General features: G+C 47.8%; 3 protein-coding genes across 9 annotated transcripts; 1 reads left to right on the top strand and 2 right to left on the bottom strand.

Annotated features, from left to right (window-relative positions):
* Positions 1–36,726: 36,726 nt before the first annotated feature.
* Positions 36,727–116,463, top strand: CLCN2 (chloride voltage-gated channel 2). Of its 2 annotated transcripts, XM_082224048.1 has the most exons (24): positions 36,727–36,893; positions 63,471–63,627; positions 79,095–79,226; positions 79,928–80,056; positions 80,564–80,697; positions 80,862–80,939; positions 82,544–82,622; positions 88,269–88,394; positions 89,604–89,688; positions 90,024–90,125; positions 90,991–91,075; positions 92,533–92,688; positions 93,503–93,572; positions 97,321–97,431; positions 99,147–99,360; positions 99,628–99,761; positions 104,918–105,102; positions 105,329–105,434; positions 106,169–106,245; positions 106,490–106,549; positions 109,572–109,610; positions 111,181–111,285; positions 113,427–113,513; positions 114,996–116,463. In XM_082224048.1, exons 1-24 carry the CDS (start codon positions 36,840–36,842, stop codon positions 115,188–115,190), a joined length of 2,700 nt encoding a protein of 899 aa, XP_082080174.1. In that variant the 5' UTR covers positions 36,727–36,839; the 3' UTR covers positions 115,191–116,463. The 2 variants fall into 2 exon arrangements, with proteins under 2 accessions (XP_082080174.1, XP_082080175.1); XM_082224049.1 differs by lacking the exon at positions 106,490–106,549 and having other exon boundaries at positions 36,728–36,893.
* Positions 116,464–122,944: 6,481 nt separating this feature from the next.
* LOC309533282 (alpha-crystallin B chain-like) lies at positions 122,945–126,036 on the bottom strand. Its single transcript, XM_082224660.1, has 3 exons — positions 125,745–126,036; positions 124,731–124,885; positions 122,945–123,193 (listed from the first exon to the last, which is right to left on the bottom strand). Exons 1-3 carry the CDS (start codon positions 126,019–126,021, stop codon positions 123,020–123,022), a joined length of 606 nt encoding a protein of 201 aa, XP_082080786.1. The 5' UTR covers positions 126,022–126,036; the 3' UTR covers positions 122,945–123,019.
* Positions 126,037–132,675: 6,639 nt separating this feature from the next.
* Positions 132,676–206,695, bottom strand: FAM131A (family with sequence similarity 131 member A). 6 transcript variants are annotated; one of them, XM_082224516.1, is made up of 6 exons: positions 206,226–206,298; positions 182,885–183,024; positions 156,330–156,423; positions 150,001–150,183; positions 139,196–139,324; positions 132,676–133,599 (listed from the first exon to the last, which is right to left on the bottom strand). In XM_082224516.1, exons 1-6 carry the CDS (start codon positions 206,269–206,271, stop codon positions 133,076–133,078), a joined length of 1,116 nt encoding a protein of 371 aa, XP_082080642.1. In that variant the 5' UTR covers positions 206,272–206,298; the 3' UTR covers positions 132,676–133,075. The 6 variants fall into 6 exon arrangements, with proteins under 6 accessions (XP_082080642.1, XP_082080641.1, XP_082080644.1 ...); XM_082224517.1 differs by lacking the exon at positions 206,226–206,298 and adding an exon at positions 206,359–206,494 and having other exon boundaries at positions 132,679–133,599; XM_082224519.1 differs by lacking the exon at positions 206,226–206,298 and adding an exon at positions 205,455–205,798 and having other exon boundaries at positions 132,679–133,599.
* Between the last annotated feature and the right edge of the window lie 26,085 nt (positions 206,696–232,780).

The raw sequence follows: 232,780 nt of genomic DNA, 5'->3' as shown, positions 1-232,780 counted from the left end.
TTCCTTATGACATTTCTACTAAAGCCATATAACTTCATTCCAACATTTTTCTAACATTCCTTAATTTTACAATATTTCTATAAATAGTCTTTAAACTTTTTCCAATCTTCTTCCACCGGCTCTTCTCCCTGGTCTCGGATCTTGCCAGTCATTTCCGCCAATTCCATATAGTCCATCAACTTCGTCTGCCATTGTCCAACACTTCAGTGTTTTCAAGAAGCAGCCATTCTCTCAACCAGCAAAAAGCAGATGGTTCACAACAAAATTTAAAGGTCTGGCAAGGCAGGTCTACCTCCTTCTTTGGCATCCATCAATATCTTAAGTTTTACTCGAGGCTTCCTGCCCTGCCAAACAACTCTAAAAACATCCCTCTGTCCATATTTCCAAATCCCCCTTCTCTTCAATCCAACATCCTTCACAGTTATCCTTAAACAGATTCACATTTTTGGCGGTCATACTCACCCCCAAATACGTCTCTTTCTCAACCGATGTTAGTCCTGTCGCCTCCTGAAACTCTGTCAAGCTTTCCTTTTCCAGTTCACATAGGGCTCTGGTCCTCAAATTCATCTGTTCTTCTTTAAGTTCAATCATAACGAATGTCGGCTTATGTTCATCAGTTTGTATGGATGGGACTCTCCTCTCCAGTTGTATTGCTTTAGATTCAGCAGCAAGGGTTTTTTCCCTGACTTCATCTGCAGTTTGCTGTATCAGAGTAGATTCCTATGTCCGTTTCTGGGTGGTTTCTGAATTGGTATTCACCTTTTGTCCCAAGTTATTTAAACTTTCTACGATTAAGTCAATTTCAATATTTGCAGCATCCATTTTCACATTTATCACGTCTGTTTTCTTGTGAAGTTGTTCCAGCGAATCATTTATTTTTAATAATGCAGCCGCTAAGGCCTCTTCTGTCGACATCCCGTCTGTTTTTTCCTTTCCGTTTGCCATAACACTTAAGAGATTCAAGGTCAATTCCAAAGTCTCACACTTTTTTATCTTGCAGCTGGAAATTCCCCTAGCCCAACTCCTGCAAAGTAACCAATTTCAAAAGCTTCCACTAGGGGAAAACAGTTTCTATTTGTATTGGTCAGTATGTCCTCTTTTAAACACAGTTTCAATAATCCAAAGTTAGTTTCAATTTTCAGTTACTTTCCTCCTTTTTTTGAAAACAACCGGAGACAGTAGAAACAATGTATTCTCTTGTTTAGCTACCTGTCAATGAACATTCTAAACGCTGTCAATGAACATTCCAAAAGACATCGATCCTGCTAGCAGCCCGTTTCCAAGGTCAGAGCGGCGGTATTTTAACTCTCTTAATTCTCTCCTACAGGCATATTCAGTCCAACACTTCCCCCCCTCTTCTCCTGTCTCCAAAAAGGGGGGGGGGTTAGTTCTTTACTGATGGAAATTTAGTCTTTTACAAAAGGCTTTCCAAGACTTTAGCTTGCAGCCTCCTTGCTTCAGTTTATCTACAAAAGGGGGAGGTGGACTTCCTGTATTGAACCTCCCCGTTTCGATGCCAAATTAAACGTTTAAAAATCCAATTCTTCTCAATTCAGCTCTACTCACAGGTAATTACTTTAGAGTCAAATTGTCCACAGGAAAAAGTCAGTGCTCTCCGACAACAGCTATGCGGCTTCGCTCCGTGGAAAAAGCAGACAATTTGAAGCACCGCGCCACTCACCCCACATTGCTCCGGATCCCTGAAACCGGGTTTCCCTGTGAGTAGGGGAGACGCAAAAGGTGCCCGCCGAATCCCATGTTCACAGGCTTCTCCCGCCTGTGATTTTTACGGGTCTCTGCCTTCGCCGTGGCGGTACAGACCCAAATTCCCACGGGGCAAATTCCTCCCGATCAGAGGAATTCAGCCATTGCCGGAGGCACCAACCCGGAAGCCCCGCTTTAGCTGAGATTCTTGCAATGCAGGGGGTTGGACTAGATGACCCCTTGGGTCCCTTCCAACGCTATAATTCCATATGATTCTTCATATTGCACTCTTGGGCACAGTCGGAGTAGAGCGCTGCCCTTCCAAGAAGAACCTGCCAGATCAGGCCATTGGTCCATCTAGTCAAGCATCGTGTTCTCATGGTAACTCACCAGACGCTTGTGGGAAACCCGCAAACAGGACCCGAGTTCAAGAGTTCTCTTTCTCGCTGTCGTTTCTAGGAACTGGTACTCATAAGCATTTGCTGCCTCTGGCCATAGAGGCAGAGAGTCAGGATGACTAGTAGCCACTGATAGCTTTTAGCACCATGAATTTGACTTTGGAAGCCATTCAAGTTGGTGGCCAAGCCTGCCTCCTGTGGAAGGGAGTTCCAAAGGTTCTGTGCTGTATGAATAAGTCCTTTCTTTTATCTGTCTTGAATCTCCCGACCTTTGGCTTCATTGAATGTCCATGAGTTCTAGTGTTATGAGAAAGGGAGTAAAACTCTTCCCGCTTAAAATGTTATAAACTCCTATCATGTCGCCTCTCAGGGCTCATCCATAATTTCCAGGAACAGGACTGAGAGGTTTTCCTTTCGTCCCACCACTTCCCTCTGGAACCCCCCTGCTGTTTACCACTGAATCTGAACAAACGTCACCTGGGTCTTCTGCAGATCAACCTTTACAGTGGTACCTCTCGATATGAACGGGATCCGTTCCAGAGCCCTGTTCGCATTCTGAAGTAAGCATAAGACGCGACTGCACGTCTGCGCATGTGCGGGTCGCGTTTCGTTGCTTCCGCGCATGCGCGTGACATCATTTTGAACATCTGCGCATGCGCGAGCGGTGAAACCTGGAAGTAACACGCCCCGTTACTTCCGGGTTGCCGTGGAGCGCAACTCGAAAATACTTAACTTGAAGCTACTTCAACCCGAGGTATGGCCGTATTCTGATTCAGCAGTATACAGTGGGTTTTCCCAAGGACAGTGATGGGTTGGGCCATAATGTGTGTGTGGGGGACTGCTGGAGCAATCGCCCTGGGAGCATTTTTCGGGGGATGCACCACTCACTCCATCCTCCCCGAGCCAGCCCTGCACTGCTTTATGAGGCTGGGATTTGATCAGAGTTGGGGAGGATGGTCTGAGAAGGACTTCCTGCACCCTTCAATTCCAGCCTCACCCTCGAGGGGCTGGGATTGAAGAGCGTGTGGCTGTTGTGCCCTTCTCATGCCGCCTTCCCCAAGCCCGACCAGATCCCAGCCTCACAAAGCGGCTCAGGGCTGGTGTCACTCCAGCGGTGCTGAACCTCTCAAACCCATGCCTAGAAATTACAGGACAAACAGGAGTGTGGAAGAGTCCTCATCTTTTTCTTGAACTAAAAAGTCCTAAGTGCTGCAGTCATCATTTGGGTGGCCCTTTGCTGAACCTTTCCCAGCTCTGCAATGGGTTTTTTTAATCTACATCTGTTGTGGACAATGATAGCTTGCAATTCCGTAGCAGCAAGCCAAGCTGTGTGCCACCCTCAATTGCTTTGGCAGCTCCCTGATTCCTTGTCCTGAGTTGCGCTAGCTCAATCAACTTAACACAGTGGTTCTCAAACTTTTTTCCTCTGGGCCACACTTTCATAATAAAAACGAATGATTATTGACAAGGTAGAGGGTAAAGGTAAAGGACCCCTGGATGGTTAAGTCCAGTCGAATTTGGCTATGGGGTGCAGCGCTCATCTCCATTTTCAGGCCAAGGGAGCCAGCGTTTGTCTGCAGACAGGTTTTCCGGGTCATGTGGCCAAAACATTGGAAATCACAACTAAGATGGTCCTTGATTTCAGTTGATGCTCTCATTTTGAAAAGATATCTATCCATATTCTGCAAATAAAAATAATAATATTTTGATACTGTTCTATATTACACTGAAATGTTTAAACGTTTCTTTGGTGGTCCTTGAATCTTCCCAGCCTGTGAGAAGCACTGACTTAAACGGGACCATTCTTTTGCAGTCATTTGGTGGGTCTAGTAATTATGGAGTTGCTACGCCCCCTGGTGGAAAGGATGAGTTCAAATTTGCCCGTAGCACTTTCTCCCTGTTTCCCATGCAACATGTGGTGTAGGGACATGGGGCACATGTTTAATATTCAGTGACTAAGGATGGTGACTATAACAAGCCAAAGCAGTTAGCTACTTGCATAGGGTTGGGTACCACAACCTGCCAAAAGATTTGCAATAAGAACATAGGGAGTCATGCATACTCTCCAACATTTCTCTGATGAAAATAGGGGTGTCCTATTTTCTTCTTCTTCTTCTTCTTCTTCTTCTTCTTCTTCTTCTTCTTCTTCTTCCCTTCTTCTTCCAACATATATAAAAACATAACAAAAAATTAAACATTAAAAAAACCTTCCCTATACATGGCTGCCTTCAGAAGTCTTCTAAATGCTGTATGGTTACTTATCTCCTTGGCTTGGGGATCGCATAGCTCCATGGCCTGCAACATTTCTCCAATAAAAATAGGGACATCTTAAGGGAAAGTGGGACATTCTGGGATCAAATCAGAAACCTGGGCGGCTTCTGTAAATCCGGGACTGTCCCTGGAAAATAGGGGTGCTTGGAGGGCCCGGTCTTGGTGCATCAGACCAAAGGCCCAGACAGTCACAGCACTTTCTCTGCAATAGTTGTGGAGATCAAGAGAATGCTTTGCAAAGCACATGTATATGTTGAGAATCCAGTACAGTGGCAGCAAACTCAGAATATGGATTCTTAGGTAGCCAAAGCAGCACGCAGAAGGGGGGATGGCTCCAGGCTCAGGTGGTGGCAAGGTGTTCAGAAGTACACAAAATCTTTAGGACCAGTGGTGTAGCAAGGTCAGGTGGTACCCGAAACAAAAATTTCTTGTCACCGCCCCCCAACATTGAAATCTAGTTGGACTCCCAAAAGATTGTGATCTACTCACAGTTTAAAAAGACTGGCTGTGATCTACCTATTGGCATTGCCAGGAGTTGTTCAGCTTTTTAAAGGGAGGGTTTGACCAAAGTTGTTGAGCTTTTTGGGGGGATTACAGGGTTTGGGTCCTGAGTTGAGGGAGCTTCTGCTTCTCTCCTTCCCTCTACCCTCTGCTCGCCTGCCTCCTTCCGGTCCTCTCTCTGCCTGCCTGCCTCCTTCAGCATCCCAGGAGCGTGGGGCTGTCAAAACAAAGTGGGGAGGGGGGAAGGCCACCAGCAAAGCAGCGCAGCTCTGTCCCTTCCCCTGACGGATGGGGTAGACAGGAGTCGCAGGTGGGCAGCGCGCCACATGAGATGACCCCCATTGGAGATGACCCCCAGGGTGGTCCACACCCACCTTGCTTCGCCCCTGTTTAGGACAAACTTGTTAAGTAGTGGAAGAACAAATTAGCATACAAAAATGTCTCTATTGGGAGAAATGCCCACTAAAATACTGGGAATTCTAATGTCAACTTTTTATTTAAAAATAACAAATTGATGTGAAGAACTACAGATTGGAAAAATGAAGGAGAAACTGAAATTAACAGGTTCCTTCATCCCTATATAGAGGCATTATTATTATTATTATTATTATTATTATTATTATTATTATTATTATTATTATTTTGCACATGTGTTCCCCTGCCCGCTCTTGTTGCGAAGTTCCTGCATCAATAGCAGAAATCCTAATCCACCATGGCACACCTGAAGATCATTGCCGTGTTATTACCATAGGGAAAAAAGTCACAGAATCAATTTTCTTTTATCACACAACAGCCTTTGTTTCCAGAGCAACAAGGTGGCAAGTCATACAGCTCTAGAGACATAAAAACTGACAGTTCAATTGGTTTCAAAATTTGTTGCACTCACAGAGACACATTTTTTTAAAAAAAAGAAGTAGTAAAAAGGGGGGAAGGAACCCTCTGTGGCTGAATGCTTTCAGGAACCTTTCCAAACCGATGGCGCCCTCTCTAGACAAACAGCTGTAGTGTGAAACAAGCTGTCTCCCTACCAGATGCCCAGCAGATGTTTTGGAAGATGAATTCCACCAGCCAAGGATGAATTCCTCCACCAACACTGGAGGACAGCAGGTTGGGGGAAGGCTGGTGTGGACTGCGCGACTTTGGACTGCGAGCGAGGGGCTGGGTGCCTTCCTTCTTGCAGAAAAAGAAATGAAATGTACAAATCTATGTTGTGACTGCACTTGGAATACAGTGGTACCTCGGGTTAAGTACCTAATTAATTCCGGAGGTCTGTTCTTAACCTGAAACTGTTCTTAACCTGAAGCACCACTTTAGCTAATGGGGCCTCCTGCTGCTGCCGCCGCGCTGCCAGAGCACGATTTCTGTTCTCATCCTGAAGCAAAGTTCTTAACCTGAAGCACTATTTCTGGGTTAGAGGAGGCTGTAACCTGAAGTGTATGTAACCTGAAGTGTATGTACCACTGTACTGCACGCAAGTCTGGTTACATCACCTGAGGAAAGATGCTGTAGAGCTAGAAAAGGTTCAGAAACGGACAACCAAAATGAGCAGAGGGATGGAGCAACTTCCCGATGAGCAATGGTTGCAACATTTGGGACTTTGAAATATACTCTGAGTCGAGAGTGGATTTCATGCTCTTTATTCAGCTCATAGTGGTGAGGAGGGATGAAAGTTCTCCCCAAATATCTGCTTTATATACATTATTTACACAATGGGCCCCACGTGATTGGCTAATTCCAGGATTCACCTCTAGGCCAATCAGGTTGTGGATTCACTTCCACCTGGAGCTAGATTGGGTTGCTTCTGTGGACCAATCAGACTGCTGCATTCTGAATCCTATTGTTCTAGGAACAATCAGACTGCTGCATTTTGGATCCTATTCAACTCAGTACATAACAGACTTCCTTAGAGAAAAGACAAGAACAAGGAGACATGATAGAGGCATGTAAAATTATGAATGGTGTGGGGAAAGAAGAGTTTTTCTCAAACTCTAGGACAACCAAGGGAAATTCTTTGAAGGTTTAGGAGAGATGAAAGAAAGCACATCTTTGCACAGTGCCTGGTTAAATTATGGAACTCACATCCACAAGAGGAAGCAATGGCCACCAACTTGGACGGCTTTGAAAGAGGAATCAAACAAATTCATGGAGATAAGGCTGCCAATGGCTACGAAAAGGTTGCTTTTCATCTGACTGAAGAGCTTTTGTTAAATCCCAACATGTGGTCAGAAGTAAGAACCACTCCCAGAAAAGCTACATGTAAAATTGAAGTTATGGCCCTAAAGGGGGGGGTGTATTATTATGTACTGTGCCATGTTTAGATCTGTGACTGGGGCAGCTGTCATGATGAGCTCCTGAACTTCCAGATTCACCAATCCACCACTGCAGAATTCCTGCACCCTTTGAAGAAATTTGCTCCCCAAAACCTTTTCTCCAGGGATAGTTTGGAACACACTGTCTGCTAAAGGTCTGCCAATTAGGCAGGTATTTCAGGAGCCCAAATAAAAAAAAGCAGAAAGAATATAACAGCTATCAGCCCTGTTAGCAGGTGATGTACAAAGCAGGGGACTGGATCTTTCACGGAGAATGTACATAGAATAACAGAAATGCAGAGCTGGAAGGTACCCCAAGGGTCATCTAGTCCAACCCCTGCAATGCAAGAATCAGCTAAATAATCCCTGAAAGATGGCCATCACAGCTTTTAAAAACCTTCAATGAAGGAGAGTCCGCCTCCTTCTGAGGGAGTCCGTCTCACTGTCAAGCAGCTCTTCCTATCAGAAAGTTCTTCCTGATGTTGAGTCGGAATTTCCTTTCCTGAATCCATAGTTTCAGGCACTGCACTCTGGAACAAGCTTGCTCCATCTTCCATGTGATATTTGAATATGGCTCTCATTTTTCCTCTCAGTCTCCTCTTTTCCAGGCTAAACATTTCCAGCTCCTTCAACCATTCCTCATAAGGCTTGGTTTTCAGACGCTTAATCATCTTGGTTGCCCTCCTCTGCACAAGTTCCAGCTTGTCAATATCCTTTTTAAATTGTGATGTCCAGAACAGTTCTGGTCTAGGTGTGATCTGACCAAGGCAGAACAGAGCAGGGCTATTCCTTCCCCTGACTTGGACACTACACAATCTACTGTTGTGAGATTTCATAGCTCAGTCCTCGTCCGCCGCCTCCTTCCCTGGTACAGCCTGATGCCAAGGCTGCAGCTGAATGCCTTGGCAAATGCCACCCACACTGCAAGTCTGGAGCATGAGGAAGTCTCACATGAATGGGGAGCAAGCAAGAAATCCTGACCACAAAGAGTCCAGCTAAAGCAGGGGTCAGCAAGCCATGGGCTGGATCACTCCCGCAGAGATCTTCCGTGGGCTGGGCAAGCACAGCATGATGCCGGAAATTGCATCTGCGCATGTCTGCGGTGCTGGAAATAGCTTCTGAGCATGCCCAGATGCCGAAAATCGTGCCTGCACAGAAGCAATTTTTGGTGTCTGGGCATGCACAGAAGCAATTTCCAGCACCGCAGACATGCACAGACCTGATTTCCGACATCTGGGCATGTGCAGAAGTGATTTCCGGAGCCGCGGAAGAGAGTCCCCACGCTGCGCTGTGCCAGTTTAGCACAGTGTGTGGGGACTCGCCAAGTGGGCGGCTCAGTTCGGGGGCGGCTCATAGGCTGGTTAAAAGGCCTCCGTGGGCCGCTTCCAGCCCATGGGCCTTAGGTTGCCGACCCCTGCAGCTAAAGCATGAACAAATCATTTTTCTCGCTAGCCAAGCAATCTCCTTCCTTTGTGACTCTCTTCCTTTTCGCCACTAGGGGGAGGCAAAAACCAGCACATCCCAGAGGGGAGACGCAGCCCCAGGCTGTAAAGGATTTTGGGTGTGTGTTAGAATCTTCCAGTGATTCCTCTGACTTCTGTACATTCCAGAGGTGCCACCTATAAGCAACAACATGTATCCCTGAACCTGCACCGCCTTGCTCATGACCACCCTCCCCTTCCAACTTCAAAGCACCTCTAGGATGTTCTTGAGAGCATGCAATTAATCTGCACCATTTCAATCACATAAGGTTGACTGTGTGAGTCAGCTCTGCAACAGAGTGCCATCGTCCTGGGGCAGCAGGTGTTTCCAATCCTGCCTGCCAGTGCCTGCTCAGGGTCCTGCTCCCCGCCCTGCTTGCACAGCTGCCGACAGATCCAGGTCTGGAGCTTCAGTGGTGGCCACAGCAGGAGATGGAGGTCTCCTGGGGCAGCAGCTGCAGGCAGGTCCTGGTCTTGACCCCATGGCAGGCAGGCTTTGTATCTCCTAACACACCTCTCTTCTTGTGAAGTTTTGCCTAAAATACATTCACAGAAGGTGCCAGGTTCAAATTGCTTGCATTTCAAAATAGGGCTGGGAATGTCTTCCCTCTGAAACCCTGGTGAGCAGCTGCCAGTCAACGGAGAGCCAGAGCGACCAGCAGTTTCCTCTGCTCCTAATTGCACATGGGAGATCCGTGATCAGCTCTTTTTCATGCTTAAAAGGAGAGGAAGGAAGAAGGAAGAAGGCGGTGGAGTTGCCGTGGCATGCATTGCTAATCTTCAACAAGAACAAACTCTTCAAAGTGAAGCCCATCTGGGTGGCTGCTGGGCTTGGCATAATAATTCTTATCGCATTCATTAATGGGTCCTTTATATAGCAGGGTAAATTTACATTGCAATTTCCAAACACTGAGCGTATCATGCTTGGCTTGAGTCAGGGGACAAGCAGAGGTTGCAGAGAGGCCTCTGGTGTGTTCTGGAGGCCAGGGGTCTTGCTAAGGAGGAAGGATTTGCAGGCAAGGGTTTTTACTACACTTCATGGTGATTTGCCTCACGATGGTATTGGGGCAGTTATACACCATCCCTCTGTTTGCACCTGAGAAAAGTTTTGGGAAAGACTTGCGTCTTTGTTTTCGATCAGTGTATGTGCTGTTGTTGTTGTTTGGTTGTTTAGTCATTTACCCCATGGGCCTGTCTTCCACTGCCTCCCGCAGTTTGGTCAAACTCATGCTGGTAGCTTCGAGGACACTGTCCAACCATCTCATCCTCTGTCGTCCCCTTCTCCTTGTGCCCTCCATCTTTCCCAGCATCAGGGTCTTTTCCAGGGAGTCTTCTCTTCTCATGAGGTGGCCAAAGTATTGGAGCCTCAGCTTCAGGATCTGTCCTTCCAGTGAGCACTCGGGGCTGATTTCCTTAAGAATGGATAGGTTTGATCATCTTGCAGTCCATGGGACTCTCAAGAGTCTCCTCCAGCACCATAATTCAAAAGCATCAATTCTTCGGCGATCAGCCTGTGCTGTAGCTTCCTGCTAAAATCCTGTAGCTTCTCACAACCCTAATATTCCAGTTTCTTTCTTTCTGTTGTCCTGCTGTGGTTGCACTGCAGCACACAAGTGCTCTTCCAGATGGCAATATAAGGCAGTTATGCCAGGAAAGCACTGCGGAAGCCAAATGATGTGTGGACAGCCCAGTATGTATCTACCACCGATGCCCTATTATTTCATCAATAGCACATGGCAGGAAACTAGTCTTGTATGCTTCCTTCCGGCAACTCCTGCAGCCCTGCTGGTGCCAAACACATTGCTCTGATTTCTTTGGACCACATCAGCGAGGACCAGAAGGAGGTATTGTCATCTAGGAAGCCTGGGACCTCCATGCCCAGTGACCCAGGCTCATGCCCCGAGGAGGTCACTGATGCAGCGGTTTGACTTCACCCTCGGAGGCGCACTCCATTGTCCCTCAAGACAGATGGATGCCACCAGAGATGTGGAGAAATTATGCAATCAAAGCTTTTCCTTGAGACTGGGCCAAGGCAGGGAAAGCCTCCACTGCTAGATTTCTTCATCTCAGGCTGCTCTCCAAGGCATACAAGACGAGACAGCGAAGACCTGCTGCGGAAGCAGGGAAGCTCAGCATCTTCACGCTGTTGCCAGCCACTTGGTTCACAGACAGGGATAGATGCCCCAGGAAAGTCAGGGCTGTGCTTTGTTAAGGCTGCTGGGAGTTCATAGCTCTGTGATGGGGAGACGGGGGACCACAGCTCCCAGGATTCTTAAGATGTGCACTGGATGTGTTTTAAATGTACGGTGAGGATCTGCTCTGTGTTGGCTATTTAGCAAGCATTTATTCTGGTTTGTCTGCAGGGAAATTTGATTATGTTGATTCGAGCAAGCCCAACATTCCCAGTGAATTGTCCCACCACCGTCCTTATAGAAAAATGGGTTTCGTTTGGGGCAATCAACTTTAAATGCACAACCCGAATTGAGCACTTTGTGACTGAATCCCACCTGAAAACAGGAACAGTCAGGAAGTACCTTGAGGCCCAGCCCTGACAGGGGCCTCTTGGGTGCTTCCAGACATGGGATGGGTACTGCATGTAAATTTTCCCATGAATGCATTTCGGACATTGAAATGCCATTCCATACCCCTCATCCCATTTTATTCCCCATTTCAATGAAAAACCGGATCATCTATTTTTTTTTGTTTTTTTAAATAATATTTATTAAACAATCAAAAGCTTCAAAAATTTAAACATAAAATACAAAAACGAAAAAAAGCTACAAAAATAGGAAAATACAAAACAAAACACATAGAAGTACACAATAAAAAACAGTTAACAGAATAGAAAAAAGAAGAAGAAAAAACACCAAAAGAGAAAGCAGAAAAAAAATTAGTATTCTCATATCTTATACCTCATTCACTAGTTTCTTGACCTCCTCACACCTCCCTTTTTGTATTCCAGTTCAGATATTTAGTTCAGCAAGTCCTTACCCTCTATCATTCATCCTTACTCAACATCTTAACCTATAATAAATATATATTTTCCACCATTGTCATCCATATTTACATATTCTTATTAATCTTTTAACACCACTTATTTTCAATCCAACATCCCTTTAACATTCATTAATTTTACAGTATTTCTGTAGGTAGTCTTTAAATTTTTTCCATTCTTCTTCCACCGCCTCTTCTCCCTGGTCTCAGATTCTGCCAGTCATTTCTGCCAATTCCATGTATTCTATCACCTTCATCTGCCATTCTTCCAGAGTGGGTAGATCTTGTGTCTTCCAATACTTTGCAATGAGTATTCTTGCTGCTGTTGTAGCATACATGAAAAAAGTTCTGTCCTTCTTTAGCACCAATTGGCCGACAATGCCCAGAAGAAAGGCCTCTGGTTTCTTCAGGAAGGTATATTTAAATACCTTTTTCAGTTCATCATCTATTTTTTTTTGACCTGTTGCCGACGAGAGGTTTCCGTTTGCGATACCTAAATGGCCCATTAGCAGTATTAAGCCCCTGGATGCACCTATTATTCGTTGTACAACGTGTACTTTTGCCCGTGCCAATCTGATCCCCTTGGCACCAGGCAGCCACCTGCAATTCTGGCAGAGAAATGACTGCACTTTCTAAGGTACAGGGAACCAGCTTTCGTCTTCAAAACACATGAGGTCATCAAGCCCACCTCTTTCACCTCCTTTCATCCTACGTACTTCATTAGGTGCTGATTGCTTGCACGATGGGGATTAATTATTCCAATTAGCTTGGCAAAGGGGGGGTGCCAACATCCACCCACACAACTCCTTCCCTTTCATCTCTCATGACTGCATGTATCTGAGAGTTACTTAGAGCACACCCCATGCATGAGTTTCTCTTCCTCCTCTTGTGTGGTCCAAAGGGCGGTGCCTTTTAGGGAGATGAGCAATTCAGAGACTGAGGCTGTCTTCATGACAGGCCAGTTCAGATGATGCCTCTTAGCTAATCCGACCTCAGTGCAGGTTTGGAGCAAGAATGTTGATCCTGAACTGATTCCCACCACACCTAGGCAGGCCATTAAGAACACATCATCTTAACACCGGCAGCATAAATTCAACAGTGTAAAGGAGTTTTGATGGCTGCACTAATAGAATACTGAATGGTATAGTTTTTGTAAAATATGCAGGAATTTATGATATGTAAAATGAACCATGGAAAGAGAAGAAGGGAAGTCACAGATATCTTAAGGATGTAAAATGAGTATTTTAAATTGTAAAACAGAAAATTTAATAAAAAATATATTTAAATAACAACACATAGTATTTCCACAATGGTTAATTGGTTTCTGTTTTTGACATTTTAATGCGGTTTCTACTGCATGGTTTTATGTATTTCTGCTGTAAGCCATTTGATATTTTTAATGAATTTGCGGTTTATAAACATTTGCCTATCAATAAAACTGGTGAGGAAAACAAAATTCCTTAACTGTCAAAGATGAGGGTAAGAACATAAGGAGGGCTTCCTGGATCAGGCCAAGTGCCCACCCAATCCGGCATCCTGTTCTCACAGTGGCCAACCAGATGTTAGGATATAGTTCCGTTCCACCTTTAGAACTGGCATGTGGAGTTGTTTATGTCACATGTCTGTTTACTTCCAGCACAGTCTGCTGGGACCTTCCGTTGTATATAGCTTTTGCTTATGCTGCTTTGCTTGGACACGAAGGGAACAATTTTTTTTTTTACAACTTTTGTAAAAAAAGAAAAGAAAGGCAGAAGCCTTTTTATTAGGAATTATAGGTACCGACATTCCTTTTTTATTTTTTAAATATTTTATTAGTTTTTGACATATCATTTCCAACAATTATTAAACATACTTTTATATCTTATACAATTTTTTTTACTTCCATCAATCACATCTGAAAATTTTCCAATCTTTTCACTTAATATTTCTTATTTTCACTATTATATTTAAATCTCATAACTAATATATCTCATCTTTCTCTTCTTTGCAATATTTCATATGTGTCTCCTTACGAAACTTCTTGCAATCCTACTAGCGTAATTTGTTGATTACAGTTGCTTTTCACATAGTTCATATATGTCTTCCAATCTTCTGTAAATCTCTGGTCCTGCAGGTTTCAAATCCTTCCTGTCATTTTATCCAATTCTGCATAGTCCATGGTACCGACATTCCACAGGAACTGAAAAAAAAATTTTTATGTATGTGACAACAGCAGCATGGATGCTACTAACCCAGGGAAAGGATTCTTAATAAGGCAAGATTGCCTGCCAAACAGACAGGATGGTAGGAAGTGGAAGGGTTGACGCTCAGCCATCCCCATCCCATTCCCCTGCTTACCATGGAAGTTGCCATTAAAATAAGAAGAATAAGAATAAGAATATCTTTATTGTCATTGCCCCCTTTGGGGACAACGAAATTACTTGACTGCTCCATAAAAACACTAATTAAACAATACAATATAATACAGCAAGGGAGATTAGATGACTTTCAAAGTCCGGGCTTCCCATTCAGGGCCGAGATCGCTCTGGAGAAGAAGCTGTTCTTAAGACGACTCGTTCTTGTCTTCATCGACCTGTATCTCCGTCCCGACGGCAAGAGCTCGAAGAGACAGTGACCAGGATGCAATGGATCTTTTACTATGTCCAGTGCCTTCCTATGGCACCTTGTGGCATAAATCTGCTCTAAGGTGGAGAGTGGGCAGCCAACAATGCTCTCTGCTGCCTTAACAACCCTGCACAACCCCATCCTGTCCTGGGTAGTACAGTTTCCGTACCACACACATAAGCCATAAGTGAGCACGCTCTCAATGGCACAGTGATAGAAGGCAAGCAGCAGTTTCTGCGGAAGATGGTTTTTCCTTAGTATTCTCAAAAAGTACAGTCTCTGCTGCACCTTCTTCACAAGCCCCCTTGTGTTGACACTCCAGGACAGATCCTCTTGTAATTCAGTGCCCAGAAATCTGAACGTTGTTACCCTCTCCACACAGACCCCATCAATCAAAAGTGGCTGGATGTTGCTCTTCTGTCTCCTGAAGTCCACCACAAGCTCCTTTGTCTTCCTTGTATTTATGAGCAAATTGTTAGCTCTGCACCACTCTGTCAGCCGCTAGGGAAAGGGTATGCTTCTGTGTCTGGGAAAACCCAAGAGTACATGTAAGAGATTTTTGTTTCTTGTTATTTCTTACTTATTAAATTTCTATACCACCCACCCCTTTGCCTCCAGCATTTGTCAGGATGCCTTGACCTTGACCGGAGTTTTCTGTGATGCAAGCATGACTGGTGATCGCCTTTGATGCCTGAATCACAAGCCCCCTCTTTGTAGGATGCTGAGCTGTGGAGCGCTGTGGATGAGAGATGCTCCCAGAGATAAGGGCCACGAACACAGAGGCTGTTTGTGCACAGGGAGGGAGATGCAGAGGTGGCAGCAGGAACGGGCCAAGGCAGGACTGTGGAGGAGTCGGGGGAAAATCCCAGGCTCCTGTGGGAGGCCATTTGGATTCTGCTGGCCTCAGCTCCTTCCAGGGGTGGAGGGGAGGGTGCAGGGAGAAGAAGAAGAACAACAACAAAGCTCCGGTGGGGGAGGCGAAGTTGCCAGCAGGGTGGGGGCACAGCTGGGATGGCCATCTGTCATGGATGATTTAGCTGTGATTCCTGCATTGCAGGGGGTTGGACTAGATGACCCTGGGGTCCCTCCCAACTCTACAACTCTGAGAGCATTCACCTATCTAGCTCAGTCTTGGCAACACTGACTACTGGCATTTCAGACAGGAAATCTCTCCCAGCCTTGGAGGTGGTTAGGATTGAACCTAAAAAAATTTAGGGGTATTCTCATTTTGACTCAAGAAAACCACCATTTTATAGTTCAAATTGGGAGAAATAGATACAGTAGGACAAAAGGCTGCCATCGGGGTAGTAATAGAACTGATGATTCACCGTGCTAGAGAAGAAACTAAAAAAATAAAAATTTTAAGTTTCTTCTCCCATTCGATTCACAAACTGTTTAGGGGTATGTGTATCCCTACGTCCCCTCCAGAAGAAAAGCACTGGTCCTGCTGCAAGTTGAGTCACCAAGCTGAAAGAAGCAAGAGACGGACGGATCTGTCCACTGAGGTTTCTCTCAAGTCGTTGGTTGGTTTGTCTCAGCCAGACAGTCTGTTTATTGAGCATTCACCCTGCATTGATTCCATTTTATTGGTTGTTCCGTGGCATTTCACCCCGTGTTATGCCACATTATTGCTGCCCAGACGACCAAAGTGGAAACAAAGAAAGCCCGTGGTATGAAAATCTGCAATATTTCAGTGGGAAGTGACAGGTTGTGCACTGAAGCACCCCCCCCCCCAAAAAAATAAAAAATAAAAAAATATGCCGGCACAAAAAGTATGGAAAGCAGGATTGCGTGTGACTGCCCTGATGACCTCATGAGCACAAGTCATCAATGAAACGGAAGCCTGAAGGAGACCACTCTGATGGTGAAAACTTTGGAATTAATGCCAGTTGGGTGGATATTAAAGACATAGGAACCCTTCCAGAAGAAAACTTGGCCATTCTAATCCTGATGCTAAAATTCCAGTACCAAACAGTAACTATATTGATTAGTTTATTTATCCGGTGTACGTCAGGTAGAGATACCCACATGCTTGGCCACAATGAGTGGAGAGAAAAGAGGACTAATGGGGGGGGGGGAAAGGACTGTAGCTCAGTGGGTAGAGCATCGGCTTTGCATGCCAAAAGTTCCCTGTTCAATCCCTGGCATCTGCAGGAAGTGCTGGGAATGTCCCTTCTGAAACCCCGAAATGGTTTCAGCATTGATGATTTTACGCTAAGTGGACCAATGGTCTTTCTCTATCTAAGGCAACTTCCTGTGTTCCTGTGACTGAGAGGGGAGGGGACAGGTCCTGTCAAACTCCACCCACAAGTGCAGACAACAAGCGGTGGAATAACAATGAACACCCATGGGTGGAAAAACAGGAATGTGTGGACACTTAACATGCCAAACCCACACACAGAAAAGCTGGATCTGTGTGGCTTGTTTCAGATCTAATGTCCCTGTCCGGAAGCACCCAAGGTTAATTTTTTTATATGCTGCCCTGGGCTTTCTCTCGACTTCTGTCCAGGAATCTTCCCAGTCAATTGAATGCACATGGCAGAGAGTTAACGCTTCCTTGTCTTAGGTGACACAGTTGCTGCAACACAGTGCTGTTTTTCTGGAAAAAGAGGTGCCAGAAGAATTCACTATTAATGCCTCCCTTGTTCTCTTATAATGGCAATGGTGCCCACCTGAGAGGTGCTGGAACTGAGTTCAGGCTGGGGGAAAAGCCCTGCTTCTCCATCTCTGGAGACCTATGCACACAAATTGAGGGTCTAGGGCAGGGGTAGGCAAACTAAGGCTCGGGGGCTGGATGCGGCCCAATTGCCTTCTCAATCCGGCCCACGGACGGTCCAGGAATCAGCGTGTTTTGACATGAGTAGAATGTGTGCTTTTATTTAAAATGCGTCTCTGAGTTATTTGTGGGGCATAGGAATTTGTTCATTTTTTCCTTCAAAATACAGTCCGTACCCCCCACATGGTCTGAGGGACGGTGGACCGGCCCATGGCAGGAAAAGGTTGCTGACCCCTGGTCTAGGCATCTATTCCTAGTCCTGAGCTATATGGAGCAGTTGCAGCAACTGGGCACACCACTCTCCCCCACCCAGGGGGTTTAGTTTCCTATGTATTCCACACCAGTGCTAGAGACTTTGCCATCCTTGTAATATTGGCTTTATGTACAAATAAACAAGCAGGGCAATAGCCGAGGCCAACAGGCAGCATATTTCCTGTCCTCTGCATCAGATTGCCAGGGAGCCATTTGTGCAGCTGCTTCCTGCAAGGCTGCACCCCAGTTTACAACAAATGATGGCCACCAAGTTGGATGGTATTTAAAAGGAGTTTAGACAAATCCACCAGTGATAATGGCATACTATGCCTCTGAATGGTGGGACGTGGGTGGCGCTGTGGGTTAAACCACAGAGCCTAGGACTTGCTGATCTGGTCGGCTGTTCGAATCCCTGTGACGGGGTGAGCTCCTGTTCCTCGGCCCCTGCTCCTTCCAACCTAGCAGTTCGAAAGCACGTCAAAGTGCAAGTAGATAAATAGGTACCGCTCCAGCGGGAAGGTAAATGGTGTTTCCATGCGCTGCTCTGGTTTGCCAGAAGCGGCTTAGTCATGCTGGCCACATGAGCCAGAAGCTGTACGGTAGCTCCCTCGGCCAATAAAGCGAGATCAGCGCCACAACCCCAGAGTCGGCCACGACTGGACCTAATGGTCAGGGGTCTCTTTACCTTTACCTATGCCTCTGAATACCAGTTGCTGCAGGGCGAGAGGACTGCTGTGCTCAGGTCCTGCTTTCAGAGTGTCCATAGGCATCTGGTTAGCTCCTGTGAGAACAGAATGCCAGACTAGATAGGACATTGATAAGTGTGGTATAGTGGTTAGAGTGTTGGGCTAGGGCCTGGGAGTCCTGGGTTCTAATCCCCACTTGACCATGAAGCTCACCTTGGGCCAGTCACTGCCTCTCAACCTAAACTTCCACACAGCTGCTGTGAGGGTTAAAGGAGGAAAGGGGAACAGTGTACACCACCTGGAGCTCCTTGGAGTGTAAATGCAACCAGTGCTTTTCCCCCCTTAAAAAATATATGTTTAGGGGTACGCTCATTTTGACTCAAGAAAATCAACATTTTATAGTTCAAATCGGAGGAAATAAATACAGTAAATGGACAAAAGTACAAAGATTCACAAAAGGTTTAGGGGTATGCATACCCCTATGTTCCTCCAGAAAAGCACTGAATGCAACAACGATGATGATGATGATGATGATGATGATGATGATGATGATACTCATCTGACTGGCTTGCCCCACTCTGGGTGGCTCCCAACAAAAATAGTAAAAATACAATACAACATCAAACACTAAAATCTTCCCTAATAAATTAACTCTGCCTGGAAGAATTCAACATTCAGTCTGCCTTTCCCTTTGCCAATCTCCAAGGGGGGTGGGGGTGTTGTCAGTTCCCCTCTGCCTCCTCCCTTTCAGCTGGAAATGCATCTTCTCCAAATTCTGATGGGCATCTCTCAAAACATTCAGGCGAGATCCCCAGCTATCACAAGGCCATCTCTTGGCATTTAGCTCCTGTTGATGAAGCATCAGCCACCCACTCGCTCCTATTAGCCTGCAATCAGCCCTGACAAAGGCATATTTGGGAGGTCCTGCTGTTCTCTCAGATATATCTAGATATCTCCACCAGTTAATGCCAGGGCCCATTGAGAGCAGAGGTGCCCCTGACGCATGAATGAAGGTGTCGCTTTACACATCCAGGTCCCCAGGAGAGGAATCTAGGGAACGGCCCATTCACAAAAGCAGCAGGAGGCCTTCACACTCCCTCTCCCTTCCTCATGCCACAAGCTGTGCCAAGAATGCAAGTTCTTCAGCAGCATTTATTCTTGTGTGCATAGACATGGATGGGCCTGGCAGTTGTGTAAGATCTTACAAGGGCAGGAGAAAGCTCTGCATGTAGAACACCCCATTCACAAGACCTGGGCACATTAGGTTAAGAAGGATCTCGATAAAAATTGATCCTGAGAGGTTAAAAAAAGGACAAGCCAAACCACTACTAAGGGCTTTGGGTCACATGCTGAACAGATCTGGCCTGGTCAAACAATAGCTGGGAGTTGGGAGTGTCCACAGTTGGCAAGTCAAGGAAGGGGGCATTTCAAACAGCTGCAGTTCAAGAATCCATACTGGTGGAAACAAAACTAAGAAATTTTAAAGGCTAACCCCTTCTAAATCTGCAGGTGTTTAAAGTACTACAACGCTCTGGCTGCATACACATGAGAATTTATTCCAGAATCAACAGAGCCCTCAGTTCTTGTTCTTTCTACAGAGTCCTCACACAAGCTAGATCTACTGTGTAATTTATTTTTTAGCTCCCATAAGCGCTTCTTGAGCAATTGGCTCAAGCAATTGGCTCAGATTGATTATGCATTGACTCTCAGTGTGCCCATCTGAAAACAGATGGAAACAGGCATAGGCAGTCCCAGCAATGTTGTGTATCCACACCTGTACAATAACATTGATCACAATTATTGCTTCCTATTTCATTCACCTGAGGCATGTACAGAGAGGAAAAGGGATGGATAGCCTGGCCAAGGGGAGAGTTTTCAAATGCATATCAAGTAACTAGTTTGTTAAGTGTGCTTGTTAAGTGCTTGCTAAGTTCTTAAATGTGCTGGGAACAGGTGGTTCTGTGATGGAAATAGAGACCTCCTAATAACTCTCTTGCCAACACCTTGTCACCTTGACACCTTGTCACCTTGCCTACAAAGGTCCGTATAGTTAAGGTTATGCTTTTCCCAGTAGTGATGTATGGAAGTGAGAGCTGGACCATAAAGAAGGCTGATCGCCGAAGAATTGATGCTTTTGAATTATGGTGCTGGAAGAGACTCTTGAGAGTACCATGGACTGCAAGAAGATCAAACCTCTCCATTCTGTTTTTTTTTATAAAAAAAAATAATATTTATTAAACATTCAAAAACTTCAAAAATTTAAACATAAAATACAAAAACCAAAAAACACTACAAAATACAAAACCAAACACATAGAAATACACAATACACAATACACAATACACAATAAAAAACAGTTAACAGAATAGGAAAAAAGAAAAAAAATAAACACCAAAAAAGAGAACAAATAAAAGAAGATTAGTGTTTCCATATCTTATATCTCATTCACTAGTTTCTTGACCTCCTCACACCTCCCTTTTTGTATTCCAGTTCAGATATTTAGTTCAGCAAGTCCTTACCCTCTATGACATTGAAATGCCATTCCATACCCCTCACCCCATTTTATTCCCCATTTCAATGAAAAACCGGATCATCTATTTTTTGTGTTTTTTGTTTTTTTAAAATAATATTTATTAAACAATCAAAAGCTTCAAAAATTTAAACATAAAATACAAAAACCAAAAAAGCTACAAAAATAGGAAAATACAAAACAAAACACATAGAAGTACACAATAAAAACAGTTAACAGAATAGAAAAAAGAAGAAGAAAAAACACCAAAAGAGAAAGCAGAAAAAAAAATAGTATTCTCATATCTTATACCTCATTCACTAGTTTCTTGACCTCCTCACACCTCCCTTTTTGTATTCCAGTTCAGATATTTAGTTCAGCAAATCCTTACCCTCTATCATTCATCCTTACTCAACATCTTAACCTATAATAAATATATATTTTCCACCATTGTCATCCATAATTACATATTCTTATTAATCTTTTAACTAACACCACTTATTTTCAATCCAACATCTCTTTAACATTCATTAATTTTACAGTATTTCTGTAGGTAGTCTTTAAATTTCTTCCAGTCCTCTTTCACCACCTCTTGTCCCTGGTCTCAGATTCTGCCAGTCATTTCTGCCAGTTCCATGTAGTCAATCACTTTCATCTGCCATTCTTCCAGTGTGGGTAAATCTTGTGTCTTCCAATACTTTGCAATCAATATTCTTGCTGCTGTTGTTGCATACATAAAAAAAAGTTCTGTCCTTCTTTGGCACCAATTGGCCGACTATGCCCAAGAGAAGGGCCTCTGGTTTCTTCAGGAAGGTATATTTAAATACCTTTTTCATTTCATTATAGATCATCTCCCAGAAAGCCTTAATCTTTGGGCACGTCCACCAAAGGTGAAAGAATGTACCTTCAGTTTCTTTACATTTCCAACATTTATTATCGGGCAAATGATAGATTTTTGCAAGCTTGACTGGTGTCATGTACCACCTATATATCATTTTCATAATATTCTCTCTTAAGGCATTACATGCCATAAATTTCATACCAGTGTTCCACAACTGTTCCCAGTCAGCAAACATAATGTTATGTCCAACATCTTGTGCCCATTTAATCATAACAGATTTAACCGTCTCATCCTGAGTGTTCCATTTTAACAGCAAGTTATACATTCTTGAAAGTATCTTTGTTTTAGGATCTAAGAGTTCTGTTTCCAACTTTGATTTTTCCACCTGGAAGCCAATTTTTTTGTCTAAATTAAAGGTCTCTCTTATTTGATAATAGTGAAGCCAATCTCACACTTTATCTTTTAGTTTCTCAAAACTCTGCAATTTCAGTTTGTCTCCAAACCTCTCCATTCTGAAGGAAATCAGCCCAGAGTGCTCACTGGAAGGACAGATCCTGAAGCTGAGACTCCAATACTTTGGCCACCTCATGAGAAGAGAAGACTCTCTGATGTTGGGAAAGATGGAGGGCACAAGGAGAAGGGGATGACAGAGGACAAGATGGTTGGGCAGTGTTCTTGAAGCTACTAACGTGAGTTTGACCAAACTGCAGGAGGCAGTGGAAGACAGGAGTGCCTGGTGTGCTCTGGTCCATGGGGTCACAAAGAGTCAGACATGACTAAACGACTAAACAACAACAACAACAACTCCTCTCACCACCTTTAGCAAACTACAGTTCTAGGATCTTTTGGAGGGAAGCCCTGGCTGTTAAAGTACTGTAAGAGATTATCTGGGGAAATTTTTACTTGTGACACCATACCCTACAGCAGGGGTCAGCAAACTTACCGCACCTCGGGCCAGTGTCTCCAGTGCCAATCACGTAGCGGGCAGAGGGCGGGGAGCGCGTGCCCATATGTGTGCACACACGCTATTTCCGGCACACTTCCGGGTCGGAGGAGCACCGGAAATAGCTTGTGCTCATGTGCATGGGCCTCCTCCGACCCAGATGTGCACCGAAAATAACGCTTGCACATGCGCACAAGCTATTTCCAGTGTTCCTCTGACCAGGAAGTGGGCAGCCGCGTAGCGCAGTGCCGGTAAGAGTGGACGGTGGCAGCAGGCGGCAGTCACTGTGGGCCGGATAAACAAGTCCCTTTGGCCTTATCCAGCCCATGGACCTTAGTTTGGGGACCCCTGCCCTACAGAGTATCACAGGGTGGTCATCTGAAAACGGGCATTTTCTGCCATTTCCCCTGCACTCTGGAATACACATTCCTCTGCCAAACATCATCCATCAGTTGCTTCAGATATCTTGTGAAGACATATCATTTGATTAGGCTTTTCCTGATGCACGAAACTTGATCATATTGTTGAGGAATTCCTATTTTTAATAATACGGCTTGTTTTTATTTAGGAACCGTTTTGTGATACTGATCTGCTTGTTTTTATTTTGTAATTTTGTATTAATATATTTTTAAAATATTAAGCACTTTGGAGTTGCCTTTAAATAAACAAACAAGAAAACAAAGCAGGCAGATTTGGTCTCTTGTGCAACAAGCCTGTTTCGCCCCCCCCCCCCAAAAAAAGATCAGGCTTTGCAATAAGGAATGAAAGTGACAGGCAAATGCACTGGGAAGCAGGAGATAACAACTGCTTGATGAAACACCAGCTCTGTAAACAGTACTGCCTTAAAATGCAAGGAGGCATTCTTTTTCTCAATTAGGATCAAAACTGGGTTGCACTTCCTAAGAAACAGCAGACTAGATGTGGTTAACCTTGTGTGAGCTCTGCTTCCCAAACCAGTGGTGGGAACACACTGGATGTGGAGTAAACAAGACTGTGTCCACAGCCATCATATAACCTCTCCACAAACAGTGGTAGCTGGTACCCATTGGGAGTGATAGGGTGAAAGGAGCCAGAGCCAAGGCCAGACCAGACGGAACTGGCAAATTCTGCTTTTGAACTGGCAAATTCTACTTTTGTCCCTATCCTTCTCCCTCCTGAATTCCACAAGGACAGTGATGGGATTGAGCCGTGTTAGTGTTATAAATTTAATATACATAAAATGATGTGCTCAAATGCATTGTCTTTAAAAAGTTGTAATGGAAAGTTTGCCTTGGGTAAAAAGGTTCCACTCTGGCAAAAGCGTCGGAGAAGGCTGGAATTTTCCCATTAGATTGAGATAAGCTACTTTTGATGACTCATTTCTGGAAACACAAGCTGCAGAGTTCTCACAGCAGGGAGGTGAAACTTGAGAAGGCAGCTTGTGCCTTTTGTAGATAGCTGGTGGCTGCAAGTTCTGTGATGATGAACAAGCTTAGGCTCTAGTTCTGGGACCAGAGAGAGGAAAGTTTGCTGAACTGCATAAAGGACTGAAACTTATTGCTTGTTTGCTATGTGTTACTTTGTTATTTTGCAACATTTATCTTATTGTAGCTAGTATTTAAGAAAAGCTTTGAAGCACATTCTTGTGGTGGAGAGAATTCCTTTTTACACAAAGCTCCAGATCAGGGATTGTGCTGAAATACTCTGACAAGGAGGAGGGATTACTGAAGCAGTATATTTGATGCACTTTAGAGCATGTAAAAGTGCTATAAAAATTAAGCCTTATTCTCAGCCCTGAGATCGCAGGTCTCCGGCTGTACTGGTGTTTGCAAATTCCCTTTCTTCCTTGGTGAACCTCAAGGTGGCATATATGGGCTTCTCAGGCTGCCTTGCATCCAGGAGGACCTGAATTCCAGGTGCTGTCCAGGCTCAGATCTGCCTAGCTTCAGAGAGGTGTGTACGTCTTGCACCTTTGAGACACATTCTTTGTCCCAGTTGAGAAACCACCGAGTATCATTAAAGGGAAGGGGGAGAGGAAGGTTACCAAGGTGGGTCAAGGTTTGTAGGAAAGAGACAAGAACCAGATTCAGCAGGTCGGATACAGGCTGGATGTTGCTTCTCTACCATAAATCCATTATATTTGTGATGCTATAGTGGGAAGAGGTAAAGTCCACATGAAGAATGGGGTGGTGCATTTCAGGTCCCAGCCAGCAGCAGGCAGGACACGGGTCCACTCTGTGTGTGTGTGTGTGTGTGTGTGTGTGTGCGTGTGTGTGCGTGTGTGTGTGTGTGAGAGAGAGAGAGAGAGAGAGAGGGAGGGAGGGAGGGAGGGAGGAAAAGTAAGGCAGGCTTGAAAATCAAGGCATCCACATGCACTAAGCTACCTCTCCACTACTGGGCCAAATGGCTCACATTTTAAAAAATTAAAAATAAAACTGAATACATATTTGGATAGACAACATGAAAGTTTTTCTCTCTAAAGAGCTTTTTACATGCATGTTAACTGCAGCTAGGATTTCAACAGCCCAGCAGTGGAAAACCTTGGAAAACATACATTTGTCTTTGCGGTATAGGAACTTATGGACTAGAGCTATGGTGGAAAAAACAACAATACATAAACTGCCCATGTTTCAAGGGGGTGGAGGATCCAGGTCACTCGTCTGTCATCTGATGGGATTTTCATTTCACTTTGAATTGATGCAAAAGAAGAAAAAGAAGCCATAATAAAAACATAACTTTAAAACAAACTTATATCAAAGAAAGTAATATTCAATAATCCATTAACATATAATAGTACATAATAAAATTAAATACCAGCAAACAGCAATTAAAGAGAAATTCACTCTTAACAATGGCAACATATGATTGCTAAACTGTAATCAATAAAAATGACAGCAAGACACAATGCGTAAAATACCACCGGATGTACAAAACCATGTATAAGAATCACATTGAGAAACAAAGGCAGGTTTGCTTGGTCTAAGTTATGATGTAATACCCTGCTACCGCATTTTTGGGTTGTTCATAATAGCAATAAAGGAAATTTCAAAAGCCCCAATTTTGTTTTTCAGTGACAACCCGCCTTCCTTTCCACCAAATGCTACAAGGGGGCACACTTTCTCCTTCTTTCCAAATTGCCATTTGTTTTGTTTCGAGGCACTAGCCTCAGGAGCAACAGTTGAGGGGCTGCTACTGCTGCCCCTCATAATCTGCAGCCTGAAGTCGTTGCTTCACGCTACCTAATGGTAGGGATGGTTCCACCTATGTTCACAGGGAGAAATTCAAGAAGCAGGAAGCTATCTACGTCAAGGCCAGCTTTTGCAAAATATCCTGGTATTTCATAATTCAGATTACACAGCTCAAGTACATATGCCTTTCCCTGGTTGCAGGATCCCAGGCTCCCCGGCTGCAGTCAGAGCGATGGCTTCCTTATCGATGGAAGAAAAAGGGGACAGATAGAACCCAGCCCCATCCTTTCGTACCAACCAAGACGGCCGCCATGACCTTGGCTCGAGGTGGAAATCCATGGAAACAGACACACTAGATGTGTCATAAAGCAGAGCTTATTTACAAAGAAAACAGGAACTGGCGAGACCTGAATTTAAGTAAGAAGCTGTTAAGACATACTGCGTAGGTTTCATCTAGAAACAAAAGCTGGAAAAGCAAACAAATCTCTTTAAACTTCTGCTTTATTGATGTGGGCTTGAAAAGTCTAGTCTAGTCTATGCATGGGGTTTATTTTGCCTCTCCCCAGAGACTCCCAAGGCCCAAATGTGTCCTTTCTCCAGGGATTAGCCTGCGTCTCATTGTCACCTGGGGTAAGAGGCTAAAGCACATCCCATAACTGCATCCGCCCTGCCCATCTTCCCCCCTCCCTCCCTTCATTTGCCTACGCTGGACTAGGGATGGGCAAGAATGTCAATCACAGTTTCTCATTTTTGCAACTCTTACATTCAGTTCTCCACATTTCCTCATGCTTGGTTTTGTTATGCTTATGATGGTGACAATTTCAAAACTTCTCATGAAAGTTCACCAGCATTTTGATGTGAATCTCTCCCACCAAGCACATCTTCGCACAAACACTTTGCCTCCTATACAGATTTCCAACGTCTTTTTTGGGTATGTTACTTTCAGCAAGATGTGCGCTATGTTTATTTATTGCGTTCCTATCCCACCTTTTTCTCTAAGGGCCCCAAGGTTCTCCACCTCCCTCACACAACAGCCCTGTGATAGAATTGTAGAGCTGGAACGGACACAAAGGAATCCCAGGTCAAGCATCCTTGACAGATGTCTCCTGGGATTTTGTGGGACTCCAAATCCCATCAGCTCCAGCCAGGATGGCCAATGGTCAGGAATGATGGTGTCTGGAGGGTCAACTGTTCTAGAGAAAAAGAATTAAATGCTCCCTCCCTGCTGCCTCCGTGGTCCTCCTCTTCCTCTAGGAATGGTGCCTGGTTTCTCCATATCAGTGACACAACAGTGGAGTACCTGTAGGTCTCATGGACACTAAGCCGAGGAGGCACCATCTCAAAGCCAGGTAAGCAAGGCACTAGACTCTGGGAAGGAGACGTGAGGCTCTGACAGGGTCCTAGAGTCCCCCTGCCTCTTCCCCAAAGCCTACTTAGTGCTTTCCCAGCTTTGCGTATGAGGTGAGGGGGCTATAGGACCCTACCGGAGGCCCCCCACCTCCTTCCCAAAGCTCAGGGCCTCCTTAGCCACCTTTGGAAAGCTGCACAAGGGCTGGAAGCAGACAAATTGTGGCCTCGCACAGGGCGCCATAGTACCAAAGTCTGCCACTGCCCTGCAGCCCTCCCCCAAGCTGCTCCCACCTGTCTCACCCCAGATGTTATGTTTGATGCCAAGTGTGGGGCAGGTAAAGATGTAGCTCCCACCAGCTTTGCAGCCACCTGGTGAAACCCAGCGCATATGCAAGTGGATGGTGCTGGTGAAAGGTTGTGCTTGAGATCAGGTGATTGGTGCCACCTGCAAACTTGGGGCTCAGCTACATTAGTTAAACAGCAACATTTTGTATTTGTTATAAACATGCAGCACCATATGGCGCCAGAGAGCAAACAAATTCTCTATGTGATTTTTACATAGCGTTCTTCCTCTCCTTTTGTTATAACAATTTAATTTCTGACTTATTTATAGCAGTTTCCCCCCTGTGTGTAGATCCACCCTCAGTAAAAAAAGAAGGGAGGGGGAGGTAAGGATTCCACAAACAAAACCATAACAAAGATGTGTGTCTTAATTACATCCACATTACTCTTTATATCGGTCCTTGAGGTTTTGTTAAATATGATTAGAAAGGACCAAGAGGTTAAAAGTATACAAGTGGGAGCTAAACAGTACAAACTGAAAGCATTCGCTGATGATTTAGTATTGACTTTACAGGAGCCAGAATCTAGTACTAAAAGGGTTTTGGAACTGATTCAAGAATTTGGACAGGTAGCAGGTTTTAAGTTGAACAAGATGAAAATTAAGGTTTTAGAGAAAAATTTAACTGTGTATGAGAGAGAGAAGTTTCAGGAGGAGACAGGTCTAACACTGGTTAAGAAAGTGAAATACTTGGGGGTTAACATGACTGCTAAAAATGTGAATTTATTTAAGGATAATTATGAAAAATGTTGGATTGAAGTGAAAAAGGATTTAGAAATATGGACAAATTTGAAGTTATCTTTGTTAGGCCGAATTGCTGTGATAAAAATGAATGCGCTGCCAAGAATGCTGTTTCTGTTTCAAACATTGCAAATTTTGGATAAGATGGATTGCTTCAAGAAGTGGCAGAAAGATATTTCCAGATTTGTCTGGGAGGGCAAGAAGCCTCGAATAAAATTTAAGATACTAACTGATGCCAAAGAAAGAGGTGTATTTGCCCTGCCAGACCTTAAACTCTACTATGAATCAGCTGCTTTTTGCTGGCTGAGAGAATGTCTGCTTCTTGAAAACACTGATGTGTTGGACCTAGAAGGTTTCAATAATGTATTCGGTTGGCACGCATACTTGTGGTACGATAAGGTAAAAGCACACAAAGCGTTTAAAAATCATATTGTTAGGAAAGCATTGTTTAATGTCTGGATAAGATATAAGGACTTGTTGGAAAGGAAAACCCCAAGATGGTTCTCACCAATGGAAGCAAAGGCACAGAAAAAACTCAGTATGGAGGCCAAATGGCCGAAATATTGGGAAATTCTGGAACAAGATGGAGACAGATTAAAATTGCAGAGTTTTGAAAAATCGAAAAATAGAGTGTGAGATTGGCTCCATTATTATCAAATAATGGAGACATACAATTTGGATAAAAAGTTGGTTTCCAGGTGGAAAAATCAAAATTGGAAACAGAATTGTTAGAACCAAAAATTAAGAATTTGTCAAGAATGTATAACTTGCTGTTGAAATGGAACACTCAGGATGAAATGGTGAAATCAGCTATGATTAAATGGGCACAAGATGTTGGACATAACATAATGATGGCTGACTGGGAACAGTTATGGACCCTAGGCATGAAATTCACGGCATGTAATGCCTTAAGAGAAAATTTAATGAAAATGATTTATAGGTGGTACATGACACCAGTCAAGCTTGCAAAAATTTATCATTTGCCCGACAATAAATGTTGGAAATGTAATGAGACTGAAGGTACTTTCTTTCACCTTTGGTGGACATGCCCAAGGATTAAGACATTCTGGGAGATGATCTATAATAAAATGAAAAAGGTATTTAAATATACCTTCCTGAAGAAACCAGAGGCCTTTCTCCTGGGCATGGTCGGCCAATTGGTGCCAAAGAAGGATAGAACTTTTTTATGTATGCAACTACAGCAGCAAGAATACTCATCGCGAAGTATTGGAAGACACAAGATTTACCCACCCGGGAAGAATGGCAGATGAAGTTGATGGACTATATGGAATTGGCAGAAATGACTGGCAGAATCCGAGAGCAGGGAGAAGAGTCGGTGGAAGAAGATTGGAAAAAGTTTAAAGACTATTTACAGAAATATTGTAAAATTAATGAATGTTAGAAAAATGTTGGAATGAAGTTATATGGCTTTAGTAGAAATGTTATAAGGAATTAAGTATAAATAGATTAATAGAGAATTAAAGGGAAAAATAAGGTTAAAATGTGTTAAGATAATTATAGGATAGAAAACAGAGGAAGATGGAAAGGAATTGCTGAAACAACTAATAGAAGTGGAATACAAAAAGGGAGGTGTGAGGAGGTCATGGAAATAAGTGAATGAAAGATTGAAACTATTTGACGTGTTTTAAATTGTTTTTGTTTTTTTTTCTTTGTTTAAATTGTTTTTGTTAGTTTAGTGTTAGGTATTGTTTTTGTATTGTATTGTTTATCTTTTTTTCTATGTAATGTCTAAATTGTTGGAAAGTAATAAATATTATTTTTTTAAAAAAAAATTACATCCACTTCATTAACCTCAGTTTGGCCCACGGTCTTGAGTAGCTGACTAGGCTAGGCTCCAGCCTCAGGGCCAAAGTACATGTGGGAGCCATTAAGGATCAGTGTGACCCTGCAGAGCTGGCTCTTATCAGGGGAAGAGGCTGGCAAGAAGCTGACTGACTTGCTGCTGAAACACACATCTCTGTGTTATCCAGGAAGTGGTTATTGCCTCCCTGGAAGCCATAGCAGCTGAGAGGAGGAAGAGACTAAGGCTGTGTCCTCACACTCCTGTTTCCTGTGCCCTCTTTGCACTTCCAGTGCTGGGTTTTTAAACCCGTGTTCACACGACATTATCCCAAATGCGCATGTATCTTGTACTTTCTATTGTAATAAAATAGCACTGCTTGATGCGTCGTTTCTCAAACTGTCCTCACATGGATTGTGCTGTTTTCAATTCACCTCTAGAACAAGGTAGCATTCAACCACACATTACAAACATATGGCTAGGGATCCCGAGCACCCTTAACAAGCCACAGTTCCTGGGATTCTCCCATGTGCTTTAAATGTTCTTTTAGATATACGGTGTGTGAGAGACCAAAAGTATGGACGCCTTTGCATGGGGTAAATACATTCCTGGCCATCAATAACTCCCCCCCCCCATGTGTACACAGAAACAAATCAGAGACAACTGAAGGTGAAATCCTAACCCTGTCTACTCAGAAGTAAGGGGGTTAGGACTGGAGCAGCTTTAATCCTGTAGAGAGGGGGGAGAAGAGATATAAAAGCATCCATGCTCTCTGTTCAGCTATACCAGCACTTGCTTTGGGCTTGGCTCCTATTGCTGTTGTCAGGTTTCTCCTGCATATATTCATATGGTTTTAATTGAGGAAATGCAATAAAGCAGATTTCTGGTTCAGTTATGACTCCAACGTAACTTCAGGCCATCAGCCACAGCATCTCCTGACACCTTATTTTCTTTTCCTTTTTTAAAGACAGCTATTGCGGAAGGGTTAACCCTTTCTCCACACTATTTTCCTCAATGGAAATTTACCCTCTCTTTTCCCTTTCTTTATTTTTCATTCATGATAGGGATATGAGGCTCACGTTGCAAGGCGGGCATAATTTTACACCACCTGGTACCACCAGACCTCTAGCCAAGCAGGAAGGCAGTATAAGAATGAATGAATGAATCTTTATTTGCGTCAGCCATCGGCCATAGCAATAAAACAACAATACGATATACAAAGAGTAGGAATAAAAAGTGAATTACCTGTATATAAAATACATTTTAGGGTTTTGAATCAATAGGAGGGCAGTGTAAAGCTCATGAGTCTGGGGTTTCTCTGGGCCTCAAGGCTGCAAGCAAAGGCACACCCCTTTCCCTTCTGCTTGCTCAGATGAGCCATAGCCAACCAGCATGTACAATGGACACCTCTCAAGTAGGCCATGGTTCACGGCCAGGCTCCTGCAATAGAACATTTTGTTTCTTTATGTTATTGTTCTCAATTGTCCCACCTACAACCATACTTTGTTAGCTTTGTGAATTGCATGCCATTCACAGGGCAGATATGGGCTGTTTTCTCGCCAAAGGATCAGCTTTCACCTTCCTTCTGAGTTGCTGCATTAGCAACCTCCCTGGGACGTGAGCCTGGGCAGTGCGTGTGGAAGTCCTGGGCTGCCCAGACAATAAGATCTCCCTGTCAACCACACTGATGGGGTCCAAAGGAAAGCAGAGCAATACATCTGGCACCAGATTGGCTGCAGGAGTTGCTGGAAGGAGGTGACAAGGTGCCATCTTAAGAGACTCCTTGATTATTAGCCAGGATGGGCTAATAGGAGTGAGCTCCCGTTGCTCGGTCCCTGCTCCTGCCAACCTAGCAGTTCGAAAGCACGTCAAAGTGCAAGTAGATAAATAGGTACCGCTCCAGCAGGAAGGTAAACAGTGTTTCCATGTGCTGCTCTGTTTCGCCAGAAGTGGCTTAGTCATGTTGGGCACATGACCCGGAAGCTGTACGCCGGCTCCCTCAGCCAATAAAACGAGACGAGCGCCGCAACCCCAGAGTCGGCCACAACTGGACCTAATGGTCAGGGGTCCCTTTACCTTATGTGAGGAAGTACTTTCCTTTAGGCTCTTCTAGCCTTTGGACATAGTCATCTTTCTGTTTTAATGAGCAGGTAGTCCGAGCTGCATCTTCTGGTGTGCTTTTATTGACTATTGCTCCTGCGTTACAGGCCACGGCTGAAATTGCCTTGACTGGCTTTGCATTTTGAAGTTTATGGTTTTATTGTGTTCTCGGGAAGAGCAAGCAGCTCCCTTAAGGAGTCAGGCAGGCGAGAAGTCAAGGGAACAAATTTGGGGAGTTTCTCGGAATGCCAGCAGACCTGACTTCCCCCTTTTACACATTAACAGCCCAGCCATCTGTCTGCCACCAGTGCAAATTGCTGACGAAGTCATTTCCAAAATACTGGAGCTATGTGTGGAAGCAGAATCAAGTAAGGCAGAGACAGAAGGTGAAACGTAGTGGGATGGGCAGGATCCAAAACATGCTGGATTGTCAGAAACCTACAACTTGGCAGATTCCCTGAAACCATGGGTGTAGGCAAGGGTGATGCCCGTGCCAGAAGCCCCTCCAAATATGACCCTCATCACAATTTGTTTTGGTTTGCTGTATTTTATTTTATTTTATTTCATGCACCGAATATGTTAGCGGCAAAGTGGGACATTAGTAAGGTCAGAAAACATAACATGGCTGGTTGCAAGGTGTTACGTACTGAGTTGAATAGGATCCAAAAGCCAGCAGTATGATTGGTCCTAGGACAATAGGATTCAGAATGCAGCAGTCTGATTGGCTCTAGAACAATAGGATTCAGAATGCAGCAGTCTGATTGGTCCACAGGAGCCACCCAATCCAGCTCCAGGTAGAAGTGAATCCGCAACCTGATTGGCCTACAGGTGAATCCAGGAATTAGCCAATCATGTGGGGCCCATTGTGGAAATAATGTATTTAAAGCAGACATTCTCGGGGAGCTTCCATTCCTCCTCACCACTATGAGATGAATAAAGAGCATGAAATCCACTCTCGACTCCGAGTATATTTCACAAGCCATGCAGGGAAGGATAAATTATTTTGTTTTGTAAAGAGTCGAGAAATAAGCAGCCATTTGCAAAAAACAAAACAAAACCCAAAAGGGGGCAGTGCCAATTCTATTAAAGATCTGACCATTCTCCAGATCCTGTACTGCTGCCTGAATCCCCAAATTCAGAATTTGACCATTCCTGGCCTAGAAGAGCTTGAAGGTTCAACAACTTTTGAAGGGAGGGGAAACATTCCCAGGGCATCAATTTGTAGCTCTCCCCCTAAACCTCCATGTAGAAAAAAGGACAGGAGATGAACCTGCAGGAACAGGCCAATGGCATCCTATTCTCACAGTGGCGAGCCAGCCAGATGCCTGTGGGAAACTTGCATGCAGCCTCTGAACATAAGAGCCCTCTCCCCTCCCATGATTTTCAGCTACTAGATAGATAGATAGATAGATAAATTTTATTGTCATTGTCCGTATATACACAGTATACACAACAACAAAAATCAAACACCCACCCAAAGACCGGGTTCCGAACTCTCATCCTATTTAAACATAATCTATAAAACATAACATAATCCAGAATATAGCATGACCTATTAAAGGCATAGCATAACCTAAAACCTATCTCATTCCTTCTACTCCCTACCTACTAAACCTTGCAACTGGCCCTGAGATCATTATTTAGTGCAATCAGAGCTCTTGGATAGAAACTATTCAGAAGGCGTGTGGTTCGTATTTTCATTGTCCTATATACTAGGATTCGGAAGCATTTCTGCCCCCAACTTTCCTTTCTCTGTTCCCAAATCTTCCAACATTCAGCTTCACTGGATGTCTACGAGTTCCAGTGTTCCAGTGACGGAGAAAAAACATTTCTCTATTCGCTCTCTCTGTGCCGTACATAACGCTATAAACTTATGACTTGCCTTTTCTCTATATTTAACAGATCCAAACACTGCAGCCTTTTTCACAGGGGTTAGAAAATGACCTTGGTCCTTTCCCCAGAGTGGCTGGGGAAACCCAACAATAATAATAATCATCTCCAGGGAATTGTGCGACAATAGAAAGCTGCAATTTACCAAGCCTACCTCACTGAACTAAGGAGTTCCACCAAAGACAGGTCACGTTCCAGGAGCAACCGGGTAGACCTGCTTCTGAAATAGTCTCTGGCGATTAAGATCAGATTAAAGCAGGCATGTGGCAGCTCCTTAGAGATCCATCATGCTCCCACCCAGTGGCACATGCAAGAACAGAAAACATCTCTCTGGGGGCTGCTGCCACCCCCCCCCCACGCTGCCCTCTGCTTCTGTAATGTAGCCTGTAACTGGGAAAGGCTGTGAATAAGGAAGACACATCCTTGCTTGTTCTGCAGGGCACCTCCTGCCAAGCAGCTGTGCCCATTTCCAGGAATTACGCCTCTTGCAAAGGCTGGCAGCCATTGTTGACATTTCCACTTTACCCGAGTGACTCCAAACCGGTGCCACGATGTGCTGCGTCCCAGTAAGCAAGAGCAGAGGAGGGAGACGGCATGGGTGCACCAACCCAGTGCGAGGGATCTACTGCCGCCCTCCATAATTTGCCCACACAGTTAAGCTATGGAACTTGCTCTCGCGAGAGGCAGCACTAGCTACCAGCTTAGATGGCTTTGATAGAGCATTGGAAATATTCATGGGGGAGATGGCTGCCAATGGCTACTAGACCCTGATAGCTATTAATCCAGAATACGGAATGCGGCAGCTAGACTGGTGACTGGGAGTGGCCGCCGAGACCATATAACACCGGTCCTGAAAGATCTTCATTGGCTCCCAGTACGTTTCCAAGCACAATTCAAAGTGTTGGTGCTGACCCTTAAAGCCTTAAACTGCCTCGGTCCTGTATACCTGAAGGAGCGTCTCCATCCCCATCATCCAGCCCAGACATTGAGGTCCAGTGCTGAGGGCCTTCTTCCGGTTCCCTCCCTGTGAGAAGTGAGGTTACAGGGAACCAGGCAGAGGGCCTTCTCGGTGGTGGCGCCTGCCCTGTGGAATGCCCTCCCACTAGATGTCAAGGCAATAAACAACTATTTTACTTTTAAAAGACAACTGGAGGCGGCCCTGTTTAGGGAAGTTTTGAATGTCTGACGCTGTATTGTTTTTAATTTTCGGTTGGAAGCCGCCCAGAGTGGCTGGGGAAACCCAGCCAAATGGGCAGGGTATAAATGATAAATTATTATTATTATTATTATTATTATTATTATTATTATTATTATTATTATTATTATTATTATTCTCTGTCTCCACAGTTGGAGGCAATGATGCTTCTGAATCCCAGTTGCTGGAAACCACAGGGAGAGTTGCTCTTCTGCTCAGATCCTGCCCGCTGGCTTCCCACAGGCATCTATCTGGTTGGCCAGTGTGAGAACAGGATGCTGGACAGGATCAGACCATTGGCCTGATCCAGCAGACGCTCTCCTTATGTTTTTACGTCTTACCCTTTCATAATAAACGTTTAAGATATTATTTATATATTTATTGCATTTGATAGTGTTGTAGATTTGGGAGCCCCCCCCCCTTCCTAAGCTCTAGAAATTAATGCATGACCATGCTGTAAGATCTGGACTCCCTCCATGCAAATAGGCGAATAAACCACGTTTCTTAAAGCAACGACAGTCTCTGCCGTGTCTCAGTTCTCCAAAGGACCACAGACCTTGGGTGAGCGCCTGGGACCCCATGGGTTCTTGCCACTCCTCCAGCAGAGTGGGACGGGTAGGCATCCAAGTTCTGAAACAATATTTTCAACAATATGGGTTAGGAAGGGGCAACCCATTCACAATGTACACCACACGTGCAGAAGATGGAGAGGCGCAACATGCAAATTAGAACATATTTTTTTAATGGGGAGGGCCTTTTACCAACCTAAGGGCCGCATTCCCTTGCAAGCAACCTTCCAAGGGGCCACAGGCCACTGGCAGACAGCCCAGAAGTAAAAGTGTGTGTGAACTCAACAGTGCTTAGCCGAGTTTTGGTTGCTAGTTGCCAACATTGTTGCTAATAATTGTTTCGTTGCTAATATTGTTTTGTGGATTATGAGCACTGTGAATCTTATAAAATGACTTTTGTTGCGGCTGTGCCTAATTTTTTTAGTTGCTTTGTTAGTGTTTTATATGAGGAGGTAATTTTACTGATAATTTGCAATTGTTTTACTGATGATGCCTTAAACCATCCTGTATGATTTATGTTGCAGTTGTGATATTCTATTCTGTTATTGTTATTTATTGTTTGTACCAGCTCCGTGACTCGTGTGAGTGAAAAGCGGCATAGAAATAAAATAAACGACTCCCTCGGCGACCCCCCCCCTTTATGCAATTAACCTCAGCTCCTTCCGGCATCGGCTGGGAGGGGTGGGGGCACGAAAGGCCAGAGAAAAGTGATCACTGCAGGAAGCCACTGGATCCTGCTGCAACAGGATCGGGTGCGCGCGTGGGGAGGAGGGTCAGCTTGGCCTCCCCACCCCCCGCAGCGTTATACTGAGAATAAAGACGTGCGTGGGGGGAGAGAGAGGATAGGGTCCCACTGCGCAATCCTCCCCGCTGCAACCTCGATGGCTGCGCAGTCCTCTGCATTTCTCCTTAGGAGGTAACCTCTGCTGATTCAAAGTGGCTTCCTCGCGAGTAATACCGCCCGGCTGCGAACTTCCGCGCGCCTAACCCGAGAGGAAGTGCCATCTCGGACCTCAAGGGAGGCTTTGTCCCGTGTAAACGAGCCCGGGATGGGACCGTCCCACCTACGCGCGCTCCCGGCTTGCAGATCTTCGCCCCTTGGCTCCATCCCGGGCTGGTGGGCGTCGGGTTGCCCCGCCACGACGCGCCTCTTGCGGCCCCTCCCCAAGCGTCCCGCCGGTCCGCCTCCTCCTCTCCTCCTCCGCAGCGACGGCGCCTTTCCCGGTGGAGGCGGAGCGGCTGCCCCGGGACCTCCCTCGGGCCTGCCCCTGCCAGCCAGTCCGGTCCCGCCCCGTGCTGGGGGCGTGGGGAGAAGCGAGGAGAGGAGCCAGGCGTCCGGGCGCAGGGCGCAGCGAGTGCTGCCGGGGCTGCTCGTAGGAGCCTGCTGGCGGGAGAGGGGCGCCCGGAGCCGGCCACCATGGCGGCGGACAGCGGCCTGGAGCAGCGGGCGCTGCAGTACGAGCAGACCTTGGTGAGTGGGGCGGGCTCTGGGCGGGGGGCTCTGCCTCGGCGCTTAGCCTCGGGGTTTCTTTGCACCGCAGGAGAGGGGAGAGAGTGCCTTTGAGCGCGTGCAGAGCGCCGTTCGCTGCGCGCGGGTTCCCAAGGCTGCCTTCAAGCCAGGACCTTTTCACGGTCAAGTCCTGGGAATTTGGGGGAAGAGGCGGAGGAAAACAGGGCTGCTGCATTCAGAGGAGGGGAATCGCGGGACCGGTTTGCAAAAAGAAAAAAAGAAGAGTGCTTCTGAGCATGCGGGGAGTGTCGCGTGGCGCCTCAAATGACCACCACATTAGTGCCGCTTGGCGGAGCGGGCGCTAAGAAGCTTGCGCCCTTGTGCGCTGTTCCCTGGGAGCAAGTCCCATTGAACTCAGCCGGACTTGCTTCCTCCAAAGATACGCTTAGGTTTGGACCGTGGAGTTAGCGGCAGGAATGAGCTGTCTTGTGGAAAGCCAGGCCACTAGCCCATTCATGTTCAGTGATGTCTGCACTGACAGGCAGCTGCTCTCAGTGGCGTAGCGTGGGGGGAGCATGGGGGGGGGCCGGACGCACCGGGCGCAACATCTGGGGGGGGGCGCGCTCGCACTCGCAGCTCTAAAATCCACGGGTTAGGGGGCGCAAATTACTTGCCTTGCCCCGGGTGCTGACAACCCATGCCACGCCACTGGCTGCTCTTCAAAGGGATCGTCCCCAGTTCTACCTGTGTGTTGAACCCAGGACGTTCTGCATGCGGAGCATGTGTTCTGCTGTTTAGTTGTTGCCCTTTCTCTCCTAGTTCCCATCCCTGTTGCTCCAAGCCTGTTCCTACGCATCTGGGTTTATGGGGCATGGCTCAAAGGCATTCATGAGCTGCAAATCACCCCCACCCTCAAAAGACCCCAACAGGAATGGCATGGTTGTGGGGGCTGTTGGTTAATGCCCTTGGCTTCCTTCTCAACAGGATGCTAAATGTGGGGAGAAAGCCATTTTCCAAGGGATTTTAAGGTGGTGGGCACCACCAGGGGTTGGTGCAGATCAGGGTGGCAAGAGGGACACAGAAGGCGATGCTTCGGAGGCGGGGGGGGGGAGGGATGAATAAGGCCACTTGTGGGTCCCTGGTTAGAGGTGGGTAGCAGGGCATCTTGAACAGGCATTGCCAAAGGGGATCTAAAAAGGTCACCTGACCATTAGGTCCAGTCGTGGCCGACTCTGGGGTTTCAACGCTCATCTCGCTCTATAGGCCGAGGGAGCCGGCATTTGTCCGCAAACAGCTTCTGGATCATGTGGCCAGCATGACTAAGTCACTTCTGGCGAACCAGAGCAGCGCACGGAAACGCTGTTTACCTTCCCACCGGAGCGGTACCTATTTATCTACTTGCACTTTGATGTGCTTTCGAACTGCTAGGTTGGCAGGAGCTGGGACTGAGCAACGGGAGCCCACCCCGTCGCGGGGATTTGAACCGCCGACCTTCTGATTGACAAGCCCTAGGCTTTGTGGTTTAAACCACAGCGCCACCCACATCCCTTAAAGGGGATCTAGCAATGTATATTCAAGCTGCCTTAAGATTTTTGACCAGGACTTGTGTTTAGGGAGGGAGCATATGAATCCTGTTTGGGATTAAATATATTAAACAAAATAAGCAATAAGGTGGATAGCTCAGTTGGGCGGGGGGGAGGCTGGCGTCTTTCCCCTAATATCACAGGTGTTGTATGGGATTTGGAAAAAGGTCGTTTCAAATTTGGTCTTGCAATTTTTTTTTTATTAAACTTTTTTTTTATTTAAAAAAAACATGCTGCCTGCCAGCCTGAGTTTGGCTTTAGTTTCCTTCTCAGAAAAGTATCCTTGCAGTAGAAGGGCATGTGAGACAGGTTAAAAATAAAATTCTCTTTTTTTTGTATATGGTCTTGGTTTGTTTCAAAAGAAAAAAAAAGATGGGTATCACAGGAGCGCGGGGTGAGAGCAGGCAGGGGGATTTCTCGTCCTGGAAGGATCAGTTGCAGCCGGCAGGACTTTCTGCAAGAGAGGAGCATTTGGGAACTGGTTTCATATTGGCATGGGAAAAATTGCCTGGAGTAAAGCGTGGTTTTGCCATGGGGAACTGAGGAAGGCAAAGCTGCAGTCGAGTGTATCGGGGGACAATTCCTGGAGCAGAGGTGTCCATGAGAGGCCCCTGTCAGGGACTTGGACATTTGCTAGTGCCAGTTTGGAAAGAGTCAAGACTGTCTGCCGCTGGCAGGGGAGGTGGCAGCGCAGTCATGCAAAGAAAGCTTCAGCTTTCTGTCTCAAGGGAAGGGAGTCTTACTTGAATATGTGCTATGAAAATGACTTGTGTTTGTTTCTTCTGTTAAGGGGAAAAAATAGAGCACTTAAAAAACCCAAAGGAATCTACCTCAAACAATATAAAACCAATAACAAATAAAAACCAGCTAATAGTAAAAACCATGGTTCATTTCTAAATTATGTGTTTGAATAGGCTTGCTATCAGGTTACAGTGGTGCCCCGCAAGACGAATGCCTCGCAAGACGGAAAACTTGCTAGACGAAAGAGTTTTCCGTTTTGGAGGTGCCTCGCAAAACAAATTTCCTATGGGCTTGCTTCGCAAGACGACAATGTCTTGCGAGTTCCTGCTGGTTTTTTCCCCTCCCCCCCTTTTCTAAGTTGCTAAGCCGCTTATCAGCTGATCCGATCAGCAGATAAGCCGCTAATAGCGCTAATCCGCTAATCCGTCAATGGGCTTGCTTCGCAAGACGAAAAAACCGCTAGACAAAGAGAATCACAGAACGGATTTGTCTTGCGAGGCACCACTGTAGCTTCTTCTTGAAGCTGAGGGGAAGACAAATGCCTATACGTGTTCTGCTTTCACATCTGGAGCCCTCCAGATGTTGGACTCCAACTCCCATCAGCCCCAGCCAGCCTAGCCAATGATCCGGGATGATGGGAGTTGTAGTCCATTAAGACCTGGAGTCTTCGTAGCTTTATGTACAAAATGGCTAATAATAATAATAATAATTTATTTATACCCTGCCCTTCCCGGTTCAGAAAACTGGGCTCAGGGCGGCTAACAACAGATTTAAAACACTTAATGGTGATACAACAAAAAACGGCATAAAGTACAGTATAAAAGCGTGAATAACAATAAATTCAAAGCTCTAAAATCAATTTAGGGGAAAATCCATCCAATAAACATTAGGTGATCACCAGGGCTAGCTGGCTAAAGTACGGTAGTCCTATTTGGGCCAGCGAGGAGACCGGGGAGAATTAGCTGTGGGATCCCAGAGCAGCTAATCTTCATAAAAGGGGAGGGGGAGGGAAGGAAGGGGAATAAAAGATCAGGATAAGTTCAAATTGAAAGTCAGGTGGAATAGCTCTGTCTTACAGGCCCTGTGCAAAGAAATCAGATCCTGCAGGGCCCTGGTCTCATGGGACAGAGCATTCCTCCAGGTCAGAGCCATCACTGAAAAGGCCCTGGCCCTGGTGGAGGATAATCTGACTTCCTTAGGGCCCGGGACCTCTAAACTATGGTTATTCATGGACCTCTGCGGGGCATACCAGGAGAGGCGGTCCCATAAATACACGGGCCCTAAGCAGCTTGTTCTAGAGGCAGCTTGTGAGGAAGGAGACAGAGAGCGTGCTGAATTTTCAAGGAAGGTCCCTGGGATATTGCTAGAAAAGACGGGCTCCCAACAACCTTTAGATGACCTATCCAGGACAGTAGTGAAATACTACTCCACCTCTGAGATGAAAACTAAAACATTAAAAAAAAGATTTATTAAAGTGGCCAAACACTTAAAGGTAAAGGTAAAGGTACCCCTGCCCGAACGGGCCAGTCTTGACAGACTCTGGGGTTTGTGCGCCCATCTCACATTTATTGGCCGGGGGCCAGCGCTGTCCGGAGACACTTCCGGGTCACGTGGCCAGCGTGACATCGCTGCTCTGGCGAGCCAGAGCCGCACACGGAACGCCGTTTACCTTCCCGCTGGTAAGCGGTACCTATTTATCTACTTGCACCCGGGGGTGCTTTCGAACTGCTAGGTTGGCAGGCGCTGGGACCGAGCAGCGGGAGCGCACCCCGCCGCGGGGATTCGAACCGCCGACCTTTCGATCGGCAAGCCCTAGGCGCTGAGGCTTTAGCCCACAGCGCCACCCGCGTCCCTGGCCAAACACTTAGGTTATTCAAATAACTTCTGCAAACTATTTTGCATGAGTTGAGTGGTCCAGAAAAAATGATATACATCAATAGGCTTTCCAGAAGAAGGCCTTCTCTGTGGCGGCCCCTAAGTTGTGGAATTCCCTCCCTACAGAGTGCACCTAGCAAATGCTGAATACTTGCCTCTTTGCTCTGGCCTTTGACCCCTGAGACCGGTGTTTTCAGGACTCACCCTATTCCTGCAACTGTAATCTGTTTTAACTGTTTTCAGTCCTGCACTGGCTTTTCCAGGGGGTTGGAATGGATGACCCTTGGGACCCATCCAACTCTACAATTCTGTGATTCTACAACTGAATTTTCAGTTGTCGTAACCCACCCTGGGACCTGCTGGTTAAGAGCAAATTGCTGTTGTTGTTGATGTGGGGAATATTTAAAAAGTTAGTGATGGGTAGACATTCATACTTTCAACTGAACGTCACACTGCCCCAAATTCTACCACCTCATTATGCCTCCTTCATAGAGCGGCTGTTGAATCCATCTTTCCGCTGGGACCAAAACAGATTCCTGGCATCTTTTTACATGGGCCTTGATCCTCCAGCTGGGGTTCCTCCTTCTGCCGCTGCATCGGACATGTGCTGTTGACCACAAACAAAACTTTCCAAATTGCTTACTGATCTGCGCCCCCCCTGCCCCCTTTCTACTTTCTGCTCCCATCGCCTTTCCGCCTAATCTCATGTTAACACCACTCAAATGCTTGCCACTGGCACCGGCCCCTGGCTAGACTTATTTAGCTCCTTTAATCTTCCCTTGTAGTCGGCTCTCCCAGCTCTGTAATTGTGTAGCTGTGGGCATGTCCAATTTCTTGCTGTCATGCCTTCATCCTCATCCTCTGTTCTTCCATGTATCACACACACACACACACACACACAGCTTCAGCAGGGCATGACGACCGCTGATTTTGGCTTTTGCATCTCCGCTCATTTCCTGGCTTCCACTACTTATTGCCTAATAATCATTGCCATCAAGTCATTGCAGCCAGTTTTCTATGGGTCCCTTTGATCAGGTTGTAAAGCTGCCCTTACTTTAGGGCTGCACTGGGAGCCTGCATGGTATACCACAAGGGTGGGGAACCTGTGGCCCACCACATGATCGGGGAGGGGCCTTAGCTCAGTTGCAGAAGGTCACAGGTTCAGTTGCTGGCATCTCCAGGTGAGGCTGTGAAAGGAATCCTGCCTTGAAGTCCTGAAGTGATACTGCCAGTCAGTACTTAGCTACCTAGACACGGGTGGTCTAAACCACTGAGCTTATTGGGCTTGCTGATTGGAAGGTCACCAGTTCGAATCCCCACAACAGAGTGAGCTCCCGTTGCTCTGTCCCAGCTCCTGCCAACCTAGCAGTTTGAGAGCACACCAGTGCAAGTAGATGAATAGGTACTGTTGCAGTGGGAAGGTAAACAGCATTTCCATGCGCTCTGGTTTCCGCCATGGTGTTCTGTTGCACCAGAAGCGATTTAGTCATGCTGGCCACATGACCCGGAAAAGCTGTCTGTGGACAAACGCCGGCTCCCTTGGCCTGAAAGCGAGGTGAGCGCCGCAACCCCATAGTCGCCTTTGACCGGACTTAACCATCCAGGGGTCATTTACCTTTACCTTTTTACACAGACCAATGGCCTGACTTGGTATCAATGTTAGAAACTCAGATATATAACCTAGGTGCCAAATGGCTCCTTAAACCAAGGTTACAGTCGCCAAAACGGAATGTGTAGTTGCAAGACTTATTTTTCAAACAATGGACTGACTGTGATTGATTCTTAGTTAAAAATTGGACTGGTTCATATGACAACCTTGAGCTAGGTTTGAGAACTTAAAGGACAGTCCACATATATATTGGCCTATTCTGACCTCCTTTTCTTAACTGTGACTGCTCCTGCTCAGGCTTCACAGAAAAAGCATTTTGGTTCCTGAAATTCATTCTGATTGTGCAGATAAAATGTAACTGATAGAATAATACAGGATAGGGTATTGGTGTGTAAAAACTGTCAGGATCCAATGATCCCCAGGCATGTACCTCGCGATGGCACCTAGGCATCTTCACTTCGTTGCAAGTGTTTGATGGCCAGGTACAAAATGCACCTGGCTAATTTCGAACACAGTTTGGTATAAGGGACCTTCCTCTGTGCTGTCCCAAATGGCTGGACTAAGTTCCCCTCACCCCTGGCCATTGGGCATGTTTGCTATAGTTGGTGGGAGTTGGAATTCAGCATCTGTAGGCTTGCAGGTTTCCCACACCTGGTGCAGTGGTGAGAGTGTTGCACCAGGGCTGGGGACGCCCAGGTTCAAAGCTCCAGTCACCTGTGAAATGCACTGGGTGACTTTGAGCCAGCCAGCAACTCTGAGCCTGGTCTGCCTCACAGGATTTCGGGGAGAGTTGAACCGTGATACAGTATACACAACCTTGGATTTCTGGTTAAAGGCAGCCAATGATTGTGAGTCTTGTAGAAGACTACCTGTTAAAAACTTGTATTCTGGGAAGAAGGTTAGGCTGAGCACTTGAGTCCATTCACAGATGCAAGCTGTTGCTTGACTGGGTGAATCGGCCTTAAATACTGGGAAAAGGAGACTTCAGGAACATTAACAGTTCCTTCATGCATCTCATTTTCTGAACGCTTAAGTTTGGTTCACCCTATGAATAGTTGTTGTTTGATGACTACACCACCATCAGGAGACAAACCTGCCGGTGTGTCAAAGCTACATACGTCTTCCCACGCCACCTGAAATTCAAGACTTTTCAACCATCCATTCAGCTGCCAGAGCCTCATTCATAAGCCTTCAGTTACCATGCATGCTGCAGCTTGCAACCAAATTGACTTCCCTGTGAAGTGTTACGTGTGAAACATCACATGCAGGCGAGTGTTCTGTGGGTGTTGCATTCTCTGTGATGACCCTGTCCCATGGGGAAATTAATCACCGGCCTTGTTAGCCTGTTCAGTCATCTGTCCCTGGTCACAATGGCCTTTGTCATAAGGTGTCTGTTACATACAGATGTATGAATGTAAAAATGGTAAAGGTAAATGCATGTATAATAATAATAAATTTTTATTTATATTCCGCCCTCCCCAGCTGAAGCTGGGCTCAGAGCGGCTAACAACAATAAAAGTAACACAGCATTCTAAAATCAATTCATTCTAAAATCAATTCAAAATCAAATTAATGGCAACCATTGGGCTAGAGTTCTGTGAGGATTACCAAAGGAGGGGGGTCAGACTGTGCCTTGGCCAAAGGCCTAGTGGAACAGCTGTCTTACAGGCCCTGTGGAAAGATGTCAAGTCCCGCAGGGCCCTAGTCTCTTGTGACAGAGCGTTCCACCAGATCGGAGCTACAGCTGAAAAAGCCCTGGCTCTGATTGAGGCCAGCCTAACCTCCCTGTGGCCCAGGACCTCCAAGATGTTTTTGTTTGAAGACCGTAAGTTCCTCTGTGGGACATACCAGGAGAGGCAGTCCCATAGGTACGAGGGTCCTAGGCTGTATAGGGCTTGAAAGGTTAAAACCAGCACCCTAAACCTGATCCTGTACTCCACTGGGAGCCAGTTCAGTTGGCATAGCACTGGGTGAATGAGATCCTATGGCAAGAACCCCATAAGGAGTCTTGCCACGGCATTCTGCACCCGCTGGAGTTTCTGGGTCAGTCTCAAGGGCAGCCCCATGTAGAGTGAGTTACAAGAGTATGCACACAGGGCCAAGTATAGATGCTGTAGACCGCTTTTGCAATCTTTCTGTTGGCTACCTGAAAGTCTAGATATGCATGTGGAGAAAGTGGGCAGGAAGACATTTTCCTCCCTCCCTCATAATATTCTCTCCCATGGGCATCCAATGACTCTGAATTTTGGCATCTTAGGACTGGCAAAAGAAAGCACACCACACAAAACATACACTATGCGGTTTGTTTTTGGATTATATGCCTCAAGAAGATTGTGTTTATAACCCCCTGCGATTTCATGGTAATATCCTAGAATTGTAGAGTTGGAGGGGACCCTGAGGGTCATCTAGTCCAATCCCCTGCAATGCAGGGATCCCAGCTAAAGCATCCATGACAGACGGCCATTCCAAACTCTGCTTATGCGTAAAGGTTTTTTGGAGTCCCCTGAGAGAATTTGAACTGATATTTTTAAGCAAAGTGGTTGATGTGTTGTGAGTTGTGCTTTTTTTATGCGTGGTGTGAAAAATGAAAATCAATAAAAATATTTAAATGAAGACAAAACTATTCCGTTTGCTCCTCAGAGAGTCAGCGGTGGTCACCAGCTTGGATGGCTCCAAAAAGAGGATTAGGCAAGTTCGTGGACTGTCATGGGCTGCTAGCCCTCCTGGCATTGTCATGCCTCCACTGTCGGAGGAAATGTGCCTCTGAATGCGAGTTCCTGGGAGTCACAAGTTGGGATACTGCGGTGGCGCCCAGATTCTGCTTGCGGGTTCCCACAGGCATCTGATTGGACACTGTGAGCGGAGAATGCTTGACTAATGGTCATTTGGCCTGATCTAGCAGATCTCTTCTTATGAAACCTTGTTTAACTGAAACTTCTGGGACTGAGGAGCTGCAGAAGGGAGGCAAAAGTCCGGGGTCCTCATCCAGGTCTGCGAAAATCTCTCTTTAAACTTGTTGCATCGTCTCTGTTTGCTGTTCCTGAAGGTCTAAAGCTAGGGAAGTATTTCAGATTCTTAGAATCTGCAGAGGTACTGCAGAGATAAAAATGTACCTGTCTAGGCCAAAGTCTATGATGGAGAAGAAAAAGTTCAGCCTGCCTCTGTTGTCTTTTCCTAGGAAAGATGGTCAGAAACAATGGTTGAAGTGCCACTTCAGAAACATAGGAATTTTCCTTATACATTGCTCCATCTAGCACATTGTTTTCCAAACTTGGGTCTCTAGCTGTTTTTGGACTACAACTCCCATCTTCCTTAGCTAGCAGGACCAGTGGTCAGGGATGATGGGGATTGTAGTTCCAAAGCAGCTGGCGCCTTAGTTTGGGAAACACTGATCTAGCTCAATAATGCCTGCACTGACTGACAGCAGCTCTCCAAAGGTTTCAGATGGGGAACACTCCCAGGGACCTTCTCCAGCCAAAGCAGATGCTCTGCCACTGAGTTCAAGCCGTTCCCTAAATATTCTTCCTCTCCTCCCTCTGGCCTTGCCTGTGTTCCTTTTGCATTTTTAACAAAGTTGTGAGCTGACAATGGTGCCACTTCCCGCCTTCTGGGAAAAACAGAGTCTCCGGCTATATCACACTTGCACCATTCAGGAATGTGTAACTGGAGAGGAGTCGTAGCTCAGGGGTAGAGCATCTGATCTGAGTTCCTTTCCTGGTATCTCCAGATGAAGAGCAGAGGCAGTGGCTTGCATTGGGGTAGGGGGTTGTGGGGGGAGAATCCCCCTTGAGACTGCAGAGAGTCACTGCCAGCTACAGCCCCACGTTGGATGAACAAATGGTTTGTCTCTGTGTAGGACAGCTTCATCTGTTTATGTTCCTTGGCCTCTGCGGTTATGTTCCAAAAAACCCAGGGCATTTGTTGTTGGGCCCCTGATTTTGCATTAGGTGGATCTCAGCCAGGGATGAAAGTGGAGTCTCTCTGTTGCCCGAACTCTTGCAGTGCTGTCACAGAAGCAAGAAGGAATCTCAGGGCAGATTAAAGACTTAACAGATTGATCGTGGCATAGGTTTTTGTGGGACCAGATGTTTGAGGGGTTGTACACACAATCTCAGCCCATCAGCCATTCCCACCATCCTTCTGAGTAATACCCCTCCCCACCCTCTCACTATATATAAGGGTCTGGTGACTTCTGTTTCAGTGTATCTGAAGAAGTGTGCATGCACATGAAAGCTCATTCCAATAACAAACTTAGTTGGTCTCTAAGGTGCTACTGGAAGGAATCTTTTTATTTTGTTTGATCTACTACAGATCGCCTTGAGATGTGCCAGAACAGATCTTGATTTCCATTTTGCCCAACCCTGTTATAAATATATTCCTTATGAAACACTCCATCTTTCCAAGAATTTCCATTGCCCTTTTGCAATATCTCCTATCTGTCTATCTGTCTTGTATCTGCTTGTAATATGATGGAACCACCTTTCCTGTCTGGGGTTCTTGGCAGACAAAGATATTGGGAAATGGAACTGTTGCTTAGATGGCTGCGGGCGACACATTTTGCCAGCTGTTGTGAAACTTCTTTCTCTCTCCCTCTCTCCCTCTCTGATCTGCCCCTGCTGCCCAGTGTCTGGATTTGCAACCTCTGCAGTTGCCTCTCTCCTGTCCATCAGTCATGGTGTCTGGCTTTGGAAAACTTCAAAGGGGACCAGCGGATAGGCATTTGTGATGGTTATCTAGACAGGGCTGGGGATGGAAAGGAGACCACATACTGCCCAGTGTGTTCCCCGTCCCACACTAGTCTGTCTTGCAGAGATGATGCCTTGATGGAGCTTGATCAAGCTGGTTTGAGCAGAGAGCCAGTGGGAAATGATCTCCCCGCCCCTCGCCCCACTTCCTTGCTCCTTTGTAGTCAATTGGATGCATCCTATTTTCCCAGGGGGGTGGCTGGTGGACAAATAGCTCAGTGTGAGAACAGGCTTATTTGATTCTTTGAACATTTATGATTATGCACATGCATACGATAAATCAAGGCAGCTCACATCACAAAATACAACAAAATCAATTTGTAAATATCTATAAAGCATAATTGAAAACAGCAAACAAACAGCAATAAGTCCTGGTTGGCTAAAAGGAGAAATCCATATTGTGAAGGCAATATGGATTGTCTAAAAAGTACAGCTTTCAAGAAGCACCCAAAAGAAGGCAGGGACAGTTCCTGGTGAATCTCCAAAGGTAGGATTGAGGTTGAATCCTGACAAGGCAGAGGTACTGTTTGGGCGGACAGGGGGAGGGCAGATGTGGGGGATTCCCTGTTCCCGAATGGGGCAACTGTGCCCCTGAAGGACCAGGTTCACAGCCTGGGAGTCATTCTGGGCTCACAGCTATCCATGGAGGTGCAGGTCATGACGGCTGAGACCCTACCTGCCAGCACAATGTCTCACCAGAGTGGTCCATGCACTGGTCATCTCCCACTTGGACTACTGCAATGCGCTCTATGAAGGTGACTCGGAAATGACAACTGATCCAGAATGCGGCTGCCAGACTGGTGACTGGGAGTGGCTGCCGGGACCATATTACACCAGCCATAAAGGATCTTCACTGGCTCCCAAAACATTTCTGAGCATAATTCAAAGTGTTGGTGCTGACCTTTAAAGCCCTAAATGGCATCTCCACCACCACCATTTATCCCAGACATTGAGATACTGCTCCGAGGGCCTTCTAGCGGTTCCCTCCCTGCGAGAAGTGAGGTTACAGGGAACCAGGCAGAGGGCCTTCTCAGTAGTAGCACCTTGCCTGTGGAATGCCCTCCCATCAGATGTCAAGGAAATAAACAACTATCTGACTTTTGGAAGACATCTGAAGGCAGCCCTATATAGAGAAGTTTTTAATGTTTGATTTTTTATATTGTGCTGGTAGCCGCCCAGAATGGCTGGGGCAACTTAGTCAGGTGGGCAGCATATAAATAATAAAATTACTATTATTATTATTATTAGTAGTAGTAGTAGTAGTAGTAGTAATAGAGAGTTAATTCACAGGGCAGAGCCTGCAATGCTGATATGTATCTAAATTCTGGAGGGCTCCTATGTTCAGAGGCCTCTGAATTCTCCTTGCTGGAAATGGCAGGAGGAGACAGTGCTCTTTCAAAAAAGTCTTAATTGTCCAGGATGCTGGACTAGAAGAGGCCTTCGCCTCATCCAGCAGGATCCTCTTACGCCCTTAAGATTTCTTGTTGTTTCACGCCTTAAGAGATGCCGTTCCCTTCCTTTAGAGGCACAGTTTCGAAAAGCGTATTTACACTCTCACTGAGTAACTAGCTATTAAAAAGCCAGGCATTCAATCAATTATAAATTTGTTGAGTGGCAGATAGCCCTGATATTTACAAGTAAGTTTGTTTTTTAAACCATTGTAACCTGACCTTTGGATGGGCTGGAACACATTGGAAGACATCAACGCGCTCTTTGCAAGCTCCAGATGGGGACTGTGCTGCTGTTGTTGCCGTGGGGAGCAGCTTAAAAGAACTTTTGGCCCATATCTGGATGTAGGGTGGGGAGAAGAGAAAGTGGACGAAGTGTTCAATAAAAGGCCCCCCTGCCTTTACTCTCCTGGCCCTCGTGTAGCATGAAAGTATATACTTCATATACTTCCAGCGACAATCTTGCGCCAATGGGACAGCTTGGTTGGAGACAATCCTAAATAAAGAAATGCACGTGCTGCCTTTTTTTGTTGAGAAGGATAAAGAAAACCCTAATCAACAGGCCCTCTCTCCCTTTCTAACCACAAGCTTCAGTTCCCTTGTTTTGTGCAGTGTTTGGTTTTCTGAGCTGGGGTGCTCTCCTCTCTCCTTCTTTCTCCCCTCCCCGCTTCCTTCACCCACCCCGCAAAAGTTTGCCCGACTCTCTTTGGCCATTCCAGTTTTGCTTCTTGCTGACCTTGATCTTTCCCCTGGTGGCTGCCTTATCGCCCACGAGCTATCTGCCACCTAATCCCATTTTATGACGGGCTTTTATGCTCTCCCTAGTCAATACACTTGCCCCAATTGCCAGCGCAAACGTTGCACAACTTTTTCCAGGGAATGGTGATACGGAGTTCTCTTCCTCTCTCTCTTCCGTCCCTGCAGCTCATCTTCTCCTGCCTTGCTTCCTGTCGGGCAGGGATAACACAGAGTGGAAGTCATGGGTGTAGTCAAGAGGGGCAGCTGCCCCCCCCATCCAGTAAAACAATAGAAATACTTAACTAACTGACCAATCACATCGGTTGATGGACCCGTGGTCTGGCTCAGTGTAAAGGCAGGATCCCCTTTTCCTGTGAGGCAGAGTGGCAAAACAGTGGCTATCTAACACTGAATGCAGGGCATTTTGCAACACCTATCCTCATATTAAGGATTGTGTGCTGCTCAACACTCCCTTTCCCCATGTTCATAGAATCATAGAGTAGCGTCATCTAGTTCAACCCCTCGCAATGCAGGAATCTTTTGCCCAACGTGGGGCTTGAACCCATGACCCTGAGTCTCATCCTCTGCTGACTGAGCCCTGCTAGCAGTAATTGGGGGCGAACGGGAATCATAGCACCAAACATCTGGAGGGCAGCAGGTTTGGGGAAGGCTGCCTTAAGGTTTTGCTCTGCCCTGATTTTTGCCATAGCGTACCTTCCTACATTCATTCCTTCTCTCTCTCTCTCTCTCTCTCTCTCTAACAGTGTTTAATATACTGATTTATCTCCCAGTGCAGCCAGCTGTGCTTATTGCAGAATAGCTGGATTGGATGTTTTTTCTGGGGGTAGAGGGGAATGGAAGCAGGGATCTATTTTATTCTTTTGTTGTTCTTCATATGCATGCTTAGGCACAAGAGGGTCAGGAAGCACTTTACATCAGCATTCTCAAATGCATAGGGTGGGGTGGGGGGAATGAAGTATAAATGATGATGATGGTGATTTTATTTATTTGTGTAGCTCAGGGAAGATCACAGCATAAAAATACAAGATACATAATAAAAAGAGGAACAAAAACAAAACAAAGCAATAACTCCCCCTCTTCTTTCTGCACCTGTGTACACATACAGACTAATTTTTGCAATGGCACCTGGATAGCTCTCCCTCTAATGTAGGGCTGTGTAAACTAGGGCCCTCCAGATGTTTCTGGACTCCAGCTCCCATCACCCCAGGCCTTTGGCTGTGCTTGCTGAGGCTGATGGGAGGATGGCGTGTTGGCTATCCCAGGGAGAGTGAGTTAGAAAACAGGCATTCCCTCTGCCAAATAGGCATTGTTGGTGTGTATGGACGTCAAAGCACTAAGTAGCCCGGTCCTGGGCATGTTTGGGGGTTTCTGCCTTCAGTTTGCAAAGCCTGCGTGGCTGTGATCAGCTTTCATGGCAACCTACATTCAAAGGAGACAAACGGATCTGTTCTTTTAGCTGCTGTTCATTTTGTTAAGAAGAGAACAAGGGACGGATAGTCTGACAGCAACTTGGGGTCAAAGTAGGCTTGACCCTTACTAACGTGGGTGCCATTAGCATATCTGTTTTTACCGTTTCAGTAAGCAAAAGCTCTTGTTGTTGTTGTCCAAAGCAGTTCCAGTAAGTGGGACCTGCAACAAACGCGGCGTAGACAGCTCCTGTTCACTGTTCCAGCCGCACAGCCCATGCCCGCCTCCAGGAAACTCCATTTCATCCCTCCTCCCTCCCTTCTGGTTTTCCATTCCCTGCCCAAACAGCCGGTCTGCATTCCTCAGAACACCGAGCATGCTCATATATTTATTTATTGTACTTCTGCAAGTCTTGGGGTTCCTTCCCCGCAAAGTGCTGACTTCTCCCTCGTGTATTACTGCTTTGGATCCACAAGCATTGCTGATTGCAGAAGAAAGGAAAGAGAGCAATTAGGCTGTGCCATTGATGCAGCTTAGATTTTGCAGCATGTGAACAGGTCCTTTCTCCTCCTAAAGAGGTAGAATCAATCCTAGAATTGTAGAGTTGGAAGGGACCATGAGGGTCATCTAGTCAAACCCGCTGCAATGCAGGAATCTTTCCCCTAATGTGGGGCTCAAACCCATGACCCCAAGATTGAGAATCTCATGCTCTACCAACTAAGATCAGATCTTGCAGTCTATGGCAGAGGAAGGGGAGGTGGGGCTGTGGGAGCAAACAGGGAAAGAAAATGAGTATTTCAGTTGCCAAAGGCTTAATGGAAAAAGTGAGGGTTTTTTGGGGTGGGGTGGAGGAGGGATCTGTAGGAATGAGAGTGAAACCCATGGGTTTGCACATTGTGCATAATAATAATAATAATAATAATAATAATAATAATAATACTCCGCCCATCTGACTGTGTTTCCCCAGTCACTCTAGGTGGCTCCCAACAGAATAATAATAATAATAAAGCAATAAAACATCAAACATTAAAATCTTCCCTAAGCAGGGCTGCCTTCAGATGTCTTCTAAAAGTCAAATAGTTGTTTATTTCCTTGACATCTGATGGTTTGTGGGTCTTGCTGCCTTCCCATTAACCATAGCCAGCTGGAGTCCAAAGTGTCTGGAGGGCACTGGGGGAAGGCAGGGGGCAAGGGCTGAAATATTTTTTTGTCCACAAATACACTTGGTGGCCATAGGCAAGGCACTATCTCTCAGCCTTGGCTTTTCCTCCCCCCCCCAATCCCCCCCCCCGGCAATAAGGGATTGATAATAATCCTGAATGGTTGCAAAGATTACTGAGATAAAATATGTGTGAATCACTTTGAACCTTCTAAAGCATAGTATGAGAATGACTGGTGCTATCTATCCGGGACATTTCATGCCAATTCCTTTGCCAGCAATTTTTGCACGGTACAGATAAAGAAGTCTGTGTTGGACATTCTGAGAATCAAACGCTGCATGGGGCATAATGGACTGTGGCCAGCAATGCAATGCCTTTGCAGTTTCCTTCTGACTTGCCCGCTTATTTGGGGTTCCAATCCACGGGTTCATCATTGATGGCTGGCCTTGGTAGCCCAGCTAAAAATCGTGGTTGCCAGGCCCCTGTAGTGGTCTCTGACTTGTTAGCACCTCCCCATACTGAATTCAAGGTACAAGAATGGCGATTCTGACCCAACATCAGGAAAAACGTCCAGACACTGAGAGCTGTTTGAGAGTGGAAATAGACTCCCAGTAGAGGCGGTGGACTCTCCTTCCTTTCAGGTTTGCAAGCAGAGTCTGGATGACCATCTGCCATGGATGCTTTAGTTGAGTTTCCTGCATTGCAGGGGGCTGGACTAGATGACCCTTGGTGGTCCCTTCCAACTCTACAATTCCATGATTCTGTGACTTCCAGCCTCTGAACCTGGAGGTTCCATTCCATTCCATCCCATACATTCATTCATTTATTACATTTCTGGCCTGCCTTTCTTCCAGAGAGCAAATGAATGTGTGCAAGGTCTTTCAACCTTCTCCTTTTCATTATCACAACAACCCTGAGGGGTGGGCCAGGTTGAAGATTGATGACTACTGGCCTAAGGCGGATTTTTGAGTTTCATGGCCCAGCAGGGCGGATTTGAACCTGTGTCTCCCCAGTCTGACACGACTAGTGGCCATTGAGAGACCTCTTCCATCCATTTGTCTAACCTCGTTTCAAAACTTTCTGAGCTACTGGCACATCACCATAACTCATGGAAGTGAATTACATGAAACAGTTGGGAAGAATTTTCAATGACGGATGTAGAGAAAAACACAGAGTGGACTCCTTTTGGGTGGGGGGTACAAGCTTTAACATTTGGAACAGTTTGCATTTATAACAGCAGCAGACAGACTTCAGGCTTGTAGGAACCACAACTGGATCTAGGTGTAAAAGACACATTTTGAGCTAATAAATAAATAAAAATCTCTGAGCAGCTGCTAAACCCAGGGGTGCTTCATCCACACTGTCACAATTTGGGCATGACATTCAATCACATGCCGAAAAATTCAGGTTGCAGAATTGAAGTTGGTTAGCGCTCTTATGCAACAATTGGACTTCTTGCTATAAGAGAAAATGCACTGAAAAGCGTGGGAAAAGAATGGCTTGGCACAGCGCTGTATAATCTGCCCGCAAAGAAATCAGGACGAATGTTCAGTAAATAGCCAATGTGGTTTAAGCTCCCTGCAAACTTTGCGCAAAAAAATAAATAAAGTTCTGGGTGAAAGCTCAAGCGACGGGTTATCTTGAAGCCGAGAGGGGTTTGTTTTGAGTGCCAGAATGGAGCTGAGCTCCCAATCCTTCCACACATAGATCCTATGTCTGGTCATCCTGAAGGGTATTCCTTTTATCAGCCTAATTCTGGGGTGGGGAAGAGTCCTATTGTTGCTAATACCACTAAACAGAGGGAATGTGGAAAGCCGTGCTGATCTACTGCAAAATCACCCACTGTCTACCAGGTGATTCCATTCTGTCTTCTGCCCATCCCTGATTTGGAACATTCAAAGCTGATAGCCAAGCCATGGCAGAAGATCTACATTGTGGGTCTCCTGGTTTGCTGTTTCTGTGATAGCAGTAACATCTCTGCTGCCATTTTCCCAGTCTAAATGCCTTCTTTCCCCAACCCCAAGCTACTACTTGCCCTGAATCTGTTGTCTGGTATCTTCCTGAAGCATTGCCTATGAATCCACTTATCAGAAATTTAGTACATGCTGACCTCCAGTGCAGGAATGTTGCTTCCTGTCCTTGGTGACCAAGGTTTGTGAAGAATCAAGTTGGCTCCCAGTGCATAGCCTAGCCTTGGACCTTTCTCTGCACCAGGGTCTGTTTCTTGGTCACTCCAGAGGTCCCTGTGGAATGCTGGGAATGGGCTTTCCATGTGCTACTCAGGTGAAGGGGCAATGGTGGCTGGCTCTGTCCTGGCATCACTGTATGCCAAGCAACCATTGAGCATGGACATTCATATACTTCCACACTTTATTGAGCCCTCTGCACTTGAGGGCCCAGAGGGGCCATGTTTGCTGGGGCTGACGGAAGTTGTTGCTGGCACCCGTCTGTCTTGGGAGACAATGGAGGAGTGCGCCTTTTGCAGGTGAAGTCAAACTGTTGATGGTTACAGTGCCTGCTGTGGCTGTAGAGACCAATACAGGAGAGAAGGTACCTGATTGTACTACTGCAGATGCACCATGGCGTTTCGTTCTGACACAGCACAAGTGGAAGGCATTGAGCCGTCCTTCCTGGCAGTTGGAAGTTGCCCATGACTCACTTCCATAAAGCAGTAGTAGTCTGCAACATCTGGAAGACCTGAGTTCTGCAGATCTGGTCTACACTGGCTAGGGGTTGCTCTCCAGATTTCAGAGAAGGAACACACCCAGCCCCACCTGGTCATGATGAGGATTGACCTTACAAAGCTGGTGGTCTATGGCTGAGCTGCCCTCCTTCCTTCTCTGTGTGTGATAGCCATCTTCACATATCTTAAGGACTGTTACGTGGAAAAGGGAACATGCTTGTTTTCTCCTGCTCTGGAGGGTTGGGCTCAAGGCAATGGCTTCCAGTTACAAGAAAGGAGATTCCGACTAAACTTCAGGAAAAACTTTCTGACAGTAAGAGCTGTTCAACAGTGGGACAGTTTCCCACAAGAGGTAGTGGACACTTCTTCCTTGAAGGTTTTTAAGCAGAGGTTGGATGGCCATCTGTCATGGATGCTGTAGCTGAGATTCCTGCATTGCAGGGGGCTGGATGAGATGATTCTATATATCAGCTTCCCTCTAGCAGATGTCCAAGCTCAACAATCCCTTCATGTGTTAAGAAATCTACCTTCAGTTGAGCAGGGCTCCATGCATTGATGGGGCTGTGCCTCTAGCCCCTCTCCTGACAGCACAACTAGCCCAGGCCCCAGGATGGAGATAGTGATGATCATAGAATCAGTGCAAGAATCTCAGCTAAACCATCTATGGCAGATGGCCATCCAACCTCTGCTTAAAAACCTCCAAGGAAGGGAGTTGGTTCCACTGTCAAACAGCCCTTACTCTCAGAAAGTTCTTCCTGATGTTTAGTCAGAATCTCATTTATTGTAACTTGGAATCCATTGGTCCGAGTCCTATCCTCCAGAGCAGGAGAAAACAGGTTTCCTTCACTTTCCATGTGATGATGTTAGGAGCAGTGTTAGTGGAGTGGTCCCACAGCTCTGTCAGTAAATGGAACGCCTCTCCATTGAATAAGTAACATGATTAGAGCCTCCTGGATCAGGCCAGCTGTCCATCAGTCCAGCATCCTGTTCTCACAGTGGCCAGCAGGATGCCTTTGGGAAACCCACAAGCAGGACCCAGGGGCAGGGGCACTCTCCCATCCTGCCTCCACCTGGTAGCCATTGATAACCTTACCATCTATGAATTTGCCCAGTCCTCTTTTAAAGCTACCCAAGTTGGTGGCCGTCACAGTCTCCTGCGGCAGCGAGTTCCACAGATAAACTATGTGCTGTGTGAACCAATGCAAGAATTCCATAATGGGGAATTAATATTATTATCCCTGCGTAGCAGATGGCTAGTTTGAACACTTATCTTGCCACCTAGAAAGTTTGTGTTGTGGGAGAGATTCAAACTAAGGATGTGCTTCTTTGTACTGTTCCTTCTCTGGACGTCTCGTCCTGTTCCAGCGTCTGCCCGAGACTCTATGAGTGAAGCCTTTGTGTGATGGCCCACAAAAATGGGGCCAAATGCTAAAGCGACATAAAACCATGCTGTATCTAAAGACAGCTTAATTCTTGGCAGAGTTGGAAACATGAAAAAGCCCCAGTTATTTTAAGATCTGTCAAGAATTTGATTTGCATATTGTCTCCCTGAATCTGACTGACGCAAAGATGCAATTGATGGATACTGCGGCTGCTGCTTAGCATTCGCTTAGCGCTGTGTTCTTGGGGACAGAGGCCTTGCTCCGGACTCCTGTTTGGAAATTAATGATTATTTTTTGGTTAACTTTTTATCCTGCTCTTCCTCTAGTCAAGGTGGCATGCTTGGTGTCTCTGTGTGTTTTCACCACAGCCCTAGCGAGAGGAAAGATCGATCAACTGATAGATAGATAGATAGGAAGAAGAGGTTTGGTTAAGGGTGCTGGGAACTGTATCTTTCCAAAGGAATGAAACAGGTGCATTGAATGCATTTGCGGTCTTGACATGACTCTGCAGCCCGGTCCTGAGTTGTACACCTTAGGAAACCTCCCAGAGTCCTTTGCAGTGTGCCAGGGTTCCATAGCTGGCAGGCAGGTTAGCCGGCGAGTCGCTTTGGCACGGGAACTTTGCCACAAGAAGCAAAAGTTGTGTGTGTCGGGGGAAACCGCAGGCTTCTGTGCGGAGAAAATTCTTCTGAGCAAGAATTACCTCCACCTTAGCCGTCCCTGGGCCCAGCAGGGCAGAGGGTCCTTTGGGATTAAACTTCACAAGCTCCCGTTGTTCCGCGTGCAGCCGATCGGGACTGATTAGAGCGGCCTGGGAGAGATTTGCTGAATAAATTCAGCATGACACAGATTTTCAGCCGCTGTTCCCTTTGTATCCAGCGCTCTTGGCACTCTGTGGCAGGGGCAGACCAGGAAATTGTGCCAGAGAGAATAAAGGCTGGCAGGTTTTCTCTTCTTTCTTTCTTTCTTTCTTTCTTTCTTTCTTTCTTTCTTTCTTTCTTTCTTTCACAGTGAGCGGTTGAATCTAGTGACATGGAAAGAGGGCAGCCACCTTCCCCTCAACGTTCCTGAACATTATATCTTTTTGAAACCGAGCTTGCTGACGATTCAATCCACAATTGAGCCTCTTCAACTCTGCCCTCCTCCTGGGCTGGAATTGTCTCTGGAGTATTCTGGAGTATCCCTTATTAGAGTTCCTTTACCTAAGTGTCATGTTGTGGGGTGGTGGGGGGAAAAGAGAGAGGAGAGGAAGTTTTCCTCCATCTCACAACATTAGACCTCACGGACAGAAGCTGAACATTGAAATAAGATTGAGTGCAGGCAAAAGAATGTACTTTTTTGCACAGTGCATAGCTGAACTGTGGAATTCGCACCCAGAAGACGTAATGATGACCACCAAGTTGAATGGGTTTTGCATTTGTTTTGTTTTAAAGGATTTGTTTTTTTTGGGGGGAGGCACTCCCGTGGCATCATTGACTTGCCTGCCCTGGGCACTGGCAACCCACGCTACACTGCTGCCATGTTAGGTGCATTTGAGCTACTTATAAAGGTTCTGTACAGCATTAAACACCCACAGCCACCCATTTTCTGACAGAGGGAGTAAGGGTGCACCAGGTTTCTTTGTCTCAGGCTCCCACAAAAAGTGGAGGGATCCTGGAAGCATTGCAGTCTCCCAGAAATCACTGGACAATTTGATGTGTCGGATGGTGGGACACAAAGAAATTACTCACCTCATTTTACTGACAGCGTTTCTTCACCACCCGTTCTTAACAGCAGCCCAAATTTCTTGGCAGTCCACAGACAAGAGGTTAAAACCCATGAACTGTGAAAGCAGAATGTCAAATCATAACACAACAATTAAAACAGGTTATCCGCAATCAGAATAAAACCAGCAGCAGGGAAAATAGCCATGGGTGGCGCTCAGCTAAACAGTTCTGCTAGTACAGTAACTTTTAGCTATGAAGTGGAAATTCATTGCCTTGTCCTCTCTCTGCGTGCCACACGACACAACTCCTAAATGTGCTCCAGAGGGTGGAAGGAACCGCACAGCTAAAAGTTATTGTGCTAGCAGAACTGTTTTAGCTGCATGCTGCCCAGGAATGGTAACTGATCTTGTGAGTCTGGGAAGACAAAAAGGTCTTTACCTGGCAGCCAATATAGGTGCAAGAAATGCAAGAGAAATGGACATAATATTGACTAAGTATGCTTTCAGTCTTAAATCTAGAACAAACTTTACCATTGTTACCTAAACAATGAGCAGGCAGGAATTCCAAAAATGCGGAGCACGGCCTCTCTATGTACCCTTGAAGCTTTTGAGTTCTATGGATGTAGCTGTTTTCAGGGTGTGTCATGATCTCGCCGTTAATTTTTGCGCATTGTTCCAAAGGCAAAGGGAGCCCCAGGGCGATTTCAGTTGGTTTTCCCCCCAGGTGGATTTCCATCACACGCTGGCAAATTCAGATTGTGGTGTTATAGTCGGTCTAGGGGTCTGGTGCAACAAACCTGCTTCCACAGAAGATACAGAGGGTGCCGGGGAAATGCAGAGGAAAGTGTGGCATAACACTTGCTTTGATGCAATGTCATCTAAAATCTCTGCAAACAAATCACAATAAGTGCTCATTAAATAGCCCACGTCATCTAATCCCTCTGCAAATAAACCACAGTCTTCAATAAGCAGGTTGATGGCATTCCCAGATAACCATCATTTTCTGATGTGATTGAGTCACATACTGGCAAATTCAGGTTGTATAATTAAAGCTCTTGCAAGGAACTCATTTCCTCCCCAAACTGGACTCCCCCCCTTTTTTTTGCAGTAAGGGGCAGAAAATGCACTGGATAGTTCTGGATGCAATATCATATGACCTGCAGACAAATCAGAGTGAAGGTTCAGTAAATGGTCATTCCCCTTCCTGCCCACCAGTGTGAAAACCAATCAAGGGGGTTGCTCAGCAAACAGGGTCACCTGGAAGTGACTCCAGAAAAACAATCTTTTCATTAGAGGGTGTTTGATTACAAATCAGTACACAGGTAGTGAAGCAGTATATATAATTCCTGTGGAAATTGTGTGCATGCAGGAAATGTTTTAGCAAGTAGTAGTTGGAAGCGGCATATAATAAGGCCTGCAAGTCCTTTTTAGGGAAGGTGGATGGCAGGTCAGAATCCCAAACCAATTAATGTATGTCAAGACAGGGAGATCAGGGCACAGCCAGCCTTGTCTGGGGCTGCTGGCCTGAGCTGGTGGTCCTCCGTGGGGCTGCTGCACAGGGAGCAATGACTTGTTCTGCAAGGGACAGGGAAGAGCCCAGTGGGTATGGGGAGAAACACCTGTCTGGAAGGACCCAGTTCTATCACTTCCTCCTTCAGGGTTCCCCTCCTCGACATTTGTAACGATGCCCACATGATGGATGTGCTCACAACTCTGCAATCTGTTAACGTGAGTCAGCAGTGTGATGCAGCAGCAAAAAAAAAAGCTAACTCTATTCTAGGCTTCATCAACAGAATTTTAATGTCCTGATCAAGGGAAGTCATGGTACCACTCTGTTCTGCCTTGGTCAGACCACACCTGGAATGCTGTGTCCAACTCTGAAGGATGCTGACAAACTGGAAGGTGTGCAGAGGAGGGCGACCAAAATGATCAAGGGCCTGGAAACCAAGCCTGATGAGGAACGGTTGAAGGAGTTGGATATGTTTAGCTTGGAAAAGAGGAGAGTGAGAGGAGATAGGATAGCCATCTTCAAATATTTCAAGGGCTGTCACATGGAAGATGGAGCAAGCTTGTTTTCTCTTGCTCTGGAGGGTAAGACCCCAACCAACGCCTTCAATTTATGAGAAAGGAGATTGCAGCTAAACACCAGGAAAAACTTTCTGACAGTAAGAGCTGTTCGGCAGAGGAACAGACCCCCTCGGAAGGTTGTGGACTCTCCTTCCTTGGAGGTTTTTAAGCAGAGGTTGGATGGCCATCTGTCATGGATGCTTTAGTTGAGATCCCTGCATTGCAGGGGGTTGGAGTAGATGACACTGGGGTCCCTCCCAACTCTGCAATTCAGTGATTCACGATGTGCAAAATTCTGCAAGTCTAAGCGTGTTTTATTTGAAGAAGCAAAGTCGTGTTGAATGTGGGCTCGTGTGTAACTGCCCTTGTGTGCACCAATAATCAGGAGTGTGCAATAAAAACGACTTTTTGGAAGGGCCCTACATCTCTCTCTCTCCTAGCTGAAGCAGTCACCCACCCTGCCTGCCCTGCTAACTTCTCCTGGCTCTTTGGTATTCCTGGCTTAGGGCAGAGGGGAGGGAAGCCAGGCAGTTAAATCCTTGGCAGGGCCTGAACGGACAAGCTGAATGCAACCACTCACCCCTCAATGATAATTTCCTGGTTGGAAGACTCCTGCTGGGTGATCCTAGAAGCTGGGAAGGGACTTCTAGAGCTCAGCAGAGCCACCCCCTGTCCGTGAATGGTTTCTCTGTACACAACCATATTTTCGCGCCCATGTTACAGGTGGCAGAGCTGAGGCCGAGAGAGCAGGGGGGCTTCCTTCAGGCTACCTAGATTGGGTTGTAGCTACCTCTTTGCCGGTGCTCAGTCTGGCCTGGCCTGGCCTGACCCCCCACCGCCCTTGCCCAGGCCCACGTGGCTATTCGTGAAATCGGGCTGGCTGGGCGGTGCTGTTCGCCAGTGCCAGCTGGGAACGCCAGCCCGTTTCCGGCCTCAGTGCTGGGAGTAGCATTGCACTGGGGAACAATGGCTATTGATCCGCAGGGCAGCCTCCTTATCTGCCTGCCATTGTTCTGGAAGCGGCCTCCTTGGAGAGGGAAGAGGCCTCTGTGTTTGCTTTGCCTAGACCCTTCTCTCTGCCTGGTCCGCACCATTGGCAGAACTGCCGGGCTGCCAGCGAGCCAAGAGGATGGGAAACGTGGAGAGAGAGGAAGGGGAAGCACAATATAGGTCAGGGGTAGAAGCATATGTTTTGTATGCAGAAGGCTGGCTCCATCTGAAAACCTTGGAGAGCTGCTGCCAGCCAGTGTTGATGGACCTTCCTGTGTTCCAGCGAGAGGCAAACCTTCAGCTAGGAAGGGGCTGTGCTGAGATGTTCATGGCCTTTTCTGCAGAACGCTGTTTGTTTTATTTTCTGAATCAAAGCTGGAAGCTTCTATTGCTTCTATTTATGCTGAGATAAGGGGAAATGCGCAAGCAGGAGTCCACCCCACTGAGCAAGAAGGAAGTTTGTTCCCACCTTCTGATGTCTCCCCAGCAAGAGAAAAACCACTAGAAATGCCAAACAACTTTTGAATAACTTTCCACCTCGCGGGCTGCTACTTTGGAGCAGTGGTGGTGAATTATTATTTTCCTGGTCATTGATTGCATGATAGCAAACATGCTCACACACATAGGGGCATAGGAAGGTGCCTTATACTGAATCACGCCATTGGTGCATCTAGTTCAGTATTGTCTACACTGACTGGCAGCAGCTTCCCAGGGTTTCAGGCAGGATGCTCTCCCAGCCCTAGCTGGAGATGATGATAATGGTGATTTGTTTTAAAAAGAGACAGAGGTGCTGGGGAATGAACCAGGGAACTGCCACATGCAAGGCAGATGTTTTACCCTGGGAGCCATGCCCCCCCCAGCAGGATATTAAGGGATTCTGCTCCATCCATCCTCACAAGACTTTTGGCTATAGTACCAAAGGGTAAGGGACGCAGGTGGCGCTGTGGGTTAAACCACAGAGCCTAGGACTTGCCGATCAGAAGGTCGACGGTTCGAATCCCCGCGACGGGGTGAGCTCCCGTTGCTCAGTCCCTGCTCCTGCCAACCTGGCAGTTTGAAAGCACGTCAAAGTGCAAGTAGATAAATAGGTACCGCTCTGGTGGGAAGGTAAATGGCGTTTCTGTGCGCTGCTCTGGTTCGCCAGAAGCCGCAGAGTGATGCTGGCCACATGACCTGGAAGCTGTACGCCGGCTCCCTCGGCCAATAAAGTGAGATGAGCGCCACAACCCCGGAGTCTGTCACAACTGGACCTAATGGTCGGGGGTCCCTTTACCTTTACCTTTACCAAAGGGTAGTGATGTCAGCTTTTTGTTTCTGGGTCTCTAGGCCAGACAGGAGAGGTGCAGAGAGCCTGGCCAGCTTTGCTCAGAACAAAGGACTTTGTGTATGTTGTGTTAGCAGAGAGAGTGGGGCTGAGCCTATTCTAGGCTCCTAGGACAAGGTGAAGGAGCTGCACCTGGAAGTGTAGGGTCTGTAAGAGGTGATGTTATCAAGTGGCCACAGTGCCAGCTCCTAGGACATAAGAGCATGGAATCATAGAATACAGGGCCATCTTGTCCAACCCCCAGCAGTGCAGGAATCTTGACCAAAGCATCCATGACAGATGGCTATCTAGCCCAGTTTTGTCTAGGCTGAAAGGCAGAAGCCCTCTGAGCTTTCACACAGCCTTGCCTGGAGCCTGACTCCACCACTGAGCTACAGCCCCAAACCTGGAGTAGCAGTCGGGGGATGCAGGTCAGAGAGACAGGATGGAGCCCGGACACCTCTCTTTAGAAACAAGTTAAGGGTTGCTTAAGGGCTTAACCTTGAGATTTGTTTTTCGTTCCAAGATCTCCTCAACCCTGGAACATTTTAGACGAGATAAGCTAGTGCTTCGCACAGTGCATAGCTAACTTGAGGAATTTACTGCTGTGGGAGGGAGGACGAGGCTGGGCAGCAGCTTCTGGACATCATTATGGCTATATGCTGCCTACAGGACCCGAACTCCATTCCCTGAGAGACAAGAGCCAGAGAGTGCTGCTGCATTAAATACCCTGCATGTGCGTCTGTGGGAACAAAATGCAAAATTTGATCGATGTTATGGACTGATTCAGGAGGACTCTTCTTACATTCTCAAGGAAAGGAGGAGAGCACCACCGACCATGTGCTGAGGGCATTTTGTGTACCTCCAAATAACCACAGTCCTCTGGGATAAAGGGGGAAATTCCATAGTTTCTGGTCTCTCTCCTTCCCCTTGCATTATGCGTTATTCTCCTGAGCATTGCAGGGTCAGTACTTTGGGCAACTTGTATGCATAGCAGGAAGGCCTCCTCCATCCATGGGGGATTGACCCTTGACCTCCAAGGACAGGGAGGTGCCTTCCTCCTAATCACCCAAATTGCTCCGTCTTCTCCTTCACATGCCCGGCTGTGCCCTTGACCCTTCGCTGTGTGTTCCGTCCCCAGATGTATGGCCGCTACACGCAGGACCTGGGAGCCTACGCCAAGGATGAAGCAGCCCGCATCCGCCTGCAGCAAGAGCGCTGGAAGCCATCCCCAAAGGACCGCCTGCGCCCCTCTGAGCTGCTGGAGTATGACCAGAGCCGATGCGCCCGATGCCGCAGTAAGGAGCCTGCCGTGTCCTGGGGAGCGGGGAGAGAACTGGGGGTGGAAATGCATCTTTATAAGTCCTTGCAGCCTCTGGCGGGGGGAGAGGAAGGGGAGGGGCATCCTGGGCCTGCCATTCAGCTCGTCAAAAATGTGACACCAGAGGGCTCTGCAGAGCAATGGAAAATCACATTGAGAGGTATATAACTTTTTTAATAGCGTTTTTACAGATCAGTGTAGATCCAGTCCCTGTCAGAACTGGTGTACGTAGTCCAAAACCTATGTCCAGAGGCTCGCTTGGCTTTGCACAATTGTGCTCTCGGCCTTCCATGCTCCCTTGGAGGTCACTAGCTAGTGTTTTTTGTTACATGCTGATAAAACTTCTGCCTTGCTGTGCTTTTACGTATTCTTTCATTCTGTAAATGCAAGCAGGCCACATCAGATTTTGGGAGGCCTTGGGACGCATTGTTCTTTTCTCTCTTTGCAGTTGTCTCCATCCGAAGATGGAGAACGTCTCAGCAGCATGAAATTGGCTGGGAACAGCATAAACTCTGCTTCTGCCTCCAGGCGTTCACCTGGGGGTTGAGGGTGGTGGTCCTGGGAAAAGATGTATTGGCCTTTCCCCAGGTCACTCCCCATGCTCCCCCTTCATTTCCCATGTTCCCGCTTGTTTACCACAGCACTGAACAAGTAGTAGAGGGTTCATCTCTTGGACAATCCCTTACTGCAGCCACTTGGTGCATCCTGAGCCCTTTCTCATGCCTGTGCATAAATGGTACATGCATACTTTTAAAGAATCGGCATGGAACTTTGCTTTCAGTCTTTATTTCGTGTGAACCAGGCTAGACTTTACCTGTTGCAAACATCACTCTCTGTATTCATGAATCGCTGTGTACTAGTACACAGTTCTAGTACACCTGCTCCTGTGCACAGTTTCTTGGGCTGCAGGAAAGTTGTACTTAAGCATCCCAGGCTTTCTTTGCACATGCAACTGTGCAGGGAGTCCTCTTGCTACCGGCTGACTTCTCCTTTCTGTCGCTTCTCTTGCTTCCGCCTTCCTTTCTTGCTCAGCCTGTCTCTGTCTGTCTTCTCGGACTGAGCGCTCTCAGCATCCTCTAACAATAGGCAGAGTATTCATGACCTCAGCCTGACAGGCCTCCGGATGAATCCTTGGCATAAACCGGGCATGCGAGTGCACTGAGCCAGCGGGAGATACAATTTCGCACGACTATTTGTTGGGCTCTCGGAGGAACAGGGTCAGAGAGCTTTCACAACATCTCCTGTGTTGTAAGCTTCCCCAGCAAAATTGCCAGAGGTCCTGGGCGCCCTTGCTTGAAGGGCTGCTTCCCCCCATCTCCTGCAAGTTCGTGGCCGAGCGGAGATTTGAACCCTGGTCCCTTGCGGGATCTTAGTCCAACACTCTCTTTGATACCAGGTTCACAAAAGCTCAGAGTGAGGGGATGGAGGCAAAAGACAGAGAACATTCTTTCAACTAAATAAATAAGTAGCACTTTTGATGTCCCTGCTCCTGCCAACCTAGCAGTTCGAAAGCACATCAAAAGTGCAAGGAGATAAATTGGTACTGCTCCGGCGGGAAGGTAAACGGCGTTTCCGTGCGCTGCTCTGGTTTGCCAGAAGCGGTTTAGTCATGCTGGCCACATGACCCGGAAGCTGTACACCGGCTCCCTCGGCCAATAAAGCGAGATGAGCGCCACAACCCCGGAGTCGGTCACGACTGGACCTAATGGTCAGGGGTCCCTTTACCTTTACCTATTGCTCTCTTCCATGGGTAGGCAAATTAAGGCCCAAGGGCCGGATCCAGCCCAATCGCCTTCTAAATCTGGCCCGCGGATGATCCAGGAATCAGCGTGTTTTTACACGAGTAAAATGTGTACTTCTATTTAAAATGCATCTCTGGGTTATTTGTGGGGCATAGTAATTCGTTCATCCCCCCCCAAAAGATATATATAGTCTGCCCCCCCCCCAAGGTCTGAGGGACAGTGGACTGGCCCCCTGCTGAAAAGGTTTGCTGACTCCTGCTCTCTTCCTTTATATCTTGGCTTTAATATATATATATACATATATGTGTGTGTGTGTGTGTGTGTGTATATATATATATATATATATATATATATATATATATATGCAGGTTTTGGTGTCTTCGGGTGTCTTCCCGTGTAAGAGTCGGGGTGTCTGTGCGACGTTTCGACGAGGTCTCACTCGTCATCTTCAGGCTGGTGCTTTCGGCTTCTTGTTACTGGAACAGAGCAGAATCTGGTGTTTGAGTTCCTATAAATACTGTTGAGGGGTGTGGTGTATAGCCTCCAACGTTCTGGGCAGAGAGGAAGTTCCTAGATTAGTGTGCCTCTTCTTCTTTTGTTCCTTAATTACTTGAGGGATATCTTGAGTGATTTCATGAGTGATATTCTGAATACCACTGGGTGGGTCATTAAGTGTAGATTAGTTGCTAAAGCTTTTGTGTCTTGACCTCTTGAGCTTGTGAAGAGTTTTTCTGAGAAGATGGCTGTGCTGCATTTAGTTGTGCTCTGGCTTGGCTTCGTGTATAGGGGCGAGCTGTGGTTTTGTGCCTTGTGCCAGCCAGATCTGTGTAGGGATTGCAGGGGGGTGCAGCATCCGGAGGTGCCACTATAGTTTGGCTACTGGATGGAGTCTGTAATATGTCTGTGGAGAGGAAATATGTCTGTTGTGAGGGAAACACCCTCACAACATGAACAAGCGTGACGACACGTCCCGCCTGCCAGACATCTGGAAATTAGCCCTCCCCACAAAAACCGACACCAGAACCAGAGGCACACAGAACGCCGTCACCAATCAACCACACCAGACCCAAACCCAGACCCTCTCCACAGACATATTACAGACTCCATCCAGTAGCCAAACTATAGTGGCACCTCCGGATGCTGCACCCCCCTGCAATCCCTACACAGATCTGGCTGGCACAAGGCACAAAACCACAGCTCGCCCCTATACACGAAGCCAAGCCAGAGCACAACTAAATGCAGCACAGCCATCTTCTCAGAAAAACTCTTCACAAGCTCAAGAGGTCAAGACACAAAAGCTTTAGCAACTAATCTACACTTAATGACCCACCCAGTGGTATTCAGAATATCACTCATGAAATCACTCAAGATATCCCTCAAGTAATTAAGGAACAAAAGAAGAAGAGGCACACTAATCTAGGAACTTCCTCTCTGCCCAGAACGTTGGAGGCTATACACCACACCCCTCAACAGTATTTATAGGAACTCAAACACCAGATTCTGCTCTGTTCCAGTAACAAGAAGCCGAAAGCACCAGCCTGAAGATGACGAGTGAGACCTCGTCGAAACGTCGCACAGACACCCCGACTCTTACACGGGAAGACACCCGAAGACACCAAAACCTGCATTCCTGTACCCGTGAAAATCTACGAAAGCATATATATATATATATATATATATATATATTGCAAAGCACCAGCAGATGAGGAGCAACTTTTAAACAGCCTTCCTTCCAGCTCTAAAATCCTAAGACCCCTGGATAATCCAGACCCTCTTTCCCTCCCTCTTTCCACCCCAGGGCCCGGATACCCTGGCCAAAGATACTGGGATCTGCTTGTTCCCGCTGCCTTAAAATAGTTCCCTTAGCAACTGCTGAGGCCGAGGCCTGCATTGTTCTTGAGGCAAATTCTCTTGTTAAATGTCGCCGGCTCCCTGGGGCCGCAGCGTGAGCCAGAGAGCCGCTCAGAGCCGGCCTGTCCCGGCATGGCCCCGGGCGTGGCCGCCCTTTCCCCACCCCGCTCCCAGTTGCCGCGTTGTGTTGACCGATGCGTTGTGTTGCTCTAGCGTGACGGCATGTTTTGCTAACTCGGCGTGGGGCTCCTCCATCCTTGCCACCCTCTGGGCCCATCTGCCGGCTGCCTGTGGCTAGCATAGCAACCAACCGAGTTGGGGGGGGTGGCAGGCCCCAGGCCCCCCTCACAAAGCCAGAGGGGGAAGGCCGTCCCCTCTGCAAGCCCCAGGTTTCCGTGGGCAAGGGGGCTGTGGCGCAGGCGGGGTGCGCCGGTGGGGTGGCGGCGGCAGCCTTGTTCTTACAGCTGCGCGAGTGTCGCCAAACAAGTGAGCTGGCTTGTGCCTGGAAACATCTCTCTTTTGCCCACCCCAAAACAACCCCAACTTGGAAACTCAGCGGAAATATCTTCTTGGCATGTTTTTATGATTCCGGTGCTCGGTGGAGCAGCTCAGTCGATCCCGTTACGCAATGAAGAAATGTCCGGGGTAGAGCCACAGCGGCGGAAGCTGGCTTAAGCATGTATGAAGAGCTTGCAGGATCAGGCCAGTGGACCATTTGGACAAGCATCCTGTTCCCACAGCAGCCAACCAGATTCCTGAGGGAAACCCACAGGCAGGATCTGAGCACAAAGCAACTCTCCCCTCCGACAGTTTCCAGAAACTAGTACCGTAGATTCCAGCGTATAAGACGACTTTTTAACCTCGGGAAATCCTCTAAAAAGTCGGGGGTCGTCTTATATGCCGGGTATGGGTTCGCTGGGCAGCGGCAGTGGGTGGCGGGCTCCGCGCCGGGAGGAAGCTGCCTGGCAAAGCTGCCCAGCGATGCTAAGCCGGCTTCACTGGGCGGCTTCCTCCCAGTGTGGAGCGGAGCCCGCCGCCCACTGCTGTTGCCCAGCGAAGCTGCCGCGTATAAGACTGGGTGTATAAGTCGACCCCCCAAATTGGCAGCTGCCAATTTGAGAGCTCGTCTTATACGCCCAGTCGCCTAATACGCCGGAATCTACGGTATTCCAAAGCATGGCTGCCCTCCAACCGTGGAAGGCAGAGTGTAGCCATTGTGGCTCGTAGCCGTCAATAGCCCTCTCCTCCTCCATGAATTGGCCAAATCCTCTTTCGAAGCCAACTAGGTGGGGGGCCATCATTGCGTCTCCTGGCAGAGAGTGCCATAGGTTAACAACGCGCTCCGTGAAGCATTATTTTCTTTGGGCTGTCCTGAATCTTCCAGCGTTCAGCTTCATTGGTTGCCCAGAAGTTCTAGGGTTGGTCTGGTGCTTGTCATGATGGCTTTCAAAATACCTTCTCTCTCTCTTTCTCTCTCTGGTCCCACAAAGAGTCTGTCATTTTTATATATATACATTTTTATTGGTTTTTTTAACATATCATTTCCAACAATCATATAACATAACTTCTTATCTTATACAATGTTTTAGACTTCTGTCAACACCTCTGATGATTTTTCGTTCTTTACCACTTATTCTGCATTTTTCAATTTCTCTGTTACTCTTAACTATTGTTAACTAATAATTCTCCTCATAGTCGTTCTTTCTTGCAATATTTCAAATAGTCCTCCTTACAAAACTTACTGCAGTCCTACTAGCGTAATCTGTTCATTACAGTTACTTTTCAAATAGTTCATACATTCACTCCAGTCTTCTAAGAATCTCTGGTCCCGCAGGTTTCGAATCCTTCCTGTTAATTTATCTAATTCTGCATCGTCCATCAATTTCATCTGCCATTCTTCTTTCATCGATAATTCTTCTTTCTTCCATTTTTGTGCCAATAATATTCTTGCTGCTGTCATTGCATATAAAAACAACTTACAATCCTGTCTATTAATATCATCTCCTACAATGCCAAGTAAAAATGATTCTGGTATCTTAATAAAGAAGAGTCTGTCATTTTGGCATGTCAATGATGGCGCTACCTCTTGGTTCTATCCCTGATTCTATCTCTTTCTGGTCCCACGAAGGGTCTGTCATTTTATACTGCTCAGCTGGGTTTAGGTCACTTCTTGTGGGCTAGAGCCTGCCAGCCCTCACCCCTGCCATGGTCTCGTTGGTCCTCCATGTTGGACATCTACTGCCAAAATATTGGCTGAGGGCCACCAAGTTATTTCTTGCCTCCAGCAGTGACCTGAGCCTAAGGAGAGAAATCAGCCAGAGGTTTGGGATCAGCTTTCATTAGCAAGCTGATAACGGCACTACGTTTTGCTTCTATCCCTTGACCGTGATACGGAAGCGATAAGAGGTGGTAAATTGGTGTCACTCATTTGGGAGAGTGACAGCAGTCACAAAATTAAAAGACGCCTGCTCCTTGGGAGAAAGGCAATGGCAAACATAGACAGCATCTTAAAAAGCAGAGACATCACCTTGCCAACAAAGGTCCGTATAGTTAAAGCTATGGTTTTCCCAGTAGTGATGTATGGAAGTGAGAGCTGGACCATAAAGAAGGCTGATCGCCGAAGAATGGATGCTTTTGAATTATGGTGCTGGAGGAGACTCTTGAGAGTCCCATGGACTGCAAGAAGATCAAACCTATCCATTCTTAAGGAAATCAGCCCTGAGTGCTCACTGGAAGGACAGATCCTGAAGCCAAGGCTCCAATACTTAGGCCATCTCATGAGAAGAGAAGACTCCCTGGAAAAGACCCTGATGTTGGGAAAGATGGAGGGCACAAGGAGAAGGAGACGACAGAGGACGAGATGGTTGGACAGTGTTCTCGAAGCTACCAGCTTGAGTTTGATCAAACTGCGGGAGGCAGTGGAAGACAGGAGTGCCTGGCGTGCTCTGGTCCATGGGGTCACGAAGAGTCGGACACGGCTAAACGACTAAACAACAACAACAACTTGGGAGAGATCTGCTGGAGCTTCTTGCACTCGTGGCGGGTGTAAGTTGCCCACGACTCACTACCATAAAGCAGCATGCTCAATGCATTATTATTATTATTATTTATATACCGCCCTATACCCAGGGGTCTCAGGGCGGTTTACAGAATAAAATCAAGATATAAAACCACAAAATACCTATTAAAACTAAAAACAATCCAATAACACCCCCCAAATTTTTTTTAAAAGGGCATAGGATGTAAATCAGATCAACCAAAAGCCTGGTTAAAGAGGAACGTTTTTGCCTGGCGCCTAAAGGTGTATAATGAAGGCACTTGGCAGACTTCCCTGGGGAAAGCATTCCACAGATGGGGAGCCACTGCAGAGAAGGCCCCGTTCTCGTGTTGCCACGTTCTGGACCTCTTGAGGAGGAGGCACATGAAGGAGGGCCTCAGAAGATGATCTCAGGGTCCTGGTAGATTCATATGGAAAGAGGCAATCCTTGAGGTATTGTGGTCCAAGCCTAAGTCTGTGGTGCAAATTATGTACCCTTGGTTTCAACCCCTTTTTCATAGCTCTCTTCCCCCTCAACCTCTTGATTTGAGAGCAGTGAAATCTGAATGATGCATTGAGAAACAACCTGCTCCTTTATCTGCAGATAAGACTGAAAGCAAGGGGGGGTGTTGATGGGGAGTCCTAACCATGTCCTGAAGGTACATAATTCTTAATGGTTCTTGTCTCCTTTATCGTTCCAACAACCTTGTTGAGCTGTGCTAGACACAGAGACCAAGAGAGCCAGCACCTATTCAGTAAGTTGTTCAGTGTGAGGCTCCCCTTAATTCCCAACTAGGGAAATGTTGAATGAGTTCAAAGCCTACAGCCGTTTTACAGCAGATGGGTCAAGCAGCTGTTCCGATTAGTTTTAGTGAGCTGTGACTTATTCGGTATTATGACTATAGTTTTTGTGCTGAAGGGAACTTCAAACACTTCCTTAATGCTTCAAAGTCTGCCCTGCTATTAAAAGCTTGTTAGGGGCTTTTGGGGTGGGGGAGTAAAAATAATTACAATAATAATTTTATTATTTATACCCCGCCCATCTGGCTGGGGTGCCCCAGCCACTCTGGGTGGCTTCCAACACATAATAAAACACATAATAAAACATCAAACATAAAAAACTTCCCAACTTCAGATGTCTTCTAAATGTTGTGTAGTTATTTATCTCCTTGACATCTGACGGGAGGGCGTTCCATGGGGTGAGTGCCACTGCCAAGAAGGCCCTCTGCCTGGTTCCCTATAACTTCATTTCTCTCATTGAGGGTTGTATATGAGCTCCTTTTATTTTATTTTTTATTTTTTTTAAATGATATTTATTGAAACAAAACAATTTTTCTAAAAATACACACACAAAAAGACAAGATTACAAAAAAGAAAAAAAAGAAAAACATGAAAAAAAGAAAAGATAAAACCATCCTTAGCAAATTCTCCAAATTCCATTACCTGCTTTCCATGACTTCCTCCTCCTCCCATCTCTTGTATCTTGATTAATAATTGTCGCAGCAAATCCTTTCCATAATTCATAATATTTTATCATTACGTTACCTTACTCTATTCTCATTTTATCTTATAGAGACAACCTTAGAGCTTAAAACTTAAATCTTTTTTACCAACTTCTCATAACCATTACCTTTTTGCCTAGTTCTTTAAACATTTTAACAAGAGCCAAGTAATTTCATTTCAACATTTCCCCAACATTCATAAAACATTTCTATTAATAATAATACAAAAAAAGAAGTACAATAGAATAAAAACAATCCAATCTTCTTCTAGCGTCCCCTCCCCCCGGTCCCGGGGTTGTCAGTCTTTTTTTTTTTTTTTAGTCTGGCCCATTAACCTGGTGCCCTTATATCCGAGGCCTGAGCTCCTTTTAACTCCTGGATCCAGCAAGTGTTAAAATATAAGCCAGGCTAACTTCCAGTGTCAAGGTGATAGCCTGGGTGATGAGCCATTAAGGGGGAACAAAGGAAAGGGGCTCTGCGTGAGATGGGCAATGGGTGGGGACTGTTGTTGTTTAGTTGTTTAGTCGTGTCCGACTCTTCGTGACCCCGTGGACCAGAGCACGCCAGGCACTCCTGTCTTCCACTGCCTCCTGCAGTTGGTCAAACTCATGCTGGTAGCTTCGAGAACACTGTCCAACCATCTTGCCCTCTGTCATCCCCTTCTCCCTGTGCCCTCAATCTTTCCCAACATCAGGGTCTTTTCCTTTTTCTTTTTTTTAAATTATATTTTTATTGGTTTACAAATACAAAAAAACAAAATTGTACATTTCAGCTTCTTAATTACATCTTAATTCCATTTTTGACTTCCCTCAATTTGTCTGAGCTTTCTTCATTTTATCACTTGTTATTAAAACTATTAGATTCAATTCATTATTTTTACTTATTGTTACATTTTCACATCACAGAGCTTCTTTAAAACTTACAAACGTAATCTGGTTATCACTTAGTTTTTGCAAATATTGAATAAACTTCTCCCAATCTTCTGTAAATCTTTGATCTCGTCGATTCCGGATCCTTCCTGTCATTCTATCCAATTCCGCATAGTCCATCATTTTAGTTCTCCATTCTTCTATCGTAGGCAGCTCCTCTTGCTTCCATTTCTGAGCCATCAATATTCTTGCTGCTGTCACTGCATATAAAAACAACTTCTTCTCTTTCTTATTTATCTCATTCCCTATAATGCCTAGTAAAAATGCTTCTGGTTTCTTAGTAAATGTATATTTCAACATTTTCTTCAATTCATTATGAATCATTTCCCAGGAGCATTTTACCTTCTTACACTCCCACCACATATGAAAGAAAGTACCTTCCTTTTCTTTACATTTCCAACATTTGTTACTTATCTTATACATTTTTGCTAACTTTACGGGGGTTATATACCATCGATACATCATTTTCGTAGCATTTTCTTTTAAAGCAGTACGTGCAGTGAATCTTAAACCATCTTTCCAGAGTCTTTCCCAATCCTCCATTTGTATGTTATGTCCTATATCTTTGGCCCAATCAATCATCACTGATTTTACCTCTTCATCCTTCGTATACCATTCCAGCAATATTTTATACATTTTTGCTAAGATCTTATAATCATTGTTTAATATGTATGTCTGAAAATTGGATTCTTTATCAGCAAAACCCCTTTGGTTTAAATCTTTTCTAAACATCTCATTAACTTGAAAGTAATGCAGCCAATCATTCACATAATTCTTAACTTCTTCAAATGGTAACATCAGGGTCTTTTCCAGGGACTCTTCTCTTCTCATTAGGTGGCCAAAGTATTGGAGCCTCAGCTTCATGATCTGTCCTTCCAGTGAGCACTCAGGGCTGATTTCCTTCAGAATGGATCGGTTAGATCTTCTTCCAGTCCATGGGACTCTCAAGAGTCACCTCCAGCACCATAATTCAAAAGCATCAATTCTTTGGCGATTGGGTGGGGACTAGGTCTGGGCAATTTAATGATAAATCATTGCAAACCAGTTTGAAATCCACGTCGCAATTGCCAGTTCAAAATATCTGACTTGCCAATAAACTGCACAAAGCCAACTTTTGTCTGGTGGGTGCTCTGCCCGCTCAGCTCTCCCCTGCCTCCTTCAGGGGACAGCAAAGCACAGAGCAGGGGCAGACCGGGAACTTCCTCTGGCACTGCTGCCATAAGCTTCTCTTCCAGGCAGGCTACATGGTTGCTTGGTGGTGGTGTCTGTCATCAACAAATGGGAGCTGCGCGCGGTACCCATGGAGCAGCTCCTGGTAGTCGCTGTTTGCGGGACGTGACCTTCAATGTGAGTGGGAGCTGGCCCAGGGTGGGCTCTGGGGAGAGACTGTGCCACGATGTCACTGATATGGAGGGCTGGCTGGCTTCCGAGCCAACTCAAACTGATTTGACGTCCTCTTTCCCCCTTATTCTACATTGCAACGTTTAGCTGGCAATACATCACGATGTTGAAAACCTGATATTGCATAGCCCTAGTAGGGGCCCAATCATGGTTAGAGAGTTTAGAGTTGAGTTGCAGTGATGTGATCTAGAAGTAAAACAGCAAGCTGGAGAGTCAGAGCAACGTCAGAGAGCAACATTTGATTTCTGTTCGATTCCACGGCTGTGGCTATGGGGAAAAAGGCCTTTTGGAGGAGTTAATGCTGTGAGCCCCTCCACTGTAGGCTCAGGTTGTAGATATGGATAAATAAACCATAAATTATGTAGACACCAAAGTCTCTGCTGTACTTGTGTTCCAAAAGGAAACATAAGTGCCTGGATCCCCTGGAATCTTGCACCACTCAGAGATTGGGGTAGTGTGCAACACTGGTGTCAGAAGTGGGATTCGTGTTTCCTGGAGGAAGGGCCTGTGAGCTGGAGGGAGGAACAGCAACATAACTGGAGCAGTCCAGGTTGATGATCCAGCAGCAAAGCCCAGCACCCGATAGAGCAGCAGAACTAGTGGTTCAGTGAAATGAAGCAGCTGCAAGCAGAATTTGTGAGAAGCCTCCTTGGAGAGAAAAGTGTGGCTCCAGGCGAGGTGGAAGCCCTGCCTGATGAGATGCTACAGGGGGTTGAAAGTGACCCTGAAGCCCAGGTGGAAGACACCCAGGTGGAAGAGGTGGCTGAAGAGATCCAGAATGTGGATGGGCAATTGAGGGGTTGGGACTGCGAAGAGATGCGGACGGTAGCTGAAGGAAAGACGCACCTCAGAGAAGGGTGAGCTGGCTGGGGCCGAGGAGCCACTGATTGATTTCTCCATTCCCTGGGAGCCTGCTACGGAAGACGGGGAGCAGCTGGAAGAATTGGAGGTGCGTGTGAATGTGCAAGAAGAGGGAAATGACGGTGGCTTGCTTACTGGAGGAGAAAACACCAGGGAAGTCTAGAGACCTGCATGCATGCACCAAAGGAGCAGCCAGCTCCTGCTGACTTGGTGCAGGAGGAGATGCAAGAGGCACTCATGCAGAGGAAAACACACAGAAGAAGCTGGAGGCCTGTGTGCATGTGTCCGAGAAGCTCATGCTGAATTGGGTGAGATTAAACCCCCCAATGACAAACCAATGACAGCATCTTAAAAAGTAGAGACATCACCTTGCCAACAAAGGTCCGTATAGTAAAAGCTATGGTTTTCCCAGTAGAGATGTATGGAAGTGAGAGCTGTACCATAAAGAAGGCTGATCGCCGAAGAATTGATGCTTTTGAATTATGATGCTGGAGGAGACTCTTGAGAATGCCATGGACTGCAAGAAGATCAAACCTCTCCATTCTTAAGGAAATTAGCCCTGAGTGCTCACTGGAAGGACAGATCCTGAAGCTGAGGCTCCAATACTTTGGCCACCTCATGAGAAGAGAAGACTCCCTGGAAAAGACCCTGATGTTGGGAAAGATGGAGGGCACAAGGAGAAGGGGACAACAGAGGACGAGATGGTTGGACAGTGTTCTCGAAGCTGCCAGTATGAGTTTGACCAAACTGCAGGAGGCAGTGGAAGACAGAAGTGCCTGGCGTGCTCTGGTCCATGGGGTCACGAAGAGTCGGACACGACTAAAAGACTAAACAACAACAACAACCCCCCCCAATGATTTAGCCCTTTGAGTTCCCCAAGATGGCCTTGTGCAGTGGGGACCAGTCTGTATACTGGGTGCAGCCCTTAAGCAGGCCCCAGCAGGAAGGGACACCCAGGGTCCCATGAGATTGGTGGGCAAGAGCCACTGGGATGGCTACCTGCCCATGAGGAGAGGTTGGGAGTGAGCAGAGAGGGGCATTCTTGGCAACGGACTTGCATGGACTGGGGCAGCTGATCCTGAAGAAGCTGCCCTTTGATAGAGACTTGTGGTAGGACTTTGATTTACAGTTTGGGCAGGGGATAAAGTGGACCAGCCCAGGGGCAGCAAATGGGAAGTTTTTAATGTCTGACATTTCACTATATTTTTTATGTGTTGTAAGCTGCCCAAAGTGGCTGGGGAAACCCAGTAGCGTGTGGCTACTGAAACTGTTTTGGGACTAGAGTGTGAATTTGGGGGTCTGATCCACAACCAGAGGAGAGGCCAAGGAGAAATCGGCTCCAGAAGACTGAGCCTGTGATTAGAGCCCCAAATTAGCTGTTGATCTGCATGGATGGAGAAGTTTGTGAAATCCCAAGCCAAAGAGTCATGCAGGCAACCCAATAGTGATCCTCCCTAAAAAAAATTGCCGTTGCTTTTTGCATGTCTGCAACGATGGGAACTCTTTGAAGATTTTAAGGAATTGTTTCGATAGCTGTGCGTGCACCCAGATAAGTGCTTTGCGCTGCAGTAGCCCAAGGCAAAGGATGAGCAAGGTTTTGGGGTACAGTCATACCTTGGTTCTGGAATGGCTTAGTTGCAGAACAAATCGGCTCCCGAATGCTGCAAACCTGGAAGTGTTCCAGTTTTCAAACGTTTTTCGGAAGCCGAACGCCCGATGCGGTTTCCACTTGAGTGCGGGAAGCTTCAGCAGCCAATTGGAAGCCGTGTCTTGGTTTTCGAACAGTTTTGGGAGTTGAATGGACTCTCGGAATGGATTAAGTTTGAGAACCAAGGTAGCACTGTACTAAGTTCTGGTACTGAGGCTGGCATCCTGGGTTCAACATGTCAGAACTCCCTATTTGAGGCTGCCAAATGTGGGAGACTGTAAGCTGCTCTGGGATGCAGAACTGGGACTGGGACTGTGCAACAAGGAGAAGGAAGAAGGCTTGAAGAGATCCTGTTGGACTGGAACTGGCCTGAAAGGAAGAAGCTGTTACCGTTCTGGTGTTGGGTTAAAATAGTAATTGTGTTTTATTATCAGTTTTTGGCTATGTGTGCTCTAATGCTTTTGCTAACTTGTCTGTTTTGTGCGGTTTTTTTACAAGGAAGCTGTTTTTTTGCTGTTTGTTTGTACAAATGGGGACAGATGTCTTGTTTGGGGGGGTAATGTTATGGGTTTTGGGTGTGGAGGAACAAGCTGTTTCTTTTAGCAAAGTAAAAAAGGAGAATATTGGCGGGGGGTGGGGTGGGCAAGGAACTGCATTTAGGACAGCTCTAAAGTCTCCACTGGAGGGAGCCACCGGTCCACACTGATGCTAATTGTGATTGCTTCTAGAGAAAGCAAGCACTGTGGCTGACTCCAAAAGTAATGTATTGATGAAGCTCTTTATGTGAGCATTAGGGGACACACGGGTGCATGTTTGTGTGGTTATGTAACAAGCTCTCGCGTAGAGTTCCAAATTGGCGACAGAGTCTTGTGTTCCAGTTGGCCAAGGCAAGTTTGCCAATCATTGTTCAGGCTGACCCAAAGCTTTTATTTGCGGTTCTTAAAATGCAACTCCTTATTCAAACTCATTCATGGATTCCACCCCCCACCCCCCGTACGGGCTGTTGGCTCTGCCGCCTCTGCTGAGACAAGAAGTCCCTTTTCAGATCTCGAATGTGTGTCGTTACTCGAATCAAAACAATTTAGTTTCACGGAAACGTCTAAAAATATAAATGTTTCCCCTCCCTCCCCCCGCCCCCCAGCTTGAAAAGTAACCGGAGATTTTAAAAGAGTAAGGAAAGGAAAGGGAGCCAGCTTTGGGCTGCTGAGTTTGCACAACACCCCAGCAAGCTGCAATCTAAGGATTAGGAGCGAGCACCGTGCTTATTTGTGGTACACACCGTCGTGTTTGCAGAGGCTTGGCACGTCTCCGTCACTGTGTGTTCACGAATTGTACATGTGGCAAAGATCAGTAGCTGAACACGTGTGCTGGGATTAATGTTTGAAAGCCACTTAACGTGTACAGTGGATTGGTTTTACTGAGAATCTTGTTTAAAAAAAGTTTTTTATTTATACTTTTCAAATTTATACATTTCATTAATTTTACAATCCATCTAACATTTCAAAATTTGACTTCCTTCCCCCTCTTTCTCCGGTTCCTTAAATTTATTTTTTCATAACTTCTGCATATCCAAATTAATTTAGTTTACTCATTTAATTACCTTCTGTAAACATATACTCTTATAAAACTGTAGGTTATTACAATAATCCTGCTAATGTTTTAATCTGTTTACGGTTTATCTGTAAATATTCAATAAACCATTTCCATTCTTTTATAAAGAGTCTGTTATCTTGATTTCTTATTCTTATGGTAAGTTTTGCCATTTCTGCATATTCCACAAGTTTTTCCCTTTGCTGGGACTTCTGCTTTCCTTCCATTTTTGAGCAAGTAGCATTTTTTTCTGCTGCAGTAGCATACATGAATAAATTTCTATCCAATTTAGGTGGTTCTGTCCCTATGATTCCCAAAAGAAAAGCTTCAGGGGTTTTTTTAAAAATAAAAGTTATTTTGAACATCTTTTTCAATTCATTATATATCATTTCCCAGTAAGCTTGAACCTTACCACAAGAATCAAGGTGGGGAAAGCTGCTCTCTGTGCCTCACGACCAAGGGGGGAGTGCTTGGGAGAGGGTGCGCAAGGCCCCCCCTGCACCCGCTGACGCCATGTTGGTAGCCCCCAATATATACAGAAAGCATTTCATTTGTTTATTTATTTATACAGTGGTACCTCGGGATGCGAACGGGATCCGTTCTGGAGCCCTGTTCGCATCCAGAAGCAAACGTAACTAGCGATGGCACGTCTGCGCACGCGCACGTTGCTTTTTGCCGCTTCTGCGCATGCGCGTGACGTCATTTTGAGCGTATGCGCGAGCGGCGAAACCTGGAAGTAACATGCTCCGTTACTTCCGGGTTGCTGCGGAGCGCAACTCGAACGCGCTCAACACGAAGCACATTCAACCCGAGGTATGACTGTACATTCATGGCCCTTGATTTCCATCCCTAATACACCCTCTCTCTCTTTCTCTTCCTGCAGTCTGCACTGTGCGGTGCCAAAAGTTCCTCATCTCCAAGGTGGGCGAGGACTGGATCTTCCTGATCCTCTTGGGGTTGCTTATGGCCCTGGTGAGCTGGGCCATGGATTTTGCCATTGCCACCTGCCTGCAAGGTAAGGAAAGTGCTGACACACAGTGACATCGAGAGGAAGGCTGGTGCTCCCCACTGTCAACTGGATGGGCCGGCCAGCTGCCCTAGCCCACAGGGCTGTGAATCGGCTGTTCACCATGGAGTCCAAGGCCCTTGGCATGAAAGGGAGGAAAGTTGGAGTCATTTTAAGGAAGGAGGAGACTATGGTAGAACTGGAGGAACAAAAGTCCTGGGCAAAGAGAGAGAGATTGGCAAACAAGGGCATAAAGATATAGAAGTTTTGCCTGCATACCCCTTTTCTACTGACTTCAGTGGAGCATCTTTATTATCCCCTGAATATTTACCCTCATCCTTTCTCTTTTAAAAGGACCCCGAGGGTCATTTAATTCAACCTTCTGATCTCAACATGCAGTCCCCCATCCAATTTGAAAACCTACTGGCCCCAGCTTAGCTTTGCAAATATGCTAGCAGTTTTATTGCTGCACCACTAGGAAGCCAAGATATTAGGCTTGGTCCTTAGTTGATGCAGCTGGAGCGGAGAGTGAGCATCACCTGCAAAAATCCCACCTGCTTTTTCCTTTGGCCTCCTGAAAAGGGGGGCCCTTTTGATGCTATAGCTGCCTTCAGCAGAGAGAGAGGATTCTTACCCCGGACTTACCAGGCAAGAACGTCCCCCCCTGCACACTTTACAAAAGTACCCTCCCCTTTTCTGTCTCTGTGCAGCCCAGAAGTGGATGTATGGGGGTTTGGATGCCAACATCTTCCTGCAGTACATGGCCTGGGTCACTTACCCTGTGGTCCTCATCACCTTTTCAGCCGGCTTCACTCAGATCTTGGCTCCGCAAGCTGTAGGTGAGTCCAGGGATAGCAGATTCCTGTGGGGACAAAAAGTATCATTTCCAAGGGGCTTATGAAAGCAACCTTTTCTGCCAGAGTGTTCCTCGCCCCACACCCAATTCATTTTGTGCTCAGGTCTGGAGGGGCACCAAAATTATCTCTGCAAAAAGCTTCAGTGTTCCAGACCTTGGAAATTTCCGTATTAGACTTTCATTTCCGTGTGGACTGGCTGAATCTGATTTACTTGCACACAGCGTGCCCTGTCTCCAACCAGAGGGACCTCTGCTCCACAGAGGTCACTTTTTTTGCAGTTGCAAGAGCAGGGGGTGGGAAGCCTGTGGTTCTTCAGCTGTTTATGGGCTTCCAACTCCCATCATTCTGAGCCAACATGGCCAGTGGCCAGGGATGATGGATGCTGTCCTTCATCGACACCCAGAGGACCACAGCTTTCCATTTATTTCTCTGTATACAGCTCCCTCTACTTGTCTCCCTCCATCCCTTTGTCTCTCTCTTTCTCCCCAGGCTCTGGCATCCCCGAAATGAAGACAATTCTGCGGGGCGTGGTGCTGAAAGAGTACCTTACCCTCAAGACCTTTGTGGCCAAAGTGATTGGTCTGACATGCGCCCTGGGCAGTGGGATGCCCTTGGGCAAAGAGGTGAGGGGGTAGGGTCCAGTGGTGCTGTTGAGACACAGCCAGGTGGGGCACACAGGATGGGGGCAAGACTGACCAGATTGAAGACTGCTTGATTCTCAAAGGATCTGTGTGTCGTGGGGCAGGTACGGCCACCTTGCTGACTCCTCTTTCCCTCCCCCACACAGGGACCGTTTGTCCACATCGCCAGCATGTGTGCCGCCCTCCTCAGCAAGTTCCTCTCACTCTTCGGTGGCATCTATGAGGTGAGACGCATGGGGTTGCAAAGTGCTGAGGTGTGAGGATCTTGTGAAAGGCCCTCTGACCGCAGAGGGCCTTCTCGGTGGTGGCGCCCTCCCTGTGGAATGCCTGTCAGGGACTGGGCTGGGAAAGGAATGGTGGGAGCTGCCCCCTTTTTTCGGAACCTTCCCAAAGGCAGGAGGACAGTATTGATTTAGAACAGTGGTTTGCAGAGGGATATAGTCCAGAGGGGAAAAGGTGGGAAGTCCTGGGGCTAGAAGCACAAACACCAGGAGAGAGACAGCTGGCAGATTCACTGTCTTTGGACAGCGTTCCTGACCCCCCTTTGCCTAGGACTAGACGGGCTCTGAGAGTGATAGAGCAGAAAGCGCAGCGGCAGCAAGCTCAGCTTACCCCCAATGTAGGAGTGACGTAGATTAATGGGGATGGAGGGGGTGAACTTTTATTGGGAGCAAAGCCATTTTCTTTGAGAGATATGCATTCCTTTTTCTCTTGCTGTGATTATGAAAGAAACTCTGGTATGTAAATTATTATTATTTATTTATTTATTTATTTATTTATACCTCACCCATCTGGCCGGGTTTCCCCAGCCACTTTGGTAAGCATCCTCCTTTCGTTTGATCTTCTTAATCACTGTCACCAGGGGAGGGATCCGATTTCCCAAAACCCAACAACGCTCTCCCATCAAATGTCAAGGAGATAAAGAACTACAAACTTTCAAAAAACTTTCAAAATCTTCTGTACCTGGAAGATTTTAACGTTTGATGTTTTAGTATGTTTTTATATTTGCTGGAAGCCACCCAGAGTGGTTGGGGGAAAGCCAGCCAGATGGGCAGGGTATAAATAATAGTATTAGTATTAGTATTAGTATTAGGGTTGCAAGGAGCTGAGGGGGTGAGAGAACCAGTTTAGGCAGAGGTTCTTGCTGCAAGAGATGGGAAGCACAAGAGACGTATCGAGCAAGAGCTTTCAGATGGTGGGGCAAGTTTTTCTTTTTTAAAAATAATAATAATTATTAAGGTTTATAGAGAAAAATACAAAACTTTAGATCTTTTCTCTTTTCTTAACCAAACCAAAACTTTTATCTAGATACAATAAAAAAACACAAAAGGGAGGAGAGTGGGGAGAAAGAAACAGAGAAAGAAGAAGAAAGTTTTTTTAAAAAGATTAGGCAATTGGTTAAAAGAGAAAGACAGAAAAATAAAAGAAAGAACTTCCAATTCGTCATCTGCCTGCTATATAATACAATATTTTCTTCATCCAGTCTAACATAACTCCCAACAAAGCCACTTTCTATAAACAAATGTTGTCTTCAATCCTCAAATCCAGGTATCATTTCTTTTTTTGCGCAAAAAGTCCACAAGAGATTTCCAAGCTTTAACAAATGCTAACAATGGCTTTTCTCTAATGAAACACATCAATCTTGTGGGGCTAGTTTTTCAGGGGCGCCACGGCGCCGATTCAGAATGGGTGCCCATTGCTTCAAGTTAACCTGATTCTTAAAGAGCTCCTTCTCTGAAGTAGACAAGTGGAAGTCGCCCATCCCTTCAGACCGCTTCTCTTTGTGCCGCTCCTCATGGATTCTGTGCCCTTTGGGCTTCTTTTGCAGAACGAATCCCGCAATATTGAGATGCTGGCAGCTGCCTGTGCTGTGGGCGTTGGCTGTTGCTTTGCTGCTCCGATTGGAGGTAAGGATACCAAAATGGTCTCTGAGTATACAAAGAGTTCCAGGTCCCTAGTTTTGTATATTAAAATTAAATCCAACCACAAATGGTTTGGTTTTAGAATCATAGAGTTGTAGAAGTGAAAGGTATGTTGAGGATCGCCTAGTAATTTATTAACATCCCCACCACCACCTTAAACATGCATCTACTCAGATTTCAAGCCAACCCCACCTAAAGTCTGGTGGGTAAATTCTTTAATGGGCCAGGAAGTGACTGACTTTATGCATAAGCAGATCAAGCCAGACTGAATTTCATTGTGCATAATGTTCTGAATCGCAACCCACCTTGTGACAGATCAGAAGTCACCTGGGATACATTCCTCTGCTTGTTCCAGAATTTTTTAAGAAGGTCAATCAGGCTATTTCAAAATCAGATGGTTGCTGGCCAGTATAGACAAGTTTGTTGCCTGGAGGATAGCTTTATACAAGCTGGGAGTGAGAAAGTTATGTATGGGCTTTTTTTGGGGGGGGGGTTAAACTTAAAACAGTGTGGCCTGACAAGGGGATTCCCCTTCCCACCGGCAATCAAAATGATCTGGTGAACTTCACAATTTCAAATTTTGAGAATTTACAAGGCTGAAAGTGATATTTTAACTTGCACTCTAGGATTGCCTTGTTTGCTTTTTGTGATTTATGTTGTGATTTTGGGCTGGCTACAAAAACACACACACACCCAAAACCTGAATGAAAGTGTATCCACATCGAATGGCCCTGAGAGATGTGTGGAGTGACCTAGAGAAAACAGTTTCCAAATCTTATTACTGATATATGCAATTTTTTGCACACACATGCTAGGGAAACGTGTGCATAAAAATGCACACACTAGTGAAAATAATGTGCACAAATTCATTATATGGGGGATTTTTTAATGCAAAAATGTGTGTGTTAGGTTAAATCGCATACAAAAATAGGTAGGAGAATTTTAGAGTGAAATGCTGATTAATTGCCTGGTGGCCAGCTTCCTTCTCAGTCTCAGTGTCACCCTCATAGAACAGCAGGGAGGAGGAAAGTGTTGAGTTGGCTCCTCTGCCTGTCATTGGCTCTGGCGCCACCTACTGTTTGTCTCCTTGTATCCCACCCTACCAGGCGCAATGAAACCAGCCTGTGAGAGCTCCTGCCCAGAGCATTCAGTTCCAGCTGCCTAAGTGCTGTGGCCAGTTGCAAATGGATTAGTGGGAGGAGTTTTCTGAGGAAGGAGTGGCCCCCAGCTGACACCCTCCACCAACCTCTCCTGCTTCCCATATCTCTACAGAGGGAGCAAAAAGAGTAGGAGCTGTTTGGGAAGGGTCTGCTTTACAGGGTCTGGGGAGTGAGAAGAGATGGGACATCTCTCTCAGCTGGACCCCCTCTGGTTGGGGAGGTGAACCCTGGCGGACAATGTCCACAGGGTCACACCCCTCTCCCAAAATATGTCTTTGCTTCTGCTCAGTGCAGAAATGAAGCTTAAAAGTTATTGCACCCTAGTCTTAGTTATGTGGGAGCTGGCTGTGCTTAAGGACAGAGAGAAATAGCACTCTGCACGCCCTTAAGTGCAGTCTTTTCTTCGGTAATACCAAAAAATGGAGTCTGGGGCCTAAGCAATACCCAGAGTCGCTGGGGAAACCCAGCCAGATGGTCAGGGTATAAGTAATAAATTATTATTATTATTATTATTATTATTATTATTATTATTATTATTATTATTATTGAGAGCTGGGGAGCCTAGCCTCAAAACAAGCCCCCTGAACCATAAGGATTGGAAAGGAGCAATTTGTATCCTCCTTAACTGGGCTGAGCAAAGGGTTCTCCATCATTTGATCCCTGAGTATTTTGGGTTTTCAGGCTATACGCTGAGCCAGAGCTTAGAGAGTTGGACTTGGACCCAGGAGACCGGCGCTCAAACCTGCGGTCAGCCATGAGTCTCACTGGCTGACCCTGGGCCCGTCCCCATCTCTCTAGGCCCCGCCCACCTCACAGGTTGTTCTGAGCATGTAAAGAGGGAGGCGAGGGAGAGCTGTTGTATAGTACCTTGCTCTCCTTGGATAATAATAAGTGCAATTACTCAGTGCACAGTGCAGCTGATGTGAGCCTTGGGTGGGGTTTGGGGTCGGGGCGAACCCTCTCTCAAACTGCAGGCATAACTTTGTTTCCTCCTTCCCCCCCTTTTGCTGCGGGCTCCTCCCAGGCAGTCCTTCCTGTGCATCCTCTTCGCCGCTGCTTTTGCTCTTCTAGGTTGGTGACTGGTGTCTGTCTCCCTTTCCGTGTTGGTTTCTGTTGTGAGCAAAGGCTTGGTCTGTGTATCTGTGTGTGTCTTTCCCTTTCTGCCAGCTTTCCCAAAAGAAATAAGGGGAGGGAGGCCCTTTCTCATTTGCCCAGATAACAGCTGCATACATGAACGGGAGTTTCCTGTTGGCGTGTGCGGAGGTACGAGTTCAAAAGCCAAGCGAAACCAGCGGATGGGGGGGGGAATGCCCCACCGCAGGGAGCTTCTAAGTGACTAAGTGGCCCTCCATCCAGGCTGCCTCTCTCTTTAAGAGGAATTCAATCTGCAGCAGTTGCAGGAAGGAAGGGATTGAATTTGCTGGTGAGAGCAAATAAAGAGAGAGGCTTCCAGGCAGGGCATTGCACGGCAGCGGTTAAATCTGCAAAGGCACACAGCCACTCATTGCATGAAGAGCCTGAATCAGGCCAGTGGGCCATCTCGTCCAACATACTCTTTTCACAGCAGCTAGCCAGATGTCTCTAGCAAGGAGGACCTGAGAGCAAGAAGCCTCTCCTCGCTTGCATTCCCAAGGAACCAATATTCAGAGGAAATGCCATCTGCAATATATGCCATCTCCAATATATTCAGGTCCTGTATACCTGAAGGAGCATCTCCACCCCCATCGTTCAGCCCAGACACTGAGATCCAGCGCCGAGGGCCTTCTGGCGGTTCCCTCATTGCGAGAAGTGAGGCTACAGGGAACCAGACAGAGGGCCTTCTCGGTAGTGGCGCCTGCCCTGTGGAACGCCCTCCCATCAGATGTCAAGGAAATAAGCAGCTATCCTATCTTTAAAAGACATCTGAAGGCAGCCCTGTTTAGGGAAGTTTTAAATATTTAATGCTGTATTGTTTTTAACACTTGATTGGGAGCTGCCCAGAGTGGCTGGGGAAACTCAGCCACATGGGCTGGGTATAAATAATAAATTATTATTATTATTATTATTATTATTATTATTATTATTATTATTATTATTAATTGCCAAGAGCATGAGGTTTCCCCCCCTAATTCTGTTTTGAAGCAATCCACTCCATCTTGCGGAAGCAAATTCCAGATTCTAACACAACGAAATTAATAGTTGCAATCAAGCGCTTTTTCCAGAAAGAGGGATTCTAGCGCCATGGAAGAATTCCCGCTATGCATGAGGGTTCAGTCCCTCATACCTCAACTTTCTCCTCCCTCATTTCATTTTGCTGACTTCTAGCAGTAGAGGCAGAGAAGAACACAGCATGAGTTGGGTTGTATTGGCATGTTCCCGGAAAGCCAATGGAAAGAGGGACCGAGTGCTGCTAACTCCTGTCTCTTGTAACATCTCCTTCCACCCTCAGGCTGGCACCATTTTTGTGGTCTCCTGCTTCCAAGCAACAGTCGTGGTGATGCGGGACAAGGGAAGGGGGAATGTGGTTGGGTGGGGTCTCACTAGTGCAGGACAAGGGTTCAAAAATGGAGATTATTGAGGGGAGAGAAGGCAGGGGACAGGAAGCGGTACTATGTATAGTGCCCCATGCTGATCCCGGGGGGCTGCCTCTACTTAGCCCAAGATTCATCCTTGACCACCCCTCTTGATTGCTGCATATCAGTTGTCCTTGGGCCACCCTGCTTGCGCTCTCATGCATGTTCATGTGCACAACATGTACCAAGACACCATTACTGGGCAACATAGCAATATATCACCCAAACTGTTTTGAAGTCCATATCGTGATGTCGGTTTCATAATTTCCGACCTGTTGCTATATTGCAAATCATGATGTGTGTTTGTTTATGTGTGATATGCAAAAAACACCATGTGAGGAAAACCGTGAAGCCAGCTGTTGCTTCTCTCGATTCCTGCAGCCCCTGTTAAGTCAACCGGCTCAGCTCTCTCCTGCCTCCTGCAGCAGGCAGCAAATCACAGAAGCAGGCGCCAGCAAAAGCCATGATGCAGGGAAAACCCTGAGGCCAGCCAGTACCTCTGCATAGCTCCTTATTCCAGACACCGTGATATATCAGTATATTGCGATGTTTAGCTGGTGATATATCATGATATTAAAAACCAGATATCGCCCAGCCCTAACCACCACCCCCTCTTCATCTGATCTGTGAGAATTGGAAAGGGGTCATTTATATCCCCATCAGGGTGCTGGGCTGAGCAAAGAAGCTTAAACTCCTCTGTATCCACCTCGTGTATATATATATTTCTTTTTACCATTGGGATCTCACAGAGGGACAGAAGAATTTTCTTCGGGAGGCAAATTGGACTTCTGAGCCAGGGACTAACTATCCAAAGCTCTAGAAGCACAGCCCAGTTTTCTGGTTTGGGATTCCTTAGCAAACAGGGAAGGGCATTCATTGGAGAAATGGAGGATTAATCTTACCAGCTGGTGACTGATTAGAGATGAAGCTTTGAAATCCATCCTCGCAGAAGGGCATTTGCCGACAGTTGTGGCATGGCGACTTGTGCGTGTTGTGTGTTTTGGTTTCGGCAATGTGATGTTTGTCAAGAAATAATTTCTTGCCCGTGTTCACTTAACTGGTGAGGAAACTGTGTCCTCGGTAAGAAATCTCAGAATGTTGCTTGCACTTTGGAACTGTCATAATATTTAGACCTGTAGCTTGAACACACTGGCATCTGAGGAAGCAAAGCACGGAACTGAGCAAACCTATTTTGAAAGATAGGCACACACACACACAAATATTTACTTTAAACCTTTGAACAGCATTGCTATACTTCAAGTATAGGGTGTTACTTAAAGAAAGGAAGGAAGCTCAACTGCTAAATGATACTTTTTTAAAAGAAAAAAGTGCAAAATTTGGACACTTTCGTTTGAAAGGAAAGCAGTCAGCAGGATCTCTGATCAGAACCCCACACCAATTTATTGCCCAAAAGTGCCCCCCCCCCAGCTGCTCTTTGCCTCCAAAGGTGTTGTTTACTACAAATGCAGGGAAGGAAACTGACGTGAGTCCCTATCAGGATTGGGGCCTACTGCCACTTTTCCTTCAAAGTAACAACAGATAACTTTATGCGCACTTTTTAAAAAAGCATGAGCAGCGTAATGTGTTGTTTGGCCCTGACTAGCTGCTCTGGAGTCTGAAAAATCTGCCAGATTTTCCACAGCACAGCTGTCTATTCCCAGCTCAGTAATTCCCAACTTGAGGGAGCTGGGACTGGACCTGCCGTTGGATCAGTAGTTGAGCCAGGCTGCCAGCACCGGGTCGATGCAGCCTCTGTTTTCCATTCAGTGCTGGACGTGTACTGCATTCCCTAACTCTATGAGTTTGGCAAACTCAGTCCTAAGAGGATAACCCTGGTAGTGGTTTAGGGGCCTCGTGTGCATTGAGTTTAGAACCCTCTGGTGGCTCCCAGACTCTTCCCTCTTCTTTGTGTCCACCAGGTGTCCTCTTCAGCATCGAAGTCACGTCAACCTTCTTCGCCGTCCGCAACTATTGGCGTGGCTTCTTTGCTGCTACCTTCAGTGCTTTCATCTTCCGGGTTCTCGCTGTGTGGAACAAGGATGAAGGTATGGCCCTTGTCTTCCTTCCCAGACAGGAACATCTCCAGTGCTTGCTTCCGAACTGGTCTACTTTGGTGGTGAGGCCGGGGCTAGAACCAGGGAGTGCTGGGGTCCATGCAGAAGTGGACATCTCTCTTGACCAGTCATGATGACCCCTCTGCAGAACTCTTGAATCGATGCAGCCCAAAAATTGGGAATCAGAATAACTCATTCAACTTGCATTAAAAAGAAAAAATAATAATAAGTGCTTTATGCCTGCCTGCCTGCCTAAAATCAGGACAGCAAACTGTCATTCTAAAAATACAGAACAAGAACTGTCAGAAGATAAATCCAATCAAATACAACAATGTCCAGGCTTGCACATCATGAGAAGCCATAGTTTGTTTTGCATAGTTCTAGCAAACTATGCAGAAGTGGCAAAATTGACAGCAAAATTAAGAGAATCTAATGACGAGTGTTTTACTGAAGAGTGGATGCCTTTGTCGGACAAATTAAGGAACAGAATTTGAGCTATGAGCAACAGAAGTAATTAGATTATAATATTGTGGTTATGATCTGATAGATAGAAGATATGGTACACCAGAAGGGGGGGGGCGGACTCATTGGAAAAAAATAAGGGAAAAGATGGAATTGTGTTGACTGTATATGTTAAAAATGTTGAAACTTAATAAAATATAATTGGGGATTAAAAGAGAGAAACCATGGTTTGTCTTAAACCATGGTTTAATTGTGGGCATGGCTCCCCTACTCCCCACCTAAAGCTTGCTGTGTCATCTGAACCCTGGCCACCGTTTTGTTCATTTCATGCAAACTGTGAGTGTTGAGCCAGAAATAAGACAAGTGCAAACCTTGGCTGATTTCTGGCTTACGGGCCATGGTTTGTTTTTTTGGGGTGGGGAAAGCAAACTATGGTCTGGGTTCATCTGACACAACAAGCCATTGTATGGTTTGTGTGAGCTGGGCAGCAGGCCGAAGGTACGTTTGCAAATAAACCATGATGTAAGGCAAACCATGGTTTATTGTGATGCATGAGGCAGACCAACATTGTCCATTCTAGATCCGTTTGTAACAAAATCCATAATGGCTGTTTAAAAAAGGGGGGGGAAACATTGTGGGTTCCTAGGGCCAGGTAGAGAAGCCTAGCGGCCACATTCCCCCCACCTCTTGTCCTAGAGACCTGAGACTGGTCACCCCAAACCCTTCTCTTTCCCTTAGAAACCATCACAGCTCTCTTCAAAACCCGCTTCCGATTGGACTTCCCTTTCGACCTGCAGGAGCTGCCGGCCTTTGCTGTCATTGGGTGAGTCTCGTAGAGTTTCTCTGGTGCCACCCCACACTTCCCTCCCTCCCGGCAGGACCCCTCCTCCCCACACTGAGGCCTTCGGTGTAGTGGTTAAGAGTGGTAGACTCATAATCTGGTGAACCGGGTTCGCTTCCCCGCTCCTCCACATGCAGCTGCTGGGTGACCTTGGGCTAGTCACACTTCTGTGAAGTCTCTCAGCCCCACTCAACTCACAGAGTGTTTGTTGTGGGGGAGGAAGGGAAAGGAGAATGTTAGCCGCTTTGAGACGCCTTCGGGTAGTGATAAAGCGGGATATCAAATCCAAACTCCTCTTCTTCTTCTCTCCTCTTCAGGATCGCCAGTGGTTTTGGCGGTGCACTCTTCGTGTACTTCAACCGGAAGATTGTCCAGTTCATGCGCAAGCAGAAGGCCATTAACCGGTTCCTCATGAAAAAGTAAGACACGGTGGCCGCTGGACACATGGGTGCCTTGTCCTGAGGCCCAAGGGTGGCTTAGTCCAGCTGTGTAACATTTGGGGTCAGGCTGGAGATGGAGGTCTGAGGCCCTTTTCGTACCTACTTCTGAGTTGATATTTGCATGTTTTGGACTACAGTTTCCATCGTGCTGGCTGATGCTGATGGGAATTCTAGCCCAAAACCTCTGGGGACCCTGGCTCAGAAGTAGTCTGATAAACTAGGGAGGTTCCTATGTGGGTGAGTGTTGGGCGCATTTTATTTCAAGTGGTGAATGCAGCCCTGTATGAAATGCTGCAGAGAGTACACTGTTCTAATACCGCTTCCATCCAGCTGCGGGGAAATTGTGGCTCGGGGGGGGGGTCCCTTTCCTGCTTCTCCCCCCACTCGCAAGTGCCTGAATCCACTTTCTATGCACGAACAGTCGCAGAATACTGACCTCCCCTGGCCCTTAAGACGGAAGCCTTCTAATCCGCCCAGGGGCAGCTGTTTCCCCAAGCAAGCGGCAATGACCTTCTGAGCCTCCGAGGGTTTGCCAGCCTTGGGGAGCATAGTTGTGCCCGTTGTTTCTCTGTTTGTTTATTATTAGCATTTACATCCTGCCTTTTCCTCCCAAGGAGCTCGACGTGGCGTTCTTGGATCTCCTGCTCCTCATTTTAGGCTCACAACAACCCTGTCCAGTGACTGGCCCAAGGTCACACCCAGGGAGAGCTTCGTGGCTGAGTGGGGATTTGAACCCGGCCACAGTCCAATGCTCTAACCACTACACCACACTGCCTCTGTTGGGGGGGGACATGTAGTGGGGCCTCTCTCTTTTTTTTAACCACTCCTGTCTGTGACCTTCCAGGCGCCTGCTGTTCCCCGCTCTCGTCACGCTTCTCATAGCAACGCTCACCTTCCCACCTGGCTTTGGGCAGTTCATGGCTGGGCAGGTAATTTGTAGCTCTTGAACATTTATTATTATTATTCGTAGTAGTAGTAGTATTTGTTAATTGTATATGCTAAGAGATCCCAGGGTAGTGCACAACATTAAGAACACTTCATGTAGCATCAATAATAAAAAATATGGTCATAAAAAAATAATAATGACGGTCTCTCCCCCTCCCTCAGCTCATCTAAGAAGAGTAACTTGCAATTCTGGGCTGACGGTACCCTGTTTATTTATTGCTATGATCCACTTATAGGCCACTTAACTATCTGTAAGATAGTTTAATAAGTACCGGGGGGAGCGGGGGCGGGAATAAACCTCCGGATCAAATGATGTGGGGGGCAAAATACATAAATCATATCCATAAGCATAACGTAACATAAATAAAACCAGGGAGAACTACCGGGCAGTACAGTCATACGTCGGGTTGAATGTGCTTCAGGTTGAGCGCTTTTGGGTTGCGCTCCATGGCAGTGCGTTACTTCCGGGTTTCACCGCTCGCGCATGCACAGACGCTCAAAAGACGTTGCATGCATGCACAGAAGCGGCGAAACGCAATCTGCGCACACGCAGATGCACCGTCGCGTCTTACGTTCTGTTCAGGATGCGAACGGTGCTCCGCAACGGTTCCCGTTCACATCCCAAAGAACCATTGTATAAGGTAAGATTTCAAGCCATGCAACATACCATACTTTTCTGTGTATAACATGCCCCTGTGTATAACACGCCCCCTATTTTGGGGGACTCAAAATTAAGAAAATGGGGGGGGGAGAGATTCCCTGAAGTTGTTAAGCTGAGGGGGGGCAGAGTTATTGAGCTCACCTGCCAGACCAACAAAGCAACCTATCCTCTGTCCCATCGCCAAATAAAGCAGCAAATAGCCCGCCCAATTGCCGCAGCGAACAGCGAATCAACAACAGCCCTTGCCGCAGCCACCAATAACAATCTCCAACTCGTGGCAGCAACCACTCCCACGGCCCCACGATGTATAAGATGTAATTTTGAACATGATTTTTTGATTTAAAAATATAGTCTTATACAGTAGAACCTCAGCTTATGTTACCCTCAGGTAATGTAAACTTTAGGTTGCGAAAGCAGCAAACCCGGAAGTATTTTTTCTGGGTTTGGCAACTCGCGCATGCGCAAAAGCACTCGTATCGTGCTGCGCGCATGTGCAGAACAGACACCTCTGGTTGCGGAAACCTCAGGATTTGACCGGAGCTCCGGAACGCATCCTGTTCGCAACTGGAGGTACCACTGTACACGGAGAAGTATGGTACATGCTGCCGTTCGCCCGGTGTCACTTCGTTTCACACAACTGCTACAACGTTACCACTGTCCCTAAGGAAGACTGCGGTGTTAGCCTGTTCAGTTCTGTAAACACACAGCCAGAGCTTACGCTTGCGGGCAGGCATGGCTCCCTTCTCGCCCCCTGATTTCTTCCCCTTCTTCGCCTCTCAGCTCACCCAGAAGGAGACGCTCGTGACCCTGTTCGATAACCGCACGTGGGCCAAGCAGGGCCTGGCTGAAGAATTTGAGTATGTGGGCCCCTCCGAGGCCTGGAAGCACCCACGCTCCAACGTCTTTGTCACCCTGGTGGTCTTCATCCTCATGAAGGTGTGTCACCCTTCCCCGTCACCCCTTTCTTCCAGTCGAATCATATGATTGTAGAGTGGAAAGGGACCCCCAAGGGCTATCCAGCCCAACCCCCCATCAATGCAGGAATCCTGCCCCTACAGCCATCCCTAGCTGGGATCGAACCGCCAACCTTCCGCTCAGCCGCAAGGTGCGCTTGACCCATTGTGCCACTGAAGCAGTTGCCAGCTGCAGGGACCACACTGTCTGTAACATCCGTGAACAAGAGCTTTGCTGGTTACTTTCCCAGGACTCAGCTGGGCTGAGTCACCGAACACTTGCCCCTGGGTCTTCAGGGCTGTGGTACACAAGACGTTGCTGAGGGGTCTAGAAAATGCAAGCCTATCTTCCGTTTCCTGCCCACCCTCTCCTCTCCTTCCTCTCTCCCCCCCCCCTGTACTAGCTGATTGCTTAAGTGCTGGAGTCAAAACAGCCTCTTCTCCCTTTCCAGATAAAACCTACCAGTAGGGAATTCTGAGGACTTCTCCATTTCAGGCTGCAGCTGGTTCCTTCAGCCACGCTGCTGCAGATTAGTCCCCAGGCACTCGGGTCTCGTTTGCTGGTTCCCAAACTTCCCCCAACAGGGACCGCTGGAAAATTGCAGAGGTTTTCCTGTCTGCTGTGGGAATTGTAATCTTCGGTCTCTTTTTCTGTCCTGGGGTTTGGGCCCTTCTCCTTTCTTCTCTCCCGCTTCCACAGTGCTTCAGCACAAAGAGGACACTTGGCTTCTGCCAATAGGGCGTTCCTGGTTCTCCCCTCCTGATAACGGGCTCCTGTCTCTTTGTCCTCTCCCCAGTTCTGGATGTCAGCCTTGGCCACTACCATCCCAGTGCCCTGTGGTGCCTTCATGCCTGTCTTTGTCATTGGTGAGTAGGAGACCCTAGAACTTTCTCTGTGCTTCTGTGCAATGACCCTTAACTCTGCCCAGAGAGGATCAAGCAGCCTCCCTTGGTGGCTAATGGGAACGGGACAGAAATTCGTGCCGTTTGCATTTTAAAAGTGATCCGGCCTAATTCACACTTGCCAGACCAATAAGCAAACTGAAACGCAGCCTTCCTTCGGAAGCTGCAGTTCTGCAACCAGTGTTTGCGTGCGAAAGGTGCATATAGCAGTGAAAATGATTCACGTTTTGCACACAAAATTCCATATTCTGGGATAAATGGCACAAAATTACGTATAGACAATGCATGCAAATTTTCATATGAACTTTGTTTAAACAAAAAAATAGGCAAACTGAGTTTCCTAAGTTTGGAAAACTGATAGACTGAGAGTAACCAAAATTGACAAATATTCACCCACCCTAGTGACCACTTTTGACTAAAGCTATTTGTGGTGACAAGATTACCCATAATTCCTTTGTGCATGCTGAATAGCCGTTTCTGCTCTTGTTTGTCCTGGTCCCAAGCCCTGTATCCTCCTGTTGTCATCTCCTCTGTGGGTTAAAAAAACAAACAAACCACATATGGGGTTTTATTTTACTTTAAAAAAAAATTGGGGGCCAAACTTAAAGAGCCAGGAAGATTTGCTGGCAGGGACATGGGCATCCTAACTTCTGCAAGAACTCAAGTTGCCTGTGGCCTCTTGGTGCCTGGATTTTTGCACATTTTTTACTGTTTTCTATGCATATTATATTTATATACCGCCTTCTGCCAAAAGATCTCAGGGCAGTTCACAAGATAAAAGTGCAAATAAATAGTTTAGCCAGAAGCCACGTCACAATACCCGCCCCCCGCACAAACACATTTAAAAGGCCGTAGCGTAGAAGATTAATCAGCCCAAGGCCTGGTTAAAGAGGAATATTTTTGCCTGGCACTTAAAGGTGTGCAATTAAGGCGCCAGCCAAACCTCCTTGGGGAGACTGTTCCCCAAATGGGGAGCCACTGCAGAAAAGGCCCTTTCTTTCTTTTTCTTTTTTCCAATATGATTTTTATTAAATTTTCTGTTTTACAATTTCAGATAAACATTTTACTTACTTAAGATATCACTGACTTCCCCTCTTCTCTTTCCATGGTTCATTTTGCATATTGTATATCCCTGCATATTTCACAAAAACTATATGAATCAGTTTTCCATTATTACATCCATCAGAAATTATTTACGCTGTTGAATTTATCTTTTTTTAATTATATGATATTTATTGAAAATTTTTGAAATTACAAAGAAAAAACAAAGCAGAAAAAGAAAATAGAAAAAACAAAGAAAAAACAAACCACATCCAACAATACAAATTCAAAAACCAAAAATACACGGCAAACAAACAAAAATAAATCCATCATTCTCAAATCCTCAACTCTCATTACCTTCTTTCTTTGACCTCCTCCTCCTCCCTTTTTTGTATCCTGGTTAATAATTATGCAGCAAATCCTTTCCATATTTCATAGTATTCTGTCATTACATTACCTTAATCTATTTTCATCTTATCTTATAGAAAACCTTAAAAACTTAAAACTTAAATCTTATTTTTACCGACTTCTCACAACCATAATATTCTTACCTAATTCTTTAAACATTTTTGCTAGAGCCAAGTAATTTCATTCCAACATTTTTCTAACATTCATCAATTTTATAAAACAATCCTGATAATAAAAGGAGAAATAAAAGCAATCCAATCTTCATCCAGCGTCCCTTCCTCCTGGTCCCGGGTTTTGTCAGTCCTTTTTATCCCATCGATCTAGCGCATTAACCTGGTAACCTTATATCCGAGGCCCTTAAATCTCTTCCATGTCCCTTCCGCAGCTCTTCTTCATATTCTCCTTTCACTCGTGGGAACTCCAGCTTGATGATGTTTTTGACCCTTTTCAACAAATCAGCCCCTTTTCCATAGTCCAGACTCAACTCCATGTGGTATTTAAGAAGATGTTTCAGAATCCCTCCAAAATTGAGAGCCCCCACAGCTCCAAACATCTCACGGCCCATTGCCAGACTCGGAAAGTCCAAACATCCCTGCATAGGGGGGGGGGGTCTATCCAACCCCCCATTTCCAAACCAATCCAAACTTTATCTTTCCAAATCTGACTTTTTCTAAGTTCATTTGTCAAATCCAAAAGCTCTTGTTCCTGCAAGGCCGCAGCTCCCTCCATCTCTGGCACCCAAGATTCAGCAACATCCTCTTCTCTCATCTGCTCTGTCAGGACACACTCCTGATCTAATTCCTGGGTGGTCTCCACATAGTTTCCCACTGCCTGTTCAAAATTTCTGGCCACATTAGTCATCAAATCCATCTTCTCACTTAACTGTTCCAGTAGGGCACTTGTTTTACAGAGAGCACACAACAGAGCCTCTGAATACATTGTCCTACAAGGTCACAAGTCCATTCCCACGATTGTAATCTGAGACAGCTGCAAGCTCCCTGGAATTAGTTACAGTTTCACAGTCTCCCTCCAGGGGGAGAACTTCTATTCTTGCAACAAAGTATCCTTTTTGAGATATTTTGTCAATATTTGTTCCTTTAAAGTGCGAAAGGAACCAATGGAATCACTATGTTTCTCTTCCTTTAACTATCTGTCAAAAATGTTTGTCTCTGGTCAATGAGCTTCAAAACGTCAGTCCCGACACCCCGCTCCAGGATCAGGACGGTGGAAAGTTACTTTACTTTAAACTTATTTCTGCAGGTTTAAACAGTCCAAAAAAGATCCCCCTTCTTCTCCTGTGACCGAAGGGGGGGTTCAACAATAAATGATGAAAGCCAATCATTTAGAAGCGATTTTCTGAGCTCTAGTTTACGTTGTCTTTGCTTTATTCTGTCTACAAAGAAACGGAAGGCTGACTTTCTGTTTAGACCTTCCCGTTTCAGTACCAAATTAAAATAAATTTTTAAAGTCCAATTCCTTTCTGCTTGCAAGTCCTTATTTAAAGTCCAATTGTTCAAAGTTTAAGTACTCACGGGTGCTTATTTTAGAAGCCAAATTGTCCCAGGAAAAAGGCAGCGCTCTCCGGCAACGGCTGTGCGGCTTCGCTCCACAGAAATAGCAGTTGACTCACAGCACCACGCCACTTCCCCCTCTTCACTTCGGAGCACGTTAGTGGGTTCCTTTGCGGGTTGGGGGGGCGCTAAGGGTGCCCGCCGAGTCCCATGGTCACAGGCTTCATCCGCCTGTGATTTTTAGCAGGGTCCCCGCTTCGCCGTAGCAGAAAAGACCCGTTTCACGCAGAGCTAGTCCCTCCAGTTCAGAGGGAGTCCGCTATTGCCGATGGCGCCACCCCGGAAGTCTGAATTTATCTTAATGCTGCCAGCGTTTTCAGCTTGCACACAATTATTTCCCGTATATTCAATAAATGTTTTCCAATCTTCTTTAAACGTATGTCATTCTTGTTCTCTTATTCTGTGTTAAGTCTGCAAGTTGTGCATGTTCTGTCAACTTAACCTGCCAATCTTCTTGCTCATTTTCCATTTGGGGGCTAACGAAACAAGTTGTTGCATACATAAGTAACCTTTTCTGACACCTGGGAATTTCAGTCTGAATTACCCCCAACAAAAAGGACTCTGGGGGTGTGTGTTTTTTGGGGGAGAAGGCCCCAAAATTGCAGAGGTGGGTTCAGAGTGTTCCTCTGCCCTTCTTCCAACCATACCTACCCAAATCCACCTTTGGACTCTGCCCCTGTCTCTCTGGGCAGGTGCGGCCTTTGGGCGGCTGGTGGGCGAGAGCATGGCGGCATGGTTCCCGGACGGCATCCACACCGACAGCAACATCTACCGCATTGTTCCCGGCGGCTACGCAGTGGTGGGTAAGAGGCAGCTTCTCTTGTACCATTTCCAAAAGCTGGGATGTTCAGCTGGGGGTGGGCACTCCCTCATTGAAAGAGGGCCAGGGCGCGGTGACAGGAGCCCAGATGGATCAGACCAAAGTCCATCTTCTTTTCCCATGTTGACCAACCTTGTGGGCAGCCCACAAGGAGGGCTTGAGACGAATAACCCAAGAACAGGGTGGCATAGTGGTTAGGGCCTGGGCGCTTCCTGGTGAAGAAGGAACGACTGGGAATGGTAGCTCTGTGAGGGGGAAGGTGGCTCCCCTAACAACTCTCAGCACCCTTAGCAGAACTACCACTCCCAGAATGCTTTGGGAGAAGTCATGGCTGTTTAAGGCGATGGCATCATAGTATAATGCAGGCACAGGCAAACTCGGCCCTCCAGATGTTTTGGGACTACAACGCCCATCATCCTTGACCACTGGTCCTGTTAGCTAAGGATGATGGGAGTTGTAGTCCCAAAGCATCTGGAGGGCCGAGTTTGCCTATGCCTGGTATAATGTGTGTATAATGTGAACGCAGTCCACGCCTCTGCCTCTCCCTCTGTTACCATGGACCTTTCTACGAACTGCAGGAGTCCAGAGGTTGGGAGTGGGGCCTTTGAGCAGGGAGTGTGGAAGCTCACACCCAGGGGTCACATGTGGTCCTCCAGGGCCCTCAGTCGCTCAAGCCTCTCCGCAAACCATGCCCTCCATCAGCCCTGCTTCACTCTTTCCTAGAGTGTCTCCCCTCCCAGCTGACGCTCTAATAATTCATATTGGTTGCCTGGATGAAGAACAGAGAGGAGGGGTGTGTGTGTGTGTGTGTGTAAAGCAGCTTGCTGTGCAAAGGCAAAATTTGCATGGGTTGCCCTGCTCACTTTTGCCCTTGGCCCCACCCACAACTGACATGTGGCCCCAGAAGAGAGGGGGGCATGGGTCACCAAAAAGTATTTCCTCCCTTTCCCTCCTAAAATGCATGAGGCCTTGAGGTGTGGCATTTCTGCTGGGGGTGCCTCTAGGCTCCCAAGAGCCATCGTGAGAGCTGGGCTGGGCTTGGTATACTGCAGCCGACCCCTGCCTGGTCTTTTGGGGTGGCTGGGAGCTTTCTCAGGCCCTTGCTTGCCTCTCTCCCCTGCTGGCTCTAAGACCTCCCTGCTTTTCTGTCAGGATGCTGTCAGCGGCTTCCAGCTGGTTTCCCAGGAAAGTATAAAGACAAGGGAAAGTTTCTTACCGTCCTTTTTTATTTCAGTGTTACAGAGAGAGGCTAATAGAACCCAGCCTCTTGGGTAGTGTCGTCCCGAGTGAATCTCCACCCCCGTCTCTTCCACTTCCTCATTCGTCTCCTCTACGTGCCCTCTGTCTTTGAGCTCTTTGCTCTCCTACTTTTAAGGCTCGCCAGGTTCTGGGAGATGGGAGGTCTGAAATGCTATCTAAAGACACTGTGTCAGCCAGCTTCCGCTCCGGTTCTGCCTCCTCCTTTCCCATTATTTCCCAACTTTCCCCCTCCTCTGCCTCTGAGTTGGGAGCTCCCGGAAACCCCTGTTGTAAATCTATTCCTTCTTCCTCTTCTTCCTCCTCCCTGGAAGGGTCAGGATGAGGGGAGGTGGCCTCCACCATTTCTCCTCCTCCTCTGCCCAGTCCCTGACAGTTTCCGAGGCAACTGAGCGGACGGTGCCCTTCACACAGCTGACTCCCGTGCTTAACCCCCACCAGGTGCAGCTGCGCTGTCTGGAGCCGTCACTCACACCGTGTCCACGGCGGTCATCGTCTTTGAGCTGACAGGCCAGATCTCCCACATCCTGCCGGTCATGATCGCAGTGATCCTGGCCAACGCTGTGGCCCAGAGCTTACAGCCCTCTCTTTACGACAGCATCATCCGCATCAAGAAGTTGCCCTACTTGCCAGAGCTGGGTTGGGGACATCAGGAGTAAGTGTGCCTCTGTGTGTTGGCCTGGTGGCTGTCAGGGACACAGAGGAATTGTGGGAGGAACCAGCTGGGGAACCCTCAGAGGAAGAAGGCTCAGAGCCTGGGAAGTGGTGGTGGGTTGACGGTGAGCGGTCAGAGGGAGAAGCCTGGGAGGAGGAGGTGTTGGGAGGGAAAGAGGCAACAGGGCTTAGTGAGCTGGGAGATTCGGTGGCAGAGAGAAGTGCAGAGATGGGTCAGGCTTCCTTCAGCGCCTCTTGTGTATTGCAGGAAGTACAATGTGCGCGTGGAGGACATCATGGTGCGCGACGTGCGCTACATAACCCTGAACTGCCGCTACCGCGATCTTCAGGATGTGCTGCATGGAACCAAAATGAAGAGCTTGGCTTTGGTGGAATCAGCTGGTAAGAGAGAGGCAAGGCAGATCCTCATGGATATGTCTTTCCAGAGGAGTAGCCTCTGTGTTGGTTTTTTGCAGCAAAAAATATAGTCTTCTGGCACCTTAAATACTAACAAATAGATACAGTGGTACCTCTGGTTACGAACTTAATTTATTCCGGAGGTCCGTTCTGAACCTGAAACTGTTCTTAACCTGAGGTACCACTTTAGGTAATGGGACCTCCTGCTGCCGCCGTGCGGCCGGAGCCCGATTTCTGTTCTCATCCTTGGGTGAAGTTCTTAACCCAAGGTATTACTTCTGGGTTAGCGGAGTCTGTAACCTGAAGTGTTTGTAACCCGAGGTACCACTGTACTTGGGTATATTTATCCTGGAAAAGAGGAGACTGAGGTGACATGATAGCCATATTCAACTATCTGAGGAGTTGTTACATGAAGAGTGGAGCAAGCTTGTTTCAGGAATTTTTTAATGTCTAATGTTTTACATTTTTTTATGTGCTGTGAGCTGCTTCGAGTGGCTGGGGAAACAAGATAGAAAGCCAGCCAGATAGGTGGGGTATAAATAACATCATCATCATCATCATTATTATTATTATTATTATTATTATTATTATTATTATTATTATTATTTCTGCTGCTCCAGAGGGTAGGACCTGAACCAATGGATTTCTGACAGTAAGAGGTGTTTAATAGTGGAACAGGCTCCCTCGCGAGGTGATCGACCCTCCTTCCTTGGAAGTTTTTAAGCAGAGGTTGGGTGGCCATCTGTCATGGATGCTTCAGCTAAGATTCCTGCATTGCAGGGGGTTGGGCTAGATGACCCCTTGGGTCCCTTCCAACTCTAAAATTCTGTGATTCTGGTATTCTTTCCTAGAGTACAGCCCACTTCATCGGGTACAGGAAGTGTTATCATCAGATGCATAAATACATAGCTGCTGGGAGGGGTTGTATGTAGTGGGTGAGATCCTTCTTTCCCCCACCCTCAGCAGCAAGGTTTGCCCACCTGTCAGCTACCTGACATAGTGACTCGCAGGCCAAATGTGGAGACCCAACAGGCCTGATTGAGTAATTGTTGGGAGATTTCCCACCGTTGCATTATATAGATGCCATTCTTCTCATTCTGGAACCTGCCAATTTCACGTCCAATTGGAACAGAAATTCTGCTGAGCGATGGGCAGGGGAGGGCACAGAGTGAGTCTCCAAGTCTCCACCTCTGCTGCAGAAGCCAGACAAGTACAGCCAAGCCTCCCTTTTTTTAATAGCTTTGTTGAGTTCCTCGTGCTTGTCTCTGCCTCTGCAATGCTCACATAATGCAGGCAAATAATAAGCGTTGCACATCTACAATTGAGTGTTTTCATCGATCATTTAATTGAAGGCCTCTTTCATGGTGACAAATTTAGATCCTCCAACTTCTCCTGACGCCTCTTCCAAGGCAGCTGATGTAATAGGCTATTTTCCTACACGTATCGATTTAGTGAGTCGGTGGAATAGTTACCACAATACAGTGGTGCCTCGCAAGACGAAATTAATCCATTCCGCGAGTCTCTTCGTCTTGCGGTTTTTTCGTCTTGCGAAGCATGGCTATTAGCGGCTTAGCGGCCATTAGCGGCTTAGTGGCTATTAACAGCTTAGCAGCTATTAACGGCTTAGCGGCTTTAAGGAAAAGGAAACAAACTCGCAAGAACTCGCAAGACGTTTCGTCTTGCGAAGCAAGCCCATAGGGAAATTCGTCTTGCGGAACAACTCAAAAAACGGAAAACTCTTTCGTCTTGCGCGTTTTTCGTCTTGTGAGGCATTCATCTTGCGAGGTACCACTGTAATTTGGCCAAAATGATAACAAAATCGGAGCATTCAGGGCTGGAAACATAACTGGACCAGAAACGTTTACTAATCCAATCACTGTCAGTAACGCAGCCGTATTTTCAAATCCCTCTCAAGTTTGTTTATTTGTTTGTTTGTTTTGCTTTTGTTTTCACATGGATGAAGCTCCAGTAGGTTTTTGCACCCTCAGGCACTGCCTCCATCCATTGTACACCTTGAGCAAACAGGACTTCCGTATACACATTTCCTCCATTACTTGCTGGGCTCTTGGTACCCTCAGCTGCAGACACCTCTTTGGAGGGACTCTGGAAATGTCTGTGGCCACTCATCCTGCTATGTTGGATCACAGAATCGTAAAATTAAAGAGCTGGAAGGGACCCAAGGGGTCATCTAGTCCAACCCCCTTCAGTGCAGGAATCTCAGCTAAAGCATCCATGACAGATGGCCAACCAACCTCTGCTTAAAAACATCCAAGGAAGGAGAGCCCACCACCTCCCCAGGGAGTCCGTTCGAGCTCCGACTGTCTGAAAGTTCTTCCTGATGTTTAGTCGGAATCTCCTTTCTTGTAACTTGGAGTCGTTGGTTTGAGTCCTACCCTCCAGAGCAGGAGAAAACAAGCTTGCTCCCTCTTCCATGTGACAGACCTTAAGATATTTGAAAATGGCTATCATATCTCCTCTCAGGCTCCTCTTTTCCAAGCTAAACATACCCAGTTCCTTCAAGCGCTCCTCGTAAGGCTTAGTTTCCAGACCTTTTATCATCTTGGTTGCCTTCCTGTGCAAGCTCTGTTCCAGCTTGTCAATATCCTTCTTAAATTGTGGCGCCCAGAACTTGGACACAGCATTCCAGGTGTGGTGTGACCAAGGCAGAATAGAGTAGTACTGTTACTTCCCATGATGGAGCCTACCCTCCAGGTTGGTCCAGAGGCTGCAGCTTGTGTATAGCCGGCACCTAGGCTGTTTGCAAGAGAAAACCACTGCCAACATAGAACACTTTGTCCGTGGGATCTGCACTGGCTGATCATCTGCTACTGGGCAAACTCGGAGGCAGAGCATAACCATCAGGAATTTAGTTACAGGTAGGTAGCCGTGTTGGTCTGCCATAGTCAAAATAAAAGAATTCCTTCCAGTAGCACCTTAAAGACCAACTAAGTTAGTTCTTGGTATGAGCTTTCGTGTGCATGCACACTTCTGTGTATCTGAAGAAGTGTGCATGCACACGAAAGCTCATACCAAGAACTAACGACATCAGGAATTTGGTGATCATCACTGCCTCCTGTGGGAGTGAGTTTCACAGTTTAACTCTGAGCTGTGTGAAGAGGGACTTTCTTTTCTCTGTCCTGATTTATTTGGCCTCATGGTTGCAGTTTTTGACCGGTGTATTAATTTGCACGAGTAGTTCTGAACCTGACTAAGATTGCAGAACCTCCTCTTCCAATATGTGCATTCTGGGGGCCTTCTTACAGACTTGCCTCCAAAAACCATCTTGGCGAAGTGACTCTGCAGCAGCAGCACCCTCTCTCTGCCCCCCTTTCATCCCTCCTGCCTGCCACCTGTTGCTCCCTGGGAGATGCCATTGTCATCCTGCCTGCCTGGGGCTTGATCCTCTCCTCCCTTCTCCTCCCAGCTTCATGCCACGCAGCTTCCCTGCTGCGACATCGATATCTTCCTGCTAGCCACAGCTATCATTTACGGGGCTACCGCAGCAACAGGGACAATGCCGTGTTGTCATGGCAATTTGCAAAGTTTGATGGGGAGGGAGTCAAAGCTGACTGATTGGAGCCAGGCCCCGATAAGCAAGATAAACTGGCAGGGAATGCACATGTCTTCTGTCCTCCATGTAAAGACCTAGAAGTTGTGCTGACTTGCCACACCAAGAAGCAAGACCCCAGCTGTGCATTGCAGCCGCCTCGTGGTTCACTCCCAGAATCCATTTGCAACAAGGCAGCGCATACGCAAAGGCGCAGTAGCAACCAGCAACTTCCAGTCATAGCTTCTGCATCAAAATACTTGCTGTCTCAGAGGCATTTCTGAGGTATTGTGGTTCATCAGAAACTACCAGCATAGCAAAGCGAGGATCATGTTTGAATACTTGCTCCTGCTACCAAGAAAACATTGCATTTGGACAGCTAGCCCCTTTCAGGAGAAGGGCACTCATAAATTCTCCCAGATGGCCCATACCTTTCTACGCACAGGGGTGTTATTCTGTGTGTGGGTCTGAGGATTTCCCTTCAGCATGGAGCGCCTCCGCCCTCCCACACAAATTAGCCCTGTCGGTAGAGCATGAGACTTGATTTCAAGGTGTGAGTTCAAGCCTCATATTGGGGGAAAGATTCCTGCATTGCAGGGGGTTGGGCTAGATGTCCGCTGGGATCCCTTCCAATTCTATGGTTCTATGAAATGCCTGTATTCTGAAGTGGCAAGGTTCAGTGATGCCTGCATGGGGCACTTTCCCAAACATTTGAACCTGGTGTCAAGGCTTCAGGGAATCCTGTCCCTCCCACGGTGGGATGCCAAGAAGCAGAAAAAACAAGAAGAGTTCTTACCAAGTAGTTTATTCAATATTCACAGAAACAAAGGAATGTGGTCTCTCTTAGATAATGGTGTTGCTCCAACTAAAGTCCCACCCCCTCAGTCACTCATATTCTACGTCAGCCCTGCGTCTGTGCTTTCTGCCTCTGAGATTTCTGATCTGCTACTCTCACGGCACGCCTGGTTGTGGGAGAGGGGGGATCAGGAATGTTTTCAAGAGACACTGAGTCTGTTAGCTGTCTCTCCCCAGTGCTTCTTCCTGCTGCTCCCCCAATATTTCCCAGCTTTCCCCCTCTACTTCCTCTGAGCTATGCCCTTCTGCAAACCACTGTTCTAAATCTATATTGTCCTCCACTTCTCTGGAAGGTGCAGATAGAGGGCAGGTGGCTCCCACCACATTCCTCCTCAGTCCAGCCCCTGACACCTGGATAGCATGAGCATCTTTGGAGATGATGGTGTTGCAGATGGAAAGCACCCAATGTCACATTTCAGGTGCCTCCCCCAACACAGTCCTTGTCGTTTCTCCTTGTGGAGGCATGTTGCCCGTATCTCAGGTGGAGAAGGTACCAAAGTTGTGCTTCAGACAAGCTGGCGGTGCCCTGGGAACAGGAAGCATTCGGGTTTCCTCTTCAACCCACAACATCTCAAACTGTCCTTGATGTCCTTCTGCCTCTCCCCGGTCTTGTCCCCGATCTCTGAATTATTTTTAAAAGCTTGCCACCTTGCCATCAAAGCACACGCCTGGTCTGTTAGCAAAAAAATGGCTTCTCGGCCCAGAAATAAGCTCAGCCTGGTTTCCCTTGCCTCTGCAGAGTCCATGATCCTTCTGGGCTCCATCGAGCGGACGCAGATCGTGACCCTCCTGAGCGAGCAGCTGAGCTACGCACGCCGGCTCCACTACATGCGCGAGAAGGCCCAGGCCGACCGCCGAGCCACCGAGAAGGTTCCAGAAGGCGAGGAGGAGCACCAGACACCTGACACGGGCGTGCGCTTTCAGGTGGGCAAAGACCCAGGAGAGTGTTGTTGTTGTTGCTGTTAGCATTTTGGCAAATATGCTCATCGTTGAGGGCCTACGTTGATTTGGAGAGGCAAAGAGCAGACGTAACTAAGGAATGTGGCGTCAACAGAAGAAGCAGTCCGTGTTGCCTTGAGGTGCCAAAGCGATAGGGTCCAAGTCTTGATCCCTTTTGAAATGCCGTCCCTTTTTCTCCCTGAACACTCAGATCATCACCGAAGAATCCTCGTTTGTCCCGCCGCGAAGTGAATCCCGTAAGCCCTTGAAGCCGGCACTGAAGCGAGCCTCCAGCACTTTATCCGAGAGTGTCTCCAGTGAGTCCTTTGTCCCCCTTTCGCCCTATGGCAGGGGTCAGCAAACTTTTTCTGTAGGGGGCCGGTTCATTGTCCCTCAGAACTTGCAGTGGGACGAACCGCACGCATGCACACGAGCGCACAGGCCTTCCCTTTGGCTGGGGAGGGGGCACCCCACTGGTGCTGGGTCTCAGTTTGCGTGGAGGGGCAGCAGCCACCCCTCTGGGAAGGGCCCCTACTCCAGGGTGTCCATGACCGTGCTGCTAATGTGCCGAGCAGCACAGAGGAATCCTCCTCCTCTTCCTCCTCCCTCTTCCACTCCCGCTTCTTCCTGCCCCTTCACTTCTCCTCCCTTCTTGGAGCTAGACTTCAACAAGGCGCCCCGATTGGAAAAGCGAGCCTCGGGAAGAGTCGCCACTGACCGCCAGCTCACGTCAAACTGGCCAATGGAGGGAAGGCCTGAGGTTGCTAAGGCTTCGGATTGGCCAGCGTCACGGAAGTCTGAGCAACCTCGGAGCATGCTGGGATATGTAGTCCCAGGAAAGCGCCTCTCTGCAGAGCTAAACTGGAGCTAAAACCGGCGCGGCACGGCGACTGACCGAGCGGGTGGCAGGCTCCGCAGGTTGGATTTATGACCCTGGCGGGCCTTATCTAGCCCCTAGGCCTTAGTTTGCTGACCCATGCCTTACAGTGTCCCTTTCCAGTGAGGCCCCTCTGATGTTTGACACACTCTCTCTCTCTCTCTCTCTGGGCAGCTGGGACTGTGGACCCCCCAGGCATCGCTCTGAGGAGCCTTTTTTGTGCTAACAACACGACAGCAGAGCCAGCTGAGGTGAGGCCTCTTTCCTCCCCACCCTCCACCCCATCATGTGCCGCGTTTGGGTCTGTTTCTGGGCAGAGGCTCTTTCTGGGCAGGCAGAGGTTTCCTGCTTGGCAGGGGGTTGGACTCGATGGCCCTTGTGGTCTCTTCCAACTCTATGATTCTATGATTCTTCCCCTGGGAATTATGTGCTAGCCGTCCCACTCCCATAATTCCTCTCTCTCTTCCTTATTTTCTCCCCCCTTGGTAAAATAAGGATGAGAATTCGGGCCTGCCTGAAAAGCGCAAGTCGAAGCGTGTCCGCATTTCCGTGGCGGTAAGTGTGGGCCACGCCACGTCCATGCAGCTCCCACCCAGACAATCACAGGGCAGGAAGCCTTTTCCTCCCCCAAATGTGTCCATCAAGGCCTGGGACTGTGCTGAAGGTTCCCCCCCCCCCTGTTTTGTAGTGCCAGGCCCTCCAACAACTAGGGCCTGCCCAAGATACTGAGAATAATAAGATTCCTGTTAGATCAGGCCAGTAGCCCACCTAGTCCAGCATTCCTGTTCTCACAGTGGCCAACCCAATGCCTGTGGGAAACCAGAAAGCAGGATTCGAACGCAAGAGCACTCCCCACTCCAGGCTGAAGCTGGAGGTGGAGAGTACAAATGATTCCTCTCTTCCGTCACCACGCCCCATGTACGTGTGTGGGTGTTGTTCCACTAAGGTCGAACAATGATCCCGTACAACCGTCATTTGAAATAAATGTGATTTGCACAAGGAAAGTCCTGCTTCCCTATGACTTGGGACCCAATGACACTTGGGGAGAAACAGGTCCAAAACAGACAAAATCTCCCTTCCCGCCTCCCCGAAGATCTAGCTCAGGGTTTCCCAAACTTGAGTCTCCAGCTGTTTGAGGACTACAGTTCCCACCATCCCTGACCACTGGTCTGGCTAACTAGGGATGGTGGGAGTTGTGGTTCCAAAACCCAAGTTTGAGAAACCCTGATGCAGCCACTCCCTTAGGTGAGTTTTTAAAAGGAAAGGAAAAGAATGCCCCCCAATTAACCACAAAAGTTTAAAAAGAGAACAAGAACTCTTCTCTGTGAATTTGCGAATCACTGCCTGGTAGTCCTAAAGTCTAAATAAAACCTCCATGTTCAAGCACGGGATATCCGTGAATACTGTTGAAAGCAGAATGCTGGGAATGGCTGGACCTTTTGATCTGACCCACGTGGGCGATTCGTACAAGGGAAGCAAGGTGCAGTGTTGGTCTGGAGTGAACCCAGGATTGCTCCCGACGCTGTATAAGAAATACAGTCCGAGGCCGCCGCTCCTTCCTTGGTTGACTGACAGGTGAAATTATTTAGTGCCACAGTGCAAAAGCAGGGCAACGGCACAGCCAGAGCCTTCAGCACAGTTCGGCCTCTTGTTTTGATTCATCTTTTCTCTCTTAGTGGCGCACCCCCCCCAAAAAAAAATAAATCCATACCCCCCCTCCCATTTTTTTACAAACTAACTGATTTATATAGTGATCTCTGCTGGAACAGCCAATCAGAAATCTCCATCGCCTTCATCCTTGCTTCAGAATCACTTGTTTCCCCAGCTAATTCACGCCTCTTCCAACTCCTGTAGTGAAATCCTGCAACATTGAGATGATTTCAGCGATTCTGTGTGAGCTTCCAGAAACACCATGATTTGGTTTGGGTTCAAATAATCTTGTTGGGTTGTTGCTTTGGCCACCAGTCCCTCGGTTTTTACACCGACTCAGCTTCTGCTGCCTGTTCTCTCCCCACCCACCTTAACCAAGAAGCACCAGAAGAGAGGCTGATCTGATCTATTATTGAAGAGCAGGAATCCTTTTTGCTGCCAAGATGTGTGTTAAAACCAGAAGCTGGTTCAGCAAACCACACAGCTAAGTGTGTAACACGCTAAGGACTTTTGAGGTGGTGGGGAAGCCTCTGGCAGTGGTTTGCTCAACTTCCCTGGATTGTCACAGAGGTCTGATAGCTAGAAGGGCTGCCTCTTGGCTGAATTATCCTGGCCCCAAATCTGGACCCGTGCAACGCAAACTTAAAAGAGGCGTTCGCTCTCCTAAGGAACTCAGGGAACTGTGGTTTCTGGTAGGTTTTTCTTAACAGTCTCTGACTGCCATTTGAAGAAATGCCCTCCTCCTAGAGAGAGGGGGCCGGGCAGGCAGAAGGACCCCAGAAAGGAAAGAGAAAAGAAATGGGGAGCTAGGAAGCAGCCCCATTGACGTGCTAGAGAGCTGAGAAAGAGGAGTCGCAGCTCCTTGTAGAGTCTACCCTCAGTGACAAACCAGGTTTCTCTGACACACAGCATTTGGGGTGGCTCTGAGGCCTATCAGTCTGCACATCAAGTATAAAAGGTAAAGGACCCCTGGACGGTTAAGTTCAGTCAAAAGCGACTATGGGGTGCGGCGTTCATTTCGCACTCAGGTCGAGGGAGCCGGCGTTTGTCCACAGACAGCTTTCTGGGTCATGTGGCCTGCAAGACTAAACTGCTTCTAGTGCAACAGAACACCGTGACGTAAGCCAGAGCACACAGAAACGCTGTTTACCTTCCCGCGACAGCAGTATCTATTTATCTACTTGCACAGACGTGCTTTCAAACTGCTAGGTTGGCAGGAGCTGGGACAGAGCAACGGGAGCTCACCACTGTCGTGTGGATTCGAACCGCTAACCTTCCAATCAGCAAGCCCAAGATAATCAGTGGTTTAGACCACAGCGCCACAGGCGTCCCTGACCAAGTATACAGGAAGCATTCTGCTTGAGGGGCTTGTAAATCCTGAGCAGAAACCTACCTGTTGGACAACGCCAATCTTACATTGCTGTGGGGAGACAAGTCTCCAACTTACAAGTGTGGGAATATGACCACATAGAAGGCTTTGCGTGGTGAGAACTGATATTTACCACACAGAAGATTCTGTTCCAGTATAGTAAATAGCAGCTCTTTCCACAGGAGGGTGCCTTCAGGCACTGTATTCACTATGCAAAACCAGCAGGGCAAAATTCACTTTGTGGCGGCATTGCCGCATCAGAAAATAATGTGTGACTAGGGCTCAATTTAAACCGAAATGTGCACAGAAGCCTTTGATTTCCTTGCCCTCGCAAAGCTGGGGTGCACAACTCTCTTCTTTGCCACCTGCTACCCCTGGGTGCCCAGAATTTTTCACACCTTGGGCCCCAATTCTGGACTGTTAAGAGCCTTGTATTCTTCTGGAGTCAAATTCACTCCCTGCCCCGTCTCCATCTCTCTGTTTTCCTTGCTCAGCTCCTCCCCAATACCTTCCCAGGGTGGCATTGACAAATGCGGCTCCTTTTCTCCCTCCTTGTAGGATGAATATGAAGTAGCTGGCGAAATGACCCCTGCAGAGGTGAGTCCCCATCATTCACAGCCCCAGACAAGCAAAGAGGCCTCCCTATAGTACAGAGCAGGTGGATGATGTTGAAATTGTGCTGCGCCCTGACTTTTGCCCTCTTGGAGGGCTAACTCCTTGTGCCCCTAGAGAAAATAACCGCAAAACCCCAACATTCCAAAAGATGGCATATAGCATACAGCTTGGCTGGCTCAATTTACCTGGGTCAGTCACTGGCTCTAGTTTTCACTCCCCAGCCAAAGGAAATCACATGGCAGATGTGATTGTTAAAAGTGGACACTTACCGTAGTTTCCATGGCTCCAAATACCCATGCACAGTAGCCTAGTGTCTAGGCAGCTATTCTCAGGTCTGAGCTCTATGGTGCAGTTGCAGCAACCAGTGTCACTCCTCCTCCAGCAGCTTAAGTATCTTCCCCAGATGTGCCGTGTGCATGCAGCCAGAGACTATGCCTGCCTGGAAACGTCCTCTGCTCTTCCCTCTTTGATCCCCTCCTGGTTCTGGGACACAGTGGTGTGGGAGAACGTGGGGAAGCACCCAGCCCTTCACTTGCCTGAACTGCCTCTACCTCGTCTTCCTCCAGTGCTCCACCCTCCAGCTCTCAAGCTTCCTTTGGCTCTGACTCTGGGCTCCTGGCTGGTCCCCACAAATCACTGCCCCCCTCTCCTGAGTCAGACTCCAGCCCGCCTTCCCCCGGTGCACCCTCATCACCATCCTGCCAGCCCCCTGACCCTGTTGGCGTTTGGCTTTCTCCTGCTCCCCGCTGTTCAACATTGTGGGTGGGATCTTGTGGGCTAATACCAGAACTGAGGGCCACCCAAATGAAGTTGAACAGCGGGTGATTCCTGCCAGACACAGAAGGAATTGCTTCTTCACTGTGCAGCCAGGGCGTGAGGAACCTCAGGTCCACACCCTGAATGCGGCCCCAAGCATCTCTTTCTGGCCACAGAGACTCTTCCCCAGGCCACAGCCCTTGCCAGTCCTAGCCCATATCCTCCTTGAATGCCTTTGCCAGGCTGGAACGTGTCCTTAAACTGCCTCTTGCTTGCCTAGATGGACACAGAGAGAGAGATGTGTTCAGGTTTGCATGCAGAAACGCCTGGCTTTTGTGCTGCTGAAGTGTGAACCTTCTATATGCAAGAGCCTCTTTTGTCTCTAGCCCTGCCCACTTTCGCTTCTGGCTCTGCCCACCACTTGCCATAAAGGTCACGCATCCCATTAGCCCATGAAAGGTCAATGCATTGCAGGGGGTTGGATCAGACGGCCCTCGGGGTCCCTTCCGACTCTACACTTCTATGATTCTAGGTGGTGGTGACCCCCACCGTGGCAAGACTTAAAAAGTCATGCTCCTGTTCATGGCTGCTGGCCATTGCAGCTGCATGCCGACTGCAGGAACAGCAACTGCAATGCTCCTAGCAAACAGCAGCAGAGAGATGGGCTGGGTGGTTTCCTTGGATGAAAAGGAGGGGTATATATAAAATGTAATGAACAGAATCTGGTCTGGCTTACAAGCCTGGCAGCTACAGGCTCCTCCTGGCAGACACGCTAACTTGATTTGTCGCCTTTCAGATCCTGGAATGGGAGGAGCAGCAGCTAGAGCAGTTTGTCAACTTCAACAACAGCAAGATTGACCCAGCACCCTTCCAGTTGGTGGAACGCACTTCTTTGCACAAGGTGTGTGTACATTGCGTGTGTGCACTCTGATTCTGCAAGCATACCACACGAGTGCTGAATTCACTCTACCAAATTCAGCATCCCGAAAACCTCCATTTTCCTGTTCTTTTTTAAAAAAAAGTTACTAGCCCTAGTGGCTATGAAAATGGCTTAGAACATTTCCTTGCAAGGTGTCTGAGGTCCAGGGAGGCTTGGCCTGAATAAGATTTCAGAAGGGGCACGACAAAATGCTCCTATGAATGTGTAGCTCCATACAGACCTCCTTTCTCCAGGTGATAAATGGTGCACAGCTAGAAAAAGATGTGCAATATGTAGATAGATAGATAGATAGATAGATAGATAGATAGATAGATAGATAGATAGATAGATGATAGATAGATAGATAGATAGATGATAGATGATAGATAGATGATAGATAGATAGATGATAGATAGATAGATAGATAGATAGATAGATAGATAGATAGATAGATATACACACACACATATGTGCAGAACATGACACAATCCAGGGTATAGCTGAGAAATTCCCCATGATGCTAGGCTCAAGAGACAAGAGTTGGCTGGGGTGGGGGGTGGGGGTGAGGAATGCCTGAGCCTTGGAGGGATGGGTCCTTGTCAATGATTCAGAAATATGACTTACTAGGGAGCCCTGTTCTGGTGCTGGTGGTTATTTGCTTGTTAAATTTTTCTGTGTTGCCTGCCTAGGCAAAGCCTTCCCAAGGCAGCTTGCATGCATAAATAAAACAGGAAAACCAAAGCGCATTGCTCCAATAAAACTAAACCATCAAAACAACAGTTTGAAAACATTTCACAGCGCAGCAGAGTGCTCATGTAAAAGCAGCTGAAGCAACTGGAAACCCCTTTGAATGGCAAAACTGACATGACAAAATGTATATCCGTTGGGAGTTGCACAAACTTAGAGCCACCACTGAGAAGACACTGTTTCTTGATTTGCTCTTAAGGGCAGGCCACAAACAGGGCCTTTAAGGCCCAGACAGGTTCACACAGAAGCAAACCGGTTTTCAAATAACCTGCCCCGAAACCCAGTTTAGGCCTCTAAAGTAAACACCAATATGCAAAATTAGAAACCAAGATGAGGCAGAATTCAAGGAGGATTGGAGGACGTTCGTAGATTTTTTTAAAAAAACCACTATTGTAAATATGTTGAAATGCAAGTGGCTTTAGAGTAAGAACAGCAGTAAAATATATGTTTGAAAGTACTGTGGAGAAGATAAGGTATACAATAATATGCATTGTAATTTTGAAAATTAGGGAAACCATAGAGGGATTTGGGGGGAGGGGAGTCCAAAGTTAAATGAACTGTAAATTGGAAAATGCTGTTTTAACTGTGTGTGTGTGTGTGTGTGTGTGTGTGTGTGTGTGTAAAGGGGGGGGGGAATTAACACCAATACTTGTAGTTGGGCCAGAAAGCATGCAGGTAATTGCTGAAACTTACCAGAAGAGTAAGAAATCAAGATAACAAACTTTTTATAAAAGAATGGAAATGGTTTATTGAATATTTACAGATAAATTGTAAACAGATAAGAACATTGGCAGGATTATTGTAATAATGTGCAGTTTCATAAGAGTATATATTTAAAGAAGATGAGCAAATTAAGTTAACTTGTATATGCAGAAGATATTAAAAATAAATTTAAGGAACCGCAGAAAGAGGGGGAAGGAAGTCAAGCTTTGAAATGTCAAAATAATTGTAAAGTTAGTGAAATGTATAAACTTGAAAAGTAAAAAGAAAGAAAGAAAGAAAGAAAGAAAGAAAGAAAGAAAGAAAGAAAGAAAGAAAGATACATGCAGGTAACCAATGCCAAAGGTCCATTTAGTCCAACATCCTGTCCTAACAACTGGATGCCTGTGGAAATTCTGCAGGCAGGACCGAGTGCTACAGAAGTAGAATGTAATGTCTTCCAAGAGAATCACCTCCAGGTGCTTCCAGGTGGCTATGTTCTGTACCAGTTGAAGTTTCTTCAAGGGCTGTCTCATGTGGAGCGCATTGCAGTAGCCTAGCCCGGATGGTTTGTCAGGGCAGGAGTCACAGAATTTTGGTTCAGTCCTAGATACTGAGATGGTGGAGCAAAGGAGTATGTGAGTGATTGCTGCTGATTTTGCTTTTGGCTCTTCCAGACACACACCATATTCTCTCTCCTGGGGGTGGACCACGCCTATGTCACCAGCATCGGGCGCCTCATTGGCATGGTGTCCCTCAAGGAGGTGAGTACTCAGTCTGGGGGTGGGAAAGCTTAAGAGGACTTCCTTTCAGTCCTAACATGCATGGGCCCCCTCCAACACACACACAGTGGAAGGGGGTCTGCCGTCTAATCCACCCCAGATGCCTGAGGGTAGCATCACCCCAGTGTTTTTTTGGGAATAACTGGGATGGAGCAAAAGGTGGCCGTGGCGAGGCAGGGACCTTCAGTCTCAGCAGCCAATCGATCCATGAAGCCAAACCTGGGAGATACAAGTTGCTGTGCTCATTAGGCCTGACACGCCTGTGCAAATCCTGGTTCTGCTAATAAAGAGTTAACACCAGCTTGCTCAGTGTGATTTATTGCTGGCTCGCTCCTATTACCTGGTTGGAGAAAAAAATGTGGGATATAAATGTCATAGAATCATAGAATCATAGAGTTGGAAGAGACCACAAGAGCCATCGAGTCCAACCCCCTGCCAAGCAGGAAACACCATCAGAGCACTCCTGACATATGGTTGTCAAGCCTCTGCTTAAAGACCTCCAAAGTAGGAGACTCCACCACACTCCTTGGCAGCAAATTCCACTGTCGAACAGCTCTTACTGTCAGGAAGTTCCTCCTAATGTTTAGGTGGAATCTTCTTTCTTGTAGTTTGGATCCATTGCTCCGTGTCCGCTTCTCTGGAGCAGCCGAAAACAACCTTTCTCCCTCCTCTATGTGACATCCTTTTATATATTTGAACATGGCTATCATATCACCCCTTAACCTCCTCTTCTCCAGGCAAAACATGCCCAGCTCCCTTAGCCGTTCCTCATAATGCATCGTTTCCAGGCCTTTGACCATTTTGGTTGCCCTCCTCTGGACACGTTCCAGTTTGTCAGTGTCCTTCTTGAACTGTGGTGCCCAGAACTGGACACAGTACTCCAGGTGAGGTCTGACCAGAGCAGAATACAGTGGCACTATTACTTCCCTTGATCTAGATGCTATACTCCTATTGATGCAGCCCAGAATTGCATTGGCTTTTTTAGCTGCCACATCACACTGTTGGCTCATGTCAAGTTTGTGGTCAACCAAGACTCCTAGATCCTTTTCACGTGTACTGCTCTCAAGCCAGGTGTCACCCATCTTGTGTTTGTGCCTCTCATTTTTTTTGCCCAAGTGCAATACTTTACATTTCTCCCTGTTAAAATTCATCTCGTTTGTTTTGGCCCAGTTCTCTAATCTGTCAAGGTCGTTTTGAAGTGTGATCCTGTCCTCTGGGGTGTTAGCCACCCCTCCCAGTTTGGTGTCATCTGCAAATTTGATCAGGATGCCCTTGAGTCCATCATCCAAGTCGTTGATAAAGATGTTGAATAAGACCGGGCCCAAGACAGAACCCTGTGTCACCCCGCTAGTCACTCTTCTCCAGGATGAAGAGGAACCATTGATGAGCACCCTTTGGGTTCGGTCAGTCAGTAAATAAATCAATCTCTCCCTCCCTTTCCCTCCTCTTTCTCTCTTTCTCCAGTTGCGAAAAGCCATTGAAGGCTCGGTAACCGCCAAGGGGGTGAAGGTGCGGCCCCCATTGGCCAGCTTCCGGGACAGCACGACTAGCAGCAGCGAGACAGAGGCCACAGAAATCCACCAGCTGTGGGACCGGCGAAACAGGCACTCCATCCCCCGCGAGTCCAGCCCTTCGGAGAGTGACGAGAAATGCCAGTGACGGCGGAGGGAGTCTTGCTAACCGGTTGGCGGAGACGCCAGCATCGCCACTCCACGGCCGTTTAGTTCCGGCCAGAGTCTTCCCAGGGTCCTTTGCTTAGCGTTCCAACCCGGGGACCCACTACTGCCCCGAGAGACTTGCGAAAAGGCCTCTCGGCCAGAAAACCAGAGCAGCTTCAAGGCCTCCCCGGGCACGAAGCCGCAAGCCCGTCCCTGACCCGTTCTTGCTCTGGAGGAGAGGAGGCGGCAGAACAAATTCGGAGCCGAGTGAGAGGATCCTGCTCCTCTCGTCAGCCCACAGCTCAGTGGGACCTAGATGCCTGAGAAGGGCAAGTCCTTCATCCTGCGCCTTGCCTGATGTTGAAGTCACACCTGTGCCACTGTTGGGGTCCTGTTTTCGCTCGTGCACCCCTGCAGTCCCTCCCACGCTGCCATTAGTCTCAGGGCTTCCTCAAGATGTTTGTGGGTAAGAGGGCATCGGTTTTACAAATGCGCACACACAAAATAAGTAAACACACCCCTTCCTACCTTTCCATTGGCCTCACCTCTACCTTAAAATGGGATCTAGTCAGATAGGACCAAGGAAATTGTGAGCTGAGGTGTTCAAACCCCACCTGGTCCACCGCTGCTTCTTTGCACAGGTCACTCTTAACCTGAGGAGTGTGGGGCATAAGACACTGGAAGGAGCCACTCCTGCAAGTAGGGCTAGGCCCCAAATCCAGTTGCCCAGGCCATTATCACCTGCCTTCTCCTTTTTTGCTTACCTCTGCTCTCTCACTGCCACTCCACACCCATTTGCAGTCCAGTCGGTGAGTCCTGGGTCTCCAGCTTAGGGACGTCCGAATGTGAAAACAATGCAAGAGTGGGGGGGCTGTGTCCCCCCTCCTCAAAGTTGCTGGACTACAACTGCCACCACCCCTGACCATTGGCCCCACTGCCTGGGGCTGCTGGAGAGTTCTCCACCCTTGATACAACGGATAGGCTTTCCCTCGTTTTTATTAATGATTTTTACATGGGTGAACACACTGGATCTCGAGCTACTGAGCCTTTGGGAGCTTCTTCCTCCCTCTCTTCCCCACTGCCCCCCAATAAGGACTCTGAACTGCTTTACTTTCCCCACCCCCCCTCTCTGGCGCCCACCCTATTCTTGAATCCAGAGGTGAGGAGCGGTGAGTGGGGTTGGTACCTGACATGTAAATACAGAGGGGTTTTTTTATATTAATTTAATAAAAAGAAGAAGAGAGATTGCAAATAGAGCTATGAAATAAAACGAACTAATGAGTGTCTGTTGTCTTGTGTAAGCCACGTGGTACTTATGGGGTGTTAGGGGAGGGGTAGTACCTCTGGTGAGGGGCATGTCGTGCTTCTTCTGGGGCAGTTTGCCGACCTTTGGTCCCCACACTGCACTCAGCTGTCAGCATGCGGCAGCGGCCCTGCCCTAGGAATGGCTTTGACTGGCTAGCTAAACTAGGTGAAGACAGACAATGGGTCTCCAGCCCTTGGTGAGTTAGGGACTTCCCCTTGTAGGGATGTGTATAGGAACTAGGAGGATATATTTCTTAGATATTAGCCCTCTCTGCATTTGTGAGTTCAGCAGGGTGCATCCCTTTGTCAGCAAAAACAAGGAAGCTTTAGCCTTTTCATTTAAGTAATCCAGGATGCTTTACTGCAGACTGGATTTCCTGTTATTTCCCCTGTTCCTCTCCCTTAAAACAATAAACACACAAAACACTCTTCTTGTTAAGTAAAGATCAGTTTACTCACCCGGTTTCACAGTAGCAGTCTTGAGGCAGGCTTAAAACGGAACCACAGTCGTACCTTGGCTGTCGAACTTAATCCGTTCCCGGAGTCCGTCTGACTCCCGTAACGGTTTGAAAACCAAGGCGCAGCTTCTGATTGGCTGCAGGAGCTTCCTGCACTCAATCGGAAGCCGCTTTGGACGTCCGGCTTCCGAAAAACACATGCAAACCAGAACACTCATTTCCGGGTTTGTGCTGTTCGGGAGCCAAAACAGCGTTCGACAACCAAGGTGCGGCTGTACAGACATAGTTTAGATTAGGATTGGAGTCTGAGCTGTGACTCAGCACGCATCCTGCATCCCTAGTCAATGATGAAGCATCGAAGAGAAGAGATCACATAGCAGGGATCAGAGAGAGAGCAGGCTGGGGACATGCACAGCTTCCATAGGTTGTGCCCCCTTACCTGGCTGGGCACAGTGGGAGTGGCACTCTCAGAGAATTTCCTGTAGACCCTGGGAGATCCAACTTCCTCCATGTGTGCTTCTCTAGCAATCAGAAGCAGTCTGTTTTGTTTGCTTATTTTAGATATCGCACACCATTGCATGAGAATACAGGCTCTGGCAGATTGCAAGGAAGAGACCAATTGTGTCTTGGGGGGTGCCACATGCCAGCGCTTCACGTCCAGAACTTGCCCTATGTGGAAATCCCTGTGTCCTCAACTCTGGCTTGTGGAGCCTTAACCTGGAATTCCCTAATACTTAGCCACACGCAAAGAAGATTCTAAGTAGGCTATTTTGGCAATAAACCCACCCACCTTTGAATTTAACCTGCAGGTTTTTAGAAATGCACATGGCACCAGAGGTTGGGGAAAGAGAGCAGGGACTGATGGTGAATTGCGACCACAATAGGGGTGGAGTGTGTGTGTTTGTGCGGGGGGGGGGCGGTTTAAACCTTTGCTCCCCTGCCGCAGGTCCTGAGGAAAACCTGCTTCCAGACCAAGGGAGCTTGGCCGCCTGTTTTAACCCTTTCCCGCCCACCTACCCTCCCTCCTCCGCCAACAAGCCCACCCTGGTCTCTCCGGAGAGCCTCCTTAACCCCGAAATTTTGGGTCCCCTCCAAACCTGTGCCAAAGTTTTGTAGTCGTTTCGATTACTCGGTTTTGGGGTGCCTAGCAGAACGCTCCCACTACAAAACGACGACGAATCCTTGGCGCCAGTTTGGAGGGGATTCGAAATTTCGGGGTTCCTAGTTCATGAAATTTCGCTGCAGCCTCCCCCTTGCATTGGCCTGCCCTTCCACCTCCTCTCCCACCCCGCCACCAGCGCCGCCTCCTGGCTCCAGCTGCTTCCCGCCGATCGCCGTGCTCTGCCGCCGCTTCTCCTCCTCCCGGCCGCCTCTCTCCGCTGACACCGAAGGAGACGCTCTCCCTGGGGCTGCAGCCGCGCTAGTCAGGACGCGCGGCGGCGGCGCGCCAGGGCGGCCGTGTGGCTGCTGCAGGGGGCCGAGCCTGCTGCAAGACCCGCGACCCTCCGACCTCTTTGCCCGCCGGCGGCAGCTGGCGCGCTCCGGAGCTGTTGCGCATGGCTCGCCTCGGCCCCCGGAAAGGCGTTTTTCGCCGCGTGATGAGTGTCGCGTTGCAGGAGGAGGAAAAACGAGGGAGGCAGAGGGATGGAGGCGCCAGGACCAGTACGCGGGTGCCCAGAGCTGCTGCACGAAGGGGAGATGCTTCTACAGGCAAAAGCAAACAAACAGACCGGACTACCCAGGAAGGGGATAGAATCTCCTTCAAGGAGAGGCCAGCTGTCAGCGATTCTTTAACTGGGGTTTCTGCGTTGCAAAGTTAGGGCTACTCTGAATGACCCTTTGCAACGCTACAATTCTGCGAGGCTTTGAGAAGGCAGGGAGGGGCTATCCTCCATGGTTTGCATGCAGAGTTCAGTCCCAACTGAGGTCATTCACAGAAGCCCAGCAGAGAAATGGCGACCCTGCTTGAACTGCGGAACTCCCTGCCACAACGGGTCGCAGTGGCTGCCAAGCTGGCTAGGTTTAGAAGGGGATAGGACAAATTCAGCTGTCAAAGGTGATTAGCCACCGCGAAGGCAATGTGCCTGAAATGTCTCCAAGCGACTTGACCACGCTGCTGCCTGAGGCAGCCTCCTCCTTTTGTCTAACAATAGGGCCGGCCCTATGTGGGCCAAAGTACTGACTTAACATCATAGAATTGTAAGCTGGAAGGAACCCACAAGGGTCATTTAGTCCAACCCCTTGCAATGCAGAAATCTTTTTGGCCAAAGCAGGGCTTGAACCCATGACCCTTGAGATTAAGAGTCACATGCTCTGCCGAGTGAGCTATCCCAGCTTGGTAGAAGGCAGCTTCATGCGACACAGAGCTAAGTAGCACACACGGAAGTCCTCGCCCCATCCCTTGGCACACTTTTAGCATTTTCTTATGGGCTGCTGTCTCGCCTGGATTTTTCCTAAAAGGTGAAAGCACAACCTCATTGCTGCCGCCATCTCTCTTGCCCCTGGCAGCTGGATTCTGTGCTAGAGAACCAGGCCTGTGATTTCCATGGGGAAGTGTGCCACATAGGAATTGGCCTGCATTCGTCACTGAAGGATTCTGGGAAGCTAGGATTCTGCCCTGGAGCTCAGATCTTGCAGAACTCATCTCCTCCTGCCAACTCCAGCAGCTCTCTCTCCCCCTCTGCCTTTATTTTATTGCCAGAAACACACACACACACACACACACACACACACACACACACAGCCTAGTCAATAAAGAGTCTGAGCTGGCCTTCCGGGAGCTGCGCAAAAGACTGCTGAGCCAGGGATCCTGGGGCTTGGAATAGAGAGGGAAACGGAAATAAAACTACTGTGCTATAGAGATGTAATGAGCAGCTGGCATCTCCTCCGGAAAAAAAAAGAGGGAGAGAAAAGAACGAGGCAGTCAGCGAGTGCCAGCAGCTCCTCCTCTGCCAAAGTTGTGCTGGTCCTTTCAAAAGAGCTTTCGGTGGGGTGGAGGCGGCGGGCTGGTCAGCTGCGGAGAAATAAAACTATTTCGGGTTTGTTGGCATGGGTTTAGGCTGGGGCCAAAGGGAGGAGGGGTAGAAATGCTGCCTGCCCCTGTGGCAATGTATGTGGGTGCAGCAAGGTCAAAACTGGGCGATTCTTTTGGAGCTGGGCAAGCACTGAAAAGGGACGCGGGTGGCGCTGTGGGTTAAAGCCTCAGCGCCTAGGGCTTGCCGATCGAAAGGTCGGCAGTTCGAATCCCCGCGGCGGGGTGCGCTCCCGTCGTTCGGTCCCAGCGCCTGCCAACCTAGCAGTTCGAAAGCACCCCCGGGTGCAAGTAGATAAATAGGTACCGCTTACCAGCGGGAAGGTAAACGGCGTTCCGTGTGCTGCGCTGGCTCGCCAGAGCAGCGTTGTCACGCTGGCCACGTGACCCGGAAGTGTCTCCGGACAGCGCTGGCCCCCGGCCAATAGATGTGAGATGGGCGCACAAACCCCAGAGTCTGTCAAGACTGGCCCGTTCGGGCAGGGGTACCTTTACCTTTACCTTTAAGCACTGAAAAGCCCCGCGCAGAGGTCAAGTAGCTCTTTTTTTAGCTAGCCTCTCTGAGCTCTCCTGCTTTCTACTCGGAGCTCTTGGGGAAAGGCCTAGCTTAGCTTTAGAGCATTTGCTTTGGGTGCACAAAGTCCTGGGTTCAATTTCTGGCATCTCCAGGTAGGTCTGGGAAGGACTCCTGCCTGAAAGCTCTTTCACAGCCTTGGAGGGCCAAGCAGTGTTGATAATAATGAGCCTGGTGGACTAATGGTCTGACTCAGTATACAACTCCTATGCCATGATGGTTTTGGCACAGAGGGGTCTTCAGCTTTAACCCTTTCCTGCACCCTTTCCTTCCTTCCTTCCTTTCTCTTTCTCTTACACACAGAAAGCAACACCTTGAACTAGGGATGGGCAGCGTGCTGTGGGATAACAGCATCAGCAGGCACAGTGGTTGCTGCTGCCCATTGAGGATGGGAGGCCACAAGCAGATGGAGCCACAGCCAAACCATTCTACTTTTGATGCCACCCTCCTACCAGCCTAATTCTTATTGCATCTGTAAGCTGACTTGAGTCTCTAACAGGGAAAATGGTGGGAAATGATGATGATGATGATGATGATGATGATGATGATGATGATGATACAGTCATACCTCAGGTTGAGTAGCTTTGGGATGAATATTTTCGGGTTGTGCTCTGCGGCAACCCGGAAGTAACAGAGCCCGTTACTTCTGGGTTTCACTGCTCGGCATGCACAGACGCAAAAAATGACATCACGTGCATGCGTGGAAGCAGCAGACACGGGTTGCATTCGCTTCAGGATGCAAACAGGGCTCTGGAACGGATCCTGTTTGCATCCAGAGGTACCACTGTGATGCCAATTGGACAAGTTTCATGCCATGAAGACTGTTCAACACACATGTAAAGTGTGTTGACCTTCTCCAAAGAATCCCGGGAAGCACAGTTTGTTGAGAGGGCTGGGAATTGGGTCACGAAGAGTTGGACACGACTAAACAACAACAAAGGGGAAAATACAGCTGCCAGGATTCTTGGGGAGAAGCAATATACTTTGGATGTGCTTCAAATGTAAGGTGTGTGCAGTGCCATCCCCTCGACTGGTTGTAAGTAAGGAGGTAGACAAGAGGATGCTGGCAGAGGGGTTTGGGGGGCAATGCCCCATCTACTCTAACATTCTGCTGTGATCTGGCACCTGTCCTCTGCTAGCACCCCAGCAGGGACCCTCTGCCCCCCCACTCTGTCAACCCTCTGGCTCTGCTCCTCTTCCTCTTCATTGCTTCTGTCTCTTCACCTGCTCCTGCTCTCTCCCAGCGGGCCAGGAGGGCAGACTTCAGGTGCCTTGCCCTCTTCTTCAAGACATGTCTGGGGCTTGGGATCAGGAGGAGAGGGCAGCTGAGGCCATGGCAAGCAGGCAGGGCTAGACTGAGGGTATCTTCTCCCAAGTGTCCTTCAAAATGTGGCATAACTGGCGCTGATTGTGGCCCACTGGCTCATTCCTGGTGGACCTGCCAGTTACCAAGTTCCCTTCCTGCAAAGGGTGTTAGATAAAGTTTGGCACTCCCCAACCTGACGCCTTCCAGAATTTTTGGAAGAGACTTAACCAATTTGTCTTTGAGGTGCCACAAGACTCTTTTATTGCTTTTGCTGCAAAAAAAAATCAACACAGCTAATCTTCCAGCAATAGATAAAGGTCTGGGTCCCATTTCATCCTTGCCCATTCTATCAAAGAGGGGAATTGCTAGGGAAAGAAGCCAAGAAGAAGGTGACATTGAGACAATTCTAGTCAGGAGAAGAGACATTGCAGGGCAGGAAGTGATCTTTATTGAAGGATGGAAAAATGGGAGGTGTTTGAGCAGTGGCGTAGCGTGGGTTGTCAGCACCCGGGGCAAGGCAAGTAATTTGCGCCCCCTAACCCGTGGATTTTAGCAGGGGGCAGAGAGCTGTGAGTGTGAGCGCCTGGTGTGTCCGCCCCCCCTGCACCCCCCACGCTACGCCACTGTGTTTGAGAAAGATTAAGGGCCTCTTTTTCTACTCCTGTGGTGGTTTCCAGAATTGTAGCAGGGGTCTCCCAGTCCCACAGCAGGGCCCCAGAGTCCTAGTTTGCATCTAGTGCCAAGGAAGGAAGGGCCATAGCTCAGGGGTAGAGCATCTGCCCCACGTGAAGAAGGGAGCAGGTTCCATTCCTGGCATCTTCAGGTAGGGCTGGGGAAAACTCTGTGCCTGAAATCCTGGGCAGCTTCCGCCTGTCACTTGGCAGTACTGAGATAGTCTGACTCAGTATAGACACACTGTTCTAAGTCTACAGGGAGTTTTTATCCCTGCAGCAAAAGAGACACGCATGGGGATGGGTCCCAGCATGCATTGCAGGCAGAAGTTCCAAGGTTCTGCAGCAGCAGTGTATGGTGGGACATTGGGCTATTCAGAGGTGCCAATCAAAGAATTCAAGAACAAGACTACTAGGCAAATCTACCCAAGGCAAGGTAGTTTTATGAAGGATCCCTGCTTCCCAGGTTGTGACAAAATCCGCTGTTAAAGCTTGACCTCCGTGCGGAAGACAGGAGGTGGCGCCAGGAGTTGTCGCCTGGCAGTGATGACCAACATGCCGGAATCGTTCAGGGAGCAGCTGATGGACAGAGGATCCATGTCTGCCGGGAGCTGGCACTTGTGAGTGAAAGTGTTGGAGACAGTGCCGTCTTCGGCCACCTGTGGGGCAAGCAAAACACCCTGCCTTAGACGTTCCCCCCCAAACCAGCTCTTGCATTTTACACATCTCACGTACCAAACTTACACTGGCTAAAAGATAAGTTCAGTTCTTCAAAGGAGCACCTACCATCATGCACCAAAGCAGGACAAAAAGTTCAAAGGTGCGCAAATTAGGGAAAACCTGAGGCATCCATCTCTAGCTGTTGGTTCTTTCGAGTAGATAAAATGTAAGAAACTGCCTTATCCCAAGCCAGGTCTTCCATGCATTCAATTCAGTAATAGAACTGTCTGCACCTGCATTCCCCAATCTGGTTCCCCCACCCCTATAATTTCGTACTTCAACTCCCATCTGCACCAGCACGGCCATGTTCTGGGTGGAAGGGAGTTGCAGTTCAAACCATTTGGAAGGCACCAGTTTGGGGGTGCCTTGTTGACACTGACTGACAGAGGCTCTCCAAGGATTTTCCTAGCTCTCCTGCATGCAGATCAGATGTCCCCACCCCCTCCCCAGCTAAGGTCTTTCCATGCAAAGCTGTCCTCGCCCCCGAGCTATAGCCAGGGCTGGAAAATTTGCAGCCAAAATCACAAATGCATGACTGCTACAGAGTCACAAACAGGAGTCTATGTGGTGTCACATCCTCTAAACTTCTGTGGGAGGAAAGGGAACAATAGAAGACTTAATCTTTTTCTTCCTGTGGCTGCACTCTCTTCTAACCTACAATGGGATGGGCCGTCTGCGAGCTCTCCTCAAAAGTGTGCACTCCATTTCAGACTGGACTATAGATTTTTGTAACTTTTAGGATTATTGCCTGCTTGATTTTCAATAGTGTGTGTGTTGAATCCTGGCAAGACTTACAAGTGACTAAACCTTATATTTTCTTCTTTGCCTAAAAGAGTCTGAGGGTGATTTTCTTTGTCTGAGGGTTTGCACATATAAGAAGAGAGGTGATCCAAATCTGCCTAAGCATCCTTGCAGATCATAATTGTTCTTTCTAGAAGGTTATACAACCTTGTCTCCCAAGCTCCTACTTTGGAGGTCTTTAAGCAGAGGCTTGACAACCATATGTCAGGAGTGCTCTGATGGTGTTTCCTGCTTGGCAGGGGGTTGGACTCGATGGCCCTTGTGGTCTCTTCCAACTCTATGATTCTATGATTCTATGATTCTAAGCTTCTAAATATAAGCTGCACATGGATGGCAAATTTTAACTGTGCTGAAATAGGTGTTTGCATTCTTACACAAGTAAGAGGATAATGAATAAACAAAATATCCTCTGCTTCTCATCAAAAATCCACCCATCAGCCCATGGGCGTAGCCAGGATTTTTGTTAGAGGGGTTGGGCAGCCAAAGTTATTGAGCTGTTCTTAGGGGATCAGCCAAAGTTGTTGAGCTGGGTGTGTGTGTGTGTCTTTTCAATGCTTTTCAATATTTTTTGGTGGATCTGTCCCCCCTTGGCTACGCCCATACAACAGCCTCCAACCATGCCTCCTGCAGTTTTGATTCCAGCCCCCCCACCCCCACCGCCATTGGCCATCTCACCTTCTCTGCCTGGATGACAATGCAATAGTTATAAGTGGTCACCACGATGTCGTGAGGCTCAAACTGACTGACGTCCGCCATGACCTGGTACTTGTCGCCACTGGCAATCACGTTGCTGCTGCCCAGAGCAGAAGGGTGTGCTGAGGGGGGTGAGCCTGTGGCAGGGTGGAGGGAAGCAAAGGCAGAGGAGATGCAGAGGGGTGAGTGTGGGCCCCTGGGACACAGGTCTGGCCATTGCAACAACAGGTGTGGGTGGGTGTGAAGAGGAGGCTGGAGGGAGAGAAAGAGGGCCGGAGAGGGGATAGGAAGGGGTGAAGCTGAAATGGATGGGGTGATGGGAGGTGGAGGGAGGAAAGCCCTTGGCAAACCATCACTTCAGAGTTCTGGCAGGAAAGAGGACCTGTTCCTGTCGCAGCAGGAGAAAGATGGAAGTGCAGAGAGAGGAGAGGGAAAAGAGAGAGACAGAGAGACAGAAGGGGATGGCAGAAGGAGAGAGGGAAGGAGGGAGGGAGAAAGGGGGTGGCAGGAAAAGAGAGAGAGAGAGAGAGAGAGAGAGAGAGAGAGAGAGAGAGAGAGAGAGAGAGAAAGGGAGTGGTGAAAAAGGGTAGCAATGTGGCAAGAGAGAGAGAGAGAGAGAGAGAGGTGTTGGCAGAGACAGAGAGGAGGGGTGGGATGGAGAGAAAGGGATGGAAGGAAGGAGAAAAGAGAGAAAGAGGTTGAGAGAGAGAGAGAGAGAGAGAGAGAGAGAGAGAGAGAGAGAGGATGGCCTTGCCTGCTTTGGCTGCAGTCCCATCAGCAGCCGTAGATTAGGCTCCCCAGAATGTGGCCTTTGAACAAAGATACCCAGCCACTGACCTAAGGTCAGGCAGCCAAAAGACTCAAAAAGTCCATTTGCCTGGCACTGGCACTGGCACTGGCACTCCCTTGGGCCAACCCTGACTCTTGCCTCCTGTTGCTCAAGCTCAGAGCCTGTGGGATCAGTGCCCCTGGCTGCCCCCAGATGGGCTCACTCACCTGAGTACCCGTAGGACTCTCGAGCTCTCCCGGCCCCGAAGATCCCATGGGGAGGGTCCAGCAGAGGTTCGAAGCGAGGCTTCCCAGGGCTGTAGGTGCTGATGTGCTCTGAGCGGAAGGTGGAAGAGGACGAGGATGAGCTCACCGAAGACATGGCCTGGGCGATGGGGGCGGCAGCTCTCTCCTGGGTGCAGTGTGGGACTAAGGGGTCTGCAGTGCCTACATGGACGGGGGAGGGGAGGGCTTTGTCCTGGTCCAGCAGAGCCAAGATGTCCATAATTGGCCTAGTCGCTGTGCCCTCGTGCTGGAATGTGAGATAAGGAGGCTGCATTCTCAGCGGCAGGGAGTGAGAGGTGATGAGAACAATGGGGAAGGGTGAAGCCCACCCCCACCCCCTCCGAACCTCAGTTTTGCTGCTCAGCTACCTGGGAGACTATATATATACATATATATCTGTGCCACATCAGACAATGGTTGGAATGGGAGTGATGTCCAGCAGAGGACCTATTTTATGGGAAAGGGCCATAGCTCAGTGTTGTTGTTGTTGTTGTTGCTTTATTCATATGCTGGCCATCTGACTGAATTCCCCCAGCCACTCTGGGCAGCTTCCAAGAAATTTAAAACATGGAGCACAGTAAAACATCAAACATTAAAAGCTTCCCTATACAGAGCTGCCTTCAGATGTCTTCTAAAAGTCTGATAGTGGTTTGTTTCCTTGACATCTGATGGGAGGGCATTCCACAGACAGGTGCCACTACTGAGAAGGCCCTCTGCCTAGTTCCCTGTAACCCCACTTCTCGCAATTTGGGAACCGCTGGAAGGCCCTCAGAGCTGGATCTCAGGGTCCGGGCTGCACAATGAGGGTGGAGACACTCCTTCAGGTATGCAGGGCCACAGTCCCAGGTTCAAACCCCAGCATTCCTTGGCAGGGTTAAGAGAGAGCCCTAAAGGGAACTGCTGCCAGCCAGGGTAGACATTACTAGGATAGATGGACCAGTGGCCTGGCTCAGCTTCCTATGAACGAAGCACGATGCTGATGCCCATATTAAGCATTGGGGCTGAAAGTGCTTTATGCATGACCTCACACAACAGCCTTAAAGGGTAGGCTAGTGCTTTATCATTCCTGTATTGCAGGTTTGGAGAGAAGGAGAGGCTGGCAGATGGTGGCTTGGCTATTTCCATCACATGATGTTGTGGTTGTTCCACACCACCTCCTATGATGCCTGGAGAGCAACACATTTTCTTGGGCCAGCCTCCAACTCCCAGCCTAACCTACCTTACAGGGTTGTTGTAAGAATCCAGAGGGCAGGAGGAGACCCAGGTAAACCATCTAGAGATCTTCGGATGAGAATGGGAGCAAGTCAAAGTCATATCCCAGTCATTTTGACCACAGTCTCTGGGTGACCGCACGTGGGTCCCTGTGCCCACCCCTGGTCATCTCATCTCAAAATGGATTTTGCAAAACTGCAGAAAAGGGCAGCAGAATTTTTCAGCAGCGAGAACTCCCCTAGGAGAAAAATCTAACCTACAGAAATCTAACCTCTGGGTTGAGATCTCCATTTCTTGAACTAAGTGAAGATTGTGGTGATTACAAAAGAAGACACTGAGTTTATAAGTAAGATCTCATGGGAACACAGCCAGTTGTTCATATTGATCAGTTCCCTGGGGATATGCTGAGATCTGCTGATCTTGCAGAAGAGATAGTGTGGAAAGCTGGTAAAGATCAGACTGCGGTAGTCTGGGGTGGTGGAACTGCAACAAAACATTGCAGTGTGTTCAGGAGTCCAGTCATGCCATTCTGTTCTCTAACACACACACACACACAGGGATTTTGGTCCTTATTTGAAAGCTTTGGGGTTCTTTCCCCCCTTATGGCTTTTATATACTTCTGAAAAGCTTGAGATTCTCCCAGCCCTACCAACACACACCTCTTGGGAGTGGGTGATTACCTTGTGGCTGCACATGAGAGGCAGTGCGGCGTACTGGTTAGAGTCTCAGGCTAGGACCTTAGAGACTAGAGTCAAAATCCTCACTCAGCCATGAAGCTCACTCGGTGACCTTGGGCTAGTCTCCATCTCTCAACCTAACCTACCTTACAGGGTTGTTGTGAGGGTAAAATGGAGAGCAGAGAAAACCATGCCTGCCACTGTGAGCTTCTTAGAGGAAAGGTAGGGTGGAAATGTAATAAATCAAACAAAAATGAAATAATCAACACAGTGGTGTTGCGTGGGTGGCCCTGGGCACAAAATTGTTAGGGGTGCAAAATTTCAACACCTGGTGCTGCCTCTATGCATCTGCACACTTCCATTGCAAACGGCTTCTCCATGAGAACCATGAAGTGACCTCTCCAGACTCCTGATCTGTGCAGTCTCCTGGGTGGCACAGATACCACTGGATGTGCATGCATACTCTCTGTCTGTTTCCCTCCCTTCTGTGCAGCCCCGGGCAATGGCAACCCACGTTACGCCACTGAATCAGCAGCACTCAAACCTTGAACATAGTGGGAGTGATTCCTTCTGGATGACCTTGCGACTTCTTGGAAACCCAACAGGGATCTCTCAGTGAGAAGCTCACTGGTGGCAGATTGGCTCCCCTGAATGATAGCTTGCCCTGTGTTTTTCTAGGTTATGCTCTCAGTCTGGGAATGAGGAGGAGGCCTTCTGCTTGTCCATCCAAGAACCCTCTGGGAAAAGGACTCCGGAGGCGGAACGTTTGCAAACCACCCACCCAATCCTACTTGTGGGAGGATGCAGTGAGCGAAGTTAGTAGGGCCAGTCCACAGAGACAGAGAAAGATGCACACACATGGAGAGACACAGTCAGGTAGAACCAGCCTTTTAATGAATTACAGATACAAACAGAACGAAAACAGACACTCGTACCAGCCAGGGGCATACATCGGGAGCAGGGCAGGGCAGAAACAGGGACACACGGAAACAATATTGTGCATTTGGGGGCAGGGAGCCTAGTGCAAGGGCTGGAGAGGATGGGGAAAAGTGGGGGAGGGGTGCATAGGCTTTGGGGCACAGCTCTGCAGGTGCATCAAGGGGGGGTGGCAGGAAGGGGAGGGCTGCCCAGAGGCTAGTTGTGGGGCAGGGTGGTCCACCGACTTTGGACTGGGTTTGCACAAAGTTGTGGCGAGGGGAGGAAGCCATGATAACTACTCAAGCATCCTTGACTGGAAGGGATCTCCTTGAACTGAACCTGGTTTTATTCCTCCCTCTCCCCTCCCCTTCCCATCACCTGAACAGTCCTTCAGCCCTTCGTCCCTCATCTTTCACTGTCATCCTTGTAGGCTGTGCCAGAGCTGCCTCAAAATAGCTACAAGGGACCATTGCGGTACCTGACCGTCATCGCACCTTCAGCAAACCTGTCCTCGCCAGTCAGGATGGCATGCAGCTGGTGAGAGATGCCCTGGTCTCTGTCCATCCCTTGGTCCATCCCTTGCCACAGAGCAGCTCCCTTAAATTCTTAGGAATGAGCTACTTTTTCCAAAGGCCTTGCTTCTCCTAAAAGATGGGCAGCTGTCTGTGAAATTGCACTTTCCATAGAAGGTGCCAACAAACACAGAGAACCCTGGGGCAGAACAGGGCCTGCGTGGGACCCTGCTGGGACACACACATACACATTTCTGCATTTAGCAGTAACCACTCATCTCCAGACTTTGGAGTGCAACCACCCAGAGTGGAGAGCACAAGGCAAGCAGGTGAGTAGATGGTGAAAGCAAGGAGGAGCAGCAAGGTCTGGAGGCTGCAGGGTTCGGAGATACCCAGCGAAGCCAGTGGCCTTGCAAACCATTTTCCCCTACCCTCACCTCCAGATCATGAGAGATATTAGGAACTCGGTTCTTTCCCTGCTCCCCGTTCCACACACCAAACAGAAGCATCTCTCAGAAGTCCCATTTCACTGCTCCCCAACCTGCTCTCTGTGGATTACCTGGTTAAAAACAAAAAAATAGGAGAGGCAGCCAAACCAGGAGGGATGGACCTGATTGTCTTGATAGGGGAGTTGGGGGGTCTGTATTCATGCATCTGTGTGTGTGTGTGTGCAAGTGCTTTGGGGCATGTGTTTGCATTTACCGCACTTCTCTCCTGATGTGCATTCTTCAGGGATATTTCTCAATGGTCATGCTGAACGCAGGGTGACCAAGTGCAATAGATGGCAGGGCTCCTGTGCCTTGAAGAGTTGTGCCAAAGAATGAAATCTGCAGAGTCATGGGATTGGGGGGGGGGGCTTGCGCGATTGCTGCATCAGATGAGCCCAAGATGAGCCCTGTGGATTAGACCAGAGGTATACTGCCTCTGAACATGGAGGTTCTGCTCCCTCTAGAGGAAACCAGGGGGAGCCCTCACATCCATTAGAGTTGATCATCTGCACTGAGGAAACAAGTAGAAAGCTGGGATTAAAATGGGGGCAAAGAGCCAAATGCAAAATGGTTTGAAACTAGTCATCAGGGCTTCACCCCAAAAGTGTGTATGGAAGCATAGCTACTGGGGTTGCTGAAACATCTTTGTTATAGCGAACAAGCCACCTATCAGATTTAGGGTTACCAACTTTTATTACTGATCCTGGGGCCTTTACCAACTGCCTGACCCACTGAAATTTATCAGGTGATAAGCAATTTAGCATAGAGAAACAGTGGCGGACAGTGAAGCTTCACCTGCAACACTTCTGTGGGTCAGGCTGATAGGAGAAGGGGCAGTCTTAAACATTGGCAACCCTAAGAATTACAATTCCCAGAATTACTGGTGAGTGGGAAAGGGGTAACGCTTTTTAACTGCTTTAAAAGAGGTGTGTGTTTCTCTTCTGCATGTGCATGTGGGGGAGCAGAGAGCAGACTTGTGCTACAGTACACCTGTGTGCATGCAGGTGGCAGGATTTACGGAGCAATGCACGCCAAGGGGATACGCAGGCTTGCATCTGTGTCCCCCCTTTTTTCTGGGCATATAGGTACGCGCTGCAGACTTAACACTGCTTTTTCGTAGCTCTCCTCCCCAGGGAACTTTGCTACAATAGTTGTGCGAGGAGGTGCTAAGGATCTTTAAGAGAACCCTAAGGGCTCTGACCAAACCAAAGTCCCAGGGGATCCTTCTGAAGCAGCCGTAACAATTGAGCTGGCATAAAACTGGCAGAAGTTTGGAGACTAGATAAACCTGGCCTGTATGCCTAATTAACCCACCATACAGATTTAGACCTGTCCATACCCTGGTGGTTGCTGAATCCCTAGTGCCTCCTTTAACTTCCCCTTGTCCATGTGGCATTCTCCGCACTACTGCTGCCCCACACTTTCTCATCCCTAATTCTACGGCTGGTGCAGAAATCAGCAGCCAGGTTGCTCAACAGGGGGAAACAGTTCAAGCGTATTACACCTATCCTCACCCAAACGGTGCTTGCCGCTAATTACTTTCCAGGCCCGATTCAAAGTGCTGGTCTTGACCTGTAAAGCCTTAAATGGCTCAGGACTGCAATACCTCAAGGATCACCTCTGCCCACATGAACTGATCCAGACCCTGAGATCATCATCCGAGCCCCTTCTTCATGTGCCTCCTCCACAAGAGGTCCAGAGGGTGGCAACACAAGAACAGGGCCTTTTCTGCAGTGGCTTCCCATTTGTGGAATGCTCTCCCCAGGGAGGCTTGACTGGCGCCTTCATTACATGCCTTTAAGAACCAGACCTTTGGCTAATTAAACAACCCATTGCCTTTTAAATGTGTCTGCGGAGGGGTGGGTGTTATGGATTATTTTGATTTTTTTTGTTTTGTTGCGGGTTTTGTGTTCTTATACCGTATCTTTGGGTGAAGAGTGTTATAAATTGGAATAAATAATAAAAATAAATCTGGAGAGTCCTTGTGCAACTGATGCAGCTGTCCTGTTTGGATTTTCTAAGCGCAAGGAAACTTTGCTTAGGAGTGAGAAAGGGTGGAACAGCAGTAGTCGGCCGCATGGACAATGGGGAAGTAAAGGGAGCATGAAAGGTTCCCTAATCCACAGTTAGCCAAGGCATGAGTGGACCTGAAGTCATTCTACCCCCCTGGCACCACCTTAGAGCCCTGCTGGAGGGTAAGGGTCCCCCTCACATTTGGAGCTGCTTAGAGCTGGGGGCTGGGGGAGGCGGATCCCTTCCTCATGGGGTCTTGTGCAGTGGGGTGAACTGCTAAGGGGCAGAGGAGAGGTGGGATGAGGATCACAGTATTTTTCCACCCCGGGCTGTCCAGGATGAAAGCGTGGAGGGAGCGGCGGACCCCTTAGAAAACCCGTCCACAGGAGGAAGAGCAATGCCCGCGAGGATGACAGCAACACAGACACACACGCACACACACATACACATACAAAAATATAGAAAAGATCTGGGGTGGGAGGACTGACTGCTCCCACCAACGCCCTGCCATGCTCCCGGCTTCTTCCCAAGGAAGGGAGTAGGGGGGAAGAGGAGCGCATAGCAAGCCCTGCCCCCCCACCTCGTAATACCCTGCTCCCTCCTTAACCCTTCTTTTCCCCGGCGGGTCCATAGTATAAAATTCAAGACAGTAAAAGCCGAGAAGTGTCCATTTGGGCCAGTGTGGTTTTTTTTTCGTTTTTTTCTTTTTATATATAAAAAAGGCATAACAAATCAAGCATCCATTGCATTCCACATTCTGTTTCAGCCCTTCAACCTCGAGCCGGAGAAGTTGGAAGGGGAAGGGGTCAGGCGCGGAGATATACATATATATTTATAGATATATATATTAGTTAAATTGTCTTAAGGGTCGTCGTCATCACAGTTTAGCCATGCCACTTGGACAGCATGAGACGGGCCTCTTCTCTCCCCCCCCCCCCGCACCAACCCTGGGTGGGGGCACTGAGATCGGGGAGAGCACAGCATGCTCCCAACAGGCCCTGGATTCGGGGGGGTGGGCGGGTGGGGGGGTTGTCCAGCTGCCCCATTGTTGCTTTTGTTCTGTCGCTTTGCTTGATTCTTCCCCCAACCCCAACCCCACCCTCAAGACATTCTCATGCAAAGAAAACGAAACAGACCACGAGAGAGAAAGAGAGAGAAAATGCAGCAGGCAAAATCCACGGAGCCACGCGTGGGAGAGGCCCCCCCCCTCAGGCTTCAATGGTTGGATCAGATGGCACAGTGGAGGTGAAGGCAGGAGGGCAGGGCAGGGGGGCGCTGGTCGGCTTACCACCCCGCCTCCCCCTGCCCTGCAGACAGCCAGGCCGCCACCCGGTGAGGGAAGGGGGAGCCCCCGCTCCAGGACGACAGGCGGGCCACGGAGCACGGTCGAGGGCGGATGCCACGGAGCAGGACAGAAAAATGACAGGTGAAGCATGCCGCGGCGAGAGCGGGTCTCACTGCTCGCCGGTGTCTTCCTCTTGCTCTTCCTCCTCCTCCTCTTCGTTGTCGTCCAGGGAGACCACGCCTGAAGAGGCCACATCGGACACTTTCCTCCGGACCTGGCAGCTGTCCTCGTGACCCTTGTAGTCCTTGCAGGGGATGCCCTCGTCTTCGGTGGGCGAGAGGCAGGACTCGGTGAAGGACATGGAGTACATGGAGTCCAGGCACTCGAGCTGTGCTAGGCTCCGGAAGGCACATTCCCCGGCTGTCTGTGGGGGCAACTTGGAGAGGAGGAGTTCCTCCTCGCCCGACATGGAGCCCAGCAGCTTGGCGGCCAGTTCTGAGGGCGAGCCCAGCTCCTTGAGGAGGAGGCTGTCCTCCAGGCTGCAGAGGCTGGAGCACAACGTCTCCGGAGAGATGGTGGTCTGGGAGGAGTCGCTCTCTGGGTCGCAGGAGCCTTGGCGGGCATTCAGCTGGCACAAGCGGCTGTGCAGGAAACCCTTCAGCAGCGTGCTGGGGGGCAGCTGGCTCGTGGCATCTGCAACACAGCAATGGGAGGGCGTGAGCAGCGTGGCATTCAAGGGACACAGGGGACGGGCCCCAAGGTCCAAAGCAGTGTTCGAAATTAGCCAGGCGCCAGGCGCGTTTTGCACCTGGTTATCGGCCACTTGAGGCCAAGTGAAAATGCCTGGCCTTTTCTCTAAAATTGCTAGAGAGAACTTGGTGAGAACATTTCCCTTTGTGCCCTGGCAGGAAGAAGGCGTAGCTGTTTATGCTTTTCCCTGCCTGAACGCATTGTCTTCCTAACTCAACTCCAACATGCCTACAATGTGAGAACGACTGCAAGTCTGAGCTCCAGCTCAGACTCCATTTTTAAGCTAGATTTAAGTTTGCCTTAGTAACTCAATCACTATTTTCAGCCTGCCTGAATGAAGCTGCTGTGTCTGTTACTCTTTAAAATGTATTGCTGGTGAGTGAATGTTATTGTTACCATTTTTGTGAGTGATTATAGTTTTAAGGGCGAGGAAAGGAGGAAATACCAGGAAAATCCAGTCTGTCTCAAAGCATCCTGGATTATTAAAACTAAAAGGCTAAAACTAGCCTATCTAAGCTTCCCTTTTAAGCCTCAAAGGGGTGGCACTCTGCTGAACTCACAAGCATGAGGAGGGAAGGATAATATCTAACAAATATATCGTCTCCTAGCATCTAATCATATCTCAACACAAATGGTGCTGCTCTGCCCCATATAATCAATGTGAATTTGGGGGAGACAGTTCACCCTGAAAACTCTTTGAGCCCGTTCAGTTTCCCAAAATTTGCAGCAAGCTAGCTACAGGTAAAGGTAAAGGGACCCCTGACCATTAGGTCCAGTCGTGACTGATTCTGGTGTTGCGGCGCTCATCTCGCTTTATTGGCCGAGGGAGCCGGCATTTGTCCGCAGACAGCTTCCGGGTCATGTGGCCAGCATGACTAAGCCGCTTCTGGCGAACCAGAGCAGCGCACGGAAACGCCGTTTACCTTCCAATCAGAGTGGTTCCTATTTATCTACTTGCACTTTGATGTGCTTTCGAACTGCTAGGTTGGCAGGAGCAGGGACCGAGCAATAGGAGCTCACCCCATCGCGGGGATTCGAACCGCCAACCTTCTGACTGGCAAGTCCTAGGCTCTGTGGTTTAACCCACAGCACCATTAAAAACACACACATACACTTTAGCAGGGCTTACAGTAGCCCTCCCCATCGTGGGAGAGCAGGTGGCTCTCTGCCTTGGCTACCCCTGTGACGTTCATTCCTGCAACCGGAGAGAGGTAACTTTTCCATCTTTGCCTCCTCCTCCTCCTCCTCTCTATTGCCCACTCATTCTAATTATACAGAGGAGTAATTAGAACTTTCTTTAGATGCCGCACCGCAGATTACCACTGACTTTCTTTGATATGCAAATAGCGCCCGATTCGTCGGCAGTTAATTGTAGGAAAAAGGAAGCTTTTGTCTGCGCAAGAAGGACGCAGATTACACACTCTGCCAACACACGGGTGCCAGCTGGCGGGCTCTCCGTGGGCGCAGAAGGCCCTGCGACCCGTGGCACCAGGCCAAGGGGTAAGCAGGAAACAGCAGGTGAGGAAGGCCAGTAGCCAAACAGACAATATATGGGGACAGAGAGCGATGCTCATATACCCCCTTTCTGCAATGGCAATTTTGTCTTTCAATCTTAGCCAGTGTTCAAATGGAAACAGGGTGGCCCAGGCTGGCACAGCCCAGAGCACGCCAACTGGGACGTTCATATATCTGAGCAATTCAGTGGCTGCTGCTTCTTTGTTATTACATTTTACTTTTGCTGTATATCCTGTCTTTCTTCCCAAAGGAGCCCAGGGCGACAAACAGACACACAACTTAAGCAAAATGAATTCTATAGCAACATTCTAAAAACAAACGTAACAGTTGAAAACACCCAAAAGTCATAACTTTTGAAAACATCCTCCAGCTGTACCTTAGGCACAAGCATCATCTAGTAATCCTGCTACGTTTGCGAACTCCTCTCTGTTGGGGCTGCCATTTTTGCAAGAAGGGAGCTGTTACAGACTGCCATTTCTATCTGCTACACCTAATTATGAACCTCCCTCACTCGGAGACAGAAGACGCCCACTTTGGTTCACCCGCTTGCAAGGCCAGACATGGGACGTTTGGGGCACGTTGATTTCCTGCCTAGGCTTCTGCATCAGGTTGAAGGCAGAAGAAAATGTTGCTAGAAGATGTAACAAAATGAAGCACCTCCCAGCACCATTTTTCAAGACCTTGAGTTTGGTCTTCTAGTCAGTGGCGTAGCGTGGGTTGTCAGCACCCGGGGCAAGGCAAGTAATTTGCGCCCCCTAACCCGTGGATTTGTGCCCCCTAACCCATGGATTTGCGCCCCCTAACCCTAACCCCCAGATGTTGCGCCCGGTGCGGCCGGCCCCCCCTGCACCCCCCACGCTACGCCACTGCTTCTAGTGCCCCAATATTGGCACAATCTTGCAGCTGAGTTCAAGTGGCACCCAAGTGATCTTGCTAAACCCGAAAAACCCATTTCCTTACTATTGTAATAGCTCAAGAACTGATTGCAGAATCGCAGTTGGGCCATCTGAAAGTCATTCTTTAATGCAGTGGTTCCCAACTGGTGGGGACTCCAAGGGGTCCACGGCACCATTCACATAACAAAAACTACCACCGAGTTATCAAAATGTTCAAAAGTAGGGGGTCCATGGCTTGGCTTTTGAAAAACCGGGTGTCTGCAGTTCTTAGCTAATTGGGAACCACAGCTTTGGATGACATGGGAGTGGGTGTGCATGTCTGACCTCAGATTTGTGGAAGATCACAAGGAGTTTGATTCTTTTAGACTGCTATTATGTTGAAGGTTTTTATCTCAGTTACATTGAATTCAGGTTGTGTTTCTAAATAAATGAAGGGAAAGAAAAGATTCCAGTTCTCCTGAGAGCATCTGTTCACACTTGCCTTCCTTGTTAGCCTTTCCAGGGTCCTTTCAATAGTGAAATATATTTTTTTACCCAATGTTGGATGGTGACTCCCAAACCACCCTCTTTCCTTCATTTTCTTTCTTCCCTCCCTTTATCCTGATGTTGAAGAGGCGCAGTAGACTTTTTTTCTTTAGCCCCATATTCCCATGTGGTTTCTCTAAGTCCTTAAACAGAGGTCCACGGTAATGGGGGTCTCTCTTGTCCATGGTGACTGCCTGTATCTTTTGATTAAATTTGCTCCTTAGCTGTGATGCACAATAAATTTTATCCTCTTGTTCAACCTATCTTTTCTCACTTTTCAGTTCACTAACTAATGGCCACAATCCCTCCACCTGCCCTGACACTGGAATGAGATCATTTTAAGAGTTAGGAGAGGTGCTGGATTGCATGGGGCAAAGTGTAGCTGCTCTGCAAATTCCAGGAGGTGGAATGTCCCTCCCCCCAACACCCAAAATCACACCACAAACAATGCAATGCATGTAGATCCATGGAGGATAAGTTGGGAAGATCAGTACAGAGTGCCTATGGGAAATTGTAAAAATAATAATAATGGGGGGCTGTATCCTCAGAGTGCTGTTAACTAGTGGGGAGGTTTTGCTTCATTTTTTGCAACTCCTGTCACTGAATGGAAAGCCTGCTCCCTAATTTTAAGTGCATTTGCTCTGTGACAAGAGGAAAGGTACTCCTTAAATGCTCAGAGGTACCCTCCTCCTGGATTAAATAAGGAGACATCATATCTGTTTGATCCAAGGAGGGATTTAACCAAAGTGGAAGGTGATAGTACTAAAGGGGTGAGGCAGGAGGAAGAGGGTTGCAGCTCCAAGACCACAGGAGAGGCTTTTCCATGGGGATCAGCCACAACTGCTGGCCGCGGGGCTTGTATGTTCCGTAACACATCTGATTTCCTAGTGCCAGAGCCGAGAGACAAGTTGTGGCAGAAACTACTTTGTTTGCGCCATTTGGGACTTTCCTGGGAGATCTGACTCAGCATTCAAGGTGTGGCACCACATGTCAACATGCACACCAGGCAGCTGTTGGTGCATTAGGGCAAATAGGATGCTGCCCTAGTAATCTCCGTCTGCCCTCAGCCAGCCCCCATCTTCCTGCCTTCTTACTTAGAGCTAGTCCAGAGGGTGTCCCAGCCTGCCTGCCCCCTCCTCCCAGAGCCATCTTTCCCATAGGGCTTAGTGGCTCGTTGCACCAGGACACCGGCCTCTCAGGGGCACCCCAGTGAGTGGGGGAGCTGCGCGGCTTTGCCGGCAGCCTCCCCTTCCCTGCACGCTGCCAGCTGTGCCCTGCCAACCATCTTTCCTTCCTACCCTCCTCGGCCCACCCCCCTCTGCGGGCGGGCACATTGGCACTGCTGATGCTGCTTGTGCTGCTCTCACAAGCACTCGGCGGCAGAGGCACGGGCTGCTTCAGATGAGGAGCCACTCCTTGACTCTGCCGCCGCCTCCTCCTCCTCTGCCACCACCTCCTCTCCCTCGACCGTGGGAATCCCCTCAGCCACTGCCCACTGAGCCGCTGTCATTGTCGTCTGAGGAAGCAGCGGCAGTGGCAGGAGTGGCTCCCAAGGGGCCTTCTCCACGTCACTGTTGCCCGCCGTCCCCCCACTCCCCGGGGCACAGACGATGGCGTGGCAACTGCCTCCTGCTCCTTGTGCCCTCAGGCCGCTGGGCAGCAGCGAGAGTGCTGGCAGTGGGCTGTCATTGTCAAGCAGTGGAGGAGGAGGAGCACCCCGGAGCCTTGTAAGCGAGAGTGGGGTTCCAGCAGTCTGGCCAGCCGCGCAGCATCCACCACATTGGCAGCGTCTTCTGTGGGTGATGGCTCCCAGGGCTACAAGGTGGTCCGCGAGTTGGGCTCTGAGTTCTAAATTCTGGGAAAGGGAAGGGGTGCTGGAGGGATCTTTGCACCACAGTGCCAGATATGCTTAAGACGGCCCTGCCTCCCCCTCAGTCTCAGGGTTGCCCTTGTACAACTCAGCAGCAGGGAGGAGAATGAAGAAATGGTTGCCTCCACCATCATCGGTTTGGGATCCACCAATGGTTGTGCTCCCTGCCCTCTGCCCTACCAGCTCCCATGGGCAACAACCACCCCAGGGATTGGGATCCAGAAGTTGTTGGACTCCAACTCCCATCAGCCACAGCCAGCATGGCCAGCAGTCAGGAATGATGGGAGCTGAAGTCCAGCAGCATCTAGAGGGCCATAGGTTTCATGCTGTAAGTCCCTGGTGTCATACCCTCTGACATGTTGTGGTGAAAAACCAGGATGCTATCTTCTGGGGTGAGTCGTGTGACCCACATGAGATCATGACCCCAAAAGAGGTGTTTTTTTCTGGGGCCACCGCCTAAAAATGAACATTTTGGGTCTCTGGGGAAAAAAATGGTTTTTTTGGTGCAAGGCCATATGAGAGCGCAGTGCCCAAAATGGCTGCCATGCTCTCACGCGAAGAAACAGGACTTCTCGGTTTTATCAGGACAGTTGAGGGGGGTGTGATATATGCTTCTCCCTCCCCACCTTGAAATATGAGGGGGGGGGTTGGAGTGCCCATAAGGGACTCTGCCATGTGGACTTCACGCCCTGCTGGGTGCAACTGGCCATGACACCCACACACCCACACTCACCAGCTGGTTGTGTTGTGTCAGTGGAAGTGGCAAAATCTTCATCATAGGACTCATCGTTGGAATCATCGCCATCCACTGAAGACCAGGCCCTCAGCTTGGCTTCGGCAATGGCAAATTGTTCGGCCACACCTAGGAAGGAGGGTGAGATGTCAGTCAGGGGAAGAGAGACAGAACCTGAAGGTAACAGCGTATCCCACAAAACATCCTTGGCAAGAGGTACTGCTGTGCATGACAGGCAGAAATTTGAGGTTCTCCCAGTCATAGGGATACAGTGTTGAGTGGGATAAAATGCCCCTCCTGAATTTGCTGTGAGTTATTCTATGGTTCAATAATTGCAGAACACAAGAGATATGTTGCTGTCCCGGCAGCATACCTCCATTTCCTCGTATCCAGAAATGCAAGAAGGGCCTTTACTCTTGCCAGAAGTTCGGCTCTGCCCTCGCCGGTTCTGGAAGGATCTTTTGGAAAAGTCCCGTACGCTCAGAGACTTTGCGCCTGCCCATTAGGGGAAATAGGAAACCCTGAACACTTGTTTTTTAGATGTCCTTTTTACGATGAGGCATGTAGAGATACCATCGACCCCCATCTGGTGAGGCTTGCTGATCTTCCAGACAAGCCTAAACTAAATTTTCTCCTCTTAGGCAAAAATCACAAGATGGTCCGGATGGTCGCTAGAATCTGTGTGCAGATTTGTAGGTGTAGAAAAACCCCTGGAACAAATACCGTATTTTTCGCTCTATAGGACGCACTTTTTCCCCTTCAAAAATGAAGGGGAAATGTGTGTGTGTCCTATGGAGCGAAGATGCCATAGCCCCGCGACCCTCTCCCAGCTGGAGAGGTGACGCGCGGCTATGGCAGGAGCCTCTCCACTGCGCCTCTCCGCTGCTCCCTGACCTGCTCTTTGGGGCTGGTGGTGGGCTTCCCCCGCCCCAAAGAGCAGGTCGAAAGGAACCTGAAGCCTGGAGAGCGAGAGGGGTCAGTGCACACCGACCCCTCTCGCTCTCCAGGCTTCCAAGGTAGCTGCCTGAACGCACCTTAAACGGCACCTTGTTTTAGAGCGGGAAAACAAGAGGGGGAAAGTTCTCCCCCTCTCTGTGCAGCGCCTCCTGCCGCTTCACTGAAGGGGCGCTGGGCAGAGAGGGGAAAATTTTTTTCCCCTTGTTCTCCCCCCTCTAAAACAAAGTGCGTCCTATTGTCCGGTGCGTCCTATGGTGCAAAAAATACGGTAGATGGCTATGAAAACTGCCGTAGCCAGCCTCCTGGGAGTCCGGTGCGTCCTATGGTGCGAAAAATACGGTAGATGGCTATGAAAACTGCCGTAGCCAGCCTCCTGGGAGTCTCAGGGGCAATTTGCATGTTAGTTTAACCTTAGGTCCTTTTGTGTTCATACAGCTACAGTGGTACCTTGGGTTACAGACGCTTCAGGTTACAGACGCTTCAGGTTATAGACCCCACTAACCCAGAAATAGTACCTTGGGTTAAGAACTTTGCTTCAGGATGAGAACAGAAATTGTGCTCCGGTGGCGCAGCGGCAGCAGGAGGCCCCATTAGCTAAAGTGGTGCTTCAAGTTAAGAACAGTTTCAGGTTAAGAACGGACCTCCAGAATGAATTAAGTTCTTAATCTGAGGTACCACTGTATTTTAATTTTAATCTATAAGCTGTTATTGTATACTGTTTAAAATGTCTATTTCATTCTTGTGAAAGCAGTCTCAGTTGTGCTTCTTGAACTGGTCTCTGACCGTAATAATAAATTATTACTATTACTACTAGGATTCAATGAATCTTAGGCTACCAAACAGCTGTCAAAAGGCTCAATGACATTAGGAATATGTTCCACAACCAAACCCACTACGTTCCAGGCACTGCTGCCAACTTCTTTCTGGAGGGAGGTGCCCTTAAGCATTGCAACTTTCTAATCTCACAGAGCTGCAAATATAGAGCAAGCACCTGTTGGTTCTTTCCCCTTTGTGCAGCTCTTAAAGGCATGGGAGCCTTTGGCAAAAAAGGAAGATTTGGCAGCTTCATGGCAGAGTGAGGATTTGAACTCGGGTCTCGCCTGGGCCCTAGTCGGACACTCAGACCACTGCACCACACTGCCTCTCTTAATCCCTGGTGTACTGGGCCCCTCTGGAAAACCTACTAAGCTGAGAAATCAGGCCTTAAGTTTCCCACCTGAAATTTATCCAGAAGCATTGCTCTAGCCGAATATATATATATATTTAACTTCTGGGTACGTGAGGAAGAGGCATGATCACTGGGTATTTTAGGGCAGTTTATTCTCAGATTCACACCTCTTATAATCACACCTTTCTGGACCCTGAGAGCCAGGAAAGGCAGTTTTTGTAGCCTTTGGGTGACCTTCGAGTAATTTTTCCCCCTTAGAGCAGGTCTTGTAAAATGAATGGACCGTACTTAGTCATGCTCATTAATTTCAATGGGTCTACTTTGAATAAAATTTAGTGGAATGCCACTAAATTTTTAAGCACCACTTGAGATTCTTTGCGATTCTTTTCACCTTAGCAACGAGGAATCTTTCGGATCCCCTAGAAGCCACATTCCTCTGCACAAGAATTCTTCTATTGACCCCCCCCCCCACCTCTCACACACAGTTTTCTCGCGGCTCATCCACACTTTTGCTTGACCCATAATTTGATCATGTAGTGTACCAATTAATTCCCTGGGTCCAAAAGCTTTTGTTGTTATTTCATGTCTGTGCCTTGAGAAAATCCAATCTGAACTACTGAATTGGACCTTACAAGAAGTGTAGAAAATCTGAGTGGAGATTTTTGCTTAAGGAAGCCTCAGTTTAGCAGGTAAGATCAGAATAAAAATTATATAATTTAAAAAAAAAGTATATGTCAAGGGAAAGTGTGGATGAGCCCCAATCCTCCCTTTCCTGTCACTTTCTGTTGTTGAAGAGCTGCCCTCCTCAAAATAAGGACAGGCACTAACTCCCTCTGCCCCTTCCTCTCTGGAAAGTCCATCAGCTGGTCAAACTCTCCCTCCCTCCACATCTTCCATCTTCTGCTTTCAAGCCCAATCAGTCGCCTCTTTCTTGGGATGACCTTCTCTCTCTCCCCTTCATTGTGCTTTCCTCTTCTTTCTCAGCTGTTTTGTCCAAAAATTCCCCATTCTTTGCTCCCAAGCCTATTCTCTTCTAGTTGCCTTCTTTCCGATTCTTGCCTTAAAACGTTTGCCAGGACCTCAGAAAACCACCCACCGAACTTCCTTCCTCCTGCTTTCTTTTTCTAAAGCAAGCAGCATTCATTTCCACCTTCACCAGTTGAGCCAAACCTCGTTCTTCTAGTTTCAATCAGCATCCTTCTTCCACCCTCCCTTACCTCTTTCCTCTGACCAATTTGACTGCATCCTAATTTTTTTCTGCTGTTTTCAGGCATGCTTTTAGAACTGACAGCTTGTATGATTAGCTGCAACTCGTTAGCCTATTGTTAAGAGCGCTGTTTAAGGAAGGGCTTGTGTCAATTAACATCTGCTCCGTGTATTCCTTAATAAGTATGCTAATTCCCCTTTGATACAATAACATTTACTTTTGATTTATCTTTTTTATTGTCCTTGTTAACCATTGGAGTGCCAAATTCTGGAGAGCATCCATGACTCTGTGTGAAAGAGAAGGCCCTAAAAAGGGGGGGGTATCAAAGAACCATAGAACAGTAGAGCTGGAAGGGAACATAGTAAAAAAGGTAAAGGTAAAGGACCCCTGGACGGTTACGTCCAGTCAAAGGTGACTATGGGGTTGCAGCGCTCATCTCGCTTTCAAGCCAAGGGAGCCAGTTGTCTACAGACAGCCTTCTCGGTCATGTGGCCAGCATGATTAAACCACTTCTGGCACAAGAGAACGTGATGGAAACCAGAGCGCACGGAAACGCCGTTTACCTTTCTCGCCACAGTGGTACCTATATATCTACTTGCACTGGTGTGCTTTCGAATTGCTAGGTTGGCAGGAGCTGGGACAGAGCGATGGGAGCTCACCCCGTCACACGGATTTGAACCGCCGACCTTCTGATCAGCAATCCCAAGAGGCTCAGTGGTTTAGACCACAGAGCCACCCATGTCCCTGAGGAACAGGAACACTGGCCACCTTGGCTCTCTGGTAGTATTAATTAGATCGGGATTTCCAAAACATGGATTTCCAGCTGTTTTTGGACTACAACTCCCATCATCTCCGACCACTGGCCCTGCTAGCTGGGGATGATGGGAGTTGTAGTCCAATAGCAGCTGGAGACCCAAGTTTGGGAATCCCTGAACTAGATGCATGTGGTAGAAGATGTCTATCAGTGGCCACTAGTCACAACACCACCAGGATCAGAGGCACATGACTCTGAACACCAGGGTGGTGGAGAGCCGTATTGTCTTCATCTCTTGCTGGGACAGAGCAACGGGAGCTCACCCCGTTGCGGGGATTTGAGGCTCAGTAGTTTAGACCACAACGCCACCCGCGTTAGAAGGGAACATGAGGGTCATCAAATCCAACCCCCTGCACTGCAGGAACCACGGCACATGGAAACTGCACACTTCCTAACATTTATGACAAGCTGACACCTCTCACATTCATTGTTCCCTGTTTGTAAAAGTGGGGAAGAATCACTACCTAAGGGCTGTCATGTTGAAGACGGAGCAAGCTTGTTTTCTGCTGCTCCGGAGGGTAGGACCCAATCCAAGGATTCAAATTACAAGAAAGGAGATTCCGATGAAACATTAGGAAGAGCATTCTAACGGTAAGAGCGGTTTGACAGTGAAACGTACTGGGAGGTGGTGGACTCTCCTTCCTTGGGGAGGCTGGATGACAATTTCATAATTTAACTGTAATTCCTGCACTGCAAGGGGTTGGTCTAGATTGGCTTTGGGGTACCTCCCAACTCTGCAATTCTATGATTCTAGGAACATGAATTCATTATGAATGCAAGATTCCGGAGCACAGTTCTAGTCCGTATGGTGTGGCAGCAGAAACCAAAAGGCTCACACCTCCTCCATCCACCCATTTGACTTGCCAGGTGGTGGGCAGATCACATGCAAATACCTTTACATTCTGTGGTGCAAAGAGGGAAGAAGGCAGCTTGCAGCTTCCCACACCTGCTCCCTCCTTGGGCCTCTCACCTGGCCTTCCTCGCCCATCTATGCTTTAATAAGCAAGACTTGTGTGCTCCAGGCAGCTGGCAAAGGGAGGAGGGCAGGAACAGGTCCAGGGAGGGAAGGTATGCAAGGAGCTGCCTTTGTATCCTCTTGCACATTTGAATATTTAAGGAAGTAGATAGGATCTCCAAGTTGCCATCTGCTAACCCTATTCCCAAGAAAATTCCCAGAAGAGAGATTATTATCCCAAGGTTAATTTAGACAAGTTGTCAACAGTCTCAGAGGAAACCCTCCCTGTTCACCTTGCCAAGCGATTTTCACATATTCATCGCCTTCAAATATGTTCGCGTTTTAGATTACACATGGCCCAAGGCGCAGCTGAAAAAAGCCCCAATCTCGGCTGGGTAAATTGTGCAAATCAGGAAAGTTAGCATGGTGCTACCTAATTTACATGTCTTATTGCAAATAAAAGATTTGTTTATTTATTAGATTAGGGTCTCACTCTTGGTGGGGAGGAGAGGGGGGCAGCAACTGAGTCTGATATTTCCTGCCAATAAATGGATTTTGAGGGGCAGAGACTGAGGTGTCCAGAGGAGGCAGGGGGTGCAAGTGAGTTGCCTCTGATCCTGGAGTTAGTAAAGGTAAAGGTAAAGGTACCCCTGCCCGAACGGGCCAGTCTTGACAGACTCTGGGGTTTGTGCGCCCATCTCACATCTATTGGCCGGGGGCCAGCGCTGTCCGCAGACACTTCCGGGTCACGTGGCCAGCGTGACAACGCTGCTCTGGTGAGCCAGAGCCGCACACGGAACGCCGTTTACCTTCCCGCTGGTAAGCGGTACCTATTTATCTACTTGCCCCCGGGGGTGCTTTCGAACTGCTAGGTGGGCAGGCGCTGGGACCGAGCAGCGGGAGCGCACCCCGCCGCGGGGATTCGAACCGCCGACCTTTCGATCGGCAAGCCCTAGGCGTTGAGGCTTTAGCCCACAGCGCCACCCGCGTCCCCCTGGAGTTAGTATGTAGCTATAAATACTAGCAGCCATTGATCCCTCAGCCAAGCCCCACCCTCTCCCCACCAGCTCGGAACATGTGCAGGCTGCCCATTGGAGTCAGCTCACACAACCTGGGCACATCTCTTTTTGCAAACATGAGTCATTTGCAGGACCCTCAAGAGTCTGGAGCACACAACTGGACTGAGCTGGATATCTGTTAATTTTACTTGTCAGAAAGCAGCCACGCTTGTTGTTAAATGGGGGCCTGGGGGTGGCTAATTTGGGGCTGCAGCTGCCTGTGTGCGTCACCTCCTAGGGGGAAAAAGGAGGAGGGGTGGGGATAGGCAGATACTCCCAGCTTCAGGCTCCAACCATTACAATTAGCTCGGAGTTGCCTGTGAAGCTCAGATTGAATCAGAGCCCAAGCTGTGACTGAAGGACACACAGCAACTCACCACTGATGGAGGCAGAAGTAGGTGACCAGCAGATGCAGAGGAGGAGAAGGCTGCTCTGCATTTAATTCTTGCAGGATTCTAAGCAGGTGCAGCTTGTGGCAAAACTAAGGGAGAAGAACATCTAACTATTATGTCTACGGCCATACTACCCTGAACACGCCCGATCTCGTCTGATCTCGGAAGCTAAGCAGGGTCAGGCCTGGTTAGTACTTGGATGGGAGACCGCCTGGGAATACCGGGTGCCGTAGGCTAAAAAAAAAAAAAAAAAAAAAAAAAAAAGAACATCTAACTATTATGAGTGAGAAATAGAGTAAGGTAAAGGTAAAGGACCCCTGGACGCTTGAGTCCAGTCAAAGGCGTATATGGCGTGCGGCGCTCATCTCGCTTCAGGCTGAGGGAGCCGGCTTTGGCCACAGACAGCTTTCCAGGTCATGTGGCCAGCATGACTAAACTGCTTCTGGCACACTGGAACACCGTGATGGAAGCCAGAGTTCATGGAAACACTGTTTACCTTCCTGCCACAGTAGTACCTATTTAATCTACTTGCACTGGTATGCTTTTGAACTGCTAGGTTGGCAGGAGCTGGGACAGAGCAATGAGAGCTCACCCCGTCACACAGATTTGAATTGCTGACCTTCTGATCAGCAAGCCCAAGAGGCTCAGTTATTTAGACCACAGAGCCACCCATGTCCCTGAGGAACAGGAATGCTGGCCACCTTGGCTCTCTGGTAGTATTAATTAGATCAGGATTTCCAGAACATGGATTTCCAGCTGTTTTTGGACTACAACTCCCATCCTCTCCAACCACTGGTCCTGGGAGCTGGAGATAATGGGCGTTGTAGTCCAATAGCAGCTGGAGACCCAAGTTCGGGAATCCCTGAACTAGATGCATGTGGTAGAAGATGTCCATCAGTGGCCACTAGTCACAACACCACCAGGATCAGAGGCACATGACTCTGGACACCAGGGTGGTAGAGAGCGCTATTGTCTTCATCTCTTGCTTGTGGTCTTTCCAGGAGGCATTTGGATGGCCACAGTGGGAAACTGAATATTGGACTAGATGAGCTTTGGGTCTCATCCAGCAGGGCTCTTCCACTGTCAATGACAAAGGCACAGCACAAGACCAGAGAGCATGAGTTCCAAGGAAGGAGAGGAGACAGGATAGCTATCTTCAAATATCTCAAGGGCTGTAGCATGGAAGATGGAGCAAGCTTGTGTTCTCCTGCTCTGGAGGGTAGGACCAGAACCAATGGCTTCAAGTTACAAGAAAGGAGATTCCGACTCAACATCAGGAAGAACTTTCTGACAGTAAGGGCTGTTCGACAGTGATGGTGGGCTCTCCTTCCTTGGAGATTTTAAAGCAGAGGTTGGATGGCCATCTGTCATGGATGCTTTAGTAGAGACTCCTGCATTGCAGGGAGCTGGACTACATGACCCTTGGGGTCCCTTCTGTGATTCTAAGAATAAATCACAGCAAAGCCCAGGGTCTAACTAACTTTGAGCATCCCAGTTCGTTTCACCATGCCTCCCTGTAAGCTGGCCAGCTCAAATCCAATTGAAGTGATATGGGTCTGAGTTGGCATCACTCCTCATAGGCCCATTGGCATACCAACATGGCCTGGGCCTGACATGAATGCCCTTGGCTTGACGCGACCCAGGAAAAGTGGTACATTAGCGAAAATGTTCTCTGCGAGCTATTCCTGACCTGTGGCTTTTTACTGGAGATTGCAAGGACCGTTTCACCTTAGAAGATGCTTCCTTGACTCATCAGCAGCAGCCTTGACTCATCAGCAGCCTCGATTCTTCCTCCATCACTATCCTGCAACCGCTCCTTGGTTTCAGGGTGCATTGAAGTTCACCGGATGACACCGAGGTTCATGACATGGCTGTTTCTTTCATCTTCAGAGGGAGATATTGGCCTTATGGCAAAGGGGTAATTATGCCCATGCTGGCGGCCTCCCAAAAGGACGAGCAAATTCAGGGAGAAGAGCTTCCCCAGGGGTGGTTCTGTGGTCAACCCTCCTCTAGAAAACACAAGCTCTTTCAAAGGCAGGACAGTGGAGCTGAGTTGCTCTGGCAGCAATCTTATCTGTCACTGTTTATCCTACCCCACGCCTGTCTCTCCCTGGCTGTCAGAAAGTGAACAGCTCAGCCCCCAAGGCAGGCCAGGCGCTTGGGTGACAGTCATGTCATGTGACAGTCCTTTTGTTCCCAAAGTCGGGACTTTGCGGGCAGGAAGACGACCGCTCTGTTGTTTGGGATGATTACTCTGCTTTGCTAGGCCCTCGAAGGGCAGAGCTCTCAGGGTGAATGAAGAGGGGCAGCGGGTGAGAGGGAGCTAATTGTTCCCTCTCACCGCCTCTTTCCCCCTGGTTCCCGGATCCTTTGGGTGACTCAGCTCCTGGCCTTGCATTCGGCTGAGCTCCTACAAGGACACAGCCGGCCTCCGCTGCTGGCACAGGAGGTGGCATCAAGGGGGCAGCTGGGATGGCACAGCAGCTGTCGCACCTAGGGCCAGCACAGCTTGTCGAACGCCGGCCCTGAGGCACCCCTCCCTGTAGCGCCACCAACCCACTTTTAAAACCTTTGCTCCCTGAGATAGGCTAGCAGAAATGTCCCTACGCATGCATGGAGAAATTGCTTTGAAAATGATCTGGAAAACAGCGGACTGAATTGAGGGTTCTGAGCGGACGGAGGCGGGGTTTTGGTGCACAGTCAGCAGCTTTGCCTGGTGCCAAAATGTGGCGTTATGTATTTCTCTCCAAAGCAGACAGACATTTTGATTGTGCTGTGTCCATGGCTCCTGGGGTTTGGCCAACAGAGAAGCAGGAAAATCTCCCGTCCACAGTGTACAAATTGGTATTTAGGTTGGGCGGAGAAGGACTTGCTCAAGCAAGCTTACACTGGCCTTTCTCCACACTCCCTACCCCCTACCCCCTTGCGATTACCTGCTCATCATAATCCTATGTACCAGGGGTGGGGATTGGATCCAGCCAGTGGGCGAGATCCTGCCCTTTCCCCAGCAAAGCCATTTTGACCTGAGGTCACTATGGCTTCAGGGGACTCATTTTTTCTTTGGTGAACAGCAAGCTGGGCCACAAAGGAAGAGCCAAGTCCAGTCAAGTTGGGCTTGGAGTTAGTGCTGACCAGCTGACAGATGCCAAGTTCAAGCTCTGCTTTCTGCTGGGATTGGCTGGCTACGGAGTACAGTCATACCTCGGGTTACAGACGCTTCAGGTTGTGTTTTTTCGGGTTACGGACTGCCGAAACCCGGAAGTACCAGAATGGGTTCCTTCTGGGTTTCGGTGGTCGTGCATGTGCAGAAGCGCTAAATTGCGCTTTCTGCATGCCCAGAAGCACTGAATCGCAACCTGCGCGTGGGCAGATGCGCCGCTGCGGGTTGCAAATGCTGTGGGGGTTGCAAACATGCATCCTGCACGCATCACGTTCGCAACCCAAGCATCCGCTGTACTCCACCTCAGCCCATCCCAGTGGGCATGAAGTGAGTGCCAATCAACTGACAGTTGATGATGGCAGGCCTCCCTTGCAAGGCATAATCAGGAGTGCACTTTAAGGCTGCAGATTGTGCATTGGAAGTCGTATCTCTGCCTGGCCTTCCCCTGACCACAGAACTGTTTAATTGGAAGGGACCCTGAGGGTTATTTGGCCCAACCCACTGCAATGCAAGGATCACAGCTCTGACGGATGGCTATCCATCCTCTGCTTAGAAAACAAAGGGGAGTCCACAACCTTCCAAGGGAGTCCATTCCACTGTTGAACAGCTCTTACTGTCAGAAAGTTAAGTTGGAACCTCCTTTCTTGTAATTGGAAGCCATTGGTTCAGGTCCTACCTTCCGGAGCAGGAGAAAACCATCTTGCTCCATCCTCCATATTTGAAGGTGGCTATCATATCTCTTCCCAGTCTCTTCTTTCCCAGGCTAAACATACCCAACTCCCTCAACCGTTCCTCATCAGGCTTGGTTTCCAAACCCTTGATTGTCTTGGTCACCCTCCTCTGCACAGTACAGGATAGGTTGCAAGTCCTACTTGCAACTCCCATGGGCCTCTGGTTGACCACTGTCAGAACAAGATGCTGCACAAGACGGGCCATTGGCCTGATCCAGCAGGCTCTCTTTATGAGTGTTCCCTGCCTTGCAGCCTCAGGGTAGAAAGGCACATCATTTCTGTGTCCGTACAGCAGATAAATCCCCAATCTGACACCACACCCCTCGCCGCCTACTTCCCCCCTCTCTCGCAGATGGTTCCTACCTGCAGCAAACCTGGCCTCCTGCTCTCCTTCGCTGAGGTCCGAATAGGAGTTGAACGTGCTTTCCAGAGCCACCGGCGAGTCCATGGGCTTGCACCAGCCCTTCCACTCGATGAGGTGGGCCACCCTGCCTTGAGCCATGGCCGTGGGCTTGGTCACATGATCCTTCACCACCTGTGAAATACCTGCAATGGAGCAAGCAGGGTTAGAGGGGATGCCCCGGAGCTGCTGAGGTGATCCGTGGTTCCGCTTTGCGGTGAAACTCTCCATTCTGCAAATGGAGGTGCTGGCACACACCGTGACACACACTCCTTGGGTGGAAGCCAGACCCCGTGACTGAAGAGGAACCTGATAAGGAACGGCTGAAAGGGCATCCTTATAAAAAGAGCCAACTAGATGTCACGCTCCGTCACATGTTAAATCATCCCAGCTATCCCCTCCTGCCCAAAACATGCAGCAATGGCCTTCAGCAGGAAACCCACATTGGGGTGGGTGGTTGTGAGAGAGAGACTTTCTGCTGTCCATCAGGCAATGGCTTTTCCCACTTGCCTTGCCCCACCCTCCAGCCCTAGGAGCCTTTCCCGATCCATGACTTTAGGAACAACAGAAGCAGCTGGGAAGAGTTCAGGGATTGTTATTATTTCTAAATACAGTGGTACCTCTGGTTGCAAACGGGATCTGTTCCGGAGGCCCGTTCGCAACCTGAAAAGAACGCAACCCGCGTCTGTGCACACGCAGGTCGCAATTAGCTGCTTCTGCGCATGCACGTGACGTCATTTTGCGTGTCTGTGGATGCGCAAGCTGTGAAACCCGGAAGTAACCCTTTCCAGTACTTCCGGGTCACCGTGGGACGCAACCTGAAAACGTGCAAACCTGAAGCAAACATAACATGAGGTATGACTGTAATTTTATGTTGTGTGTCTTTGCTTTTCAATATAATGCAATCATCCACATCAGCCTTCACCAGTCTGGTGCTCTGCAGATGATAGAATCACGGATTGTAGAGTTGAAAGGGACTCCAAGGTTCCTCTGCTCTGGCCCCCTGCAATGCAGGAAAACGAAGCTGTCCCGTACCAGGATCAAACCTGCAACCTCTGGTGTTATCAACACCACACTCTAACCAGCTGAGCTATCCACCTGGATAAAATTAAGAAGGCACCAACTCCCAGCAGCGTGCTGGCTGGGCTTGATGGGAGTTGTGCATAGGAACTTGCGGAGAGCCAGGGGCCCATGTAGTTCAGCATCCTGTTCTAAACAGTGACCAAGCAGATCCCTGTGGGAATCCTTCATGAAGGGTCTTAGCACAAGAGCTGTTCTGCCTCCTGCGGTTTCTAGCTGCTGGTATTCAGAGGCATGCTGCCTCTGACAGCGGACTATTTTGTAGACCCAAACACCTGGAGGGCAAAAGCTGGTCCAGGCCATGCACTCTGAAGGGGAACAGCTCAGCCTCCCTCCCTGAACACTTCATTCTGCTGCGCATGTAACCCAAGCCTCTCTCAGAGCTGCACAATTCAGCCTGAGAAGGATTACAGCTCCCTTGCCTAGCAAACCCAAGCCATGAAAATCTGACTTTGAGCTACGCTTTGGAATTTATAGCCTGTGCGCATCCCTTCTGAAAAGTGTTTGCCACTTGGGATGTCACACATTCAGTTCCAGTGACAGCTATCATGTAATAGGTGACAGACGAGCTACAGTTGGCGTATCACCTCCCTGGCTTGCCTTCTCCATTGCCGGATAATTATCTTGGGCGTATTTAAGAGGCAGTGATCTGCAATAACTGATTATAGCAGCTTCGCACATCCATTGAGACGTAATGATCGGTGGGATAATGTAACATGAGAACTCCGCTCATTGACAATTCACCGGCTCTTTGTCACGCAACTTGCCCTTGGTTGATTGACGTAAAAAACAGAGAAATCAAGCTATGCAGAGCTGAAACCCTCAGCAACATTTGTAAGGGGCCCCATAACATTCAGAACTAACTTGGGTGCCCGTATTTGACTGGGAACTCGCCTGTCCTTTTCAGTTCTGAGAGTGGTACAGCCAGCGTGGTATAATGGTTATAGTGCCAGACTAGGACTCTGGGAGAACAGGGTTCAAATCCACATTAGCCAAGGAGGCCAGTCACCACCTCTCAGTCTAACCAACCTTACAGGGCTGTTGTGAGAATAAAACAAGCAGTGATCAAGAGTGTGTCCAACAGTCAAGAACAGCGCAGTCTTTAGCATACGCGCCACAAGGGTGCAAAGTTCCATACAGCGCCCCCAAATTTAGTTTAGCCCCCAAATTAACTTTTATTATGATGTAAGAGTTAATTTTGCATGCACAGCCCCATTGAGAATGACAAGTGTCATCGTTGAGTCAAGCACAGCTGGTGCAGCGCGTCTTTGGCAAATGAGCGCACAAAGTCAAAAGCCCTTTAGTGAAACAGCAGGTATACATTTCGGTAATACCTAGGTATATATGTATTTTGTTTTTCTAGCTTGATCAAAATTATTTATTATTTCATAACAGGTAGATAGTTCAGAGCTTAGGTGGCTTCAGTGGCAGGCACGTGGTGCCCCCCAAAATTTGGCACCCGGGTGCCCCGCACCCCTTGCACCCCCGGGCAAAGACAGCTATGGTCAAGAAGGCAGTTTCTGCACATGCTGTAGGGGGAAGTGAGGGGCAGGTGGGGCTTGTCAATCTGGGAAGGTAGCCCATCTAGGAGAAGGAAAACTTTGACCCTAAACCTCCACTGCCTTGTGGGATATCTTCAGGAGAAGCAAATTTGAATCACACAAATTTGAAGTGGAGTCCCTAAGACAGTTGGGTGGCGCCTTGTACGCCTCCTTCCAGCAACTCCTGTAGCCAAGCTGGTGCCAAACGTCTTGCTCTGCTTTTCTTTGGGCCAAATAAGTGAGGCTGAGAGGGGAGTCTTGTCACCTGGGCAGCCCAGGACCTCCAATCACACTGCCCAGGCTTGTGGCCTGGGGAGATCAATGCACTGCTGCTAATGCAGCGGCTTGACTTCGCTTTAGGAGGCACACTCCATTGTCTCTTGAGACACACAGTTGTGAACATCAATGCCACCTCGAGCTCCTTGGAGGGAAGTTGGGTTTTAAATTCAGAGGTTCTCAAACTGATCCACAGACCACTGGTGGTCCTCAGGTGTTTCAAGGGGTCTGTAGAACAGCTGATAAGATTGATAAATGACCCTGGATTTGGGGGTTTTTCTTTTCTGACAATGAAGATTCTGATTATTTTGCCCAAATACACCACTAAGGTCCTGGGCATAGGGCCTGTGGTATTCATAATAGGATACTGGTGGAGTGTACTGGTTTTTCCATTAAACTCTACTAGTTAGAGGCCTATCTCCGAAACTCAAGGCCCACAGTTTTCATAACGCAGCACTGGTTTTGAGGTTGCTGTCACCATTGAAGAGAAGATGTTTATTAAGCGGTCTGCACAGCCCCTAGGAAAGCGCTTTGAGAAATGCTGGCCTAATGTGTTTGGAATGATTTGATTTGGTGTTTTTCAGACTGTGTTCTATGAAATCCTAGGTTTTCTCGGAAGCCTATCAAGAGCCCAGAAGCTCAATAACGGTGGGCAAGATGCCCAAAAGGCCATTACAGATGTTCCACTGCAATGTTTGCCCATGGGAGAGTATGGGCACATTGAAGGAGGCCTCTCAAATGGGGGGGGGGGGGCAAACAGGTAAGCCCAACACCTCTGTTTATCCTCCAGTATTAACTGAAATTAGACCATGTTCCAGAATGCTAAAAAGAAGAAGAAGAAGGTACAGGGACTCTGGAGTATTGGCAGATGAATCCATCTGTGGCAAACCAATCTATGCAGAAAGGGTTTCCTGGGAGGTCTGAAGATGGGTGGTACAATTTTAAGAAAATTTGCATTCTTAGTAAAAACAATGGCAATATCATTAAAGTGCCAATGTGCCTCTGGGCTGTCTTCAAGGCAGGAAAATACGGTAACTACGAGGGGAAATCTTGCAGCCAAAAGCAGACTCTGGGAAAATGAAGGGCGCTAGGAAGGCAGCCATTTTGAACGTGTTGCCGCAAAATCTCCTGCGGCAACCTTAAGGGTAACAAATTGATGATGGCATAAGTGTTTGTGGCCTTGCTTGACATAGGACCATTGACAAATAGGTTATTGCAAAACAAAAGAGGAAATGCATTACCAAATAAAATAGGATGTAGATTTGTATGGGTTCATGACATTGATTTAAACAGAAATGCAATGCATCTCACCATCGTGGGGAAGAAGGTGACCATGTGAGCTGTTTGCATGCTCAGGAAGTCTCGCTCCTTAGCATTCTTTCTTTTTGCCCGTCAAATTGAGGACTGTGCCATGTAAGGTAAGATATATGATCATCCAATAGACAAGGGAGACAAACAGAGAACTCCTCCTGCCTTGAGGAAGTACCTGCGATGAGAGCAGAGTGGGAGGAGTGGGAGAATCTCACTCCTTATCTCATGGGTCTCTTGACGTGTGTCTGTCTGCAGAGGCCTTCCATGGCACACACGGAGTCCCACCCCCCTGCCGAAACTTGGCTTGAAATAAACTTTCTTTAGCCCATAGAAGTCTCTTTTCAAGACAAATTGTGGCACAGAGTCATTTCAAGGAGGGGTGTACAGCCAAGGAGTTGCAGCTACAATGTACATTTCACCATGGAGGCCGGCAATTATATTGGCAACATTCCCCGCAATCCAGTACAGATTTAATTTTGGATCTAATCTGCATATTACTATGGTGAGATAAAGGAGCTTTTCATTCTAATTATTGCATAGGGCTTCTGCCCACGTTAACTTCTAAAATAACCCAAGGGAGCCATGCTGGAGGAGACCCCAGCTCACTCCTTCATGCTAATCCTCCTCTCATTTCAGCTTGGGCTGCTGTGGGGAGGCAGATCAAAAGCAGGCAATGTATTTTATTACAGTGGCACCTCGCTTCTCAAACCCCTTGGGTCCCAAATGCCGAAAACCCGGAAGTAAGTGTTCTGGTTTTCGAACATTTTTTTGGAAGCTGACCATCCGATGTGGCTGTTGGCTATTGTTTCTGGGGTGCCTGCACCAATCAGAAGCTGCCCCTTGGTTTTTGAACATTTCGGAAGTCAAATGAGCTTCTGACATGGATTAAGTTTGACGCTTTAGTTTTTGCTATTTATTTTCCATTTTTGTTTTCGAGGCTTTTTCAGTTAATTTGTTTTTGTGAATGTGTGGAACCCAGTTCAGCTACTGGTTGGTTGGTTGTGTGACTGCGGAAATAGATAAAAGCTCCTCATCCAAACAATGACTATCACCAGTGCAGGTAAGTAAAAAAATTAATTTTAATTTTTATCATCTACAATACTGTCTTATTTATTTTATAGTACAGTACATTGATTATTGCTTTCATTTTATGGATCAATGGTCTCGTTAGAGAAAAAAATTCATGTTAAGTTGCTGTTTTAGGGGTTGTTTTTTAAAGTCTGGAACGGATGAATCCATTTTGCATTACTTTCTATGGGAAAGCATGCCTTGGTTTTGGAACGCTTTGGTTTCGGAACAGACTTCTGGAACAGATTAAGTTTGAGAACCAAGGTACCACTGTATTTGAAAGCCAAAGGGCTGGGACTTTCTTACTCACAAGCCACAAGACAGTCTTAATTCAAGGTTGTACTGGCTGTCCAATTCTTGAAAGCGGTGAAGGGGAACAGGGGGCAGCAAATTCCCTCCAGCACCCCTAATGATTGCAACTGAGACTTTGGCAGTGTACACAACATATATTTAAAGCACATCTCCGCCCCGCCCCAAGAACACTAATCTGTTAAGGGTGCTGGGAATGTACACTACAGTTTCCAGGATTCTCTGGGAATGAAATGTGCTTTAAATGTACGGTGTGTATCCACAGTATGTCTCTATTTTCAAGTAGGATTCAATCACATGCCGTCAAATTCAGTTTAGCACAGCTATAGTGGATTGGGACATCTTGCGCTAAAAATCCACTCCCCCCCCCCAAAAAAAAATAGTGTTTTTGCATTAAGGAAAGTGACAGGGAAATACTCTTTAAAGCGTTGGATTGTGCTTGCTTAGTTGTGTAATCTCCCTGTAAGTAAATCAGGATGGGTGCTCAGTAAACAAGACACCTGGAAGCAGCACATCAAGTAGGAAAGTTGAGCCAGTAGGATTCAATGAGTTTTACTCTTGCCTTATTGTTGCTTGGATGCTGCTAGTTGCTCTGAGCTTCCACTGGGAAAGAAATACAGAGCGTACAGTGACTGAAATGAGGCCCAGTGTGTTGTTTCCCCCAGAAATGGAGACACTCTCATCAAACTCCATTCCTAGTCACTTACCGTGCAATGAGGACCGGGCAAGGGCCGCGATTTCTTGGATGGTGAGTGCTCGCCGGGACTTGGGTAACATTTCGACAGTGTCTTCAACATTTACCTTCAAGAGAAAAGGACAGTGAGGTCAGAGGTTGCCTCAAACAGGGCTCAGACAGTTGTCTAGTTGTAGGGTATGTGTGTGTGTGACCCTCCCTGTGCGTCTGTGTATAGCGTGGTTCATTTTTCCATAGAGCTGAAGGAGGACATTCTACGGAATTCAAACTGTTATACAATAAAATGCAATGTGTAAAAAATAAAAGCAGCAATAAAAATATACTTTAATATCATGCAGCATCTAGCTCAGTGCATTGCAATTTGCAGCAAAATCAATGGCAGGCAGAAAAACCATTAAGTGGCCTGGCAAGACTACTAGCAATTTCAGACTGGTCTGCAGAGAGGGGTAGTTTGAGAACCACTGGACTAAGCCTCACCAACAACTCCAGAAATAAAAAATTCTGGTAGCTGGGTGGACCTTGGGGGTGGAGCCAGAATACTCTGGGGGGTGGGGTGGCTTTAAAAAAAAGAGTAAAGGACCCCTGGATGGTTAAGTTTAGTCAAAGGTGACTATGGGGCTGTGGTGCTCATCTTGCTTTCAGGCCGAAGGAGCTGGCGTTTGTCATGTGGCCAGCAGGACTAAACCACATCTGGTGCAACAGAACACCATGATGGAAGCCACAGCGCATGGAAACGCCATTTACCTTCCCGCTACCATGGCACCTATTTATCTACTTGCACTGGTGTGCTTTTTGAATTACTAGGTTGGCAGAAGCTGGGACAGAGCAACAGGAGCTCACCCCGTCACTGGGATTTGAATCGCCAAACCAAGAGGCTTAGTGGTTTAGACCACAGCACCACACGCATCCAGGGTACCAGGAAGTAGGGGTGCAGTCCAGTGCAAAAGTTTCTTGTTTGCCTAAAGTGTACATCTTTGGATTTTTTTAAAAAAAGAAATGTTGGTTCAGCAACAGCCCCAAAGAAAAAGTCCCCAAATCAAAACTTGACCTGGTCCTAGTTTTGTTTATTTGGGTCAGCTGCTAATTGTATTTATGAGCCACATTCAATACCAAGTGGACCAACCAATTACAAAAGAAAGATCTTAATCACTTTAGCTGATTGATCAACAGGTTAAATTTAAGGACCAAAACCTCACCCATACTTGCTACAGGGGTGCACCAGAATAGCACAAGGAGAAATAAATAAACATGTTGTGAACCCTTGGCCCCATTGATTAAAATTTGCCTTTGCTAAGCAAAGCAGAGCCTTGATTAATTCACCAATTGAAGCTTTAATTGATTAATCTATTAATTAAACTGCTTAAAGGTCGTAACCCTGTTTAAAATACATAAATCTGAATATACAGTTCTGCATCCGCTTCACTTCCCTGAGACGATCCACAGTGGCAGGGTTAACAGGGTTTCGTTTCATTTAGATCAGAAGAGCCCTGTGAGACTTAAGCTGTTTTTGTAATATCAATATACAGATGTACAAGCACAGCTTACTGGAAGCGAATGAGCTCCTACACTCAACAGATCTCCAGGGAACAGCTGTTGCAGCCCCTCCACAAGGCTGCCCACCCAGTTTCAGCTAACTCCAGCTTAGACCAAGGATAGCCTAAATGCTGCTCTCTGGATGTTCTGAACTACGGGACTGCCTCTCCTGGTATGCCCCGCGAAGGACCTTAAGGTCCACAAATGACAACCCTTTGGAGGTCCCAGGTCGCAAGGTGGTTAGATTGCTCTCAACTAGTGCCAGGGCCTTTACAGTACTGGCCCCGACTTGGTGGAACGCTCTGTAAGCGTTTACACAACTGAACAGCAGAGAACCTGCACAAGCAACGCTGACACAAAACCCCACATATATTAAGTAAAATAGAAACATCACCACCCAACTCCACCCGACCCATCTCTCCCTCCCTCCACCTCTTTTCCCCTATTCTTCCTAATGTCTCAACAAATGAAACAGATTTGTAAAAAAAAAAAGGTTACATGGAGAAAAAAATACGAGAGAGAGACATTGCACATACCTTTGTAAATCAAGAAAATCTTTTTTAAAAATACATTTAAAAACCTCTCCAAGGACGGAGAGTCCATGTCCACAACTTCCTGAGGGAGACCGTTCCACTGTTCTTTACACTGCTCTTTACTGTTCTTACTCAATTGCACTGCTAACTACTTAGTTTAATAAGTTCAAGTAAACGGATGAACTCGATCCAAAGTTAGCAGCTTCTCAAATTTCAATAGTCATCCAAACCCTTATTGGCCCCCTGCTGCTCCCTTGCCTCTTAGCACCCTCTAGATAATCTCACTACCCACCAGGGGACAGTACCACCCACTCTGGGAAGCTCTGCTCCAAAGGGTGTCCCCTTCTGAAGGCAATCAGGAAAAAGATTTCGCTAGTGATTAAGGATCTTTGAGTTTCTTCTGTCAATTCCAGGCACACTCACTGAAAGTTTATCATGGATCAGCTTAACAAAAGTTGACCAGCCAGCAAAAATATGTGTTATCGTTAGGCAAAGGCAAAGGTAACCTTCCCGCCGCAGCGGTACCTATTTATCTACTTGCACTGGTATGCTTTTGAAGTGCTAGGTTGGCAGAAGCTGGGATAGAGCAAAGGGAGCTCATCCCGTCACAGGGATTCAAACCGCCAGCCTTCCGATCGGCAAGCCCAAGAGGCTTAATGGTTTAGCTGAGTGGAAAAGGTAAATAGACACCAGCACACCTTCACATGCAAGAGGGGAGAATGGGGATGCGCTCAGAGCACGGTCAGGAGACTTAACCCACTGCCCATTTAATCCATGGACAAGTGACCTAGTGGTCACAGCAGCTCCTCCCAGTTGGTCTGGCCCCAATGAAGCCGTTGATAGGACTGAAGGTCCCTGACTTCCCAGTGCTGCCTAAGCCTCCTCCCTCGGTTCCTTCCCCAGCAGCCTAAGGCTCTGTCATCTTGTCTCTCCTTGCTCTGCCCTCTTCATTTCTCTGTGTGTTCTGGGAGACCAGGGGAGAGGGGAGCTGGTCACAGCAGGAGAGACGGATCCCCTGGATTCTTCAGCAGGCTGCCTCATCTGTGTCAGCTGGCCCCTTTCCTCTCCTGCCTCTGAGTCTGGACTGCCCTCTGCCCAAAAAATTACTCCAGGGACCGATGCAAAAACTGTCCATAACAATTGGTGGCAAAATCCAAGATTTTCATGTAGATGGGAGTCAGCGCCACAAGTGTGTCCATCCCACACTTTCACACCCAACCCCAAAATGGGGGAAGGGGGGATCCTTAACAGTCCATTTAGGACTAAGCATGCTCAGAGGGCACAGAATTCTTCCTGACTGCGAGGGGTGGTGTGAGAGAGAATGGAAAATCAGTGACAAGGGGGAATGGAATGGAGTGGCTGAAGATGTCAAGAGAACAACACTCCACACTGCCACAACTTAATAATATTACTGTACATGTCTCTTTGGAGAGTTGCATAAGTTTTTTTTAAAAAAATGACAGGTCCCTGACCCCGGGTAGATTACGATTTAAATTTTGACAATGGAAAGGACAACAGAAGGAGGGCCAGGAGAGGAGAGGAGAGGAGAGGAGAGGAGAGGAGAGGAGAGGAGAGGAGAGGAGAGGGAAGGATAAATTACAGCATGATGTTCACAGAACTGAACTGGGGATGGTTCCCTTCCTGCGTATAAGCACCCTGCTGTTTCAAAGCAGCCCAAGAAGATGGAGTGGGTGGCTGCTCAGCTTGATGTGCAGAAAGTAGCAAGGAAAGGAGCCGAGGTGCTCTGTGTTTGTACCTGCCAAGCTGCCAGTCCCTGGGGTGGAGAGACAGCTGGGTATAATGCACAAGGCACTGTGATGATTTTTATCGGGGACCGCAACGGAAACAAGACACCTACTCTCTCTGTGTGTGTGGCAGAACGATTGAGGATGATGGAAGGGAAAACAGAAAGCACAATAATGGGTAATGCTTCAGTCATTAAAGTATCTTGACACACGGGCCCTGGAAGAAGCGTCTGCAGTGGTGCAGAGAAGGCTTAGCAAAAATGAAGCTAAGCCGTGCATCTCTCTCTTGTGTGGAACGAGATGGTGCCCACCCTCTGTCTGGGAAGAACAGCTCAGGGGTTGAAACTTGTGGAGCCAAGGTTTGGGTCAGCTCAAACCCATAAGACAAGAGTGCCTTAATAATCTGTAGCAAAAGAACAGAATAGGGTGCAAACGCTACAGACAGCTGCCTTCTGCGGCATTAGCTACCCTTCCCAATTTGGTCTTGTTACGGAAAATTCCGGGTGCGGAGTTGCACAGCCACCCGGCTCGTCGGACTAGGTCCGCGGGTCCTTGCGGAGGAAAAAAAGGAACTCAGCCGGACACAGGAGCAAACTACGAAGATCCGAGTTTATTGCGCAACAGGTTCAAAATGGCATTGAACCCCGAGTATGGGGTGACACAAACTTTTAAAAGTTCCCTCCATGACCCAGAATACAGTGCAAGAAACGTCATGAATACATTATGGGAAGGTCATGTTTCGTGGGTTACATCATGAATACATTACACACGTCATGAATATCTCAGGGAAAGGTGGGGTTACACTGATTTACATTTGAGGGAAGGGAGGGGTGGAATATGCAGAGCGAGGGTCATACACGAATATACATTTCATGAGTACCGGTGGCGGTGGGACAATGGGTTACTGATATGCACCGTCTACCACCTGGTATTGCCTGGAGGAAGGGCTGGGCAGAACGATCTGACGGGATTAAGGAGCTCCTGTGTACGTGACTTGCCGTCTCAGGGATTATGGAGTCGGGTAACATCATGGAGTCCTGGGGAAACTGAGTCGAATGACACCAAGAGCGAGAAAATTGGAGCTGTGGTTGATTTTATATGAATTTTGAAAGGTTCTTATGGCTCTCAGCCTGTTCCGTAGCTTAGATCAAAAGCGGAAGCAGAATGTATCCATTCTTGTAGAAATGGATACATTGTAACAGGGGTTTGACAGTTTTACGAGGTCGGGAGTTTCGGTTCTATTGTTCTCGCCGTGGGGGGCCGTCAGCAGCTCGTCAGGAGGTTAAATGAGGCGTGCAAGAGCTCCCTGAGCTAGCTCCTGCAAGACGAATGCATGGCTGTGATTGGCCAAAACGCGGCCATAGGAATAAGCGGAGAAGGGAAACACTCGGTCTACTCGTTCTAAGTATGGAGCGCAGATAGGCATAGGAAAGCATAGGGAATATATATATATATTCGAGCTTATTTCGCTCGGGAAAGGGTCTGGGGGATAGTGTGGTGCTTGTGCAACGGTGGAGGGGTTTGAGGGTGGGTGTGCGGTGGCACCCTTGAGGTCATCGCCTCGGACAGTCAAGAAGGAGGGGGGGAAATAGGCACCCCCCCCTCAGTCCGTATCAGTCCCCCATTCGGAGATAGATTTGCATTAAAGTTCTGCAAGAACTTGCAAATCCTTTCTCCGCACCATTTGAGCACTAAATTTCGGTGATCTCATATTCACCTTCTCCCAAATGTCTCATCTGTACATAGTCTGGGAAAGTGGGAGCATGTCGGGAGCGGGAATAGGCTCGAAGAGGAAAAGAGCTAGCAGGAGCAGAATGTCGGAGGAGAGAGCAGCAAGGGGTAATACAGTGCATAGTGCAACATAAGATAGAGATACAAAGAAAAACAGTTAAAATAATGAACAACACGACTTTCAATAGTTGTCTGAGCCATCCCAGCTTGGGCAACCATCCCCACAAATCCACATCGGATAGCCCCTCATGCTGGATGTGGTGGAGCTTCCCTGCTAGTTCGTGAATGTTATTTAAATGTCCAGTTATATTTAAGGTCTGGTCAGTCACGTATGTGCAGCACTCTGTGCCTATTAATGCGCAGGTGCCTCCTTGACTGGACAAGAGGAAGTCTGTCGCGATCCTCGTCTGTAGGCTCAATTGTCTTACCTCAGATAGTTCCGTCATGAGAGAGTCTGTGATCTGGGTCGCCTCTTGCATGAACTTAAGGAGGATGTCGGTGAGTCGGAGAATATCCACGTGGTTTGAACCGGCACCGTAGGCGGGGAAAAGCGCTCGGCCCACGGTCTCTCCATTCGCAGTGACGTCTGACAGGTCTGACAGCTCTTTCTGTTCCCTCTTATTTCTTTGTCTTCCGGGGGGTAGGTGTGGGACTATCCTAATTCCAGGAACGATGTAGCCGACAAAGCAGGATCCGGACATGTGTGGGCTCACCCATGTGTATGCGCGATGTCCACATACCCAGAATAAGCCGCTGAGGTAAGACTCCATTCTGCCGGAAGCAAAGGTTTGTAGCAGCATGGAGTCCGTGGCTTGGGGCTTCCAGTCTAAGGGGTGTCCAACGACGACGGCCCAGGCGGTGGTGAGGTTAGGAAAAGTCCGGGGACCCCTAGCGTTGGTGACGGTGATTAGTCCAGTTGATAGGATTTCGAGAGTGTAGGTACACGTACTGGACCCAATGAAGGTTCCTTCTCCGGAGAAGCGGCGGCAAAGGGGTCCCTTTGTAGGGCCTGTGAGGTAGAGGTACTGATGTGTCAAGTTGAGCGCGGTTAGATTCCAGGACGTAACGTTTCCGGAGCGGAATTGTTCCAAAGTCACTGGTACTGGGACAAGTGGGAGGCTCTGCTGGAGGTGACTGGGTGCGTGTGCACAGATCCAGCAGTCTGGGTAGGGTGCTTCCTTCGCCACCTGGCTGAGAAGCCTAATGTAGGAATTTTGCTCCCAGGAAGAAAGGAGGTCCTCTCCCGGGAGCGCGGAGTCCAGGCCGAATTGTCTAGGTGCGGTACCGACTGGGTGAAGTGGGTCGGTGGTATTTAATAGCTGTCGGTCTCTGGCAATTCCGCCGCATCTCAGGGGTCCAACGTGATCCCAGGAAGGGGGGCGTGAAGGGTGTATGGGATGGTGCCAACCTTCCAGATATTCGGCCCCTTTCCACTCACGAGTGACCCCAAGGTTCCATAAGCAGCAGAACCGCCGTAGGCAGAGACCTTGAAGTTGAGGTTTCCGGGTCCGTGGGGTGGAGAGGAGACACTGGAACCCAAAAATCAAGTTTCCAGAGGGGCGGTTGGAGTCCGTGTAAGCGTGAGAGGCCCCTCCTATCTCGACTTCGGTCCAGTTTGGGCTTTGCGTGATCTCCCCACCTTTGTATAGGAGATAAGTCCCGTTATGGCACGTCAGGCGGTAGGAAGAATGGTCTAGAGTAAGGGCAGCAGATCCAATGCGGCGTAGGTCCTTGTTTCGGATGAACAGTTCCCAGTATTCGTCATTGGTGAGTCGGGGTACTAGAGAATGGCGCAGCAGGGTCCGAGACTCAGGAAGGCAAAAGTCAAAGTCCCCCATTCGGTCAGGGTTAGACCTTCCCCCTGTCTCGACCTCGTGATATTCCAAGAAATGATAGTCCGTTTGCAATCCCGTACAGTGGTCTGATGAGGTAGACATGGTCCTGGATAAGGCAGCGAGAAGAAGGGCGATGTAGGCAAGACCCATGGCGGGTGTGCGCGTGGGGGGAGAGATAACTTGCAAGTGGTTAGACGAAGGCATCAGGTGAACTGCCAAGAAATGCGGCTGTCAACGGAACTGCCAGGTGGAGTGGTGACGTAGGGTGTTGTCAACCGGAGCTGTCAGATGAAGCAGGATGAAGCGATGATGTAGAGAGCTGTCAAACGAGCTGTCAGATGAAGCAGGATGAAGTGATGATGTAGAGAACTGTCAGGCAGAGCTGTCAGATGAAGCAGGATGAAGCGATGATGTAGAGAGCTGTCAAACGAGCTGTCAGATGAAGCAGGATGAAGTGATGATGTAGAGAACTGTCAGGCAGAGCTGTCAGATGAAGCAGGATGAAGCGATGATGTAGAGAGCTGTCAAACGAGCTGTCAGATGAAGCAGGATGAAGCGATGATGTAGAGAGCTGTCAAACGGAGTTGTCAAACGCGTTTGAGACGTAACTTGAGAGCGTCGGTGTCAGGGACGATCTCGGATGTCCAGTTGGGTGTCGTGGTGTCTGGTCCGGTCTGTTGAGCCCGACCTTGGCCCCGATCTGCGGGTCCGGTCTGTTGAGCCCGATCTTGGCCCCGATCTGCGGGTCCGGTCTGTTGAGCCCGATCTTGGCCCCGATCTGCGGGTCCGGTCTGTTCGTCGTCGTCGTCGATGTACGAGGTCGGTGGTGTGGGAGGGGTCGAGAAGGTGAAGTCCTCGCCGGGGTTTTCTTCCGTCTCTTGAGGGGGTGGCGCAGCCTTACACCTCGTGTGATGGATCCACGAATTCTTCTCCCCTACCTTTACAGCGGTCGGTGATGTGAGTAGGATTTGGTAGGGGCCCTCCCAGGCGGGTTGAAGGGGTTCCTTTTGATAAACCTTGACGAGGATCCAGTCGCCGGGATTGAAGGGGTGGGCTTGCACGTCGATGGGCAGGTTCTGTCCCTCGATGGCCGCGTATTGGTGGAGGCGTTGTAGTTGTGTCTGGAGCTGAATAACATAGTTAGTAAGTTCTGCTTCCCCTAGTTCGAGCTCCGAAAGGGGAAATAGGGTATTATAGACGGGAGGGGGTCTCCCGAATAGGAGTTCGTACGGAGATAGTTTCAAGGGTCCCGTGGGGGCACTTCGTATATTGTGGAGAACTAATGGGAGTGCATTTACCCACTTTAGCCCAGTAAGTCTACAGAGTTTTCCAAGTTGTGTTTTAATTTCTTGGTTCATGCGCTCTACTTTGCCAGAAGATTGTGGGTGATAGGGTGTATGGAGATCCCATTTTATTTGTAGAGCCTTTGTGACCGATTGCACTATTTGTGCCGTGAAATGGGTTCCTCTGTCGCTGTCTAGGCGGCGGGGAATTCCAAACCGGGGAATGATGTCCTGCAGGAGGGCTCTGGCTACCACTGAGGCGGTTGGTTTTCTACAGGGAAATCCTTCTACCCAGGAAGAGAGTTTATCTATTATAATGAGGACGTGCTTAAAGCCTTGGCAGGGTGGTAAGTCGATAAAGTCCAGTTGTAGGCTTTCGAAGGGGACGAATGCCCATAGTCTGGCGCCCGGAGGTGCTCTGGGTTGTCTTTTGGGGTTGTAGGAGTTGCAGGTAACACAGTTCTTAGAGGCTGTGGTGGCTGCGATTGCCAAGCCCGGTGCGTACCAAGATCTCTTTACATGTTCTATCAGTCTCCCTTTTCCCCAATGCGTTTGTTGGTGGAGAACCCTCACCAATTTTGAAACCCATGTTTTTGGAAGAACGGGTCTGCCATCGGGGAGGACCCAAACGTTATTTTGTTGGACTGCACCCACTGAACGCCAGAGAGTCTTTTCTTCCTCGGGGGCTTCTTTGTAAATCTGTGTCGGATCTACGTTAAATGGGACCTGTAGGGCTTGGAACTCTGATTCTTGGTTGGGAGGGCGGAGTGCGGCTGCTTGAGCCGCGTGGTCTGCCCGTCGGTTGCCTCTCGAAACTGGGTCCCTTCCCCGGGTATGTGCTTTACAATGCACAACTGCGATCGCACTGGGCATGTGGATAGCGGCCAATAGTCTCTCCACTAGGGCGGCGTGTGAAATTTTGGAGCCCGCAGCTGTTCAGAAGCCCCTTTGTAGCCAGATTTGACCAGTGGTGTGGACCAAGCCGAAACAATATTTACTATCCGTGTAGATGGTAGCCCGCTTACCCTCGCTGAGTTCGCAGGCGCGTATGAGCGCTATTAGTTCTGCTGCTTGGGCGCTATATTGTGGGTTGATGGGGTTAGATTCTAACACTTCAAATTCCGAAACTACGGCATATCCTGTTTTCCTCTCCCCTTCTACAACCTTGGAGCTGCCATCTGTGTATAGTACAAGGTCCGGGTTTTCTAAAGGTATGTGATCCAGGTCTTCCCTGGGTTTCTCGGCTTGGCGGACTATTGTGGCACAGTCATGATGTGGGGTGCCATCATCCGGGAGAGGTAATAAGGTGGCTGGGTTTAGGGAATTTACTCGCTTGATCGTGACGTTCGACGGGGTCAATAGGAGGGCTTCATAGCGGTTGAGGCGGGAATTTGAGAAGTGATGGCATCCCCTTAGGGTAAGGAGGGTTGAGACAGAGTGAGGCACATGAATGGTAATCTCATGTCCTAAAACTGTTTCTTGAGCCTTTTCTAGGAGGATTGCGGCGGCGGCAATGGCTCTTAGGCAACTGACTGCCCCTTTCGCGGTGTTGTCCAATTGCAAACTATAATAGGCCACTGGCCTTTCTTGGTCTCGGAATGGTTGGGTTAGGACACCGGAGGCTACCCCCATTTGTTCGTGGATGAACAGGTTAAAGGGGATGCGATAATCCGGTAGTCCTAGTGCAGGGGCAGATCTCAATTCCCGTTTTAGTCTTTCAAAGGATTTATAGGCTTCTTCTTCCCAGACCAAGGTGTCCGGGTGGTCTTGGCGGGTCATGAAAGTTAAGGGCTTTGTGATTTCGCTGTAACCGGCAATCCATGCTCGGCAAAAGCCTGCCATCCCAAGGAAGCCGCGCAACTGTCGTTTAGTCTTTGGGAGGGGAATTTTTGTGACGGCTTCTATTCTGTCAGTGGCTAAACTCCGGGTACCTACTCCTAGGATGTGCCCGAGGTACTTCACTTCCTGTTTGCAATATTGAAGCTTTTTTGGGGATACTTTGTGTCCTTTCTTCGCTAATTCAGACAGGAGGTGTTTTGTGTCAACTTTACATGCCTCCTCACTAGTGGAACACAATAAGAGGTCGTCTACGTAGAGAAGGAGGGCGGAGTTAGCCGGTAAACGTATGTCTTCTAAATCTTGATGTAGCACTGCGGAGAAGATTGCGGGCGACTCCACATAACCTTGGGGCAGTCTTGTCCACGTTAACTGACTGGGTCCCCAGGTGAAAGCAAAGAGGAATTGGCTGGCAGGGTCTAGAGGTATACTAAAGAAGGCGGAGCATAAATCCGCGGCGGAATACCACGTTGTCTCCGCTGGAATGGCATTTAAAAGAGAGTTTGGATTGCCCACCACAGGGTGGCGGGGTATGACGAACTGGTTCACTAGTCTTAGGTCTTGGACAAAACGATATCGGACAGGGGCTCCTTCCACTGAGGGTTTTTTTACTGGGAGTACTGGGGTATTACAAGGCGAAGCGCATGGGACTAGGATACCCTTTTGGAGGAAATCTTCGATCATTGGGGTTAACCCTTCGATGGCCTCTTTGGGCAAGGGGTATTGTTTGGTGCAAGGGAAGGGCAGGTCGGTCCGGTAAGTAATTTTAACCGGGGTGGCCGAGATTAGAAGTCCCACTGAAGTTGATTCAGTGCCCCACAGAGAGGCGGGCAACTCCCTCTCTAATTCTGGGGGAAGTTCGGGAAACTGTTGGTCCGATTTCGCTTCCTGTATGATGCCCTGGAAAGTGGTGACGGAGTCTTCGGGCATGTAGAGGTAGATGCCATCCGCGGAGCACTTTATGGTGGCGTTAAGTTTGCAAAGGAGGTCCCTACCGAGGAGGTTCACGGGGCTGCTGGTTAGGAGAAAAGTATGTTCTGCTAGTAGGGGTCCGAGGGTAACCTTGGCTGGTTGTGAGAGTGGGCACGTACGGGGTATCCCATCCAGTCCCATTACCTTTTTTGTTACTGTCCCTGGTAGTAGATGGCTGTCAGTTAGGGTGGAATATGTGGCCCCCGTGTCTAGTAAGCACTGGTAGGGATGACCATCAATCTCAATAGTGCAAACAGGATCTTCCGATGACAACGTTAACATGGGACAAATGGTTTGGGTAGGGCTGGGATCCCCTTCTGGTTGTCAGTAGTTAACTTGATCGTCAGGTGGTGGCTGGTTTGGGGGGTGTAGGGGAGGAGCGGTGGCATCTGCCCACGGGTGTGTAGGAGTATTTATGGTCGGCATTAGAGTTCGTGGGCCCGGTTGAGGTCGTTGAGGCTGGGGTGTTGGGTTCGAGGATATTTGCGGAGGATAGGCTGTCGGTTGGTGAACTGCGTATCCCTGAGTTAGATTGCGTTGTGGGGGGAGAGGGGGTTGGTTCGCTCGTGCAGGGAATGGTTTCGGATCCTGTCCCCCGTAGGATGATGTGTTAAGATAAGGGCAGAACCTTTTTATGTGTCCCTCCTGCCCGCAATAGTAGCATCCTCCATTGGTCGGTCCCCATTGCCTGTAGGGATTGGGCGGTCCTCCTCCCCGGACCCCCTTTCCTCGGTGGAAGCCTCTATTTCGGTTAGGATCTTGGGTAGCTTCCATACTTAAGGCCAAGATCTGTTCTGTCTCTGTTTTTGTTTCTTTCCGTTTTCTCTCGTCTCTGGAGTTATAAACGGATTTGGCGATAGATAAGATCTCACTAATACTTTTCCCATCGTAACCAATCTGTAGATTTAGGGCCTTCCTAATGTCTGGACAGGCTTGGTCCTTGAAGAAACCCTTGACTATCACCTCATGTTGGGAATTTTCAGGGTCTATCCCCCCCCAAGTTTTGATGGCGGAGACCAGCCTCGTATAGTAATCGGACGGGTGTTCGTTCGGCCCCTGCATTACTGTTTGGACCTTGGTCCAGTTAACGGTGCGCTGTCCGGCCGCCTTTACACCATCCAAGATGGCTTTCTTAAACAGGTTCAAGCACCAGATCCCATCCGTGGTGTTGTAGTCCCATGTGGGTTCCACCCGGAGGCACTGCGCTGAGAGAGCCTCCACATCTTGGGGTCGTCCCCTCTGGTAATCTGGCGATTCCATTGCTTCCCCAGCCTTGGCTATAATGTCTGCTTTTTCTGCCTCGTTGAATAGGGCATTCAATAGGACGTGGACATCTGGCCAAGTGGGGTTGTGGGTAGAGAAGATGGCGCTAATCTGCCGGTGGCATTTATCAGGGTCGTCCCTTAGAGAGGGCATCTGGTTTGACCAAGTTACGAGGTCAGAGGTGTAGAAGGGGTGGTGTGTATAAACCATTCTCGGCGGCCCATCAGGTCGGAGAGGTGGTATTGGTAAGGCTCTTAAAGGCATTTGGACCGCAGTAGAGGTTACGGTTGAACTCACTTGGTCGGAAGTCCCTGGGGCCTCCGCATTCTGACCTAGGGTTTGTGCTGTGGGCTCATGAGGCGCTGAAGGGATAGTTTTCTTTTTAGTTTGGATGGGGTCCTCTATAGAGTTGCGGGATATTAGATGGTGGGTTTTTATCTTGGCTTGACTGGGGTCCCGCTGGTCCTTTCTAGCCTGTAGTCTCGTAACTCTTTTATTTTCGTTCTCTTGTGCCCCTTCATCCCCTGTTTCTTCGCCACTACTTGAACTGTCGCTGTCGCTAGGGGCAGGTGGTGTTGGTCTCCCGTAGTAGAAGGGAACCAGGGCTTGCTGCGCATCGTCATCTGCGATGTGCCCCTCATATGGGGGGGGCATGGGCTGTCGTCCGGGGTTCATTATAGGTAATTGGTACGAGGCTGTACCTTCTGAAGCTTGGAGTAACCCCCTTACGGTCTTAAAGGTAGCCCAGTATTCTAGTTGGCGAGGTTTTTCTTCCATTAAGTAATTTTTTAGGTGGTTCATACGTTCTTCATTAAAGGAGCCTCCCGGCGGCCAGCGTAGTTCTGACTTGGAAGAGGAGGTGCTAGCGGGCCAGATCTCAGTGCAGAGTTCCTCTAGTTTTCGTTGGGATAATAGCTTGTGGCCAGGGATGGACTTCCAATACATGATGACAAATTGGAGAGGGGAGTCAGGGTCCTTCTGAGATTTGGATGGCTTTCTTGAAGCCTTCCTCCCAGAGTGAGCCCGCTCGTGTTTAGAAGCCTGGGTACCCATTTATGATTCACACGTGTCTAGACAGAAAGGGGAAAGAAAGGTTCGGTAAGGGTTGGTATACCTAGGGGATTGGTATGCCTAATGTGAGGATATATAGTAAAGCGGGGTCTTTAGTTGCTTGGCAACTTTCTTAGTGGGGTTTTAAAGAGCTCTAGCTATCCGGTCCTTATGTTCCCTTTCCTATTTCTTTAATTACTTATTCCCTTATAACCTTTTAACCTGGGGTCTCTTTTCCACTCTGCCGGTCCCGCCCAATTCCTCATGGGCTATCCCTCCTGGCAACCTCCTACCTATCGTCACACTCTCAGGAAAAGGGGCCCTACTGAACGCCCGCGTATTGCGGTGCCAGATCGGGTAGTCCCTGGACAGGATTTGAACGGAAAATCCCCCTTGCTTTCGGAAGCGGGCTCACGCACGATACACGTGTTACGTGGCCCGACCGGTGCGGCTGGGATTGATTGATAGGAAAGCAAGACCCCTTCCTGCCCCCTCCGTAAGGGCGCTCGGGAAGTTCGGAAAAGGAACTCCAACCCCTTGCTTTCGACTGAGATGCCCGTTGCAGAGAGTCGGCTGTCTTTCCAAGCCGGGTCTCTCCGTCTTACTTTCGGACTCTCAATCGGTGCGGCTGGCTGGAGAATTTGAGAAAAGGAGATAGAGCTCAGAACCCCCCTTTTCGGGTTGAGCGGTGGTCCACGATCTCTCTTGTCCCTTGGACCAGGAGACAGGTGAGAAGAAACGATAGAGAGGAGGGCAGAGAATTCGGTTGCCAGGAGACTTCCACCCCTTCCCACCAGTGCACTGGATTTTCCCTTTTCCTTATACTCACGCGTCTTCTAAGACGTTCCGATCCCGGGATCGACGAATAAGCCGGCTGGATCCCTTTGCTCCCCGGCTGAATTCCTGGGACTTCCGATTACCGCCCGGGAGATGGCCGGAGGTCCAAAAGGGTCTTCCCAGGCAAAACGGCCTGGAGCCGGCTGAAGATTTCGGGGCCCCCGGTCAACACCCGGGAGAACCGCTCAAGTCCCTGTTCGGGCGCCAAACTGTTACGGAAAATTCCGGGTGCGGAGTTGCACAGCCACCCGGCTCGTCGGACTAGGTCCGCGGGTCCTTGCGGAGGAAAAAAAGGAACTCAGCCGGACACAGGAGCAAACTACGAAGATCCGAGTTTATTGCGCAACAGGTTCAAAATGGCATTGAACCCCGAGTATGGGGTGACACAAACTTTTAAAAGTTCCCTCCATGACCCAGAATACAGTGCAAGAAACGTCATGAATACATTATGGGAAGGTCATGTTTCGTGGGTTACATCATGAATACATTACACACGTCATGAATATCTCAGGGAAAGGTGGGGTTACACTGATTTACATTTGAGGGAAGGGAGGGGTGGAATATGCAGAGCGAGGGTCATACACGAATATACATTTCATGAGTACCGGTGGCGGTGGGACAATGGGTTACTGATATGCACCGTCTACCACCTGGTATTGCCTGGAGGAAGGGCTGGGCAGAACGATCTGACGGGATTAAGGAGCTCCTGTGTACGTGACTTGCCGTCTCAGGGATTATGGAGTCGGGTAACATCATGGAGTCCTGGGGAAACTGAGTCGAATGACACCAAGAGCGAGAAAATTGGAGCTGTGGTTGATTTTATATGAATTTTGAAAGGTTCTTATGGCTCTCAGCCTGTTCCGTAGCTTAGATCAAAAGCGGAAGCAGAATGTATCCATTCTTGTAGAAATGGATACATTGTAACAGGGGTTTGACAGTTTTACGAGGTCGGGAGTTTCGGTTCTATTGTTCTCGCCGTGGGGGGCCGTCAGCAGCTCGTCAGGAGGTTAAATGAGGCGTGCAAGAGCTCCCTGAGCTAGCTCCTGCAAGACGAATGCATGGCTGTGATTGGCCAAAACGCGGCCATAGGAATAAGCGGAGAAGGGAAACACTCGGTCTACTCGTTCTAAGTATGGAGCGCAGATAGGCATAGGAAAGCATAGGGAATATATATATATATTCGAGCTTATTTCGCTCGGGAAAGGGTCTGGGGGATAGTGTGGTGCTTGTGCAACGGTGGAGGGGTTTGAGGGTGGGTGTGCGGTGGCACCCTTGAGGTCATCGCCTCGGACAGTCAAGAAGGAGGGGGGGAAATAGGCACCCCCCCCCTCAGTCCGTATCAGTCTCATCCGCAAATTTCATGAGCATCCCCTGAATTCCTTCATCCAAGGTGCTTATAAAGATGAGGAACAACAACGGTGTCAGGGAAGAACCCTGCAGCCACCCCTCTTGTCACTTTCCCCCTGGATTATGAGGAACTGTGAGTGAGTGAGCACTCTTTGCATTCGGTCAGTCAATCCACTACAAACCCGCTTAACAGCTACCTCGTCCACTCGACATTTTACCAGCTCTTCCACAAGAATATCATGGGGAGGGGGCTTTGTCAAAAGCCTTACTGAAATAGAGATACACTACGCCTACAGCGTTCCCCCGATCCACCAAGCTTGTAACTCTATCAAGAAAAGAAACGAGATTTATCTGGCATGACTTGTTTTTGAGAAACCCGTGCTGGGTTTTAGTAGTCACAGCATCCTTTTCTAAGTGCTCACAGACTGACTTACAATTTCTTACTACTCATTTCCTCCCAGTTTTCAACATACAAAATACTTGATGGTTCTCCTCCTCTAACCAACAGCCGTGTGCTTGAACGTAAGAGACAAGCTAGACATGAGAACTGTGATGCATAAATAAAAAGCTTTCAGGTCTGATTAAACTTTGCAGCCAGAGGGAGAGTTGATCCAGATCAGGAATGCTGGGGAAAGCAACCTAGGAAGTTTCCTTATACCAGGTCAGCAAACTTTTTCAGCAGGGGGCCGGTCCACGGTCCCCCAGACCTTGTCGGGGGCCGGACTATATTTTGAAAAAATAATAATGAATGAATTCCTATGCCCCACAAATTACCCAGAGATGCATTTTAAATAAAAGCACACATTCTACTCATGTAAAAACCCGCTGATTCCTGGACCGTCCGCGGCCCGGATTTAGAAGGCGATTGGGCTGGATCTGGCCCCCGGGACTGAGTTTGCCTACCCATGCCTTATACCATGAGAGCAGAAGAAGAGCCTGTTGGGTCAGGCCAATGACCCACCTGGGTCAGCATCCTGTTCTCACAGTGGCCAAGTCATAACTTTGGTCCATCTAGTTCAATATTGTCTACACAGAGTATGCTCCTCCAGCGTTTGCTGGACTACATCTCCCATCAGCCCCTGCAAGTGTGACCAATGGCCGGGGACAGTGGGAGCTGTAGTTCAGCAGCATCTGGTGGGACTCAGCTACACCGGCAAATAAAAGAACGCTTTATATGCGTTGTTTATGCATTCTAACACTGTGACACCAGATGGCGATGTGGAGTTCCGTTTTGGCTAACCCGATTTCTCATACAAAGTTTGCAATGGCTTTAAGTGAAACGCTTCTTTGATGTGTCTAGATCCAGTATAGACTGACAGGCAGTGGCTCACCAGGATTCCAGACAGGGGACACTCCTAGCCGTACCTGAAGATATTGGGGGTTGAACCAGGGACTGGTTTTTTGCCACTGACCCGCAGCCCTTCCTAAAGGGATTTAAACCCTTTCATGCTGTGCCATCTTACAAATGAAAATTGTCCCCTCTTCTATTTGGGAAAAAACTCCCATACATGTCTACAAGGAAAACGGTCCCTGCAAGGAGGATTTTCATTTGGAGAACACACACCCAATCTGGATCAAATAAAAATAAAAATGAAGCAGACAGGAGATCTATTCATCCATCTGTACCATCACCACATCTTTAAAAAAGAACCCCTTACCCAGGAAACGGCACAATCTATTATTTACCTAGCTTCTGTGGCATTTTTCGCCTGCCCCGTCACATAAAGATCTCCGGGTAGCTTCTGATAAATAAGTGAAAACTACAAGAACGACATTAACTATTCAAAAAAATTAATTACGAAGTAGGACGCAAAGCCCCAAATGCTACATAAATGATGGCTTTGTGCAGTTGTGAAGCTGGGCCTCACACACGCATGCACAAGCACACAACACCTTCTCGTGCACGACAAATGGGGCAAAGTTCGCACGCAGGGCCCATTCCCAGCCCGCAGGGAGGTCAGCAGCAGCACATCATGGAAACGTCTTCAGGATGAGGGGTTGCGCAAGGCAACAGGTGCAGCGCAGGAAGACAGCTGATAAGGTGCGCAGAAGTTGCTACGAGAAATGCTTAATCGGCTGTCCGTCCCCACGACACGTGCCTATATGCGCAGCAGGGAAAAGCAAGGGGGATGCCCTGCACTTTGGACCCTATTCCCATGGCTGCATGTAGGTTTATTTGCAGGCTCCATCCTCCCTTCTCCCCAAGTCCCTCCTGCACGGAAGAAAACCCTTCCTGGAGCCAGATCCTGGCCTGTCCTTCTGCAAGGGAAGAGTGACCCTCCTAGAGGACTTACCTGCCCCTTCCGGCTTCTCCCTCCTGGCCCGGCATCAGTGCCAGCGGCTCGCAGGCACCGCCAGGGGCTCCTTCCGAAGCGGTTCTGGACTTGTAGCTTGCAACGAGGTGCATTTCCATGGCAACCAGTCACCATGGACTGATTTCTCCCAGGATACAGGCCTGGCTTCGTACTGACGTCAGCGCAGCACGAGACGTAGTATAACGAGCCAGCCAGAGAGAGAGGCCATCGCAGGAGCTCGGGGCTGTGTGGGGAGGAAGGGAGGGGGTCAAGGGGATAGGGGCTTGGGGCTCATTCTCCACAGGGTGGCAAGCTTGCCTCTGGACAGTTAGGCTGCAAACTGGGGGCGCCCTGTGTATGGCTGAATGCTCTGCTGCTGCACCATAGCACTCTTTTTTTGAAAATCCTCTCAGACAGAAAGCTAGCATATCAGGATGAAGGCTCACCGACAGGCTAGCTTTCTGTGGGCAAGGAATGTTCATCTACAGAGCAGCATCCAGTCATGGGTCCAAAGCTCTGGTCCTGGGAGAAACCCCATTTAAGAATCAGGCATCTGTTGCATTTAAGGGGTCTGCCAGGAATTCTTTATTTTTTTATTTCATTTGAGGTAGGTTAGGCGAAGAGATGGTGGTTGGCCCAAGGTCGCCCCAGTAAACTGAGCAGTGGCTGAGTGGGGATTCGAACCCTGCTCTCCCACATCCAATCCAACATTCTAACCCAGAGCTTTCCAAACTGTGTGTCGCAACATGTTAGTGTGCCAGCTGCAGTGTGTAGGTGTGTCATGCAAACACTCCCCACTGGAAAGAGGTTAGTTTAAGCTCTGGTTTGCTAGTAAAACTAAATTGCTGTGTCGCAAAATGGTGCAGGTCTAAAAAATGTGTCACCGACATGAAAGGTTTGGAATGCTCTGCTCTAACCATTACGCCGGACAGGGATGGGGAATCTGTTGTTCTCCATTATGTTGCTGGACTTCTTGCTCCCATCAGCCTCAGCCAGCAAGGACAATTGGGACCAGTTCACCCAGCCATAACTGCTTTGAGGGCTTCTTTTTACAATCATGCAGTATGTATATAAACTTCATGAAATAAATGGTCAGGATTATGGATGTTTTGATGGCAAAAATATATGTGGGGGGGCATCAAAGGTCCCCCACGCCTGCCTTACCTCAACTTCCCTGTGTAGCACATTCATCCTGCAGTAGGACCCATCCATATTCACTAGATTCTAGCTCAGTGTTTCTCAAACTGGGTTCTCTGGCTGTTGTTGGACTACAACTTCCATCATCCATGACCACTGGTCCTGCTAGCTAGGGATGATGGGAGTTGTAGTCCAACAGCACAGACCCACCCAAGTTTGAGAAACACTGAGTCCTTTATGGCTACTTGGAGCTGCAACCATGCTTCAAAGTCTCAGGCACTTTCATCGATACCACAATATGTTTAACTGGACGTTTAAGAAATTGAACCAAGGACTTTCTCCCCACAAAGGATTTGCTTTCTGCCGCATTTGTAGGGTGTCTCTGGAAAACCCGAACCCATGCACTCTGCAGTCCGTCAAAGCCGGGCATTTGAAATGGTGCTCTCGGGCTGAGCTCAGGCACACGACTTGGGGTGCCCTGCAGGCAGCAAATGCACACCCAATTTAAAAACAATTTTCCTAAAGAGATTTTTCTACTGCAATCTGGCGTTCACATTCTAAATTATTTTATCCTTTTAGTATCGCCGGCGCTCTTTCGCTGGGCGTATACTAAAGAGCAGAGGATCAGATCTGCAAGTAAACAAACAAGCAAATAAATAACTATTTCTATCCGGCTGTTTTGGCTCTTAAGGGAGCGTTCATGGTGACTCACGTCATTAATAAAACACAGTCCAAACAATAACCATAAAAAATTATTACAGCGGAACAAAAATGAAGCAGTAGAGGAAAAATTAACACGATAGAAAGCCTCGCTTTCCCACTCAAGCAACAGTTAGCTCCCACCACCACCAACCCCCCCCCCATCTGCAACATTATTAAAGAGGTGTCAAAATGCAGGGCCTCAAGGGGGATGGGGACACAGCCCAACCTCCTGCAACAAGAAGTTCCACCAATTTTACAGTTAAATTTCATGCAAAAACTCTCACTGTTGGTCAGAACATTCTGGCAATAATTGCAATATTCTGGCTTTTACGCAAAACATTCTGGCAACTGGGCTTGGCTCTCTCCTCCCATACAAATAACAACAACAACAATTTATTATTTATACCCCGCCCATCTGGCTGGGTTTCCCCAGCCACACACACACACCACCCTCCGCCCAAATATGCTGGCAGTTCTAGATACTGGCCTGGTAGGATTTCCAGCAACCTAGGGAAAAAAGCAGCAACCTAGGACTCAGCTACATTAGTTTTTTAAAAAAACCCAGCGTTTTGAATGTGTTACAAACATGCAACACCAGATGGCGATGGAAAGCAAAAATAAATTATTTGAGATTTTCAATAGTCCTTTTTTTTTTTGTTACAGTGGTGCCTCGCAAGACGAAAAGAATCCATTCTGTGATTCTCTTCGTCTAGCGGTTTTTTTGTCTTGCGAAGCAAGCCCATTGATGGATTAGCGGATTAGCGCTATTAGCGCTATTAGCGGCTTTTAGCGGCTTTTAGCGGCTTATCAGCTTATCAGATCAGCTGATAAGTGGCTTAGCGGCTTAGAAAAAGGGGGGGAGGGGAAAAACCACAGGAACTCGCAAGACATTTTCGTCTTGCAAAGCAAGCCCATAGGAGATTCGTTTTGCGAAGCCCCTCCAAAACGGAAAACTCTTTCATCTAGCGAGTTTTCCGTCTTGCGAGGCATTCGTCTTGCGGGGCACCACTGTATTATGATTTATTTCTGACTGATTTATAGGGTCTTTCCCCCTGTGTGTAGATCCACCCCTAGACTGCTCCTGTGCTATTAAGAGAGCTTTGATATGTAGAAATCACCAGCTGAGGTGACGCTTTTCATTGCTGCAACTAACTTGATCGCCTGAACATTGCTGCTATCCTACTGTTGTTTAAAGGAACAGTTATAGGAACCATACACTTGCTTGGGTATTGGGGGTGTATTTACATGGGCACAGAGACATGTTTCCCATGTGATCTAAGGTTCTACAAGGGGGCAGACACATTTACTTCAGCCTGTGGGTTGCATTTCTTTCTGGGCAATCTTGCAAGTGCCATATGCCAGTGGTGTTGGAGCCAGAGGCTAAAGTTGGCAGTGCAATGAATGTTAATTTTATTTTGGTGAAATTAGTTTCTACATACACACACAGGTGGATACACACATATAAAAAAAACGCTGTGAAAATACTATTTTTTTAAAAAAAAAAACACTTTGAAAAATACATTGAGTTTGGCATAGCTCACTATTGCCATCTAGTGTCACATATGTGTATTGCACTTCACAACACATTTAAAACGTTTTATTTGCAGCTGTATACCTGAGTCCACACACAGAGAGAGCAACGCATCCTCTGTGCAGATGAGCAAGAGGCATAATCAGTTTGACGACACAGCCAGGCAAAAACAATAGGGTGTGGGACTTGTTGAGGGGTGTGGCCTGGGGCGAGGGTGTGTGTGGCTAAGGGCCAGGCAGAAAGCCCCATGGCTCTTTTGCCCCACTTTCACCAACCAGCACCTGGGCTCATTTTCTCACCTCCTGAGAACTTAGACGAGGTTTAAGCCACTTCCCATAAAGTTATCCTGACTGCAGACCAACAGCTGGCTTGTCCTTCAGAACAGGTCACTTGTTTTGGGGCTGTTCTGTGGGAAAACGGGTGACATTTGCATGGCGAGAGAGAAAAAGGTGAGAAAAAGGTCCCCAGTCTTGGGGACGCAGTTGCTCTCTCCAAGCAGGCTGCTTGGATGCTACCCGATTAGCAGCACAGCCTTAGAGCCCATCTCTGCAGCATTCGGTGGGACTTGGCTGCACGGTAGCAGCCACACAGGTCTTGCCATTCTTGCATTATTATTTTTCCTGGTGCCTTCTGGAAAGCACCCCCCACCTGCACTCTGAGCAGCACTGCCAGGGAAACAATAACAAAACCGGCTGGCTTATAAAACCTGCCATTTTCAGGCACACGGCATCTGCGCTGTTGTTCGAGGGTGTTGTCATAGTACCCGAGGAGCAAATCCAAGATTGGGGCTCCCTTTCTCTGGGGCCTCCAAGAGACATGGAGCAAAGGGATGGCTCATTTCTAACAGGATGCTCTGCCCCGCTAAGAAGCAGGGCGGAGCCATTCAGAAAGACAAAGCGGGGTCCAACAACATATAAAGGGTCACAGGGTAGCCACCCCTGTTTTGCAGGATTCAGGAGTACCCTCTCACTGCTGAAACAGCAATCTTACATCCAACCCTGCGGATATTCATCTGAAACACACACACACACCCAATGGACCACCAAACTACCAAAACACAGTGGATAGAGCACGGATCCCTCCTTCAGCTTTGAGCATCTCCAGCAGTGGCAGCTGGTACCCAAGGAGCTGGAAGACAGAGAGAGCCAGGTAATTCTTGCTTTCTCCCCCATCCTCTTCCCTGCTGAGTTCTGCAAGGGAGGAGGAAATGGACAGCCAGGGCCACCTGCTGCACTTGGTTGTAAGAAGGCAGGTCGGCAGGGGCTGGTGGCAGACAAAGCAGTGGCGTAGCATGGGTTGTCAGCACCCGGGGCAAGGCAAGTAATTTGCACCCCCTAACCCGTGGATTTGCGCCCCCTAACCCGTGGATTTGCGCCCCCTAACCCTAACCCCCAGATGTTGCGCCCGGTGCGGCCGGCCCCCCCTGCACCCCCCACGCTACGCCACTGAGACAAAGGGCAGTTGGTGGGGCAGCACCCCAATGGGCAATCCTCAACTGCGTAGGGCTGCCTCTGAAGACAGTTCAGAAGCTTCAGCCAGCTGGTGCAGAATTGGGCAGCCAAGTTGCTCACTGGGATAAGATGGTTTGAGCATATTACACTGATCCTGACCTGACTGCGCTGGCTGCCAATTCGTTTCTGGGCCAAACTCAAAATGCTGGATTTGACCTGGAAAGCCTTAAACGGCTCAGGACTGCAATACCGCAAGGACCGCCTCTCCCCATGTAAACTGTCCTGGACTCATCCGAGGCCCTTCTTCGCGTGCCTCCTGCACGAGAGCTCTGGAGCGCGGTAACAGGAGAACGGGGCCTTCTCTGCAGTGGCTCCCCGTTTGTGGACTGCTCTCCCCAGGGAGGTTCACCTGGTGCCTTCATGATACATTTTTAGGCGCCAGGCCAAAAAGTTCCTATTCAACCAGGTCTTTGGCTGATTAATATTCTACAGCCTTTAAATTGTGTCTGTGGGAAGGGAGAGGTTATTGTTATTGTTCTGTTGTTTTGATTTACTTATTTACTTGTGTTTTATCTTGCATTTTATTCTGTGACCACCCTGAGTTCTTATGATGAAGGAATCACCACCTGTTGGAGTAGGCAAATAATCTGACCCAATGTGAAGCAGCTACCTGTGTTTCTATTAAAGGTAAAGGTAAAGGTAGCCCTGACCATTAGGTCCGGTCGTGGCCGACTCTGGGGTTGCGGCACTCATCTCGCTTTATTGGCCAAGGGAGCTGGCATACAGCTTCCGGGTCATGTGGCCAGCATGACTAAGCCACTTCTGGCGAACCAGAGCAGCACACGGAAATGTCGTTTACCTTCCCGCCGGAACGGTTCCTATTTATCTACTTACACTTTGATGTGCTTTCGAACTGCTAGGTTGGCAGGAGCAGGGACCGAGCAACAGGAGCTCACCCCATCGCGGGGATTCGAACCGCCAACCTTCTGATCGGCAAGTCCTAGGCTCTGTGGTTTAACCCACAGTGCCACCCGCTGTGAGTATTTACAGGTTTCCATGCTCCGTGCTGTGAAAAGCTTTGCCAGTGCCTGCAGACCAAGCTCCTGTTAATAGGCGTAGGATCAGGCCAGTCAGGGGTTTGCTTTGGTCAGTTGACAACCCTTGGTGCTTCCTGGCTCCCTTGTGAGCAAGTCATTGGAAAAGTCATAATTCTGGCCAGGCCAAATCAGAGACCTACTGTTTTCGACTTATTAGCCATTTAGTTAGAATGCTAGGAGCAGGGACCACCCGGGGCGAGGTAATTGAATTAATCCCAGCATTTGAAAGAAGGCACCCCCTGGAGTGTGTAAAAAACCCTGAAGCTGCTAAAGTCAGACAGGGACAGCTCACAGGGAGTAGGAAATGCAGGATGAGAGATGAGATTCCTTAATGGCCTGATCTTTAACAGCTGACTGCATTGGGCAGGGTGGGTGACTTTTCTTCCTGACAGATGCTCTGCACCTTTAAGCAACTGCCCTATCAAGGTCAAACAAAACCAGTGTTATGTACTGAGAACAATAGGATCCAAATTGCAGCAGTCTGATTAGTCCTAGAACAATAGGATTCAGAATGCAGCAGTCTGATTGGTCCTAGAACAATGCAGCAGTATGATTGGTTGGCAGGAACCACCCAATCCTGCTCCAGATTGAAGTGAATCCACAACCTGATTGGCTTACAGTAGAATTCCGGAATTAGCCAATCATGTGCAGCCCATTGTGTAAATAATGTATATAAAGCAGATACTGTGAGGGGACTTTCATTCATTCCTCCTCACCACTATGAGCTGAATAAAGAGCATGAAATCACTCTGCGACTCTGAGTATATTTCAACCAGCAACAGAAAGGAAAGTAAAATTTAAGAATTCAACAGGTATACCTTTGCCCATCAATGCATCTCATGTCCTGGTCAGGCTGCACCAGTTGAATTTCCGCCATAATTTGCTTCTGGTAAAAATGCAGAAGCTAGGCAGGTGAGTGGGGGGTGGGGAGAGGCAGAAACCTCATCCTACTGGAATCATCGACTTCTCAAATACGAAATAAATAATAATAATAAATTTGTCCTGTAGCACCTTAGAGACCAACTAAGTTTGTTCCTGGTATAAGCTTTCGTGTGCATGCACACTTCTTCAGATACGTGCATGCACATGAAAGCTTACACCAAGAACAAACTTAGTTGGTCTCTAAGGTGCTACTGAACAATTTATTATCTTTTTTATACATTTCGACTGCATCAGACCAACACGGCTACCTAACTGATTCTCAAATACAAATTCTGAAGGGCTTTGCCATCAGAAGCAAGGTCAGTTCAACCTTCTCCCTCCTTATTTTACATATGCATACAACAGTTTTGCTGTGTATAAAGCAAAACTGAACACGCCTCCTTCCACTGGTACCCCCGCCCTGTTTTCTTGACTGCCTTACTTCATTGCTATTTTCTGCTTGAACTGAGTCTGCAGCTTTATGTAAGTAAACAATACTTTTATATCCTTATATTAAGGACTTCTGTGTGGTTATTTTGTTTAGAGGGATAATAAAGGGAGAATCCAGACTGCCAGAGGCATCCTGGATAATTATACAAAGCCATGCAGCTTTGTCTCCGGTTTCCATGTTAATACTGCAAAGGATGATATATTTTTAACTCTGCTAAACTAAACACAAATCTTGCTCAAGTGAATAAGAGGAAGGCTAATTAATAAATAGCAGAGCCTCTCCTACCCTCCAAATCCATCCCAACAAGTTCAATCGTCACACTCCTTATTTTGCGCATTCACACACACATCACCCTGTTTTGCTGTGCATGAAACACAACTGAACTGAGCCTGTATCTTTCCCCTGTTACCCTCATCCTGTCTTCCTCCCCTCTGATAGACGCTTCCCCTTTGGAAAAGCTTGAGAGTGTAAGCTGCTCAAGGCAGGGACCTGTTTTCGGTGTGGAACACTGTGGTCATTAGTGGTACAATACAAATGCTAAATAATATACTCAGTGGCTTTGGGAAAGGTGAATTACGTGCTGGGGATTGTTACGAAAGGGAGTGAACATGAAACCTCCAATATTGTAATAATGTTATACAAATCTATAGTTCTACAGCCATACTTGGAATGCAGAGCACAGTTAAGGTCACAGGACCTCAGAAGGGATATTGTAGAGCTGGAAAATGTTCAGAAAAGGGCAACCGAAATGTACTACAACTCCCATCAACCCTGGCACTGATGGGAGTTGTAGTCCCAAACCAGTGGAGAGCATCAGGTTGGGGGAGGCTGGAGCTGACAAGCGCAGAACCAATGGACCAATAGCACACAAGTCTCCCTTCTTTCCCGCCCCCGTGCCACGCAGGAGCTCCCACCATGCGCCAGCTTAAGCTACATGCACCTTAAGGCTGTTGCTGCAGCAACATCCATCTCCCCCCGCAGTCCTGCCAGCCTAGAAGCAGAGTGATGAAAAAGGGCACCTCGAGAGAATCCTGGCTGTCCACAGAGCTTTGGCGAACCAGCCTGCGCACTAGGGAGGTCCGGGTGTGGCCCAGGGGCGAGAGGGCGGACAGGGACTTCGCCTCGGTCCACTCCACGTGCAAAGTAGTGTCCACAGCCACTGCAGGGGAGAGCAGAGAGTGAGGTCAACCTCCGGGGAACAAGAAGGAGTGAGCAAAAGCAGGCGGTCTCCCTTTTGCAACCAAAAAGCAGCCTCGTCACATTGCACAGCACACGATCCGTTCATGGAACCACCCCCTGGCTGTGAGATTGTGGCAGCAGGCATGGGCTTTCAAAGAGGGCCAGAGGACTGTGGTCACATCCACACGACACACACTGAAAGCATTCTTATACCACTTTCACAGTCGTGGCTCCCCGCCCCCCCCCAAAAAAAAAGAATGCTGGGAACTGTAGTTTGTTGAGGGTGCTGGGAGTTGCAGTTCTGTGAGGGGTCTCTCGGCACTACAGTTCCCAGCATTCTCCAGAGGAAGCCTTGACTGTTTACAGTGGGGAAAGAGTGCTTTATGTGTATGGATGTGACCCTAGTGGTGGGTAGCTGGCTTCATGGCACATCCAGGATCTTTGACCCTGAAGACCAGCTGCAGATGGGCAACAAGAGAAGGGCAATGACTATGCCCCACTTGTGAGCTTTCCATGGGCATTTGGTTGCCTTTGGATTCCAAGCACCTGCTTCGTTTTCATTCCACACTTCCCCCAAGGAGTTCCAAGTGGATTTCCCTGCAACACCCCTACGAGGTAGTCTAGCCTGAGAGACAGTGACTGCCTCCAGATCATGCTCTCAGCTGAGGGGAGGGATTTGAACTCTCACATGCCTAGTCTTTATTTAAGGTAAAGGTAGAAAAGGTAAAGTACCCCTGGACGGTTGAGTCCAGTCAAAGGCGACTATGGGATTGCGGCACTCATCTTTCTTTCAGGCCAAGGGAGCCAGTGTTTGTCCACAGACAGCTTTCCAGGTCATGTGGCCAGCATGACTAAACCGCTTCTGGCACAACGGAACACTGTGATGGAAGCCAGAGTGCACAGAAACACCATTTACCTTCCCGCCACAGTGGTACCTATATATCTACTTGCACTGGTATGCTTTTGAACTGCTAGGTTGGCAGGAGATGGGACAGAGCAATGAGAGCTCACCCCTTCACACGGATTTGAACCGCTGACCTTCTGATCAGCAAGCCCAAGAGGCTCTGTGGTTTAGACCACAGCGCATAACACACTGATTCCAGTTCTGACAAAAAGGAGATTTTTGAAGCCTGGACAAACCGTGAGGTCTGTCTCTCTCTCTCCCCCCCCCCCCAGTCGCAATCCACAGGCACATTCTGTATCAACAGTGGGGAAACATTTGCAACTCGAGGGCTACATTCTGCTTCTGGGTAATCTTTCAGGGGCCACATGGCCGTGGCAGGCAGAGCCAAGAACAAGATTGGGAGAAGGAAGGAATGCACATTTCACTTCAGTGAAATAGGCAGATTTCCACTCACAATCCCCTCTCTATTTTCCATTCAAGAAAGCAAGCAGCATTGTCAGAGTGGAAGGACTCCCTGAAGCCAGGCAAAGCTGCAGTCAAGGAAGGTGCAAAGCAATGCCAGGAAATGGCACAACCTTGAGAGGGACCCAAGGGCCACATGGAACACCCTGGAGGGCCACATATGGCCCACAGCTCTGAAGCTCCCCGTACCCATCCTAGATCTATTTTCACCTGTGTTATAGCAACTTCGCACCAAAAAGGAATGGATAAGTAATGTGATTGACTATTATGCGGAATTGCCAAAGGTAACAGCTAAAATAGGAGAACCTAAGGACGATTGTTTTGTGGAAGAATGGAAGCTTTTTTTTTTTTTTTGACTGTCTAAAGAAATGTTATAGTACGATGAATTCGCAATCAGGATTTGAACTATGAGCAACAGAAGGAATTAGAAGTTATTGTATCATTGTTATGGTATAAAAGACAGAAGATAGGGTGAAGCAAGGGGGAGAAGTAAAAAAACACCATGGAAAAAGGGGTGGGAAGTAGACAAAACAAAACAAAAAAGTTATGTATTGGAATATATATATATGTGAATTTTTTGATATTTAATAAAATACAACTGGAAAAATACATTTGTTATAGCAACGGATAAAAGCAGATATTAACTGCCTAGAGCAAAGCATGTTGGCTTCCAGATGAAAGGTTTTGCTACCAGAATTTAATTCCTCTGTTTTCTCACTGGAATAACTGTAAGGTTTTAGAGCTTCATCACACATTCAAAGCACATCCCATGCACATTTAAAGCTCACGTCTGCCAAAGAACCCTGGCAATGGCAGTTCCCCCCTCGCTGAGCTACAATTCCCAGCCCCCTTAATGAACTATAGTTCCCAAGATTCTCTGAAGGGAGGAAGGTATTTTAAATACATTTTTGATGTGCTTTAAATGCATGTCATATGCAGAGTCAACCCATTGGAACTAAATCAACAAGTTGCTTGCAGGGAATGACTGTGGCTCAGTGGTATAGTATCTGCTTTGTACTCAGAAAAAGGTCCCAGTTCCACTCCGTGGTATCTCAAAGATGGCGCTGTGTGAATCCTTGGAGAGCTTCTGCCATTTAGCATAGAACAGAGCACATGTGGGGAATCTGTAGCCCTCTGGATATTTTGGTGGACTACAAAGCTCATCATCCCTGACCGCTGGCCATGCTGACTAGGGCTATTGGGAGCTGGAGCCCAACACCATTTAGACTAGACCAGGGCTTCTCAAACTTGGGTCTCCAGCTGTTTTTGGACTACAATTCCCATCATCCATGGCCACTTGATGATGGGAGTTGTAGTCCAACAACAGCTGGTGACCCAAGTTTGGTGGGCCCTGAACTAGATGAACCAGCAAGCTAGCTAGAGATAAATCAGCCTTCTTACCTAAAGTCCTCTGGTTTTAATGAGTCTGCTCTGAGTATGCCCAACAGCAGACGCCACCCATTGTGGTTAACTGCATCCTTCCAGGACCCAGGGCAAACTTGTCTGACGCTGAGTCAAACCACGGGTGCATCTTGCTCAGTATAGTCTACACTGGCTGACACCGGCTCTCTGGGATTTCTGGAGATGCTGGGGGATTGAACCCGGAACCTTTTGGCTTGCAAGGCAGATCCTTTACCACTAAGCTGCTCCCTCTCTCCTCTGTTTTCTGCAGCTCCTGCCAGGAATGGAGTGGGGGGCTACCAGCTGACCCCACACCTCTCCTAGCTCCCTAGGTTGCTTTCACCTGCCAGGGAAAGCAGAAATTAAGTTTCTCCTCTGCTCCATTATTCTGCTGCTGCTCGGATTTCTTTCCTGGGGCTTTCCGAAGGAGCCCTGCAGACAGTGGCTGGCTGCATGGGGCTGTGTGCCAGGAACTGCATTCAGTCTTTGGGGACTGCTAAAGGAGCTTGTCGGGAGATGTGTAGAGTCGCAGAGTATAAAGCCAAGGGAAAGTGTCTGCCAGCCTGCCTCTCCTAAGCAAGCAAAAGGAACAGGATACACATATCCACACCTCCCGCCTCTGAGCGCTGCCAGGTTTTCCCCCGGGCACCAATGCCACACACTCTCTCTCTCTCCAGGAGAATCAGGTGGTGGTATTCTCCTCCAAACCATAGCCCTCCGTTTTCAGAAAATGTGGACTTCTGGCAATCTGATGCTGAGGGTAAATGACAGGAGTTGCAGGTGCCTAGCGTACCCTTTCTGGCAAGGTCTCAAAGACAGCCTGGTTGGCAGCTGGCGAAGAAAGTCAGAGTGACCGCTGAGTCAGTCCAGCCCTGTGATTCACAAAAGTGGTACCTGCAACAAAACGTTGCAGTGGAGAGGGCTGCTGTTCAGGGTCCCGGCTATTCCATTCTATCTGTGCCCGTTCCCCTCCGTGAAAACAACAGTCCCTGACTACAGCAAAATATACCGCTAAAGGACCCAAGTGGGTATGTGTGCGCCACACTCCCCATGGAGAAAGAGAGGCTAGGATTTGTTGCTCCCAGATTGTCTAGAATTCTGTAGCAGTCAGCATTCATGGGAACAGTGCATGCTGTTGGTTTCTGCTCTCTTCACTGTGCAGCAAAGTGCTAGTCACAAGACAATGTTTACATTCCACAGTCAGAGTACTGTTGGGTTTTCCCACGGGAAAGGGAAGCTGGATGTGACGTACACTGGTTTCCTGTTTTTCACTGTTTTCTCTCTCGGTGTTCGTTATTTCGAGGAGAAGGACGGTTGCTTCTCTGCTCCAGCAGAGGCAAGATGCATGTTTGTAAATTCTCTACAATGAACTGAAAATAAAGCAACAAAAAGCATGTGGCACGTACTATTCATCATTCCGTTGTGCAAACGGACTCTGCTATATCAACATTTTGGTTCCGGGCCCAGAAAGACGTAAATCAAACAGAGGATCAAAGACTCCAGCGTTCGAGTCGGAATGCCGGCAGAGGTACAGAGGAACGGATCGCGTTATCTGCTCTGCGCGTCAAGTTTGATTGATGAAGGTATGTGCTCATGCTCCCGGAGCAGCCTGGCAGCCTGCCAGCTCCTAGTTTATGGTTTTATTGCTGGACTTTGAACTTTTAAAGCCGTTTTGCCGTGTTACAGGCAAGGCTCCAAAAGGCACAAGCTAACAGGCTTGGATGGCTGGGGAAATCGAAAGTACTTTTACAAGTGCTTTTGGCTGAAGCTGCAGGACTGTGACGCAGCTTGTTTTAAGCAGCAGAAAATGGCTAACTCAAAGCTGGTTGATGCTTTTGGGATTCCTAAGCTCAATAAGAATAATTACACAGAGTGGGTATTATATGCAGAGGCAATTCTGCGGAAAGAAGGTCTGTTTAATGTTATTACAGACAACCCCCCAGCTCCAATTACAGCTGATTGGAATGCTAAGGATTCCAGAGCACGGGGAACGCTTACGTTGATAGTATCCCCAGAAGAGCTCTGTCTGTTGCGTGGAAAGACAACAGCCAAAGAAATTTGGAACTCTTTAAGAGAGGCTCACTTGAGGACAGAGGCTGGTTCCTCAATGTACTACTATGCCAAGCTGCATGATATGGCTCTTGCTGAAGGTGGAGATGTGCGTAAACACCTGATGGAGATGCAAAATCTGAGACATGAGTTGCAACAGAGAGGACTCAACTTTCCAGAGGCTGTGTATTCCTTCATGATACTACATTATTTGGGACCAAGTTGGGAGTCCGTTGCCACTCAGATTGCTGTTCAACCAACTGCTCAGCTCACAGTAGCCTATGTTACTGCCGTGATCCAGAATGAAGCAGATCGCCGGGGTGCTAGCTGCATGGGTAAGGGGGAGTCTTCACAGACGTCATCCCAGAGTGCAGTGGAACCACCAGAAGGCGCCAAAGCTTTGAAGGCAGTGAAATGCTACTCGTGTGGACGTCTAGGCCATATGAAGAGGGAATGCAGATATCCCAGGGCCAAGACAGAGCAGCGCAGCGGAAGCTCATCGCGTGGAAAAGGCCAAAGCAAAGGCAAAGGTCCAGTGTCCAGGACAACGCAGCACAAGGCAATGGTCTCACGCTTCACTCCAAAGGTCGCAAAGGTCCAGAAGACGTCTAGATCTTTCTTCGTTGTTGATTCAGCAGCTACACACCACATGTGCAACGATAAGAGACTGTTCGTGTCTTTTACACCGCAGGAAGGTGCGATTCACCAGGCGGATGACCACACGATTCCCAGTCAAGGCTACGGAACTGTTGTTCTTCACAGTTTGGACTTATCGATACAGGATGTACTTTATGTTCCAGATGCCACACACAATCTTCTCAGTGTGATGCAGCTGAATGAACGGAACATTGACGTTTCCTTCAAGAACAAGAAATGCACCATCACAAAGAAAGACGATTATGTATTGCATGCTGAATGTGTTGATCGTTTGTTTGTTTTGTATTATGATGATGTTGTGCAGAATGATACTTGTTGCATTGCAGGTTCTAACAAAAGTTTGCACGCAGAATGTATTCACGATTTTCACAGGAAATTTGGTCATTTGCATTTTGAGGCAGTATCTAAAATGCCTGCCTTGGTTGAAGGTATGACTATAAAACCCTGCAGGTACCACATGAAGTGCAAAGCATGCGCAGCAAACAAGGTGAAAATGGCTGCGAAAGGTAAGGTGTCTAGTAGGCAAGCTACAGAACCATACCAGATTGTTCATGCTGATTTAGTTGGTCCACTATCGCCCTCTTTGGGTGAAAATAGGTTCTTCATGGTTCTCATTGATGCATTTTCCAGGTATATTTACGTGTACAATCTCAAGCAGAAATCAGAGGCTTTTCCAAGGTTCAAGGAATTCTGTGCTTGGTTGGAAAATGTGCATGGTAAGAAGATAAAAATTCTTTTCACAGATCGCGGGGGAGAATTCACTTCTCAGCAGTTTGAAGCTTTTCTGACTGAGAAAGGAATTCAACACGATTTGTCCAGTCCTCGCTCGCCATGGCAGAATGGGCTTTGCGAAAGGGCAAATCAAACATTGCTTCAAGGGTTAAAAACCTTGCTGCATGATGCAAATCTTCCAGAGAGTTATTGGGCCGAATCTCTCTCATGTTTTGTTTACAGTTACAATCGCAGGTTATCTTCAGCGATTGGTTGTACCCCGTATGAGAAGATGTTTGGTAAGAAACCATACATCAAACACATGAGAATTTTTGGTTCGGACATGTGGATTCATTCACCACAAAGCTCCAAATTAGGCAAACGTGGTTTGCATGGTATCTTTCTAGGTTATCAGAAAGGTTCTTACAGAATAATGATGACTGACTCTAAGACAATTAAGCTCACAAGAAGTGTTGAGTACAATGCCAAGTGGGGGGAGAACGTGGGAATTTTCCAATGTTATCCTGATTACAGTGATGAGACTGAGGATAAGCAGCCACAACAACCCACACCCACTGATGAAGGTTCTGATTCTGAGTCTGAAACTGAATCGGATACTTCAGAGGATTTCAAGAGTGCGAAAGCCTCTATGCGACCCTCTGAAAGCTCTGATCAGGAATTGGAAGAACCATTGTTCACAATAGGTCACTTTTCTCCTAAGAAGGAAGAGGAGAGTGTTGAAGACCAAAGACTGATTCGAAGGTCACAAAGAGCCACAAAAGGCAGACCTCCAAAGAGATTTGCTGATGAGTATGCTAAGACAGCAGTGGCAGTTGTTAAAAGCTCCAAGAAGGTATTTGAACCTTCAAGTTTCCAAGAAATCCAGGATTTGGATTCTAAGGAAGCTGAGCCATGGTTAAATGCAATGAAGGCTGAGCTTGATTCCTTAGAAAGGAACAAAACTTGGGAGCTAGTTCCAGTAGTTCCAGGAATGAAACTGCTTGGAAGCAAATGGGTCTTCAAAGCGAAGACTGACCAAAATGGCAAGATAGTCAGACACAAAGCCAGATTGGTAGCCAGAGGTTTTGCACAGGTACCAGGTGAAGACTATCACGAGACCTACTCACCCACGGTGAGGTATGAGAGCATTAGGCTTATGCTCAAACTAGCTGCAGAGGAAAATCTACACATTAGTCACCATGATGTAAATACAGCGTTTTTGTACGGATCTCTAGGTGAATCACTTTATATGCTTCCACCTGATGGCGTACAGGTAAAACAGGGATTTGTTTGTGCTCTGAAAAAGTCCCTTTATGGTCTCAAACAAAGTGCACGGTGTTGGCACACAAAACTCACTGAAGCATTGTTTTCTCTAGGTTTTAAGCAAGGGAAAGCTGATCCATGTGTGTTTGTCAAAGAGGAGGGGCAAAAGAAGCTGTATTGTTTGTTTTATGTTGATGATATTTTATTCTTTTGGAAAGATGTAACATTGTACAATAATGCCCTAGCTCAACTGAAAGAGCACTTTGACATGAAAGATCTTGGTGAGGTAAACAACTACCTATCTCTGGAAATAGAGAAAGATCAAAGTGGTAACATTCTAGTACACCAGTCACGGAAAATTGCTGATGTGTTAAGCAAACTGAACCTGATGGATGCTAACCCTGTAGACACACCAATGACAACAGGTTATCAGGTAGATGACACTGAAGAAGCATTTTCTGACACTACACTGTACAGAAGTGTGCTAGGCAAGCTAAACTTCATTGCCAGATGTTCAAGACCTGACATTGCTGTTAGCTGTAATTTGCTAAGCGGACAAGTTAACAATCCTACTGTTAAGGATTGGAAAGCTCTGAAACGCATAGCACGCTATTTGAAAGGCACTATGCATTACAGACTGAGATTTAACAATCAGAAGTCTGGTGGTCTTGAGATTTTTGCAGATGCAAGTTTTGGAAGTGACACTACAGACAGGAAAAGTACGTCTGGAGTTTGCTACATGTACAATCAGGGTCTATTTGATTGGTCATGCAAGAAGCAAACAACAATTAGCTTAAGTACTTGTGAAGCTGAACTGAATGCACTGTCTTATTCACTTAAGGATTGTGAATGGTTGTTACAATTGTGCAAAGACATGAAAATTCCTGTCAAATGTCCAATCCAGGTTTACCAGGACAACAAAGCATGTTTGGCTTTGCTGAATTCAGAAGGTTGTAAGCAAAGCACGAAGCACTTGCAATTGAAGGTGCAACATGCTAGGGAACATATTCAGAAGGGACTCGTAACGGTGTCCTATATGCCAGGTAATGAAATTCCTGCTGATGTATTGTCCAAGATTGTATCAAGGGATCAACACTGTACCTATGTACAGAAGTTGGGTTTGTACTGATATTGTACGAACACGCTGCCCAGTGATGTTCACGGAAAGGGGGAGGATGTTGGTTTCTGCTCTCTTCACTGTGCAGCAAAGTGCTAGTCACAAGACAATGTTTACATTCCACAGTCAGAGTACTGTTGGGTTTTCCCACGGGAAAGGGAAGCTGGATGTGACGTACACTGGTTTCCTGTTTTTCACTGTTTTCTCTCTCGGTGTTCGTTATTTCGAGGAGAAGGACGGTTGCTTCTCTGCTCCAGCAGAGGCAAGATGCATGTTTGTAAATTCTCTACAATGAACTGAAAATAAAGCAACAAAAAGCATGTGGCACGTACTATTCATCATTCCGTTGTGCAAACGGACTCTGCTATATCAACACATGCATCCCATAACAAAAATGCTTAGGTAGCTGCTGGGCTGCAGCTCGTTCCACTAATAATAATTGTTCCATGGCTCTCACTCCAGCTGTCTGTTGGGTCCACCTGTTATCGCAAGCCTGAGAGCAAGGCTCTGGCCGGTCTTAGCCATTGCATGCAAGCTCTCCTGCAGACTCCTGCGTGCAGCAGGAGGATCTGTGACTCTCCACGGGGCTGCATGTGCCTGCTTCCGCCACAGTCCCAATGCAGAAACGACTTCTCCCTGCCCATCTAGCTGAGATTTATGGCGCTTCCAGTTCATTGTGCGATCCCTGCTCCTCTTTAATGCAAGGTTGGGGGTTGTTGTTGTTGTTGTTTTTCTGCAGATTCCACACAATGTCTGTTGCCATCATCAAGATGACAGTCATATCCCCCCCCCCCTATTTAATTCATTTTCTCCCCAGGGAAAATGCAAGAATTTAAAGAATAGCTATGTTTTGCCAATGACCTGTTTGCAATATTTTAACAACAATATTCAGTCCCCATCTGGAAACATCCTTAGAATCCTCTGGACCCCTTCAGTAAGAATTGAAGTTAATGCCACAAAAGTTACTCACTCGAAATACTTTTACCAGCATATACTTGCCCACACGTACCTATTTATACTTGAGATAGCATAGTGGGGTTTATTAGTGCTATGAATAGTATTTTTCAGCGCGTAGAAGGCTGTTTTAAAAGGCGATTGTTGCTTGTGGTGTGTATACACCTGCCACTCCTGCCTCTAGGCAGTTTCCATATTGTCTGAAAACACTGCAAAGTGACCTCGGGGCAAAATAAACTGTGTGTGCGAATGTCTGCACTCCTTCCCCACCCCACCCCCATGAAAAAGAAACCTCTCTCAAATCACTTCAAACTTTCAAGCTCTGTTAAAAATGAAAGTAAAGTCCTGCCCATAAGATATAATTCTAAATACAGAAAGAGGTCAAAGGTGGATTTGGGGGAGAATGATGGGTTCACCCACACTGGGCACTGAGCCAAGGAGAGGATACTCGAATCGACATTGCATAAATTAACATATTGCTTGCATACGGTGTACTGCATATGAAACTTAGCAAGAATGCACCACTGGACCTTATATTTACATGAACACCAATAAAAATTATCTGGAAATGCAACAATGATATAGAATGGAAGGTGTGAGAAGGAGGGGGGGTGCAGAATTTTGGCATCAGACAGAGTGCCTCCAAAATGTGAAAGCCCAATGTCTGCCACTGATGAGGGCAATACCTTTATTAGGCCAACCCAGAATAATGTGCAAACCTTTCAGGTCCACGGGTCTCTTCGTCAGGCCAGAGCAAAGCTGGGGGGAGGGAAGTTGGCTTGGGGTCTGCCTCTGGTCAGAGCCTTTAGATGGGATGTGGGAGCAGGTTGCAGACATTGAAAAGGGGCTCTGTGAGGTTCTATGCACCTAACACTGCCACGGAGTAGGAAAGGAACATATAATACTTTGTTTTTATTTTTTCAAACATGAGGGTATGTTTTCCTTTTCCCCTCTGCTGCAGTGTTAGGTGCAATGAGACCTGCATAGCACCTCACGGATCCTCCTTTCAGTGTCTGCGGCTGGCTCCTCCTTGCTGCGTCTTAAGCCTCTGACCAGCCACCGGCTCCGAGGCATCGCCAACTCTTTTCCTCTGCCCTTCCTCTTGCTCTGTGCAGCAGCATCAAGCCTGATGAAGAGTTCTGGAGAACCCGAAGGCTTGCGCACTTCCTCTGTGACATTCCGGCTGGCCTAATAAAAGGCATTGCCATCGTCTGGATTTTTAAATTCACAAACTACAGTCTGTCTCCAGCCTGTCTGCTGATGTACATGATCTACTACAGAATTACGTGGTACAGCTCTTGATGGATTGTATCCCTTCAACCTCCAGGGAGATGGAACAAATGCTTGAATATGAACATTTACACACACACAAATGTTGTTGTCGTGGGGTGTTGTTTTTTTAAAGGATCACTATGCATACAAAAGTAGTCAAAGGGAACGTTCAAAGCTAGTCCCCCCCCCCCGCCTTGCTGATTTTGAGAGAAGGGACGTGGCTTAGTGACAGAGCAGCTGTTATTCATGAAGAAGATCTCTGGTCCGGTTTCCAGCATCTCTAAGTAGGCCTGAGAAAAGCCTCTTCCTGAAACCCTGGAGAGATGCTGCCGGTCAGTGTAAGCAATACTGAGCTACATGGACCAGTGGTCTGATTTGGTATAAGGCAACTTCCTACATTCCTATACTTTTGTAGGAAGTGTGATCAATGAACATAATCATTCTCTCTCTCTCTCTCTCTCTCTCTCTCTCTCTCTCTCTCTCCCCACACACACACACCCATTTGCATCCTGAAGTGGTACAGTCCAACCCCCAATAATACATCATGCAAGGGTCTTCACAGTGTTGCTCAGCTCCTAAACAAGGGATAGTGGAAACCAGTTCCCTTCCAGTCAATAAAACTTACAAGTGAAATTCAGCCCAAATCACATAGATACTGTTTCGTGCTCATGGTTAACTAAGCAGAGAGATGTTCCCATGTGGTTTCGGTTCCTGGGATATGCGAAAAGCATACTGCTGAGATAATGCATGAATGAACGCAGGCCAAAGAACTTCTTGCAATATAGCATGCAAACTATGGAACATGCAAAGCAGCCTTGAATATCTACTGACTATAAATGGGGCAAAGTTCCTGCAAAAGGCAGCATTTGCTGTGCATCGTCACTGTCGTGGGAAAGGGAGGCTGGTCCCTCTGGCTCAGGGATTCTATGGAAACTAAGGCTAGACACACATTAGAGGCTTAAAAGGTCATTTGCTGCGAGGTCATTTCCCATACTCCAGAAAGGGAGTGGGAATGTTACCAGTTTGGTTTTTCCTTCACCTACAAACCCCCGACAACTCCTATTCACGAAGCAGTCATCTGCACATGTGCAATGGCTTTCTCAAGTGTACACACCTTAGCTGAACCCATACCTTCCAACATTTCTCTGATGAAAATAGGGACATTCTATCATCATCATCATCAACATCATCATTTTACTATTTATACTCCATTCATCTGACTGAGTTTCTCTAGTCACTCGAACAGCTTCCAATATATATAAAAACATAATAAAACATCAAACATTTTAAAACTTTCTTATAGAGGGCTGCCTTCAGATGCCTCGGGGGTCAGGTAATTCCATACCCTCCAACATTTATCCAATGAAAATAGGGACATCCTAAGAAAAACAGGAGCATTCTGGGATCAAATCCGAAACCGGGATGGCTTCTGTAAATCTGGGACTGTCCCTGGAAAATAGGAGGACCTTTGAACAGTGAAATGAGTATAGCTTATGATTCAAACCAGTTGGAAACTGGTTTGAGTGGGGAAAGCATCAAAGAGCATTTATCAAGAAACTACGAGCCAGTTCTGCATTGTGGGGAATGCGGATTCTACAGCCAGCAGTATTGGGAGCGCACTGGTCCCAGAGTGGATGGTAATGTGCACACAGACTGAAACAGACTTTGTGTCAGTGGGGAGGGAAGAGATGGAGAGAGAGGGGCAGAAAAGGAGGAAGGGAGGATGTGTGAATCTAGCCAGGATTTCCTTCCAAGAAGAGACTGCATCCGGCAGCGTGAGTCTCCCTTCCATGAAAGGGACACTGCGTTCCTAACAGGCGAGCCATTAATTTCCGAGCGTGCTGCCATCATGCCGGGGGGTGGCAGGTGCCAGCAGCTTCCGCAGAAATAGCACAGATTCTCTCCCTCCCACTTTGAGACATTAAACATACACACAAATCAAAGAATGTGTGTCAAAGTTTTTTTAACCGGGGACTCAGCATCAATTGAGAGCCGGGGCAGCAATCACTGGTCCCGGTCCCGGGGCTGCCGTCAGCACTGGCAAGGGACAGGAGGCAAAGATTTCTGATGAACAATGAGAAGGACAGTCCGGAGGGCCGGGTCCTGCTGAAACTGCAGCAGTGCCAAAAAACAGGGGTGTCAATGTCACCTTTTGCTGCCAGAAATAGATGAGACACAAAATGGGGAGGGTACCCTGAGCTAGCAAAGGGGAGTGAAAACGCTTGCCCTGCCCAGAGCCCAGAAAGGAGCATAAGGCAGGAAGAGAGGAAGCTGCCTTATATTGAGTTAGATCATTGGTACATCCAGTTCAGTACTATCTACACCATGGGTAGGCAAACTAAGGCTTGGGGGCCGGATCCGGCCCAATCACCTTCTAAGTCCAGCCTGTGGACGGTCCGGGAATCAGTGTGTTTTTACATAAGTAGAATGTGTCCTTTTATTTAAAATGCATCTCTGGGTTATTTGTGGGGCATAGGAATTCATTCATTCCCCCCCCCAAAAAAAAATACAGTCCGGCCCCCCACAAGGTCTGAGGGACAGTGTACCGGCCCCCTACTGAAAAAGTTTGCTGACCCCTGACTACACTGACCAGCAGCTGCTCCCCAGGGCTCCAGGCAGGACACATTGCCAATTCTACCTGGAAATGACAGGGATTGCATTTCAATGGCGCAGATTAATAATAATAAAAAAAGACTTGTGCTGCAGTCTATTAACTTCTGATTGGCCAGGGCTGCAACCCCTGGCATGCTCAACCCCTTTTGAATGCAGGGAGACTAACTTCCTAGTAACACGGCAGAAGGCCGCATTGTGTTTTTTTAAAAAACAACAACCAACCCTACCCTGGTTAATGAGGCAGCAGATTAAAATGAGTACTTATGGGCACATATAGGAAAATGCAGAAGGCAAAAAGCATCTTTAAAGAGTCATGCCTCATTCTCTTACATCCAGAAAGGATGTGCTCCTGCTAAGACAACACATATCACACACAACATTAAAAAAAATAAGGTATGCTTTCTGCTTCAGAACTATTGCTTTTACTTGTACACACATTTATTCAAATGTGCCTGGGAAATCAATCAGAAGAAGAGTTTGGATTTGATATCCCGCCTTTCACTCCCCTTCAGGAGTCTCAAAGCGGCTAACATTCTCCTTTCCCTTCCTCCCCCACAACAAACACTCTGTGAGGTGAGTGGGGCTGAGAGACTTCAGAGAAGTGTGACTGGCCCAAGGTCACCCAGCAGCTGCATGTGGAGGAGCGGAGACGCGAACCAGGTTTCCCAGATTACGTGACTACCGCTCTTAACCACCACACCACACTGGCTGAAACTCTTGCAACAAACCAAGATTTCTTTAGCAGTATGAAAGCCTGGTAGCCCCAGCAAAGACCTCCAGCTTTAAGCCTCGAAAATGGGTTCAATTAAAGAAGCACTGAATTCCCTTGAAACTATGTCCTGTCCTCTCTGTGACCCAGTCCATAAGATATAGGAGTAGTGTGGGAGTTGTTGCCTGCTGTGTCCTCCTGACTCATGGAGCTCCAGCAAAGGCTGGCAAGAACTCTCCAAGTGGGTGGCAGAATGATCTGGTTCCTTCCTACTCTTGTATTGCCCTGTTGGCCACATCCTTTGGCTGACCCACACCGTTCCTCTGCACCCACAGCATTGGAGATGCTGGAGAGCAGACCACAGGCAACTGATGGCAGGCTACCCCATTCCAAGAGGAATGCATCCATCAGGCCTGAGAGAGCACCAAACAGGAATGGAAGGGAATTAAAAGGTTCTTCACATTGAAAGGACAGGGTGGGTGATTTACCCTTCCTCCATTCTGTCCCCTGGAAAGCCTTGCTTAACCCCAGGTTAGTGATGCTGGGGACCTTATGACATCCCAGCTCCTTCCAAGCCTGGATTGTGTGGGGAAATCCCACGCTGTGATTCCTTCCCATACCAGCTGCACCCCTTCCAGCATCCAAGAGCACACTAGCATAGAAAGGATCTATGCCAATATAGTTCCCTCCAGTTGTTGTTGGCCTCCAACTCCCATCAGCCCCAGCCAGCAGGCCAGTAGGATGATGGGAGCTGAAGTCCAACAGCATTTGCAGGGCATCACTTTGGTTATCCCCAATCTGCATCCTGGGCCCTTTCCACGTGGCCTGGGTGCCTGATAGTACCTTTATGGAATATCCATGCTGGTTGTGGCTGATGGAACCGGTGGTCAAAAATATCTTAGATGGAACCTTAGAATCATAGACTTGAAAGGGACCACGAGGGTCATCTAGTCCAACCCCCTGCAATACAGGAATCTTTTGCCCAACGTGGGGCTCAAACCCACAACCTTGAGATCTCATGCTCTACCAACTGAGCTAGAGGACGCCAAGTCACTATACTGAATGGCTTCCCATCAGCACAAAGGCATGGGAAGAGATCAGACCCACTCCTGAGCAAAACGGTTATGGTTTCAGCTAAACAGATTCAGGGACAAAAGCTATGTCTGAACACCATCATGCTGATACTCTGGCAGGCTGGGGAAATGAGAGACTGAGCAGAAAGTCTTGGCAAAAGGAGAGAAAGTCAGCAGAACTGGTCCCTCTGTTTCACAGGAGATGCTAAAAAAAATCAATGGGAAGCAGGAATGTGCATTTTCCTGTACCCTCTGCGGAAAGGAAAGGTTACACAGGATGTTTGCTCTGTGCAAAGGGGAGATGGTATATTGCTCCAGCGTGGGATTTTGCTGCATGTTTGCGGAAGGTTTTCTTTCTGGTGCCATCACACCAAGGACTCCTCTTGCCAGGGAAGAGACAGAAAAACACACCCACCCACTGACCAATGAAGTCAATAATTTATCAGAAGATGCAACAAGTGAAGCTGAAATAAAGAAGGAGAACGCACACAATGCCCATAAAAAAACAAAACGGTGCCCTGTGCCACTGATTGCTAGGGAACAGGATTCCTAACACCTCTGCAGGGACACACTGCTGTGAGCGAAAGTGAAAAGGACTCTGAAGTGGCAGAATGGGCTGTTACGACTCCCCCACAACTAAGGGGTTGAGCAACTTCCCCACAATTGTAGGGTTCAGCAGCACGCAAGGGGGGATTAAAGGGGCTGCCAGTGAGGCCTTTGCAGAGTGGCTTTTAATACGGCACCTGCAAAGGGGAGGGTTTTGATGGTCTCCCAAAGCAGTAGGAGTCAAAGGATACACAAAGGGTAGGAAAGCCCCACTGGGCAGAAAGGGAATGGTCCGCTGTGTGCTCCTCATACCCCTCCCTCATCCCTTCTTTCTCAGTCTCTCTGCTCCACACAAGTGCTTGCCCTATGTCTCCATTCCATCACGGATCGGCTTCTGCTAAAACCTAGGCAATTTGCCTTGCTGTCTGTTGTGGGTGGAACTCATATAGTTAAGGACGTAATGAGTTATGTCATTAACCTCAGTGCATTTCAAGGGAAGGGAAACCATGTAATTATTTATGAAACGTTTGTTGGATAAAAAAAGTCAGCTAATAATGTTTTGCATTCCTGACCTCGGGCAGACCTGTGATTTGCTGCAATTTCTGCTCCCGTTTCCAACTGAATTCTCCAACATTCCTAGTTACTGATTTTTCAGAATTCTTCCTAAATATTTGCAGGTCACTTCCAGATCGCCTGTTTATTGAGGTGATATTGATCGCCTGACTTGTCTGCGGGGAGATGAGACAACATTGGCTACTTGTTGAGCATTCATTCTGATTTGTTTCCTGGGAGGTTAGACAACACTGGAATAAGCAGGTGTTATCCCACAGTTGTCAGTTCATCTTCCCTGCACTTTAACTTATCACAAGAAGTCAAATTTTGTTTGTTGCACAAGAGTTCCAAATCAACCTGAATTTGCCAGTAATCGACTCCCGTCCAAAAACAGAGGCAGTACCCACCACCATCAAACACAGGTCTTTGTGCTACTTGATACTAAGTTGTATGAGCGAACAACAAGATCTCCATCTAAAGAATGACCAGTGAGCCCTCTTAGATGACTGGTATGTGTGCCTCATGGAACTCCCTACCTGCCTGAGTTAGTGTTGAAAGGAACTATGATGCCCTGCTCTCCTGTCTGAAAGTGAGTGAGGGAAGGAAGGAAAACAAACAGTGTGTTTTAAGCCAGCTGGCAAGAAGCAGCCTTATGGGGGCTGCGAGAGTGTGCTGCTGCTTTTGGCGATTGCTGTTGCTTGTCCACCTGCACGTTCTGCACAAACTGAAAAACTAGCTTATCGAATGGTGGGGGCAATTGGCTTGGCTCCCCCTGAGACATTTTCACTGTCCTTTCTCCAAAGAAGGGGTACATTGAGGAAGCGATAACTTTGGCAGCCAGATGAAGCGTATCAAGAGAGATGGGTTACAAGCAGAAGATCCCTGGTTCGTTCCCTGACATTTTGAAACAGGACTGAGAAAGACTCCTGCCTGCATCTGTAGAGGGCTGCTGCCAGTCAGAGCAGAGAATACTACGCTAGATGGATACCTGACCTGGTATAAGGTTGCTGCTTCCTATTGCAAGGGAGAATGTAGCTGAGTGGTAGATATATGCTTCACATGCAGAAGGTCTCAGGTTCAATCCTTGGTATCTCCTGTCAAAGAGGATATCAGGAAGTAGACCCCCATGGTCTGATTCAGGAGGAGACATTAGCTTCATAAGTCAACAGCCTCCATTCACCACTCAGATTAGCTTTTCTATAAAGCTCAATGTTGGCCAGGACCCTAAGGAAATCACCAGCTCACAACAAGAAGCCGAAATTCATCATGAGAGAACTGGTAATGGGTTTTTTTGTTCAATTCTTTTTTCCTAAATAAAAATCCAAGGGGAAAAAAACAATGTTTCTTTTCTTTCTTTAAAGAAACAAACAATTCCACCCACAGCAAAATGCCAATAGCTTCTGGGCTGTGAAATGTGCGCAGGAGGTTCTCCCTCATATCCACCCACCTTTCTGGTGAGTTTAGCATGGTTTCTACATCCCATCCATCTGCCTTGAAGCTCCTACACTAAAATACTCACACTACAGATGGGCTAGGCAGATGGACCCACAGGCTACATGGATCCTCCTCCTCCGCTCCCTCTTTTGGCAGTTCAAGGCCCTGGTCAAAAACAATGAAGAAACTAGTTTGTTTTCAAAAAACAATTACGCAAGTTTCTAGGTCTCATGGTGGCAAAGATACGTAAATTCAAACATGGAGTGGTCAGCATTGCTGGTGCTTTTTGCTGCATTGGACCATTTCACTGGGTATCTTCATTCCAGTTTGAGGTGCTAGTGGTGACTGCTTCATTTTCTCACAGTCTGGGATTCCATTTTCCCAGCAAATCTAAACAAAGGATTCTGGAAATATTGTGAGGAAAGATTCTGGTTTGGGATGTGCCAAGCATTTCTTATGCTTCAATCTTATGGAGGAAATCCAGTTGCATTTACTATAGCAAGAGGGCTAGGAGACATCATATAATTCTATGTTTACTCCCAGTTAAGTCCCACTGAGTTCAGTGATTCTCACTCTTGGATGGTACCTTGGTTACAGAATACCTTCCCCTCTTAGGTCAGCCTGGTATCAAGGAAGCATTTTTACATCAAAGCCAGCGCTGGTTATTTCTTATTTTGAGGGTGTTATTTTGTAATTATTGCATTAAATATGTTACATGCCCTTCCCCCAAAATGTAGTGGCATAGGGCATGTGATAAATATTTCTAGATAAAGTGTGCAAACACATTTACCAGGAAGCAAGCCCCATTGAACTTAGTAGATTTTACTTCTGTTGAAACATGCATAGAATTACACTGTGAGCTGAGAAATCAAGAAGTCCCCATTTCAAACCTTGCCTTTGCCTTCCACTCAATAGGTTGCCTTTGTCAACCTCCTCACTTCTGCTTCAGTCACTACTGCATCCTGTCTGATCCATAACATGGGGATAATAATACCAGCTACCTTGTGCAGTGAGAGCTGGACTATAAAGAAGGCTGATCACCGAAGTATTGATGCTTTTGAATTATGGTGCTGGAGGAGACTCTTGAGAGTCCCATGGACTGCAAGAAGATCAAACCTATCCATTCTGAAGGAAATCAGCCCTGAGTGCTCACTGGAAGGACAGATCCTGAAGCTGAGGCTCCAATACTTTGGCCACCTCATGAGAAGAGAAGACTCCCTGGAAAAGACCCTGATGTTGAGAAAGATTGAGGGCACAAGGAGAAGGGGATGACAGAGGATGAGATGGTTGGACAGTGTTCTTGAAGCTACAAACATGAGTCTGACCAAACTGCGGAAGGCAGTGGAAGACAGGAGTGCCTGGTGTGCTCTGGTCCATGGGGTCATGAAGAGTCGGACACAACTAAACGGCTAAACAACAACAACCTTGTGCAGATGACTGAGCTAATGATTTCCAAGTGCTTGCAATATTCTATGGCACCATTTAAATTCTGAGTATTATCATGGAAGGTGTATAGGTCTGTCTAGCCCTAAGTGATTTTGCTTGAAAGTAAGTCCCCTTGAAACCAACGGTACTTATTCTCAAATTAACATTGTTAGGATCAGGGTTGGGTGAGCAAAGCCTACTCTTGTTTAGGGAACATTGAGTTTTATTAAGGGCACATATGCACAACTTTCCATGTGATAATTATACCAGCATAACAGTCATAGCTGCCCTCAAAGAATCCTGGGACCTGTAACTGTTGCTTGGGAATTGCCGACTTATAGCAGCTTCCAGGATTCCAGAGAGAGGGAATGAGTATTAAAACCAATTTAGGACAACAATCCTTTGCTCATTTACTAGGGACTAAGTCACACAGAAGCCAACAGGACTTAGTACTGAATAAGCATGCTTAGAATTACACTATATGTATTTGCAGTGTATATACTGTATGCCCATATAAGGGCATTCAAGAAAAGATTGAACAGGCAGGTCTAGGGGCTAACACCTGGGATAAGGTGAACTGGACTTTTTGTAAATGCTAGGATGTAGAATCTTCCAAGGCTTGGTCCTAACAGCTGTTTTCAATGCCAGAGCTCAGTTGAACATGAACTGAGTGCGGTCAAGATTGTCCCTTGTGAAGTGCTGATCTTGGGTCAGCCACTTTCTCTCAGCCTATATGTTATATTTTCCAGAGGATAACAATGACATATATACTGCCCTGAGCCCATAGCGGAAGAGTAAGATACGGTCACTGACTGGTTGGAGGCAGAGGAATGGGAAGAGGAACCAGCTGGGAATACCCCAAGAGAAGAAGGCTCAGAACTCAGGAAGTGGTGGTGATGATAAGTGGTCCAAGGGAGAAAAGGGAGAAGACTGGGAGGAGGAGGAGGAGGTGTCAGAAGCTGAACAGGTAACAGAGCTGAGTGAGAGAGAGGAGTCTCTGACAGAGAGCAGTCCAGAATCAGAAACAGAAGCTGGAGCAGGAGAGAAAGGAGGCCAAGAGGCAGAGATGAGTCCAGCTGGTGAAGAGGCACGTGTGTTTCCTTCTCCTGCTACAAGCCCCCTTTCCCCCAGTCTCCCAGAACCAGAAGAGGCATGAAAGGGGCAGGGGAAAAGTTAGCTTCGTGCAGGCGCAGTCTCAAGTTGCTTGGAGAAAACCCTGGAGAGGGGGGGGGATTTAGGCAGCTGTGGGGAGGCAGGGACCTTCAGTCTCAGCAACTGCTTCATGGGGACAAGACCTGCCAGAGATGAGTTGCCGTGCTTATTAGTCCTGGCACTGCTGCACAGATCCTGTGTTTGCTAATAAAGAGTTTTATTACACTTTGCCCAGTGTAATTTACTGCTGGCTCACTCCTGTCAGATACACATGTAATTAAATAATAGTGTGGGGGTTGCGGGGGGGGACACGGGACTTCCAGACTGAACAGAACTACTTCCACCACACCAGCATATTAAAGACTGGCCACAGTGAGGGAGCCCAGGAGGTGTTAAATTTAAGCACGATGAGATATACAGGTAGGACCCCTCTCTTCGAAGGTTGCATGTGTGTTGGCTGAGAACACAGAGATGTAGGGAACTTGCTGTTGAATGTGGTATCCAGAAGGAGGAGGAGGATTTGGGCATTACAGCAAATGGGGGACTGTCTCACCAACCTCCACCTGCCTCCAAACAACCCCTACCTGCCTGCCTTCTTACTTACAAACCTAGTTGTCAGCTTTCCCCTTCTCCTTAGCCTCAGTCTTGCCCTTGTAGAACTCAGCAGGAAGGAGGATGGGGGAGAAACGAAAACTAGTGATGCCTCTGCCTGTCACCTACTGTTGGCCTCCCTGCACTTTGCCCCACCAGTCCCAAAGGCCAACCACTGCTGAGTGGAGAGCCATCAATATTAAAAAAGCATAGTGCTGCCAAACAGAGGGTCTTTCTGGAGCCTTCAACCTGGGTATTAAAGGAGAAGCTCAGACAGGTGGACACATCCAAGCACATTATAGAAGCCTGGACCAGAGACAAAAATGACATCCTATTAGCCCAAACAGGCAATGCAAGCAAATGCTACAACTGATGGAGCAGACAAATAAAGGCATTACGTTCCCAACAGTCAGTCAGCCAAACGCCTGATGAACAAGGCACGAAAACAACACCCTCCCTCCTGTTGCTTGTACCCAGCACCCGAGATATTCAGAGGGGAAATGCCTCAGGACATGGAACAGACCTCTAAACATACTGAAGGGGGCGTCTGGACATTGGAGTCAATGTTCACATGCCCTGAAGGGGAAGTTTCCCAAAAGATGAACAGGGTATGTGTGCTTGTTATGACCATTGTCAGTTTCTGCTGTTAATATCACCCACTTTCTCTAGCATACAAGGCACAAAACTGCCCACGTATTAAGACAATCCTCAGAAGCTCTGACCTGCGTCCCCCACAGTTGAAGAGATGCGCAGGTCTTGGCTGGCACCAAATTTGATATCTGTTTGGGGCCAGGTTAAAAGGCCTTTAGAGCTGCCAGTTTTGTGTGGCACTGGCATCTTCCTCTGCTGTTTGTTTTTTTAAATGCATTGTTGTTATTTTTCATAGTTCTTTCTATTTTCATTATTATATGACGTTTGATCTTTCTGTAAGCTGCTCTGAGCAGAAGAGTAGGCTATGAAGCACTCAAACTCATAATGCATACATGCTGTGCTAAGTTACATTCCTGAAAACTTTCTTCCTACTGCTTCCTGGACTCTATCTAGCATCCCAACTCTAGACACTCTCGTCCAGCCTTTTCAACCTACTGTCCTCCAGATATTTTGGAGAACAACTTTTGGGCTGGCGGCAGCTGGCGTGTGTTGTAGTAGTCTCAAAACGCCTGGAGGGCACGAGGTCAGGGAAGATAGCCGGCAGGAATCCCATTGATTTAATACAGAACTTTATTCCCAGGAATGAACTCAAGACTCTGGGTTGAAGTGACCTGCTGTTCACAACTAGGTGTGTGTATGGCGCGGGGGGGGGGGGCATATAGCCCCTGAGAAAAGGGATTAGGAGCAAATTTCAAGCAGAAATAACGCCATATGGGATGCATTGCCCAAAGCAGCAGGCTAGCCCTCTCTGCCACTACTTCCTGGGGGTCCTGCTCGCCAGATCCACACACCGCCTCCCTAAAGTATGATTCAAGAACAGGGTCCCCTTCCCCCTGGCAGTCCTTGGCTTCCTCTGCCGAGTTGTGAAACTGACCTGCTCCCTCCACGCAACTTGCACCGAGTGTCTCTGCAAAGCCAGAGGCTCCTGCTCCAGACTGTGAGCCGGACTCGGCTCAGGAGCGTCGACCGAAGCCTTTGCTCGCCTCTTCCCCCATCTTTACTGCGCCCAAGCCGGAGAAGCTGAACCGGCTGCCAGGCTTCTAACATAGGAGGCCAATCCTGGGTGTGTTTCCTCCTTCTCCTTCCTGGTTCTCGGATGCGAATTGAGATTGGGGCGAGAAGGCGGCCGGGAGGGGGGGCGGTGAGGCTGAAGGTCTGCTAAGGAGAGTGGTTCCTTGGCAACAGCAAGTCTGCCCTCGCATGCTAATTGCGCCGGGCTCCGGCCGTTGCTGTCGGCGCGGGGTGCGGGGAGAGGCGGGGGGCGGCGGGGGGAGAGAGAGAGCCGAGGAAAGGGGAGGATGTTTCCAAGCTCTGGAGGGAAAACAACCCTGAAACTGCTGGAAGGCTGCGGCGCCAAGCAACCCCCGGGAAGCCAGCGGAGCGATCATCCGCCTCGACACCTCGGCCGTGATTTCCACGCCAAGGAAGCCGAGGCGCCAGGCTCGCCTTTCCTGAAGGCAGCATGCGAGCGGAGCCTGCCTTGCCTCAACGCACCTTCCCCCCCCCCGCACATGCACACACCCCTCTCTACCCCCTCCGGGGGGGGGGGACAGGCTCATGCTCCCTGCTGCCCTTCTTCCAGAAAACAAACACGCTATAACGATTAAGCGATCTCTTCCGCTGCAGCCCCCGCCCCCCGCCTCACCCAATCTCTTCTCCAGGGACGATCCAGGCACCTGCATCCCCCCCATACTCCGGCTGGTTCTGGCACATCGGAGGTGCAACCACACACTCCCTCCCCATTCCCCCCTGCCGCCGCAAGGTAGAAGCAATCTTACCGATGGTGGTTTTGGAGCCAATACAGCCCATAATCGTCGGGGGCAATTTAGGATGGCAGTAAACCTTTGCTCCAGACCGCACACATTGCCACAGTACCTCATGGGCTGTGAGCTGGTAGGCGGGCGGTGGGCTGGAGAAGCGACTTCTCTCTTTTTTTCCCCCCGTTGGCTGGTGGGGTTGATCTGGCAACACAGAGAAGAGGGGAGATTAGGGGGAGGGAGGAAGCGCGCGCGCATACAGACACACACACACACACGATCTCCAGGAACTGCTCTGGCTCTCTCTGTCTCCTCCTCCTCCTCAGTTTCTGCCCCCTCGAGAAGCTGGCGTCTCAGGGACACTGGGGCTGAGCCGCTTGCACGTTCGACTACGTCACTGCTGCTGGCGGAGAATTGAGAGCGAGCGAGCGAGCTGCTAGCAGACAGGCAGCTGGCTTCAGCACCAAGAACAGCGCTCTGGCTTCAGCACCCTGGACAGCAGCAAAGCTGGCTTCTAGGCGGGCGGCGCCGATTTCAGCACCTTGGCCAGCGCCGCCAGAATTAGAACCTGGAACCAAGGGTCTGTTGAATTGCTGGGCGGGCCGAAGAAGCTAACCGATTTTGCGGATCAATGGCTTGCTGTGCCAGGTTTGCCATCTGTAATTTGCAGGTGCTAATGCTCCTGGGTCCTGCACGTAGGTTGGGGAGACTTAAATCCCTGCTCTCACATCACCTAAGCCAGCTCTCCCATCCCCACCCAAGTTTCACAAGCAAGATGGGTTCGTGATGCCTGAAAGAGAAGATGCAACAGGCATGGCAACCCCTCTCTCCTGCTACTTGTGTCATGCACAAGCACACACACAAGGCAAGACCCCTTCTCCCAACCTTATGGCAAGTATCCTTTTCTACTGGAAACTCTTCCGTCCCCCTCTCATGTGGCCACGGGGCTCCTTCTATAATCTTCGTTCCTAATAATATGTGATGTGGTTGCTGCTCAGCCAAAGGGCATTGTGGGCATTGTGTGGAATGGTGCAAAGCATCTGTTCTAAGGAGGCTGTTTACTATATACAGCAATGACGCCAGTTGGCAACCGCTGGTCCAGAGAAACACCTCTCCATTCACACTAACACAGCACATGGTACCCCAAAAAGGAAAGGTGTCGTGGAATGCCCAAAGCTTCAACTCATCAACATCTATTGGGGGGTGACACTTTGCAATAAGTCATGTGTTTGAGCACCCTTGGCAAAATATTTTAAAAGTCCCGTACTAGATTTCTTAAGCCTCATGGCCTGACAGTTTTTTCTTCTTCTGAATGCTACTGTGGTGGTGCCAAATTGTACATCCTCCTTCACCAAGCCACTGTAGTCTAGTGTCTCCCAGTTCTGCCAGCCCCTCATAAGGCTCAGGGTACGTTACTTCGTAAGACAACATGTATGATGGTCATTGATACAAGGGAGATAGAACTAAAATTTCATTTCCTTCTAGCCCCATGAGGCAGGCAGTAGCTCATGAGGCCGAGCAATCATACACAGAAAACAGAAGGGAGCTGCCCTTAAGCATCAGGCTTTGGCATTAGCATTGCAACTCCACTTCATGGAAATGTGTAGCTCAGTGATCGAATACAGCCATTGCATACAGAAGATCTCAGGTAGTGGTAGCTGGTGCTCATTGGTACTGGTGGGACAGAAAGAAGAGAGATAAGCTATAAGTGGAGCCAGAGCCAATGATAGGCAAAGGCAGCTGTTTTAAGTTTTGTCCCCATCTTCCTCTCTGCTGAGTTCTAGAAGGGAAACACTGATGCTAAGGAGGAGGAAGCTGACAGCCAGAGCCACCACTTTGGACTGATTGAGAACCGTAAGATGGGCAGGTGAAAGTTGGTTGATGGCAGACTGAGGTTTGTGGCCATTAGTGCCCCATTTGCTCAAATGGACCAGCCTCCACTGATCCCTAGGTCACTTCCTGACACTGCCAAGTAGGGCTGGGAAAGACTGGGAACTCTCTGGGTCCTGTAGCCACTGCCTGAGCTAGAACAATTAATGGTCTGACTCTGTACAAGTCAGCCTTCTATGCTCCTGCGGTTGAAGTGGCATCAGGAGTGGCCTCCCAGCATAGCACACAATGCATTGTCATGTGGAATATATTGTTGGGATTCTAGCCTGCCTTCAGGAGAAACTGGCCACTCTCCAGGCACCCGGCTTGAATCTCCAGTTGACCTCCCTGTCTGCATTCCCCGGCAGGATCCAGGCTAGGTCGCGATCGGCGATCCTCCTCAACGTGAGAAGAACACCCCCCCTCTTTCCTGCCCCCCCTCCCGGGCAGGGGGAAGAGATAGACAGAAACGTATTTACATGCCTTTATTTCTGTCTTTGCAGTGTTACAGAAAACACGTCTGCTCTCTCCAAACTCCAACAGCAGAGAGACAAAACCCTCCCGTACTTCCTGTACAGCTCATATTACACTGTGAGCTAATTCCGGTGCTTCGCACTGTGAAAAGACCGTCCCTCTGTTTCCCACGGAACAGTCCCAACATTCCCATTATGTTTTGCTTCCAAGCTAGCAGCAGCTCGCGGCCGCATTGCTTCTATATCGTAACATATATCATATTCCCAAGAAGCCAAAGTTTTCACTATTTATTTAAATAACAACTTCTTAGAACTCCCAACTGGGCGATATTTAAAATGCAGTCAAACCAACAATTCGTGTTTTGCTAGATAGGCACATGATAGGAGCTGAAGCTCGCAGAGTTTTCCTGCAAACTTCCTAGAGAGAACTCTATGAGAGACACTCCCACTGTGCCTGCTAAATACAGGCAGCTAAAATATCTGAGACCGAAGGAGAATGCAGGCTGGGGGCTCCCACCTAATGGACCCCACCTGAGAGCGGAAGAAGATTGCTGGCAAAGCCATAACATTATGTCTACGGCCAGGACCCTCAATGAATTATGGTAGCCTCTGAGGAAGACAAAATGCAACCCCACCACTGCTTGCATACATTGTTAGTTCTTTATGAGATTTCTCTCATGTTCATGAATAAGTCTGTGTGTATGAAACAGGTGTGAGATTGCTCAAACCCCTGTTGAGTCAAGTAGAAACAAATTGGATCAATAACATTTCTGGAATTTTTCCTTTGATGGAACAGCAGTGGAGCGTAGATCAATAAAGCATTTGGATTAATTCTTCAGTACACCTACAGTATCTTTTCAGGCTGGTGTACAAGCCACATACTAATATGGAGACAGAATTGATTGCCAATAGAACATGGAATTAGTAGAAATCATAAACTGATGTTATTGGAAGAAACCACAATATTTGGTTTGGTTTTCACAGTGATTATAGACCAAGGGTCAGCAAACTTTAGCAGGGGGCCGGGTCCACTGTCCCTCAGATCTTGTCGGGGGCCGGACTATATTTTGAAGGGGGAAAATGAACGAATTCCTATGCCCCACAAATAACCCAGAGATGCATTTTAAATAAAAGCACACATTCTACTCATGTAAAAACACGCTGATTCCCAGACCGTTCGCGGGCCAGATTTAGAAGGCGATTGGGCTGGATCCGGCCCCTGGGCCTTAGTTTGCCTACCCATGTTATAGACTGCATATTTGGTGGATTCTTTGCTTATATGACTTTTAAAAATAAATATTTGTATTGTAATATGCAAGTAACAGGTTTCCCTGTTCAGACATTTTTATTGTCATACAACTGCATACTCCTTGCAGCTCTGTGGTTCTGGCTTTTTGCTATATTCATAGTTAATTATGGCAATCTGACTCATTGTCGTGGCTAACTAGGCCGTAACTGCAGAATTTGTGATACTTTTGTGTAGTGATGCTTAATTACAACTTTTACCCACTAGTTCTATGTCTTTCTTGTCAGGCTTTTATTAACACAGCTTGTTGTTGGTTTTGGTTTTTATTTTAACCAAATTCATAAATTGTCCTTAATTACAGAATAATCCAACATTATTTAAACCGCAACATGCTGAACAAAACATAAATGCTTAAAATACTTCTAGACCTCTCTTCATGTGCAGAGACACCATGGTATTACCTGAGTAATATGCGGTAATAATGGGGTTAAGCACAATTAGCCGTATGCTAGATTATGGCTTTCCTGTTTATTTTCAATGTATTTGCTCTTGCAATTAGCTGATTCCTAATAAATACATTTTATTAAAATACTGCTGGTTTTGCAAGGAAATTCAATAGGTTTTGCTCAGCTCTGGCCTAATTGTTAATTCCTGCCATGTTAGAGGTAGAACAGAGAGCATAAAAGTATATCTCTGACTCAAATGAGAATATGTCTTTCCTCATGTAGCTGGATTGTCTCTTTTCAGTCTAGGAATTTCTTGAATCAGTGACAGCTACCTTGCAGCCTAGCTCTTATAGCAAGAACAAAATCCAAATTATTAGAAAACTACAAGAATGGAATGATAAATGCATAAATACTCTCACACATTTATTGTCTTATTATTTTAATATTTGTTTGTGAGCACCAAGTCTGGATTTCATAGACTCACAGAATCATAGAGCTGGAAGGGACCTCAGGGGTCATCTAGTCCAACCCCCTGCAATGCAGGGATCTGAACTAAAGCATCCATGACAGAATCATATAGAATCTATGGATTTTTTCTCTATATACAGGCGTTGCTTTCATACACAGAGGGTGGGGACGAGTGAGCTGTTGGTGTTGGTGTTGACCTTTAAAGCCCTAAACGGCCTTGGCCCAGTATACCTGAAGGAGCATCTGCTGCTCCAGAGAAGCAGACACGGAGCAATGGATTCAAACTACAAGAAAGAAGATTCCACCTAAACATTCGGAAGAACTTCCTGACAGTAAGAGCTGTTTGACAGTGGAATTTGCTGCCAAGGAGTGTGGTGGAGTCTCCTACTTTGGAGGTCTTTAAGCAGAGGCTTGACAACCATATGTCAGGAGTGCTCTGATGGTGTTTCCTGCTTGGCAGGGGGTTGGACTCGATGGCTCTTGTGGTCTCTTCCAACTCTATGATTCTATGATTCTATGATCTCCACCCCCATCGTTCTTCCTGGACACTGAGGTCCAGTGCTGAGGGGCTTCTGGCGGTTCCCTCACTGCGTGAAGCACAGAGAGCCAGGCAGAGGGCCTTCTCGGTAGTGGCGCCCTCCCTGTGGAACGCCCTCCCATCAGATGTCAAAGAGATAAACAACTACCTGACATTTAGAAGGCAGCTGAAGGCAGCCCTGTTTAAGGAAGTTTTTAATGTGTGACATTTTAATGTATTTTTAATCTTTGTTGGAAGCCGCCCAGAGTGGCTGGGGTACAAATAATAAAATTATTATTATTATTATTATTATTATTATTATTATTATTATTATTATTATTATTAGATTGGTTGGCATGACTCTGTCATAGAGCAAGCGTTACAGACTAAATTAAAATAAATTGTTACATATCTGTCCTGCTCCAGATTCCTGACCAAGTGCACACGGTTAGTTTCAGTAACAGTGCCAGCATCTGGCATTCTCATTCTCTGCACTCTGCACTCAAAAAGAATCCCAACTAGCAGGGGAGCTGCTGCCTAGACTTTATCAGGCTAAATGAAGCAATAGCCTGACAGTGTAAGTCAGGTTTGCATCACTGAAGTTGTATAATTGGTGCATGGTGTGTGAGTTAAATATATAATATTAAGATTATATGATGAGATTGCCTGTTGGGCAAAAGATGAGTCAGCAGTGAGATTCAGCAGCCAGAAGGGCTAATGCAATTTTAGACTGCATCAACAGGAGCATAGTGTCTAGCTTTGCAAGGTGGTGAGATAGTACCACCCTATTCCGCTTTGACTGGGACTTGTCTGGAGTCCTATGTCCAGTTCTGGGCACCGCAGTCCAAGAAATGAACTGGCATACCTAGGAGAGAGCAATGAAGTTGGTGAGAAGCCTGGAGAACAAGTCCTTTGAGGAAAGACATTTTCAAATATGTGAATGATGTCACATAGACGATGGCTCAGATTTGTTTTCTGAGGCTCCAAAGGATAGAGCCTGGACCAATGAGATCAAACTGCAAGAAAAAATATATTAGTAGTACAGTGGTGCCTCGCAAGACGAAATTAATTCGTTCCGCGAGTTTTTTCGTCTAGCGAATTTTTCGTCTTGCGAAGCACGGTGTCGGAAAAGTTTTGGAAAAGCTTCAAAAATCACCAAAAACCTCAAAAAAGGCTACCACACCACGTTCTATGAGTTGCTCCTCGAAGTCAAGTCGCAACTGTATTAACAGTGTTAAGAAAAAGGGAACAAACTTGCAAGACGTTTTCGTCTTGCGAAGCAAGCCCATAGGGAAATTCGTCTTGCGAAGCAGCTCAAAAACCGCAAAACCCTTTCGTCTAGCGAGTTTTTCGTCTTGCGAGGCATTCGTCTTGCGGGGCACCACTGTACAGTAGTGGTAGTATTACCTCTAAAACTAACTATAAGATTATGGAATATAAAAGTATGAAATATCATTTTTTAAAAGTGTAATGTTTAGGCTACAAATTGGGAAGCTTCTCCTGACCATAGAATTGTAGAGTTGGAAGGGACCACGAGCATCATCTAGTCCAACCCCCCCCCCCTGCAATGTAGGAATCTTTTGCTCAACCTGGGGCTCAAATGCGCAACACTGAGATCAAGAGTCTCATGCTCTGCCAACTGAGCATGCCAACAGTTTGAGCTGTTCACCTGTGGAGCAGACAAGCCCCAGAAAAATGGTAGATTTGGCAGGGATAAGGCTAGTTCCTGGAGGTTCCTTTCGTAGATTCTGTAAAGTACAGTCCCATACTAATATTCTCCCATCCATCCCTGCTGCCCCCCATAAGCATCATTGCCAAATTCTTTCTCTGTTTGCTCACCTGGTTCACATTCATCCTGGCAGCACCAACTGTAGCTCTTAGAAGCTAAGATCAGCTATATTATGAGAATGGGTCTAATATCTCCACTCTCCCAGTAGATTAGTGCTTGGCCTCTTATGCATTAATTAGGACTAGGGAGGTCAGGGAAGTGTCAACCATATCAATTTAAGAGATGTTTGCTTCAGCACAAGTCTGGAATTTCTGGGCATGAACAACAAACCATGCTTGATGGTGGGTGGGGGTGGGCAGAAAGAGGGAGAATTCCACCAATTCACTATCTGACTTTTAGAAGACATCTGAAGGCAGCCCTGTTTAGGGAAGTTTTTAACGACTGATGTTTTAATGTATTTTTAATGTTTTGCTGGAAACCACCCAGAGTGCTTGGGGAAACCCAGCCAGATGGGCGGGGTATAATACTACTACTAATAATAATAATAATAATAATAATAATAATAATTTATTTATTTATACCCCACCCACTCTGGTTGGTTTGCCCAGCCACTCTGGGCGGCTTCCAACAAAATATTAAAATACAATTATACGTCAAACATTAAAAACATCCCTAAACAGGACTGCCTTCAGATGTCTTCTAAAAGTCTGGTATAAATAATAAGTTGTTGTTGTGGCTGTTGTTGTTGTTGTTGTTACCAGCTTCCCAGAGTGACTGACACATATACTACAGCCAAAGCCTGGCAGCTTGGGGAGCGATGCACAGCCAGCCATTGCAAGGCATTGATTGCTGGGCAGTTCAATGTCTCATCATGAGCGCAATGTCCTGGCTATTTGCTGTGGGTCATAAATTCCCAATAGCTCAGCAGGTGATCGATAAGAGGCAATTGAGTCTTTTCATGCCCCATGCAGGCCAAGGCTTGGGAAGAAGGGAAGCCTTCCGCTTGGCATCAAGATGGCACTGTGAGTGGGTGGCTGAATGTACAGTTACAGGAAGCTTGGGCAAAGACCCCTTTTCTTCTCACCCAGTTTCCCTGATCTGTGAAAGGGCAGCTATCTCAGGGCGTACAAGTGAGATGGGTACTGCTGCTAAGGTGTACGAGGCAGAGAGTAGTTCAGTGGTGTGAAACCTGCCACCCTATGGACAGTGATGGATTAAGCCCTGTGGAGGCCCATAGACAGTCGAACAGCCAGTGTGGTGTAGTGGTTAAGAGTGGTGGACTCGTAATCTGGTGAACCGGGTTCACTTCCCCGCTCCTCCACATGCAGCTCCTGGGTGACCTTGGGCTAGTCACACTTCTCAGATGTCTCTCAGCCTCACTCACCTCACAGAGTGTTTGTTGTGGGGGAGGAAGGGAAAGGAGATTGTGAGCCACTTTGAGACTCCTTAGGGTAGTGATAAAGCGGGATATCAAATCCAAACTCTTCTTCTCTTCTTCTCTTTTGGGAGGGGGCCCTCGTAAATTATCTCCTAATAAGTTTTTGAAAGCTTCTTTCGTGGATGTTTCTTGGTGCTCACTCTCATGAGATAACATTGAACTAAGAAAGCGTGGTTGTAATTATCTTTCAATATCAAAATTGATCTTATTTTGATCCATTGTTGGAGTAGGGCCCCTAAATGGAGTGGGGCCTATAGGCCAGTTCCTCCTCTGGCTGTTTGGTAATCCGGCACTGCCTACAGACACTGCATACTCCAACTCCCATAAGTGCCAGCCAGGCATGGCAAATATTCAGGGATGGCGAGAGCTATTACAGTCTATCAATATAGGGAGAGCTGCAGATGCCCCACCCTGTGGGGAGGAGGGAAGGGATGAAGAGAAAGTGGAATGATGAGGAAGAGAGCATTTCGGCTCGCTGGGATGCACCTGGGAGGGCTGACTATGTTTTGCCTCCATCTGCCATTCTTCCAAGGTGGGTAGGTCTTGTGTCTTCCAATACTTTGCGATGAGTATTCTTGCTGCTGGGATTCTTGCTGCATGGGATTGGCAGAAATGACTGGCAGAATCCGAGACCAGGGAAAAGAGACGGCGGAAGAAGATTGGAAGAAATTTAAGAACTATCTTAAGAAACATTGCAAAATTAAATGTGTGCTAGAATGAGGTGGCTTTAATAATTAAATGGAGTACAGTTGTAAAGATTAAGTTAAAAGAAAAGAAAGGTTGACAATTAGATAAAAATAAGGGTGAGGATTTGCTGAACTAAATATTTGAAATGGGAATGCAGAAAGGGGAGGTATGAGGAGGTCGGTGAAGTAAGCTTTAAGAAAATAAGGTTTTGGAATTATACTTGTTCTTTTTTTGTTTGTGTTTGTGTGTATTGCTTTGTTTGATATAATTTGTAAAACTTCAATAAATATCTTTTTTTTAAAAAAAAAGATGTTGTTTTGCCTCCACCGTTGGAGGCAGTGTGCCTCTGTATACAAGTGGCTGGGAAGTGCAAGTGGGGAGAGAGGGCTTCATGTAGGTTGACCACTGTGAGCATGTACCTAGGCTGCCTTGCACCCTTGGAAAGGAGCTGTATCATCCCCCCCCCACCCCCTGTCCCTTGCACCCTTGTCAAATTGCTTTTACATATGGAATTGTTTTATATCATTGACGCTTTTACTGTGAAACCACTTGGAGATATTTTATGGGGCACGACAGAATCAAACAAATATCTGGAAGAAAGGCCCTGGAATTATGTTAGGAGCTGGCGCAAAGATCCAGAATGTGGGATCTTGTGGTTAGCACAGCTTGGTTTGCATCAAGATTTGCAGCTCCATCTTCCACAGGTGCTACAACAACTAAAATGTCTCGCAGCCTGAATGGTACAGCTTGTTACACCAGACAGCTAAAAATAGCATTGGGATCAATGGGACAATGTAGAGATGACTAACGTGGTCCATTGATTTAAATATAACTTAACAAAATAACTAACTGTGTCTGGTGTGGAGCCAATGACTTGATTCATACAGTGCAACCTCCACACCCTCAAACACAGTAGCTGACTCTCAGTGTGATTCATGCAATGGCGCTTATTACGCTCAGAGATTCAGGAAGTTGCCGTCCAAACGAGCTACAATGCCATCCAGTCACTTAGCATTTGTGTGAATGACTTTAATAAAGGGAATTGCAGACAGAGGAAGTACAATCCAGATCAGGGAGCTTTAACCATGTGCTCCCCCCCCCCCCCGCTTTGAGCTTGATTAAGATGGGGTCATATGCGTTACTTGCTTTGTAAAAAGCTCTCTTTATAGCAAATGGGAGCCTGCCCTCCCCCACAGTGGAAATAGCATGGGGGCCATGATCCTGACTGGGACTGCATCATTTGCAGTGGGCTAAAGCCTCATGTCCGTCTACACAAGGGTTCACTAGAATCAATCATAGGATCATAGAGCTGGAAGGGACCCTTTTGTGAACCTCAGAATGCTAGCAGTCAGGGTTGGATCTACTATGAAACTAATGAAGCTTCAACTTCAGGGTCCCTAATCCTGGAGTGGGCCCCAGAAGTGACTTTAGACCCCATTGATTAAAAATGTTGGGTCTAGTAGACCCAATTTGAGTCACATGACTCAAATTGATTAATTTGTTGCATATATTTCAACAATTCCAAAGTCTGAGAGTCAGTAGCACACATGTTGCAATGGTATGGTGATCTGTCATGGAATAACCCCATTATTATTATTATTATTATTATTATTATTATTACTCCACCCTATACCAGAAGGTCTCAGGGCGGTTCACATAGAAAGGTCACAGTATATAAAATAAAAAGAAAAGCAACAACCCAATAATACCCCACACACAGAAAAGAGCCACATTTTAAGAGAGTATGGGATGTTGATCAGGTCAACCAAAGGCCTGGTTAAAAAGGAACGTTTTGCCTGCCACCTAAAGGTATATAATGAAGGCGCCAGGCAAACTTCCCTGGGGAGAGCATTTCACAGATGGGGAGCCACTGCAGAGAAGGCCCTGTTCTTGTGTTGCCACCCTCTGGACCTCTTGAGGAGGTGGCACATGAAGGAGGACCTCAGAAGATGATCTCAGGGTCTGGGTAGGTTCATCTGGAAAGAGGCGGTCCTTGAGGTATTGCAGTCCTGAGCTGAAGTTAACAGTGATAACTCAGACTCCAAAACTATAGGTCCGCCACTGCTAGTTGCTGAGAATAGCAGGTGTGGAGAAGACTGTTGCACTCAGGTCTGGCTTGGGAGCTTCTCCTTGGCATCTGGTAGGTGGACGAATGGGGCTTTGGTCTGATCCAGCAGACAGGACCTTCTTATGGCAATTCTGCAATGGAGGCTTCATTTAATCCAGTGGTTCTCAAAGGGTGTAGTATGCCACACTCGTGTGGCAGTAGAGGATGGCAAGCATGGCAATAAGATTCAGGATCAATATTATATTTTAGGAATGATTCATGTTCTTACGTAGCTGCATTGTTTTATACTTTCTTCATAATTATTATAAAGTAGTCGTGTTCTATGTTATAAATCAAGCACTGCTTGGAGTTGTTTCTTTTTGTTTTCCATTGTATTTGTTATCAATAAAAATGTGGTGTGGTGCACACAATTTTTTATTCTTAAAGTGTGACCAAGGGGAAAAGGTTTGGGAACCATTGAATTAATCTGTGCACATCTGGATCCATTGCAGTTTGTTGCTGGCATCTTCTCTCCATACTCTCCAACCGCATGAAATTGTGGTCTGTTTTTGGGCAGATACCCCATCACGGAGCTGTTGCTGCCTTGCTAGATCCATCAAATCCAGCTTTCATCGTCCGCCAGCAGTAGGCAAGATGCCTCAGGAAATTATAGGCAAGCCTTGATAATAACTCTGCCGTTTGCTTCCAACAATTTCACAGATCTTGCCTCTAATCGAAGTGCTTCGTTTAGCCTATCTAGCAGTAGCCCTTTCATCCACAAATCTGTCTAATCCTTAAAAGCAGAAGGGGGGGGGAGAGGATGTGCTAATGAGTTCCACAGGTTAATTATGCATTGGGTGAACTTTTGATTCCTCTTGATGATGCAATTTTCTGACATGACTGCCCCAGCTAAAGTACTGTCCCGAAGGGAGATCATTCTCCTTCATCCATCTCCTCTCATCCTCGCCCTTCTCCAGATGAAATGAGTGACTTGAGGCTTTGAAGGCGCTTCATCCCACATTTAGCAGTAGCCGCCAACTCCAGCCCTCGTCTGGGCGCTGATGACAGGGGTGACGCGTTCGTGACAAAAATGTCACATGATGAAAGACAATGACAAATGCGTCCGGTCAGAGGAGGTCCAGGAGGGAATGCTGGCAGACGCCAGTAATGAAGTCGATGAAGGACAGAGGCAGGCAGGGTGTGCTCCGGTTCTCCCCCCCCCCCCCCGCTCCCAGCTCTGCATGCCCAACCAGCAGGACAACGTGACCCAGGAAAATTGGCTCTTTGGATGATCAAAATATATGCCTCCTAGTGACATTAAAAGCAAAGCACACAAGGCTGGTAGTGATGTTTGGTGTGTGTTCCATATTAAACATCTCTCCCTTATGCTATAGAAGAAGAAGCACATGAGACTTCACCAAACTGGCGCTCTCCACATGTTTTGGACTACAACTACTATCTGAAACATGTGGAGGGCACCAGCTTGGTGGAGACTTCTGTAGATGGTGTGTGTGAAGAAGAGATGCAGCAACGCAGAGCAAGCTGGACCAGAGCAAAGCCTATCCAGCTCAGCATTCTGTCTCCAGCAGTGGTCAGTCAACCAGGTCTATGTGAGCTCCAGGTTTTGGAGGGTTACCAGGCAAGGCAACCTTCACTGGAGGCCCTAACCCTTATTAGTGGGGTAGGGGAGCTGAAAATAATGCCAATATATTTCACACCTGGCAAGCAATGCACCCTTTTGGTTTCAGATAGTACACATGTAAACAAATCTAAAAAGCCCAGGGCACAAATTTTCATGGCCCTCTAGCAACTATGTTGACTCGTTTACCAGAAGTAATGTATTTAACATGAACTCTGGAAGTGTAAAATAAATTATGACCAAACTAAGCCTCCTAGAGCACTGATTGCCAGATGTGATTCCCCAGCTCTCCTACCCCACTCTATTGACTCAACTGCCTCAATTCCATCATCACCAGTTCCTGCTGCTGCTGCTCTTCATTGCTGCCAGTCGCTTGCTTGACAGTTGTCTACTGGCAATGGCTCTCCAAGGTTTCAGACTCAGGGGTCTTTCCCAGACCACCTGGAGATGCAGAGGATTGGACCTGGACAGAGGCGGATTTAGGGGAGCGCAACCAGTTGCACTGGGTGTGGAGCTTTGGCGGCACCACAACTCTTATGTAGGATGGAAGGCAAGCGGCAGTGGGTACCAAATTTTGGTGTTGCACAGGGCACCTCTGAAATTGAGCCACTGACCTGGGACCTTTTGCATGCCACAGTCTTTCTTTCCCTTTCTCTTTTTGACCTTTCCCCTCTCCCCTGCTTAAGAAAGACAGAAGCCCCTGGTTGTTGCATGAGGCCAGTGACCCACCTAGTCCAGCATGCTGTTCTCATAGTGGCCAGCCAGATGCTATTGTGACCAGTTGTGGCTGCTTCAGTCTGCCTGCAAACTGAGGCCTCTTCTCCCCAGGAAGAGCCAATCATGGGATCAGCAGCGGCTCCATCACGAGGCTGACTCCCTGCCATTAATTCATTAACTGCGTGTGCAAACACCCCCCCTCCACTTGCCCTTGGGGGAGCAAGCGGCTTCCAAGCCAAGCTCCAGCTTTTGTTCACTGCACACAAACAGCTGCCCCGTCAAATGTACTTTTCCTCCAGGGGGAGGCCATTACTCAGCCTTGATGAAATGAATTCAAACAAGGAAAACACCTTTGTAAATCCTTTGCAGGGCTTCGCCTGCCTCTGAAGCATCGCCTCGGAGGAGAGAACTTAGCAATACCCACTTAGCGGTGGAGGGCCTTTAATTGGATGGGTCTTTTGAATTGACAGGCACCTTAGAACAATTCCCTCTTATGCAATAAGGCTGGAGGGAATGCAGGTCCTTGCTTTTGAATAGCAGAACAAATGAACTCAGGTGCAATGGAGCTTTTAATGCACCGCAGCAGATTGCTAGAGAAAGCCGGCTTTCTGATACTTAACCCCTGTAAATCACTGGTGGTTCTTAAAGACGTAAGAAGAGGCTGGGCGGGCCATGCCAAGGGCCCAGCATGCTGTTTGCAAAGTGGCCAACTAAATACCCATGGGAAGCCCAGAACTGCACTCTTCACACCTGTGATTCCCAGAACCAGGTATTTTGAGGAATGCTACCAGCAACAACATCATCACAACAGATCCATCACGCCTAGTAGTCACTAAGAGATGTATTCTCCATGATTTTGACTAGCTACCCTGTTCTGCCAAGGGACAGAGGTGCTTTTGGGATTCAGAACTGCAATGAACACACACATAAGATGAAGGGTAAAGGTTTCATTTTATAGCTAAAAGAAAGCCGGACTTCTGGGTTAGTGCCTCCGGTAATGGCTGAACTCCTCTGATCGGGAGGAATTTGCTTCATGGAAATTAGGGTCTGGCCGCCACGGCGAAGGCGGGGACCCACCAAAAATCACAGGCGGGAGAAACCTGTGAACGTGGGATTCAGCTGGCACCTTTTGCGCCTCCCCTACTTGTGGGGAAACCCGGTTTCGGGGATCCGGAGCGACGTGGGGTGAGTGGCGCGGTGCTTCGAATTGACTGCTTCTTTCACGGAGTGAAGCCACATTGCTGTTGCTGGAGAGCGCTGACTTTTTCCTGTGGACAATTTGATCTTAAAACAACTACCCGTGAATAGAACGGAAAATTGGATTTTTAAACGTCTTAATTTGGCACCGAAACGGGGAGGTTTCAAACAGGAAGTCCGCCTTCCCCTTTTGTATATAGACTGAAGCAAAGAGGCTGCAATCTAAAGTCTTGGAAAGCCTTTCATAAAGGATTAAACTTCCAGCGGCTAAATCATCAAACCCCCCTTGGAAGCAGCTATCTGCCAATCTCCCATTCCCGCCACCCTTCTGAGTAATACCCCTCCCCACCTTCTCACTATATAGAAGGATCTGGCAACTTCTGTTTCAGTGTATCTGAAGAAGTGTGCATGCACACGAAAGCTCATACCAAGAACTAACTTAGTTGGTCTTTAAGATGCTACTGGAAGGATTTTTTTTATTTTGGTTGCATTATGTAAGATTAATGATTCACTGGAACAGCTCTATAAGAAGATGGATGCAAGGAGTATAAAAATTGATAACTTGGAACAAAAAGTGACTAATTTGGGACAAAAAGTGAATATTAATACAGAAATTACTCAGGAATCGATACAGGGATCTATTTTGACATGGCAAATTGAGGAGAAGGCGGGGGAGAAAGTGGTTGTTGTGGAACCTAAAGCTGCACAAGTGGAGAGGGAGAGAGCCCCAGCCTTACAGATGCAATTTGATGACTATAAGTTGCTGCCTTTTAAGACTGAATTTAGAGAAAGTCAGGCTTTGAGGATTGGAGCCCCGCTTGGACTGAAGAAGGAAAGTTGGATAGATTCCTTCATGCAGGGATTTATTGACCTTTGGGACCTGGACTTGGGTCAGGAGGAGACTGTAGTTGTGGGGACCGCCAGACTTGGAGGAACTTTGAAATACGACTGGAAATATCTTTTGAATTTCAGTTTTAACTATGGAGATTTGGCTGACTTGTCGAGAAGGAACAAAAACATTGCTAGATGGGAATCTCCCTGAGATCTACTTTTCAGCATCAAAGGAAGGAAAATAAGAACAAGATCAGGAGAAGACAAAGTAAAGTGCATGTATAAATATGAAGAAGACTTGCAGAAGGGACTTGGAAAAGAGTTAAGAGCCTCGGACAGAAGATCACCAGGTTGATGGACTATATGGAATTGATGGAAATGACTGGCAGGATCCGAGACCAGGTAGAAATGTTTTAAGGAATTAAGCATAAATAAGTATTATAGTATTAATGGAAAATAAGGTTAAGATATGTTAAGATAATCACATGACAGAAAATAGAGAAAGATGGAAAGGATTTGCTGAAATAATTAATAGAAATGAAATACAAAAAGGGAGGTGAGAGGAGGTCGATGAAACAAGGGAATGAAAGAGAGGATATTGAGATGGTATGATGTGCGTTTTTTGAATTGTTTTTGCTCTTGTTTTGTTTAATGTGTTAATGTTAATGTTGTGTTGTGTATTGTTTATATATTGTACTGTATTGTTTTTGTTTGTTTGTTTGTTTGTTTGTTTTGCTTTTGCTTTTCTTTTTTTTCTTCTTTTCTTTTTTCCTTTTTGTAAGTTTTAAAAGTAATAAATATTATTATATATAAAAAAATAATAGCTAAAAGAAAGCCACAGAGCATTGCAATTATCTTGCATCCTTTGCTTTGGTTGCAGGGAACCTGTTTTGTGAAACGCAAGAATTCTTCTGAATCCAGTGGCAATAAAAACACAAGTGGAAGGAAGTTCAGTGCTTTCATTAAATAGACAGCACCAAAAAGAAAAAGAAAAAAGACAGCGAAACAGCCTTTAAGCAAATAACACAGCACGAACAAGATAAACCACTTCCTTCATTTTGCCATCGGGAGTTCCAGCGAACAATGATGGAGAGACTTCAGCTGGCCAGTATGTAGCACCGTCTCTGTCTGGGTCCCACATTGCAGCTCATGGTTCAAACCCCCATCTGAGAGATTTACATACCTTAGAGCAGCCTTTCTCAGCCTTGGGCCCCCAGGTGTTGTTGGACTACAACTCCCATCATCCCTGGCCACTGGCCCAGGATGATGGGAGTTGTAGTCCAACAACACCTGGGGGCCCAAGGCTGAGAAAGGCTACTCTGAACTCTTGATGCCTACATGACTTTGGAGTCAATATTATTGTTGACAATGACGGGTTCAAAAAAAATGCATGCAAAAATGCGCTTTCTGTGAAAAAAGCACACAAAGAAAAATGTTTCATAGCTCACATTTGCAAAATGTGAACTATTTCAATGCAATTTTTGCTTGGTTTCTTTTTTAAATCTGCAGAGAATCCAGAGCAGGGCTTCGTGCAGTGCAGAGTTAACTATGGAACTCCCTGCCACAGGAGGCAGTGATGGCCACCAACCTTTGGAAGACGATTAGGTAAATTCATGGAAGGGGAGAGGGCTATCAAGGGTTACTAGCCAGGATAGCTATGCTCTCTCTCCACAGCAATGTTTCCAAATACCAATTGCTGGAAGCCACAGGAAGGGAGAGTTGCTCTTGTGCTCACTGCTGCTTGCTGGTTCCCCAGAAGCCTCTGGTTGGCCACTGTGAGAACAGGATGATGGACTAGATGGGTCTTACGTGAACCCAAAGAGCAAACTCCCTCTACTATTAAATCAGCATGGGCCAAAACACTTGCAGAGTACCAAATTAAGACAGTTTGCAGTGAGCTGGAAGTTCCGAGTACACAGAAGCATCCCTATTCTGCAGCCGTGAAATGTTGGCAGGGAAAGCCTCTGCCGAGCGGGAGAACTGAAGCTCATCCATGGTCTGAGTGACAAGGAGAGCATCTGTTTTGCATGCAAAGCATCTCAGGTTCAGCTCCTGGCATTTTCAGAAAAGGGCTGGGAGAGACTGAAACCTTTGAGAGACACTGCCTGTCAGCACGGGCAGTACTGACCTAGATGGACAGATGGTCTGACTCAGTATAAGGCCGCTTCCTAGGTGACAGATTCAACAACAACAACAACAACAACAACAATAATAACTTATTATTTATACCCTGCCCATCTGGCTGGGTTTCCCCAGCCACTCTGGACGGCTTTCAACAGAATATTAAAATACAATAATCTATTAAACATTAAAAGCTTCCCTAAACAGGGCTGCCTTCAGATGTCTTCTAAAAGTCTGGTAGTTGTTTTTCTCTTTGACATCTGGTGGGAGGGCGTTCCACAGGGCGGGTGCCACTACTGAGAAGGCCCTCTGCCTGGTTCCCTGTAACTTGGCTTCTTGCAGTGAGGGAACCGCCAGAAGGCCCTTGGTACTGGACCTCAGTGTCTGGGCAGAACAATGGGGGTGGAGATGCTCCTTCAGGTATACTGGGCTGAGGGCGTTTAGATTCAAGTACCCAAGACACTGCTGTGCTTCTCTGCCAGCCTGCCCCCCCCAACACTCCCGTCCCACCTGCTCTAACTGCAGCAGGTGAAGAAGAAAGAGGCTGCCTGGCCCTTTAGCAGCAACCCAACAAACAGAAACTAAGGAACAAACTGCAGCTGCTAAATTTGTGTGTCAGGCTGCTGTTAATGGCACAAGAACAGGCACAGGCAAACTCTGCTCTCCAGATGTTTTGGGACTACAACTCCCATCATCCCTAGCTAATGGGACCAGTGATCAGGGATGGTGGGAGTTGTAGTCCCAAACATCTGGAGGGCCGAGTTTGCCCATGCCTGCACAATAACATTTGTCAGTTTGATGACGATGATGATATCCAAATGTGAGATGAGCAGAACCTGGGCGCTGAGAATTTTGCTGCATGCACAGCATGCATTTGGCAAGGTGCCCATTTCTAGGGGAGAACCTACACACAGGGGGGGAGGGGACCCGCTATAAATAAGTCAGAAGTTACTGGTAAATAGTTATAACAAAATAAAAAAATATTATTATTATGCTTCAATGCTATAACCTGCCATGGGACCTTAGGGTAAAGGGTGTGTTATTGTTGTTTAAAGCACATGGCTTCCTCTGCAAGAAGATCAAACCTCTCCATTCTGAAGGAAATCAGCCCTGAGCGCTCACTGGAAGGACAGATCGTGAAGCTGAGGCTCCAATACTTTGGCCACCTCATGAGAAGAGAAGACTCCCTGGAAAAGACCCTGATGTTGGGAAAGATGGAGGGCACAAGGAGAAGGGGACGACAGAGAATGAGATGGTTGGATGGTGTTCGTGAAGCTACTAGCATGAGTTTGATCAAACTGCGGGAGGCAGTGGAGGACAGAAGTGCCTGGCGTGCTCTGGTCCATGGGGTCACGAAGAGTCGGACACGACTAAACGACTAAACAACAACAACAACACGTATTTCCCAGGGGTCTCCAGTGGTGGAATTTAGTACTGGGTTGACCCTGTGAATAATCTGATGATGGCGTTTATTATGTATAAAATATTTATTATATATTGCTTATTATTATGAATTGGAAGTTATGTAGCATAAGCATTTTGCACAGTGCCTCCAGAACACCTGACAATCAACTAACTTGGAGTTTGGGAAAGGGCCATAGCTATACGCCTTCACAGAGGCAGCGATGCTTTTGAGTACAAGTTGCTGGAAACCACAGGAGGGGAGAGTTGCTCTTGCGCTCAAATCCTGCTTGCTGGTTTCCCAGAGGCATCTGGTTGGCCACTGTGAGAACAAGATGCTGGACTTGGCCTGATCCTGCAGGATCCCCCTATGCTCTGATGTTGTCAATCAGCTGGCTGTTGGGCATTTGGGGAGAACAGTGCGCAGCCCCTTTCAGCCAGCCCTTGCCCTTACCAGCCCCATACCTGATATAGGATGGTATTAGAACAGTTACATGAATGTTAGCTGGGCAATCCCAGTCAAAGTTGGCCAGCGGGATGGAAGGAGGGAGTTTGATTTGCCAGCATGTTCCCTGCACATTTGAACCCTCCAATCACCACCTGATGAGTGGAGACGGCAACCCTGCTGGCTTCAGGGGTCTTTTCTCACCAGCATACCCTCCACAGAAAACCATCCTTACCCTACAAACAGCATCCACTTTCGTGGGAGAGTGGCAGTCAATAAACACATACTTGCATGTATAATGCACTAAATGCATGCTGTGGTCTAAACCACTGAGCCTCTTGGGCTTGTCGATCAAAAGGTCAGCAGTTCGAATCCTCGCAACGGGGTGAGCTCCCATTGCTCTGTCCTAGCTCCTGCCAACCTAGCAGTTCAAAAGCACTCTAGTGCAAGTAGATAAATAGGTACCACTGCAGCGGGAAGGTAAATGGCGTTTCCATGTGCTCTGGTTTCTGTCACGCTGTTCCATTGCACCAGAAGCGGTTTAGTCATGCTGGCCACATGACCCGGAAAGCTGTCAGCGGACAAATGCCAGCTCCCTCGGCCTGAGCGCCGCAACCGCATAGTCGCCTTTGACTGGACTTAACTGTCCAGGGGTCCTTCACCTTTTACCTACTTGCATGTATAGTGCGCTATGGCCTTGTCTAGTGACGATGTAGGGGGTGCACTCTGCACATACTCAAGGGTACATTCATGTGTTCAGAGGGCAATTCTGCACCATAAGCTGGTTTTAATAGTAATTTCCCCAGAGGGCCTTGGAAGAAGGAGAAGTCTGAAGCATCTTAAGGCTTGGAGAACTTTAACAGAGAATTATTGTCTCACAACAGGGGTTCTGTGGGAGAATAAGCCCTTAAGAGCTAAATTGGTATTGCAGAGTGGGTGTCCTTTTATGTCATGGATGGGAAACCTCCAGCTCTGCAGTTGCTGATGGATTCAAACTCCCACCAGCTCCAGGCAGCCTGGCCGGGGTTTGTAGAAGAGCCCTGGTAGATCAGAGCAAGTCTGAAAGCGAGAATTTTCCTTTGCCACCCAAGGCCCAGAGTCTGGACTTTATATCCCGCCTTTCACTCCTTTAAGGAGTCTCAAAGCGGCTAACAATCTCCTTTCCCTTCCTCCCCCACAACAAACACTCTGTGAGGTGAGTGAGGCTGAGAGACTTCAAAGAAGTGTGACTAGCCCAAGGTCACCCAGCAGCTGCATGTGGAGGAGCGGGGAATCGAACCTGGTTCACCAGATTACAAGTCCACCGCTCTTAACCACTACACCACACTGGCTCTCCACAAGCAGAGCATGAACACAGCACCAGGGGCAATGGAAGATGGCAGCCCAACAGCACCTGAAAGGCCACCGGTTCCTCATCTCTGCTTGGGACCTACAGGGTTGAGCCCCAGCACAAATGCAACCATGAGCCCCTCCCCATATTCTGTTCCTCTAGGACAGGGGTAGTCCACCTTTTTATACCTACCGCCCACTAATGCATCTTTCTTGGTGGTAACATTTCCTTACCGCCCACCGGTGCTCGATGGAAGGAGGATTCAGCTTGTGCTGTAGGACTCCCTCCCGCCCACCTAGAATCCTGAAACACCCACTAGTTGGCGGTGTTGCAATGCGTCCAAGGGAACGGGGGCAATTGGCAGGCCCCCAGCTGGCTCCAGCCCACTGGCCAGTTGTGAGTCGAACTCCAGTCCTCGGTTCTGCATCAATCTGCAACTCAGGGCTTCAGAAGCCTTTCAGAAACTGAGCACGCAAGCCAGCAGAGATAACAAACTCTTCGCAGTGGAAGGGCAGACAGAGGCATATGTATAGCATATTTACAAGCAGGTTCATGTCCTTCATGTCCAAGAGCAAAAAGCATAAAGCAAAAGCTATACACACAATGGAAGTTCCCAGCAAGCTGTGCTGGAATGTAAACAGACATGTGACATACAACAGCTCCACACATCTGTTTAGGTGGAATAGAACATCAATATCCTAACAGGGGGTAGGGGCCAGGTTGACCCCCCCCCCCCGCGCGCTCTGGGGCTTGGCTGGGGAGGAGGCAGAAAGGACTGAGACCTTCTCTTGACCCTGATGGCTGGAGCTGATAGCAGCTGTGATCCAAAAACATCTGAAAGACCGCAGATTCCCCATTGGGGTAGGGACTTAACAGCAGGCACAGCTGCTTCCAGAGGTCTTCCCAATCACAGTTTACTGCAGGAATTCATTTATCTTTCCAAAGGAGAGAATGTGGAAGGCTCTGGAGGAGAGTAAATGACAACTGTCTGCCTGGACCAATCTGGGCAGCCATCCTGCTTACAATTAGCTTGCTTAAACCTCATTAACTTTGACAGCAGTTGAGAAGCCTAACAGTGAGCAGGCTCACAGCCATTGTTGGGTGCAATGATCTTTTCATCGAGAGCATCCTTCAAATGAACAAGAGATGCTGCCTTATAAGGAGACAGACCTCTGCCACCCTCACCAGCCTGGCATTGCCCAACCTAGAAGGGGGCAGGAGGCCTTTTGCTCTCCTGCTGTCCATGACCTACCTACAGAAATCCTTTGAACCTGGGATATTTGGGTGTGTGCAGATTTGAAGTCCCATAAGCTACCATGCAGTGGTGTTAAGTTTGTGACAGCTGAACCTGTAAAACACTGCCAAATGCAGGACACCGCTGCATGTCCAATTGGAAAAACGATCAGCTGTTGAAGACTGAAATCGAATGTACGGTTGATAGGTGAATGTTTGACAAGGAGGAGAGCAAGGAGCCCCAAAGATTAGTGGCAGAGTGCATTCTTTTTATGCAGGGGATCCTGGGATCCTGGGATTGAGGATGGTGGATTTTTGTCCCCTTCCCCAAAGCACCACACTCTAGACCTGAACAAATCAAGCAACTCTGACAGTGCCACTGCTAAGTTTTCCATTATGCTGCAAGCTTTCTCCACCTCTTCCTGGACAGCTACCTGCTCCAGATTCGAGATTTTGATCCTGATGCTAAAATACAAGGTTATAATGTTCAGTGATGGCCAGAATCTTGCATGGCTTTGATAGTTCTAGCCTCCACAAATTTGCCTCCTAGCCAAGAGCTGTTTGACAGTGGAACAGACAGCCTCAGAAGGTGGTGGACTCTCTTTCATCTGAGGGTTTTAAAGCCAGGGATTCTTTAGCTGTGATTCCTGGAATGCAGGGGTTGGCTAGATAACCCCATGGGGGTCCCTTCCAACTCTACAATAATAATACTATTTTTTTATTTATACCCCGCCCTTCCCGGTTCAAAAACTGGGCTCAGGGTGGCTAACAACAAATTTAAAACACTTAATTATAAAAGCAACATAAAATACAGTATAAAAACATGAATAACAATAAAATTCAAAAATCAAAAATCAATTTAGGGGAAATAAGCATTAGAAAATCCCCAGGGCTAGCTGGCTGAATTGGTCCTACTTGGGCCAGCAAGGAGGCCAGGGGAGAATTAGCTGTGGGGTCTCAGAGCGGGTGATCTTCATAAAAGGGGAGGGGGAGGGAAGGAAGGGGAATAAAAGATCAGGCTGAATTCACATTCAAAGGCCAGGCAGAATAGCTCTGTCTTACAGGCCTGATGGAAGGAGGTTAAATCCTGAAGGGCCCTAGTCTCATGGGACAGAGCATTCCACCAGGTCAGAGCCATCACTGAAAAGGCCCTGGCCCTGGTGGAGGATAGTCTGACTTCCTTAGGGCCCAGAACCTCTAAACTATGGTTATTCATGGACCTTAAGGTCCTCTGCAGGGCATACCAGGAGAGACGGTCCCATAGATACAAGGGCCTTAAGCCACAAAGGGCATTAAAGGTCAAGACCAGCACCTTGAACCTGACCCTATACTCCACCGGGAGCCAGTGCAACTGGTAAAGCACTGGGTGAATATGTTCCCATGGCAGGGACCCCGTGAGGAGCCTCGCTGCAGCATTCTGCACCCGCTGGAGTTTGTGGGACAGTTTCAAGGGCAGCCCCGCATAGAGCGAATTACAGTAGTCAAGCCTGGAGGTAACCGTCATATGGATCACTGTGGCCACATCGGGGCAGGAAAGGTAAGGTGATTCTATGCTCCGGCCACTGTCAGAGGCAGCATGCTTCTGTTTACCCCTTGCTGGGGCTCACAAGTGGCTGTTGCGCTCCTGTCTTCTTTCTTCTGGGCTTCCCATAGCAATCTGGTTGGCCCCAGTGAGAACAGGGTGCTGAAGTGGATGGGTTTGTTTTTCTCTCTCTTGTCTGAGCCAGAAGGCAAGCTCTTCTTATGCCATAAAGTTCTTCATGTAGAATGAGGAGAAGGGAGATCAGATGAGTAGCCCTGACCTGGGGCTCTAGAGAGTTCTGAGAGCCAGACAGAGAAGGATAGAGGGTTCAGCCCCTGTTATAATGTATTGGGGAAGACAGGGAGGGTTGCAAAGCTGCCACAACTGGGAGTGAGGCGGGGAGAACGGGAGAAGGCACAAAGGGGCAATGGGCTGGCATTTTGGATGTGCTCCCATGCCCAATTTGATTTCCTGGCATTAGGCAGCGGTAGGGAAGAAGCATTAGGGTTTTTTTAAATAAAAAATAAAAAATAAACACCCTCAGCCATACACAAAGGGACCTTAATAGCATCATCTGCGTTGCCCTGAACAACAGCACCGAGCAGATGTTGGGAGCCACGACACACAAGCAAGAGGTTTGACTTTTCAATAGCAAACATGGGGTGGGTGGGAGAGGAGGGCAAAACTGCACACTGAGCAGATTATGTGTCTTTACGTATGTGTGTTTATGGGGGAGGGGGAGAATCTGCCGTGGTTGAGCCAAATGCTTTCTGGGGGTAGGAAATAAACACAAGAGAGAAGTGCTTGCAAAATCCACCCTGTTCTGAGAACATCTGAAAGCTCAAAGCTCTTTTCTGAACATTTCCCAGCTCTACAACATCCTTTTTGATGTCTGCCAACCAGAATTGTAGACGGTACCCGAAGCCTCACCTCACTGTAGATTTGTATAATGATCTTTGCAGTTTTATTTCTGCCCCCAATGCTCCCTAACACGGAATCTGTCTTTTTCACATCTGCCCCACACATCTGGTCAACATCTTTCCTGAGTTATGCACTAGGACCCCAAGGTCTCGTCCGTGCTCGGCCCTTCCAGTTCGGAGCCCATTTAGGGTATTAGTGAAATTAGGAAAATTTGCCCCAATGTGTCTCACTTTACCTTTGCTTTCATTGAATTGCACTTGCCATTTTGATGGCCATTCGCCTGGTTTGGAGAGATCCTTTTAAGAGCTCATTACTATCCCTTTTTGTCCTAACCATCCTCTTGACTCATTTGGCTCCATCAGCAAGCTTGGCCATCTCACAGCTCACCCCTAACTCGAAATCATTTATGAACAAGTTTAAAAACACACACCAAAACACTCATCCTAATACTCATGGGGTAAAAGAAACTGCAAAGCCTTAGGTCACCTCTTCTATTGCTTTCTCCCCCAGTATATTTCCTTGTCCCCTCTTCTGCTAAAATTTTGGTTTGCCATCATCTCATAAGGATCAGCTCCAAATCATCAAGCCCTTGGATCCGCAGATTAGGACAAGGGGACATTACCAATTCTGGTAGCTTAGCCAACGATCTATTTACAGAAATTACGCTCATTGGTGAATTTTAGGATGCAGCTGCTAAGCGAACAATATAGCCAAACTAGGCTGAACAAATACTGCTGATCATTGTAAGCCTTGTTTTTACAAAAACACCCGTCCACCAATAATTCTGGGGGAAGTTTCCAAGAAATGGGGGAAAGCATAGAGTAAGGCTGCTGTAGAAGCTGCACGACCCCACTTCCCAGCTGAGACACTCACACTGACCTGGGTGGAGTGAGAAGGACCTGTAAGACCCCTGTAGGGTAACCCTGCTACCTCAGTCTGCACAGAACAGGGATAGGGTGCAAGATCTGAAACCTGCAGAGGCAGGGGCCAGCCTGACCATAAGGCAAGAGGTGTCAACTGCCCCAGGCAGTCGTGGGTTTCGTGCACCATTGCAGGCAGCAGAGTAGAAGATAGAGTAGGTGGGTGAGGCATAAGCCACTTGCAGTTAGGTAAGCACAAGGAAAAGAGGACATGCAGCTGCATAAAATGTAGTTAGGCTGACTGATACGTACTCAGCTCCGTAACTTGCAGTGTCTTTTGTATCATCTGCCCCTGAGAAATGGAATGGATGCTTTAGTTGAGATTTGTGCATTGCAGGGGGTTGGACTAGATGACCCTCGGGTTCCCTTCCTACTCTAGAATTCTATGATCCTATTATTCCTTTCCCAATGGCATACGTTGGTCTGGCACGTACACCAGGAAGGGGGAGTGAAATGGACTCAAGGTGCAGCATTTACTTATTCATTTTACAATAAGTTCAGTGCTGGTGCTCAGTGCAAAGGGACATTCCGCCTTGGTGTCAGATAGGGACACTGGAAGCTGCCTCATACTGAGCCAGTCCACTAGCCCATCTAGCTCAATATTGTCTACACTGGCTGGCAGTGTCTCTCTGGGATTTCAGGCAGCAGTCTTTCTCAACCCTACCTGGAGAAGCTGGAGATCGAACCTTCTACTTGCAAGACAGTTGCTCTGTCACTGAGCCATGGCCCTTCCCTGGCTTCCCTTCCCCACAACGTCTTGTGCATAAAGTCCTTGCCTGGGAAACATGTGTGGCACAGCCCTGCATGAGGGATAGCTCAGTCGGTAAAGCATGAGACTCTTGATCTCAGGGTTGTGGGTTCGAGCCCCATGTTGGGCAGAGGATTTCTGCATTACAATGGCTTGGACTTACATGAGCCTTGTCGTCCTTTTTAACTCTACGATTCTATGACCGTAATCTGAGTTATGCACATTGCTTTTAAAAATAAAAATAAAAAATGCACCATGCATTTATAGAACATTTCCCTAATTTCCCCTAATTTTCATTTCCACCGCACACACCCCGCCCCCAATAACTCAAAAACTACAGTATAAGGCATAGGAAATTTTTATTCACACCAGCAACTTTGACATGTGGGAAAATCCAGTACTGTACAGCAATTATAATCAAAATCTGAAATGTAGCAGCTATTTAAAAAAATAATAATTTTGGTGTTTGTCATGGAACAACCCAACTGAATAAGATAA

Source organism: Podarcis vaucheri (genome assembly GCF_965113315.1).
Source record: "Podarcis vaucheri genome assembly, chromosome: 5".
In the NCBI taxonomy this organism is placed as follows: Eukaryota; Metazoa; Chordata; class Lepidosauria; order Squamata; family Lacertidae; genus Podarcis; species Podarcis vaucheri.
The sequence above is the reverse complement of the archived record's forward strand: the minus strand, read 5'-3'. Positions and strand labels throughout refer to the sequence as shown.

Coding starts and splice junctions, on each gene's coding strand:
- FAM131A (XM_082224515.1), bottom strand. CDS start 206,595: ATGCGCGCGCGCTTCCTCCCTCCCCCTAATCTCCCCTCTTCTCTGTGT. Junction 156,424..206,358: donor TGGCTCCAAAACCACCATCG/GTAAGATTGCTT, acceptor TTTCTCTTGAAG/GTAAATGTTGAAGACACTGT. Junction 150,184..156,329: donor TGCCCGGTCCTCATTGCACG/GTAAGTGACTAG, acceptor GCTCCATTGCAG/GTATTTCACAGGTGGTGAAG.
- LOC309533282 (XM_082224660.1), bottom strand. CDS start 126,021: ATGGACATCTTGGCTCTGCTGGACCAGGACAAAGCCCTCCCCTCCCCC. Junction 124,886..125,744: donor AGAGTCCTACGGGTACTCAG/GTGAGTGAGCCC, acceptor ACCCTGCCACAG/GCTCACCCCCCTCAGCACAC. Junction 123,194..124,730: donor TTGTCATCCAGGCAGAGAAG/GTGAGATGGCCA, acceptor CTTGCCCCACAG/GTGGCCGAAGACGGCACTGT.
- CLCN2 (XM_082224048.1), top strand. CDS start 36,840: ATGGCGGCGGACAGCGGCCTGGAGCAGCGGGCGCTGCAGTACGAGCAG. Junction 79,227..79,927: donor CATTGCCACCTGCCTGCAAG/GTAAGGAAAGTG, acceptor GTCTCTGTGCAG/CCCAGAAGTGGATGTATGGG. Junction 97,432..99,146: donor CGGCGGCTACGCAGTGGTGG/GTAAGAGGCAGC, acceptor AACCCCCACCAG/GTGCAGCTGCGCTGTCTGGA.